Raw genomic sequence first — 258,796 nt, 5'->3', positions numbered from 1 at the left:
GCTATTCTTAGGGACTTCCTTCCTTACTTCCTACTTCCTCTCCTTCTTCTTCCCGTTCCCTTCCTTCTTCCTTTCAACATGCAAACTCCTCTCTCCCTGCACCATGTGTGCAGAGATGCATTCATGTGCATCCAGCTAGCTAGCTAGTTTAGAGATACTATCTCTCCACTTTACTATCTAGAATGGAGTTCTCTAATAAACACTCCTTATATTGATTTGAAACTATGGACTGGCTCCAAGTTATTTTACTCTCAGCACACACGCATGCCTAACCAAATTCCACTGTGTTGTGCCCCTGTAAGCTCTGCTATAATGAAAAAGGGTTTCTCTTACCAGAGAGAATTCCCAACAGACTGTTCTCACGTGCAGCCTAACCTGGGTGATGTATGCCCAGCCCAGGTTAGGCTGTGTGAGAGAACTGCTGGGATAGGGCCCAGTCCTGGTGGCCCAGCACCACCTAGCCTGGCTGCTAGCCAAGGTTGAGGGAGTGAGCACTCCCTTACTCCTGGCTACCTGCTCGCGTGTGAGCATGGACTGCTTCCAGCCTGGCCTCCTTACACATAGACAGGCACCTAGATCTCCCGTCTCTTGGGGGAATCTCCCAATGCAGTGTGCCTGTTGCATGCTGCATTGTGGGCTTCAGAGGCTGAGACAAGTCCTGGCTGATCAGAAGCTGAAGTCCTGGCTGATTCAGAGGCTGATCAATCCGCCCTGCTCCACACTGCATGGAGCAGGGCTGATCGTGTGGAAGCACAGAGTGCACTCCCTCTGAGCAATGAAGGATCGTCTGGGGAGAAGGCAAGGTTTGGGAAGCCTTCCCCCTGCCCATCTGCCCGCCCGGTAGGTTGTGTGAATGGCCCCAATAAGAACAGTGTTGTCAGTATCATCAAATGAAAGCAGCCAACAAAAGTTTTCTATTGGAAAGGGAAAGTAGTAATGGATGGGCAGATACTAATTTGCCATGACATAGGAAGATAGGAAGCTGCCATATACTGAGTCAGACCATTGGTCTATCTAGCTCAGTATTGTCTTCACAGACTGACAGCGGCTTCTCCAAGGTTGCAGGCAGGAATCTCTCTCAGCCCTATCTTAGAGATGCTGCCAGGGAGGGAACTTGAAACCTTCTGCTCTTCCCAGAGCGGATCCATCCCCTCAGGGGAATATCTTACAGTGCTCACACTTCTAGTCTCCCATTCTTATGCAACCAGGGTGGACCCTGCTTAGCTAAGGGGACAAGTCATGCTTGCTACCACAAGACCAGCTCTCCTCTTAATTAGGTTTTAAACTGCTTTAGATGTGTGACGTGGAAAAGACTCATTGGCTGGAGAGATAAAATGAGAAGGTGGGTATGACTTTTAGTAGAACATCACCTTAGAATTATCTTGATCCTGAGCTTGGAGAGGCCCAGTGATGTCACAACAGTATTTGCCCCAATCCTAAATAAGTCTAATTACTTGGAGAAGAAGACATGCCATACTGATCCAGGCATGTTTGTAATCATCCAGCTGCAAACTGGTTGTTCATTGGAGGGGATGGATAAACAAGGGCCCCCCCTTCCTCCAGACCCATTGCTGGTTCCCAGCTGAGCAGCTTAAAAGGTCAGGTGAAGGGGACGCTGAGCCACTGTGCCAGTTGCTCTTGTGCATTAGGGTGGCAATTTTAACCTGTGAATGGCAGACCTAAACATTTCCCGAGTACTGAGCCCTTGATGCCCTGCATTGATTTGGTGATGAACTCACTCACCTTCAGTGTCCCAAAAGAAGGCCAACAGGAAAGCAGATTTTGGAAGAATTACACTGGGGCTATTCTTACAATCACAAAAATCGGGCTAGGAAAATCCTAGCCTGATTTTTGTGATCGTAAGAACCACCAGGCTCACAGCCGAGCCCGGTGGTTCTGGAACAGCTAACCCGCTCCTGTAGCCTGCTCCTTAGCCCGGGTTTGCGGAGCAAGCACTCCACAAATCCGGGCTATCTGCTCGTGAGTAGCTGCGGTGCAGCTCCGCACCGTGGCTACTTGCAAGTAGACCCCTGGCTGGGAGGCTTAAAAGCAGCCTCCCGGCTTGGGGGTCTCCCCAGTATGCCCTGTGTGCTCACGCAGGGCATACTGGGGCTTCTGGGGGCCACGCGGCCCCTGAGCTCCCCAGCCCTGCCAGCTCCATCTTGGAGGCGGCCATTGTGTGGGCAGTCGATCCGGCCGCCCAGGGCTCCCTTCTCACTCGTGAGCGGGCTTAGCCCGCTCTTCCCGCTCACCCGTTAAAACCGGGTCTCCCTGATCGTGAGACCCGGTCCACTGTCTGCCAATAAGTTTCTGGGTGACATACAATGTGCTGGTTGTTATCTCTAAAGCCCTGAAAGGCTTGGGTCCGTGGTATTTAGGAGAATGCTTTCTTCTTCATGAACCCCACTGCATATTAAGATAATCAGGGAAGGTTAGTTGTAGTTGCTACTGGCTCAGTTTGGTGGCAACTCAAAACCGGGCCTTTTCCTAGGGTTGCCCCAGGAATTTAGACTATACTTCCTAATAAAACCAGAGCCTCCCCTTCTCTGTATGTTTTTAAAGAAAAACCTGAAAACATACTTGTTCAATCAGGCTTTTAATATAGTTTTAAAGTTTTACGTTTTAGAGGTGTTTTAATTATGTTTAATGTTTTAATTGTTATGTTTTAGATTGTAACTGCCCAGAGATTTGCATGTGGGGTGGTAAAGAAATGTGCCAAATCAATAAGATAAATAAATAAATAAATTGGCCTTCTCCAAGAACTCTCACACATCCTTCTCAGGCATTCAGTTAACCTTTCCCCTCAAAAGGCAGAAATGTTTGTCTTCCCTGTGATTTTCCTGTGCTAGGTATGCCCGCCCAAAACCCTCCACTAGCTTTCTGCCCCCATGCAACATGTGAGGGTCAATAAAGAGTTGTGATGGAGGCCCTTCACCCTAAGGGCTTCCATATATTCCAATATGTGCTCTTCTGTTCTAGACCAATGCCCTGTAACCCCCTGACCCACTAGGAAACCATTAAAATTCTCAAAGCTAACAAATTAATACTGCTGAGTTGTGGTGACTAAGAAATCCAGTATTTCCTGTGCAACTCCTCAGTGCTACGAGCCCAAAGGTCTTTGTCTGGGTTCACATTTGCACTAGAAGTCAAATAATATAACTGGTCCTCCAGAAAATGAGGCAACACATCTACTGTACCCTTGGCTGGGGTATGTTACAAACAATATTTATTTATTTATTTATTTGATTTCTATACCGCCCATCCAAAAATGGCTCAGAGCAGTTTACATAGATAGATAGATAGATAGGATGGCTCCTTGTCCCCAAAGGGCTCACAATCTAAAAAGAAACATAAGACAGACACCAGCAACAGTCACTGGAGTTACTGTGCTGGGGGTGGATAGGGCCAATATATCAGAGGACAAACACAGCAATGCACCAATCTTGCTATCAAACCACTCATATGTTTGACTCTCTTCAACATGAATCACAGCCTGACTATTGTACCATAGTCAGATCTCTCTCTCTCTCTCCTCTGCTTCCATGGTTTAAAATTGGTTTAAAATTGGAATTTATGTTAATATTTTAAATGGTTTGAATTCGTAATATAAACTGCCCTGAGCCACTTTAGGATGGGTGGCATATGAAATAAATAAACAGATGGCTGTGTGTGGACATTTACTTTCTCTTTGCTTTTTGGGGGGAAGCTTGAGGAGGGGGCGATGCACAAACGAGCCTGTCCTCTCAAGTCTGTAGTTGTAATTGAACGAGGTGGGGGGGGGCAAATGTCCCTGGGCCCCTGAGGGAAGGGGACCTACAGGATGGATGACAGCTCGCTCTTTGCTCTTCCCCTCACACCTCTCTGAAAGCCGGTTTTTTCTTCTTCTCATCTTCACTGTTTGTCTCAGGGTTCACTCCAACCTTCCTATGCCACTGCATCCTCCCTCAGTTACTTTATCTTTTTTTGTCCACCAAGAAACGAGGCCTGCTCCTCTGTTGTACTTCTTCTGCATGGTGGCCACTTATTTGTCACAACAGTTTTCATCTACAGCTGCTTCCACTGCTTGGGCACAGGATTACCACTGCTGCTCCCAAGCTCGCAAATGGAGCTAAAATATTGGTGGGTGCAGTGGGCCCGGAAGCCTACCCCTTTATATGCTTTTAAGGCACACTGAAGGAATTTCTCTGCCCCACCAAGAACTGCCCTCATGTGGCCCCATGTTGGTCTTCAGTGGTGTCCCCACTGGAGCAATCTTTTATATAAGGGAATCCTTCTGTATGTAACCTTTGTGGACTGTAAGTCAGTTTAAGTTACTTGTTGAGCTAACTGGAACATGGGGAAATGTGGTTTCTTTTTCTTTATGGCATTTGAAGGTACAATATGCCTCACTTCTTTTGCACAAATTAGGAAGCCGGGGGGAAATCCAGACAAGCAGGTCACTCAACTCTTGTGCATCAGTCATACCTCACTTCAAGGGCTTGTCCATCCTGGGAAATAAGGTGCGGTTGTTTAAAACTCTGTTTATGTCACCATCTGTTTCTGTGAGCTCGGGGGGGGGGGGGCGGGAGAGGGACATTTTGCAATCTTGCTTCTTGAATTTCAGGTGCATATAATCCTGCCCTTTATAAAAGCTGTGAGAACAACTGCATTCAGTGCTTGGAGTGGAACACACAATTCCTGCCCCTATTCTCTAGGAAAAATATGGTACAGCTGCTCTGTGCCTCCGGCTTGGATCACATAAATACTCTCAAGCCATAACACAGATATTAATTTGCCAGAAAGACTTTGGTTTGGTGTGAATGGATACGCATTTAATATTATGTAACATTGCATAGGTGTTTTCTGCCAGGAGGAGATTGCGATACATTACAATAGAGTGCAGTAAAATAAAATTCTCAAAAATCCTTCAACAAAGTTCTGATTCACATTTTTTTTAAATGTCCACATGCAAAGCGTTTAAGAGCATGTTGGGACTGCTGCTGGACTCACAACTGGGTATCACTTACAGAAGTGTGCTGTATGAGAGTTGGCCTCTCTACACAAGAGCTGTACTCTGTTACTCTGTACAATATATACTCTGCATGTGTTCCTGCCAGCTCATCAACCTGCATGTTTCGATACATGAACATATTATTACAGCTATTACATAACCACAGCAAGTCTCTGGTTCCTTCTCTTCATACAGGACACTGAGGGCCAAACTAGATATAAAGGTGGGAGAGGTATGAATGCATTGTCTGTCTTTCTGTCTCTCCCTCTCTTTTGCTAAAATTAGTTCCAGGGGGCCCTTTTCCCTATGCTAGCTATGGCCATGGTTCAACTGGCTCCTCGGAGCTATTCGGTATGGAGAGGAAAATCCCCCCCCCCACGCCCCACTAATAGCAGCTCCAGGGGAATGAATCAGGGAAGCAGCATGTGCTGTAGCCCCAATCCAAAATGATCATGAAACTGGTTTTTGTGCTTTCTCTATTCTCCAATGTGATGCCTAGTTTTGCCCTGATAGTAAGCAACTGCCCTCAAGCTTCCTAGCCCTTGGGGAAGTTGGAGGTTGCAAAACAAAGGAAAAATAGGAAGTGAAAGAAGAATTCTGCCAGACCTTGCAGAATTACTCTCTAGTTTATGGTGCCTCCCAGAGAGCTGGAACTATTAATTTTGTATCTCATGATCTGGTATCTTCCTGTACAGATACACTTCTCCCTTCTGGAATTGAAGGCTTTAGTTTTCAGTTTTGTTTGCCAGTTTCTTTTAGCAGAAGATTAAATTGGCTTCCTTCAGGTCTCTATCCCCCATGTTAGCATGATGTGTCAGATCCGGTAATTAAGAACATCAGAAGAGCTCTACTGGATCAGACCAAAGGCCCTGTTTCGCATTGTTGATGCCTCTGGAAAGCCCACAGACAGAGCATGAAGGCAAGAGCTAAGCTTAGGGTTTGAAAAAGGGAGTAGGCAAATTATTGAAGGATATGTCTACCAAAAGCTGTTTACCATGAGAGTTAGGTGGAACACCCATCTTCAGAGGCAGTGTACCTCCTGATACTAGAGGCTGGGGATAAACATGCTGTGCTTATGAGTTTCCCAGCGGCATCTGGCTGGCCACCCTTGCAGACAGAATGCTGGACTAGATGGGCCTTTGGTCTGATCCAGTAGGGCTCTTTTGATTTGTTATTAATGTTGCCAAAAAACCCAGGCGTGGACCTTGAAATGGGATGGCAAAATAAACTAGCCTGAGCTTCTGTTAAAAAAAACCTAGCCCATAAAATTAACAGGGTATGTGAATGCAAACATTGCAAATCTACCCACACAGAACATTTGATAATGATATAGAAGGGGTTGGATGACTGCCAGGAGTTGAGAGACTTCATGAGACTTCTGTTTGGTTGAGCAGCACTGGCTTGGAGTTGTCAATGGGTGATATGAAAATCCACGAGGTGGTGCTTAATTATTGAGACCCAGAATAGAATGGCGGATTGAGGTGGCTCCACCGGGGGGAGGGCATTATTCTGGAAGACTCCCCATGTGAAAATAAACTCCTTGTGTGTAGAAATCATCAGGGAGGCATTCAAATAGCCTCTCTCTAATGTGCTAGTTTATCCCAGGGAAGCTCTTTTTATTTGGGGAAGTATTACCTCTTCTCACCCCCACAGCTGGAAGTGGTACAGTCCAGACTTCTGTGGTCTTACTCTATTCCTTATTCTGTAAGCAAGGGTGTCTGCAGAAATAATGATTGGGGGAAGCAGGGGCAAGGTAATGGTAGCTGGCAAAGTCTGGTGAGGCTGTAATTGGGGTGCATGCATGTGAATATGACACACATGCATGCACCCCAATTACAGCCTCACCTACAGAAACACAATATGTTACATACAGCCTCACCTACAGAAGCACAATATCTGCTTCAATATATCTAAGCATATTTCTTTTGGACAAACCAGCCTCCACCCACTGAATAATCACAGCCATCGACGTCAAGGATCATACCTACCAGATCACTAGGCTTGATAGGCAGGAAATGACTTCTTAACCTTTGCAGAGTGAATTCCCCTCCCTACTGAAGAAACCACACTAGATGCTTCCTATCCCACTGTAGGGGTCCTATCTACCAAAAGAGAGTAGAATTATCTGCACTGAATAAGTAGAATAATCCACCCTTTTGCCAATCTCTAAGGGTATTCATATGTGCAGCTGAACCCAGCCTAGGGCAGCCCAGCCTGGGTTAGGCTGCGTGTGTGAAGCGCTAGGAGTGAGGTCGCTCCTGGGAGTGAGGTTGCGCTAAGCCCCACTTCAAACCCAGCGTTTAGCCGATGTTGGCCGACAATCATCTGGGCGATTGCCTCCAGGTTCAACAGTTCCCCCCCCCACACACACTGCCATTGGTGGGTAGGGAAAGGAGTGGCCGTGCTCCTGGGATGTGGGAGGGGGAAAGTCCTCTTGCTCCCAATGTCTCCCTTCACCACTGCTCACGTTTCCTGATCATCTGCTGGGGAAGGAAGGCGAGTTCCTGACTTCCCCCCAGCCTGTCCTCCCTCTCTGGCAAGGTTGTGTACATGACCCCTCTATTTAGCCCAACTATTAGCTGAAAAGCAGGTTTAGCCCAACTATTAGCTGAAAACCAACTATTAGCTGAAAACCAACTATTAGCTGAAATAGCCCAACTATTAGCTGAAAAACTATTAGCTGTGGTAGACACCCACAGCTAGTACTAAAATGGCACATGCAGATTATGCATGTGAAGAACAGCTATTAAGCCCAGGAAAACAATTCCTTTATCAAGATGGAAGTTTACAGTGTGGCGTGTGAGCTATTGAGTTACACAGGACTCTTTCCTCAAACCCAAACCAGATGCAATGAAAAAGGGGGAGAATACATGTTTCTGGGAGATGCAAAGTATTTAGTAGTGTAGGCAGTCTCTTTCAGTCTTAAAACAACAGCAGAAAAGTTATTGTAGAATAGGAGTTGGTGATGGGCTGGATGAGGGATAACAAACTGAGACTGAATCCAGATAAGACAGAGGTACTCATTGTGCGGGGTTGGAACTCGAGAGATGATTTTGATCTGCCTCTTCTGGATGGGGTCACACTTCCCCAGAAGGAACGGGTACGCAGTCTGGGGTGCTTTTCGATCCAAGCCTCTCCCTGGTCTCCCAGGTTGAGGTGGCAGCCAGAAGTGCCTTCTATCAGCTTCGGCTGATAGTTTCTTGAGATGAATGACCTCAAAACAATGGTACATCTGCTGGTAACCTCCAGATTAGATTACTGCAATGCACTCTATGTGGGGCTGCCCTTGTATGTAGTCCGGAAACTACAGTTGGTCCAGAATGCAGCAGCCAGGCTGGTCTCTGGGTCATCTCGGAGAGACCATATAACTCCTGTATTGAAGGAGCTACACTGGCTGCCAATATGTTTCCAGGCAAAATACAAGGTGTTGGTTATAACCTATAAAGCCCTAAACAGCTTGGGCCCTGGGTATTTAAGAGAATGTCTTCTTTGTCGTGAACCCCACTGCGCACTGAGATAATCACTGAGGTCCGTCTGCATTTGCCACTGGCTCGTCTGGTGGCCACTCAGAGACGGACCTTCTCTGCTGCTGCCCTGAGGCTTTGGAATGTGCTCCCTAGTGAAATAAGAGCCTCCCCATCTCTGACAGCTTTTAAAAAGTCTTTAAAGACGCATCTGCTCACCCAGGCTTTTAATTAATATTGTTTTAATGGTTTCAATGCTATTTTAAAAAATTGTTTAAAAATTTTAAAATTATTGTAATGTTTTAAACTTTTCGTTTTTGTTTTAACTAATGTTTTACTTTCTTTTAAATAAATAAGTAAGGTTAAGGCACTGCATCTAGAAAATTATGTTTATGACTGAACATACACACTCTAACAAGAATTCTAAGGAGGTTGATACAGTAAAATAAGATTGTGTAGAAGTATATCCACATAAATGATTTCCCATGGTGTAATAACATGGTAATTATGATGTGCCTGGCTGTAAACAGGATGAACTGCAGTTAAGCCTTTCAAGAAAAGGGGGGGGGAGAGAAAAAGAGAGGACCAAGCGCCCTCTCGTGAACCCACCCTGCAGACCTCCAACAAGTCTGCAAAAAATATGTAGATCGGCTTTTCTTCACGCGCGCCAATTCGCCAACTGATCAGCAGCAAGCCAAAAAAAATTGTGATCTAGCCCCTAAAGCGAGCTGGGCTCATCATAGCACGAAACTACTGGTGATCCGTCCAGATCGGGGCACCTTCTAAACAAGCGCGCTTGTCTCCCGGCGCAGGAGAAGTTGTGTGTGTGAAGGGCTTTGTGAGGGGAGGACCCAGAGCCGGCTCGAGCTCGGGGTTGCCCTTAGTCACATTACCTTCGGGGGGAGGAGGAGGAGGAGCCGTACAACAGCAGCAGCAGGGGAAGGAGGAGCACCAGCCTGACATCACAATTCCTCTCCCTGCCCCGGTGAGCGAGTCAGGCCAGGCAGCAGCTGGGGTGGGGAGCGCTCGGTAGTGGTTGCACTGCACCCCCGGCCTGCTGCCCAAGCGCGCAGCGGCGATGCGCCCTCCACTGCCCGGCTAGGCGCAGTGAGCCCCCGCGCAGGATGAGGGAGCTGCCCGGCGCTTCGCTGCAGAAGGCTTGCCGCCTCCTCGTGGTCTTCTGCATCATCCACCTCTTGGCCGTGTTCTTCTACTACCTGTCCGGCAGCACGCTGACCTTCCAGTGGAGCTCGGAGCCGTCTCCCCGAGGCCCGGCACCCACCCGTCGGGAGCCGCTGGCGGTGGCGGTGCTCAGTACCAACCTCTCCAAGCCGGACGTGGATTGCCCCGACCTCTCCCCGCTACTCGGTAAGCGCGTGACTCCGCCGGCCTTCCTCGCCGTCTACACGCTCTGTCTGGGGTGTTCCCTGGTCCGCTCGATCCCCTGCCTCTTCCCTACCGCCGGCTTCCCTGTCCCCGCCTTACCCCCGCTCCACCTCACCCCGATCTCCTCGCCTCCCACTTCCTGCACCCCGATTCCCCCATCGCCTCCCCCCCGCAGCATAAGAGTCCCCACTTTCTTCCCCACCCTTTCCTCTTCCTGTCTCCTCGAGGGCCCTTCCTTCTCTCGAAAGCCGCGAACGAACCGGGGCAGGATCGCCCTTCTTTAAGTTGCGTCTTTTCTCTCTTCGGCTTTCCCAGGCTCTCTAGCTCTTTCCTTCCTTCCTTCCTTCCTTTCCTTTTTGCACTAGAGGTAGTGGAACCTTCCCGGGTAATAAACGCTGCATTGGGATACACGTGTTTTTCGAGAGGCTTCGGGTGCATTAAGAGTCCTGCTTCACTGCTTTTGTGAATCTTATGATGTGGAAAGGAAAAAATGGGGAGAGAGACTCCGTTTGGTAAGCACACGAAGGCCGCGATCCTGTGCACCTTTTCTTGGAAGAAAGCCTCATTAAACAAAGCAGGACTTACTTCTGAGTAAAAATGCCCAGGATCGAGTTGTATCTCTGCAGTCCTAGGCACACTTGCTTGGGAGTAACTAGTAACTCCCATCGAGTTTAGTGGAGTAAATGTGTATACTATTTACTATTTCAGAGTAAATGTGTATACGATTGGGCTGCTAGCATAACTTACTGCTTTTTCTGTTCCTATCCGCTTCCTCACACTCCAAAAGGAAAGGGGGGGGGGCACCCGAACTCTCTCTCCCTGAGTTGCATTTTCTCGCTATAGGTTTGTCTGACTGAACTGCTGTGAGACACTTGCCGTGCAACATCTGATGATGTCACTGATGAAGTGGGGATGTCAATGACCTGCCACGTTGGGGGCAAGAGACTGGGGAGCGGCTGTGCCAAAGCTGCATATGCTTGCGTTTTCGATTGACTGCCTTTTTGATGTAATACCAGGACAAGTTTCTTGGTCATCCACAGAACGCTGTGATCAGTTGCTGCCCAGTCTCTGAATTTATTTTGAATCTTGCCCAATAGTATAAGCTGACCTTTTTGTCAAGCGTGCCCCAAGTGGTCCAAAGTATGGGATAGTGCCATGTGCTTGCACCCAGCCCCCCATGCCCATGCAATGCATTGGGGTGTCTTTGCCTCTAGACTGCTGAGCAAGCAGGAGCCCAAGTCTTAACTTCTGCCATAGCCAGACCTGTGGGTATATGACACCTACCCTTTATGCCTATGGCAGGTTGTCCCACAGGTTGGCTACCTGTGACCTATCTAATTTGCTACAATTCCAGTGTGTTTGATTATTTTTCTTTTCTATTCACTTTTCCCCCCCATGGTGTCATAAGAAATTGCCTTATACAGAGTCAGACCATTGAGCCACCCAGCTCAGTATTGTCTTCTCTGACTGGCAGCGACTCTCCAAGGTTTCAGGAAGGAACCTTTCCCGACCCTACTTGGAGATGCCAGGATTGAACCTGGGAGCTTCTACACACAAGGCAGATGCCACTGAGCTACAGCTCCATCCCCCATTATGGGCTGTTTTCTAAGAGTTTGTTAGACCAGCTCTTGACAGATTTTATTTGGATCTAGGAGTCATCCCCAAAATTTAGAAGCCAGATCATGGATACTTGACAAAATTACCAAACTTAAGCCAGGTTCACACAATATTCACATGACTGGGAGGGTGCAGGGGAAGGCTGCATGAAACTTACCTCCCCCCCCCCCCACCAGATGATCCATCAGTGTTGGTGGGAAGCACGGACTACGCATCCACATGATCCATGCCGCTGCATGCAGCGTGGCTCTCTGGAGGTGGGAACAATGTGTCCCAGCCAACACACATCCCACAATGCACACATATCCCATATAGCCACACAATGAGCCCAGTGCATTGGGGGATACCCTAGTGAGATGGGTGCTCTAGGTGCCCATTTCTGTGTGCATGTGGGCTGCAAGCAGCTTGAGCGCACACATGATCCTGGTGCCAGGGTTAAGGGTGCACTTGTTCATGAGAACAGCCTTATTAATTCAAATCACATCATTCAAATTTAATTAGGGTTACCAACATTAGCATGATAAATCGCCCATGCCAAGGTGATTTATGGCCTGAGATGAAGCTGAGCTTCCCACTTAGCATTTTTATTTATTTATTTTTACATTTTTATACCGCCTTTCATTAAAAGAAAACCCCAAGGCGGTTTACAAGAATTAAAAACATACAGCAAAAAGCAGTAAAAACATCAAGCTAAAAACAAGCATAAAAACAAGACAACAGATAAAAACACACAAGAACAGCAGTAAAAGATGATTATGTAAAAGCCTGGGTAAAAAGCCAAGTCTTTAAAAGCTTTCTAAAAGCCGTGATGGAGTCTGAGGAACGAATGGCCACTGGGAGAGCATTCCAGAGTCTGGGGGCAGCAACAGAGAAGGCCCTGTCCCGAGTGCACGACAGCCGGGCCTCCCTCATTGTCGGCACCTGGAGCAGGGCCCCCTCAGATGTCCTAGTCAAGCGGGCAGCAACCCTTGGGAGCAGGCGGTCCCTCAAATACCCCGGGCCCAAACCGTTTAGGGCTTTAAAGGTCAAAACCAGCATGGGTTCACGCAATCATTCTAAACCTAGATGCAAACAATTGTGTGAACCAGGTCAATGTGACAGATGTTGAAGGGAGTGATAAATGGGCTTCTCTATACCATTTACAAGTAACATGCTTAGAACAGAAACAGGGGCTGCCTGGGACAAATACAGATTTTATTAAATACGTCTGCCTCCTGAACAACTTTGTCTAGGTGCCATAGTTAAATTTCTAGGTGCCATGGCTCCCTGACACCTGGGATTTGTCAAACCCTGTGTTAGACTGCTCTTGAACAAACAAAGCCAGGAGCCAGAGAGCTGCTAGGCTAATTCAGACAGCTTGTGCTAGCCCAGTAGATTTGTTGTTTATTTTTTGCTTTGAAGAGCTGACTATTGTACAGCATCAAAAACTGCTTTTGAAGCCACTCAGCTCCTGTTTTGAGAACAGCCCTCTCTGGACTGCCAGAATTAACTTTGCCATATTTTGGGATGTATTATACTTCTCAGATTCATTCGACTCTAGAATTTTTGGAATCGAAGTACTGTTAATACTTTTTCCTGTTTAATACATGTCCAGAACAGTCTTTTCCTTTTAACAAACATTTGTATAAAGCTCTCATAAGTTCTCTGTGTAGCAGCACATTTTTCTGAATGTTATGGATCTTCCCCTACCATGAGAAGATTTATATTTCTTAGAAAGCCTTTAAATTTTTCTTCATTTTTCTTAATCTTGCATTTATAGATGCAGCATAAAGTTGAATTCCGTCATTGTGAGAAATGTTAGATAATTAAATAATGTTTTTTAAAAAGATTTTTTTCTAAGACCTTCAGAGGGAATCACATACTTTAAAAAAACAACAACTCCTCCTCCACATCAGCAGGCACCCATGCCATATCATAAACTGCTTTTGCAGGCAGGAACTGCACATTGCATAGAAATGTGGAAAACTCCTGGGAGTGGGGAAAGGGTATTTAGCACTGCCCATTGCTGTTCTGCAGTAATTCTTTCCTCCAAGCAGCTTTGGCAAGGAAGGGGGAAAGAAGATGGGAGGACTTGGACATCTGCAGGAATTTTCCTGGGGGACGGGCAAAACATAAATGTAAAATATGTAAATTGAATCCAGCCATGAATCAGGGGAAAGCCCCCACCCCCGCTCCATGGATGCCCATACTTGTGGGGGGATGATTTTTGAAAAGGGACAGGCTTTGGCTTCCGGTCTGTTTTTCTTTAGAAAAGGCAGTGGTCAGAGTTTTCTGGTTGTGCGTAATATGTAGTTCCATCCTTTGATTCTTTGTTGCATAAGGGGTGTGGTGAAGCCGTGGCCCAAGTTAAAAGAAAGAAAGAAAGAAAAAAGTCCAAAGGACCAGGATCTTTGAATCCTGACTAGGGTTTTTGAATTAAGTTAATTTGCTTTTCTTTAAGTGCTCGGGGTTTTCGGCATCTCTTTATATGTATGCTAGTGTATGTGATGTTTTTAGTCATTTTTCCAACTAGTTTCAACATATCAAAGCATTTATTTGCTATTATGCTCAACTCTTCCTTTTAGGCAGCTCAGAGGGATAAGGCTCCTGGTGGTCTCTCATGCAGGCACTGTTTGGATCCACATCCACTTAGTTTTGGGTGTTCCCAGTCCATTCCCTGTCTTTTATTAGAGTTCTCAAACACAATAATTTCTAGAGCTTGTGGTATGGTAAGACAGAGGATCTTTAAGTTTTAAGAGAGATTGTTGCTCAGTAGTAGAGCACATGATTTCCACGCAGAAGAAGATCTCAGGTTGAATAACCCCAATATCTCCACTTAAAGGAAAGGTTCTTTGGTAATGGGGAAGGGAAAGGCTCTGAAGAATAGCTGCTGGTGGTACACCAGTGTGGTGTAGTGGTTAGAGTGCTGGACTAGGACCGGGGAGACCCGAGTTCAAATCCCCATTCAGCCGTGATACTAGCTGGGTGACTTTGGGCCAGTCACTTCTCTCTCAGCCTAACCTACTTCACAGGGTTGTTGTGAAAGAGAAACTCAAGTATGTACTACACCGCTCTGGGCTCCTTGGAGGAAGAGCGGGATATAAATATAATAATAAAAATAAAAAACAATGCTGGGCTAGGTAGTCTATCTCAGTAAAAAGCAGCTTCATATGTTTGTATCTAATTGTAAAAGTAACTCCATATAGTGGAGTGGGGACACCATCCTCTCTAATAAAAGGCTTGGTGTCCGTCCGTGGACAACCAAGCGTCTGTCCGTGCCTCCCTCGGCCGTTCTGGGCAAGCGCGGAGCGCATGCCCAGAACAGGCCGCGGCAGAAATGAAAACAGGGAACAGGCGGCCATGTTGGGCGGCCAGAAGTGGCCATCCCGAAGAAGCCGGTGAAGCCCGGCCGAGGTGGTGGCGGGCAGCCGCCGAGGCCTGGGAGCGCCAACATGGACGAGGGGCTGGGAGACCTTGGGGCCCTCGCCTGGCCCCAAAATTGCCTTTGTCCTTGGCCCACATGTTTTCCACCGATCGCTCTCCCGCCCTCCCAGCTGCCCAAATTCCCCTTCCCCGCACCCCTCCCCAAAGGATTAAGGGGAAGAGGTGGCGGGGGAAATTGGCCGAGGCGGCGGCAGAGCCACCGCCTCGCCCAGAGGAGACGGAGACTGGGACAGAGGGCGAAGCGGAGGCCATTAAAAAAAAAAATTCCGGCCGCGGTCGCCGCCCGCCCTCCCTCCCTCCCAACTGCCGAGACCTCCTTACCCCGGCCCACGTCAGTCGGGTGAAGAAAGTCCTTAATTTAAGAGGGAGAGAGGAGCTCGCGAACAGAGCTCCTCTCTGTGCAAAGGCTCTGCCCAAACTGGCACTATGGACACAAAGGACGCAATAGGCGTCCTTTGTGCCCAAAGCGCCATTTCAGGAAGAGGCTTTGCAGAGAGAGGAGCTCCGCTTGCGAGCTCCTCTCTCCCTCTCAAATTAAGGACTTTCATCGCCCGACTGATGCGGGCCGGGGTAAGGAGGTCTCGGCAGATGGGAGGGAGGGCCGGCGGCGGCAACTGCGGCAGCAATTTTTCTTATTTATTTTTTTACGGCCTCCGCTTCGCCCCCGGTCCCGGTCTCCGTCTCCTCTGGCCGAGGAGTGGGGCAGGGGGGAAAAACTCTCCCCTACTAGCGCCCGTTATTTCAATGGGCCTGAAAACACTAGTTTGTAATAATGTTTAACTTCTGTTGTTGCTAAATAACTTTCAACTTTAATTTTCTTTATGCTTAGCTTTAAAAAATACATGAGTCATTAAAAGGGGTGGGGGAGTGGGGAATGCTAAGGAAAAATGTCCACTTCTGATATTTAAACTGCTGTAACTCAGCCATTTTTCATCTGATTTCTTTAAAACTGGAGCAGCTTCTATCTCTCACCCAAGAGATGCCCCAGGCCATATATAATACTAATCAGACAAATTCCTCTGATTTTTATGGGGAACAGAATTGTGGTTTTAACAGAATGCCTCGTGCCTTATAGATTTGCTCCTACCATCCATAATCAGGAATACCAAGGTTCCTGTTATACTCAGTGACTTTTGTTAATTGAGCAGTTTATTTTATCCTTCTCTTGTTTCTATGGAATCAATATTTGCATATGGAAGTAGTCCAAGAACTATATTATACCATAATAGGATCAGAGGAGAAAGTTCGGTGCCCTTCTACATTTCATTCGTCATTGCTCATCATCAAGTTTTGAAATTTTTTTAAACCCACTTTAATAACTTTCCTGTAAAGCCCAAGTTTTCCATTAAAATTTTGGCTGCACTGGATTAAGGCTTTTTCAGCAACCAGCGATAGCATTGTGTCTATGTTTATGATGCGTTGACTTCAAAACTGGTCCAGTTTGCCATTTTAAGTGACCAGGTTTTAGGATTTGTAAAAATTTGTAAGTTTTAGTAGCGAGAAATGTAGCATACTACAGGGCTGCATTATATTCAGAATATCTAACTCCTGCTTCTTTTCTTTTTCTCCTATTTTTCTTTTGTTGATACACATCTGTTGCTGAGTGCAATATATATTATATATCATATTGTGATGGCCATTTAAATAAATGACTACTATGTTAACTACTGTTACCCTTTTGTGCTATCCATTCAACATTGGGTTTACTAAAAAAAAAGAAGACCAAATGAATTCATTTATGCGCAACTTCAATGGCACATAAGGCCAAGGAGAAGCCACACAGCGTCAACCGATGGTTTGATGTTCCATCTGAGCCATCCCTGAGTGTGATGGGATGTTGGGTGATATCGCGAATGATGGGTGATATCGCGAATGAGTGAAACATGGGTTGTCATGTCTGGTAGAGTGTGCGTGCGCATGTGTGTGCACGTGTGTGTGTGTTTAGGGAGTGCTTGTACTTTGCACACCTTCAAATGTTAATTCGTACTGTGGTTCACCATTCCAAGTCAGGATAGAAAGCAGGCTTACCTTTGCAATTGAATTCCCAAGTTTAGTACTTCTCTCCGTGGTAGTGACTGACAGCCTTCATGTATATACCCATATTTTCCTGAATCCAAGACTAGGTTTAAGTTCTTTGATGTTAGAAATCAGGGGGTCCTCTTAATTCAGAATCCTCTTCCTTTCAGGTAAATACAGGTTTTAAGTTTTTTTTTAAGAGGTCTTAAATTATTTGATTCGGGTAAATATGGTATGGAGAAATAAAGGGTGCGCTTGGGATGGGTGGCGTGGCTGGGATAGCTCTATTTCTTGTCCCTGGTGATTTCAGCTTTTGAAAATCAAACCAATTCTTATCTGCGTGGCTCCATCCTAGGTTCTGTTCTTCAGTCATGCTAAGTGTCATGGAATGTTGGGAACTGGTAAGAGAGATAGGGATGTTCACGAATCGCGTGTTGAGGCGTGATTCGGAACATATCCCCTGCCCCTTTAAAACGGAGGAGAGCAGGTGCATACCTGCTCCTTCTCCGCTCACTGCCACTTCCTGAATTAGCGGTGCTCCTCCCAACTATCTTCATGTGCCGATGTTGCTCTCCCCCAACTGACCCCATGTGATGTCGGCATGCACGTGGCCTTCACACATGCGTGGCAGCCATGTGCATACCGGCGTCCTGCAGGGGCAGCTGAGGCAGAGTGCCACTGGCATGTGAAGATAGTTGGGAGGAGCGTTGCCAATTCAGGAAGTTGCGGTGAATGGAGAAGGAGCAGATATGCACCTGCTGCTCTCTGTTTTAAAGGGGCAGGGGATGTGTTCCGAATCATGCCTCGAAACACGATTCGTGCAGAGAGAGAGAGAGAGAGAGAGATGTGTTCTTCTACTTTGGGCATTATCATTCCCTGCTAACAGCTCTTCAGTAGCTACACCATTATCACACTTTATCACATCTTTTATTATTTTTTGCATTGACAGTATATTTCTGAAGACATTTTGCAGTTGGTGGTGGGTGTGCAGGAGCAGAACATTGCTCCACATATTGGTAGTTACGCCCCATCCCTTCATCAGAATAGCCTTGGCAGTTTCTTTGTCATACTAGGTGTGACAGAATGTTGAGAAATTGCTGTAGACAGACAGATACATAAAGTGCACCCTTTTTAGCTGCATGCAATGGGATCCAGTTAATTCTTGCTTGGTTAACTTGTTTTTCTTGTGTGATGTTTGCCTATCTTCTTGCAAACAGGCAACTTGAACTTGCTAAGGATGAGGTTGTGAGTGTGTAGCTATGTTTGCCTTGGTTAGCTCTTTTTATTCCACATCCAAACTCATGCTCTTTCCAACATCAGCTAGTTAGAGGACTCTCAAAATGTAGAGGCAGGACATGAAAATGATGGCTGTCCCTTATTTATTACTTTTTCGAGTAGCTGGTGTCCAGAGGTAGACTGCTTTTGTGCAAGGAAGTTCCATTTAGCTACGATAGCTAATAGCTGTCCATAGACCTATTCTCCATGGACCTGCCCAATCATTTCCAAAGTGGTCTAAGCTAAAGGCCCCTGTTATGGATTTATCTGAAGCTATTTAATAATGCTTGAAATTCTGGTTTCAAAAATCCTGCACGTCCAAGTTTCAGTCCCATATTTTAAGATTACAGCCTTATTTTATTTTATGTATGCAAGGCACAGTTTTTAGAGTTCCTCAGGCTCTGAATCTCCTCTTCAAGTTATGAAGAAATATTTGCATTTTACTGTTCCAGCAAACCCTCTGATGATCATGAAGTTCCTTGCCTAGTTCCTCAAAGTTGTAGGTTTGAGGACCCAATAAGGTTTTGTTACATTTGACTCGTTTGTTTGAAAGGAACATAATACAACTGTTCAAATAACTTCCAAGGCAGTGTAAGTTTCTGCATCTCTCGGATGTCCTTGGATTGTTTGCAGTATGTTGTTGAGTTGCTGCTGGTTAAGCATGATGCTATCGTAGCTGAGATACAGCCTGCAACTTGTTGATTTGACCTGTGTGTTGAGGAGACTAAATATATCCCACAAGCGGATAAGCACATGCAGTATGGAAATGAGGCTCAGGCCAAGCTGAACACAGCTCACAAGTCATGTTTTGCATCCTGCAAGGTTCCTTCACCATGTCCCCCTCCATTTTGGCAGTCCCAGACATGTAGCAAAAAGAGATTTAGCAATGCTGGTGGTGGGCTGCATTTCTCTGGTTGGTGGGGTGACCATATATGGCTGGTGAGCTGTGTTTGGCTTGGTGGGTCACAAGTTGTGAGTGAGTCGATGTGTTCATAGCACATGGTGTGGCTTGGGGGAGTAAGCTGTTTTCTAGCAGGATTTCTTTAAAGGTTTTGGTGATGCTTCATGTGGCTTTCAGCTTGCATTGCCTGCTTGAAAACGGCTCTCTTTCCTCACCCCATGACTAGTATGATGTCCTTGATAGTCCAGCCATTATCGTCCTGATTATTTAATTTTTCTGGTATCTTGTATGAACAGTAACGTCCTACTAAACCTGAAAACTCAAAACAGTCCAACCTTTAGCCTGCCCTGCACAGATATGACTGATGTGGGATATTTTTGAGGCCACTATTGGTTGTTTCTGCACCTGTTTATTTCCTTCTTAATTTCATTCTTCTAGAAATTTAGCTTATATGCTAAGTATGTGATCAAAGGATAGCCCTTCCATGCACATGAGGACAAGTCAACCAAAGTAAATTTTTAGAAACCTGCCTGCCCATACAGACTTAGGTTAGTCATTTGTGGCACATTAGCAACTTGAAAAAGAAAACAAGAACAAATTCTTCCATTATACAAAAGCTTCCCTATCCAGTTGCATGAAGGCAATTCTTCCTTGTGACAGGGGCTTGTTTCCAAGCTGAAGAAGAGCCCTGCTGGATGAGAGCAAAGGAAGGATGCAGGATGCTAGCCCAACATCCTGCTGCCTCCCACATTGGCCAGCCATATGCCTCTGGAATGGGAAAGCCCACAAGCAAGCAATCGACCTTCCTTGCTGTCTCCCCCTCACCCCCGCCCAGCAATTGTATTGAAAGGCATACTGCTTCTGAAGCTGCAGGATCCATCTAGCTATCATGGCTAACCAGCTTCTCAGCTTCCATGAATTTCTCCAACCCCCATGGAAAGCCGTCTATGCGTAGGGCAATTGCTACGTCCTGTGGCAGCAAATTCCATACGTTAATTACACGTCGTGTGAAGAAGAACCTCCATTTGTCTGCCCTGAACCTACTGTCAGTCCATTTCCTTGGAGTAGCCCAAGTTCTAGTAATTTGGAAGAGGGGGGGAAATGTTCTTTTTGTGCACAATCTCCACACTTTTCATAATTTTAAAAACCTCTCTTCCCCCGCCCCACTTATCACCTTTTCCTTGTTTTTTAAATTAAAATGCCCCAAACACTGCAGCCTTTCCTTGTAGAGGAAATGTTTGAGCCACTTGATCATATGGTTGTCCTTTTCTGGATTTAGACTTGTGCTGTTTGAGCATCAAACCTCTATAAAAAATGGCTAAAATTATCCCGTGCTCCGTTGACCATCCAAGAAGCCGTTCATGAGCTCTGGAATGCAGGAAACCGGTAACAAATGAACTATGCTTGGTACCTAATAGCACTGCCTTCCTTCTTTAGACTGGCGGTAGAGCACTGAGCCATTTTAAGAGCCATAATTGCTTCACACTTGCTGTAGAAATAGAAATGCTAATAAATGGCCAAGAGGGCTAGGCAGATGTCAACATGCCCTTTTCTATTTCCTAATGCTTAACCCCCCCCCAAATAAACATTCATTTCCTAGAATCTGCACAGAAGATAAGAAACAGCACAAACACACTGAAGTATCATTTCTGAAAGTGTTGTAAAAGACGTTCCAGAGCAACTCAATCATATGGAATGCGGCAGAAAACCTTTCACCCTAATGGGTACATTTCTACTCGGCACAATAAAAAAGTGCTGCCATTCACGTTGGCTGTCTTCTATGGTGAGAAGTCTGAAAATTATACGGCTGAGCTTATCTTCATTGTTGTCAGTGCCATAAGTGTTATTGGCTTTCGTAAGAGAGATTATGGAGGGAGGGTAAATGGGCTTCTCTTTGTCCCCTTTACAAGTAACATAGAACAGAAACAGGGCTAACTGGGACAAAGGAAAATTGTATTAAATAACTGTCTCTAGATATCCTAGTCTAGGCACAACAGTTTGATTTCTAGGTGCTATGGCTCCCTGGTGCCTGGCAGAGGCACTCTGGATGTTGGGGCTGAAGTCTTGGGCCTCCACACCCTTGGGGGGCCCCCAAATCCTCTTTCGTCTGTCCTGGGTGGTGTGGTTTGTGCCCTCAAGAACCTATATGTTAAAACTTCAAAGGCCTTAAGTTCCAGGCTCCAAAATTACCTAGCTGCACCTCTGCTGCTTAGGATTTGTCAAGCCCTGTCTTAACTGTGGAGCCAGCGTGGTGTAGTGGTTAGAGTGCTGGACTAGGACTGGGGAGACCCGAGTTCAAATCCCCATTCAGCCATGATACTTGCTGGGTGACTCTGGGCCAGTCACTTCGCTCTCAGCCTAACCTACTTCACAGGGTTGTTGTGAAGAGAAACTTAGGTATGTAGTACACTGCTCTGGGCTCCTTGGAGGAAGAGCGGGCTATAAATGTAATAAATAAATAAATAAATAAAACTGTGGCTGAGGAAATGGACTGAGAGATCTCCCCGTCTCCTGGCCCATCCCTTCTTCAGTGAGAGTTTTACTCCTCCTCCGCAACTGCTAGCCTTCCCTGCAGTTGATGTTGAACAGGTTCTCAAGGTTTACAAAACCTGATTAAGAAAGAGATTGGCCTTAATAGTGGCTTATTATGCTTCCTAACTCTTCTGACCTGAATAAATTTCATTGCAAATTTTAAAATCACCCAGTTTAACACTTTTGGAGGCAGTTCACACAAGCAGCTGTACCCAGACTTACGCAGCCCTACCCAGGTAGGGCGGCTTGTGTGAAGCGCCGGGATTGGGGCCTGAGGTTTTCCGCTGGGTTATTACCTAGGTAGAAGGGCGCCAGCAGGAGGCCACAGCCTGCTTTCTTCCCGCTCCCTCGACACCCTTGGAGCCGCTGTGTGCTGGTTGTGCGGGCGCACGGTGCTGGCAAGCCCAAGAGTGGCTTGAATTGTGTGAGGGCAGGCAGGACAGCTCCTGCCTCCCCCCGCCAGCCCTCCTCATGCCGGATAAGCATAGGTCATGTGCAGTGGTCCCTCTAATTTTTTTTCATCTCTGTGCAGAATGAGTTTTGTTCTGGGCAGCAGTATCAAGTGCAGTGCGTGCACACATGCATTCAGAACGAAGCCTTCCTGATTCAACCGGAGCGGGATCTAAAATGAACTGAGTGGACATCCAAAAACCTGTGAGCGTGTGCACGCCTTAGAGGGAACAGTGGTCATGTGTGTGACCTTATTGATTCAATGTTTTTGTACATTGTTTCCCGTTTTTTTCTGTTCTTTCATTTCCTCGCCTTTGGCATCTCGCCACATTCTCAGTTGACCTTGATTTGCAGATTATTAATCTTATTGCATAAGTACAGCTATGCAGGAGTGTCACTTCCTTGTTTTCTGTGGGGAGCTGTGCCAAAGTGCTTCAGCTTGATACTAGCAAGGCAAGCTGCATGACACTTTTCCTGCTGAGAAGGGATGTCCTTTCCTTTGTCAGATAAGGATGGTGTTCAGCCTTGCTCAATCCTGTTTAAAAAATAAAATAAAATCGTTTGTTCAAGTGCAATATTTTCTGAGCAGCTTCCTGCTTAACCACAGCAGCAGCTTGAGCCCAAATCTAGCTTTAGTAACTGGTTAGCCACATAAACATGATGAAGGAAGGCGAGTGGGTGTCTTGTTTTGGGGAGGGGGCAGTGATGGGGGAGCCAGGGCTGTCTGGTCCTTTCAAAAGGAGTTTAAAGCATTTATCCGCTGTGGTGGTGCAGCGGGGAAGCAGCTTGCTTAGGGAGCAAGAGGCTGTTAGTTCGAATCCCCCTTGGTGTGCTTCCCAAACTGTGCCTAGTAAATATATATTTGTAGTCATCTATATTGGGCAGCAGCGATATAGGAAGGTGCTCGAGGTGGATGCTCACTTCAGTGACAACGGCAAAAGGCATCATCTCGAGAAAGGCCATGGTAAACCACTCCTGTATTCTACCAAGAAAACCGCATGGCTCTGTGGTTGCCGGGAGTCGACACCGACTCGATGGCACCGTCTTTCCTTTCCTTTCCTGTAACATTTACCTTGGAGTAAGTCCCACTGAACTAATTGTAATCTTCTGAGGAGACATGGAGGATTGTGTGCATGGCAGAAGATGATAGCCCTAGTGCTTGAGAGGCTAATGTAATGTAATGTAAAGTGGAAAATATTATGTATGTTTTATATAGCTAGGGATGAAGAAATGTTGGCTCAGTTTATCAGCCAGACAACATATTTTACTCATCAAGCTATGTTAGTACATTGCTCATCAGGAATTTTTTCACTCGTCAGGCATCATTATTCACTCGTAGACTGGTGGATTTCTGCAGCCCTGTATATAGCGCTATCACTGCATATTACAGAGCTTGACAAATCCCAGGTGCCAGGGAGACATGGTGCCCAAACATATGACTGTAGTGTCTAGACTAGGATATTCAGTTATTTAATAAAATATTTGCCCCAGGCAGCCCTGTTTCTGTTCTAAGTATGTTACTTGTAAAGGGGATACAAAGAAGCCCATTTTACCCTTCGTCTCCACAGTGTCAGCCTCTAAGTCTGGTAATTTTGTCAAGTGTCTATTATCAGGCTCCTAAATTTTTGGGCTGGCTCCTAGATGGCGCCAAAAATAAATAAATAAATAAAATTAAGGCCTGGCATATAGTATTTTATAGACTGATGAAAGAAAGAAGGAAAAGAAATTTAAGTCTTTTTAATTGAGTCTTTGCCTCAATTAGCTTACAGTCAAAATTTGGACAGAGAGTGAGACAAAAAGGGATGGAGGCTAAAGAATGGAGTCAGATAGAAGTGACAAGAGATGATGTTATAAACTGTCTGGAAATACTAAAAACTAACAAATCGCCCGGGCCAGATGGCATCCATCCAAGAGTCCTCAAAGAACTCAAATGTGAAATTTGCTGACTTCTTTGCTAAAATATATAACTTATCTCTGCAATCGAGATCTGTACCGGAGGACTGGAAAGTAGCAAATGTAACACTGATTTTCAAAAATGGATCCAGGGGTGATCCAGGAAATTATAGGCCGGTTAGCTTAATGTCCATTCCAGGCAAATTGATGGAAAGCATCCTCAAGGATAAAATTGTAAAGCACATAAAAGAACAGTCCCTGCTGGGAGAGAACCAGCATGGCTTCAGCTAAGGTAAATCTTGCCTCACAAACCTTTTGGAGTTCTTTGAGAGTGTCAGCAAGTGTGTGGATCAAGGTGATCCAGTTGACATAGTATACCTGGACTTCCAAAAGGCTTTCAACAAAGTTCCTCATCAAAGACTCCTGAGGAAACTTAGCTGTCATGGGATAAGGGTAGAAGTACATGTGTGGATTGCTAACTAGTTGAAAGACAGGAAACAGAGGGTAGGTATAAATGGAGAGTTTTCACAATGGAGGGAAGTAAGAAGTGGGGTCCCCCAGGGATCTGTACTGGGACCGGTGCTTTTTAAATTATTCATAAATGATCTAGAAGCAGGGGTAAGCAGCGATGTGGCCAAATTTGCAGATGATACCAAACTCTTCCGGGTAGTGAAATCCAAAACGGATTGTGAGCAGCTCCAAAAGGATCTCTCCAAATTGGGGGAGTGGGTGACAAAGTGGCAAATGCAGTTCAGTGTTGGCAAGTGTAAAGTGATGCACATTGGGATGAAAAACCCCAATTTCAAGTATATGCTGATGAGATCTGAGCTGTCGGTGACTGACCAGGAGAGGGATCTTGGAGACATGGTGGACAGTTCATTGGAAGTGTCGACTCAATGTCGGCAGCAGTGAAAAAGGCCAATTCCATGCTAGGGATCATTAGGAAGGGGATTGAAAATAAAACTGCTAATATTATAATGCCCTTACAAAACTATGGTGTGGCCACACCTGGAGTACTGCGTACAATTCTGGTCACCACATCTCTTTGTTTTTATCTGGTTGTAAACCACCCAGAGACGTAAGTTTTGGGCGGTATAAAAATATGTCAAACAAACAAATAAAAAAGGACATTGTAGAACTGAAAAAGGTGCAGAAGAGGGCAACCAAGATGATCAGGGGCCTAGTGCACCTTTCTTATGAGGCAAGGCTACAACACCTGGGGCTTTTTAGTTTAGAAAAAAGACGACTGCGGGGAGACATGATAGAGGTCTATGAAATCATGCATGGTGTGGAGAAAGTGGATAGAGATAAATTCTTCTCCCTCTCACATAACTCTAGAACCAGGGGTCATCTCATGAAATTGATTGCCAGGAAATCTAGGACCAACAAACGGAAGTACTGTTTCACACAACACATAATCAATTTGTGGAATTCCCTGCCACAAGATGTGACAGCCAACAACCTGGATGGCTTTAAGAGGGGTTTGGATAACTTCATGGAGGAGAGGTATATCAATGGCTACTAGTCGGAGGGCTATAGGCCACCCCCAGCCTCAAAGGCAGGATGCCTCTGAGTACCAGTTGCAGGGGAGTAATAGCAGGAGAGAGGGCATGCCCTCAACTCCTGCCTGTGGCTTCCAGTGGCATTTGGTGGGCCACTGTGTGAAACAGGATGCTGGACTAGATGGGCCTTGGGCCTGATCCAGCAGGACTGTTCTTGTGTTATTATGTTAAAGGGAGGAGCATTGTTCAGAGTTGATGAATATGAGCACATTCAGCTATACATATTTAGGATTTGATTCAGTTTAGACTAGACCAGGGCTGCTCAGCTTCAGCTCTCCTGCAGGTGTTGGCCTACTCCCACAATCCCTGGCTACTGGCAACTGTTGCTGGGGATTATGGGAGCGGTTGTCAAAAAACAGCTGTGGGGGCCTGAATTGAGCAGGCCTGGGCTAGACTAAGGTGTTAATAGCACTTAGCAATAGCAATAGCACTTACATTTATATACCGCTCTATAGCTGGAAGCTCTCTAAGCGGTTTACAATGATTTAGCATATTGCCCCCAACATCTTGGGTACTCATTTTACCGACCTCGGAAGGATGGAAGGCTGAGTCAACCTTGAGCCCCTGGTCAGGATCGAACTTGCAACCTTCTGGTTACAGGGCGGCAGTTTTACCACTGCGCCACCAGGGGCTCTTCAAAGTCTCAAAGTCTCCATTTGTCTCCAAAAACAAATCAAAGTCTCCATTTTTAAAAAGGGGTTTTGACATGAGAGACATTAGCCAATAGGTGCTCATACCAGCCATAGACACAGTGGCAAGGAATGCATTTGAACATGTCCATAGTGCTTTCTCAGTACCACTGAGCAATTGTAACCACTGCCACTCATCTGGGACCAGGAAAAGTAGAGTCCAGGTCAAGAGGTTGCAAAAGAAATGTTGCAATGATGAGTGAGTGGGGTCACCTGCCCTACATGTAACCTAAATCGAAGCACAAAACAGGCAGATACTAGAGACTTAATGTGGATAGGAGGTCAGGCAGAGCGGCACCCCTGCAGCTGCTCACTGGGCCTGTGCCCGCAGCATAACACAGAAGTGCATTCAGTGAGACTCATAGAGCAAATTTGATGCAGGTCCCCTCAAGGTCCACAGCCGTTCTGAACTCCTCCAGGTGCCAGTTCACTGGGAGGGTGGGGCGGGCGTAGAATTCTCTTGTTTATTTACATATGTATCTCGTCCTTTGTCCTGGGGAGCCACCTAATGGGGCACCGGGGAAGTAACCTGCCTAGGGAGCAAGAGGTTGCTGGTTCAAATACCCACTGGTATGTTTCCCAGAATATGTTTCCCTGATATAGGCAGCAGTGATATAGGAAGGTGCTGAAAGGAATCATCCCACACTGCATGGGAGGAGGCAATGGTAAACTCCTCCTGTATTCTGCCAAAGACAACCACAGGGCTCTGTGGTCACCAGGAGTCGACACTGACTCGAGGACAATACTTTACCTTTGTCCTGGGACCACAGTTGCAGCATCTGCAAACATTTTAAAAGCTGGTTCCTGTTCTGGCCCTTCTCACTTAAGAAACTAAGTACTATGGAAGTATTTGGATAATCTCTAATTGTATGAAGGTCTATACAGCTTTTGAATCCACCCACTATCTCTTCCGGCACAGACATTCTAGCACAGGGGTGTGCAAACTCTCCCCTCTAGCTGTTGTTGAACTATAACTCTCATCTTCCCCAGGGATAAATCATGGCTGGGGATGCTGGGAGTTGTAGTCCAAAAATAGCTAGAGGGCCAAGTTTGCCCACCCCTGTTCTAGCAAAGTGTGAAATAGAGGTCAGTTCCCATACAGCAAGGCTCAGCAGTTTTATCACTCTTGCTCTGAGCACAGAATGATAACCCTAGCTCTGCTTAATAGATTACTGTTTGTTTGCTTGTTCAGGGAGACTGCTTTGAGTTCAGTTTCAGAGACTTCACAAGGGCAACAGCTTTTAGACTGAACCCTGGCACTGAAAATAGGGGCCAGAGCTCAGTTACAGTGAACCATGACTCATATGAAATCCTGTACAGCTGTCATTTATGTACTAGGGCCCTCCACGAAGTACGTTTCACTTCTTCAAAACCTGGGCTGTGTTCTCATAGTAACAGCAATCCTGATTAAAGTTAACCAGAATCACCAGATTCCACGCACTCCCATGGCACGTGAGAGGAGAACGTGGATTTCCCAGGCAATCCTGATCAAATTCCACACAGTTTAAGCACAGTGGTTTGCAGGGGCGGATTAAGCTTTTTGCCGCCCATAGGCTAAAAGGCTTTTGCTGTCCTTCTACCTTAAACAAAAAAGGTTTGTCTTTTTTTGGTAATAAGGTAAAAGTGGGGGGCTTTCTCCTCACCCACTCCATCCTTGCTGCAGCCACCGCTGCCCACAGAGAGGGGCAGCCAAATTTGAGGAGGGGCAAAATTTGCTGCTCCTCAAATTTTGCTGCCGTAGGCAAATGCCTACTCTGCCTCTCTATTAATCCACCACTCGTGGTTTGACCAAGATTGCCTGGGAAATCCACGTTCTCATGTCACATGCCACAGGAGCCATACAGGCAGGGGTCCGCAAATTTAGGTTTAGCTCACTAGCCAGCCATTATTTATGGTCCCCAACAGTCTCCTCTCTTCCCTCAGATCCCTTTCTGGCACACACACACAGAGGTCTGAGGAGAGAAGCGGGTCTTCTGACAGGTGCACTGGATATGAAGATGGCAAGGAACAGTGGAAGTCCTCCCTTGCTGCTCGGAAAAGGGTCCTGCTGTTTCTTACCAGCTCAGAAATGACAACGGCAATGAGAAAGCTGGTGAGAGACCAGTGTGGAGCTGGGCATTCTGCTCACCAGAAGGCCGGAGGCACTTGTCCACTGGTGAGCTGGCAAATGAATGTATAGATGCCTACATGCAGGGTTTGGAGATCCTGGTTAACTGTTTGTGAGAATGCAGCCCTGTACTGGTGCAACTCACTCTTCCTTCTTTATCACACTTTGCCCCATTTTAGCAACTATTGCAGCCCTCTTTTGGCAGTTCCATTTGATGCTATTTATTTATTTATTTATTTATTTTTGCAAATGGAGGAAATTCCAGCAAAGCTTTTTCCTGTGTTGTGGTGAGCTTGACTTTAGAACCCAGAATGGCTGTATGCTTTGAAGTGTGGGTCAGCTTTTAAACAAAACCAACGGGTCCCCCTGGCTGTCCCCTTGTTAAGTATTGTGATAAATTTATGGCATGTCTCTTTGCAAAGAACGTCACAAAAATGTGTAACGATATAACCTCTGCTACTGAAATTGCCCCTGGAAACGTCTTTACTGCAGTAGGAGTGGCAGTTCACTCTCATTTTGGAGGTAAGATATTGCTGGAAGATTTAGTAATCATTCCCAGCATGCTAGGGGAAAACACCAGATAAGAGGGATGTGAGGCTGTGATTCTGAAATGATTAAGACTTCTTTCAAACCCAGCACCTTCCATGCTCCTTTTTTTTTTTTTTGGCACCAAGAAATATGAGGCAGTCACAGCATGGGCGAAAGCAAGAGAGAGCAACACTTCTAATGTGGCAATGTGAGCATTATTGGAATGAGGTACTTGATGTCTGAAGTTAAGTGGGAGTAAGTGTGGTGCTTGTGTTGAGTAAGTGTGGTGCTTGTGTTGGGGCGATTTTCAAACAAACCTGTTTTCAAAGTTGTTTTACTAAGCAATGTTATGTTGCTCTGAGTAGAAGAAAGATATTACCCATCCTATGTTTTTAAAACTGGATGTTTTAAATCTGATTTATTTGTTTTAAAGATGTAAATAAACTATTTCATTCCTTATTTAAAAATAGCATGGTTAAGATTAAATCTCCTCACAAGCAAGCTACACCCTACACTTTCCATCCCATGAATTAATGGTTCTCTCACACACTTTGAGTTACCTACCAATCATACATGGGCATCCATCTCATTTTTATTTCATGAAAATGGCTCTAGTGTGCCTGGCATACTTGCTTCTGGAAATTGCTGTGCCTTCATTTTCCGTTTCTCAGCAGACTAAAGTCACATGTGCAAAGACACAGGCTGGGTAGCAGGATAGTATTTTGTGGTGGGGTTGGGTTAAGAGAGGAGGACAATTGAAGGAAAAGAGACAGACTAGAAGGAAACAGTGGAAAGAAAAGGGGAAGACCTTATTCAGTACACAGTTTCCTACATTCCTTTACACTTTGCCAAAGTAAAACTCTCACAGCTTCTGGGCATAAGAGAAGCACGACCTGGGAATATTTTGAAGAAATTCCTTCCCTGGGTAAAAATGGAAAATATGTCAAGTGTCAGCAGTGCAACAAGGAGATGCAGGGCAGCGTGACACGAGTAATGAATGAAGGTATCCATTATGTTTTAAAACACAGTTTTTGATTGTGTGAATGGCCTCTATCTGTCCTATAGACAGTGGATTCAGGCAAATTCCAGCTGCAGTTGTTACTTTCTACCCAGAGATAGCAGCGTGAAGAGATGTGTAAGTTCAAGACATCTCTTGGTTGTAAGATCATTGCAGTTCAGTGTAAGCAAGTGTAAAGAGATGCACATTGGGGCAAAAAGCACCAGCTTCACATATACGCTGATGGGATCTGAGCTGTCGGTGACTGACCAGGATAGAGATCTTGGGGTCGTGGTGGACAGCTCATTGAAAGTGTCATCTCGGTGTGCGGTAGCTGTGAAAAAAGCTAATTCCATGCTAGGAATCATTAGGAGGGGGGTTGAAAATAAAAATGCTAATGCCCTTATACAAATCTATGGTGTGGCCACATCTGGAGTACTGTGTACAGCTTTGGTCACTATATCTTAAGAAGGATATTGTAGAACTGGAAAAAGTGCAGAAGAGGGCAACCAAGATGATCAGGGGGCCTAGAGCACCTTCCTTATGAGGCTAGGCTACAGCATCTGGGCTCTTTAACTTGGAAAAGAGGCGACTAAGGGGAGACATGATCGAAGTGTATAAAATTATGCATGGAGTGGAGAGGAAAGACAGAGATTATTTTTTCTCCCTCTCTCACAACACTAGAACCAGGGGTCACCCCATGAAACGGAAGGTTGGGAAATTTAGGACCGACAAGTGGAAGTACTTTTTCACACAGCACATAATTAATCTATGGAATTCCTTGCCATGGGATGTGGTGATGTCCACCAGCTTGGGTGGCTTTAAAGGGGGTTTAGACAGATTTATGGAGGACAGGTCATCAATGGCTACTAGTCTGGTGGCTCTGGGCCATCTCCAGCTTCAGAGGGACAATGCTTCTCAATACCAGTTGCAGGGGAGCAACAGCAGGAGAGAGAGCATGCACATACCTCTTGCCTGTGGGCTCCCCAGAAGCATCTGGTGGGCCACTGTATGAAACAGGATGCTGGACTGGATGGGCCTCGGGCCTGATCCAGCAGGGCTGTTCTTATGTAGTGCAGGCCTGGACAAATTATCTTTGAATCTAGGAGCCAGCCCTAAAATTTAGGAACCAGACACCTGGCAAAATTACCAGACTTAGTGCAGGACATTGTGGAAGGGGAGGGTAAATGGGCTTTTCTTTATCCCCTTTTACAAGCAATATACCCCACTTAGAAGAGTTTTTACCCTGGCAAGATGCAATGCCCTGCCTTCAGCCCTCTTAGAGGGCCGATATAGAGGGATTCCCTATGGGGAGAGGCTCTGCCCATGTGGTGAGGGTCAAGTGGAAACAGTCACCCATGTGCTATTGGAATGTTTGTTCTATAGAGACCTGCGCTGGGATCTCATTTACCCTTTGATAGCTAAATGCCCAGGTCTTGATTCTCCTCAGATGACTGACAGGCTGTTGGAAGGAAGTAATTCCTGCGCCACCAGACAGGTAGCTAAATTTTGCAGTGCAGCCCTCTGTTTGCGGAAGAACTTAATAATGGGAAAATAGGTGATGGATTTAAGGCCAGAGCAACTTGTAGCCATAATGTGGCTAGCTGCAGGTGGGCACGCAGGTACTGGTATCACCTGTATATCAGCTGTAAATCTAATGACAATATTTTCCAGAGCTCCTGAATTGTTTAACCCCCCTCAGATTTAGGAGTCGAGAAGGCAACTGGTTGAGTTTTGATTTGTGTGTAATAGCCTCATAAGTAGGAAATACTGCTGCCTCCTTTATCTCCAATTATTTTAGTAGTATTTTAAGTACCTTGATCTATGGTGAGGAGGACTTTTTAAAATTTATTTGGTGTTATTGTTTGCAATAGAAGTTTGATTGTCTTCTCTTTTACATTTGTTTTAATCTCATGCTGGTCGCTGACTGAAATAAAGAGATTGATTGAATATACTTAGAACAGAAAGAAGGTTGCCTGGGACAAATACAGATTTTCTTAAATAACTTTATGCAGTTATTCTGATGATCACCAGAAAGTGGGCTAAGGGAGCCTCACCCACATCCTGATGATCGTCAGAAGGTGGAACCAAGGAGGCTAGCCTGCCTAATTCCCCCCTCCCCTTAAATGAGGTTAACGGAGCAAGTGCTCCGTTAACCTTGTTTTTCTACTTATGCGCTGCCACGGTGCGAGTAGACACACAAGTAGACCCCCAACCAGGAGGCTACAAGCAGCCTCCTGGGCTTGAGGTCCCCCCCAGGATGCCCCACACGCTTGTACGAGGCATCCTGGGACTTCTGAGGGCTGAGCTGTCCCAGATCCACACTTCAACTAATCGTGTAAAGCACCTCTACCTCTGAATAACCTAGTGTAGGCACTGTGACCCTCTGGCTCCTGGGTTTTGTCAAACCCTGAGGCAGTGAGGCTCTACACATGAGCAGTGTGTATTGCTGAAAGGGGGTTTGTGGGGAGAGCCTCCCAGCCCCCGGGAACCCCATAAGGCCCCATGCAAGTGCACAGTACATTGTGGGGGGGAGCCCCCCAGTCTACTTGTGGGGGAGCCCCACAAGCCTCCCCATTTTGGGGAGCCCCCCAGGCTACTTGTGAGTCAGTGCAATGCAGAGCTGTGCCATGGCGACACATGATCAGAAAGTGGGTTAGCAGGGTTATCTGCACGATCAGATAAACGGGGGTGGGGGGTGGGCGGGCATTTAAGCAGGCTTGCGCCCAGAGCTGCACAACTCCCGTGGCACCACACGACCAGCCGAAACTCTTAGCTCGTTTTCGGCTGGTTGTGGGAATCGCCTTAATGTATAGCATTAATTGTGGTTAGTGTCAATTCAGATGTGTAAGTAGCAGTTCAGATGTGGTTAAAGCAAATCATGGACGGGAGTGGGAAATGTGTATGGGGCAAGTGATGGAGGGAGTCTGTGAGCTCCGTTTCCTAACCATTGTTGGGAATGTTACATCTGCACTGAGTATAAGGCAGTTCTCAGTGTCTGCATCATAGCTATCCACCCAAGCTTGCTTGCTTATTTATTTTATATAATTTAATAGTAATAATTTTATGTAATTCAGTGTAGCTTTTCTAAAAATAGTTTTCAAACTAATATATAATTAGTTTAGAATTACAGAGACCTTTTCTGTAGCTGCTCCTGGCCTCTGGAATGCACTCCCGGCAGATATCCTCAGTTTAGGCTCGCTGTTGGCCTTTAAGAGAGCCCTAAAAACTTACATGTTTGGCCTGACCTTCCAAGGTTTTTAAATAGGCTTTAAATGGTTTTTAATTGTGTTTGAATTGTTTTTATATTGTTTTTAGCATTGTGTCTTAAATGGCATGTGCTTTTAAATTTGTTGTACAACACCCAGAGCCTTTGGATGGGTGGTTTTATAAGTGTAATAAACAAACAAACAAACAAACCACAATTAATAAAACAAGATTAAACATGGAGTACCATTTGTTAAGAAGCCAACCCCAAAACATCACAATAAAGGCGGCAGTAAAATCCAGCAGAAAAACTCCTTAGCAACCTCACCATCATCAATGACTATAAAGAGACTCCTCTACCAGCTTGCAAAAGAGCCTGAGCAGCTTCTGAGAGCTTCTTACTTTCATATACTTAAATTTAAAAAAAAAATCCTACAGTTTGCCACAGGTTCTCTAGATGGGAGGTGATGGTGAACAATTCTAATTAAATGATGGAGGGTTTTATTGCCAGTTGTGAGTTGTTAATGAACATGAGCAAAAGGTCACCTGTCTAAAGGAAGAACATTCATATGAGAAACTTCATTTCTGGTATCTTGCAAATGGCAAAGTGTTTGACATTGCAAATTAAACAGTCTTTTAATGCACTTCCTCAACCATTGATACTATGATATAGTGTTCTATACTATACTGGATACAAGTAAAAAAAAATTTTCTTGGCGCAACATCCCTGTTGATTTATAGGAAACACAGCTGTTAAGCGTTTGTCGTTAGTCCCAATTAGGATTGCCAATTAGTCCACATTTACTGGTACACTTAGTACAACCTTTTCCTGTCAGATAAGCCATATCAAGCTCCGAAAAACCATTAATTACTGGATTCACGTTCTGGCTTCACTCATGTGAAACTTAAGAAAATATTAGAAAGACTTCCAAGAATATTAAGAATTCCTTCATTGAGCTTCATAGGGTATTTTCAATTTTTTTTTAAAAGGATACAACGATTAATAAAGCAACAAAAATCATATCCAGTTGAATAAAAATAAGAGGAACAACATTCTAAAATGGATAATGCCTGTTTAAGCAGGAACATTTTAACACCCTGCAGCAAGTGTAGGAGCCAGGCAAACCTGTGAGGGAAGCAAGTTGCTGTTTAGAGTACTTCTATACTGCTTTTCAGCAAAAAGTTCATTTAGAGGTTTACATAGCAGAGAAAGGGGCGGGGGAATAGTTCCTTGTTCCAAAGGGGCTCACAGTCTGCCTACAGACACACACAACTCCTGGAAACATTATTGTGCTGGAATGAACAGGGACAGTTAACATATAAGAACAATCCTTCTGGATCAGACCCGTCTAGTCCAGCAGCCTGTTTCACACAGGGGCCCACCAGATGCCTCTGAGAAGCCCATAGGCAAGAGGTGAGGGCATGCCCTCTTTCTTGTTGTTGCTCCCCTGCAACTGCTATTCAGAGGCATCCTGTATCTGAGCCTAGAGGTAGCCTATAGCCATCAAGACTAGTAGTCATTGATAGACCTGCCCTCCATGAGCTTGTCATTCAAGCTGGTGATGAAAAAAGTTGATATCCATCACCAAAAAAGTGGAAATTGAGGATGCTTTTCACACACAAAAAGTCTCCACTTTGCATAAATTTGTATATGTTTATTGGTACTATATATTTATTTTATTTATTTAACATACTTATATACCGCCCAAAACGCAAGTCTCTGGGCAGTTTTCAACAAAACAATAAAAACTCTCTCATCCTATATAATAAAAGGCTAAGTGAGTGGCCGTGGCTTTGGAATGTTGGGGATCTGCGTCCCTGCCTCCCTGGGCTGTTCTGGGCCTGCGCGAAGCGCAGGCCCAGAAGAGCCCAAGGGACACAGGACCCCAGACACCAGTGTCCCACAGCCACGGGCGGCCATTAGCCGGTGTGTGGCGGCGGGGGAAAGTGGCCGAGGCGGCGGCAGAGCCGCCGCCTCGGCCATGAGCTGCAGCACGGCGAGAGGAGGCCGAGACAACCAGAAGCGGCCGCCCTGAAAAAGGCGAGGGCAATGGCGGCGGGGGAAGACCGAGACGGGGGACAGGGAAGCTGGGCGAGGTGGCGGCGAAGCCGCCAACGAGGCCCCCGCCCGCTCACAGCCGTCGCCCCCGCCTGCTCACCCGCCCTCCCAGCTGCCCAAAATGAAGCTGGGCGAGGTGGCGGCGAAGCCGCCAATGAGGCCCCCGCCCGCTCACAGCCGCCGCCGCCTGCTCACCCGCCCTCCCAGCTGCCCAAAATCACCTTCCCCGCTCCCCCCCCAAAAAGATTAAGGGCCAAAATGGCCCATGAGAAGGTCGCCGCCCCCGCCTATCGCCCTCCCAGCTGTCGAAGACCACCTTACCCGCTCCAGCCCGAGGGAAAAGAGAGGAGCTCACGAGCAGAGCTCCTCTCTGTGCTAAGTCACTGCTCAAACTGCCGCTATGGACGCAAAGGACGCCTATTGCGTCCATTGCGACAGTATGGGCAGCAGCTTAACACAGAGAATAGCTCTGTTTCCGAGTTCCTCTCTTCTCCTTCGGGCTGGAGCGGGTAAGGTGGGCTCCGGCAGCTGGGTGCGCGGGAGGGCGATAGGCGGGGGCGGCCACCTTCTCATGGGCCATTTTGGCCGTTATTCATCCACCCCCCCCCCAAAAAAAAGTATAAGCAAAATAAGGAAGAACAAAAACAGAGACAACAACAAAACAAAAAACAAAAAGAGAGAGGGGACAAGGGGGGAAAAAAGAGACAGAAAGAGAGAGAGAGAGACAGAAAAGACGGGATAGAAAGCTAGCGCCCGTTATCATAATGGGCTTAAAAATACTAGTGTGTATATGTGTGTGTGTGTGTGTGTGTGTGTGTGTGTGTGTGTGTGTGTATACACACACACACACACACACACACACACACACACATACATATTTTGATTAAAATTGGATAATTTGAGAATAAATACAGCTCACCACTGTGAAGTGAGCTATAGGTTTGCTCAGTCTGCTGTCTAGGTGCACAGTTCTCACGGCTGCTTCTTAACCGTAAATTTGCCTCCTGGTTAGGTATGCCACACACACAGTCCTCTGTCCTCCTCCCTCATGGATCACCCAGCCTGCTCTCCCTAGCCAGGCCAGCAACTTCGCCTCTTGGCTCAAGGCAGGGCAGCCAGCTAGCAACCGAGCCAGCCCCTTTGTATGCTGGCACAGTGGTCCATGCATGGTCTCCCACTTGCTTGCTGTTCTCTATGACTACAAACATTTATATATTGCTTTTCAACAGAAGGTTTCACAGTGGTTTTCAAAGAAAAATAAATAAGATGCCCCCCCAGGCATCAAAGGGCTCACAACCTAAAAAGAAACGAAAGATAACACCAGCATCAGCCATTGAAAGGATGTTGTGCTGTGTTCGGATAGGGCCAGTTGCTCTCCCCATGATAAATAGAAGAGATCCACCACTTTAAAAGGTGCCTTTTTACTTAGTTAGCAGAGGTAACTAACTGCTAACGTCTCACTGCCGCCGCTACATGAAGGAAGCAAGCTGCACCTGTCGGGCCTACCTAGCTATCTGTGCTCCTGCATCACATGGCTCTGCAACTTGCCACTGAAGCAGAACCTCCGCTCTGGCTTCCCCATTGGATGGAGTATCAGTAGGATGCTGACCAGGGAAAGAGACTGAGGAAGAGAAGCTGCTCATGAGAGCAATGTGTTCTGAGTGAACAAAATGTTCCAGCTGTTCCCCAGAACTTTTCGTGCACCACAGCAAATGGAAAAAAAAGTTGTTTGATCCCCAAAATAGTCCCTCCTGATGCAAAAAAAGTAGTTTGGTCCCCAAAATAGTCACATGTCCTCTATAAAAATCCCTAGTTGGCAACCCTAACTACATCCCATGGCAGAGTTCCATAATTTAATTATGTGCTGTGTGAAAAAGTACTTCCTTCTGTTGTTCCTAAATTTCCTGGCATACAGTTTCATGGGATGACCCCTGGTTCTAGAGTTGTGAGAGAGGGAGAAAAACTTCTCTCTATCCATTCTCTCCACACCATGCATAATTTTATAGACCTCTATCAAGTCTCTCCTTAGGTGACCTTTTTTCTGAACTAAAAACCTCCAGATGCAGCGTGTTCTCTAATTTTTTTCCATCTGTGTGCAGAATAAGTTTTGTTCTGGGTGGCAATATCAAGGCAGTGTGCGTGCACCTGCATTCAATGTGGGACCTTCCTGATTCAACCTGGGCGGAATCTAAATTTAACTGAGCGGACATCAAACATTGTGTGAGCGCAAGCACATGCACATGCCTTAGAGGGAACACTGCCTAGATGTTATAGGTGCTCTTAAGGAAGGTACTCTAGGTGCTTGATCATCTTGATTGCCCTCTTCTGTACCTTTTCCAGTTTTATAATGTCATTTTTGAGATACAGTGTATACAGTACTCCAAATGTGGCCGCACTGTAGATCTGCATAGAATTTTGTTCTCATTCCCCTTCCTGTTGATCACTAGCATGGAATTTGCTGTGGCTGCACACAGTGGCCGCACACTGAGTCAACACCTTCAACAAACCATCCACCCCAGGATCCCTCTCCTGATCACCAACGGCTCGGACCCTATCAGCGTATATGTGAAGTTGAGGGTTTTTGCTCCAGTGTGTATCACTTTACACTCACTTACATTGATCTGCATTTGCCATTTTGCTGCCCATTTTGGAGAGATCCTTTTGGGATTCCTCATCTGTTTTGGCTTTCACTACCCTAAATAGTTTAGCGTCATCTTCAGATCTGGCCACCTTGCTTTTCCCTTCCTAAACATACACTTAAAAAGTACCCTTTTTTTTTTTGCCCATTTAGCAGAGGTCCCACAATTGTGATGCATGACATGGAGCAGGCTCTCCCTTAGACGTTAACATACAGGCAGGTTTGTCTGGAAGGGCATTTTGAACTGGGCCCAGAAATAAGCTAGTGCAGGTCCAACCCTGCTCCTTTGCAGGTCTCCTGAACCGCACTGTGGTGGCAGCCTTCTGAATCAGCTGCAGTTTCTGAGCACTTCTCAAAGGCACCATTTTCAGAAAGTGCTCTTGGTGTGTACCATCCTTTTGTCACAAAGTGCACAGTTTATCATGGCTTGGCTGCTGCAAGTGCTTTGCCCTTGTTCTTTGATGAAAGGCATATGCAAATGTGGGTATATTTCAGCTGCAGATGTTATATCAGTTTGCTCTCTCCTTTTGAGCAAACACATTCAAGTTGAAACAAAAATAGTCATCTCTACAAGAAAAAAATGGAACTCCGCCACCCCCTCCCCCTCTCTCATGAAGGCCCTGGATTTACCAGCCCTGGTTAAATAAATAGGGTTACTTGAGTTTTAAACTCAGGTAATTTGAAGTGTATTTGAAGTGTATTTTGTATTCAAATGTATTTTGAAGTGGCATTTCGGCTAGTGAGTTTACTTCCAAGTAAGCGTGCTTAGGACAGAAGTTTAGGCTTTTTTGCATGTTACATTGGAAGCATGAGTCAGGCGATCTCTGAAGTGGACTCTTTTCCTTCCTCCTATAGCAGACAGGGAAAATGCAGAGCAGGGCCTCTTATGTGATGGTGCTTTAGTTCTGGAATGTTCTCAGTAAGAGAGCCCTGCCGTATGTCATGTTTGCTGAACTTTAGAAGATAAGCTAACAGTTGTCTTAGAAGTTCAGCCCCCCCCACCAAAGGACCCCCCTCTGCACCTCTCCACACCTCGCTCCAGAACCAACCCAGTTGCTTAGCAGCTGCATGCAGACCTGTCCACTGCTTGGCCACTGGCCACAGCTCTGCATTGGCGCTGCTTCCTCCTGACTTTTTTTTAAAAAAATCACTAGGAGGTGTGGCGTGGGGGGGGGGATTCCAAGCAACTGGGCAAAAATACTGAAGACCCCACCCATCTTCTCTGGAGACCCAGGAACAGGAGAAACAGTGGGGTTTGCAATGGCTCCCCCCCCCCGCTCAAGTGGCAAGCCTTCTTTGTAAATTGTCAAACCTGGGAGGGGGGGGTGCACAGAGAGTTGCGAGAAAGGTTGTCTCAGAATCCCAAAGGAAATTGCTAAATCATCAAATTGCTAAATGAACTGCCCACCCCACGCCATATTACGCCGCAGAAACAGCGGAAGAGTCCGCCTAAAACAGGGAAATACAGCTATTTTTCTGCAAAGGACTTGCAACATTGTAGCCCTGAACTGCAAAGACAAAACGCCAAAGGAGGCATTGGATATGTGGATGGTACCTTGTTGTCAGCGCAGGCAATAAGAACATAAGAACAGCCCTGCTGGATCAGGCCCAAGGCCTATCTAGTCCAATGTGGTGTCAAAACACAGGCAGTACGGAAGCACACTCAGTGGCAGATGCGTTGTAGTGTGTAATCTGGAAAACGTCCAGGTGTTCCAGGATGTTTGAGGTTTTAGTACTGTAAGTGGGTACTGTATTTTACGGACTATAAGACGCTACGGACTATAAGACACACCTTAATTTTAATCCAGTTTTTCAGAGTTTTAACATATTAAACTGTTAAAACATATAAGACGCTCCTGAATTTTGGCGGATATTTTTCGAGGAAAAAAGTGAGTCTTATAGTCCATAAAATACGGTATATAGCACACTATTACTGAATAGGTTTTATTTTGATAATTGGTGGGGTGTTTGGGTTTTTTTGCAGTTTTTGAAGCTTTATATATGTTTGTACGTCTCTTTGATTGTTTCTCACAGAGAAGCCAGTAATAAATGTTGTATTTCAGTACGTCAGTGCACATGGAGGGGCTCCTAATTAAGCCCACTGTTTCCCAGACTTCTTGTAGCTGAGGTATATTTGGTTTTAAAGTTAAAATTGGAAGTGCATTTACACAGTCTAAAAATAAACCTCATCATTTGTAGGAGTCCAGCCTGTGTGAGTCAAGCCGTGTCCAGTCATTGAACTGAACATGCTTACAGGGCTTGAAAGGGGTCAGAAGTCCCACCCCCTGCCTGTCACTCACCCTCCTGGCTCTGCTCTTCATGCTTACTGTAGTGTTCATCTGAAGAGAGGAACTTTGTAAGCATGATTGTGAGACTGAGGCACCAGGGGATCATGGGTATGTGGGTCATCATGCTTACAGAGTTCCTCTCTTCAGACGACTGCTGCAGTAAGTGTGAAGAGTGGGGCAGGGGACAGGTTTTCTGACCCGTTTCAAGCCCTGTAAGCATGTTCAGTGGTGTCTTCCTGAATTCCTGAACAGGGCTTCAGGAGCCCTATTCACATACTTTATTCAACACCCTTTCAATCTGTGTACTGTGTGTACACAGGTACAGATCTGTATGTAGGTACAGTTATTCACCTGTTGAACACAGGTATAGCAGTCCACTTTCTATCTGTATCCGGCAGATCAGTCATTTATGCAGAGATGAAACGTGAACTGTTGTTAGAGGGCAGGGAGCAATGAATCCTACAGAGACTCAATGGGCAGCTTCCACTGAGGAGTACTTTAACCTCATGGGGATCTTTCATTATTTCATAGATTTCTTGTGACGCACTAGTAGTTTCTCATCATGCTCAGTTTGGGAATTACTGGTTTAGCCCAATATACTTTGTATACGACTCCCTTAAGGGCCAAACTACACATAATGGGTGCACAACAAACATAGATCTACCTCAATCACCTAGAAAGTGGGAGGAAATGTCACAGCAGAAAGGGTGAGTAGATAAGGAGTGCAAAACCCTCCCCCTCCCACCATGTCTCCTCACAGCTCCACTCTTCAAGCTGGAGCTCCACTGAGGAGAAGAGAACTGAGTGGGATGCTGTGGGCAGGGGGAGAGTTCTGAACTTCTTATTTGTCAAGAATGGACTTCTATCCTTCTATTTCTATGTGATTAGGGCAAATGTATGTTGAAACATATGGCTCTGCTACCACCATATGTACCTTAGCCTTAAGAGTTCCAGTATTTTCAAAGAAGGATAGACATACTTTGTTCTTGATCTTTCTGGTACCTACTGAATCCTGATTCAGGAGTATTAGGTGGTGCATAGTTTGTGGGCAAGCTAAACCCAGAGAGGTTTTGATTTGCAAAAAAGAAAAGTAAGAGAGAGAGAACACACCCAAACCCAGAAGCGGCAGTTCCCAAGATGGTTGAAAAATGACTATAAATTCCTGCTGGCTATATGTTGGTTAATGGATGGCAGTCAGGCAAAGTTATCATGCCAAACTGACTTTTATGTTCTACATTTATATCCTACTTTTCTGCCATGGAATTAACTGGGCAAAAGGGCATATTTCAAAATGATAGTTCTTTTATATTCATCAGGGGGAGATCAACTTCTCCTACCCAGCCCCAGGACAGTGTCTCTCTAGGGACTGTTTACTGATGTCCCTCTTGTGACTTTTCTTAGATTGTGAGTCCCTTTGGGATGGGGACCTTCTTTTGATCTTATTCGCTGTGTAAACTACTTTGAGAACTCTTTTGTTGAAAAGCAGTATATAAATATTCATAATAATTCAGGGCTGCATGCTTAGAATTTCCAGATAGTCTCTCATCTAGGCACTCACCTGAACCAGATTCAGACCTCCTTAACTTCAGCAAAGTTTCTGCCTCACATTCTTGCAGAAGATGCTCTGGTCCTGCTGCTCTAGCTGATGTTGAACATTTGAGACACCATGACAAATTATGATCATGAATTTTCACTATACCATCTAATCCATGCTTAACTGTGTTAGTAGTAATTTTTATTTTATTATTTATTTTATTTATTTATCAAATTTGTATACCGCCCCAAACTTTCATCTCTGATACTTCAGTTCGCAAAAGAGAAAAAAGAAACCACTCTAAGCCTTTCTGCCTAGTTCTTTGGAGGAGATCTACTCTCTCTAAGTAACTAGTTGAGTGGCTGTTTACAAGATTTAGGCTTATGGAATATGAAAGGCTGGCACAGATGTGGCCACTCACCAGCCCATAACGATGTTTAAGAAACTGGGCTACCAATTACTTCCATGCTCGGGTCCCTACCCTCTTCTATCCAAATCCCTCCCTTTTGCTGCCCTTAACTGTGAATCTGTGTTATATCTGCACTGATTTTAAAGCCAGTCCAGGTATGCACCTAACCCAAATTCCGTCTGCATCAGTCCAAGATGATGATACACCTGCAAGTTATCATTTGTACTTACTGTTGTGATTAAGAAGTTTCCTATTGCTTTCATTGGTTTTTGTTCTAGGTAACTCTTTTGAATTTACTTTTCTTCTGCCTTACACTTCGGTCCTACAATGTATGTGTATTAGAGGGAGAGGGAGATTTTAAATGAGGCTGATTTCATCTGTTTCTATAAAAAATTTCATTCAGGCTAAAGGTTTGGAGGGAGAAGTGCTTGAAAGCAAATACCATTTTATTTGCTCCCTGGTCCCTTTTGCTTGAGGCAGGACCCTTTATTGCTCCTTTGCAGGGGCTATGCCCTTGTGGTAGCTTTCCATGGTGTATATTGTCACTTGTGAGGAAGCTGGTTTTCTGAATCATACAGATAATCACACCACTTCAGGAAAAGAGAATTCTCTCATCCTGGTATAGCTTGATTGTCAGTCTGTATTCTCCTGCCAAGTGGTAAGAGAAAAAAATCCCACATAGTTGTAACTGCTCAATGCTAGAATGAGAGACCACAATATGCCATAATTAAATCATCAGATTAAAATTAATCATACAGTGCCCTTCATAAATATCTCCAGAATGAGATTCTCTGCTCCTACCACTGTTCTTCAGAGACATTTCCAGCACCAAGAGTCTTGTTTTTTAAAATATATCATCTTGTGAGACATGATTGTGTTTTACTATATCGTCTTGTGGTTTCCCCCCCTCACCCTCCTCCAGTTGGCCCATTGAGGATAGAGTTCTCCCAGACTGTGAATTTGAAAGATGTGGCAGCGGAAAACCCAGAAGTCAGGGAAGGAGGCCGCTACACCCCAAAGGACTGCAAAGCACTTCAGAAAGTAGCCATTATCATCCCCTTCAGAAATCGAGATGAACACTTGAAATACTGGTTGTATTTTCTCCATCCAATTCTTCAAAGGCAGCAACTGGATTATGGAGTGTATGTAATTAACCAGGTAAGCATCAGATTCTGAATTGCTTATTGCGTGCATGTGTAATAGTGGTATGTGCCTGCTGTTGCTTTCTTTCAGTTATGTATCTGATTTTTTGTGCTGAGTAAATAAATATTTGCTGAACCATGGTGGAATTAGTTTCTGCAAAAGATCCTTGCTTTGCAAGCTGCTAACAAAATCAATAACATTTGCTTTTATTATTTTTATTTAAATCTAACAATCTTTTCAAAACATAACTACTGCAATATAACAATTACAGTATCTAACAGCTGCCAGCAGAGATCTATAAAACAACCAAGAGCAAGATGAAATCCATCTTTGCATCATTCTCTCACAGCCCAAGTGCCATTCTAAAGTTGTTCCTAGGTCTTCTGAAAGTCAAGAGTGAGCTGGTCAGGTTGGCTGATCCTGGGCAGAGAGTTTTAATGCGCTGTAGTGGTGTCCTCTGTGCTTGTCACAGGTTTAACTGCTGATAACTGGGAAGCCCACAGAATGCATGTGGCACTCTTTCTTTTTAGCCATTAAAAATAAATAAATCATAAAAATGCTTCATCTGATGGGCTCGTCATGTTATGCGTCTTGAATGAGATGATGGACTTCTGTTAAGCCAGCCAGTTTATTAGAGATTGATTTTTTTCCTCATTTACAGAGAACTAGAATGGGCAATTCTGCTGTTAGAGGCCCACACACTCCATACATCCCTGAACAGAACAATGTTACGTAGACAAAGCTTGCAAAAAAACAAACTTGGAAGAAATCCATTCTTTCTCACAGATTTGGGCTTTTACCATGGCCCCCTTAAATTGCTGTTGTACCTGAGTGCAGTGGGAATAGGAGTGCGCTGGCAAGCTCTGTCCTTGGGGCCGTTGCACTCCATAGCCCCAGCTGTCCAGTGTGTATAGTTACAGTGTACATCTCAAGAGGGTTGGACTCTGGAATCCGTCTCTGGTTGGATTCAGAGAATGCAAGTGGTGCTCTGCTTGGAGAATGAGGCTTTCCCACTTCCTCTCTGTCTTGTATCCTCTGAAAGGCTGATCCTGAGAGTTGGGAGGCCCTTGGGAATAGCATGATACATAACTTTGAGGGCTGCTGATAGAGTGCATGAGTGGAAGTTCTGTTCTGCTCATGCAAGCACTTCTTGGAATCCAACTCATTGAAATGTGTGACTGTAAAAACTTTAGGAACTATTAATTGCTATAACAAGATTCTAATTGGTCAGCTGCCAGCAAAGAATGTTGTTGGATAATGAGAGTTCCTATGTGTAATATGTTTACACAACATGTATGCTTGGTTGTGGCATTGGATCCTAAAGGTAAAGTGTGCCATCGAGTTGGTGTCGACTCCTGGCGACCACAGAGCCATGTGGTTCTCTTTGGTAGAATACAGGAGGGGTTTATCACTGCTATCTCCCGCGCAGTATGAGATGATGCCTTTCAGCATCTTCCTATATCACTGCTGCGTTTGTTTCCTACACTATAGGTGTTTCCCATAGTGTGGGAAACATACCAGCGGGGATTTGAACCGGCAACCTCATGCTTGCTAGGCAAGTCATTGGATCCTAGAATACATTTATTCAGACTTCTATTATTATTTTTCTTATAGATCTACTGATGTGTTCAGGTTCAGCAAACTGACAGAGAATCTTCTTGCCATTATTTTTAACATAATTGTAGTAATATCTCCCCAGTGAGTGGAATGTCTTTCTCCCTTTACTGCTGTCTTTAGGGCATCATTCATAGGAATGAGAGAGAGGCCTAATGTCTAGTGCTTAGGCTGAAGGGCACAAAATTACCTTGGGAGATGAGGGAAGCAAGCATAAGGCCAGTCTGGAGATGCATATGGTGACCTCTCTCAACAACAAATTGCCCAGGCTGAGGGGAAGCTGGAGCTTTATATAAGACTATGGTACCAGATTGACCCCCTGAGGTCACCTGATTGTCCAGGTCAAGAGGATTCTGGGCTTTTATGTTGGTATCCAAGGGGAAACTGCAGTTTCCTCCTCTGACCAGGAGCTATGATTGTGAAGGGAACTGTTGCCTGTTTTGCACAAGTTTTGGTTCCAGTTCTTTAGTGCTTGACTTGTATTACTATGCATACTGTAGTTCTCTTACGTTGACTGAATAGCATAATGTTGCAACTTGTAGTAAACATGTTATGCTTAAGGTTGGTCATGGCCATTTTTCTGGTGCATTGATATAGCATCTTGAGAAGTTTAGTTGTGTCTTGCAGTTATCAATATGGGGCCTGTTTTATGGAGACTTGAACCAAGATGCACAGTGAACTTGCAGATTTTGTCGGCCTGTGCCTAGCTATTTGTTTATGTCTTTTGAACTTGGTGAAGGCAAATGCCCCTTGCACAGTCAGGGACAGCTGGAAACTGAATGAATCTGCTTTCAGAATGAAGCTTTCAGAACCTTCATGAGATGTTCTTCTCGTGTGCCAGTTTCATAGGCTGCATACACCTGCATAACACACCTGTCATAAACTAGTAATATTTTACTGTTTTCCATGAAGGAGCTTATAGTTCTAGATTCTGTGCATAAGCTATAGATTATTAGCCAGCCTTGCGAAGAATGCAAATTTAGTATTTTGAAATTTATACTGCAAATAACAACGCTCCCCAGCATTTGATACTGGGACACAGGTTTTTTATTCTGGATTAATATTGGAAAACACTTCATTCTCTTCCTCAAAAAGACATCTCTTTCTTTATATTTAAACTCCACCCTAGAAAGGACCTTCAGAATGGTGGTTTACAGCCATTAATGTATAGATTTTCTCTATCTGTTTCTAAAAAAATGTTATTTTGCTTGGAACTGCAGAATAACCCAGTTAATATTGTCTCCTGGCATCCCACCTTCCAGTTTGCACCATCAGATAGGACTCTAGGACAGGGATTCTCAACGTTGGGTCCCCAGATGTTATTGGACTTCAATTCCCATAGTCCCCAGGCCCAGTGGCCTTTGCCTGGGGATTATGGGAGTTGAAGTCCAATAACATCTGGGGACCCTGCGTTGAGAATCCCTGCTCTAGGATGTACCGTGCTTTCTGGGCAATAGTGATGCTTCTGGGATTTTCCTGTACCAGTCAACTCTAGTGCCAGTTGACTTGGTGAACCCCAGTATGCTGCTTTCTAAGGATGATGTCCCTGCTCATATATTGGCAGAGACGAAGGTTCAGTGGCATACAGGGCTTCTGTGCTCCAAGGGGCATAGAGTCGTAAAATGTACCCAACATGGTGGCCTAACTTTTCAAAAGCATACTTTTCAGTCCCTCCCACTGCTCCAGCACACAGTTTGGGAAGCATCAAGCCTCCTATAGGTAACTGCCATGACATCTCTTGAGAAGCCATTGAAAATTTCATCCCTGAATATCTCTGCTAATATTTCCTGCTAATATTTCCTATTAATAGTGGCTTAACAAGAAGAAAAATGCTTAGTAGGTAGATTTTTAAACTTCTGTCTTGCCGGGAGTACTTCAGCAGCATAAAGTGGGAGGTATGGCCACTTAATCGAGTTGTTCTGTGGTTTCCATTCTTTACAATGGACTCATTTGTGTACATGTGTATTTTCACAGAAATACTGGTATCCAGGTTCAAAATATGCTTGATTTGGGAATGTTCTGATTATTTCAACAGAGCTTACTTTAGTGTTTTCGGTTCGGGGCCTTAATGGGATTGTGTTACAAATAAGTCTCACAGGGTTTTTTTAAAAAAGAAAGTGGGATGATTGATAATAGATTAGGTGTGTACAAAATGTAACTTTGCAGTTGCTTCTGAATGAGGTATTCAATTTGGTTAACTTTGTTACAGCAGGATGTCTTGTGTGTTCTGTACAGCTCTAGCCAGATAAGTACACAACAAGCGACACTGGCAATGACCCTGAACTATCCAGATGGTATTTTTTTCTGAGAAAGATTGTTTGTGGGGAGCTTTTAAAGCCTGCTAAGAAAATCGTTCTTATTTCTTTGCTCTCTTGACAATTGCTTTTCTCTTTTTTTTCCTTGTCTGTCCTTCCTTTGCATCCATTCTTCCTCCTCTCTTTTTTCTTTTCTTCCTTCTAGTGGGGAAGTCTTACCTTTTACTTGTTAAACCTGTCCTATAGCAAAACAATCACTGAAGCAAGGAGACTTTCTGTGTGAGTGATTCTTACTCCATCTACGTGCTTCTGTATTCTGCATCTCATAGGAAAAAAAGAAGAAATGCTGACCATCCTACTGCTCCAATGGTAACGTCCAACCTCTTAACTTTCAGTGCAATGTAAATTCAAAGATGAATCCACTGATTTTTACCACTGACTCTCAGAATATCTGAAATGCTTTTGATTGAACACTGTGCTGAACTGGAGGTGGGAGAAGAACGAGAATATGTGAAATGTTGAGAGTTAGACTGCTGGAACCAGTGAAAGAAACTTGATGCAAATTGCCTACTTTTGTAATATACAACTTGGCTCATTCATTTAAGCCACCTGCAGTTACTTGGCAGCATGCAAGGAGAGGAAGGAGTACATATATGCAGGGCTTATTCCCAAGCCTCCAAACTGGAGGACTGGAATACTGAACATGACCAATGAGTAATCCTTGATAAGCTTCTGAAGAACTTTCCCAGAGCCCAGTTTGAAAATCTTTAAGCTATGTTTATGGAAACAGAGCGGCTATTTAAAGGGATTTCACTAATTAACACACACACACACCAAAAACTATATTGGCAGTTCAGCCTCCCTAATCTGATAATATATGATGGATGTAATTAACAGCACCGAACCTTTGCAAAACAGCAGGGCGGGCGGGAGGAGAGCCTTTGACTTGTGAGCTTTGCCAGGCTCAAGGAAATAGTGATGGCCAAGTCTGATTTGCACCCACTGAGCTTGCAACACCAATCTTGTGCTCTTCATTCCTCTTAGATAATATTTGTGCCAGATAATTAATGAGCCCCAGCTGTTTGACATGTTGTAATACTGGGGCAGAGAGTGCTGTGTGGGATTGGCTGGCTTAATAGAACAAACTGTTGCTTCTTGCCCAGGCTTGACAGAAACCTACAGCTGTGGCTGGAGGCAGAAGTCCAGCTGGCCCTCTCATCCAACTAGTAATTAGTTTGAATCCACTTCTTTGATGAGCACAGTGGAAAGGTCTTTGGGGGCTGTCCCCAAATTGTATCAGTACAGTAATTCCTGGAAAGCTTGCTGTTCTGGTCTATCGTGGCAGGAAAACTCAGCAGTGTTAAACTGTAGAACCAAAACAGACCCCTTGTATGAAGAAGATCTTCAGAGGCTAGTGTAGGGATGTGAAATTTCTGAAAACTTTGAAGCCTTTGGGTGGGGAGGAAATGGAGAACTTTTCTTGTGTTTTTTTGTTTTACGGTTTCTGGAGGGGGAAACATATAGGCGAAAGCTGAAAATATGCAATACTGACTTATCCAACCTTAAGAACATGAAATGTGTTGCATTCCACTTAACTTTTAACATACACAAAATGAGTACTTGGTATATTGATGACATTAAAATATTAAGAAGTTTTTTGTTTTTATTAAAATCAAATTATGAAAATACCCAGCGTTAAAGGTGTAGTGGCTTGTAACCGCATCTTTAAGTATCCAAGCCCAAGCCCGTTTCCATTGGCAAATGGAAAAGGAATGTTGAAAACAGAAACTGTCAACATCATGCTAAACAAAAAGAAAGATTATTTGGGATTAGAAATAATGGCTGATATCCAGAGCAGTGCTCCATGGGTGCACCAGGAAGATGTGTACATGCTGTGAGAAATTTTCTCATTATTGCTGTGCCCACACACACTACTGAGGATAGTGAATTTTGCTTATTTGTCACTGGAAGTGACCTATATCACCTGAAAATATGTTCCTGAGGGTCATGTAGCCCTCAGGGATATATTTTTGGGTGACACACGGCTCTTCAGATGCAGCGCAAATTGTTGAAATTTGCTTCCCCCTGCTGTGTGTCCGATGCTGCACAGCTAGAAAAGCTTCCCTCAGTACGGGAGCATCTTTCTGGTGTGTCTGTGGGGCATTGCTCTGGATGTCAGCCAGTGTGTAGCATAACAATGTAGACACGTACGTTTCTTCTGTTTCTAAAGAGAGAACTCAGATTCCCTAATCTAACATAGTTTCACAGGTAGTTCATGAAGAGAGAATATTTCATGAAAGTACACACACATACACACACACACACACACACACAAACACACACACACACTCCACCCCACTGCAGTCCTTATATCTCTAGGTCATTAGTTTTCACCATGAGGTCAATAGGTTGCATAAAAGCTTGGTAGCTATGTAGTGGATTACACTAGACAGTTTCCCAAAAACCTTGAACAAGTTGTTCCCTAGTGTTATTGCAGACTGTAGACATAGCAAGTTCCCTCTCAATTTTTCTTTTTAATCACCAGTTCTTGAGAGCCTGGAGCCTCTGTACTTTGGTTCCAAAATGAACTGTTCTTTTTCCGCCTCAAGGAGGTAAATATCACCATATAATTTGACTGAGTGCCAAGCTAGGGATATTATGTTAGACCAGAGTCTGGGAACCTGGATCTCTGCCTAACCTCTGAAAAGCAGCAGTCTGGAAAGAAGAAGTGGTGGTGGTGGGGTGCTTCTTGCCATGTTTCCCTTGCAGTTTTCTTCCGGCGGGGCTTCAGACATGTTTTTGCTGTAGCTGGGAGAGAAGCAGCTGCATGAACACGGTGGAAGTGTGGTGGGTCGAGGGAAGTTACGTATTTATCTCCCCCCACCTGTGCCCCCATTGCACACATGCTCAAGCAGCTTTATTGTCTCTGCGTTAATCCTGTCTCTTTAATACGTGCAAATTGAATGTGGGCAATTTTTTGGAATGAATTTCTTTACTGAGGAGGAGGCTGGCGCAAGAAACAAGCAGGCTGGCGCAAACAACAAACAATATTAAAACTATTTTCCTCTTAGAAATGCTTTAGGAAAAAGTTTGCTTTTCTTTACTAAAATCTTCACCTTTCTTCTTTATCTTCTCTCTCTCTCTTAATGTTCTGGCTCAAGTACCTTTTTAAATCCCCACAGATTTCCATGTCTAGTTGCTTTTAAACTAACTGACCTCTCTGCTCCCTAATTTGTTTCCTATATTTGTCATGGCTGAAACTGGAGGGGGTGGGGAGCTCTTTGCAATTGCTGCAGGCATGTACCAGGCACAGGCAGGCAGGCGCGTTTTCCAGCACTTGAAGCCAATGCTAAATACATAGCATTACAATTCTGTTCTCAGGCGTCCAAATTCTGTGCCAAGAAAAGAGGAGCCCTGCAACCTATATCCTTGCATGATTTTATATTTTGTGCTAAGTCTGCCACACCATGGAGGTGCACAAGTTCCTCTCCCACATACCTTCACAGAATGTGTGGAGGGATGAGATGGACTGTGTTCGCTGGCCCTGCCCAACAACATCACTATGTCTGCCGGCCCCAGACTCAACATCCATGGGTTTATTTCAGCATTTGAAAAGGAGCTTATGTGCATAGTCTTTTTTTCGGGACCAAAGCAGATGTGACATGAATCATGTCATTGACCCTGGCATGCTTGTGTGTTCAGGCATGCTTGTGTGTCCCCCCCCACACACACCCCGCCCCCATAAATAGCATGCATGGAGGGAAATGAGTGAACAAGGCTTTTTTCCCCCGTCAGGCACCATCACACAACCAAATCTGAAGTATGAGCATAGCCCCTAATGGGTAGTTGATGCGCCTACAGAACAGACAGCCTAGAGCGCCCATCTCTGTGAGGCCAGGCTGAAAGCAGCCTGTGCCCACACATGAGCAGGTAGCCCAGGTATGGAAATATAAGGGAGTGCTTGCTCCCAGAACCTTGGCTAACAGCTGGGTTTAAAAGCTGGCTAGGTGGCCCTGGCCCAGGCTGGGTGTCCCTAGCCCTGGTTAGAGTGTGCATGAAAACAGCTTCAGAGAGGGTCTTCTCTGTAGCTGCATGAGTTATTTATTTGTTTTTATCTGTTTTTATATTTGTGAACTGCCTTTACGGGACAAAGTAAATGGCTTGTATTTCGGGGCACAGTTAAGGTTGTATTTTGGGGCACAGTGTAAGGTTTTTGGGATAAGTAGACACTGGATCACCAGGGCCAGTTGAATGGGCACTGAATGGAAGAGGGGAAGGAGCCAGGACAGGATGGGTAAGAGAAAAGACAGAGAGGCCGTTCACACAATCAAAACCTGTGTTCTACCCAGGTTTGGGAGCTGTGTGTGCTCCCAGTTGTGTGGAAGCAAGGTAGGAGGGAAACCGGAAATTGGGAGAACACACACCTCCCAAACCTGGGTAGAACACAATTTTTGATCGTGTGAATGACCTCAGCATGTAGCCAAAGCCATTTGGGAAGAGCCATATTTTTCATATGTATGTCAGCCATTTGGTGGGCATCCTACCAGTGTTTAATCATTCTCTGAACATCTTTAGGGCCTGATCTACCCAGACTCTTTCTTTTGAGGGCATTTAGCCTTGTCGGGATAAAGATAACAGACCTAATTTTGGATGGCTGCGAGAGAGAGAGAGAGAGAGAGATCAAAGAATTATATATTTTCATCCTCTGCTCAAGGCACTTGACTGAATTCTTTCCTGCAGATTTTCCTAGGTTATTTATTCCACTGGGGGAAAGTTGAAACTCACTAAATTATGCTTAAAGTGTGAGAGAGGAAATTAACTAAGCAAGCCAGGAGATCCAGGAGATAACTTTTGTGTAATGTGTTTCAGTTTTTAAAGAAGATTTTGCTGAGTGTGCTGAGAGTATACTGAGACCCAGGCAGCAATAACTGGCATTAATAATACACTTCAAGTGTGCAGAATGCTTCTTGTACACTGTCTGAAGTGCTGATGGGCAGCTGAGACTGAGATGGTGACTTCCCTAAATACACCTAGTGGGCTTGTGGCTGAGGTCAGATTTGAACTAGGAACTTTGCCGTCTGTACTATCTAGTTACGAATAAACTGGAGGGCCATAAGTTGCCTGCTCCAGGACATGATGGCTATATGGGAGTTTTTATGAAAGAGTGCAATAAATGCTATCATATGAGGAGCATAATCATGTTCAGTGGATATCACATTTCCCTCACATTCAAGGGAAGGAGGATAGCTGGCCTCGGGGTAGCAAGCATGAATTGTCCCCTTTGCTAAGCAGAGTCTACCCTGGTTTGCATTTGAATGGGAGACTACATGTGTGAGCACTGTAAGATATTCCCCTTGGGATGGGGCCACTCTGGGAAGAGCGCCTGCATGCTTCCTGCAGAAGGTTCCAAGTTCCTTCCCTGGCATCTCCAAGATAGGGCGGAGAGAGACTCCTGTCTGCAACCATGGAGAAGCCGCTGCCAGTCTGGGTAGACCACACTGAGCTAGACGGACGAGTGGTTTGACTCAGTATATGGCAGCTTCCTATGTTCTCTGTCCCTAAGGCTGCAGTGTTTTGTGTTTGGAAAAACACAATTTCCCCTCCAGGTAGAGGACTTCATTTCAGCTGCAATTGAAAATGTGTGCACGCATGAGAGCCAGTCAGCTGGCACAGCCAGAGAAACCGTTGCCACCGATCTTAGATGTCTGCTGTCTGCTACAGCAAGTGGTGACACGCCTGCCGGAGGCAGCCAGTGGGCATCACTGCAGCCAGCCTTCCGTATGTGTGTGTGCGCGCGCTCTCTCCCTCCCTCCCTCCAGCAACTAACTTCTGTCCTTTGTCTGCTCCCAAAATGGAGGAGACAAAGCATACATGTTGGCTGGAGGACAGAGAGACAGATCAGCCAGTGATGCTGAATGATGCTACTGGGAAGGAGAGAACTGCCGATCAGCACGGGGCTCCCAACCCAGTGGCGAATCTGGTGGCTGGGGGCATGGTCAGTGAAGGGGTGGGGTGGGCCAGCGTCACTGCTCAGCTGGCGAGCGGGGTGGGTGGTGCCAGTGTCACGTTGAGTGGCAGCCCTCCTTCACCCATCCCTGAAGACTTGGCACACCGCTTCTGAAAGGCTGCCAACCCCTGGACGAGGAGGGAACATGTTGTTGCCATCAAAAGCAGCAATCTCAGTCGCTGCCTCTTCTCCCAGTAATGTGTTGCGAAACAAAACATATGATGCGCTGCCAATCACTCTTGAGACACACTGACCCTACTCCACTCCACTGGCTGCTTTTCAGTGGAATGCGGAGACTCTGGACACAATGACGTATATCGCACATTTTATTTTACTACATGTCAAAATACATTTTGTAGCAAGCAGCCACGTACAACATGGCTGGCTAATTTATGTGTTCCTTTGCTTTTGTTCTGTTTTGTTTGGAAGCTCTGTAGAACTTTTAGCATTGGAACACTCCTCCAAGAACTTTTTTTCAAAGCAATAAACAAGCAGAAGCCTAGCCCTGCCAAAATTGCTCTTGTTGTTTCTAGTTTCACTGGTTTTTAAAAAATAAATTACCTGATGCTGGAGTTAACTTCTAGGTAGAAGATAAGCAGAGGTAGAGACAGAAGAACAGCTTGAGTAGCAACTCCTCACAGTTTTTCTTGGCAGGGAAGGAAAGACAATTCTGTGGGAAGAAAAATACATATTGGGGATTGAAGATATAAGCTGTTACGTTTAGCGGAAGAAGTTCAGTAAAATGAGGGGGATGCTGCAAATGCTTTGGGGAAATCTGCACTGCTGAGTTTAAGGGGGCGAGATCAGTATGGTTGTCCCTCCTTATGCAAGAGGGATATTAGGCTATCATCACTGGCTGACATCTTGACTAAGCAAGCACCAGCACTTCCTTTAAAGCTCTGCTGCTATGCAGGCATTGCTGTTGCGTTCCAGATTAATGCAACACCCAGGGAGGTTTTTTTTTACCAATCTCCCCTGCCCCGGAGGTTCTCCCTGCAACTGGGAAGTAGGTCCCTGAGGGTCTCACAGCCCTCAGGGACCTACTTTGAGGTCACAGGGAGTGCTTCTGGGGACAGAGGGAATTGGTTAAAATTGCCCCTTCTCTGTGGAGGTGCTGCATTAAGTTTGTAGCACAGCAGCACCAGTGCTTCATAAGAAGTCTTTACAACAAAGTAGTGAGAGAGCTGTCTTGCAGCATAATGTGTTTTTTTAGTACAAATGCTCTACTTGCTAAATCTAAGTGCTAGCATGAACTGCGGTTTTAAAAAGTAAAGAAAGGTTGAGTTGGTGTTGACTCCTGATGACCACAGAGCTATGTGGGTTTCTTGGTAGAAAACAGGAGGGGTTTACCATTGACTTCTCCCACACAGTATGAGATGATGCCTTTCAGCACCTTCCTATATTGCTGCTGCCCAACATAGGAGTTTCCCATATTCTGGGAAACACACCAGTGGGGATTCGGACCAGCAGCCTCTTGCTCTCTAAGCAGGTGACTTCCCTGCTGCACCATAAGAAGTACTTACATTTCTATCAGTGCCTTTCTTTGTGGGGAGATGAGCTACTTGTGTGCTTGTTATGAAAAATGCAAAAATGAGTTTTCTGCAAATGGATTGGGCCTCATGGTGCCCACTCATGACACCACTAGCTGGGCACTATGAAGAGTTGACTTTGAGGTGAAAATGCACTGTAAGCAGTTGCAGAGGCTGCATTGGTTCAGCTGCTGAGATCCTGAATGGGAGTGGTGGGGGATGGACAGGGCTCAGCTTGTGGACTTATTAATATGAAGCTTTTTATTAGGGATGTGCAGAACTGGTTTGTGATCAAACTGGTCTGCTGCAAACCAGGCTGTTTCGAGCTGTTTCATCACGAACCGCTTTGAACCAGTTCAAGCTGGTTTGACCGGCCAAGTCAGTCGGTTTGACCGAACCGGATCGTGGAGCAGTGGTTCAGTCTGAATTCGGACCAAATCACCGCAACAGTCCATAGCAAGCAGCCCTACTTTTTCTCAGTGCAGTCACTTCACATAAACAAACTGTGAAAACATGGTTTGTATTGATTGATTGGTTGGTTGTTAAATTTATACCCCGCCTTTCATTAAGAAAATCCTAAGGCAGCTCACAATAAAATTTTAAAACACCATTATAAAAAAGACACATTAAAACATTGAGCTAAAAAATATAAAAACAAATCTGATTAAAAAAAAAAATTAAAACACAAGCATAAAAACAGTACAAAATACAGTACTGTATTTTAAGTGTATCTGGGCTCAACCATGACAAATTTGTTGAGTGATTGCTTCACCTTGAGCACTACTGAATCAGTTCAAACTTGTGTTTATTTTGTTCACAGTGGTGTGTTTATTTTAGTTCACTTTCTCTCCCCATTCCAAGGGCACGAGCAAGTAAGGAGGAAAAGTACTTAAAAGTACTGTGAGCCCTTTGGGGACATGGTACCATCTTCTTGATGTATTATTTATTTTTCTATGTAAACTGATTTGAGAACTTTGGTTGATGAGTGGTATATAAATGTAGTAGTAGTAGTATTGTGGCTAGGTTGAATGGGGTGACTCCACAGGGAGTGGCATCTGGGTTCTTTGGTCCCAGCCACACAGTGGTGACTCCACCCCTGGAGGGAGGACTTTACACTATTGAGCTATTCATGGACCACTATTCACAGTTCCATGTATCTGCGGTCAGAGGATATGCACCTGACCTCAATATTCATGGTTAAACAAAGGTCTAAAATTCACATATCCGTAGGTCCTAGTTCACTAGAAATGACCTCTGAGGTCATTTCTGGCCACCATTGTGCTTAAAGGAGCTATTTTGTGGCTTTTCTGTTAAAAATATTTTTCCCCTGCCATTCTTCGTAGAAAATTGGCTGAATTGGCAGATTTGAGGGCCATTGCTGTACAGCTGGAGGCCCACAGAGCACAGTATGGCACTTTATTCCAATTATTTCTGCCAATTTTTGGGGGGCCTTTTTTCTGTCTTTTCTCTCTCTCCAGAAGCCCAGCCCAACAATTCCCATTCACTCAATGACTCATTATCCGCAGTTTCGTTATTTGCAGAAATTGGCAGGAACAGAACCCCTGCAGATAATGAGGTCCACCTTCATACTATTTTAAGACAATGAAGAGCAATGTGAGATTCCTTACAATAATTGTGAGTTGATGTTGATGCTTTCAGCCCACCCAGGGTTTCAACAGAGGTTTGTGGAGAAGGCAGGATCAGTAAATACTTTGGCCACAAAAACATGCTTCCTCCAGGTTAGAAGAACTGATCATAACTTTAAGGTAAACTGGTCAGGAAAAAATAGTGAATGGCAGGCTTAAATGAGCTTTTTGCCCCTGCATGTCTGTGCTGCTGCTTCTATAGGCTCAGGATGAAATACATAGTAAGACAGTTCACACTGTCATTAAACTGGGTAGGACAAATTTCTTATCCAGCTTCAGGAGCTGTGCACCCTCCTGATTTTTGATTGTGTGCTAGCAAAAACCTAGGCAGGGGGAGTAATCATCTGTGAGATGGGAATGCTTTCCCTCCTCCTTTGTTAAAGTGCTTGGTACGATGCTGCCTATCACTCCCAGAAGCGATCCTCATGATCGCTCCAGGAGGCTACCCCCTTCTGCGGGGAGGAAGCCCGAAAGCGCTTACCTCCCCGCAGATGATCGCTGCCTCCTCCCTGGGTGGCCAGATCAACCGCCCACGTGATTACTGGCTCTGTCACGGAGCCAGTTGGGGTGGTGAGGATTGGGGCCCGCCTGGCCCCCGGAAGTCCCAGAATGCCCTGTGCAAGTTCACGGGGCATTCTGAGGAGCCCCCTGATGCTGGGAGGCTTCTTGTAGCCTCTTAGTCAGGGGGGTCTCCTTGTGAGTCACTGCAGCACAGAGCTGCGCCGTGGTGACTTGTGATCAGGGAAACGGGGTTAGCGGCACACTATCTCAGTTAACCTCATTTTTGGGGAAGGGTAATTAGATGGGCTACAAGCTGGGAGCCGTGCAGCTCCCGATGCGGCACACGACAGTGGAAAACCATCTGGTCTCCCCTAGCCCGGTTTTCCACGGTTGTGAGAATAGCCTCCCAGACTATCATTGTCACTCCCCATTCCTCCTACCTAGGTTTTTACTAGCACACAATCAAAAATCAGGAGGATGCACAGCTCTTGATGCTGGGTTGTCCTACCCAATTAATGATCATGTGAACTGCTTTCCTGTATGTTAACATTTATTTCTGGTACTTAAAAAGTTCTTTTTCTCATATTAGGATGGAGAAGAAACGTTTAATCGTGCAAAACTTCTGAACGTAGGTTTCACGGAAGCTTTGAAAGAATATGATTATGACTGCTTTGTATTTAGCGATGTTGACCTGATCCCTATGGACGACCGAAATACCTACAAATGTTACCAGCAACCCAGGCACCTCTCTGTGTCCATGGATAAGTTTGGATTTCGGTAAGAGCTCAGTTGCTAACCTATATCTGAAACTAGCACACAATCATATGGCAATGTAGCTTTTTATATTGGGTGGTTTAATAACCGGGGGATTTATAGCCAGGTGGAGTACCCATACTGCACTTGGAGTACTCTTTTCCAAGGCTGGCCAACTTCCCTGTTCTCAGACAGTGACCTGGATGCCAGAAGTATTATCTGCCACCACTTGCTCATCCTGCAGGTTGACGTAGTGGAACGTAACAAAATCTGGGGAATTGTAGGGGAGCTGGCCATATAAAAGGTGAGAAGTCCAATGAGAAGGTAGTAAACAGCTATGACTATAGAAGGGGTATAAAAGTAATAGTATTGGATTGTACAGGGAGTCGTCAGAGATCTGGGAAGACCTTGTCTTCTGAACCAAAGTGTCTCTTCTGAGGTTGTGGCCAAGCCTAGAGTGAGACTCCTCAATCATTTAAATAAAAATCTTGCACTCTTCTATCCTAATGCATCTATTGGGAAGGCAACTGGGAGGCAGGGTTCTTAACATTTGTACTGAAACAGATTATCTGATATTAATTGATATTAAGGCTATTCACACAACCAGGTGGGCAGGAGGGGTGGTGGTGGCAGGATGAACCTATCTTTCCGCCAGACGACAGTGGCTGGATTCTTCAGCTCGCCGCCACATACCCACACAATCTGCACTGCTCCTGGCAGCGCAGATCAGTGCAGGCCGAGACTCGTTTTCCCGACCTCCATGAATCCCATAATGCACTACGTGATGAGCGTAGAGCATTGAGGGATTCCCCTGGGAGCTGGACACTCTAGGCACCCAACTCTCTGTACGCTCAGGCTGTGTGCATACACATGTTCCCAACTCCCGGGGTTAAGGGTGTGCTGACACCCTTAAACCCTGACTAAAGGCTGAGGTTAAAAGTCGGGCTACCCGCGAGGGCCGCACTCATCCCAGCAGTGCACACGGGCAGCCAAACCCAGGCTGGGCTGCCCTCGCTTGGGTTTGACTGCTCGTGTGCACAGCCTCATAGTTTGTTTAGATTTGTGACCAGAGGTGCTGTCTAATTTCCTTGGTAGTAACAGAAACCTGTCTTATTAATGACCTTTCTTTCTCCCTTCCAGCCTGCCTTATACTCAGTATTTTGGAGGCGTTTCTGCTTTAAGCAAGGAGCAATTCCAAAACATTAATGGTTTCCCCAATAATTACTGGGGCTGGGGTGGCGAAGATGATGACATTTATAATAGGTAAGTCCCCCTTGCCTCTGTTTAATGTAGCTTTCTTTCGTTGTCTAGATAAGTTTGTTTTTGCAAACAGAGGCAAAAGTGCCTCTGACCGCAAAATATCATGCACTTGTGGCTTTCTCCTGTGTGTAATATATGCTGAGCTTTCATGGTTTTGTTGCTGCAACTATGCAAATAAGAACTTTGTCTTCCTTGGAACATATCTCCAGTTGTAGCATTTGTGTTACCAACCACCGCTTCACCAACCCGAGACTTCCTTTCCTGCTGTTGTAGCACTTTAGCATAGCTATCTAGTAGATGTGGAAGATTACTGCTAACTTGGAAGATTACTGCTAACCCCTGCTAACTTGATAAAAAGCACCTTTTAACGTGGTGATTCTCTTTATTTAGCAGGGGGAGAGTAACTGGCCCTATCCACCCCCAGCACAGTACTTCCAGTGACTGTTGCTGGGGTCTATCTTATGTTTCTTTTTAGATTGTGAGCCCTTTGGGGACAGGGATCCCTCTTATTTATTTATTATTTCTCTGTGTAAACCGCCCTGAGCCATTTTTGGAAGGGCGGTATAGAAATCGAATTATTGATGATGATGATGATGATGATAATGAGTGAATGAATGTGGCTTGACCAAAGCTACACATTGAGTCCTTGGCAGAGTTTTGGCTCAAACGCAGGACTCTCAAAAACTAAGAACACTTCCAGTGGCATCTGGCAGCTTCCCATAACATAAGGCTCTAAGAGGGACATATTGAGGCTGTTCTCACCCACAGCCTAACCCGGGCTCCGGAAGGCGGTGCGTGAGAACCACCAGGATTGGGCAGTACCGCCTAGCCCAGCTTTTTAGCCTGACTCCCTTAACCCAGCTTTTTAGCAAGCGCTCCTTTAACCCGGACTACCTGCTCATGTGCGAGCATGGGCTGTTTCCAGCCCAGCTGCAGACAGAGACGGGTGCTCTTGGGGGAATCCCCCAATTCATCGCACGTATTACACGGTGCATTGTGGGATTCCCGGAGGCCGGAACAAGTCATTCCAGCCTCCAGAGCTGCATGCTGCACCACCCAGCACTGCTCGCATGGGAGCACGATCCGCACTCCCAAAACAAGAACTTGCTCGTCTGGAGGGAAGGTGAGTAAAACAAGCTTTCCCCCACTGCCCGCCGCCCCATGTGAATGGCCTCATTTTATTTCTCAGTTTGCACATGTTCCAAACGAATCCTTACAGCACAGTCCTGTGCATGTTTACTTGGAAGTAAGTTTCCTTGAACTCATTGAGAGCTGCTGTAGTGTAGGGGCGAAGAGTTATACTGATCTAAGAGTCAGGAAGTCCCTTGGTTCAGATCTCACCTCTGCTATAAACCCGTTGGGTTAGGGAAGTCAGTATTGTGTTAAGCCTCAGTCTCCCCATCTGCAATAATGGGATAAAAGACTTACCTTACAGGATTGCTGTAAGGCTTATACATGTGAAGTGGCACTCAAAAGTGCCATACAAATGCTAAGCATTACTTTTACGACTCCCTGGTAAGCGTGTTTAGAGTTTCACCATTAATTAAGCTTAGAAATGGAAAAATAATAGTAGCCATCACTATGGTGATGGGAGACAGGACAGTGTACTGTGGTATATTGCTGGGCTGTGTGTCCATGTGAAAAAGAGAAATCTTGCAGTCAGGCATTGCTGGCGAGTGCCTAGCCACATGAAATGAAATCTATACAAATAAAACTACTACTACAGGATGACCACCTACATTGCTGTATGACTTGGCAACCTGGCCAACGTCATACCTAGTATGGTTGCCATACTGGTTGTCTACATGATGCATAAGGCAACCAGTGCTACTGATTGGTCAGTGCTGCTATGCATGTAAAAGCCAGGCCCAACAGTATTGGGCAGGAGTGTCATTGCACAACTACTTAAAACAGCGTATGCAACCTTGCACAATGTAACTTACACTGTAAACTATCTACGTTCCATTGCACAAGTGTGCACATGTGATTTTAGTTGTACAACTAAGAACAGAAGAACAGCCTGGCTGGGTCAGACGCAAGGCCTATCTAGTCCAGCATCCTGTTTTACACAGTGGCCCACCAAATGCCTCTTGGAAACCCAAAGGAATTGGTGGAAGCTGATCTTGTGATGCCGAGCATGAATTGTCCCCATTGCTAAGTAGGGTCTGCTTTGGTTTGCATTTGGATGTAGTCGCATGTTAACACTGTAGGATATTCCCCTTAGGGCAGGGATCCTCAATGTTGGGCCCCCAGATGTTCTTGGACTTCAACTCCCATAATCCCCAGCCAAAGGCCACTGGGCCTGGGGATTATGGGAGTTGAAGTCCAAGAACATCAGGGGGCCCAATGTTGAGGATCCCTGCCTTAGGGGATCAGGCCAGAGCTCAGTGGAAGAGCATCTACATACTTGCATGAAGAAGGTTGCAAGTTTCCTCCCTGACATCTCCCAGATAGGGCTGGGGGAGACCTCTTCCTGAAATCTTGGAGAGCCACTGCCAGTCAGTGTAGCAATACCGAGCTAGATAGACCAATGGTTTGACTCAATATAAGGCAGCTTCCTATGTTCTTACATTCCTAACACCACTGGGACCAGCTTTTATGTGCATAACAGCGCCAGACAATTGGTAACACCAATGTTGCCTTGCACATCATGCGGCCATGAGCGTAGGGTCTGTTGGACAAAGGGGGACAAATGTCCCCTGGCCCAACAGCTCTGAGGGACCCCCAGGGACCCCCAAGGCAAGCCCCCCCACCCCTAAGTCTCCCTCTTCTTCTGCTGCCTGTCTCGGAGTTGTGAGCTAAGCAGCCTGCTGGACGCTTCCTTCTTCCCCCAGCCCCTGCCGATCAGCTGCTCCCGCCAAGCAGCTCTGCATGGAGATCAGGGAGGAGAGACAGAGAGGACCAGACTAGTCTAGCAGCAAGCAAGCAATTCATTACTGTCTTCAATCCAGACTGTTATGGCGCGGGCAGCAAAACTTATGGAGAGTGGTGCTTTTGGAGCAGGCGGTGAAGGCAAACCAAGCAATTAAATCCAGCCGAATCATGAGCAGCTCAGAGACAGTAACAATTGGAAATAAAGGGAGTGATCATGATGTTTGTCATGCAAAGATAATAGTTAGGTGCGTTATCAGGGCTGGGCACAGGAGGAGAGAATCAGACTGGCTCCTCCAGCTCAAAGAGGGAAAATAAAACAAAAAAGGAATCTAAATGTAAAGTTTGCCTCTCTAGTTGATGCACAGCCCTTTTGGTCAGCTTTCCAGAAGAGGGTGAAATCATGCCAAGCAGGAAGGCGAGAGAATTCCAACCACTGCTGAGGGATTCCCCACAAAAGGTTCCGTGAAACTTAGGTTCATGGGTCGGCTGACTCATCAGCAGCCCTTTGTTTTGTTTTATTCATTTACAAGGAGCCTTTTAAACATTTATTTTTAGTATCAGTTCTGCCATTTATTGAAATATCCAGGAAATCAGCCATGAGCCATGTGTTACAAAATAAATGCACCGTTTTGTGGGACTGGCCCGAAAAGAGAAACACAGCAAGCTTTAGCTGTCCTTTAAATAAATAAAAAATATAAGGTGTTTCTGCTTTAGAGCAGAAGTAGGCAACTTTGGCCCTCCAGCTGTTGTGGAACTACAACTCCCATCCTCCTCAGCCACAGTGGCCAAAGTTGCTCACTCCTGATTTAAAGGGTCCAAAAGGTTGCCCATACATTACCTTGCCATCCTATTGCCATCTGGTGAGGTAGGTGAGGATTATTACCCCCATACAGAGATGCTCTTACCCTTGAATATTGTTGTTGTTGTTGTTGTTGTTTTTAAATTGCCTCCTTTGCTAAGCAGGGTCCTCCTTGGTTTGCATTTGAATGGGAGACTACATGTGAGTGTCAGACATGGGTGTGGCAGGCAGGGCCTCCGCCAGCCCGCAGCGAGGGGCCCATTTAAAAACCTCATCCCCAGGCCCACTCCAACATTGCTACGCCCCTGATGTAGGTCACTGAAACTCTATTACTATTCCTGTGAGGGTTTGGGGTTGTTGTTTTTAGGACTTTCCTGCCCAATCAGCAGCCTTATACTGCACGAACAAGTCACCATCAGGGAGTTATAATTCTCGTGTGATTTGCCAGACTGCAGTTATGGGGCAGTGATTTAGAGACGCAAAAAAGAGGATCAATGCAGCTATGCCCCAGACTGTGACACCCAAGAAGAGAAAAAAGAACAGCTGCTAAGACTCTTATGTCTATTTTACTGATATCCCCAACCTGTTCTGAGAGAGAAATCTTTTTCAGGGGAATGCTAAGTATCCTTGCAGGCCAGTTTTATGGCAAACCTCTATCAAACTGCAGTAGAAAAAGATTTTTAAGAAGCAATATATTTTTTTAACTCAAAGCATTTTGAGAATAATCATAAAAGAGGCACACTGATCCCAGCAACAGTGGTTTAGAACTCTTATTTGACCAGTGGGAAGGTCAGGTTTGATGGAGCAGATTAAAAAAAACTCTCTTACACATCATGAAATAGTACATTGCTGTTCACTTTTCATTTTAACCCTGGATGTGTACTCTGTGCTTGATTAAGCTGAGAAAATCCTAAGTGCATGGTTGCTCTGGAATGGGAATGAAATGTGTTCTTATGAATGCACAGGGGTGGAACACCAAAAACCTTTGCATATTAGTGTAAGCAGAGTCGTCGTCATTATTTCTAGGCACTGCGGTCGGTAACTTACTGGGGAAAGTGGAATGGTTACATCTTATTTCCATTGTTCTAAGCCACTCTTATGCACATCTATTATATTAATCCTCGTAGATGTGCCCATGGGGATGCGTCCTGGCAACCCAGCAGATTGGCTAGGCGGCGGAGGCTCTCCGGATTGGCTGGGTGGCAGAGGCTCACAGGAGGCCATTGGCTGCTGGAAGCGGTGGCAAAGAGGAGGCAGCGGTGGGTCAGGCGGTGGCATCAGGAGGGAACGGGCAGGGAGGCAGCGACAGGGAGGCAAGGCCGCGGCGGTTTCAGGCCCGGCCGCGGTGGCAAGGCAGGGGGCAAACCGGGCAGCGGGCGGACCATGGCTGCCAGCCCAGCCAGAAAGCTGGGCATGCCAGCGTGGGAGTGTGTGACCCAAATAGCGCACAGGTGATCTGTGCGGGGTTCGCTAGTTACTTCTATTTCAGGCCTGTTTTCTCATCTTGGCTCCTTGTCCTGCAGTTGCACAAAGAGTGAATGAGTCATATAAGGTTTATTACTGAAGTGACCAATTTTCTACCTCTGACATAAGAGTCTGGCTTCATTGATACTAATACAGCCTTACATATAAACGACTAACCAATACAGTGTTGACTAGTCCATCTGCCCTCATATACCTGTATTAGTTATTGGTGATCTGTAAAGAACAAACTTTTGTAATACTTCCATGTGTGTTTGCTCGGAAGCAGTTCTTATTTGCCACAGCTGACCAGGTGACTGGCTACATCACAGCCTAAGCTGGGCAGTAAAAGGTTTCCTCCTGGCTCCTGGGCATAAATCTCAGCTAGACTATCACACCTGCCTTTATTGGCTTTCTTACTGTGGCATATTTGTGAAGATCTTAACTATCTTGTGTTTTGGCCACAAACTGTACTATGGATTTTAGCCTGCAGCCACTTGCATCCAAAGAAAGCCAAGAAATGTTGCTTGTGTATTGGTTCCCTTTTCTTGCTGGCTTCCTGTCACACTGACCTGACAGAAAGTGGAAGATTGAGGGACAGAGCCTGACACTTTGCATTAGGGATGTGCATTCCAAGTTCCGACTTGGAATGGGTCAACTCAAATATTTGTTTGCAAATAAATGACTCTTGTTGGCCCTATGTAGCTTTCAAAATATAATGTTCTAATATAATGAGAAGACAATGTTTTTCCATTGAAAGGAGTTCTGTTGTTTTTATTTTAATGTTCATTTTACCTCCACCACACAGGAGATTTCAAGCAGCATGTGGCTTGAGGTCTGCACTTGTAGCAATAAAAACCCCTCCATTTGTTTCCATTTGCAGGTTGGTTTTTAAAGGCATGAGGATCTCCCGCCCAGATGCTGCGATTGGAAAATGTCGAATGATTCGCCATTCAAGAGACAATAAAAATGAGCCCAACCCACAGAGGTAGGTCTTTCTCACTATATTTTGTTGACCAAATGCACATATTATTCCAAACAATCGTATTCTCTTTCTACTCTCTTCTTTCATCTGATATTTAAATTTTTTGTTCTTAATTCAAGTACAAGTACAAAAGTGGTCTCCTAACATGTTGGCTCTTTGGGCTATTTTTTAATTTTTAAAGTCACTTCTTCCTAAAAAGAAGCCCAAGGCAGATCTCAACAAAACCATAAAAATATAATAAACTAGTTATTTTAGGCCCGTTAAATTAACGGGCGCTAGGAGAGTTGTGCGCTCTGGGCCCCCCGCTGCCATTCCCCCTCGCGCTGCCACCAGCCTGCATGCCGCAGGCGGTCTCCCCGGCCGGGCAACGGCCCCCGCCACTGCCGGCCTCCCCTTTCCGGCTTCCCCTGCTGCCTCCTCACCCCATCCATTGGCGGTGGTTTCGGGTGGGGGGGTCCTCTTTCCCCTGCCCGGCTTTGGCAGTTCCGCCAGGCCTCGGCCGCGGCTCCACCGCCGCCGCCTCGGCCAACTTCCCCTGCCACCTCTTCCCCCCGCCCAGCTTTGGCGGCGCAGCCAGGCCGCGGCTCCGCTGCCTTGGCCGCACCTTGGCCGCCACTTCTCCTCCTCCAACATGGCCGCCGTGTCTCTGCGGCCGTATCTTTCTCGGACGTTCTGGGCATGCGCTCCGCGCATGCCCAGAACGGCTGAGAAAGACAAGGGCACAGGGACACGGGATCACACTCAAGGCTTTTATTATAGAGGATATATTAATAACAAGCATACAGCAGGTACAATAGAATGCGAATAAGCAATTGGTGACCTGGGTGCTCATTCTGACTCCGAGGATAGTCCCTGATCCCAAGTGAGCTCTTCCCATGATACACTGCAACCACTTTGTTCTACATGAACAAGACCCAGGGAAAGAGCTGTTTAATCTCTTCCACCACCTGAATAGAAGCTTTTTATGGTCCTCCCCTAATGCTCCTCAGCAGTTCATTCAAAGGGTCCATTTATACAGCTGTCAAAATCAAGTTGGTCTGATACGAAGTGAGATGGGCTAGAGAGAAAAGTGTTAGAAGAGATGGAGCACAGAGCGATAAGGCACGGGGAAGTTCACACACCCCTCGTCTGCCTGCATCTTTTGTTGTAAACAGTGGCCACTACCCCCTCCATTTTAGAAGCAAACAGGGCAGCCATGTGAGCAACAAATGTGGCTATCTCCTTCTTGTCTAGTTTGACTCTTAGACCTAAATTCGAGTAGACACATAAGAGCTTCTTTGTGCCCTTTTACATTCTTAAGTATTTTTAGTTGTTGTTCTAATGGAAGATGTCTATGAAACTTGGAACCTGTTTTTCTGCTGCTGGTTGGTTTAGTCAAAATAGTAGGAACTTTCACATGACCATTTGGAGGGTTAAAGAACTCCTGCCTTGGTAGCAACACACAAGCAGAACCTCTGTTTGGGTCAGCAAACCCAGGAAGCACACAATTCAGCCAGACATTGGGAGCTGCAAGCATGAAAAGTCCTCCAAGGCCTCCCTGCCTTCTCAGCATGGTTTGCACTGCCAGTAGACTGGAAAGTCTAATTACATCAGCAGCTGCCCGCTGGCCACAAAGGAGCAGGAGTTGGGCCCAGTCCTACTGAAACAGCTGCATAGATTGGATCATAGAGCTTGCTTTGCAGAGTGGCACATCTATGGTCAGCAGCCCCTGTAGCCACAATTCTTTATTGTTTCCCTGGCTGCCTGTGACCCGATGGCCTAGTAAACAGGGCAAATGGATCCACATGTCCAGTCAAGCTCTCATTTCTTCCTACCTTGGTTATGAGCAGATTACAGTAACAGTAACTGCTTTGCGCAACCTGGGTTGAATGGAATTTTGTGAATTCACACAGCCACACAAAAGAGGGTAACCTAACTTCTACTCTGATTGTATGTACACCTGTCTTTCTGTGGTACTAATATGGTGCCCAGTCCTTCATTTAACTGAACATTTGACCATGAAACACTTCATCCTTATGAAAAAGAATTAACCAACATTGACTTTTGAGAGAAAATGAAGATGCTGATTGTAAGTTGATACTGTATTTCTCAAGTGTGGATCTCTTTTGTGTCCTCAGGTTTAACAAAATTGCACAAACAAAGGAGACAATGAAGTCTGATGGCTTAAACAGTCTGACATACAAGGTAGTAAAAACTGAGAAACTCCCTTTGTATACAAAACTCACAGTGGATATTGGATCACCAAAGAGCTAGTGTTGGAGAACTGCAATGGAAGATGTGGAGAACTTAACCAGGCTCTGCTCATCCTATCGGAATTTTATACCTGCTGTCTTTATTATAGTGAACAAGAGAAATAATGCCTTGTTTTGCCATTCCATGGCCCTTCAGTTGGCTGGACAATGAGAATTTTAATCCCAAACTTTTCTGTATAAACCTTTCTAGCTCTTTCTCTCTTGTTATGTGTCACTTTCAATATTGTACATAGATGTTTGTAAATATGTCTGTTTTCAGGGAATGGTGGAGACTGGTGAGCACAATTCACCGGGAAGGTCTCCTGTGCAAACCTCACTGAAAAGAATGAAACTTTTGCAAAAGCACGTATGCATTTGTAGAGCTCTCATTCCTTTCAGTGGGGCTTGCACAAGAGACCTTCCAGGAGGATTGTGCCTTACATGTTTACTGCAGTACTCTCCACTTTAAGTAATAGTTGCACACAGCCTGGGAAATGTTCCTGCCTTACAGCTCATTTATATATTCTGCAGTTATGGGCCATTCCCCTTCTACTCTGCAATTTGAATTTCAAATTAGATAACATTTATAAAAATTCAGTACTGTTATTACAGTAAGAAGGACTGGAAAATGCTGCTAAAGTTGTATGAGTTTACATGCTCTGATGTATTTTCCCTCAGTGTAGGCAGAATCATTCATTCTTGCCTAATTGCAATTGAAATAACAGGTTTTTAAAATTGTGCATAGCAAAAGAAAGTGGTCTTAAATTTTGTTCTGTTGGCAGAGGAGATTTTAATAATTCAGGCCTCTTTGCTATAAAATAGCTTTCTGTAGCAAAAGTACTTAGACTCTGAGCTAAAGTGCAAAGTACTGTTCACTTGTACGTTGCAGGGAAAACTCTCAGTCTCATAACTGTGCTTCCTTACCAAGAGGAGATAGTAAGAAATGCACTGGACTGTACCATAGTTGAGTGCAGTTCAATCTCTTTTGCCACTTAAATGAAGTCCCCCAGATTTTCAAAGATTTTCATACTGGCTTCAGATATACACCGTACAATCCAAATCATATAATGTTCCCTCTCCATGATGAAGTGAATGGGCAGGCGTACACATGAGCCTGAGACTCTAGGCCAAAACAGGTCCAATGCAGGCCATGGGTAAAGTGTTCTGCACACATCACATCATGTTTAAATGCCCTTTCTACATGGATCAGCCCACTCACATGTAGCTTTAGTATGCCAATAGCACATCTGCCTAGGCCACCAATTGCTGGCGTGCTGAGGCTGTATGCAAATGGGCCAATCCACAAGGTAAGAGCATTTAAATGTGATGGGGTGTGTGTGGAATGCTTATATCAGTAGCCCACATCACATCTGTTTCAGTCCTTAGAGCTACAAGTTGCAGACGATCTGTTGTCCCGCGTCCCAGCTTCCAGGTATCTCACAAATGCACTGCGCATTGAGTATGCTGCATTGGGGGATTCTCCCAGGAGATGGGTGTTCTTGGTGCCCATCTCGGTATTTCCCCTGGCTGAACGCAGCCCGAGAAGACACAGGATCCCGGCGTCTGGGTTAATGGCACGCTGGCACCGTTAGCCCAGGCTAAAAGCCAGACTAAAAAGCCGGGCTAGGCAGCACTGTCTCCTGGGATCTGGGCTTCCGTAGCCTGGTTTAGGCTTCGTGTGATAACAGCCTCGTTATGTTACTCACATGGCAGGTAGCTCTGCTCTGCTTCTACAGAACTAGGACTGTGCATCACATCAATAATCAGTTTGATAATCAGTTTGATTCCAGAGAATTGTTCCCCTGATTCCAGAGAAAAGTTTTCCAATATTGGCAGTTGATTTGATGCCGTACTGAACTGCATCAGTATTGCATTGAACAGAATTGAAAAGCGCGGGTGGGCTTACCTTTACTGGAGAGAGCTGGCTTCTTTGAAGAATCCAGCTGCCTTCTGGCAGCTGCAGTAACAGCATTTCAAAACGATGCCTTTCCTTTCCTAGTACTGCCCTGTAATGCACCAGGAAAAGAAGCAGCGCTGTGATGTTGTGTCCTTTTCCTGGTGCATTACTAAATGGCCATGCCCTGTAGTAATAGGATGTAACCATTCTCCCCCACCCCTGAACAGTTGTGCCCTAGTAAAAGGATGTAACATCATGACTTTGCTTCTTTTCCTGGCACCTAGCCTACTTCACAGGGTTGTTGTGAGGAGAAACATAAGTATCTAGTACTTATTAGTACTTAGTACTGGGCTCCTTGGAGGAAGAGCGGGATATAAAATGTAGTAGTAGTAATAATAATAATAATTAATGGGGCAGTACCAGGCAAGGAAAGGTGGCATTTTGAAATGCTGCAGTTGCTGGGAGGAAGTTGATTTCCAATGTAGTCTTGATCATTGTTAGCACCAGGCAAGAATAGTTGAGATTGAGATCAGCTCAGTAACAGGGCTCATGCACAGCCCTATGTGGGGGCAGGGACATTGATTTCCAACAGCAGATTGCAAGTGGAGCAGGGAATTTGAGGGAAAGGAGCAGGGAATATTAGCCACAGGAGCAAGAAACCTAGCCAGCCCACACCTTCTTCCATTTAACAAGCAGGTGTTCAGCCAAGAGTGAATGTGATGCACCTCCCTCCTTCCCAGAAGCGCAGGGGTGGGGAAGCCAGCTTTTCTAGCTACTCCTGCTTGTAGGGACTGCTTATGGAGGGAGCCCTTCAGCGTTCTATACAATCAGAGCAGAGTTACATACCATGTGAGTAACATTATGTGCAGCTCGGCTTTTATACCAGACTGAGAGTTCTCCCCAAATACAGAGGCGCTTTTACCCCTGGACTTCGAAGTCCAGGACCTCCATGCCCCCTGCCCCCCACCCGCCAAATGGTATTTAGTCTGTCCTGGGTGGTGTGTTTTGTGCCCTCAAGAACCTCTGTGTTCAAAAATGATGCTTAACTTGCAGCTGGGTGGGGAGTGCTCCAAAGGCCTTTAGAAGCAGGCTCCAAAATCACCTAGGTGCAGCTCTGCCCGAATATAAGGAGGGAACAGGTCTTTGGTGTGGTAGAGCCTCATAAAAGTGAGTGGCAAGCTGCAGTTTTGGATGGTGTTGGGCATTGCTGTTATTGGCTGGACCCCCAGTCTGCAGTTGGAACATGCAACTAGAAGCACATGGAACCAATCCCTGAGAACAGAAGGTAGGATGTAGCAGAGGAGTTTCATGAGCCCACATTGCACCATTCTGTTTGTAGAAAATGGCACCCATGCACAGCCCACAGATGGGCAGGGTTTCAGGGCAAGCACTAGCCATAGATAGCTGAAGGGTTTGGGTGCACTGGGTAAGCACAGCAAATGCCCTGTTTGGAAGCACCTTATTGAGCAGGGGGAGTAAGGGTTCACCTTTTATTTTTATTTTTTTGCTCCACCAGGCAGCCTAAGCCCACACTGCCTCTGTAAATCGAAACAGAAAGGGTGAGGCAGTGACCCAGTGGTGTAACCCCACTGAAGTCAATAGAACTACAATGTGTAATTGCTCAGTGAAGCCTCTTTGTTCTTGGCACTGCCTAAAATACAACTGGCGTAAAATTAAACATCCTGACCGGATTGCCTTAAAAATGAATGTACAGTTTCAGTTTGCTTTATACTGTTACAGTGCAACCTCTTTCTCAGTAAGGAATGGCAAATATTGTAGTTTGCAATTGTGGGATCACAAAGTGGCCTGTTTTAAAATGTCTTGTCAGATAAGTTTACTGCTGTAAAAGCCTAAATATTGTATAAATGTCAAGCAAACATTTATTTTCCTTGCAGTGTTGTATGTAAAACTTGAAATGTCCTGTCATTGTTATTATTACAACATGTTAGTAAGATATTATGGAGGAACATCTATAAAAACTAATTGTACCATAAAGCAGCATGTTAACACCATCAGTATAGCAGGCAAAGACATGTTTAAATCATACTAAAAGGGGGTTTATGCACTTCATTATTTTTTTTAAGCCACCCTTGTGAGCTTGCCTGTACATTCCATGGATAGGTTGGGACTTAAAAGTGTGGCAAAGTCACACCTTCTGTATTGATTAGTATATCTTGAGTGCTTGAGAGTTTAGGTCAACGTCTCCAAATCTAATTTTTTTTTTTTTTTAATCTGAGTGACTGCATACCTTTGAAACCTCCAGCCTGCTTGGCTATTGTATCACTGCCCCCCACCATCAGATTGTCCATGGGGAAAGATTGCAGGGTTGCTAGATTGTCAAATTGTAATCCCTGTCCTAGAACCTCAAAATTCTTGGGTTTTGCTCAGAACATACTTTTTTTCAATATTTATTTATAACTGTATATTGTTGGGGGAAATAATATCTATATTCTACTTTTACATGGGTTTCCCAGTAGTCTCCCATTCGGGGGACGGATCCACACCTGCTTAGCTTCAGCTATGCTTAGAGTGTCAGGCACTCCCAAACCATTGTGGGGCCTGCTCAGAACGGCTCATGTATGGTGGGGAGGCTTCAGCATTAAGCCTTTCCTGCACTCCCTCCTCTTTCTTTCAGAAGCACCACCCTGAGCCTCTTGACCTCAGCTAAGTGCCTTGGAGGAACATGGCTGCCATATTTCTAAGCAATTCTTACCTCAGGCAGCAATGGCCGGGCCCAAGCATGTTTAACCCCTGGGTGCAGGGTTATCCCCATTTCTGCCCTAGTGCAACCCACCCACCCCCTTCAGAGACAAAACAAAATAAAACAACTCCAGTCTTTTCTGCTTCACTTCCTCCGGAGCACTGCCAAAGGGAAAGCTGTCCACAATTCACCATTCTAGACAAACTAGAGGGGGAAAAGCTTTCACTGACTCATCTGCTATTGCAAAATAGGCGTTGCTTTTGCAATGAGAGAAGACACACATGTGGCAATTTCCTGCTGGTTTGGGGGCAACAACGGCAGTGAAGTAGAGAAAACCTACCTCTTGGTCTAGTTATCCAGAACATTCTTCTACTAATACTCTTGCTTTGAGGCTTGCCAGCCATGCTAGGAACTGCTGTCATAGTGCCTTTCCAATAAACAGCTGGCGCTACAGTTGTGCCACAGGGAGCAATCCTGAATCTCTCTGTTTTCATACATGAGCGCAAACGGTCCCATATGGAATGCCCTGATTCTCATATACAACAATTCTGATGTGTGTGAGAAAGGTTAGAGCAGGTCCCACTCACTCACTCCCTGTCCCCCGGGGCCTGTTCCCCTTTCCACAAAGAGAACTGAATGACCATAGTGTGCAATTCCACATATATCTGAATGCTGGATCCCGCCCCCCCACCCCCCGAGCTTTGAAATAAAGCCATCTTTAAAGACTGAACATTTCCCAGGAGATCCCATATCTAGAGAATTTTGGTCTGGTGATTAATCTCTTCTTACAGTGAGAGGAGTTGGGGAAGGAAGGTACAGTATTTTCTGGAGCGAATACAAGCTGTGAATTCCACATACTGAAGCCCTGACTTGTGTGATTTGTTCTAATTCGACTGAATGAAGGGGGAAAGGCACACAAAGAATGTTCACATGCTTTTATTTAGCTTTATTCTGCTGGGATTTTTATGGTCTTCGAGATTCTTTGTTGTTAGTCTTCATGCATGTTCAATTTTCACTCTTATTTATTTAAATGTACAAGCCAAATACATGAGCCAAATGCTTAGCCTTTCACTATTGGATATAAAACCAGAACTAAAAAACAGGCAGAATTCAGAATAAGTTAGTCATGACTAAACACTATTAAATAAATGACAAACTTTTCCCATTAATTTCAATGGGAAAAGACTAACTTAGTCTGTATCTTGCCCAAAGGTCTATAACTGGAGATTTATTTGTCTCCCTCCCCCCGCTACCCACCCCTCCCCCCATCGCCTTTAATTTCATGTTTGGACAGGATTGCAGTCACTCTAGAAATGACTCTTAGCTTGAGAGGTCAGTGAGGATATTTTGAAATAAAAATTTCAAGATTTGTTACCAGCTAGACAGATTTAGAACGAGGGGTCTGTTGTTCAGGTGTTTGTTACCATGGAGGATTTAGACCCAGCAATTATTTTTGGGTACTCTCCCACTCCTCTGGTGCCATCTCTGTCTGAATGCAGTATCTTTCAGATAAGCCCAGAAAAAAATATGGGAGGAGTTCAGTTGTGGAAGCAGGAGATGATTGTGCTCAAAGGCATGCACTATGGCCTGGATCAGACATATGTTTTCATTGTAGTGGTGAGGTGGGCATTCACACACCCAAGACTGTTTCTAGGAGGAAATGTCAACTCAGTCCATAATAAATTAACAGGCCCAGCAGGCAACCTGGTGTGTGTGCGTGCTTTAGAAGCATCGGCTTCTTGTTCTTATTCAGTGGCTCCCTATTAATAATTCTTCTTTAGATCCAGAATGTAAAAGAAATGTGGGGGCGGGGGAGCATGATTAACCTATTGCCAAAATTATCTGTCTCTTAAGTTTTAGAGAGCTACCAGAGTGCCCATCCTTTCATAAATATGTTAGTATTTTTTAAAATACGCAAAAGGCTGGTCTTGTGGTAGCAAGCATGACCTGTCCCCTTAGCTAAGCAGTGTCTACCCTGGTTGCATATGAATGGGAGACTAGATGTGTGAGCCCTGTAAGATATTCCCCTCAGGGGATAGAGCCACTCTGGGGAGAGCAGAAGCTTCCAAGTTCCCTCCCTGGCATCTCCAAGATAGGGCTGAGAGAGAGAGTCCTCGGAGACTCTCTTGCAACCTTGGAGAAGCAGCTGCCAGTCTGTGTAGACAATACTGAGCTAGATGGACCTATGGTCTGACTCAGTATATGGCAGCTGCCTAAGTTCCTAGGTTGAAGTCCTATGACTTTCAGAGATATGAAGACAGACAATCGTTTTTAAACGAGCTGAAAGTTGTTTTCGCTTCCCATGGTGTGTGCAGGAGCATCTTCTGTTCCATTGTTGCCTCTGATCATAGGCTGTTCTCACAAGCAGCCAAGACTGGGCTAAGGAAGCCAAGACGGGACTTGGCTGCTCATAAGAACTTCCAGGAGGCATGCAGCTGCCTGTGGCATCTTGGTGGCCAGCCTGCCTCGTAAACGAGGTCCAGGAGCGAGTGCTCCCTTAACCAGGTTTCCCTGATGGTGTGGCTGAAGCCCTGATGGGTGCCTACCTATCGCTGGGGGGGAACCCCACAATGTACCGTGCACCCATGCAGTACATTGTGGGATTTCCGGGGGCTGGAACGATGTGTCCCAGGCCCTGCGTCAGTGTGCTCCCTGGACTGTCTGGGCGCATGATCCACATGCCCAGACTGTCCTTGGAGATTGTCTGTGGGGGAAGGCGGGCCTCTGTAGCCTGCCCTGTCCGCCCGGTTGTGAGAATGACCTTGATGAGTGCATGAGCAACTATCCCTCTCTCAAACCACTTTTAACTCTGAAAAAACTAGCACTTTGTTGGATTTCTGTAGACATTTAAAATGCTGATCAAATGAGCTCGAGCAGTTATGCAGCCTTCTTTGTTCTGAGCTTTGTGTAAGCTCAGAACAGTAGAGTACAATATTCTTTATATCCTACAGATATACATACTATGCAAGCAACTTTTAAGTTGCCTAAGATTACTAGCTTTGCCCTATATGTGTGCATGTGCACAAAGATCAGGAGAATTACCATAGAAACCACATTTGGTTATTGGATATGACGTTTTAGCTCTCGGCATCAAAGATTTTGACAAAAGTGCCTTAAAATTTGTTAATAGAAGGGGAGGAAAGGAGGGATTCTCTTCTTAGGACAGCATTTGATAAGATGTTGCTGTGGACTGATTTTTGTCTTGTTAAGTTTCAACATTAAAGACATAATAAAAGTTGGTGTTCAAAACCACAAATTGCTTCTGCTTTTGTATTTTAATTCTTTGGTGCTTTCCCCACCCCACTTCATGATTTCTTTGTAAATAATTGACTTGAGTTTCTATTTAAGCTGTGAGACTTTGTAGAGTACAGGAAGCCCTGTTCTTTTGCACTGAGGGGACAATGTGGTGTGTGATGTTTCCCATTCCAAGATTGGCAGTTCTGGCTGAAGTTGGGGCTCCTTTTGACAACACCTTTTAGTGATGTGAGAAACCACTAAAGTGTGGCTTGTTCCCACACCACTTGGCCTGAAGTCACATGGGTGGCGTCCATGCTGCAGCTTCTTCCTGGGGCACTATTTTGTAGTGGAGAAAGGGGCAAAAGTTTCTGATACTTGTGGGGGCGTGGGGAGGAGTATATTCCTACTTTTTACAGTCTCCAGGAAGAGGACTGTTTGTGTGTAAAGTAGGGGGTGCAACCAAAGGGGAGAGCTTTGGATCTAGCCAGCCCAAAAATTTGGGAGTCAGACAATGGACACTTGACAAAATTACTGGATGTCATGTCGGACATTGGGGACAGGTAGGGTAAATGGGCCTGAGGTAAAGATTTTATTAAATACTCGTAACTCTACCTCTGACTGTCCTAGTCTAGGCAACACAGTTAAATGTCTAGGTACCAAGGCTTCCTGGCGCCTGAAATTGGCCAAGCCCTGTGCTATGGGAAGGAGCCATGGCATGGACCATTGGACTTTTGGCTTCTGATGTTACCGAACAGTGCTGTAAGTAGCGCTGCTGCTGCTGTTGCTCCCCTGCCACTGAAGATAATATTAGAAGGGGCCCTAAGTGTGTGTTGATATTCAGTCTTGGAGAGATACAACAAGCTGTAAAATCTCCATAGGTGCCTATTCTCTTCAGGTCATCTTCAGTTCTCAGTCATTATTTGGGATGCATATCATCACAGTGTTTGGCTCTTTATCATTTGCTCATTAGTCAGCATAGGATCCCACTTGTGTTCCACGCACATTCCCCACCCCGCCCTACTGTTGTCGTCACCTGTAGCTACACATGGAACTATGGTTCTGTTCTTGATGTCAGTGGTCAAAATATACTGATTTTGTTTCTAGTTTTCATACATCTGCTTTTGTAGTTTACTCTCTTCATTTTATAATGACACATATTTTGATATTAAGGTCCAAACTACCTCAATACAAAATTGCATGGTGCAAGTTTTGCTGGTCTGTACTTCTTCAAACTGCAGGAGCTTTCCCATACAGCAGACTTTCCCATGAGTTTACTGTGAGGCTTTAATGAAAATTCGAAGCTGCCCCCCAAAAATGACACAACAGGTGGACTTTTTTACCCTGGAAATAAATCAGGCTACAGTCTAATGTGCAGCGAAAAACCCGAGTTGTGTGTGAAGTGCTCCCTGATCGCTCACAGGGACTTCAGGGTGAATCTGGCCAAAATGTGAATGCAACCCATCCATTCTGGAGGAGATGTGGGCTAAAAGCCAGGTGTGGAAAACTTCCAAGTGGTGAATTGCATGCTTGACTGTTCCCCGCCATATTAAAAGTTCCATTAACACAGCTAAGAGTACATCAAACTGAAGGATTCTAATGTAACAGCTGTTTTTTTTAATGGGGGAGCATTCAAACATGCATATCCCCCTTCACCTACATTGGACTGGTACAGTCCAGCAAGAGCTGCACCATCTCTCCTGTTCATGTAGCTTGACTCCAATGTAATGATGAGCCAAATAACATTTAATTTGGCCCTTCTGCAGATGCTGGACTACACTCCAATCATCCCTGACTGTTGGTCACTGTGAACATAGGAACCTGCCATATACTGAGTCAGACCATTGGTCTATCTAGCTCAGTATTTTCTTCACAGACTGGCAGCGGCTTCTTCAAGCAGGAATCTTTCTCAGCCCTATCTTGGAGATGCCAGAGCAACCAGGGGGGACCCTACCAGCTCTCCTCTCCTCAGACCAGCTCTCCTCTCCTGCGGCTGGGGACGATGGGAGTTGTAGTTCAAAAACAGCCAGAGGGTTGACATTGTGTAGCCTTGCTTTAACCGGATGCATGCCGCCCTCCTCTTTGGCTTCTACACATGCAAGAGAATGAGCTGGTAGAATCATGAGATGTCCTACTTCAGACCTCAAATAAAGGACTTCAGTTTTAATGCTCCCCTACCCAGTGGCACCAGTCGGGTTTTACTCTTACCAGTAATCTTACTGGTAGTGAGCTGCTGCCCCCATGCCTAACAATGTGGTGCACAAAATGTCCCTCCATCACTATGCACTGTCCCTCCTCCGCCAAACCCACAGCCCTACGTGACCAGCCCTCCCCCATGAAACCCTCCAAGCCCCACCATCCACTTCCTTACCTGATGACAACAACTGTCACTCTTCCCCCCAAGACCTGTTTCCCCTCCCATCATATGAAGAGGCTGGAGCAAGAAACGGAGCAGAAGGAGCACCCAGAAGGAGACCTCTTCTGCTCCAAGAGCTTCCTTCCCCCTGCTTTGCAGGGAGAGGAAGAAGATAGAAGAGTAGCTGTGCCAGAGGTCCTGTTGCCGCCACCAGTCTGGTAATGGGGCAATTAGCAAGGCAGGTATCGGAGGTCTGCCACTGCTCAACAGATCAGTTGTCTTTCCAATTCTATGTATCAGTCTCATAGCTCCTACCAGAGCCAGAAGAGGAGGGGGGGATTTCACTGAGCTTAATCCTTGACCGTAAAGGATTCACAGTAGGCTGCCACCATCCACTTTACTTTTATTTGGGGAAACCCACTCCATATAAGATGGGGGGGGATGTTAAAGTGGCAAAACCCTCCCTAGAAGGGCCTGAGCATTCCTAGGCCTCCAGAGGTGTATGAGTAAGGCAGACCCACAATGAAGAGTAGCACACTTCACCAACAAGGGTTTATTATTAGGTTAAAAAGAAAACAAGAGTATGCAATAAGAACGATTGTCTCTTCCAATAGTGGCTGATATGGGTGCTGCCGGGGTGTGGGTAGCGAGAGGTACCTTTAAGCATACATTAGTAGGTACTTATCTCTACTCTGGCCACATCTGCAAGCTGCTCCCAGGTGCAGCACGCTGCCCAGCACTCCCTGTGGTGGGGGATCGACTCAGCGAAAGCCAGGTGAGTGGCAGAGCCGATCTCCTGTCGAAGGGAGTGCTGGGTGGCATGCTGCTGCTCAGATCAGCTTGCAGGTGTGGTCAGAGCAGAGGTAAGCACCTACTAATTAATGTTTACAGGTGCCTCGCGCCACCCTCCTGGTGGTGCCCCCACCAGCCACTACAGGTCTCTTCAAAAAGCAGATTGTAAGAGAGAGTTTTCATTAACCAGGCAACACAGACTCAAGCAATATAATAAAGGAAAATAACTTCCCTCTCACGTCTAACTGAACTGGTCCCTATCTTATTACTCACAAGCAAGGATCTTCCTGCTGTCTCCAGCCCCCAGTCTGTGGCCTTCCCATTTCCCCAACAGCTTCTCAGCCAGCTGCTTCCTCAGGGCACTCTTGGGACAGAACAATCAAACAGAACAAAGCTTTCTCTTCTGCTGCTGGTGTCTCTGTGTGTAGTTCCCACCCAGTCCTCTGGATTGGTCCTTCTGCTTTGATTTTCCCAGACTTCCCCCCTTATTAGGAAAGGCCCACCCTCCCAGCAGTTGCTCTAAGTGAGGCCTAGTTCTCAGCAATAGATCTCATAAGTGTATGATGTACCTGACCATACTGGCTTACTTGGAGGGCTGCCTCTATCTTTAAAAAAAAACCTAGCACCGCAGGTGGAAATGTTCTAGGGCAGCTCTTCCCTGCTGTGGTTATCACTTACTTGCAGAGTTTTTGTTGGAAGGAAATTCAAAAATATTATTCTCCAATAATAATTCAAAAATATTATTATTTACTGTTGATGGTCGGTCCTAAAAGGCAGAAGCTATCTACCACTTCAGTGTCTTCAGTGTTAGTTCTGAGGCTGATTGCTGTGCCTGTTGTCATTAGTTTAGTCTTCTTTACATTTAGCTGTAGTCCCATTTTTTCACTGTGCTCCTTGACTTTCATTACTAGAGCTTGCAGATCATCCACATTCTCAACTATCAGAGTAGTGTCATCAGCATAGTGCAAGTTATTGAAGTTTCTTCCTCCAACATTAAAACCATGCTCATCTTCTTCCAATCCAGCTTCTCTCAGTATATATTCAGCATATAAATTGAATAAAGAAGGAGAAAGTCCACAGCCTTGTCTTACTCCTTTGCTAATCTGGAACCAGTCTGTTTCAACATGTTCCATCTGGACTGTGGCTTCCTGTCCTATGTATAGGTTTCTCATGAGAACAATGAGATGTCCCGGGACATCCATTTTCCTAAAGATATTCCACAACTTGACATGTTTGATGAATTGAAGGCTTTTCTGTAGTCGAACTGTGGTCCGTGCACATCCCTAACTTTTTTTAAAGTGTGACATAACAATAGCTTTAAATGTCTACTAGAGCAGAAACAAGAAGAACTGTCATGTTAAAGGGTTGTCCACGAAATCTAATTGATATTAGTCGGTCACTGACAGCATTGTACCCAAGTACTGTCATTGCTATATCCTTCCTGACTATGAAAGCAACACCGTTCCTTCTTTGGTTTTCATGTCCTGAGTAGTAAATGGTATGATTTTCTGACTGAATGTGTCCCATTCCAGTCCATTTTAATTCACTGATGCCCAAGATGTCAATCTGTAGTCAAATCATTGCTACTTTCCAGTCCTCTGGTCCAAAGCCTGATTGTAGGTCCAAGTCACATATTTTTGCTAGGAGATCAGCAATTTAACATTTGAGTTTCTTCAGAACTCTTGGGTGGATTCCATCTGGTCCTGGCAATTTGTTAATTTATAGTTTTTCAAGACAGTTTAGAACATCTTCTCTCATTCCCTTAAATTGGCAGTTCTTCAGCCTCCAAGCTGAAAAGCTCAGTTCCAGGGTGGGGTTATAGTCAGTATCCTCCACCATGAAGATAGATGCAAAGAACTAATTCAGCTTCTCTGCAGTCTCCTTATCCTCCTTAATAATCCCTTTAACACCCTCATCATCTAAGTGTCCAACTGCCTCTCTGGCAGGTTTTCTGCTTCTGATCTATTTAAATAAATTTTTTTTAAATTCCCCATGACACTTCTATCTATATGCTCCTCAAACTCTCTTCTTGCATCCCGTATTGTCTCTTTGCATTTCTTTTGCCAGAGTTTATGTTCCTTTCTGTTCTCTTCATTTGGGCAGGTCTTCTATTTTCTGAAGGAAGTGTTCTGACCTTTTATAGCTTCCCTGACTCTGCTTGTTAGCCATGCTGGCATCCTCCAGAACTTGGCGGTACGTTTCCTCCTTCTTGGTATACATTCCAACTGAGCTTCTGTTATTGTGGTTTTAAATAAGTTCCATGCTTTCTGGAGTGATTCAACCCTCCTGACTTTCCCTTTCAGCTTCCTTTTTACTGGAATATACACAATTCCTCTAATGTTTGTATAATCCATATTGCAATTTTTTTGGCCTGTATTATTTAGTCTACATCATTTAGTTGTGGGCAGGGACAAAGTGTTTGCAAGGTCCTTGACTAGTGGAAATTTTGTTCATCTTTAGCAGAAAACCTGTGGCAGTCTTGTTCTACGGATTTCACCACACTTTGAAGCATCTATTTGCAACAGCAAGGGCTAGAGACTTGTGTGTGTGAGTGTGTTGTGTGTGTATCTATATCATATTTATATGCTGCCGTATGTATGCATATATGTAGGTATGTATGTATGTAGGTCTCTCTGAATTCTGCAGCCAGTACCACAATACAGAAGGTTGTAGTTTATTACAATAGTTGAATTACAGAGGAGCATTCTTCACATGGGCAAGCCTAGGTTGGTGACGGAATTATAGAAGAAGGGACTTGAAGATCATGTATTCAGCTTCTAGCACTGAGGGTACCAAATCTTCTGTACCCAATCCTTTTTAGCCCATCTTTTTCAAACTATGGTAACCCTCCACAGAGCAGGGGAAACCAGGATGCCCTGGTCTAGAAGTGCTGGCAAAGCAAAGAATGTTGTAAATTGGCCACAGGCATGTACACTGCGTCACATTGCTACAGGGGAGAGCAAAAACCTTCCACAATATCCAACCCGTCTGTCTTGAGGGAAACATTCTTTCCACTCTGACCACAAGTATAGCAAGTAGTTAAGACTCTGAGCACGAAAGCAAGCAGGAGAGAATTGCTTTATAGCCTGCAGCTATGTATTAGCTGTAGGAACAGTGCTGTGCATCTCTCTCTCTCTCTCTCTCTCTCTCTCTCCAGCATTAGTAAGCAAAGCTGGGGACCTTGTGAGCAAGTTTTTCCTCTTCATAGTTTTCCATAACATGTATTTATCATATTTACATACCACCTGATATGTGTATCTCAAAGCAGTGCACACAGTTGAAATCACAATATAAAACAGAGTAAAAAGAACTAAAAGGTTTCACAGAATAAAAGGTAACAATTTCATTATAATAAAAACAATTAAACAGTTGAAACATTAATTTTAGTTAAAAGTCTGTGGAAACCGGTCTGCCTTGAGGGTCTTCCTAAAAGCAATCAGAGACAGAGATGCTCTTATTTTGGCAGGGAACATATCTCCAAAGAGGATCTGACCATAGGTCCATCTAATCCATTCTCCCCCCACCACCACAAAGATGCTTCTTGAACACTTGCAAATAAGTTGTGAAGGCAGCAGCCCTCCCCTGTGGTTTTTTGTCCAGCACCAGGGAATTTAAAGGTATACACACTCTGAACATAGAGGCTCCATTAATAGCTGGTCTCAGGCTTTCAAGGTCAAAATCAGCATATGTGCTTGGACCCAGAATGCAACGGGCAGCCAGTGCAACTGTCACAATGCTCAGTGGCTGACACGAGGGAAAATACTCAAAGTAGTCCCATTGAAATTAAAAGGACAAGTTAGACAGCATTTAACTTCTTTTAATTTCAATGGGACTACTTTGAGTAATTTCCATCCTCATCCTCTCAGCCAACAGATGGACTCTTGCCTCCCCATGCTCATCAAGGGCAGCAACACATTTTGCACCAAATACAGCTTCAGAACAATCTTCAAGGGCAGCTCCACAATGTGACAGTTCAAGATGCATGCATATGAGGTGTATGTTCATGGAAAAGCTGTGGTTATTTACAGATTCCGTGTGTGTGTGTGGAAGGGAAGCAGCCCTCAGTGTCTTGCTGTTTAAGACAAGTCAATTTGCTTGTGTAATAAGTATGTCTCTCAGCCAATTAAATAATTTTAATTGATTAATCACCTGCCTTTAAGCAATGTATTACATCTAAATATGCACATAACACCAAACCTCATATGTGTCTTTTTTAGATACTGAAAACCCATGAAATCTTCTAATTTTATAAAGAAAAGCTACCTTTTCTTTTCCTGTTATAGCAGTACACCAGAAACAAAATAGCCTTTTAAAAAACATGTAAAAGTGGGCCCTTAAATCTCAGTGATAAATCAGCTAAAGCTCTTTTGTCAACCAAACCAGTTACAACTCGCAACTCTACTAACTAGCACATGGATCTTGACACCATTTACTGCAAAACAGAAGACGTGGACATTCAGGGATGGAAAATAGTTAATGGTGCAAAAGTCTGCAACATTTGCAAACTACAACGTTTGCAAATGTCAGGAACCCTCACTTGTGGACTTACATATGAGAATACAGGGAGCAAAGTCTTGTCTATAAATTATAACATTTCCCACAGTGCAACTAAGTAAAAAATCATTAGGATTCTTGCCAGTCACCTACGTCTCACATAACCAGACCTGAAATGTATTATCCACTTGGCAGAGGCACTGGGATATGGATCCAAGAAGCAAACCAGAGCATGTTATAGGGAGATCAAAGCATATTTCTGATCGTTGTGTGTGGCACAATTGGACAAAGATTCTTGTACAGAATCACAAATGTTTCTCTGTCCATGGCAATAATGTCTCTACCAAATCTATTCTAGAGCCGATGTCTTTCAGTATCAACAGCCAGATTACATCAATATAGTCACAAAGGATGTTCCATCTGTGATAGGCAGACTTTCATAGCCAATCCCCACTGAGGAGGGAACCACAATATAGATAACGTTCTATTATAGTCATATAATATATACCCTGCTAACTGAGCAAAGATGTACCTTTCTAAAGTGGTGATTCTCTTTATTTAGCAGGGGAAGAGCAACTGGCCCTGCCCAATCCCAGCACAGCATCACTCCAGTGACTGCTGCTGGTGGCTGTCTTATGTATGTATGTATGTATGTTTGTTTGTTTGTTTAGATCAGGCCTGCTCAACTTCCACCCTCCTGCAGATGTTGGCCTACAACTCCCATAATTCCTGGATATTGGCCCCTGTGGCTGGGGCTTATGGGAGTTGTAGTCCCAAAACAGCTGGGGGGCCTAAGTTGAGCAGGCCTGGTTTAGATTGTGAGCCCTTTGGGGACAGGGAGCCTTTATTTATTTATTTGTTTATTTATTTATTTATATCGACGTAAACCTCTTTGGGGACTTTTGTCGAAAGGCTGGTTGTGCCGTCGAGTCAGTGTCAACTCCTGGCGACCACAGAGCCATGTGATGTTCTTAGTAGGATACAGGAGTGGTTTACCATTGCCTTCTCCCACACAGTATGAAATGATGCCTTTCAACACCTCCCTATATCGCTGCTGCCCAATATAGGAGTTTCCCATATTCTGGGAAACACACCAGCAGTGTGTTGGTTTGTTGAAAAGTGGTGTATAAATATTCGTCATCATATTGGTAGTGAAATATTTATTACTAGCTGACCCCGCACAGAGCATCTGTGTGCTAGTTGGGGCCAAACTGCTTTTAAAACTGCTTTAAAAACTTTTAAACTTGCCGCTTGCCACTTGCCCATTTGCTCCCCCACCAACCTTCAGCCCCAGCTTGCATCTGTGCCCCTAGTTCTCTCCCCTTTGGTTCTCCCCCCCAGCCCCAGTCTGCTCTCCCCTCAAGCCTTCTGCCCCATTTTCCTCCCCACCAGCCTCGGGTTCTCCTCCCCGCCTGCTGTCCCGTCAGGCCATCCTACCGCCGCGTCCACTTCCTCCTCAGGCCGGTGGGGTTTCACCCACCGGCCACTCACCTCCCCCCTCCTCCCTGTGGCCACACCAGGGCCCACCACCACCATCTCCTCACCCCAGCGTCCAGGCAGGCCAGGGCCAGGCCATCCCGCCGCCTCCACTTCCGCTTCCTCCTCAGGCCAGCGGGGCTTTGCCCGCCCGCCGGCCGCCTCCTCTCCCAGCCCTCTCGGAACTCTCGCACACTCTCACGGGAGTTCCGCCACACATTGCCACGCATCCATCCAGCTAAGAGAATTAAGTATATAGATAGTTTTATTATTAGGAAATCAACAGTGTCTGACATTGCCCATATCAACCCTGGAAGAGATTAAGGACTGCATGTATTTGCACCCATCAGAAATGTGGCCTGAGTTTTTGGAGTTAAAGTTAGCAGAATAATTTTCACTGTATGCACATGCTTAAATTGTGTAGCCAAGACATGCCCACAAAGGTGCCAGGTTGTTGGTCTCAGCTGCTGCATGTAAGACTGCAGGGTGCACGTGTGTGGGGCTCCTCAAGAGCCACCCCCTCCCCAGGCTCTGTTGAGCTGAGCAAGGCAGGATGGGTGGAGGCAGCAAAGCCCAGCAGCCAGGAGCAGCTGTGAGGATTCCACCTCTCATGCTCACTTTATTGTGTAGCTCCACCCTGTGATTTGTCTGCATCCCGGCCCCAATCAGATGCCAGAAGATCTCAGAAAAAAATTATTTATTATTATTTATTATTATTTATTTGATTTCTGTACTGCCCTTCCAAAAATGGCTCAAGGCGGTTTACATTTTTTAAAAAACTAAAATCAATTAACTATTAAAATCAAAACCTGTAAAAACAGCATAAAACCATCTTTAAAACAATTAAAACAATTTGTAAAACCCTGGAAAAACAGGCCAAACTTTTATGGTTTAAAAACAGTTTAAAAACCCTGGAAGGCCAGGCCAAACAGATAGGTCTTAAGGGCTCTCCTGAAGGCCAATAAGGAACTCAGATTACGGATTTCTGCCGGGAGTGCATTCCACAGCCCAGGAGCAGCTACAGAGAAGGCCCGCCTCTGAGTCGCCACCAGACACGGTGGTGGTAACTGAAGATGGACCTCCTCAGATGACCTTAACGTGTGGTGGGGATCGTGCAGAAGAAGGCTCTCTCTAAGGTAACCCAGGCCTAAGCTGTTCAGGGCTTTAAAGGTAATAACCTGCACTTTGTATTTTGCCTGGAAACATATCGGCCACCAGTGCAGCAACGGTTTCAAAACAGGCATAATATGGTCCCTCCAGGTTGCCCCAGAGACCAACCTGGCTGCTGCATTTTGAACTCACTGAAGTTTCTACGTATAGAGTACATTGTAATAGTCAAGCCTGGAGTTGGCAATCCTAAGAGATCTTGTTAGATCAGTGTCGGAGGTGCCAATATCCTTGTTTCTGTGCATAGGCCACCGTTTCTGAAGCCGGGGGGCTACATTAGAAATGTTTCTTTCCTACATAAGAAATTAGCTGTTTCAGTTGACAGACCATATTTTAATCTTTGGGCATGCGCTCAGTCTCCTCCAGGAAGGTCCCTGCCCAAAACTTGAGGTCTGTCTTATGTCAGTCCAGGCTGCAGCTGAGGAAGAAGAATATTAACATTAAATATTAACAATATTTTACAGGTGGAAACAAAATCATGCTTGTAACACCCCTATTCTCATATTGCTCAAGCTCTTTCCTCCCTCAGTATTCTACAGTGCTTCATGGGCTCTGTGCTGTATTAATTTACTTTTCATTCCTCCACTATTCAAAAACCAAGGTAGTATTTATTCTTTAGGTGAAAGATATGCTAGAAAAAAAACCCAATTGCCCTATGTTATCATCAGCAGTTCAACATTAGCCTCACCAACACACAAACAGATGACCTCTTTCTGCTGAGTCAGATAATTGGTCCATCTAGCTCAGTATGTTCTCACTAGCAGTGGTTCTCTAGGGTTGCGGACAGGGATCTTTCCCAGCCCTACCTGGAGACACGACCAGGAGTTGAACTTGAGGTCTTCTGCATGCAAAGTATATACTCTACCACTGGGCTATGGCTTCCTCCCACTTTGAAAAACCAGAATGGGCACTCCACCATAATGTTGGTGTGTGTTTTGTATGCATGTGCATTATGGACCTGAAATATCTGCCCCCTACTCAATATTTAATATCTAGATACTCTGGGGAGGGTGCTAAACCCTCAAGAATGACAATTATAGCAACTCTCACTAACAACATTTTAATAAGGCAAACTGAAAAGACAAGATGGCGGACAAAATAGGGATAGCGATTAAAAAAAAAGGGAGTGCCTTGGTAAATAGGGACAGTTGGGACATATTATTAACAGCATGTACAGAATTCTTGAGAACTCAAAACTTTCATTTCCTGAGATTCTTTTAACTGGAGGTGTCAGGGACTGAACCTGGATATGGAAACAATGTGATCTGCCAAGAGGCTATATAGCACCTTCCCTAACCAGAAGCAGGTAGCAGAAAATAGAGACTGACTCTGGGAAATGGGATTGTTGGAGCATAAACAATTCACATCCACAGACAGGACCAGCATCAGGGTCAGGCAGCTCAGACACTGACTGAAGGCCCAGGGCCATCAAAATGCCCATGGCTGCCCCTGAGGCCCTGCTGAAAAAAAGATGGTGGTTGCCAGTGTGGCTGCCAAGAAACATTGCAAGTTGTTGCTGCCATTACTGCCCAAGTACCTCCCACAAACCGCTATAGGATCTTACCTTCGTAGCAGCTTTTTGTTTTTATCACCACACTAGTGACCACTATCTTTTTGCCTGCTTTTCAGTAGGCTTATTATTTATTTTTATTTATTTTAACATATTTTTATACTGCCCCAAAAACTCACGTCTCTGAGTTTTGAGATCACCCGGAATTCTGTGTGTGTTTCTGTGTGTTGCCCCCGCCCCATCAAATTTGTAACGCCTGGACCAATATGAACCAAATTGGGTACAGTTGTAGGGACACACAGGGACACATTAATGGCATAGTTTGTGACAATGTCATCCACCCTGATCTAAGATGGTGAAACTGTATACTTTTGAGGTGCAAGTGGGCTAACTTGTGAACCGCCTAACCGATTTCAACCAAATTTGCTAGAGCTGTAGGGACACATAGGGATGCCCAAATGGTGTGGTGTGTGATGATGTCATCGACCTCAATCCAAGATGGTGGATGCATGAATGTTTGAGATGCAATTGGGCTAACTTGTGAACCGCCTAACCGATTTGAACTAAATTTGCTAGAGCTGTAGGGACACATAGGGATGCCCTAATGGTGTGGTGTGTGATGATGCCATCCACTCCAATTCAAAATGGCAGTTACATCTGAGGTGCAAGCAGGCTAATTTGTGGACTGCCTAACTCATTTGAACCAAATTGGCAGGGGCGTAACTACTATTAGGCAAGGGGAGGCGGCTGCCTGGAGGCCCCCATGCCGCGAGGGGCCCCCCAGAGGCAAGTCACATGTGAAGTGTGTGTGTGTGTATCAGTGAGGGGCCCATTTTAAAATTTTGTCTCTGGGCCCACTCCAGCCTTGTTACGCCCCTGCAAATTGGGTACAGTTGCAGTGAGTGACACACAGGGACACCTCAATGGTATAATTTGTGATGATATCATCCACCTCAATTCAAGATAGCAGACTCGTAAACTTTGGAGTTTACAAGTGGGCTGATTTGTGAACCGCTTAACCGATTTGAACCAAATTTGCTATATCTGTAGGGACATATAAGGACACCTCAACGGCGTAGATTGTGACAGTGTCATCCAACCCCCCATTCAAGATGGCAGACACATAAACTTTTGAGGTGCAAGTGCACTAAGTTGTGGACAGTCTAACTGATCTGAAGCAAACTTGCTACAGCTGTATGGACACATAGGGATACCCCGCTCCAAGATGGCAGAAGCATGAACATTTGAGGTACAAGAGATCTAGCTTGTGGACCTCAGTTTGAACCAAATTTATTCCAGTTGTAAAGACAGTGAAAGAAAGTAGGCTGATTAGTTCTTACAAGAACAACTTGTTTACCTATCAAGTAATGCTCCACACCACACTCTTGCATCCAGTGATGTAAATGCATTATAGGGAGCACTGCAATACAAGTTTTTAAAAGATGGCAGCCACTAAGGGAGACTCTAGAATAACTAGATGCAGGAATACTCATACCAATCACCCATAATTTGTGTAATTATCCTGTCCAAGACTACATGGCAGGAGGAACAGGGGTGAGGAAAAAGGTCAGTACCAGGCCAGCTGAAATCTGCAGGGGAGAGATAACCCTGCACCCCATTATTTATATTTTTAATTTGTATTTTTACCCATTATTTTAGTATTTCCTAAGGTAAATGCCAGGAGGAGCCCCCTTAAACTCAGACTAGCTGGAGCAGCTTGAGTAGCAGTTGTTGCAGCCAGAAAGAGCATGGAAGTTACAAGCAGGGGAGGAGGGGCTGCAGAAAGCAAACTGCCCTGGAGGATTCCTGGCTGCCAGTATGTCTGATCTTCTACTAGCTTATTTTGTTTGGTGGGTGTGGGATGCACTCTCTGCTTTCTCCCTCCTACCCATCTTTCTGCCTGTTGCTTTTTGCCCTTCCTTTTCTGTTTCCTGCTTTTCGCCTTTCTTTTTGCCCTGGCGTTTCTACTTTCTGCCTCCCCCCCCCAAAGTTTCTGTTTTCTGCTCCCCCACTTCTTTTTTCCTCCATGTTGGCAGGTTTGGGTAAATACCCAAGCCCTATGATGTGGAGGAGCATGGGAGTGGGGAGGAGCATGGGAGGGGGGAGGCTCCTGCAACTGGGTTCTCCCCTGCCCCCTCTGCTCCAGTGCTCACCAACCGCTACTGTGGGAGAGTGGAAGAGGGAGCAGGAAATATTTTGGGGGAGCACCTGCTAATCCTTGCTACTCCTTGGAGTCATCCATGGCACCCACCAGGATGGCTGCTTTAGGGTTGCCAACATTCCCTTTCCTGAATAAGGGAAATGAGTGGGAGGAGTAAGCAGATGTAATTGGGAGCCTAAGTGGTATATGTGTTTTTACTACTTTCAACTTAAACTATAACTTACAACATGGATTGCTTCTCCTCTGCTTATTGATATAACCATGGTTAGCCAAACTGGGTGTGATGTGATGTTTTTTTAGAAGCGTTGTTAGCCAGTAATTATAGGTTACATGAGAGCGATCTAGTAGTTATCAATTGCCTTGTTTCCATGACCTGATACCTGGAAAATGGTAAGTTAGCTAGTCACTGATGGCTGTTAATGCTTTTGTTAATGTCCCCAGTACAGGACTGTTGACAACCCTATGCTTGCAGTCCACCAGAACCACAGATTACTCTGGTTGGGAAGGGAGAAGGGAAAGGAGTTGGAGCTCATGACCAAGCCCTTTATTTCGTTATTAGTGAAAATAACTGATTCGATCTGAGCCATTGGTTCTTCACATTAACTGAAAATAAAGGACACATGGCCAGTGGTGCACCTAGGTAATTTGGCGCCTGGACTGCCCCCGCCTCAAGACCCCCCCCCTTTAAAAAACAAACCTGCCCCCACTGCCCCACTGCATCGAACCACTGATTTCCCCCCCATAAGTTCAGCCGCCATGTGCGCAGCCGGGGTGTGTGTGTGTGAGCTGAGCAGCGCCCCCGCCGCCCTCTGGTGGCGGCAGCAGTGGGTGCTGGCCTGTCCATCTGGCCCAGGAGCCCTTGAGAACTGCGAGGCGATCCAGCATGCCTGCACAGTTGGAATAGATCATCACATGCCCGTGTGGGGAGGAAGGCCTGCTTGGCTCAACCTCCCGCCCCCTGGCCACACACATGGCAGCTAAAATTACAGGGGAAAGGTTGGTGTTTCGGTGTGGTGGGGCAGCAGCGAGGCGGCGTGGGGTGGTGGCAGAAGGCCCCCCTGGACATGTGGAGGCCCTCCAGACCTTGGAGGCCATGGACTGGGGCCCCAAGTTTTGGGAGTAAGAGCGCCTCTGCACATGGCATTCCATAAGGGTCAGGCAATTTGGGGCTGAAATAAGGGACATCCTTGTTAATAAGGTACTGTTGGTAACCCTAGCTGCCCTCCACCCTGCTGCTGCTAAGGTGGACCACTTGGCTGAGGATCCCCATGAGTGTGGCATCGACACTGGTAACAGCAGTGATCTTCACTATTTTTCAAGCAGGGGCCACTTGGGCAAAAAAAACTTCAATGTGAGATTTCCCACAACATTGACCCCTGACCAGTGCAGGGAAGGCCTCTAAGTAAGATGGAGCCCACTCGAAAGAGCGCTATGGGGAAAGTGCTGGAAAGGGCTACGCTTCCCAGCACTCTGTGCAAACCTTCCAAGATAGTGCAGAGGCTCATGAGGGCTAAATTTCCCTTAAAGAAGCCCCCAAGCACCAGGCAGAGCTACATGGTGAGAATGGTTGTCTCCACATGGTGCCAGCGGGACTGTAGTATTCCTTTTCCTCCGAAGCTTCTCACAGGCCCAATAAACAACTAGTCTGGGGGATGCACTTAGCTTGATGGGGCTGTCATTGGCCCTCAGGCTTCACAATGAAGAACACTGGGCTACAGAGATCTTTTCTGGTAAAGGAAAGACTGGGGTTAAAATTTAAAAAACCCAGTCAGAATATTAAATCTCATGGGGATGGAGATGGTTCTCCTCCCACATGGGTTAACAATTGAATAATGGCAATCATGTTCCATCCCAAGCATCTCGGCAGTTTTCTGCAACACCAATAAAGAGCTTAAGTCAGGGGCAAACCTTTAGCAGAGGATATGTATACATAAGCTTTGAGGCCAAGAAGCATTTATGTAACTTTTCTGAAAGTGTGAGAGCATGCTTAGTTAAATTATTTTAAAATTGGCATGCCCAGGTCTGGCAGCTGAGACCAAAGACCATGGCAAAGCTCCCAAAGATTTACCTTGCTGAGAACCAGATTAAGCTTTACCTTCGGTAGGCCTGTAATTAAGATGAGATGAAAGTGTAACTGTGTGATACCACATAGATTCAAGTTTTGCTCCAAGGAAACCCACTGCTCTATCAATCAAGTTGTGTGAATTAAGCATATTTGCATACTTTATTCTGCTTCCCAGCTCAGAGAGTGACAAGACTGGGCATGTGCTGGGTCCCCAAGACTGGCAAAAGAGCACACCACCTCCAAATGTACCACCATTCTCACTTTTCACAGTGCACCCATGAAGGCCTGAGGCAGATTGAATGTAACACAGTCCAGCCAGAGTAATGCACTTTAGCTCCCATTCATTTCAACAGGGGCGAGTGGAGCACAGGCAAAGTTTTATTTTTACCTATCCTTATCGTACACCCTTTTGTTTTCCTACCCATACCTCAATGTAGAATGTATGATGCACAACAGATCTTGTAGAATGATGACATTGTTACTACTGAACTGGATAATAGGGCTACTGACTTGTGATTTTGAAAAATGCCTGGTCAATTAGAGCGTCAGTGGGTGGATCAGGAAGCAACAGAGTTTGACTGTCATGGGATAGAATCTAGTGAGTTGCTGGACAGACAGGCGCCTAGAGATTTTTGGTAGGTCAAGGTCGGGAGGGTTTTGGAGAGTCATGGTGCCTGGCAGATCAGAGGGTGAGATCATTTGGGGGGGGAAACACCACCACCACCACTCAGGCACAACATCTATCTATCTATCTATCTATCTATCTATCTATCTATCTATCTATCTATCTATCTAATTCTCTAAGGCATACACGTGGCTAATCCCGTGTGTGGCAGATCTCATGAGAGTTTGCAAGCAGAAGCACTGTGGTGGCTGGGCAGTAGAGATTCCATATGCAGATAGGGAGGAGGAGCTGGTGGTACTTTGGTGACTGGGCAGTGGGGATTCCATATGCAGATATTGAGGAGGAGCCTTTGATAGTTAAGGTCAGTTGGAATGCAACTGTTACTGGTCAGAAGATGTTCTTGATTGTAGAGGAGAGAAATTTATATATAAAAGTAGTGGGCAGGGGCCTGTGAAGAAAGGGGTTGTGAAAGAGGAAAGAGCCCCTTCAGGAAAAGGAGGCTGCTGTTGTGTGTATTAGATGAGGAAACAAGATGAACAAGATCTTTTAATTCAGGAAGGGAGGGAGAGAGAGAGAGAGAAGAAGAAGAAGAAGGGAGGGGAAGAAAGAGGGGAAGCGTGAGTGGAGGAGAGAGAAAGAGAGAAGAAGAAGAGAGGGGTAGAGAGAAAGAAGGAAGGGTGAGGGACAGGCCCGAGCCTGTCAGCAACCCAAGGAGAACGAGTGGCCATGACGGCACCTATTGGGAGCAAGGAAGGGCCCAGTCAACCACTGCTGCTATTTGGGCTACCGAGGCCATTGGCAGAGGGAAGCAGTGGGACGTGCCCAGGCCTGTCAGCAGCCTGAGGGGAACAAGCGGCCATGGAGGTTGCGGCAGCAAGGAAGGGCCTGGTCAACTGCTGTTGCTGCTGCTCCTGTGGGGAGAAGCAGAAGCAGGGCTCAGGTGAGGGTGGGGAGGTTTCTGGGGGTAGGGGGCTGCAGCTTGGCCAATAGGCACCAGCAACACTGCAGCCGCAACCAGGAGGGGTGAGGGGGATGGAGTAAAGGGATGGAGGAGGGCCCAAGAGGGGTGAGGGGGATGGAAGCAACCGGATGGAGGAGGAGGACCAGGAGTGCAGCTCAGGTGAGGGTGGAAAAATCTCTGAGGTGAAGGAGACTGTGGCAGGGCATGAGAGTAGCGATCAAGTACTAGTGCGCAGATGCTCTGCACAGGTTAAGCTAGTATACTTTATTCTGCAAAATACCCACTACCAAACTTGAAGCAAAAATATCAAATGGGCAGGTTAACTACTGGCCTGTGGAAACCCAGTATCAAAGTATTTGGGAAACAAACATTACATTCAGCCAGACAAGCAGCTCAGGCAAGCTTTCTTCTCCGGAGGTTCACTTCCTCTCCCTTTCGTACCCAGCCTCCTATTTTTATTTGTGTTTTGTGATTCAGTGAGCACAGGAATTCAGCCCACAACACTCAACTCAAGCATCTCCATTGTGCCAAGCTTCCTGTAGTAACTAGGCAAAAGCAGTGCTTCTGGAAAGGGCCAGCCCAGCAGTTTGCATCAGAAGCAGCTCTCCCCATCCCCTGAGACTGCTGGTTCAGGTTTGTTAGATAAATATACACTTCTCTCCAGATAAATCCATGGAGGACAGGACTATCAACGGCTACTAGTCGGAGGGCTATAAGCCACCTCCAGCCTCAGAGGCACAATGCCTCTATATATCAGTTGCAGGGGAGCAACAGCAGGAGAGAGGACGTGCCCTCAGCTCTTGCCTGTGGGCTTCTCAGAGGCATCTGGTGGGCTACGGTGTGAAACAGGATGCTGGACTAGATAAGCCTTGGGCCTGATCCAGCAGGGCGGTTCTAATTTGTTTAGGTCACTGAGCTCTCAACATTCACTAGTTTTTCTGGTTTTATAAAAAGCCGTAACAGAGGCAGAGGGCATGTAATTAGGTTTTGTTCAGTTCTCCCTGAACATTTAACTCCCTGGCCAGCAACTAATTTCTAACAAGAGTATATTTTTTATTCGGCAAGGCTACAAGGGTTGACAGGCCTGCCATCACTAACCCCTCCCACTAACTCAAGTGGCCAGGTCCACCTCATCAAAAAGGAGAATATGCATCACCAAAAGAGAGGACAACAGAGAGCACTAATTTATATGTGTAGATGTAAATTTAGAAATAAAACACTTCCCCATACATCCCCACAACACCTTATCTCCTCCATTCCCCACCCCACATAATTTCCCCCACACATCTCATCCTTCCCCCTTCCCCTCTGTCTCTCTCCCCTTTTAGTTTTATTGCATTTACATTTCCCACATTTCCCCACAACTCTTTCGCTCCTTCATTTCTCCCAAAATAATCTCCCTCCTCTCTTAAAATGTCCTCCCCTCCCCTTTTCACTTCCTTCTCTGTCCCTGACTCCTCCCAGTGCACCCGCCTACCCCACCCAGTCCCACCCACCCAGGGTGCATGCCTCCTCCTCCTCGGCTGTGTTGTGCTGCTGCGGCTGAGAGAGATTGGAGCCAGACAGGTCGGGGCTGGCTAGTGCAGCCGCCAGTTCCCTGCTACTCAGACTGCAGCCACTTCACCTTGGGTCCAGCCCAAGACTACTTGAATGCCAAAGGAGGGTGCAGGACGGTAGTCCTCTTGCTTTGTTGCTGCTGTGTCCCTCTCAAGAAGCACATGCTGGACCACCTTCTCCAGCTGGCTTCTCCAGCTGGCATCAGACTAAGAGCAGGAGCAGCAGCCAGGATCACATGACCACCACCACCCCGCTACTGAACCTCCCCTCCGACTTCCCCATTGTTTTATACTACTACCAGGAAGCTGGGGGAGGGGGTGGAGCCAGGGGCGTAGCAAGGGGAGAGGGGGCCCACGTTCGCCCCCCCACTCCCCGGCAGCCCCTTGGAGTGAGGGAGATAATGAATAAAATAGGGATGCGTAGAGCTGCGGGAGGGGGGCCTCAGGAGCTGGGGGCCCCGGGTTCTTTAAAACCATCCGCTCAGTTATAGCTACACCCTGTGGGAAGCTGCTCATAGACCACCAAGTGTGCTGCCACTACAAATTAATCCAACTGCCCCCAAACCCCAGACACACAAGTCCAGTGGACAAATTCTGGACAATACCTCAAAATAGAGGACTGTCCAGGAAAACAGAGGATACCTGGCCATCCTGCCCACAACTCACTACCACTGCGAGTCGGGGCACCCTAGTGTGCTGTGAGAGCACTGCTAGGGTATTATTATTATTATTTCTTGTTTACACAGTCAGACAGGTGTTATTGACTGGTTTGTTTTATCCAGACATCGAGTCCTTCCCAAGGACCTGGGATGGCTGAATTTTATTGTCAGTTGTTATAGATATTGTCGAAGAATATAGGCTGTTCCCAGTAAAGTTGCTTTTTGTAATTGGCTGATGGTGATTTCTGTGGCCCCTGTGGTGTTGAGGTGCTCTTCAAGGTCTTTTGGAACTGCACCCAGGGCGCCAATTACCACTGGGATTATTTGGGTCTTTTTCTGCCACAGCCTTTCAATTTCAATTTGTAGATCTTTGTATTTGGTGATTTTTTCTATTTCTTTTTCTTCTATTCTGCTATCCCCTGGTATTGCTATGTTGATTATTTTCACTTGTTTTTCTTTCTTCTCGACTACAGTTATAGCTGGTGTATTGTGTGGCAGATGTTTGTGTGTTTGTAGTCGGAAGTCCCATAATATTTTTACATCTTCATTTTCAACCACTTTTTCAATTTGATGGTCCCACCAATTCTTGGCTACAAGTAGCTTGTATTTTTTTGCAGATGTTCCAGTGTATCATCCCTGCTACCTTGTAATGCCTTTGTTTGTAGTCAGTCTGTGCAATCTTCTTACAACAGCTGATCAGGTGGTCCACTGTTTCATCTGCTTCTTTACAAAGGCAGCACTTGCTGTTTGTTGTGGATTTTTCGACTTTTGCTCTTATTGCATTTGTTCTTAGTGCCTGTTCTTGTGCAGCCAGTATTAAACCCTCTGTTTCTTTCTTCAAGTTGCCATTCTTAAGCCATTGCCAGGTCTTGGTGATGTCTGATTTTCCACTTATATTGTGCAAATATTGACCATGCAGGGGCTTATTTTTCCATTTTTCTGCTCGGTTCTTGACTTGTTCTTTCTTGTAGGCCTGCTTTGTTTCATTGGTGTTGAATAGTTTCTCGTTCTTGACCATTTTAAGTGCATCTTCTTCACTGTCCTTGATATATTCTTCAAGGCCTCTTTTCTCCTCCTCTGCTGTTTGATGGAGTTGCAGCATTCCTCTTCCACCTGAGCTGAGAGGGAGGTAGAGCCTATCTACATCACTGCGGGGGTGCAGGGCATGATTGATGGTCATGGTTTTCCTGGTCTTACGATCTAGTGTCTCTAGCTCTGCCTGGGTCCAGTCTATTATTCCTGCAGTGTATCTGATAACAGGTATAGCCCAGGTGTTTATGGCTTGTATGGTTTTCCCGCCATTGAGTTTGGACTTTAGGATTTTTCTAACTTTCCTGATGTATTCACTTCCTATTTTTCTTTTTACCTCAGTGTGTGTAATGTTATCAGCCTGAAGAATGCCCAAGTATTTGTAATGTTCTTTCTCTTCCAGGTTCTTGATGTTGCTTCTATTGGGCAGGTCTATTCCTTCTGTTTTTGTTATTCTTCCTCTGTTCATTATTAATGCAGCACACTTGTCTAGTCCAAACTCCTTTGCTATATCACTACTAAATATATGGACAGTGTTTCGCAGTGCTTTGATTTCTGATTGGGACTTTCCATACAGCTTCAGATCGTCCATGTACAGCAGATGGTTGATTTTACTTGATGTTCTAGTTGTTTGGTGTCCGAGGCCTATTTTGTTTAGTATTTGTGAAAATGGAGTCATGGTGATTACAAACAACAGAGGGGATAGTGAGTCCCCTTGGAAAATACCTCTTCTAATGCTAACCTGTCCAAGTGTCTCATCATTGATAGTTAACCGTGTACTCCACATGCTCATTGCTTTTTAAATAAATATCTGAATGTTTTTGCTGATGCCAGTTGTTTCTAAACATTTTAGTATCCATGTGTGAGGCAATGAGTTGAAGGCTTTCTTGTAGTCAATCCATGCAACACTTAGATTTGTTTTTCTTCTCTTGCAATTTTCTAAAATCATTTTGTGAATCAGCAGCTGGTCTTTTGTGCCTCTGGTGTTCGGGCAATTTCCTTACTGTTTAACTGGAAGCCGTTTGTTAGTTAATAAGTGTTGCATGACTTCATCTGCTATTATTCCAGTTAATAATTTGAACATGGTTGGCAGGCAGGTAATCGGTCTATAATTACTTGGAACTGCACCTTTTGCTGGGTCTTTCATTATGAGATTAGTTTTCCCAGTTGTTAGCCATTGTTCAATATCACTTCCTTGCAAAATGTGATTGAACTGTTTTGATAGTTGTTTATGAAGGCTTGTTAGATGTTTAAGCGAAAAGCCATGCACTTCATCGTCGCCTGGAGCAGTCCAATTTTTAATTTTCCTTGCTTTTCCACTTATTAATTCTGGTGTTATTATTAGATCTTGCATTTGTTGGTTATATTTTTTGACCTCTTTCACCCAGCCTGCTTTTTTATTATAATCTATTGGATTGTCCAATAATTTCCCCAGAATTGCACTGTTTCTTCTTTATTTGGTATTTCTATGTTTCTTGCAGTTTCTCCTTCTATGCTTTGGTAGAAACGTCTCTGATTCGACTGGAATTGGAGATTCTGCCTGTGTTGTATAATTCTGGCTTCGTATCTGCTAATCTTCTTTGACACTTCTGTTATTTGTTGTCTTATTATTTCCAGAACTTCTCTCGTTTTCCTTGAATCTAGATAGTTTTTTTGGATCAGATACTGTTTGGTGTTTTCATTCTTCAGCTTCTTGTCTTTCATATCTTTCAATTTACTAGCATCTGATCTAAGCCTGGCGATTTTATTTTCTAATCTAATCTTCCATTTAGGTGATGTACTGCTTTCTTTTTTGACAGGTCCACTGATCTTATATCCGAGCTCTTGTGTTGTTATTGTTGCTGCACTGTACATTAGTTGGTTTGTTTCTTGCAAATTATTGGTTGTTATTTCTGCAAGTGCAGCATTGACATCTTTTAATGCCTGAGCAAGTTGTTTTTTGGCAACTGTTTTTAGAGCTGGAAGTCAAACCCTGGTGGTTGTTTGGTTCATGTGGTCAGTTATTTTTTGTTTTAGCTCTTGTTGCTTTTCTGTTAAACGTCATTCGGGTTTTTGAGGTGAAGGCAAAGGGGTGGTTGCCTGGTTTTGATTTTGAAACAGTTCAGCAACAGTGGCATCCTCAATTTCCAACACCTCCTCCACCTGCGCCTGAGCAACTTCTTCAATTGGTGATAATTCTTCTTCCATATCTTGAGCCTGTGTTGCTCTTTGCAGTTCTTCCAGCTCAACTCCTGTGAATACTTTATTTCTTATTATGAATCTTCTCTGGTCTGCTAGCCTTTGTTCTGTTATTTCTGTGTCTGGATGCTTCTCTTTCCAAATTTGGTACATTCTGTTTAAATAACCTCTTCTAGTTGGACTAGACTTGTAATAGCAGATCATTATTTCCTTGTTGGCATTTTTCGTATTTTTTTTTCAGTTAAGCGACATTTCTTCCAGTAGTTTTGCTGTCTCCAGCCCTGGTTGCTCAACTGAAGATCCTGAGTCCTGTTGCCCACTTGCCACCAGATGTCCAGGGACTATAGCATCTGGTGCGGTCCTTGTTGACCCGGGCGACGACCGATCCGGTATAGATTTATTAAAGTTACGTCTCACCATATTGTTGATGGGAGAGGCACTCTTTGTCTGGCTCCTCTGGTGAGACCTGTCCAGTATGGTTGGACCTCTGGCATAGCTCTTACTTTCATCAGAGCACACAAGCCCCACAACCACGCAAAGGTAGTGCCTCACTGGGGGTTGTTGTTGTTGTTGTTGTTATTTTACACAGACAGGTGTTATTGACTGGTTTGTTTTATCCAGACATCGGGTCCTTCCCAAGGACCTGGGATGCCAGAATTTTATTGTCAATGTTGTTGCTGTTATAGATATCGTCGCAGAATATAGGCTGTTCCCAGTAAAGCTGCTTTTTGTAATTGGCTGATGGTGATTTCTATTATTATTATTATTATTATTATTATTATTATTATTATTATTATAAGAGATAAGATGTTGTTGTTGTTGTTGTTATTTACATTTTATATCCTGCTCTTCCTCCAAGGAGCCCAGAGCGGTGTACTACATATTTAAGTTTCTCCTCACAACAACCCTGTGAAGTAGGTTAGGCTGAGAGAGAAGTGAGTGGCCCAGAGTCACCCAGCAAGTTTCATGGCTGAATGGGGATTTGAACTTGGGTCTCCCCGGTCCTAGTCCAGCACTCTAGCCACTACAAATCAAAGGCTTCTGTGACTGCAAAGCATCTACTCAGGAACGAGTCTGCCTGCTGCCACTCTGCATTCTTTATTGCTTTGGCTTTGCTTCCTTTGAATCCGTTTCCCTTAGAAGAGGAGGTAATTTTGCCACATCAGATCATTAAATCATTCCTGCTGCAGCCGAATGACCTTTACTCAAAACTGGATCTCTTATGCTTCTCTGCATGTCACTGCTCTGAGCTTACTTACTTTCAATTTATCCCAGTCATTTTAAGATAAAAGGCAGGGGGAAATTCAATTGTTGAAAACTGGTACAGATGCTAAGGACAGCATTGTAAGTAACCTACTAAAACAAGTTACTGAATCTGAGCATTCTGAGTTGAGCTCCAGCCAACATCTTGGGGAAATGGTGGTCAAAAATAGTTTTTTGTATATATCTCACAAACACTTGCTCTTGATGGGAAAATATTTAACATGAAAATTCTAGAGCATCCACCACACAAATAGTGTAAAAGTGGGAGACAATATGACAATTTGTGGGAGATAATATGAACTCATGGACACTTGATAAAGTAGTTTGAAATAGCTTATCACTGGTGTGCTGTCGTCGTAATATCTATTACAGACTACCTAGTTCTCCTTTTTGATCAATTGTCATTTAGTGTATTATGTTTTCTTAGCATTTCTGTCTCTCAAGATCCATTATTGTCACAAAGTTTATATGACTTAAATTTACAATATAGTTTACATTTATATATTCATTCCTTATGTCCTTTCCCCCCAGTTGTATCATTGGATCTGTTGGGTTGTGTTTTGGATTGTAGAGCATCAACATCTCTATAAACATGTAAAATTCAATGTAGAATTCAATCAAGGGGTTTGCTGCAAAATGAAATGGTATTTCATGGCCACTCTACTGCCCCCAGTCTTTATCTATTGCTCACTTATGTCAACTTTTCCTGCAAAACTACATAAATGCAGATAAATAACATGGAATTTGTAGTACACCAATCGACTTGTGACCCAATCCACCAGCTATAATTTAGAAAACTCTTTACCCGTCAAAAATTACTTACAATGCTGCCCTCAGCTTCTGTACCAATTTTCAAAATTGTTTAAATTTCCCCCCCATTATTTCCCCAAAACAAACCTAAAATTACCGGGCGAATTAGAAGGCACACTCAGAACAGTGACTCATGCAGAAACACACAGAGAATGAATAATTCTTGCATACTCTATAAACATAAATTCTTTTGGAAGTGAGCTGTGTCTAAGGATGTGCACAAGTCGGTTTGGCGCCTTCTCCGGGAAGCGCCAAACCAGCTCGGTTGCTGGCATTCAAACCAGCTCGGCAGGATGGGAAGCAGTTCCCTTTAAAAGCAGCTCTCCAAAAGGCCATGTGCGGCTGCAGGGAAGAGCTCCACAGCCACACATGGCCTTTTGGAGAGCGGGCACCACCGTTGGAAAAGCGGCGGGGTGGCAGACAAGCAGGTAAGGAGCTCCTTACCGGGTTTTTAAGAGAACTACTCCCCGTTCCACTGGCGGCTGCCCAAGCCAGTCATGCACATCCCTAGCTGTGCCTCCAAGTTTAATTCAGATAAAACTAATTAAAATGCAGCTACCAGAAAGTTTGTGTAAGTACGTTGATACCCTCCCAAGTAACATATTAAAATAGTTGCATAGGGTGTGCACAAACTGCAGTTCAAGCACTGGCTCAGCACTACCTTACCTTCTCTCCGCCACCCCATGCAGCATGCAGAACGTAGGAAAGCAAAGGCAAAGATGAGAGAAGAAACCACATGCCCAGAGAACCACAGCAGCTTTCCTAGATAGCAAGCTTTACTGCAAGTTTGAAGTTGCCACAAAAAACTAATGCAAAAGGAGGATTTTTTTTTTTTTTGCCCCAGATATAAATTGAGCTACATTCTAACATGTGATGAAAAAAACAAATTGTGTGTGAAGTGCTCCCTGATAGCTCACAGGGACTTTGGAGTGAATTTGGCCAATATGAGAATGCACACCTCCTTTCCAGAGCAGATACAAACTAAAAGCCGGGTGTGAAAAACCTCCAGCCAACTTGGTAATACAAAAGGCCCAACTGTTGCCCTGAGATTGGTGGTATGATGTACCACCTATTGATCTATAGGTGCTGTTAGCCCTGGGTCCATTGGGCATATGCCCAGAATGTTTTTCTGGGTGCCTTGCATTCTCTGGCACTTCTACCCACCCCACCAGCCTTGTTTGAGAGTACTGAGAAAGAAATGGTGGTTGGGAGCAGAATTAGTATTTGTCATCAGTTCCAGCTTTGAAAAAGCCCAAGCCACCTCCTGCTACTGTTTGTTCATGGTTTATTAAGTGCAAGCAAGAAGCTGAACAATATCTCACTGTTAGCTTTGTCCTCAACTTTTGCTTGTTGTAGATTGATTTTTTTCTGACTCATAATAGTTGGGGTCTATCTCCCCCACCACTCCCAAGCAACTATGCCTTTATGAGTCAGATATGGGGCACAGCTGTGTGGCTCTTAAGCCACAGAGGAAATTCTGCTACGTTAACTGCCAGTAATGAAACAGCTGCTGGAGCTTCTCCTGAACTTACATACATTTATTTCTTCTCCAGCTCAGATAATGGGGATAAATAATGCTCAGCACTTATCTAGCACTTTAAAGCCCTTTAGCACTGCCCAGCCTCAGTAAATCCTTCCAGTTACAACCATGACTGATATTTAAGAGGAAGAAAAGGTTTTGGTAAGAAAATCCCAACCCTGGTGCTAACTACTACAGCATAACAACAGACAAATGGAGAAAGTGGAAAACTCCCAATAATGGGTCCCCTCTCTTTTACTCTCCCTGCTCCAGTGCCTGACAGACTTAAATCTATCAGGTGAAACTTTCCGCATTGTTTCACATCTATGCCAGAAAAACTTCACCAGGGTGCTTTCCAGATTGCTTGAGACTCTGAGCTCTACAGCGGTAAAATGCTTTGGCTTGGCAGGGTCATATTGAAAATGTAAATAAAGGGTGGAAGCTGTTTGTTGCGCAAAGCCACCAGCAGGGGGAGCAGTCTTTTCTAGCCTGTGCAAATCTCCTAAGCCCTCCTACAATGGGAAAATACAGCTGTTTTCCTGCAACGCACATGCAACATTGTAGCACTGAAATGCAAAGATAAAACATGAAAGAAGGCATCAGAAATGTGCACGGCACCTTGCTGACAGTGCAGGGACTGTGATGTCAAAACACAGGCAGTATGGAAGCACACTTAGCAGACACGTAGTGACACTGTTGTAGCATGCAATCTGGAAAGTACGCTGCTGAATTTCTGTGTCAGGCTTAAAAACTGTTAAAAGGCATAGGAGCAAGGCCAGTAAAATTAAGGTGGAAATTCTAGCTCGGGCTGTTCATAATGGGTCTGATTCAAGGGTTGTTCTTAATAGCCTGGATCCTAACCTTCAACAGTGGTGCTCTATCTTTGGAAGCTCCTTCTGTGAATGGAAAGAGAGAGGTACTCATACAAAGACCCTTCCCAATTGCTGAAAGACCCCTTGCAAGAGTGTAACTCTCCTTCCAGTTATGGAAAGAACTTCTAGAAATGGAGCATGGCTCTGTTGAAGGTTAAGAGTGAAGCAATGCTTTTAGAACCTCAACCATGATCTGGAGGCTTTACAGATAGGGCTTTTAATTCGAATCCACTCCAGATTGGAGTGTGTTGGTCCACAAATTAGTTTTGTTTACCCCGACGTCCCTGCAGGCTATCAGGGAAGAATACACACCCGACTCCGCTTTCCCCCAAATTACTGTTAAGAATTACTGCGCATTCTTGCTTGGTCTGAATTATGTCTGGGGTAAAAAAAATCCTTTACTTGCATTTTTTAAAAAAATAATTTTTTTTTAATTAAGCCGAGCTTTCTAGTATTCCCTGCCGCTTCTCCCGAGATGTGTGGAGTGGCCATTGGCAGTAATTCGGCTTTTTTCAAAACACAATGAAGGGGAGTTTGACAGCTGTATTGTCTGAGTGATTTGCAATCGTGAGCACTGGGGGCCGGGGGCGTGGGAACACAGGGTTCAGTTTGGGTGCCAGCTATCATTACTTCCCATCTCCCAAGCACTGAGCAAAACGCTGTCTGAATCCAACCGAAAGCCAAGCGAGGGGGCTGGAAAGGGGAGCAAGAAGAGGAGGGGAGGAACATGCAAGATGCTGGTTCTGTATCACTAGGTGGCAAGGGGAGTGGGTTGAGTTGGAGACACCAGGGGGAAATGCAAATTTTATGCAAAAGATTCAGTGGGGGAGCAGCTGCTGTTTCCCACTAAAGTCTCTGAGCTCTAAATAATAGATCTTTGTCCAGCTGGGATGCACGCCTATGCTGGCTTCTCAGCTCACAAGCAGAAAGTTCCTTCATGAAGCTTCCTCCTCCTCCTCCTCCTCTCCCCCCCCCCCAGCCTCATTCTGTTCCCCAGGTAGAGAGAGGCAGAAAGAGAAAAAGCTGCACAAAAGCTTCAGTGAATTTCAGCAGCCCCTTCTCTCCATGACAAGCCACCTGGAATGACTACTTCTTAACCCTCTGGTGCCTACTCTTCCGGCAAGAAGGTGCTGTGGTTCATTCCCACAGGGAGGGTGGAGGCTCAGAAGCAGCAGCAGCAGCAGCAGCAGCAGCAGCAGCAGCAGCAGCAGCAGCGAATAGGTGCCTAGCTAAGTGTCACATCACCTCCCATTCCCCACTCTCAAGGGACACTTTCATCTCCTGAGAGATCTGTCACCAATTTCACTCTGCACACGTTCCCTCTTGCTCCCTCTGTCAAACTAACAACAACAACAACAATGGTCCCTCGCCTGTGATTGGCTGGAGCAAAAAACTGGAGTGAGCTGTAGGAATGCGCACAGGAAAAAGATCGCAGGGATTGCGGAGAGGAGCCAACCCCATGTGGACTTTCCCATTTAATCCCTAAATTAAACATCTTGCAAATCTGCTGCAAAGCAGATTTGCTCTTCAGATACCAGGGCATGAAGGCATGTGTGAATAACTCCCAGATCTGGCAGCCTCCAAATAATCCTATTCTTCATTTCAAAAGGATGTAATGTTTTATTAAGTGGATTACTATTACATAGCAAGTAGAAAAGGGAAAATTCTCCTCCCTCTCTCAGAAGGATAGAACTCAGGGGACACCCAACTATATTAATTAGCAGTAAGTTCAGGACAGATAAAATAAAGCTATTTATTCACCCAACATATCATTATCAGATATAATATACTCCTGCAAAATGTCAACATGATCACTGCTTTAGTTGTTTTTTGTTTAAAGGGATTAGACGTGTTCTCAAACTTTCTTTTCCATAAACCTCTTGGAAACTGTTTGGGGTTCCAATAGACCATTTAATAAACTTGTTTTTGTTGTTTGTGCCTTGGTGAAGAAGCTTCCAAACAGGCATGCTCCATGAGGACTCAGCAGCTGTCAAAGAGTCCCCTCCCTTCCCTGCTTTGAGAGCTGAGAAGGGAGGCATGGGGCATGCCTGGTAGGCTGCCACTCTGCTGAAGCACTCTGTGATGCTATAGCTAAGCAGTAGCCAAAAGGACATGCTCCTTTCCTCTCCTCCCTACTTTCTCCTACAAAAGGAAAGAAGACATGGAGCCCTTTCTCACGATCGCTGAGAAAGGGCTTGAAGGAGGAAGCCTTGAAAAGCTTACCTCCCCCACAGATGATCCTCTGGTCTTTGCTGGGTGGGCGGATCACCCGCCCAGACGATTGCCAGCTGCCCCTGGCAGCGCAGAGGGTCAGAGGCCAGAACATGTTGCTCTGGCCCCTGGAACTCCCCTAATGCACTGCATGAATGGATTCCCCCATGGGGACTCCCCCAGTGATGGGCAGTCACCTGTAAGTGTCACACCATTGGCTGAAAGCCGCCAAGCTGCCACACGATTAGCAAAACAGGGCTAGGGGCGTGCTCGACCTTGTTTAAGCGGGTGGCTGCCTAGGCGGGTTTGCTGCCGAGACACCACCAGGATCGGGTGCAATCCCAGCAGTTCTTGCACGCGGGCAAGACCAGGCTTGGATTCCTTAGGCCCGGTTTTGCCTGCGTGTGAGAACAGCCTCATTGTCTTGCCTTCCTCTTTTGCACTCTGCCTTATCACACTGCCTATAAATAGTGGTGCATGGAGTTTAATGATTGTGAAGCATCTGGGGTTTGTGCCCAGGCCAGACAGCTATTTTGGCTCTCAGAGCTGGTCTTGTCATGGCAGTGCAGGAAAGAGATGTGGAGAAGCTATGCTGCCACTCACTAGGAAAAAGGGGTGAGTGAGTAAGCACTTTTTTTTGGTCAGAGTCATCTGGCCCCATGAACCACCTGCATGGAGCTCACAGATCATTGGTGGTCCATGGACCACAGTTTGAGGAACTCTGGCATTAGACAAATGTATGGAGGATTAATTTGCCAACAGCTGTTAGTCAAGAGTCCTACATGGAACCTTAATGTTCAGAGGCAGTTGACTGCTGAGTGCCAGATGCTGGGAACTGGGGAAAGCCCTACTAGGGCTTCATGCCCTATTAGGGAGTTTCCCAGAGGCCCCTGATTGGAAACAGAATTCTTGGTCTGAGTCAGTAGCCCTTTTCTTTTTAAGAATTGCACCAGTTTGGGTTTTTTTAAAAAAATGTTGCTGTTTGATATCTGATTTCTTTTCAATATGTACATCTGTCCCCTACAGTAGAATACTGTTTGTGGTGGTTACAGGATCCCAGTTGCTACCTGTTTCTGTGCCCTTAACAGCTGTATGATAGGCTTAAATCCAATAAGCAAGTATGGTAGCGTGATGGAGAATACTATCTAATGGGACATCTGCCAAACCCATTCACTTATGTTCAAAACATGCACAATTTGTACACTGTGAGCACATGTACAGATCTGTATGCCAATACAGTTATTCACACATTATGTTCAACGTACATACAGTAGTACGCTTCCTGTCTGCACCACGGATTTGAACAGGCCTGCTCAACTTCAGCCCTCCTGCAGATGTTGGCCTACGACTCCCATAATACCTGACTATTGGCCACTGTGGCTGGGGATTATGGGAGCTGTAGTCCAAAAACATCTGGGGGGCAAAGTTGAGCTGGCTTGGATTTGAGGGACTTGTACCCAGAGTCATGCACAGTCATTCACACAAAGACATGCACATGTGTACAGACACTTGTACACACTCACAGCATGATGTCAGCATGAATAGGTCTTCTGTTTTGCAGCTATTAAAGGCTTAAGACGGAGTCCTGCCATAACAGAACAATAAATAGTGACAACCTTCTCTCTGACTTGCCTAACAAGGACTTTGGATATTCTGCATGTAAGGAACTTTGTTCTCTTTTTGGCATTTTGACACCAAAGCAACATAATTTGGAGGAAAACAATGTAGTGATGCACGTTTGAGGACATATTGTGCCACAGGGCATGCTAAAACAGCAGGAATACAGGCTAGTCTTGGTATCAGATCTCTCATCTGGGCCATGCAAGTTTCCTGTTACGCTCAGCATTCTCCCTTTGGGCCTCGTCATCCCATACATGTGCCTTGCTGAATGTGAGGATGCTGAAGCAGAAGCAGAATGCTGAAGCAGAACATTTGCCAGGGAGAACTGGCTAATGGGAGGAGAATGCATAATCTCAATTGGCCTATGAGGTTTAGATTAATATATATTTTAGGTATCTCTAATCCAGCCATACATTTAAAATGCAGTCCACTCTGCCAAATTTACATCCAGAATTTGGGAAGATAACTGGAGGCGGCGGGGGGGCGGCGGCGGCGGAATTTATGACCAAGGCAACCAAGAAGGTTATGGATTTTGTATATGTATTTTATTTTTAAATTTTATGCAAAACTTTAAAATCTGGTTACTTGTATATCTTATAAAATATATTATTATATTCTAAATTTTTGCCATTTAATTTTATTTTGTAATGGCCTTTGGGTATATGATGGATGGATGCTTAAATCTTTTCCCATCTGCTAATTCCACCCTCCCCAACCATTTTTAGTAATGTTTTTCTACAGCTGGATTCTGAGACTAGAAATGAGCCAGGCTGGTGGAATTAATGGCTCAGGAAGGAAGGAATTTGTAAGGAAGAGTTAGTGGACATAGAAAGGATGAAGTCGCCCTTATTCCAGGGGTTCTTAACCATTTTGCACCTGCAGACCCTCTTTAGAACCATATAGATTATAGGTTAATGATATTGCCAATAGACCCCCTACCTAATTTATAATCTTATAAAGCATAGTTTTACAATTAAAATTCAAGAAAAATAAAGTATGTACCATATTTGATTATAAATGACATTTAGGAGGAGCTACCTTTAATTCTATATCCTGAGGCTGTTCACATGTGCAGCCAAGAGCAGGCTAAGGCATTCTTGGCTGTGCGAGTGTAGCCCCGTGAGGCAAGCAGCTCCTAGCGGTGGTGCGGCAGCTAACCCATTTAGGGAGCCCGTCATTTAGGGTCAGGGGCGGAGCCATCATTGTGCAAACGGGTTCAAAGAACCTGGTCCGTCAATGAAAAAGGCTGCTGGAGCCCCCGTTGCACGTGACGTCATACACAAAGGGGGCATGGCCCAATTGCCCAAAAGACCACCCCAGTCTTCCCCCTCTAATTTCCAGGCAGTGCTTACTGGAGAGAGAGGAAGGGAAATAAATGCTGTCAGGCAGCAAACACTGCCTGAAATGAGGCAGGGAAAGCTCACTCGGGACTCTCCGGAGCCTGAGCCACACCCCTGTGCACGTGATGCCATGCGCACAGAGCGTCACTGGTGGGGCCACCTGGCTGGGCTTTCTGCCCCTGGTCAGGGTTAAAGGTGCAAGGGCGTCCTTAACCCAGGCTAAGTGCTTGTGTGTTGGTACCACACGGTGCCAACACAGAAGCAGGCTCCCGGCCAGTGCCAGGGGATCCCCAAAATACACCACGCACTCACAAAGTGCATTATGGGAGTTCGGGAGGCTGGGATGACACGTCCCAGCCCCCAAACCTCCACACGGTTGGGGCAGCCAGTGTCCATTTGGGCACATGATTTGTGTGCCAGCACTGACCAAGGATCATCTGCGGGGAAGGTAAGTCTAAGCTGCCTTCTCCACCTCCCACCCTGTAGCCCTCTCACTCGATCATGAGAATGGGCTCACTGTATTTTCCTCTGACCACCTGGAGCTGCTCCATCGTGGACCCTCAGAGGCTCCATGGACCCCAGGTTAAGAATGCCTGCCCTATGCCTTCCCGTCCAATTTCCCTTAAAATTTTCTTCCTGTCACTTTGTTTGTAGTGCCTTCACAAAAAATGGGACCTCACAAAAACTGAGGCAAAAAGGGGGTTTGGGATGCTCTTGCCAAGGTAATGTTCCACTTTTTGCTGAGTTGTGGAAAATATTCTCTGTTCTTCAGATCAAACACTGAGTTTAGTCCTCTTTGATTTAAATTCCATCATGCTCTGTGTTCCACACTTAAGCAGCAATAATACTATGGAGCCAATTGCTTATTAACTGCAGCCTTTATTTCTTCAGAAGTACTGTAGATGTGATGAGAGTTAACTATAGTTATGAAATAAGAGAGGCAGGGTCAGTGCCAGAATCTGGAGGACCCTGGGGCAAATCCCTGCATAGTGCCCTTCATGGTGTGCTTGGCCCCCCACCCTACCCCATGGTGTGTGTTGATGTGCACACACACTGCCCCCTCAACAGTGCAGGGCTTCTGCTCCCCCTTGGTGGTACCTGGCTGCTGGGGAAAGGTAAAAGAGGAGCAGACCAGCATTCTCAATATGCTCCCCTTTTAGTTTTCTCAGATGTCTGTACCACTGCAGGGAGGGGAAGGGGAGTGGACAGACACTCCTCCTTCACTGCTACTGCAAGGACAACAGACTGAAGGAGGAGCATCTACTGCTCACCAATCATCTGCTCACCAATCATCACTAACATCTGCTGCTCACCAAAATTGCCCTATTGAGCCCTGACCTACCAAGTGGACGGCAGCAGCAGTGGACACTCATCTCAGTGATGCCATTTTGGAAAATATGAAGTGGCAACACTGCTGAGAGTAATGCCTGCTACTGTCACCCACCATCACCCAGTAATTCAGAATGGAGAGTCTTATCAGGCAGCGGTAGGCAGCTGTTGCTGCAGCAGACTCTTCAGAGATTGTCCAAGCCATGGGTGGGTCCTCAGGTCTATATCTGACCTGGCCGATTCCTGATGCTGCCTCGATGATAGGCCTAAAGCAACTTCATCCTGGATGGCAATATTATTGGTCCTAGTTTGTTTTTGGTAAAAGCTAATGGGCCAAGAGAAAAGCTGATGGGCCATTCATAAAATTTCTAGTTCAGGTCAATCAAAGCCTTTTTTGCCTTGGCCAGAGTTTCATAGATAGCAGAGCAGCTCCCTTGTTGGCGTTTCCAGATGGCAAGAAAATGCGGCATCTGCAAAGCTTTCACGTAAATTTTAAGCATGATCTTACAGGTTTCTGCACTCCTTCTTAGTGAAATCTTACCCTTGGTTGGCCTGATGGATGATCTCCAATGGGGAATTGATGGAGGAAGTGTGACTTCGCTACTAGTCCATATGGATCTCTTGGCAGCTTTTGATACTATTGACTATAGTATCCTTCTGGAACATCTGAGGGGGTTGGGAGCAGGGTTGCCAGAACCTAAGGGGTATACTCATGGGTCAAATGGGCCGTAAGCCAGAATTTGGCTTTTTTAAAGCCAAATCTGGCCACCTAGGTTGGGAGAGGAAGGCACTGCTTTGGAGTTGTTTTGCTCCTACCTTTTGGGCAGATTTCAGATGGTGTACGTTGGAGATTGTTGCTTTTCAAAACGTAAACTTTTATATGGCATCCCCCAGGACTGCATACTGTCTCCAGTGCTCTTTGAAACTGCTGGGAGAGATCATCAGGAGATTGGGTGCAGTGTATTATCAGTATGCTGATGACACCCAAATCTATGTCTTCATGTCAACATCATCAGGAGAAGGCATAACTTCCCTAAATGGCTGCCTGGAGACAGTGTTGGGCTGGATGAGAGATAACAAACAGACTGAATCCACATAAAATGGAGATATTTATTGTGTGGGGTCGGCACTCAGGAGACAATTTTATTGAGATAAATGACCTCAAAACAGTAGTACATATGCTGGTAACCTCCAGACTTGACTACAGCAACGTACTGCATGTGGGGTTGCCTTTGTATGTTGTCCAGAAACTGCAGTTGGTAGAGAGTGCAGCAGCCACGTTGGTGTCTGGGTCAGCTTGAGGACACCATATTACTCCTGTACTGAAAGAACTACACCGGCTACCAATATGTTTCCTGGCAAAATACAAGTTCTGGATATAACCTATAAAGCCCTAAACAGCTTAGGCCCTGGGTATTTAAGAGAACATCTTCATTATGAGCCACATTGCCCATTGAGATAATCCAGGGAGGTTCATCTGCAGTTGCCACTGGCTCATCTGGTGGCTACAAGGGACAGGCCTTCTCTGTTGCTGCCCCAAGACTTCTGGAATGTGCTCCCTGCTGAAACAAGGGCCTTCTTATTTCTGATATCTTTGGAGTCTTTAAAGACACATTTTTTCACACAAACTTTTAAACTAGATTTGTGGTTTTAAATCGCTTTAAGGTTTTTATGACTCTTTTAATTTGTTTTATGTTGTAAACTGCCCAGAGGTGGAAGTTTGGGGCACTCTACAAATATGGCTCTTTTAATTTGTTTTATGTTGTAAACTGTCCAGAGGCGGAGGTTTGGGGCACTCTACAAATATAACAAACAAACCAATAAACAAAACACATGCTGAGCAGGGACCCTGCATACTTTTCACAGTGACACCTGCTGGCAAGCTCTTGACTTTTTAAAAGAACTCACCCTTTTCTCCAGTTGCCCGAACAACAGTAATCAAAAAGAGTGGGCTGTTGGAATACAAGAGCTGGCCAGCAGCAAAAAACATGCAAGGTTCCTGCTCGGCATGTGTGCAGAAAGTAAGATTGCATTAGGAAGGAGCGTCGGAGCCTGCAGGAGCATCCTCTATAATAAGAGCCAGGGTGTGCGCCCGTATCTCTGTGCCCGTGTCTTTCTCGGCTGTTCTGGGCATGCGCTCTGCGCATGTCCAGAACGTCCGAGAAAGATACGGCCGCAGAGACACGGTGGCCATGTTGGCTCCCGGTCCAGGAGAAGGAGAAGAGGGGACCGGGGAGCAGAGGTGGTGGTGGGTCCAGGCCAGCCGCAAGAATAGGAGAGGCGGTGGTGGGTCTGGCCCGCCCGCCAAAAAGAACAGGGGCAGCGGCGGCCGCAGGGAAGGGAAAGACGGTTTGTCGGCCCGGGCACAGGAAGGCCAGAGGCGGCCACGGGGAGGGCAGAGGCGGGGGCGGCGGGTCCAGCCCAGCCGCTGGAAGAGGAGAGGCGGCGGGTTTGGCCCGGCCGCCGAAAACAACAGAGGTGGCGGCGGTTTCGGACCGACCGCAGGGCAGGGAAAGACGGCGGCAGCGGGACCGGCCTGACCATGGGTGGGGGGGGGGAGGGGGAATAAGGCGGAAAAAGACGGTGGCAGCAGGACCGGCCTGACCGCAGAGAGGAGAAAAACGGCGGAGCCAGGATCCGGACCGAGCGCAGGGAAGAGCAAAACGGCCGAGGCGGCGGAGGAAGCCGGGCGAGGGGGAGAGGGCGGGCCGAGCACGGGGAGAGGAAAGACGGCGACAGAGGCCTCCCTACTAGCACCCATTATTTTAACGGGCTTAAAAACACTAGACTGTACAATAAAACTGCTCTTGGAACGTGCATGAAAGGTTAGCAGGTTCTGCACCTTCTCGGTGTCTGTAAACCATCATTGAACTCTATTGAAGGTCAGCCTCTAATACAAGGCTAGCCATTGTTTGCCATGTAATGTTTAATGATGGAGATGTTTGCTGAAAAAAGCTGAACTATAAGGGCCTCAGTACAGAGAGACTGATACTGTGGTGCCAATTTGTCAGTATTAAAATATATAGATTCAGGACATTAAAAATACACTGCCGGGGGGAAAGATCCAGGAAACTAACAAGCCACATTAGTTCATTGATGCCACTTATTGGTAAGAACCATCATAGGAATTACTGTTATAAAGAGATAATAAAACGGAGAGAATAAAAGCTCAGGTGCAACAACTCCAGCCTTCTGTCTTCAAGGTAAGCAATTAACAACAGACTGTATGATGAGATGGGTGATTATATCACTTACCACTTTAATAGTACATAAAGACCCGAAATCCAAATATCTATTTTAGCATATTGTATTAGGTGAAGTGGCACATCTCATACAACTTTGAGTTATTTACCTGGAGAATGTATAACCTGGCTTTCCACTAAAGATAGTATCCAAGGAAGCTTCCAGTATAATGGGTTGGATCCTACAGTATGTGCCACATGTGTTATGTCCCCACAAAGGAACTTCTCTGCCCTCTCCTCCCCACAGCATCCTCCTATGCGCCTCCACAAGACTCTCTTGAGGATTGGGGGATCCTTAGGAACAAGCTGGGGCAGAAGCAGCTGCATGGGAAGGGGAATTGCCCCAAATTGGGCAGAGGCACCTTGCTATTGCTAACAACCTTGATGGTCCCCCAACGTCAAGGAGGCTTTTCAAAGGGTGCAGGAGACAAGGAAGTTCCCATGTAAGAGTTTCGTTCTATATCGTGTAGTACCTGGAATCCGACCCAATATTACAAAATCACAACAATGAAATACATATTCATGCGGTGGAAACAGTTCTAGAGCAACTGTACTGTGAATTACAATAAACTATACTCAGAAAAAGGAATATTTGAAGGCCATGGAAGACAGTATGTCTTCCAAAGTGTCTACTGTCCTCCCACGAACTGTGAAACCACATATGCTGGCGATGTGCCTCATTTCCAAACTCTTCTGTTTTATCTTTAAGGAAGAGCTGTTCATAGGCAAGAGCAGCTGTGTCGTCTGATGTTGCTTTAGGCATAACAAAAGCATCATCACCAACAGTTTTAGTGGTTTCCATTTGCTTCTGCTCGTTGTACTCTGACTGTTCCCTTAGGGGTGCATGCATAAAGCTTTTGATTTCAAGTTGAGTTGTAATAGTATATATGATGTTTTAAGCACAGAAAGCTGTGCAGTATAAAAACAATGAATTCACACAATTGCAGGAATCATGGTTGAATGCTAGTTACTCTCACTGGTGTGATGGTGTGAACCTGGGAATCTTGGTTCTGGGGTGAAAACCAGCATCAGTCATCTAGCATCTAGTGGTGGAACTCAGAACACTCTAAACCAGAGGTGCACTTAGTTAATTTTGGAGCCAGGACCTAAAGGCCTTTGGAGGCCCCCCCTCCCACTGCAAGCTTAGCATCAACCCCCTACACACACACACACACACACACACACACACACACACACACACACACACACCATGACATAGTATTTTCATACACATGGGGTATATTTATGCAAATATGCACTAGCAGAAACATTTCAATATACAACTTAACATATTCCCATCCCACATATTTCTTTCCTCACTCCCCCCACTGTCTCTAAAGCACCCAGCACAGGTCATAAACACACTAAGCCACCTGGCACAGTGCAGGCCAGAAGCTTTCAAACCAACTGGGACAGTCTAAAGAGGATTGGGGGGGGCAGGGTGTGTGGAGGCCCTTGACCTCGGCCCCAAAGTCCAGGGGTAAGAGTGCCACTGCTCTAAACCAAGTTCCACTGATCATGTGAATCTATGCTTCTCACTCGTCCTGGCTGCCTGCATGCAACATGATCTCACGTGCCCATCCGCTATAGCAGGGTTTCTCAACGTGTGGGTCCCCAGATGTAATTGGACTTCAACTCCCATAATTCCCAACCCACGGCCACTGGGGCTGGGGATTATGGGAGTTGAAGTCCAACAACATCTGGGGACCCACACGTTGAGAAACCCTGCGCTATAGACATCACCAGAGTAGAAGCCCAACACATGCCAAGTTGATGATAGAGCAGATGCCCAACACATGCCAAGTTGATGATAGAGTAGATGCCCAACACATGCCAAGTTGATGGGGAGGGAAAAATTGCTAGGTGGGCAATGTCTACTAGCTGAAGAGTAATTTGTCCCTAGAAAAGACACCCTCCTTTTGACTCTGGCCAAGTGCTCTGGCCCCAGTGGCCAGCTGCTGGGGTGGTGTCCCTCCTCCATGTCCTACCCTCACAGGCAGCATCCCTGCCCATCCTGACTGCTGGCAGTGCCCCCAGTCGGGTACTAGATACTGGGCAAGGTTCTGTCCAGGATGCCCCAGGAAGTTTTTCACACCCAGCTTTTAGTTCGCATCTCCTCTGGAATGGAGGGAGTGCCTCCTTCACCTCTTGGCCAAATTTACCCCAAAGTTCCTGCGAACTATCAGGGAGCACTTCACACACAATTTGGGTTTTTCCTCGCACATTAGAGTGTAGTTTGAGTTATATCTGGGTTATATCTATATTAAACATCCACTTCTTGCATCGGTTAAAGCCTGCTCTCTGGGAAAGCCCCAGGGTCCAGTCAGGGGTGTCGCAAGGTTGGAGTGGGCCCAGAGACAAGATTTTAAAATGGGCCCCCCACTCACTGAAGCTCAGCTCATGAAGTAAAGGAATCTTAAATGAGGCTGAATAGTGGTAACAAAAAACATTGTGTGTATGTGTATGTGTGTGTGTATATGTGTGTGTGTGTGTGTGTGTGTGTGTGTGTGTGTGTGTGTATATATATATATATATATATATATATATATATATATATATATATATGTGCATCAATAGAACATCATCCTAAATTATTTTTTTAAAGGTTTTGTAAATTGTGGACAATGCAAGTCATTTAATGGTACTACAGAAAGACATGCTGTTCTTTTAGCTCCAGGTCTTAACACTCACATCAGTTTCGGAGGATGAATACAACTGAAGGAAGCCCGGGCGGGTGCGCAGCTGGGGGAGTCGGTCATGTGACTTGCCTCTGGGCCCCCCCCCAAGGCAGTGGGCCCCAGACAACTGTCTCCCTTTGCCCTATTATAGTTACGCCCCTGGGTCCAGTCACATTAGCCTCAAGCCAAATATCATTCTCACACGAGCCAAAGGCCAAAGGGCTCTCTGTCCTCTTCTTTCCCAATGTGAACAGCAACAGATGTTTTAGAAAAGGTTCCCTTTACTCACTTCTGGGAGTTATTCACACATGGTTTCATGCCTCGGGGTATCTGAAGAGCGAACTTGCTTCGCAGCAGATTCGCAATCACAAGATGTTTACTTCGGGGGATTAAATTGACAGTTCACATAGCCATCGGCTCCTCCCCGCACTCCCTAGCAGATCTTCTTCCTGTGCGTTCCCACCTACTTGCTCCAGGCTTTTCCTCCAACCAATCACAAATCACACCACAGAGGAAGAGGCGAGAGAGCTTTTTTTGCGGGGGGGGGGGTTGACAGCTAAGAGTAGAAGGACAGCATGATGAATTGCCAAACAGCTGGATCAAACAGCAGGACGCTTAACCCTTGCCTTTGTGAGTGACTGCCTTCAGCACCTCATGTTTGCCCCTCCACACACACACCTAATGGAATCAGCTTAGATAAAAAAAGGGCTCAGGTTACATCCATTCTGCATATCTAAAGCCTATGTAAAACATAGGAAGACACACATTTTTCAGTTTGTGCTTCTGTTTAATGCAGGAATTTCTCCCTCCCCCTCCCCTTCTGGACTCCCTCAACAGAGTATCACCAATCTGCGACAACAACAACAACAACACCCACTGCCCAGCTCTTGCAATTGCAAATCACTTAGAGCAGACCATACCCAAAACAGCTGTCAAACTCCTCTTCATTGAGTTTTGAAAAACGCCAGTTGACCACCCCACACAAAACAGAGAAACTCAAGGCATAACAGAAGCCCTGAGGTTTCCCCCCAAATGCCTCTTTTTAAAGCCATACATACTTGGGGCTAAGCCAAAATGTGCAGTCTCCATTCAGGGGGAAAGTCCTGTCCAGGGGCGTAGCAAGGTTGGAGTGGGCCCAGAGACAAGATTTTAAAATGGGCCCCCCACCTCACTGAAGCTCAGCTCATGAAGTAAAGAAATCTTAAATGAGGCTGAATAGTGGTAACAAAAAGCATAGTAAAATTTTATATATATGCCACAATAGAACATCATCCTAAATTATTTTTTTAAAGGTTTTGTAAATTGTGGATGATGCAAGTAATTTAATGGTACTAGAGAAAGACATGCTGCTCTGGTAGCTCCAGGTCTTAACACTCACATCAGTTTCAGAGGATTAATACAAATGAAGGAAGCCGGTGTGTGTGTGTGTGTGTGTGTGCACAGCTGGGGGAGTCAGTCATGTGACTTGCCTCTGGGGGGGCCCCCAAGGCAGTGGGCCCCCAGACAACTGTCTCCCCTTGCCCTATTATAGTTACACCCCTGTCTCTCCTGGTCCCTGATAGCCTGCAGGGACTTCAGGGCAAATCCAGCAAATATGTGGACTGGGGCACTCCAATCCGGAGTGGATTCAAAATAAAAGCCCTGTCTGTAAAGCCCCCAGATGCTCTTTCCTATTTGTCTGTGTTTGGACTCTCCTATAGAAGTTAGCAGCTGGGAGGCATAATCAGGGGATCACTCTGCCAAAGCCTCTATGGCTGTTCACACTGGGGATAAATAAATGAGCCCTTTCTTTGCTTGTACCTTGACTCAGAAGAAAGAGACTGAGGTGAGGTGCATAATGTGGGGGAAGTCTTAGGGTGAAGGGCCATTCTGAGTCCCCCAGATAAGAAGAGTGGGACCTTGGGACTGCTAACTGCCTATCCCTAGCCTGGGAGCAGTTATTTCCTCCCCCAGAGCTATGGTTTCCTCCCAGCAGCTTAGATATGACATATCACAATTCTAAGCTAGATTTTAATAATATATAAAGGTCAATCTCTGTGAGCTCTTGGAAGCGCACCGTCCATTTATTGTCTGGTGGATCAAGTCTGGCAGATCAAGTCGGTATCATAAATCCCTATGAATGTTTGGTGCTGCTAGGTCTTGCCGTTGGCAAAACAACGCACTTGGAAGATGTGCAAAAAAAAAAAAAAGTCTTCATGAAGGCCAGAGAGCTTTTGAGTAAAATCACATTTGACAGAACTCTGGCAGTGAAAGTGTACAGCCTGGAACTCTGCCTGCCCCCCCCCCCTTTTTTTTTTTGGCCACAGAGCCATTGAGCCAATAAATGAGACATTTGACATCAGTGAATAAACAGATGATAGATTAGATCGTGCAGCCTTTCTTCCTGTTGGTGAGCACTTACGTAAGTGACTGCATTTAAGACAGTGGAATTACCCATGAGCAAGTGGTCCTGAACAGGGAGTCAAACATTGCATCATAGAATAACCTAAAGAGGTAAAGTCCCAACCACACCCTACATTTCAGACCGTGTGTGAATATTCCTTAGCAACACCCATGTTTGCTGATTATTATTTATTTTTAAAAGGAACCAATCTATTGATGTTTGAACATGCTCCTTGCACTGGATTGGCTTGAAAACCAATTGTGGCTTTTAAAAAAGTATTTGACAGAAATATTTGAAAAATCCATGTGGGTGAAGCACAGCCCCCTCCCTTGCCAGTTCCTTCCTCCTCCTCAAGCAAAAAAAAATCCTTTGCAAAGGGGGAAAGTGTTACCAGCAGTGATGCACCTAGGTAAATTTTGGCCCAGACCACCACCAGCTCCCCCCTGAATTTGGGTGGGGGGGCTCCTGCCACCACCCCACACCTGCCCCACTGCTTCCCTGCTGCACTGAACCGCCAAAATTTACCTTAATTTTAGCCACCAATGTCCGTGGCTGGGAGGTGGGGGAGGGGTGGGGTGTGAGCTGAGCAGGCATCCCCCTGCCCCATGGTGCCGGTGGGCGGAGCAGCTGCTGGGCCTGCCCATCTGGCCCAGTGGCCCTTGAAAACTGTGAGGCGCTCCAGCGTGCCTGTGTTCTGTGTGCTAGAGCACCATGCAGTTTTCAAGGGCTGCTGGGCCAGACGGGCAGGCCCAGTGGCCGCTCTGCCTGCTGCTGCGGGGCAGGGGGAAGCCTGCTCAGCTCACCCTACTCCACCATCCCCAGTCATGCACATTGGTGGCTAAAATAAAGATAAATTTTGGTGGTTCAGCGTGGCAAGGCAGCAGCAGGGTGGGGGCGGAGTGGCGGCCTGAGCCCCCCCCCAGAGGCTCCCCCAGACCACGGACCGGGGCTCCAAGGTCCGAGGGTAACAATGCCTCTGGTTACCAGTGGTGGGAGAAGTTGTCTGTGGCTCATTTTGTTCCAGGGATCATGGGGTATGTAGTTTTTCTCTTCTTAAATTGAACTGGAAGGCAAAGAAAACACACCCCATAAACACTGGTGATCATTTTCTGCTGGGGAGCATGGAATTGTAGGTTTTTCTCCCTCCCAATTCAAGTCTGGAGCAGGGGCGGAGCCACCATTGCACAAACATTTTCAAAGAACCCAGGCCGTTGCACTCAGGGGGTGTGGCTCCTGAGCCACGCCCCCTGCATCTGACATCAGATGCAGGGGCAAACGGAGCCATGCGCCCCATTTCCAAGCATATTCCGCCCAGCACCGTATTTACAGCGAGGCCAGGAGCAGCTCTCCCGGCTTTGTTTATGTTGGAAGTGAAGGACTATGCACTGTCTCTTGTCTCAATGACATAGGAGGACAGACTAGTGAGTCAGAGGGCTAGAGGGTCAAGACATTGGTCATCTCTTCTCTACTGCTCTGACACTATCCCTTTGATATGTAGATTGGTACTCTCAGGGACTTCCTTGCTTCCTTCCAGCCACTTCCGTCATCTTCCCTTCTTCTTCTTCCCTTCCTTCTACATTGCAACATGCAAGCTCCCCTGCACCATGTGTACAGAGATGCAGAATCCATCTGCATCCAACTAGATAGATAGATTAGAGATTCTATCTCCTCACTTTCCTATCTAGAATGGAGTTCTCTAATAAATACTACTTATATTGATTTGAAACTATGAACTGGCTCCAAGTTACTTTACTCTCAGCATACATGCATGACTAACTAAATTCTGCTGTGTTGTGCCTCTGCTATAATGAAAAGGGTTTCTCTTACCAGAGAGAATTCCCAACAGTTTACGCGTCTCCCTGCCTTTTAAAGCAGGGAGAGCGGCTCCTGGCCTCGCTGCAAATGCATCGCTGGGCGGAATATGCTTGAAAACAGATTGTGCGGCTCCGTTTGTGAGTGCGTCACATGTCAGACACAGCAGGTGTGGCTGGAGGGGCTGTCAACGGCAAGCTGAACCCCCTAGAGGACAGTGAGGACACTGAACCCCCTCACTGCCCAGAGGACACCGCCATACTAAACTTCCTATGGACCAGAGGGGGACAATACATACCTACCGCGCTCAAATTATCTGAGGCCAAGACACTGGCACAACTGCTCTATGGGGGCCGATTCTGGCTTTCCCCCTCCCATCTTGCCCCTTTGGAGTGGGTGCAGTCCAAATTTCTAAGAGTGGCCTCCCAAGTCCCTCGTTGTGTCTAAAAGGGTGCCCTACGCTTGATTAAGGTTGAGTCCAGAGTGTGGCTGTCCTTTCTTAACCTCTGGCTTAAGCTATCCCTCAACCCTCGGGGCCTGGGCCCTCTGACCTTACAGGACAGCTTTCAGTCTTCTTGGGAAAGGGCCGTGTGGTCTGAACTGCCACTCCTGGGCTTTTCTCCCCCTCTCCTACTTGCTATGGGCCATGACCAGGTGAAAAGCAGCCATCAAACAGAGGATAATGGACACTGAGCGCCAGGCTGACCTAGGCAGGGTTCCATCCTTCCTATCCCTGGAAAGCCTCAGATATTATGCCTCCCCTGCCGCATATCTGTCACAGCTAGAAACCCTATACTACAGAAGGATTTTCACCCTTGCCCGCTGTCATGCCCTCCCCTCTGCTGTAAATTAAAGTTGTGCCGTCGAGTCGGTGTCGACTCCTGGTGCCCACAGAGCCCTGTGGTTGTCTTTGGTAGAATACAGGAGTGGCTTACCATTGCCATCTCCCGCGCAGTACGAGGTGATGCCTTTCAGCATCTTCCCAAATTGCTGCTATCCGATATAGGAGCTGGAAGGCAAATACAGAAAGATCCCAATGGGAGGAACTGGAAGACTTTGCCCCTGTGACACTGGTAAGGTAGAAACCACAGAACTTGTACTTCGCCTCTGCCCCTTTTACAGAGATGTTTGGGCCAAGCTTATTTCTCCGCTGCTTTACAAGCACCCTGGCCGCCCAAACCATGACTATACCTGGTTGCTGCTTTCAGATGAAGTCCCAGCCTTCATGTTTAACACCACCAAGTTCTGCGTGGCAGCATGTAAGATCCGGCAGACCAGGATGACCAGACCTTCCCTTTGCATCAGCTCTGCATAGTTTTGAACTGCTGTCTATGCCACTATTTTCTAGCACTCCTATCCTATATACTCTGTTTTAGTCACCGCTTTTTAATTATGTACATTAAAATTTTAATTATCTCATAGCTACCACCCCCCCGCAAGGGTAGCAGGTTTTAAGTATAATATAATAGAATAGCTTTTAATATTAGAGTAATAATTTTGAAGTAACATAGTTTTATGGTTCCATACGTAGTGACTTATACTGATTTTATAATATATTTTATAATGTAATATATTTTACAATATTGAATCAGAGCTGTAGTAGTAGTAGTTTTGTAATCTTATTTACAATTCAGAGTAGCATTTTAGTAATTATAGCCTACAATAATTATTAGTAGTTTCTACTAATTTTATAGAATTTCTATCGTACTTATCTTGCAGTAATGATAGTTTCTAATAATTTTTATGTAATATGACTTCATAATTTCTATTATGACCACACCGCTTCAGAATTGCTTTTCATCATGCTCTTCTGTACTGTCTTATGCTGGTCTTGGACCGTAATAAAGATGATTGATTGTCTAATTGGCAAGTTGAACCAGGTCTGCCGGAGGCTTCCCTACGCTCTTGGTCTGGGATGAGATAAAACTACAAATACCATGATACAAGTATCATTTCTTTGGGCCCAGCACACACTTGTAAGGTGGGGGAACCTGCAGAAATGCTGCTTCCACACTGGCAGCTTTTGAACAGTGTCACGGTTTGCTTAGAAGTCCGCAGCAGCCCTGGAACATAGCGTCAGCGCTCTGTAATGCTGAGCATTATGTCAGCCCCTTTCTCTTGCAAGTTGACACTTGATTGACCAAACAGGAAGGTGGCTTAGCCATTCTTGTTCCATAGTAGAACATCTGCAGGTTTTTTGAGTGCTAGTTTGCTGGCACTTCTTTCAGTGTGGAGGGGATGTGGTGAAAGGGGTATGTTTTATCACATGTGGTGGAGCTGCAATATTTTTAAAACTTTGGGGGAAGAGTTTTTGACAACACTTCAAAAATTACAAAACAGGAAATGACACCAAATCCTGCAATGACACTTCTATCTGTATTTGAGAACCCTTGGTTTTCAAAGACACACAAGGACCTTACAAGGACCTTAGTGTGCTCACAAGGACCTTAGTGTGCTTTTTTCTCTCACAAGGACCTTCGTGTGTTTTTATTCATCACAGTGTGCTTAGTGATAGCTAAGCATCAGGGAGAAAGTCAGATCGATTGTCACTGGAACTATGGTATCAGAGAGTTTGACATACTGCTCTATTAGAAAAAAATGGACAAACAAATGAAATTAGATCATCAAAAGGTTGCATCAACTTGGATGCTTTTATTGCAGTGAGGTTGAACTTCAGTTCATACATCAACAGTGCTGGATCATCCTTGTGATCACCATCCACTCCACAACTTCCCCACTGTTAATTCATCTCAATTCTAATTGTTCCTCTGGTAGGGACAAGGTTCTTTTTTTGGTTGCTGCCAAGTCAGAGTATGTTTACAGGAGGGCAGCAAAATTCTTATTTATAGCAAGTAAGATTCGATTTAGAATGATGGAGGCACAAGATGCTGGGCTGTGCACTTTAGATTGACTGGCTTATTTGAATGGAATTGATTATATGTGCGGTATCGGGAGCCATTAATGTTTTATCCATTTTATGTTAAATGTATTTAATCTATTTTATGTATTTATTCTTGCTGTTTTTTTAATATGCTGGCCTTGGGCCGAAATAAACAAATAAACAAACATAATAATCCACTCCACAACTTCTGGAAGTAACTTCTGCTACTATAAATATTTATACATCCATTCTCAGATGAATGTTTAGTGAACATTATATGTGTTCTGGCCTTTGGACTTTTCATACTTACTGTCTTAAAATAATTCCCCTAAACATTTGTAATACGGCCTCTTCTAATGTTTGTATTGCTTATGGAATTTTTGTTTAAAAAATCCCAAGAAAACTTAGTTCAGCTTCTTTTACAGTCTCTTGCAGGGCGCATCAGATAGTATAGTGATACTAATGGTGCTATTACCCAACTATCTTTTGAAAACATTAGATTGGAGTGACATGATGTACCTGGCAGCTTTTCTTCACATAGTCTCTATATTAAAATCATTTCCACCTTGCTTTTGCTAATCAAGCGTAGCGTTCTTCATCGCCAGGCCTACAAGCCATTGACCCTAAGTGTGGCTCCTTGATTACTGGTTCATTCGGACTGTGCGAAGCTTCAGCCAAAGCAGGATGTTCCACACAGCCCCCTGGCACCACTCAGAAGCAACCATTCCCATCGCACAGTGCTGTGCCTTGCCCAGAGCCAGTGATGCTCCTTTGAAATGGAGTCCCTTGAGCTTCAATGCCATCTTGGAAGGGGCACATGGAGTGCTGGGAAGTGTAGTCCTTCCCAGCACTTTCTTCCTAGAGCTCTGTGGGGAAAGGGCTGGGCAGGACCACGTTTCCCACTGCTCTGTGCATGTCTTCCAAGATGGCACTAGCAGCAGCGGTGCAACTTAATGACTTCAGAGAGTCATGCCGCTGATCCCATTTGAAAGTGGGTGCTGGCCAGTCTCAGAGCATGCCTGGGGGTCTTTTGATGGTCCTGGGCCTCCAGTCATTGCCTGACTTGGCTGTCTGCTGATGCAAGGCCTGGTGCCTGTGAAGCTTCTCTAACCACAATCTATACTGCATATGTTCTGCAACAAAATGGGCCACTCAGCCAAACGTGCACTGCAGGCAATGAAAATAATTGAAACAGAAGGTAATTTAAATTCGTTTTCAAGCAGTGCCAAAAATAATGGACAAAATGAGACTTTTTTGGCACTACCAAAAAATCTCCATGGAAAAATAGTGAGTAGCTTATTATCTACTGTCCTTACAGGCTTTATTGCTCAGAACTGCAGCTTGTCTTGAAAAGGAAACACTAAGATGCAATTCACACTTTAATAAGGGCCAGGCAGCCATAACACAACTTTGCCAAGAACATCTGCAACCTCTTAGGATGAAATACTGGCAAAAATTTACTCATGATTAATGAGCCAAGGGGGGGGAAATGGCAAAGAGGTTAGTTCGTTTGGATCCTTTTCTTGTTATTGTTTAGTATTTTATTTTTCCAAACACAAAGATGGTGATCTTTATTGCATTTAAAGCTAAAAGCCATTTCCTGTAAACACACATCAAAATGTCTTTCTTGGAGATCTTGGATTTTGGAACCACTGCATAATTCTTAGCTGAAAGTGATTACACTGAATAATTGTATTAAAATCTGCCCTCTTGGGATGATCTTTTCTGTACTTCTCCTTCCTTTTAAAAATTCAGTCTGCAATCTGAGGCTAGTATCATCTCCTCTTGTATAACAAAAGCACATCCATGTGGCTCAAGTCTTTTTTTTTTTTTAAAGGAGCTGTTCAGTAAAAAGAATAATAATATATTGATACAAATAGAGGAAAAAATAGAAAGGATACAAAAATGCACAAGCAACAACCCTAACTAATCAGAAAACTACAACTAAGCTTCAAATAAGTGTACAGAAAACTTAAGTAACAATATGGCTTGTTTTTTAATTAAAAATACAGCTTTATTGAAGAAGACAAGCGCTGTACCTAGGCTGTATGCTGTCTTCAGCAGCAGACAATTCCAGACGTTGATAGGAAATGTACAAAAACACAAGGCACTAATGGGCTATTTCAGTTCCTGTTAATTACGTCTACTTAATTACTGTGTGGAGGGACTCTTGTATGAGGTTACATGCTCTTATTCTGTCATGTATCTTTTTCTATGTGAAAAACTGAGAACGAGATGGGATGGCAGCAGACACATGTTTTCAAATGTAGGGTTAAGCTGGTCTAAGGACTGTAATAAATTTACTTACTTACTTACTAAATGGAGGTTTCATGGAATAGCTGTCAAGAAGAGGGGCCATTCCGAGCAGTAAAATGGTAGGCAGGAGGGAGTGCTGAACCCTTCTTCTACCTGCAACTCCCCTGCCGCTGTCCCGCCCACCCCACTAATCTCAGCGGCGTTTCTCCTAATTGGACTCTGCGATCCGAAATAAACCCAGTTTAGGAAGAAAATTGCCTTGGAATGAAATGTCCAAGCAACAGCATCAGCAAAGGAAGCATTGGACACCATGACATCCTCTCCCCCCCTGCTGCCACTCCACCTGAAACTCCACCTGAAATTGCCAACCCCCTGATTTACAGCTGCTGGCAGCAATCCATCTTTGAAGACATGTAGCAGGCTTTGCCGCGGGCTTTCTGGGAGGCTTTACTGCAAAACAGTTATCCCAAAAATCTGACATAAAAAGTGGATTTTTTAAAAAGCCCAGATATAAATTGGGCTGCACTCTTAATGCACAGTGAAAAACCCGAATTGTGTGTAAAGTGCTTCCTGATAGCGTGCATGGCCAGAACCTAAGGGGTATACTCGTGAGTCAAATGGGCCGTAACCCAAAATTTGGCTTTAAAAAAGCCAATCTGGCAACTTCTTTGGGGTAAATCTCCCCTCCATTCTGGAGCAGATGCAAGCTAAAGGGCTTTAAAAGCCCTGGGTAGAAAACTTCATGGCTATATTTTGCCATCATGTCTAGTTCTGCCCTGAACATTATTGGGATTTGCGACATACATTGTCTCAGTTCTTTATACAGGGCATGATTCTCTATTTGAATTCATCTATGTACTAGTTTTGGGGCGGAGTCACAGTTTGTTTGTCTGCTCCTCACTTACTGCCTTGAATTCAAACTGAGAGGCTCTCCCTCTCTCTGTGTAAGAGACTGTTAGACTGTTTATTGTTTTATTGGCTTTTGTTTATTTGGTAATAAATATCACACTCTTGTTTCTCAGTTGGCTTCCTGTTCAATTACTTACAAAGGATAAGTAATTACTCTGCAGCATTGGGTTATGGGCCCAGTTGTGAAGCAATACGTTGCGAGACAACAATGAGTTTGTAGGCAAAAAAGCTAGACAAGATGACTACTTTTGCAACTTTAGGGAGGCATCTCACTGCTGAACTGCTCAATGAAACACATTACAGAAAATGGCCCTTCAGAGTGAAGATGTTGCAGAATACTCTTGGAATATCTTATGTTCTAGAGCAGGCCTGCTCAATTTAGGCCCCCCAGCTGTTTTTGAACTACAACTCCCATAATCCCCAGCCACAGTGGCCAATAGCCTGGGATTATGGGAATTGTAGGCCAACATCTGCAGGAGGGCCAAAGTTGAGCAGCCCTGTTCTAGAGGAACAAAGCTCAACAGAGAATGAAGAGAAACAGCAAGAATGGGATTCTGCAAACAAGCAAGCCATGGGACACACATCTATGACTGTAAGTGATCAGTTAATCTATTTTGTGGAAGACAACAATACAGCAAGAGAGATGTGAGGAAAATGGAAGGAGGTCTTTTATCAAAAAACCATTAATAGTCAAGTTTATTTTATGCTAAAGTTGTGTAATAAAATATTAAAGGGGGGAGAGAGTTTGCAAGAGCACATATGCACATTTTTGAGAATACTGAAGGAGTTGGAACTGCAGGAGATAAATATGCCTGAACCAGCAAAAACTGGACTTTTGCTTAATACCTTGCCTAAAGAATATGAGAATATTGTCAATTTTCTGAAAATTAAAGAAAATCTGATTTTGAGTTTTGTGCAGGAGAGTTTGAAATTATTTAATTTGAAAAGGCAAACAGAAAGGAAAGAATCAGTTAAAAATCAAGCCTACAAAGTTGCTGTTGGTGGGCAATGTTTTATATATGGAAGCACCTTGTATTTAAGGAATGCATATCCTAATAAAAAGCAAGGGAATTATTCTCAGGAGACAAGGGAATAAGACTAAATTTCAGAAAAACTGACTTTCTAGCAAACAAATTTGCCTATGCAAAAGTAAAAGCAATGAAAATAATGCTGAGAATGATGAAAAATTGTGCAATGTAAAAGAAATCATCTGTAGGGTTGATGCAAGTAAAAATAGAAACAAAATATATTTAGATAGTGGAGCTACACATTTCTTCAAGAATTTGCAAGATTTCTCTGAAATAAACATGGAAAATAATAGTCCTATATACCTTGCTAATGGGCAGCAAATTTTTATAGAGGAGAAAAGGGACAGTTTATCTGAAGTGTAATTTTGGTGCAAAGAGAGTGAATGAAGCGTGTGTTTCAGAGGTATACTATGTTCCAAGTTTGCAAAACAGTTTAATGAGCATAAAAACAGCCATAAAGGGTGGATGTAGAGTTCTTTTCAGAAGGTTGCAACAATCTTCAAGGAACACTATCTGAAATCTGCCTGAGAGATAGAAGTGGAACCACCGCAAAACAGTGCCTCTCACCCACAACCCTCTCAGATGCTCCAGAAGTATGGTCGATAATATTGAAAGCCTCCGAGAAATCCAGAAGGACCAACAGAGTCACACTCCATCTGTCAATTCCCAATTGGAGATCATCCATCAGGTCGACCAAGGCAGTCTCCACCCCATAGCCAACCTGAAAGCCAGTCTGAAACAGGCCTAGATAATCAGTTTTCTCCCAAACTGTCTGGACTTGGGAGGCCACCACCCTCTCAATTACCTTGCCCAACCACAGAAGGTTGGAGACAGACCTATAGTTGCTTAACTCTGAGGGATCCAATGCAGGCTTTTTCAGAAGAGGTATAATATTTGCTTCCTTAAGACAGGGCGGTATCCTGCCCTCCCTCAGAGAAGCATTTATAATATCTACCAGGCCTTCTACAACAACCCCCCTGCTTCATAATATAAGCCATGTCGGACAAGGGTCAAGAGAACAGGTGGTAGGCTGCACCATTCCAAGCAGCTTGTACACGTCCTCAGGAGTTACAGACTGAAACTAATCCAGCCTAACCACATAAGGAGTTGCTGGCCACCTCTGCATCAGACACTGCAGTAACTGTGGGATCTGAGTCTAAGCTGGCCCAAATACGAGAGATTTTGTCAACAAAGAACTCATTTAAAACCCACTTAAATTACTCATCACAGCGGGTAACTGATGAATCCAAATTCTGATTCAAGGGAGGAGGGGCATTGCACTAGCCCTCTCACAACCTTGAACAACTCCTCTGGGTGTGAGCTTGCGGATGCAATATGGGCAGAAAAGAATTGCTTCTTTGCCACACATATCGCCTGAGCGTAGATCTTCAAATGTGTTCTATGTTGTAATTTGTCAGAATCGAGTCGAGTCTTTCTCCACTTGTACTCCAGCCGCCCACCTCGCCGCGGCTTCAGTCCCTGTAGTTCTTCCGTATACCAGTTTTGAAGCGTAATTTCACATATTTATTAGGGATGTGCATGGAACCACGGCTGGGCGGTTCAGAAGCGGTGGGGTTGGTGCTTTAAGGGTGGGGGAGAATGCACTTACCTCCCCACTGCTTTCCCCCCACCAGCGTCATTTTTTCGTAAAAACCTTCGGGGAGGCAGCATACCTCCCTGCCACTCCATTGCCCTCATCGGCCGGAAGTGGCTGAAAGTACCGGGCGTGCATGCGCCTGTCACACATGCGTGCACGTCAGACGGCTGTTGCCCCAAAGGTTTTTAAGAAAAAATGACACCGGTGGGGGAAAAGCAGCGGGAGGGGTAAGTGCACCCTCCACCCAACCTTAAAGCGCCAATCCCCAAGGCCTTCGAACCGGCCCTGTGTTCAAACCTCTTCGGAGGCCTGTAAAAGGGCCTCTGAACAGATTTATGCACATCCCTAATATTCATATACTGCCTCAAACTCATGTCTCTGGGTGCTTTACAATCAAACAACACAGAGTAAAATACATAATAAAACATTAGAACAATTTAAAAACAATGATGGATTATATAAATCTAATATAAAGGCTGGATGAATAAATGTGTCTTTACAACGCTTTTAAAAAGGGTTAGAAATGAGGAGGCTCTTATTTCAGCAGGGAGCACATTCCAAAGCCTCAGGGCGGCAATGGAGAAGGCCCATCCCTGAGTAGCCACCAGATGAGCTGGTGACAACAGCAGACAGGCCTCTACGGATGTTTTCAATAGGCGGCAGGGCTCATAACAGAGAAAGTGTTATTTTAAATACCCTGGGCCTAAGCTGTTTAGGGCTTTATAGGTTATATAAAGCTTTGCATTTGTATTTTGCCTGGAAACATATTGGTATCATGTTTTCACTTTAAAAGGATGTAGAAGATTCAGAATCTCTTAATGTTCTCCTTTAATCACTATGACATTTTATTTTATTTTTAACGTGTATATCCCACTCTTCCTCCGAGGAGCTCAGAGCGGTGTACATGGTTATGTCTATCCTCACAACAACCCCGTGAGGTAGGTTAGGCTGAGAGATACATGACTGGCCCAGAGTCACCCAGTGAGTTTCATGGTTGAATGGGGATTCGAACTCGGGTCTCCCCAGTCCTAGTCCAGCACTCTAACCACTACGCTATGCTGGCTCTCTTAGCCTTAAATCAGCCTTCAGATGATAATTCAGTCACAATTTGCAAAGGTAAAGTCTTCCTACTTAGTAGGCGTGAATGGCCAATCAATCATTACTTCATTATTAAAGTTTGTATATCTGGTTGCCAGGTAGTTTATTCATGGTATCTTCCTGCTCATCTGCATAAGTAATCTGAAGCAAGTAGCTTTTAGCTCCCCCATGTGTTAGACTAGTATACATAAAGTTATCCTACAGAACAATAATTTGATTACACATCCAGAATAAGCAAAGCATTCTTACCTGTTGGCTTTTTATCCAGTAGTCTCAACATTCAGTATCTTTTCTCCATAAATGTCCAGGGCAAACTGACTTGGGTTTAGTTAAAAAATAACATGGGCTTATTTGTATCCAAAGAAAGTTGGGACAAATTTCAGTTGAAATAAATGGGACTTAAAAGTGAGACATGACTAATATTGATTTGAGTGGTGTGTAGTCATCACTAACTCTCAACGATCCAACAATTCACTTTGCGAGACTTTTGTATAAGAAACAGTTGTTATTTATTAGCAGCATTACTAGCAGTAAGGCAGCTAACAAATCAAAATAATTAAACATATCAGCTCAATTTGAGAGCTGGTCTTGTGGTAGTAAGCATGACTTGTTCCCTTTGCTAGGCAGGGTCCACCCTGGTTGCATATGAATGGGAGACTAAATGTGTGAGGAGCACTGCAAGATATTCCCTTAGGGGATGGAGCCACTCTGAGAAGAGTATCTAGCTTCCAAGTTCCCTCCCTGGCATCTCCAAGATAGGGCTGAGAGAGATTTCTGCCTGCAAAAGCCGCTGCCAGTCTGTGCAGACAATACTGAGCGAGATGGACCAATGGTTTGACTCAGTATATGGCAGCTGTTGGAAATTCTCTGTGGTGGGAGAATCCCTTTCTCATTATAGCAGAGTGCACAGAGGCACAACACAGCAGAATTTACTTAGGCATGCGTGTGTGCTGAGAGTAAAGTAACTTGGAGCCAATTCATAGTTTCAAATCAATATATAAGGCATTTATTAAGGAACTCCATTCTAGATAGGAAAGTGAGGAGTTAGGATCTCTAATCTAGCTAGCTAGCTGGATGCAGATGGATTACATGGTGCAGGGAGAGGAGCTTGCCATGTTGCAAGGTAGAAGGGCAGGTAGGGAAGAGAGAGAGGAAGTAAGTTAATCCCTAAGAGTACCAATCTACATTTCAAAGGGATAGTGTCAGAGCAGTGGAGAAGGGGTGACCAATGTCTTGACCCTCTAGTCCTCTGACTCACTAGTCTGTCCTCCACTGTCTGAGACAAGAGACAGCGCAAAGTCCTTAAACTTCCAACAGCAGCTTCCTATGTCGTACAGGTGAAACTCGGAAAATTAGAATATCGTGCAAAAGTCCATTAATTTCAGTAATGCAAATTAAAAGGTGAAACTGATATATGAGACAGACGCATTACATGCAAAGCGAGATAAGTCAAGCCTTAATTTGTTATAATTGTGATGATCATGGCGTACAGCTCATGAAACCCCCAAATCCACAATCTCAGAAAATTAGAATATTACATGGAACCAAGAAGACAAGGATTGAAGAATAGAACAATATCGGACCTCTGAAAAGTATACAGTGTACTGTGCTTGATTGGCCAGCAAACTCGCCTGACCTGACCCCATAGAGAATCTATGGGGCATTGCCAAGAGAAGGATGAGAGACATGAGACCAAACAATGCAGAATTGCTGAAGGCCGCTAATGAAGCATCCTGGTCTTCCATAATACCTCATCAGTGACACAGGCTGATAGCATCCATGCCACGCCACATTGAGGCAGTAATTGCTGCATATTGCTGCATACATATGCATGCTTATACTTTTCAGAGGTCCGATATTGTTCTATTCTTCAATCCTTGTCTTCTTGGTTCCATGTAATATTCTAATTTTCTGGGATTGTGGATTTGGGGTTTTCATGAGCTGTATGCCATGATCATCACAATTATAACAAATTAAGGCTTGACTTATCTCGCTTTGCATGTAATGCATCTGTCTCATATATCAGTTTCACCTTTTAATTTGCATTACTGAAATTAATGGACTTTTGCACGATATTCTAATTTTCCAAGTTTCACCTGTATGCCCCTAATCATATATAATACAATTATAGCAAGCCACAAGCATAAAAAGTTTAAACCCCTCAGCAAATTATTTAAAACAATGAATAAATAGATTTAGGAACATAGGAAGCCGCCATATACTGAGTCAGACCATTGTTCCATCTTGCTCAGTATTGTCTACACAGACTGGCAGCAGCTTCTTCAACGTTGCAGGCAGGAGTCTCTCTCTCAGCCTTATATTGGAGATGCCGCGGTGGGAACTTGGAACCTTCTGCCCCTATTGCATATGAAGTAAGAAGCAACTAAAGCATATTCCTAAATGCCTTTTGGAAGGCCTTCTACTGGTTTTATGAATGTATCCTTTAGGAATTATGAGTTGATAATATGGACATTTTTATCATATCGTTTTGTATTAATGTTATGATGTTCACACTGCAGGAAAATTATGCATTTGGCTTTTGCGAGAACTTTGATACAGTTTGCGCATCAGGTAACAGAGAGAGCGAGAAAGCAGCAAGTATCGTGTGGCGTCATTAAAGCGCATGTCATGATTGGCTCGGCGAAGACCCATGCGAGCGAACTTGGAGGTTGCCTAGGCAACTCGGGCAGCTTTCAGCGCGTGACGCGCATGTACCCACCGATCAGTGAACGCATCACATAAGCGACTAATCACGTGAGGAAGGAGGGCACGCTCTGTTTACGTACTCAGGCGGGATCAACCCGGAAGTACATGTGCGCGGAGGCGGAAGTTGCATCTAGTTTTTATGTCCCGGAATTTTGGAGTTTGTGAAGTGGTGGCGGTGGCAGTGAATTCAAAATGTCGATAGAAATCGAGTCTTCGGAGTGAGTTCGCTGAGTGGGCTTCTCTGGAGAAGGGAAGGGGGGGGGGAAACTGGGGTTGGGGTTGTGTGGTTCGGTGCCGGGTTCCCAGGTGCACAGATGCCCCGCCCCCCCTCCGCTTTCTGGCGCTGCAGGCCTAGTTTTTGTCCACTTTAATTTTTGCCAGCTTAAAACAGAACCTTTTCCGTTGCTGAAGGAGGTCTCATGGAGTTCTTATTGTTCTGCGTCAACAGCGTTCTGAGTCTGTGCAGAGAAAAATGGAAGCACATTATATTGCGTGGTATTTGAGCAGTGTAGCGCATCTTTCATGTTTGAAGAGCTTCACCTACCCTACCTGCCAACATGTCCCTATTTGGGAAAATAAGGTCATGTTGGCAGGTATGGCATACATCTGTTTACTTCTTGTTAAATCTCCCCACTTTCAATCCCTACATCGCCTTCCTCTCCACTTCCAGATCTGTGCAAAACTGCTTGTTGTTCCCTTCAACACTCTCGATAGGCTTGCATATTCTTCCCTTGTCTACCTTGCCTCCCCTCCCAATCTTTCTCAGCTTGTATTGCTCAACACATCCCTGCCTGTGAACTTCCCTTGTCCATCCCCACCACCCTCAGTTGTCCACTGCTGCCTAGTGCTCCAAATATCTTGCAATCTTCAGATCCCTCCTCCTTAGTCTGCTGTAACTAAGCTTTAAAGGTAAAGTGTGCTGTCAAGTCGATTTTGACTCCTGGCGCCCACAGAGCCCTGTGGTTTTCTTTGGTAGTATACAGAAGGGCTTTACCATTGCCTCCTCCCCTGCAGTATGAGATGATGCCTTTCAGCTTCTGCCTATATTGCTGCTGCCCGGTATAGTAGCAGTGGGGATTCAAACCAGCAATCTTCTGCTTGTTAGTCAAACATTTCCCTGCTGTGCCACTTAAGGTGGTAACTAAACTTTACTACATGTAAATCAAAGAACTGCACATTCTTCCCTTGTTTACTTTGTCTCCTCTTCCTCTGTTGTTTTCCTGGTGTCATTTTATAGATTGTGAATTTGTGTACTTGTCTTCTTATTCATTGAAAAGCACCATGCATGTGCATAGTGCTATGTAAATAAAGACTAAATGTTATATTCTGGCAGTCCCTTGCCTGCAAGCTGATTATGGTTAACAGTGTGTGTGTACCAGAAAGGCGCACTATATATGTGTTTAGATATGCATGTCCCTTAAAGCGTTCACAATAAAAACAGACCTTGTAACTTGATGTGAGATTAGAGAAAAAATAGGCTGGGGAACAAGAAAAGCACAGAACTGGAAGTTATTGATACCAAAAACCGCCCTGAGCCATTTTGGAAGGGCGGTATATAAATCAAATAAATAAATAATAAAATAAATAAATAAATAAAAATAAATAAACTTGTAGCAATGTGGAATGATTAATTTGCCTAAATATGAATAGGAAGGCCCCTGTGGGGGCAATTTGCAGCAGTTCCAGGAGCTGACGTACTCTCTTCTGGGTTCTCTGATAATATGGTTGATGTTGTTATCTCAGTAATTATTGTGCCATATGATTTCAGTGATCCTTACCACAACCTTGTAAGGAAGGCTAGTATTCTTCTAATATTGCAAATGGAGGGCTAGATTGAGAGTGGCTTGCATAAGCCTGTCTAGTTTGAATCTCAGTTCTGCTATAAACTCACTAGACACTTCCCAATTCATAGCCTAGCCTCTTAGCCACTATACCACACCAGTTCAGTTATTTATACTCTGTGTTTCTTTCACAAGGGAATAGGTTAGAGTAAGAAAGAATAGCTGTATTTATTAGAACTGATCAGGAAGCAACCTTACTGCTTTGGAGTTCTTTATTAGTTATCTCTTAAGGGAATAGGATGGGTAAACTTGGAAGAAAATGCTGGATCTTTTGATCAGTTATATATTGATTAAATTGGTCCTTTTGTTGTGCCCTTAAGTTTGTATCTGTCTTTTTCTCTTAGTGCCCAAGTTACACATCTGTGATACTCAGTGTATATTTCCTAGTGTGACAATATGTGGCAATACTTAGCATATTTTTAATGTAGTCATCATTGGATGAAAGTATTTAGTTTAGTTTAGTTTGTTGTATTTACGGTCATTGACTAAAGGGGAATGGAAGTATTGCACTTAAGGTTAAGTGGCAAAAACATTTGCTCCCAAGCAGATATGCTGTACTTCTGGCAGTACTGTACTGAATAATGCACCAAGTTTCTGTGTTTAAAGTAAATGAAAGTCCTAGTGTTGTTGGGCTACTAAACCCTGCTTATACTTCTGCCCATTGGAGCAAGGTCTGATCATGATGGAAAATGCTTTGCTTCCGCACTATCTGATAATGGTAATATATCTGATAATGGAACACCCTTCCCTTCTGTGTGTGTGTGTGCGTGCGCGCATCAGACAGACTATATCCGCAAATTAATTGTTTTCACTATTTATTTTACCCAAAGTGTTATACGACTGATCATGCAGTACCTGAAGGAGAACAGCTTGCATCGTGCCTTGGCCACTCTTCAGGAGGAAACCACAGTGTCACTGAACACAGTGGACAGCATTGAGAGCTTTGTGGCAGACATTAATAGTGGCCATTGGGATACAGTACTACAGGCAATACAGTCATTGAAGCTCCCGGACAAAACACTCATTGATCTGTATGAGCAGGTAAGCATGCTTCATGTGGTTATGTTTTAGCCCATTTTAATCTATTATTCACAGAAATAAACTGCTGCTTTCTCTGTAGCTTTAAAGCAGATCTATAGTCTTAGCTCTGGGATGATGTAGTTAACCCCCACTAAGAAAACAATTATAATATTGGGTCTGACAGCAGTTTAACCACATTTATTCTGACATTTACTGTTTTCCTTTTTTACATTTTGACCTTGCTTTTGGACAGATAAAGAATTGGCAAAGCAGTTAACACCCACGATATAAATTGCAGAATTAATAAAACATTAAAATGCATGAGCTGTACTTAAAAAATAATGGTAGAATAGTAGGAGCAGGTTTTAAAAGTTGATCAACCTGCAGTTTTTAAAAGTCTATCCAAATAAAATGCTGTTAAGCTGCCTTCTAAAGCCAAGGCTAGATCAAGCCTGATGGACCTCATAGAGGAAAGCTTTCCTCAAGCATACTAGAAAAGGCCATTTTTTAGCAGTTGTCAATTATCCCTTTCGATGGCTGGGATATCTAGAGCTGTTTCCAACTATAACATGTTATTTGAATGCTATTGTTTCAACTCTTGTAATTTCTCCTTTTAATGTGATTGGTTGATGTGGTGAGGGAAGACCTAAAAAAAAAAAAAAAGGTCTTATCTCTTCTAGATTCCAAACTTCTGTCCATACAGATAGGATGCATGATAGCTGAAGTATGCCAGTCTAGTAGTTTTAGAAGCAGGATCTTGGGTGATTCATCTATTATCATGAGCCTAAGTATTGGAAGAGTTCAGTCTACATACCCATACCAAAGAAAGTAGACTTAACAGATTGCACAAACCATCACACAATCTATATAATTATTTCACTAATCCTGTGCATGGCGGGCAGAAGCGGTGGCGGAAATGCGTGCGGATGTGGGGATGCGTGGGGATGTTTGGTGGGCAGAGGCAGGCCCAGGCCCGTTCGCCGGGAGTGGGGGCAAGAAAGTGAGGGAGGCGGCAGTGGGGAGGAGTAGGCAACGGTGGGGAGGAGAGGCAGCTGGGTGGCTGGCGGAGCTGTGTGGGCCCGGCCGGTGAGGAAGCAACAGTGGGGACTGGTGGGTCCGGGCCTCATGGTGAGGTGGTGGCTGGGCCTCCAGGAAGAGGCGGAGGGCCCGGCTGGGCGGGCAGCAGAGCTGTGCCAAAGAGCAGGGAGGGGGGAAGAAAGTGGGGAGGGCAGAAGCAGGAGGCGGGGAGGAGTAGGCAGTGGTGGCAGAGAGGAGAGGCAGTTGGGCCCGGCCAGGCCGGCTGGTGGAGCCGCAATGAAGAAGTGGCAGCGGCGGGTCTGGGCCCCAAGTTGAGGTGGCGGCTGGGCCACCAGGAAGAGGTGGAGGGCCATGCCGGGCCCGGCGGTAATGAGAGGTGGGCAGTGGAGCCATGCTGCAGAGCAGGCCCGGGGTGGGGGGAGGAAGTGGGGGGACAGAAGTGGGAGGCGGCGGTGGGGAGAAGAGGAGGCTGGGCCCGGCATGGGCCGGGCCGGCCATGGTGAGGAAACGGAGACTTGGGCAGAAGGTGTGTGTGTGGGGGAGAGGTAACTGCCAGACTCAAAGAGGGCACAGATGCTCTGTGCAGGGTCGGCTAGTATCCTTAATTTCACAAAAGCAAAATAATGCTCAGGATAATCCAAAGTAGATTAGAGCCCTACGTGGAAGGGGAAATGCCGGTTGTTCAAGCTGGTTTCAGAAAAGGCCAAGGAACAAGAGACATCATTGCTGATGCACGCTAGATAATTGAGAAAGCCAAAAAATACCAGAAATAAGTCAATATGTGCTTTATTGACTACAGAAAAGCCTTTGATTGTGTTGACCATGTCAAGTTGTGGAATATCCTTATGAAAATGGGCATCCCAGAACATCTCATTGTTCTCATGAGAAACCTATACACAGGACAGGATGCCACAGTCCAGACAGAACATGGTGAGAAAAACTGGTTCCAGATTGGCAAAGGAGTAAGACAAGGCTGTATACTTTCTCCTTCTTTATTCAGTTTATATGCTGAACATATACTCAGAGAAACTGGATTGGAAGAAGATGAGCGTGGCTTTAAAGTTGGAGGAAGAAACATCAATAGCCTGTGCTACGCTGATGACACCACTCTGATAGCTGAGAATGAGGATGATCTGCAAGCTCTAGTAATGAAAGTCAAGGAGCACACTGAAAAAATGGGACTACAATTAAATGTCAAGAAGACTAAACTAATGGCAACGGGTACAGCAACCAGCCTCAGAACTGATAGTGAAGACATTGAAGTGGTGGATAGCTCCTGCCTTTTAGGATCGACCATCAACAGTAAAGGGTCCAGCAGTTAAGAAATATGCCACAGACTAGCACTTGGTAGGGTTGCAATGAAGGCCTTGGAAAGGATATTTAGATGCCATGATGTGTCTATACCTACAAAGATTAGAATGGTTCGGACAATGGTTTTTCCCATCACACTCTATGGATGTGAAAGCTGGACTTTGAAGAAAGGATAGAAAAAGCATTGACGCTTTTGAACTTTGTTGCTGGAGAAGACTTTTGAGGACATGGACAGCCAGGAAAACAAACAAATGGATCCTAGAACAAATCACTCCAGAATTTTCACTCGAGGCACAAATGACTAGACTCAAACTATCATACTTTGGACTCATTATGCGAAGATCTAGCTCCCTTGAGAAGTCCATAATGCTGGGAAAATTGTAAGGAAAAAGAAGAGGACGACGAGGCAAGGTGGATGGACTTGATTATGACAGCAATGAATTCCTCACTGAGACCTTAAAGGCCAAGTTGAAGACAGATCATCCTGGAGAGAATCTATCTATGTGGTCACTCAGGGTTGACACCAACTTGATGGCACTTAATCAAAACAAGTACTGTTTGGCAATGATTAGTCAAGTAATATTAAAATGATCATCAAGATTTTCTGGATTTCTGGTGTAAGGCCTCTGTTACCCCAATCTCAGTTCTGAAAGTTGGATCTGAACTGAATCTGTAAGCCACCATGGAAGCTAGTTCTGCAGTAGCAGAAAGGTTGAATTAAAGTGTCTTAAATGACTGGAGTTGTATCCAGATAAATCAAATGTTCTTATGATTGATATTGTTTTCCTGATATTTCAGGTTGTTTTGGAATTGATAGAGCTTCGTGAACTGGGTGCAGCCAGATCCCTTCTTAGACAAACAGACCCAATGATCATGTTAAAGCAGACCCAACCAGAACGATACATTCACCTTGAAAATCTTTTGGCTAGGTCCTATTTTGATCCCCGTGAGGTAAGCCTATACAACAAGAATGTAATTTATGTATTTTATTATTTGCTACTTAACTTGTTTCATTTCTAGAGTTATACCACGTACCACATTTGTAAAAAGTATCAATTTTATCTTGTTGTTTCCATACTTCTGTACAGCACTGGAGCTGACACACTTACAAATATATTTGTAGAGGATATCATTTTAAAAAATAATGTCTCGTTCTCATTTTTCTGTATAAGAGTTTTGTTCCTTTCATGTTGTCCTTTCTTGCCTTAAATATTTTTAACTGACATTTAGTGAAAACTACTATTGGAAGCATCTATATCGGGCAGCAGCGATATAGGAAGATGCTGGAAGGCATCATCTCATACTGCATGGGAGGAGGCAATGGTAAACCCCTCCTGTATTCTACCAAAGACATCCACATGGCTCTGTGGTTGCCAGGAGTCGACACCGACTTGACGGCGCAACTTTACCTTTTACAATTCATGTGAGCAGATAGACAGTTTTGAAGGCACTGACTGTTAGTTACCTTGATGCATTTTGCTCATGAACTCTTGATTAAAACAATTACTTCTTCAAATTATTTACTTCAATCCAGTCTTTAAACAATAGGCAAGTTGCATCTGTCTCTGAGGGCCATAAAACTAGTTAAAATACCCTTTAGGAATAGGCTTGTTCCTAATATAGTATAGAATATTTTAGGCTTGATTTGGATATATCTCTGGAACCAAAGCTTAGGATTGTGAATGTATGGCTGGGTTGTAAGCCTTTGCCACGTCCCTCCACTTTTGTGGAGCTGGTCTTGTGGTAGCAAGCATGACTTGTCCTCTTAGCTAAGCAGGGTCCGCCCTGGTTGCATATGAACAGGAGACTAGAAGTGTGGGTGCTGTAAGATATTCCCCTCAGGGGATGGAGCCACTCTGGGAAGAGCAGAAAGTTCCAAGTTCCCTCCCTGGCTTCTCCAAGATAGGGCTGAGAGAGATTCCTGCCTGCAACCTAGGAGAAGCTGCTGCCAGTCTGTGAAGACAATACTGAGCTAGATAGACCAATGGTCTGACTCAGTATGTGGCAGCTTCCTATGTTCCTGTGTGTGCCAATTTCCCACCATGACTTGACAGTATGTGTGACTGTTGCTAACCAGGCTTGTGTGAGTTTACTCTGAGAAAACTGAACACTGGGTTTCAGGGTGAGTGATGAAGATAGAGGTAGAGTTGTACACAAAAAGGCAGGAGTGTGGGGGAAAGCACTTGATCCTCTGGCTGATCCCTAAGCTTTGTTCTAATGTTAAATTCACTTGAGGCCTTAGAACTGACACACTTTTAGCCTACTCTCCAATAGGCTTATGAGATTCTGTGTGTGTGTCCACCCCGCTGCCATCAACTTTGCAACGCCTGGATGAATATGAACCAAATCAGATACAATTGTAGGGACACATAGGGACAGTTTGTGATGATGTCATACACATGGCTTCAAGATGGCGGGCATGTAAACTTTTGAGGTGCAAGTGGGCTAAATTGTGAACCACCTAACCAATTTGAACCAAATTTGCTATAGCTGTAGGGATGCATAGGGGTGCCCTAATGGTGCATTGTGTGAAGATGTCATCCACTCCAGTTCAAAATGGTGGCCATGTGAACATCTGAGGTGCAAGTGGGCTAATTTGTGGACTGCGTAACCCATTTGAACCAACTTTGGTACAGTTGTAGTGAGTGACACACAGGGACACTTCAATGGTGTAGTTTGTGATGATGTCATCCACCCCGATCCAAGATGGCAGATGCATAGACATTTGAGGTGCAAGAAATTTAACTTGTAGACCTCGATTTGAACCAAATTTCGTCCAGTTGTAGAGACAGTGAAAGGAAAGTAGGCTGATTAGTTCTTACTAGAACAACTTGTATTTGTTCTGTTCAGTTTTATTTCAGTCTCTGGCCAGCAATACAAAATAGACAGATAAAAAACTTCAAGCATTAATAACAATTTATCCTAAAGTATAACAATTGGATTAAGTAGAGTCTGATTCTATTAGCCACCACACAGAATTGGCTACATTATGAGGCTATTCTCACGATCAGGTGAAATCGGGCTAGGGGAGCCTAGCTCAGGTGAAATCGGAGCCTAGCCCGATTTCTCCTGACTGTGAGAACCACTGGGCTTGCAGGTGAGCCCGGTGGCCTCCAGCTGGTTAACTCGCTTAAATAACCATCCCCTAAGACCAGGTTAGCGGAGCAAGTGCTCCGCTAATCTGGGCTCTACGATTGTGAGTTGCCGTGGCAACTCACGAGTAGACCCCTGACCTCCATGCTGGAGAGACCCCTTAAAAGCAGCCTGCCAGCTCAGGGGTCTCTCCAGCATGCCCTGTGCGCTCGTGCAGGGTATGCTGGAGCTTCCGGGGGCTGCACAGCTCCTGATCCCGCCAGCCCCTGCCAGCCCAGTAACGGAGCCGGCAGTCGTGTGGGCAGCTGGTTTGGCCGCCCGGAGCAGACTGCTTGGTCATCTATGGGGAGAGTGGGCTAAGCCCACTCTCCCCGCTAACCCTCTCCAGGTGGCTCCCACTGATCGTGGGAACCGCCTCATCATGTAACATCAGAATCATGGTCAGCAAGAAGGAAAACAACAAAAAACTAATCTGAAGGCCCTGGAAAATCTCTTAGTAAAGGAGAAGTACAAGAATCTAGATTAAAAAGTGCAATATAATAATAAAACATGAGCTCCAGACTCAACTTCTCCATCTCTATATGGGCATATCCGTTCCTCATAAGGAATCTGCTTAAACCTACTCTCCAGAACCTCTGATGGAAGAGCATTAAAATTTGCCACTGTGAACACCCTTCTGTACTTAGGCACAATTAATGTGCTAAGGTACCTAGCTGGTTTGGAGTTATATATTTGGTTCCAAAGGTAAAACATATTTGTAACGTAACTTTGATAGTTTTGGCTAATCTAAAACTATTAGTTTTTCACTCAAGTGTTGACATGTTTTAATTATTTTGTCACGTAGGGGTGTGTGTGTGTGTGTGTGTGTGTGTGTGTGTGTGTGTGTGTGTTCCATGCAGGTTTTTCTTCAGGACAAACAATTGGAAGCTGCATTACCCCTTCTAGCACTGAAATTACTCCCCTGATATCCAGGGGAACTCAGTTTTATCCCTTTATGTATCCTTAGGCCATAGTTCTCTCAGAATTCTCTCAGAAGGATTCTTGAGAAGTTGTAACACTTATTAGCAAATTGCTTTCTTAAGTAAATGTTGCATGAGCATTTCTAGCTGACTACTGGCCAGGTAGCTTTACTAGCAGTGAATTAGTTTTTGAGTTATCACTAGGTAGTGAACAGTGAAGACCATCTACTCCTTTGTCTGCTGTACTACAAGTGAAGTGTTTAGGCATTTTCCAAAACCCACTTCTCTGATTTAAGCTGATGGGAAACAGAAATTGTACAAACATTTGTTGTGCCAGAGTAAGCAGAAGAGTTTGGTGGCTATTAGGTAAATATTTTCATTTGATTCAAACTGAGTAATGTCTGAGTTTTTTAGTCCAGTTCTTTCCAGCACGTTTCTTCAATGTCTAAATATATGAACTAAGTTATTTGGTTAAAAGGAATTTGTTATGTACTTAATATGGATTAGATGCTCTTTGTTTGCATCACTGTATACGCAAACATTAAACTAATAAACGATGTTTAGTAAAACACATATGCAATTTAATTGCCCATATCTTAGTAAGAAAGTTACTAGTCCTTTTTTTCTCTGCTAGGCATACCCAGATGGGAGCAGCAAAGAGAAGCGGAGAGCTGCCATTGCCCAAGCTTTGGCTGGTGAAGTCAGTGTCGTGCCTCCATCTCGTCTTATGGCCTTGTTGGGACAGGTGGTGTTTTTTTTCCTTAGACTTGCATTGTATGAAATTGAAAATAGACAGAGCTCAGGAAATCCACTAGTCTACTTGTCTGTGATGAGTGAAAAATGATGCTTGATGGGTGAAAAAAAATCCTAATGTACCAACATTCGTTTGAGGAACCACCTCATGGGTAAAATATTTTGTCAGGCTGCTGAACTGAGCCAACATTTATTGACCCCTAAACATAGAGTACTTAAGGGGTGTATATACAAACAAATAAACTTTGCTTTAGTAAAATGTCAGTCTTCCACATAGTATTGCAAATATTTTTCATGAGATGGATTTAATAAATCAGGTTAATAAATTAGTTGAGATGATGAGGGTCTCAATCGTGCCAAAACCTCTGGCATTTTTTAAAAAACTTCTGAAAACACATCTCTTCAACTAGGCTTTCGCAGCTTTTTAAAACCTGTTTTTAAATTGTTCTATTTAATTGTTGTTTTACGATGTTTTTAATTGTTAACCATTGTTCTGTGCTTTTATAATTTTTGTTTTAATTATTAACTGATTTTAATGGTGTTTTAATGTAAACTGCCCTGAGCCTTTTGGAAGGGTAGTATAAAAGTTTTTTAAAAAATAAAAAAATATTTGTTGTCAAGGAAGAGTTGCACCTGACATTTCAGATGTAACCTGCCAACCTGAAGAATGTAATGAGCTATGCCTTTTAATCCTATTTGATTTCTCAGGCACTGAAATGGCAGCAGCATCAGGGACTGCTTCCACCTGGTATGACAATTGACTTGTTCAGAGGCAAAGCTGCTGTGAAAGATGTTGAAGAGGAAAAGTTCCCCACACAACTGAGTAGACATATCAAGGTGAGTATTATAATTTATTTATTTAAAATATTTATGTCTCTTCCCTCCAGTGCACTACTGCTCGGGGCTGTTCACAACAATAAGATAGACACAGATACAATAAAAGTAATAAAACTAACTAATTTTTTTAAGTCAGATTAAAAACCACAATTATTAGTTTCAAATTAAAACTGAAAATTATAAAAAACTAAAGAACCTACCAGATATAACAAAACAATAATGGAAAAGGTGTGTTTTGAGATGTTTTTTAAAAACACCGAGGGAGGGAGCATGGTGAAGTTCTTCAGAGAGGGTGTTCCAAAGCTGAGGGGCCCCAACCAAAAGGCCCTGTCTCTAGTCCCCGCCAACCGGATCTCTGTTAGTGGCGGGGTCATGAGCAGGACTTGAGATGGTGAGCGGAGGGCCCTGGCAGGTTCAGATGGGTGAATGCGGTCCAACAGGTGCCCCAGCCTCAAGCCGTGTAGGGCTTTAAAGGTCAATACCAGCACCGTGAATCTAGCCCGTAAGCAGACCGGTAGCCAATGAAGCTGACGCAGGACGGGTGTAAGACTCGTGAAGCAACTTGCACCCACGAGCATCCTTCCGGCAGTGTTCTGAACCAGCTGAAGCCTCCGAACAGTGTTCAAGTTCAGCCCCACGTAGAGCGCATTGCAGTAGTCCAATCTGGATGTTACCAATGCATGAGTGTCTAATTGTCGTTTCCTGCACTGGAAGGAATAAGCCAAACTCCTCCAAAATTCATTTTTAGCCTACTTTCCAGTAGGCTTATGATATCACCCAGTATTCCATTTGTATGTCCGTCCATGTGTGTGTGTCCCCACCATCAACTTCACAATGCCTGGACCTGTATGAACTAAATCAGGTACAGCTGTAGGGACACAAATTGACACCTCAGTGGCGTAGTTTGTGATAATGTCATCCACCCCAGTTCAAGATGGTGGACGTGTAAACGTTTGAGGTGCAAGTGGGCTAACTAGTGAACTGCCTAACTGATTTGGACCAAATTTGCTACAGTTGTAAGGACACATAGGGACACCTCAGTGGCATAGGTTGTGATGTCATCCATCCCAATTCAAGATAGCGGATGCATAAACATTTGAGCCTCAAGAGGGCTAAATTGTGGACCGCCTAGCTGATTTGAACTATATTTGGTACAGTTGTAGTGAGTGACGCATAGGGACAACTCAACAGCGTGGTTTGTGATGATGTCATCCACCCCAGTTCAAGATGGCAGATGTGAATGTGCAAGTGGGACAACCTTTGAACTGCCTAACCGACTTGGACCAAATTTATTCCAGTTGCAGGGATAGTGAAAGGAAAGTAGGCAGATTAGTTCTTACTAGAACAACTTGTTTTAACTTCAAAGCTGTTGATGTACCACCATCTTGGGTATGATCGGAATTGGACAGGGAGGTTAATTATTGAATGCAATAATTATGTCAAGATAAAATAGCAACAGTCTGAATGCAAGTCTAGTGTATTTAAAATTATATGTAATTTTTAAAACTATGTTTAAAAGTGTACCTAACTGCTTGTCGTTCTTGTTCTTTGAATTATTTACTTTTGGATGGAAGATTAAGTTTTACTGAGCAGCTGGGGACAACACTGCCTAGATAGTTCTTTGTACTCAGGGCTAGATAAGTTGTTGTTAATCACAGCTGAAAATTCAAGGAAGCGTCTGGAAAATCCCTGCAGCCTCCCCGCACCCCTCAACTATGCCTGTAGCTTTGAATATGGTCATACATGTGCAATATGTGAACTATATGTGATTCTTGCTGTCTTAAACAGTGCTGCATAAATGATCTGTGAGTGCTGCCATTCTATATTTACTGTATTTGGCCATAGTCAAGATGGCCGCATGCCAGTGTTCCCTCTAAGGCGCGTGCATGTGCGCGCGCTCACACATTTTTTGATGTCCGCTCAGTTAATGTTAGATCCCGCTCAGGTTGAATCAGGAAGTTCCCACTCTAAATCCATGTGCACACATACTGCTGCTTAGAACAAAACTCATTCCTCACACAGATGAAATTTTTTTAGAGAGAACACTGCCTCATGCTCTCAGCTTGTTCCTTTATATTTGAATAATTCTTGATGGTGTCCCAATTTTGAAATCCTTTTTGCATGTCCATGACCTGAAAGAGAGAGGTAGTTTGGGGGGCAGTTTGATTGCTATATGCTACCTTCAGGCTCAGAGGCAATATAAGTCTAAATACCAGTTACTGGAAAATAGCCGTGAAAGAGGCGGTTTGTCTATGTACAGGTGAAACTCGGAAAATTAGAATATCGTGCAAAAGTCCATTAATTTCAGTAATGCAAATTAAAAGGTGAAACTGATATATGAGACAGACGCATTACATGCAAAGCGAGATAAGTCAAGCCTTAATTTGTTATAATTGTGATGATCATGGCGTACAGCTCATGAAAACCCCAAATCCACAATCCCAGAAAATTAGAATATTACATGGAACCAAGAAGACAAGGATTGAAGAATAGAACAATATCGGACCTCTGAAAAGTATACAGTGTACTGTGCTTGATTGGCCAGCAAACTCGCCTGACCTGACCCCATAGAGAATCTATGGGGCATTGCCAAGAGAAGGATGAGAGACATGAGACCAAACAATGCAGAATTGCTGAAGGCTGCTAATGAAGCATCCTGGTCTTCCATAATACCTCATCAGTGCCACAGGCTGATAGCATCCATGCCACGCCGCATTGAGGCAGTAATTGCTGCAAAAGGGACCCAAACCAAGTACTGAATACATATGCATGCTTATACTTTTCAGAGGTCCGATATTGTTCTATTCTTCAATCCTTGTCTTCTTGGTTCCATGTAATATTCTAATTTTCTGGGATTGTGGATTTGGGGTTTTCATGAGCTGTATGCCATGATCATCACAATTATAACAAATTAAGGCTTGACTTACCTCGCTTTGCATGTAATGCGTCTGTCTCATATATCAGTTTCACCTTTTAATTTGCATTACTGAAATTAATGGACTTTTGCACGATATTCTAATTTTCCATGTTTCACCTGTATCTGTTTTCTGGACTTCCAGAGTTATCTGATTGGCTACTGTAGGAAGCAGGTTGCTTGACTTGATAGGCGTCCAACAGGGCTCTTCTTACACTCTTATGATATAAGCAATTCCTTGTGGTTTCCAGAGAATGAGATACAAAATAGATATGGAGTTCTCTGTTTATTGGCTTTTGAGTTAGAACTCTTTTAATTGGAATACCTTGTACTTGAAAAAATAGAAGTTGGTCCATAAAAGTCTGACTTGCTTGTATGGGTGTGCACAAAACCGGTTTGCCTGGTTCAGTTTGAGTCCGAACCGGACTCGAACCAAACCAGGCATGTTCGGTTTCACCCCCTGAACAGACCCCCTGGCTTGGCTCACATTCGAGCCAGTTCAGGGGTTCTACAGTTTAAAAATAAAAATAAACTTTACACAACTCACTGTCTCCGGGGGTGGGGTGCTGCTGTGGCTGCAAGGGGGACTCTGGCAGTTCCACCTCCCCCCCATCCCTGTAGGGTCTTTTCGGGCCATTCCAGCCATTTCTCCGGTGTCAACGGCCATTTTGGAGGCCACTGTGCATGCACCCTGGCCATTTGCATGGCCTGCCTCATGACTCAGCACGCAAATGGCAAGGGCACATGTGCATCGGCCTCCAAAATGGCCACTGCCACATCAGAAAGTGCCAGAATGGCCTGAAAAGGGCCAAAATAGCCCTGCGGTTACTGTTGGGAGGCTGGCGAGGGCAGGGGGAAACACCAGAGACTCTCCTGTGGCCACAGCAGCACCCCCCAGAGGCGGCAAGGAGTTAAAAAAAACAAGCCCAGTTTGGCTGGAGGGTGAACCCTCAAACTGCACTAGTTCGATGGTGAACCAGCTCGAGGTTGAGCCGGTTCGCACATCCCTACTTGCTCGTTTTTATATATTGTTGCTGTTCTTGGATCAGGGATGAATTTTTGGAACAAGTATTTTTTTGAACACTAACTGAAGAATACTCTGTGATCCAGCAGCGGGTGGGAGATGGGACGAGACTGTTTTGTTTGTTTTGCAGCCAGAAGAAGGCACCCAGGGATGGGGTAACTCCCCATATGCACTAGCAGAGGCAGTACTTGAAAAGAAAAAGCAAGTCAAATTTTGAAAGCATTCTTTTGGCTAGGCCTTCTTTGTTTAATAATGTCATGTACCAGGACCTTGTGCTCGTAACAAGGCAAAAATGTAACAATTGTCGTTCAGATGTTGGTTATAAACATCTTCCAATAATATGTTGCATAGATTTCAGATTGTGGGCCCATCCTTAAAAAAAAAGGGGGGGGGGGAGAGAAAAGAAAAGAATTAAACAGCAACAAAAGTAATATATATATATTTTTTCACTCGGTGTAAGAGCCATGTTTTACAAGACTGATGTGAATTTTGTGAGATATATTTCAGGAGCAGGGATTGTTCATATGAAACTGACATTGCATGAAATCCTTATTTTTATTCACTTTAAACAGTTTGGCCAAAAGTCTCATGTGGAGTGTGCTCGATTTTCTCCAGATGGTCAGTATTTGGTCACTGGCTCAGTTGATGGATTCATTGAAGTATGGAACTTTACCACGGGAAAAATTAGAAAGGTAAAGAGTAATGTGGATTATTCAGTGCTTAGAGCACTCTTTATCAGCTCCTCCATCATGCTTAATAAAAGTAAATTTTACTTACAATTTGGTAGAGTTTTACAAATGGAATTTGAATTACATTTAATTTTTTAAAGTGTTGATTTGATATGTAGAGCAAGGACTTAAACCAAAACTAGATGTTAATGCAGCAAACATGGAATTACATACCACATATTTTCTGTCTTGCACGAACTTGTGGATGAAGTGGGGATTTGTGGGTTTGAGGTGAGAGGCAGGTGCTTAATCCTTCCCCAGCCAGACGCTGAAACTGGAAGGGAGCTTGACTGGGGTGGGGGTGGGTGGGAAATGGCTTGGTGGGAAGGTTTGCAGGGGAAGAAAGGGCTAGGCATGCCTGCCACCACCTCCTCCTCCTCACCTTTCTGTTCTCCTGCCCCCCCATGTATATTAGGTGGTAAACATGGGGTTGGGAATTTGTGACATAACTCCTAGTTCCAACCTTAATGGATTGGATTGCATTAAGGAGAGTGAAAGTAATTCAGTGGTTGCATGTGTAAGATACCTAGGATCAGTTCCTAGCATCTTCCATGAATAAGGATCTAGTGTGGCAAACCCCAAAAAGGCCTTTGCTTTAGAGATCCACTATCAGTCAAGAGCAGATAGTTCTGGGAGATGAAACAATGGATTCAGGATAAGTCGGCTCCTTTTTAATGAATGTTATACACATTTAGCTACTGCTGTTCTGGTCTCTCTCTTGTTTTCCCTCCTCCTATAGTGGCTTATGTTTTGTTCACTTTCATTTAGGATCTGAAGTACCAGGCACAGGATAACTTTATGATGATGGACGATGCAGTGCTGTGCATGTGTTTCAGCAGAGACACTGAAATGTTAGCAACTGGAGCACAAGATGGGAAGATCAAGGTAGGGAGTGCGGGAAACTAGAGGCCAGAAAGATTCTCTTAAGGCATGTTTCTCAAACTTCTGAGAGCATGCTTTGTTTGGAATTAAAGATGGAAGCACATTTCATTCTTTTACCTGATAAGAGATCATCCAGCTCCCCTCCTCCCCCCACACACTGCTTCTGCATGAATTTGTGCCGTTTCCTTCCCGATTGGAAGGAGACCAGCATAGCGCAGTGACTCAGGTAGAAACAGAACAGGCATTTGTCTCTGAGCCTGAATAATTCTGCTGCTTCTCCAGGGGTGGGGCTATAACTGAGCAGCCGTGTTCATGAGCCACCCACCGCCAGGGGCTGTCTCCCAAGCTCCCTCCCCCAGACCACCCCACTCGCTCATCGCCTCCGTGGCAGCTCCTAAAGCTACAGGAGACACAGTGGTGGCTCCTAAGCTTTCCCTGGCCCTTTAAAGACGACATCGCTTGGCACCTGTTGCTTGGCAATGACATGTTTTTAGCACGTCATGGCAAGGGAAGCCTTAGGAGCTTTAGGTGCTGCTCTTGCAACTTTAGGTGCCTCTGCCGTCACTGTTGTGACGGCTCCTACAATTCCAGGAGCTGCAGCAGCTCCTAAGCTTTCCTTGGCCACTGGTGCTATGAAAACGTCACGGCCCGGAGTGCTGGGCCCTGATGTTTTTATAGTGTGCAGTTTTGCAACCCACTTCTGGAGCCTTAGGAGCCAGCACTGCTGTCGCGGCCTTGGCAGCAACAGCAGTGGCGAGGGGAAGGGGGAGGCAGCAGGGATTACGATGATGAAAGAGGTAAGCCACCACGGGGGCCGAAGTGGGGGGGAAAGGAGGCCTGGTGGCGTGGCTGTGCTGGCAACCATGGTCAGAACACAGGCCACCGCCAGGAATGCTACATCCCTGTGCTTCTCTGCATCAGTGGTGATTGATCCAGTTGCACCCAGGGGAGAGACATGTTGCCTGGCCTCTCCTCTCCATGAAGGCTGACTGAAAGGAGGCAAGGCCTTTATTGTTCTTTATTATGTAATTGGATTAACATTAGCATAGATGGATTGATTTTTCTCTTGTTCTCGCAGCACAGATTTTGGGAATTAATGGCTTAAGTTGCTCAGATGTTAATATTATTATCTTTGCATCTGAAAAAAAAAAAGCAAGATGATGTTGAATCTGCTCTGGTTCTTCCTGTTTGAAATATTGTTGTGGGATTGCACTGTTTGAAAGACTTAACACTGATATTCAAAGCTTAATGAGCAAACACATGATAGAAATGAATGTAACCTGTGATGAAAATGGCCATAGTCTGGTGTGTTTTGGTTTCAGACTCTTGTTGATATTACAGTGCCTATGCCCTATTTATATCAGGCGTGTACAGTAAGTAAATAATAATTGCCACCAGGCAGGGAAATTTTGCAAAGAGGGGAATAGATGCATCTTGTTTTCATTTTGGTGGTTGATGAGCAAAATGTAGTTCTTTTCCCCCACATTAAACACCACATTTTTATTAGGCCACCTGCCCGCGTATATTTGTGTTGGTCATTTGCAGCACAGTATACGTATATGTGAACATGTGAGCTAGTAAACTAAAAACAGATGTTTTCTTACTGAAATGCAAAATATTTCCATACCTTCCATAGTACATTTGAATCTATTGAGTTAGCTCTCTTGTCTACAGTCCTGTGTGTGTTTTTAGTGGTTTCTCCATTTTAGTAATTCCAGGCATTCATATCAAGTATTCAGTAACTTATAGGGCCCTTCCCAGCTAGAGTTGCTCTCTTGTTCCTAACTTAAGACGAGCAGAATTGGATTTGTTGGATTGTCTAACTAGTTCTGAAGGCAATGAGACAATAGTCTCAGGAATGTTCAGTTAGCTCAGGTCGGGGCTTCCCAGTGATGGAAACTGTGTTTTACTTCTCTCTCCCCCCCGCCCCCAGGTGTGGAAGATTCAGAGTGGGCAATGTCTGAGGCGATTTGAAAGAGCGCACAGTAAAGGAGTAACCTGCCTGAGTTTTTCCAAGGATAGCAGTCAGATTCTTAGTGCCTCTTTTGACCAGACAATCAGGTAATTGGGGGGCATCTCTTTTTTGCTAAATTTTATCACTCATCTTGACTTTGACAAGTGTCACTAATGTTGCTACTATGCTGCACCAGGATCCATGGCTTGAAATCTGGGAAGACGCTCAAGGAATTTCGTGGTCATTCTTCATTTGTAAATGAAGCTACTTTTACACAGGATGGGCATTATGTTATCAGCGCATCCTCTGATGGCACTGTAAAGGTAAGTGCAGGCTACTGACCTCTGGCAGCTGTAAGCTGTATTTGTTTAGCGGAAGCATTCACCTTATTTGATTTTGTGAACCTTTTTCTTGCTTGAATGGCAGAAGTGGAGTAAGTGTGCTGTGGTTCTGCTGGGTGATATAAAACCAGTTGATGGTTCTTCGTGTTCCCACTTGCAATTCTTCATGGCCTGTGGCAGCTCTTTTGGGTAGGATGAAATATGCTTGTACCCTGCAGAGCTGCTCGTCTGAGTCTCCTCCTGTTTTCTAGAAGTGCTTGTACAACTTTTCTGTGTAAGCAACTGCCTGGATTATTTGTTTTTTATTGGAACTGAAGGACTTGGCCACCAGTTGTGGACTGACTTCTTAAGTTCAAATGTTGGAAACAAATTTTTATTTTGAAGTAGCAAAATGCTCGTCATAGTAAAAGACCATGGCTGTCATCCAGAGCAACCATACAGGGATTTGCAGACTTCTGCTATATTGTAGTCTTGTGCAAATGTCCCATTAAGAAAAATGAGATGTGTTGTAGTTGTGCAAATGTTGTGTAAGCATGCTTGCCGTCGCACAACACTCGTCTGGGGCATAAGCTCCAGATTTAGTGCAACTAGCTAGCACAACAGCTTTGCACAAGTGCAGCACCCTTCTGCAAGTGTTTCATTGCTCTGAGTGTCATCCAGTGTATGTTTGGAAGGAAGAGAACATACTGTATTGCTGGAACATAATGTGTACAATCCCCACACAAACACACATTGTATCCATCTGTATAGCCAGAACCTGGTTTCTATTTTTTGTTATGCTTTATCCGTGTGTGTGTTTGTCAGTCAGAATCACCTTTAGACAGGCAAGTATGATATGTCTGTACTGATTGTCTTCTTTGTTGTGTTCAAAGGTTTGGAATATGAAGACTACAGAGTGCTGTAACACCTTCAAATCACTTGGCAGCACAGCTGGGACAGACATCACTGTGAACAGTGTGATTCTGCTGCCTAAAAATCCAGAGCACTTCGTTGTTTGCAACAGATCAAATACCGTTGTCATTATGAACATGCAGGGACAAGTATGTGATCGGAGGGCAGTTGCTTTGAAATGACTGGGCGCAGAGTTTAGTTCCTTTTGGACTTGGGAGATTCTGTAGTGATTGTGTGAAGCCAGATTTGCTCACCTTTCTTCTTTTCCTCAACTTGGACACATTTGAAAATAATTGTGAATATGGCACTGGTTTGCCATCAGGCTGCTATGACTGCTAATTCTGGGCTTCAAAGTAAGCCATGCTCTGGTTAAGATCTGCAACAGCAGATGCCAGATGCATTCTGGCAAGGAATATATTCTAGATCCCTGAGGATCACACTAACAAAACCACCTAGCCCGATTTGAGTTCGAACTGGACCAGTTTGGTTTTGTCCCCCGCTATTGAACCAAACAGGGATGGGGGGTCATCAAACTTTTTTAAAAATATATTTTTTTAAACTTACCCCCTCCGGGGAGGGGAATTCTCTGAGATGGTGGTGGGGTCCACAGAGTTTCCTTCTCCCACTGCCGGCCTTTTTGTAAAAACCATCTGGTTTGGGCATCTTTGGCTGTTTTCAGGCCTATTCCCCAGTGCAGTGGCCATTTTGGAACGCCCCAGAGTCCCACTGCGCAGGAGTGGCGGCCGCCAAAATGGCCACCACGCAGGGGAATAGGCCTGGAAAGGGAACCAAGCCATTTTTACAAAAAGGAAGGCCGGCAGGCCTAGGGAGAACCTCCACGGACACACACACACACCTACCTAGCCACCTCAGAGAAGCTCCCTGGAGGGGGTAAGTTTTAAAAGGGGTGGGAATTAAATGTTTGACGAAACCCCAAACTGGGTGTGTGTGTGTGTTTGGTCTGGGGTCGAGCCAAACCGGGGGTGGTGTCTCAACCCTGAACCTTCGAACCAAACTGGTTCGATCAAACCGGTTTGGATTTGAACATGTTTGCACACCCCTACAATTCACTTCCCTAATCAGCTGAACTGTTCAGAATCCTAAGTCCTTTTCCCTGTTCTCCTCCATACTTGATCACGTTAGATTCAGTTGGTCCTCCTTTTCCATAATTAAATGCCCCCCAGTATGGCATGTTTAAAGCAGTTGTATGTGCATTATTTTGTGTGTGCTTAGAGCACCACTGTAAGGTTGGCTAGAATTATCCTCTTGTCACAGATTTGAGGTGTGTATGCTGAGGCTGAAAGAACAGTGGCTTATGTGACTGAGATGAGAGTTGAACTGTGGCTTGGCAGTGCATATCTCACCTGTGATGTAACCACTGTGCAATATCAAGAGAGTCAGGGCATCCTGCCTCTTCCATCCGTTTGCTTGTCTGGCCGAAGGCCAGGGCAGAGATTCCTGGCTGGCCTCTGCACTAGCCACCTGCAACACACTCTCAGAGCTATACCACTTTGGAGGTGGTGAGTCTCCTGCATTTGAGGATGAGGTTCACACCTATTTTTCTCTCCCTCTTTCTCCTGTAGTGTTTTACAATTAGAGTCTTAGAATATCTTAACAGCGCTGGAGCAATTGCTTGTTTTAACTTTTTCCTAAAATGTGCTGATTTTGTAGATTGTGAGAAGCTTCAGCTCTGGTAAGAGGGAAGGTGGTGACTTTGTCTGCTGTGCCCTTTCTCCCCGAGGCGAGTGGATCTACTGTGTGGGTGAAGATTTCGTGCTCTATTGCTTCAGCACCGTGACTGGCAAGCTAGAGAGAACTCTGACAGTGAGTAGCAGAGGGGGCCTCTTGGACAACTCGTTCGAAGGGCTGTGCGTGATCTTATTTCAGGGTGGATGTTGTAATGCTAATGCAAGCTGGTGGAATCTTTGTGTTCAACACTAGACAGCTTTGTTTTGAGGCAAGACTTACAATTATATACACTTCTTTAAAATACATGTCTTCAGTTCGTGCCAGTCTTTCTCTGCACATTATCTGAACTTTAAGCCAGGACGATGACACAGCCACAATGTCCTATGTGTCACCCCTGTAATGTTTAGAAAGGCAAATACGTGACAGGATTGATTGATTTCCTTTCATTACATTTCTATACTGCCCTTCCAAAAATGGCTCAGGGCGGTGTCATCACATTGCAGATTTTCTTGCCTCACTGTATTTCATCAGCAGCGGTAGCTGCTGAGGGTCATGTCATGCATCTTGCCTTACTAAACATTATGGGTGAAATGAGAAGTTGGCACAGAGTTGCTACTTTTGGCAGTAGCCAAGATATATCTGCCAGTTGTAATATGTCATTACAGCCTTTTCCGAAGATAGTACCTCACATTTATACAGTGCTTTAGAGTGTTCGTATACACTGTCTGGGTAGTTGGTAGAGCATCCCCTGTAAGAGACATCAATGTTTTCACCTTCATATTGCAGAAAGGGGACTCAAGACAGACAGTAGCTATCTTAAGGCCACCTAGTGGGTATACAGCAGAGGCAAGATAGGAGCTGGGAACTTCCTGGCAGACTATTTAATATAGGTTCCTTATGTAACTGCATGTCCTCTATTATGCTACTGAAGTAGCATTCCGCTCCTCCAGTTATTCAAAGCCTTGACTGTCTACTTTTGCTATTTGAGAAAAACAAGACTGGGGCTCTGCTGTAGAAGTGGATAGTAAAGTGTGCTTTAGGGCAACCTTGCAAACAAATCCACCAAAGTTACTCATAGAATTTCTACTAATTTGTCTGCCCTCAACACACACATTTCTATAAACAACCTGACAATAAAAATCAGCTTTCACATGACAAGTGCTTCCTTTCCTCACACCCTGGGGGCAGTAGAGTGGGGCTTTTACTCTCTCCTGTTCTCCCATACACACAGCCTGATATTCTTGCAAGATTAGCAGATTAGAATCTGAAAGGCATTTAAGGATGCAGTTAGCTGTTATTTTTTAAATTTACACCCTCCCTGAATCACCTCTTCAGCCTTTGCTTCTCTCTGGCAGGCTTCCTTCAATCCTTTTTCATATTGTTTTTCCCCAAATCGCTTTGACTATTAATTTAATCACCCTGATTACATTTTTCTTTCTTTGATTGTCTAGGTTCATGAGAAGGATGTAATTGGTATCGCTCACCATCCCCACCAGAACTTGATTGGGACCTATAGTGAAGATGGGCTCCTGAAGCTGTGGAAACCATAGAATGGATTTTTATTTCTCCTCAGTGCATGACTCTTGAATGCAAGGGAAGGATGTATGTTGCGGATTTTTTGTTTTCAATTCTTCTGAGGTCCAAAATGTGGTTTTAACTTATACTGGCTTTCATATTCACATTCAGGTGTCCCAAGAAATGCTAGTTAGTACAGCCCTTGCTAGTTGTGTGCCTGAATAGGACTGTTAAGAGTTTAACATTCATATATAACATGAACATAAGATGCATTGTATTTGCAATGAGCACATTCAAGCCAAAGTTGAACACTTTACAACCCCATTGATTTCAGAAGCACATGGTTGTGTATCTCCTTCTGAAGTGCATGGGACTTCCAAGCCCCTTAACTTCGGCTATGAACCTGGCAACAGTCTTGTGTTTTTTCCTGCTCCAGGTAAAAGTTCAGTGTCCCCTTAGAACATGATTTGCCCTGATTAGCATAGAACATTTTAAAGTATATATGCCCTTCAGTATCCTAAAATACATCAGATGTTACTCCATTTTCCTTCATCCAGCTATTTTTAGAAGCCTACTTGAGTGACTGTTAAATCTTGATTTAGGGTTATGTATAGCTTTTATTTCGAACAGTAGTTTTACGTTGTCTGTCTCTTCCCTAATAAAATAACTTTTATTACAAGCTTTTGATTTTCCTTTAATAAACCTGGAATTCAACTTGTTTTCCAGCTCTGAGAGAATTGTTAAACCGTTATTTATTATAGCTTTTGTTACTTTTCTGGGGCTCTAGCCAAAGTCAGTCATTTGACTTTTAATTACTATGATTTATTTACAATAGGAGACAGCTGCCCTATTAAAATACAGGTTTTGTCAAAGATGGCATTTTTACCGTTTTAGCATACCATAAGCAAATGATCAGAAAGTATACAGGTCAAAAAGGAGGGAGAGAGATACAGCTGTTGGAAGTACAGTATTTATTTTCCCCTTAAGGGTTGAAATTCAGTTTAAAATACAATATGCAAGCATCTTTAAAAAGTCACATACTCAATTCCACTAACATCCTTATCACATGGATCATGATTAGCTATACAACTTAAACTCCTGCCAGTGACTAGGGAGAAGAGTCAGTTTAAGGCCTTGCTATACCAGACCTGTTACTACATGAGAAACTGGACTGCTGTATCAGTTAGCACACTTGCTCGGTATGTACAGCATAAGCACTACTGGTGGGCTTGCCTACTGTAACAGGGATGTTAACAATGGAATTCTCAGAAAAGATCAAGTGTCACCTTTAAGTACATTTGAGTCCCAAAAGAGGCACTTGAATAAGTATTAAGCCCTCCCCAAGTTACTGAGGCCCAAGAATAAACTGGAAATCAAGCCTATAGAAGACGATATATTATACCAGTTAATATTTTGAAATGGCCAATATTGGAGGTAGCCCTTTGAGGAAACTAACACAAAAAACCCCTAACACCTGCAGTGAATTATGACAGACTTGGAGCCACTTACAGTGTTTGCAAGGTGTTTTCTGTAGGTACTCATGCAATCTAACTTGTTTTAGTCTAGGAGCACTGAAAACTAATGATGCAAGCACAAATGGTCCAAAATTCCTATTTAAAGTTGAGTAAACCAGTTTTCTGACTTTGCCCTAGATCTTGCTACTTTTCAGTTGCATGACTTCCATTGTTAAGTGCCAAGTATCTCACTCACAAGTCTTAAAACATTGTTTTTCCATCTCATATGAGCATTTCAGTGGAATTTAACTTCTATACTCATGCTAGGATAATTTAACATTAAAAGGGAGGATTATCAGTATTCTAGCATGGTTAAGGTGGGTGTGTGAGGAGAAGGGGTACTCGTAACTTTCCAGAGCTAGGAACTTCAATCTCAGCATTTCCAGTGCTAGGAACTACTAGCCTCAGAAGCCTCTTGGCCTTATCAGTTAATCCTTGTGCACAAATCTAACTGGGCACATGAAGATAAACTGTTTCCTGTTGGGTTCAATAGAAGTACAGCACCATGCAGGTTCAGTGTGAAGTCTCAACCAGCCACAGTACACATCCAGCACACAACATATCTATGAACTGCTGAATACAAAACTTTAATTTCACATCTTAACATGAATCATAAATACATGTGCATACTTAAGAGGGAATATAATTTATAATACTAAACAAATCACTGAATACAAAGCCAGTGCTTTTTGCACACAATACAATTACAATGCACAAATTAATAAACACCCAGAGCAGATTCTGGTTTCCTTAGGCCATATGCAAATATGAACGTCATCCAACTTGATTGAAGTGTAGTTTTACTGATTTAATTTGTTAGCTTGATTTAAAAACTGTTTTGAATATTATAGGGACAATGGCAAGTTTGAGAGTTTTGCAACTGTAGTCCTTCACTCATCCACAACTGACATACAGGATAAGCAGTACAAGAAGGCTCAAGAGACCACCCTAAGATGTCTGGCACTGGACGCCACCTCTGGGATGGTGCTCGTCATCTTCATAGGCTTCCCCATTGTAATTGTGTCTTCTTTCCTGAGATGGGTCAAAGTCCACCAACTCTACCTGATCCATGTCTTCAGTTTCTTCCACTTCTTGCCGTGGAGGTAGTAGTTTTTCCAATAAACAAAGCTTATCTGAGGAAAGGAAGCCACTATCTGGAAAGATCACCTGAAATTAGGACGTACTATTAGTGCCTACTTATACATGGTTCCTTTTGATTTGTCTAGAGCACAAGTTTGGCAGTCAGAAGGCTTGCAAGTGGCAAGCATGCTTACATGCCCTGTATCATTGCATAAATGGCCCGCCCCACAGGTCAGTTTTTGAAATACATGGAAGGAGTCTCCACTTTACAAGACAGATGGACCAATGACATTTGACTGAATTCATAGCTGCATCTTACCTTGAACTCAATGATCAGACGACCTTTTTCATATGGCCTACGATAGATCGGCATACCCTCATTAAGTACACATTTAATATCTCCATGTTTCACAATCTGACCTAGAAATTAAGGATAAGTTGGTATGTTTTACAGTTAACATTATATGCTATTACATAATGCTGTGCTGTACAGAGAAGGTAGTGGTTTACATACTGTGCAGCACCCTGCTGATTCAAGAGCAGGGTGCATACACTGGTTCCTTTCGATTCCAAAACCTGTTGATTCTGCTAGCCAATGCAGACATGCAAATTTATGTCTTCCAAGAATTGTATCTGTGCTGCAACAATAACTTTAATGGGAAAGTTGTCCCTGCAGCACAGATGCAATTCTTAGGAGCCACAAAGCCCCTCCATGCTCACTACCAGAGTTCCCAAGGGCTTTGGAATAGAATGGAACTAGCACATGTGCCCCATTCTTGGATCAGCGGGGTGCTGCACAGTATATGTGCCAGACATTACACACAGAATGAGTAAGGTATTGACACCTGTTGAAAAAGCTGATCCACACAGGCAAACAGAAGAGGTCTTGCCTAGAATACAAAGCTAAACCAGGCTTATTATTTAGTATGCTATAGCCCGATATCTAAAAGCTTCATTTCCATTTCATCCTAGTAACAGCTATAGATTATGGTTCCATTTCTCTAGCAACTATAATCCAAAACTCTTAATGCAAAACTTTTTTACTCTAGAAATTGGTTTTATACCTTTGTGACTGCTAGTTTTTATGAAGACGGTGTTTTGATTGCATACAAGTTCAAGACAGTCATGGCAGTTGGGTGCCTCACAAGTTTGCCTTCTATAGGCTTGACTAGGTCTCTAGAGATCATAAGGATGAAGTGCAGCATACAAATGTAAATATATAAATAAATGTTGCATTTGCTTCATAGTATTTTGTAGGGAAGTCTAAGTATTTATCATCTTCAAGCTTTACCGTCAACAGTAAGCACTTTATCACGACCTGTTTTGTCAAAGTAACACATTCATACTTACCAGGATGAGAAGTGATGATTATGGTTCGATTATCCAGCATTGCAATTGGTTTTTGAAAGCCACACAGTGCCTCAACTAGCTGGATATCCATGCACATGACCAGGTCTTCACCTCGCCTGCAGGGGAGGGAAATTATTTGCTGCAGAACTATTGGGTTGTCTCACAAATGGTGCAGAATTGTAGGGCACAACCCAACAGCCTTGTGAATAAGGAGACCACCTCAGTACAACTCAAGCAGTTAAGTGTCCTATTGAAGTAACTTGTGGCAATACAAATCCTGAACAAAATTCTAAGGAGAAAATTCCTATTGCCTTTGCACATTTAAGTTTTAGAAAGGATTTTTACTCTTGCAAGAAGGAAAGCACTCCTGATTAATAATGTTACTCATCACAAATATTTGTAATTTAAGGCACCAAGTTTTGGGAAGGGGAAGAAAAACACACCCTGATCATAATACTGTTTATTTTTGCCTGCCCTTTCCAACCAGAAGGAATAGCACAGTCCTTGGAAAGCAATGTTTTCCAGCTCCTCCTCCCCCTATTTCTGCCACGCATGCATGAGACTCCGTCTGACTAGAGATCAGACTTTCATTTTTCCACCAAGAAAGTGTCTACCACATAAAAGGCCTGCATTATGGATGCTATTGTAGCTAATTGGTACAAGGCTGAGGGTGCTATAAGGTCACATGGATGCCAAAACTTTGACTACTGGAGAAGGCAATCACTGGTTTTCAAACATCTAGGAATATAGGAAGCTGGATCCAGTGTTCCCTCCAAAGCATGTGTGTGCATTTGAACATTTTTTTGATGTCTACTCATTTAATTTTAGATCCCGCTCAGGTTCCATTCTGAATAAGAACGTAAGAACAGCCCTGCTGGATCAGGCCCAAGGCCCATCTAGTCCAGCATCCTGTTTCACACCCACCAGATGCCACTGGGAGCCTACAGACAGGAGTTGAGGGCATGCCCTCTCTCCTGCTGTTACTCCCCTGCAACAGGTATTCAAAGGCATCTTGCCTCTGAGGCTGGAGGTAGTCTATAGCCCCCCGACTAGTAGCCATTGATAGACCTCTCCTCCATGAAGTTATTCAAACCCCTCTTAAAGTCATCGAGGTTGTTGGCTGCATATGCACTGCCTTGTTACTGCCGCCCAGAACAAAACTTATTTCACACACAGATGAAAAAGTTTAGAGAGAACATTGGGTCCATCTAACTCAGTATTGTCTACACAGACTGGCAGCAGCTTCTCCAAGGAGTCTCTATGCCCTATCCTAGAAATGGCAGGGGGGGTAACTTGGAATCTTCTGCACACAAGTGCTCTTCCCAGAGTAGCCCCCACTCTAAAGGGAATATCTTACAGTGCTCAGACATGTAGTTTTTCCATTCAAATGCAAATCAAGGTAGACCCTGCTTAGCAAAGGAGACAATTCATGCTTGCTAGCACAAGACCAGTTCTCCTACCATCTGCTAAGCTACTTTTAGTGAATCATTTTCACTTCTGTAAAGCAAGTTGGAAAGCTGCATGATGAGAACAGTTATATAGAGCAAAGGAATAAAATAAGTACAGGAAAGAAGAATAGTTATTAAAAAGGTACAGGAACACAGTAGTAGATAAAGTGAGGATTTGCATAAGAAAAAGCTGACAAAGACTGACAAAGAGGAAGGCATTATTTGCTTAAAACATCTACTAGGAGGACCACAGCCAACAGAACTGGTTTATTCCCCTCTGAATCTGGAGGGTCTATTTACATCTGTTTCTCCATAGGGATGTGCGGACAGGTTCAACATTGGAAGGAAACCCCCACCACGGTGTGTGTGTGTGTGTGTAAATAAAATTAAATTTTACTTAGATTTGACCAAGTCCCCCTGTTTCTGTGGTATTGGGTCATTCCAGACCTGCCCACTGTTGTGGCGGCCATTTTGGAGGCAGCCACACGTGCCCAGTGGGCCTCTTCAGAGAGACCCATTGAACATGTGCAGTGGCCTCCAAAATGGCCACTGCAATGGAGGGCAGGCACAGAATGGGCCGAAGACCACCCAAAGAGGGCGATTTGGACATAAATGGAGGCGGGGGCGCTTCTGGAGCTGACCCCACCATGGCCGAATCTAAGCCCCCAGGACTGGGTGGCAGTAAGTAACATTTAATTTTTTAAAGTTAAATTTTAAAAATTGTGAACCCCACCCTGAACTAAACTGGGTGCATGTGTTGTTCAGGGGGTGCCAGAACTAAACATGTCCGGTCTTGAACCAAACAACCCGGTTTTGTGCACACCCCTATTTCTCCCCACAGAACTTAGCCAGGAAAGTTAGAAGGAACTTATCTTCTCACTGAATTAGATCATTACCAGCTGATCCAGTGCAGAGCATCTGTGCCCCTAGTTTGCCACCGCCTCCCCCCACTATTTTGCCTGCCAGCTTGCTTCCCCCGCCCGCCCCATCTCCTTTTGTGCCGCCCACCCTCCCGCCCCTGCTTTCTGGCTGCTCAGAAAGCTGCCTGCCGCAGCCGCTTTCTTCAGCCAGCCACCACCACCGCCATGTACTTTCTCTGGACTGTCCTGTGGCTATCCGGCAGCTCTCCAAATTATCACGAGAGCTGCCATGCATGGGATTAGCCACAGGTACGTCTTAGAGAAATATAAAGATGTTCTAGCTGTAGTTTCCTCTTGGTTTTCCAAACTCATCTAAAAGTCTGGGGTATGACGACATTCCTGTACACTTAATACTTCATCTTACACATGAAGCAAACAAGAATCTGGCAAGTAGTAGGAACAGAAGCCTCACCTTGTAAACAAAGAATGGTCTTTTTGATCCAAGACAATGATGATGTCTCCAGGCTCCAACCCTGGTTCTTGGTCACCCTCACCGTGGAAAGTTATCTTCTGACCATCTTTCATTCCTATTTTAAAAGCACCACATAACTGAGAAACAGGACAAGATGTTCACATATTCTAACCTGTATTACAGGCATTAACAGGTTTTCACAATCCTCACAGTTACACAAGTATGGCATGAAGAGATATTTTGCATAGGACTAGGTATTTGAGACAAGGGCAAGGGAGTAGAGTTGGTGCAGCAAAGTACTAAAGTGGGGAGGAACCATTTTTCCTTCTAGTCTAATACACACCTCTCCTTGAACTCTTTATAATGTTATCTTTGGATTTTAAGTTCCGCACCCACCATAACACAATACTGATAAGCTCTGAGGTTAGGAGAGCAGGAATCTGACCCCAAATCCAATACATACCTTTATCAATATGGACTTCCAGGATTTTCTTCTCTCTAACAATCTTCCTTCCATTGCAGCTTTTACACCTGTCCTTGGGACTGATGCGCTCCCCATGGCCCTGACATTCCATGCACACAGACTGGATTTGCTGGACCATTCCTGGTCCTATTTGGTGAATTCTGATTTGCATGCCTGTCCCTCTGCAATTAAGGCAGCATTCCACTGCACCTTTTTTGCCACCTCGGCCTACACAATAGTATAAAACAAAAAGACACTTAAGATCATGTATTTGTGCTTTCTCTTCAAACTGCAGTCTTACAGAGTGATCAGGTGTTTTTTTTTTTAACCTGAACTGATCTCAGCAAAGCACTAACATACCTTCACATTTATCACAAATCACGTTCTTCTGTAGAGCCAATTTTCGTGTTGCTCCATTATACAAGTCTTCTAGTGTGACAGACAACTGATGAACAACATTTTTACCTGTAACAAAAGGCATGTGAGGACTAATATAACTTCAATTTGTCACAACAATTTTAGTCCAGGGTTTCCTTTTTCAGGACCCATAGAATTTCTGCTTACCATAATAAATGAAACACATCTCAGTGTTTTATTCCATTTCCCTACCACCACTGGGAAAGCTGTTGTAGAAAAACTTCTACAAGGACTACAACCATTAAGCAAGGTCAAACGTTTTTTATTTCCCCTAACCAATGCAAGGAAAAATCCATGTTGCTTTATCTGTACCAAAAGGGATGGCTGAGTTTGAGAAGCTGTATTGCTATGCATACTGACTAGGAAGTACATCCCGACAATGAACTTCCAAACAAATGTGCATGGATACCCACACAGAATGCAAGCACAAACCAAATGCTTACCAGTGGTAACCTGAACCGCCCCCCCGCCCCACTCTGACATTGATTTTAAGTGCAAAAATAAGGGCAGAAAGGACAACAATTTCTGTTTAGTGGAGGAAACCACCAAATCACAAGTCTGAGAAACCAAAGGGATTCATGGACGGCTTACCTTTTAAAGCCTTGGTTCAGAGAGTTGTGTCTTAGCCAGTAATAGTGGTGCTTCAAATACTGTGGCTCTTTGTGGCAACCAGCTTCTGATGGCCAGTATTTTACATTCTCAAAAACATGTCCGGGAATAACAGATGTGGCATCATTCCCTGGAGTATGGTGTGTGTCCACTCCACGGGCTTCCCGCCATTTCCCCTCATGGAATGCTCTAGAGCAGGGATTCTCAACGTTGGATCCCCAGATATTATTGGACTTCAACTCTCATAATCCCCAACCCAAGGCTACTGGGCCTGGGGATTATGGGAGTTGAAGTCCAACATCTGGGGACACAACGTTGAGAATGTCTGCTCTAGAGGGTGACGACATGTAGTCCATCATTCCCACAGCCCATTTTGGGTGAAATAAAATAGTGGCTGGCAGGAGCTAATCACCACTGCAAGACCTGAAGCAAAACTACAAGTCAAGTCCTCCACATGCTCCTCTACATACCCCATGGTGACTTGAAATTGAGGTAGTTTAGCGGGTCCATCCGCTGGACCTCCTTAAACCATTTTCAGTTACCTGAATATTTGCATAATATGTATTCAGAGATATAATTGGGCCAGTATGAATTTTAAAAATTGGGTGGGCTCTTACTTATACACCTGAAGATTTAACATTATATCAAGAATCCCAGTGCCTAGAGCAGTCCTGCTCAACTTAGGCCCCCCAGCTGTTTTTGAACTACAACTCCCATAATCTACAGCCACAGTGGCCACTAGCCAGGGATTATGGGAATTGTAGGCCAACATCTGCAGGAAGACTGAAGTTGAGCAGCCCTGGCCTAGAGTCTGAGACACCTGAGGCAAAGCTATGATCGACGACGTAGTTTTCATCACTGACCATAAAAACCAATAAATGCACACACTGACTGTTAACAAGTTAAACACAGTACTCACAAGTATTTGCAACAGTGACATAGACTTTCAGTAACCATCATCCTTGCTTATTTATCAGCCAATTTAGATCTCAACTACAATTACCCTCTTAGTCTAGTTCAAAAAAAGTTGTAATTATTTATTTATTTGATTTACCTCTTCGCTCTCTTTGCATTCTTCCACCTCCTCCAAAGAACATATCAAAGATATCCATAGGTGATCCAAAGCCACTGCCTGTACCACCCTCTTTTATAGCTTGTTCACCACCTTTATCGTACAAGTCTCTTTTCTTGGGGTCAGACAGTACTTCATAGGCTTGAGAAATCTGTTTGAACTATAAGATAAAAATCAAAAGGCTTAACCCCTTTATGAAGTTGTCACTGCCTAGCTGGCCATACACAACTGTTAACTACTACAGAATTATGGTACCAATTTCAAGGAAACAGCAAATATTCTTCTGCATGCCCTGGCCCTATGTATAAGAACCAAGTCAAGCCTTTTAAATTACGTGACATTTTAAAGATAAAGATCAGCCATTGTGTCTACAAAGCTTAAAAGCAAGCAGCAACAGTAGCCAAGGATGTGCATGGAACTGGACGGGGGTGGTTCGAAGAGAGGGGGGTCAGACATTAAGGGTGGGGGAGGGTGCAGTTACCCCTCCCTCTGCTTTCCCCCCACTGTGTGTGCGCCAGGCACATGTGCCAGTTACTTCTGGCCAAAGAGGGGACGAGGCAGCAGGGAGATATGCTGCCGCTTCGAAGGAGTCTTGCATAATAATGGAGTGCTGGCAGAGGAAAAGCTGAGAGAGGGGTAAGTGCACCCTCCCCCACCCTTAAAGTCCAACACTCCCCTGCCCACTGCCTCCGAAACCGTAAAAGGGCCTCCGAGCAGGTTCGTGCACATCCCTAACAGCAGCCATGTTTCTGAATTTCCATATTTGAAAGTTTTTGGGGTTTTTTTAAGCGTCTCACAAGAAAAAACATGCTAGTCAATCTGAAAAAGGCCTTGTATCGAGTTTATCAATGTTTTGATTTCCTGGTTTCACTATGGAGGGAGATTTTTTACAACACAAAGTATTATAACAGAAGACAGCAGCCCGATTCTAGTGGGTTATTATTTAGGAATATTAGTTTCCTAGTTTCCCCCTCCATGATAACAAGCACTGACTTGCATACTCCAGAGTATGTCACTTGCTGAAAACCAATAGAGCAGTAACAATACACCTACATAATATGAAAAAAATACTCAAAAGACATTCCGCTTAGTCAAGTGCTAGGGAGAAAATATATATTAGGCACTGGTAACCAGAAACCAGGCTATAGGTCTTGCCTAGAACTCACTAGTGGGTGAGGAAAGCAACTGTGGTGGCCTGTCATCTAGCAAAGAATTAGCCCACTAGAGAATCTAGACGCTAACTGCCATTTGAACATCTATTTGATACAGTGAACTTTTGTTGTAGTTTCTGCATCTAGCACACATGGATACAAAGTGTTTTGCTTGAGAATCACCAGTCCCTTGCACTATAAGCAAGGTTATATGTTTATTTATATTATTCATCTGGAACAAACTGTTACCACCCTCCTGGGTTGTATACTCATGATCACTAGTGTGGATTGGAATTCCCCCTTGGACCAATAAAAGAGGTGGGAGGTAAAAGGCCCCCTTTTACCACTTCTTAATCACTCCATTTGGTAGAAAGACTTGTTAAAGACTGGTCAGGAAGAACTAACCTGCACTCTAAATTAACCACCGTAGTAGCATAGCTACAATATACATGCTTAAGAGAATGATACAAACCCACCACAAAGCTAGTTAGAAGCATTGGGGTGTGTGTGTGTTGCATACTTGCCTTCTCACCCTCATTAGGATTCTTATCAGGGTGATATTTCAGTGCCAGCTTCCTATAAGCTTTCTTCAGTTCTTCTTGGGAGGCATTGGGCTTTACCCCAAGCACATCATAGTATGTGGTCTCCTTCACCATGGTGCAACTGCTATCTGCGGGGGGGGGGGGGGGGAGGAGGGAGAATTACAGAGGGAATGAAAACAGACAAACCCCAGACGCTAGAGAAAGCCACTCCCTGAAGCCCCCACGTGTCTCTAACTCCCCAACACCCAAAAAGGTACACCCCATGGGACTTAAAGAGACAGTCATGCAGCAGGGCTAGTCCAATCCCCTACTGAAACAGGCTCCACCTCGCATCTCTCCTTTGAGGACAGCTCCTCTTTCGCTTTTTTGCGGGGGGGGGGGCTCGCACTTGCTGCGCTTGGGACTTCCGTATGACACGACGGCTACTCCCCCCCCACCCGCCGCTACCCCGGGAAAAGCGCTCCAAAGCAGCCTTTGCAAGAGATCTGATGCGGCCACCTTCGACAAGGCCCCCAGACTACCCCCACCTGCTCACACTTCCCGGCCCGCCACATGGCAGCCAGGCGCCCCTCGCCTCGCGGAGGGCTCCTTCCCCTCCTCAATGTCACCTTTGTCCTCCTCGAGACCACAAAGGCGGCTCCCCCCGCCCGCTCCACTCCCTGCCTGCCAGGCGGACAATGGACACCTCTCTCCCTCCTTCCGCCTCAAAGCAGCACTCCCTTTGGGGAAGCCTGGCCGAGCGACCCCCACCACGTCCTGCCCGAGGGCAAGGCCTCCCCCAACCCTCCCTGGGCACCGCGCGCGCCGAGACTCCAAGCCGCCCCCCCCCCCAGACCTGGGCCACTTCTTCCCGCTTCCCGCCTCCCCCCCCGCCCTCTATCCAGGGCCTTAAAAAAAGCAACCGCTCACATTCCCTCCCTCCTCCTCCTCTCTCAACCCCCCATGTAAGCTGATCGGGGGCGCGCCAGACTCCCCCCTCCCTCAGAGACACGGGGGCGCGCAACGGCCTGCTTGCCGGTTCTCCAAGGAACACGAGCAGGCAGGCGGGGCTGAGGAAGGGACGGGGTGCGGGGGGGGGCAGCCTTCTCCCTCTTTCACCCACCGCGCGCTTTGGGCTGGCCTGGGAAACAAGCTAGTTTGAGGACAAATCCGTCACCCCCACCGCGAAGTCAAGCCCTCGTCGGCTGCTTTCTCGCACAAACAAGGCGATCCCGACTTTTCTGGAAAGTTCCGAGCCGGTCTCAGGCTAGGCAGCATCCGGGGAGTTTTCTTATTCAAGAAAGCTCCGCCTGTTCCCGGAAACACCGCCTCCTTCTTGTTAGTATTCGCCGGCTTTCTGGAAACGATGACGCGAGACCCGGTCTGCTCCAATCGCCTTTCTAGCATTACGTCATCGCCAGTCACTACAAATCCCATCATGCCTAGAGCGCAGTCCTCTCCACGCCTATGTCTTTCTCTGGAGCGGTAAACTAGGGGACGCCTACAACTCCCAGAATGCAATGTTACTGCCGAAGGCGGGACCTTGGCTCACAAAGAAGTGGTTGCCCCATGGTGGCCGTAGTTTCCTTTCAGGAAGGCCTTTCCTTGAGCCGGTGCTTCTAAAAGGTCTCCTCTTTATTAGGATTTCGTTTCGGCACCGTGTGTCGTTCTGCGGAATTTATTTTTGTCCTCTTTTAAGAGAACAAGCAACGATCTTAGGAGCTTGCCCGGCTTTAAGGCGCAGGCTCATACTCCAACGTTGGTATTGCTATATTTGTAAGAAGGTGATTTAGGTGCTACAGCCCGCCTTAACGGGGATGAGCTGCCCCGGCCTGACGATTCAGTTTTGGGCACTGGGGGCGGTCACCATTTGTAAACTGCAGCTGAGCTGATGTCAAGCCAGTCTCAAAAGAAGCTTTAAAAACTGAGTCGAGTGAAATAATCCTAATTGGGTAAGACAAGAGCACTACATCTCTAGTAAAAAATTATCCAGACTCTGCCACTGAACACTTAGCAAAGGATCCCCTTTGCTAAGCAGGGTCTGCCCTGGTTTACGTTTGAATGAGAGACGTGTGATCACTGTAAAAATATTCCCTGAGGGGGGGTGGGGCCGCTCTGGGAAGAGCGTCTGCAGGCTTGCAATGCAGAAGATTCCAGGTTCGTTCCCTCCTTAAATAGGACAAGGTTTTTTTATTTTATTTTTTATAGGACAAGATTTTTTTATTGAACCGACAAATTACCAAAGCATACAGTAAATAGGGCTGAGAGAGACTCCTGCCTGCAATCCTGCTGCCAGTTTGTGTAGATAATACTGAGCTAGATGGACCAATGGTCTGACTCGGTATATGGCAGCTGCCTATGTTCGTTCCTAACTCTTAAGCCTGCAATTCTATGCAGACTTAGGAGCGCTTTAGGAGCATATTAAAAATTCATTTTTGCTAGCACGACTCTCTGGCGTTCAAGACCATTTATTTCAATGGATGGATTGAGCCAAGGGGGGGGCCGGGAAAAGCCGCTAACACTGCCCCTATTTCCCGTCATTACGTGATACAGGGGGCGTGGCCAGCACGCGGAAATTTGCGCCACAGGTGGTGGAGCGCTTGCTTTGCCAGCTGGGTGCTTCTTTTTCCTCCCGCCCTCCTTCAGTAGGGTGCATGTGGTTGGTTGCAGATCAACAAAGGGAGGGGCTATTGGCTAAAGAACGTAAGATGAGACGGGCGGTGATGTTAGCGTGGAGGTGAGTGGAAGCATGCAAGGCTCTAGACTGGTAAAAGAATGGGCGTGAACAGCTGCTGGGATTTATTGCCGCATCAGGGGAAGGGGGCAGTCATGGAGAGCTCGGTGGCGTGACGGGATGTTGGGATGGAAATAATGTTATGAGGGGGAACTGGGAAATGCCAACATAATGGCATTGTCAGATGGTTCAGTATGAGCTTTTGTGCTGAAAATACATTTTTACAATATTTTCAGTGACATATTCTATTATGTCAGTATAGGAGTATCTTTGTGAACATACAAACAGTGGTTGTCTCTCTAAAATCGGTGCCAGGGTCTAAGCTTGGCTGAGAACTTCCGTAGTTCCTTATTAAATTCAGGCCGCAGTTCTTTGTACACTGGATGTTAGACCATACACAAATATTTTTGAGAGTGGCTTTCCCCCTATAAGCAGCTGTACTCTGATGCGTAGTCCATAATTCTAGTTCTGGGGTTGTTGTTTTTTGCAACACGCTGTCAAGTATGCTGCCACCAAGAGGAATGAGTTGACCAGCTCTGCACCCTGCCCAAAAAACCCACTCTTGGACCACCCCAAATCATATGTCCATACCACCAGAGGCTTGATGCCTGCTGTGTGCCGCTGCCCAGTTCAGAAATCTATGTGAAAAGTTAGCCATAAATGCTTTGAATATACATATATTTCTCCTGTCCCATGCCTATAGCAAGAAGCCAAAGTTGACACAGAAGCCGTGTGCTTGTGCGCACGCACGCACACTCTTAGAACCCCTTGTATGTGAGAAATTGGTAGAGCCATTTGTGCCTATCCTAGACAAGCGGACTCACATCTTCTCTACAGCCATTGCTATAAGGTGGCAGCAGCAGCAGAGAGAGAGAGAGAGAGAAAACAGTGAGGAGGCCCACCTGCCATCTGGCTCCTTCCCTCTGAGAACTCTTCCCCCCGCCCCTTTAAAGATTGTGAGCCCCTTGAGAGCAGGATTTAAAAAAATATGCTGTCCACCAGTCTGAGCTTGTGGGATAGAGTTGAGGTATCCATCAAATAAATTTCAGCCATTTGCTGCTGGAGGAAGGAGAGAACAACATTTTTCTGTCCAGGTGGAGCCTGTTCTGTTCCTACAGATTTGTACCAATTTGCAGATTGTTGAAAACTAGTGGCCTACTTCAAAGCTGAGGTTAAAATAAGTTGCACTGGTAAATATTAAGGTGGAAAAGATCATTCTAGGGGCTACATAAATCTGTAGAAGTATATCAACAAATGATTTATCCTTGCAGGATATGAAACTCTGTATTTTCACTTTACAGCCGGCTTCTATCCATATTTACTTGCTCTTAAAACCTACCAGTTTCAGTAGGGCATTTCCAGGTAACTGCAGCCTTCAAAGCTTGATAGGTGTTTGTGTATATCCTATCTGCAAATATTTTCCATCTTAATTAACTTGTGAACTATTCATGCCTTATACATTAATGTGTTCTTCTGTTTGCAGCTGGGGAGTTTGAATTTTAAAGTTTCTTTGCAATTTAACCATGACCCACATTCAGGGAGCCTGCTGGAATAGAATATGGGTTTTCCTGTGTAGCGTACTGAACCATATTTCTAGCTGAATTAAAGCTTAATTTAGTAAAACTGAGTATCTCTTTTCTTTTTTTACCTGAGCACAATGCGTGTGTGCTGGCTAGTAAGCAAAGATAGAAGCTGTCAGCGAATTAAACTGCCACACTTAGAAATGGTGGTGATAGGCCGTGGCCCTGAGACGAAAATAACAGACAAGAAGTGTTCAAGGAGACAAGGTAAAGTAGAGATTATGACCACAGTCTTGAGAAAACTAGGAACCCATTAATCTATTTCTGTCTTTTATAGCATAGTATTAGAAGTGCTTTGATTGCCAAACAGATAGCTGGGTTAGCTGGTTGTGGCTAAGAAACTGAATGGCTCAGGATGTTCTTGATTTGAATTTAACCCCTGCTATGAACTCACTTGATCGCCTTAGACAAACCATTACCTTCCCAGCTTCAGGCCCCTCCCACATCGGCAATATTAGGATTATAGTAATGCTAACGTATACTGAATAATACAGAATTGTTTGAAGGATTACAGCAAGGTATTATTAGTAAACTGTCAAAAGCACCACACAAATGCTAAGTATTTTTACTATATTATATTTTATAATTTTGCACATGAAATAGGAAAACTCTTTTAACACTTGTTCTTCCGTCATTGTCTTCTCTTCACACATTGCTTAAATCTCTTTCCTACCTGTTGTACATTTACATTCTTTTACTCTACAGTAGCCCTGTATATTAGTAAACTGACCACAATGCTTTAAAAAACCACACTAACGTGTAAGAGGAAGCTTAATCCCATAAACAAATCTAGTTCTTAATTTTTTGAAAAAGAGACTACAACTCCCAACTGATTCTGCATCATTTCCTATTTAGGCAGCTGGATAAATGGGATGGATAGATGACAGTTCCTGTCTAGATGGATGTAAAGTTGTAAACTGGTATTTTGTGTCCATGTGCATTCATTTATATATAATACATGTATCTTCCAGAGGCCTGTGGTTGGGGATGAAATCTGAATGCTTGTGCATGTGTGTTCTTTAGCAACAACACTTTGAAAAGGCATCCCTAACTTCTCCCCAAAAGGCTAAATGGAGACAATTCTGCCATGGACAGATTATAGGAAATACGGACTGTCCCTAGTAAACTGGAAAAGTATGAGAGAGTAGTATTGACATCATTAAAGCATTAACATAGCAGTAATTTTGCTCTGCTTGGCTATGGCTCCATTCTTCTTTTGGATGCTTGTATTTCCCAGGCCATTGAGTTAGACTTTGATTTTCTTGGTGGGATAATAAGTTGGTGGGTATATGGCATTTATATCTTGAGAACAAACTGGTGAGCACCTGGCACTTCTTTTATTAAAATTAAATTGTATGTGATTTTCTGTTCTATATTAACTTACGATGCCCCCTCCTTTGACCTCCATCACCAGAACATGTCTGCCTATAGACCTAATAGAGATCTCTTCTCACCTTTCTTTTCAGTGCAGCTAAAAGCAGACTGCAACAAAGGCTATGTCAAGGTTAAACAGGTATGTCCTTTCCTCTCCATGCAGCATTGCTGTGAAGCTTAATGGCATTTCATTAAGCTTGATTGGAGGGATAAAATATTTGTGTCCTGCTGGAACTAGCCTTTGGTACAGTGTTATAAGCAAGGTTTTATGTATTCTGCAAGTCTGTAGAATTTGTTCTCAGTCTGTTTTTCCTTTTTTAAAAAAAAAAACTCCGCCCCCCCCCCCCACTATGTGGTTGTAGAGAAAACTTTGGAAATGTTTTGAGATAGCATTGTCTGCTTGAGACATGGGGCGTGTCTACACTACACCTTTCAAGTAACTACTCTTATTTATTTTTCAGCAACAGATAAAGAGCAGACTCTGAGGGACTACAAGTTTAATTTAAACTGGTTTCATGCTAGTTTAAATGTGTAATGTAGCTGTGCCCTCAAAAATCCTACAAATATTTTAGATAAATAATAAATAAGATTTGAGTAGGCCTTTCACAGGCCAGGGGCTAGTGTTATCCCTACCTTGGCCACCACTGACTACAAATCCCCCACACCCATCTCCACCCTTCAGCTCTTTCCCTCTCCCACCACAACTGATACGTTTGATTGGGAAAAGGAACATATGTTAGGAAATAAAATAAATTATGCAAAGCATGCAAATATGTTCACATTTACTTGATTTGCATTATATTAGAGACAGATGCTGGGTTTCTTAGTAGCTGTTGCAAAATTTGTATAGTTCTGACTCTGAGAAGGGTGGAATTCTCCTTCTGTAAGCCATTGAAGTAGGATTACTTAACCCTTTTCTCACTGGGTAACATTTTGAGAAATCCATGGCAGTGACCTCAGCTACAAGTGAATTCTGTCTCTGCCTCCTGAAAAATATCATGAATATATTTCATTATTCATTACCATGTTTCAAAATATTTGCACCTGTAATGGAAAGGATGAAACACCTTCACTTACAGTCATCCTTCAATGAAGTTCTATCAGTTAGTGAGAGTATCTTTAGAAAAATCTGTCTTGATTTTGAGGTTGATTTTGTTAGCTTAGACTTCTCTGCCATTCTCACAGCTGTGCTAGGTCATTGCCTAGGCAACTGAGGTAGCAAGTCAACCATATGTCACTTCACCTGAAAGAAGGAAGCCATGGGGAATGGAAGCTTTGCTGCTTTTTCAGAACAGAAGAAGAGTGAACTCTTAATTTAATTTCTCTTTTGATTTAAAGTAAGGCTAAAGGAAACTTTCTAAAATGGATAAGGGAGTTGTTCAAGGCAGTGCCTTGATAGGAGACCTTGCAGTGTCTCCTAGGGGAGAGTCTTGTTCTTCTCTGCCCAGAAATTGATTTCAATGGGGTGATGGCACTTCAATAAGGCAGATATTTTTCTTTTGTTGATGCGTGTCTTTTGACTATCTAATAACTGATAGGTTGGCCTTGCGTCTCCTTGGAACTGAGAACTATCATTGTTGCCTCCACCTGAAGGAAATAACCTCTGTTTAACGGAGCCCATTTTGTTTGTTTGCTTATATTTTATTGGGTTTATAAGTAACTGTTTAAATGTGTATCCCTTTGCCCAACCAGTTAGGACCTGCCCAACCCAGCAGAATTATATTCCAGTTTTCCTCCCTAATATGGTAGTCTTCATCCAGAATTAGTTGCAGGAGTCCAGGAAGTGCAGCCCAAGTAAGATGAATTTATCTGATCCCTGCTTGCTTTTTTTTTTTTTTTAGAGTGCTACCTTTAGATGAACATCTCAACATGTAGTTAGGTTGTTCCTGGAATATACCGCTCTAGACAGCAGGTGTGAGATCCTATTATTGAATGCTGCCTCAGAGGTGGGGAAAAGCTTCCCTTGATAACAATCTCCAGCATGATGCCCTTTTTGCTCTCTTAGTCTGTCTTCAACCAGCTCTCCTCCTTTCCACAGCTTTCATTCCGACCTATACAATGATGAAACCCAGCTCTTTTTCTTTACCTCAGAACTTACTTCCTCTATCCAATCCCACCTCTCCCAAGTTCCTTTCTTCTTGGATCCTTTATTGTTGTTTCAAGTCCAACATGTCCAAGACTGAACTTCTCATCATTCCCCCGCAAGCCTCCTCTTCTTGTTGTTTCTCCTTATCCATTGACATTGCTACCATCCCCTTGTTAAGCAGACATGAATGATTTTCTCTTTGTCTCCTCTCTCCCCATTGCCCTCCGTTTTCAGTTCCTTGTCAGATCATGTTGCTTCTCTCTTTACAACGTAACAAAAATACAGCCTTTCCTGACTTCTCAGAAAAAACTCTGATTAGTGCCCTGGTCGCCTCTCATTTCACGACTGCAGTCTTTTCTCTAGCTTTTTCTCACTTTAGTCTTCACACCTCTGTCCACCACTCTGCTATCTAAATAGTCATATCTCTTGTTCCCTTCACCACATGATGTCTCTCCTTATATCCCTACACTTGCTTTCTGTCTGCTGCTGGGTCCTGCACAAACTTGATATACATATCTTCAAAACCCTCTGTGGTATCTCCTAAGGAGATTCTCATTATCTCTTATCTTTCCATTACTATATCCCAACATACTCCTGCCTATGATTCTTGCTCAGAAGCTGCTCTGGGATTGAGGGAATTCCTAACCAAGTGCTTCTTCCTAGTTTGGTGGGCCACTCTATGTTTTGTTGAGTGAGGGAGGTATTTTGGTGGCAGCTAGTCTTTTTTTTTTTTTTTTAATGTGTTGGGTGGGGTTGGAGGGGAAATGATGCCCATGTGCTCAGGTGAGTCCTTTGGCTTTTCAGGGCTTAAGATGAGAAGTCTATGCCACCCTTGTTACTCTTCTCTGGCCAGATGGGGAGGAGAGGTGATGAGAAGCTGTGCAGGCATCCCAAGGCCTCTCCCCCCGCCCCCGCATGCCTTTTAAGACATCTGGGGCAAGCAGTCACATCTTTTATCACCTTGAAGATGGGGCTGCTTCTGCTAACATTGTTGAGCCAGCTGCTGCTCCTGCTGTGGCCCTCATGTGAGCTTCCTGGCCCACTGATTCTCCCCTCTGCATTGGCAGTTATTATTGATTTGCCTGAGCCTGCTGATAAAAGCTCTAGGCCTGGTTCTCCCTGGTGGCAGGGGGAGGCAGCTGAGGCTGGATGTCTGCAGGAGGCCCAGCAGCTATCCAAGGATGTTCTATGCTGGTGCCAAGTCTGTCCTCACTCATCCAGCTCTATCACCCTTAGCCCAGCTTTGCTGTTCAGCCCCTAGCATGTCTCCACTTGCAGAAATGTTGCACTTCAGGGGTGTTGTGGAGGCAGGGTAGTTTATTGTTTGATTTTTAACTTCTTTTGGTGGTACTTCTGTGGGCAGCGGTGACTTAAGCAGTGCTTGAACCGTGATTCTATTTCCCGCAACTGGCTCATGCTGAATACCACTTTAGAAAATCCCTAGAATGCATCAGGAAATGCCCCCAGCATTGTTTTCTGCTGTTTGTTTTAGATATTTTTTAAAAAGGCAATTGGCACAAGCCAAGTGCCTGGAATAGAATCAATTGTTGAAGCCACCAGTGCCTGGCGATTGGTTATGGACGAGACTGCCCTTCGCTGTCCGGAAATTCCCTCAAACAACTCCAGTCCTTCTCCCTTGCTGCCCCTTATGCATGAAACTGCCCCTCAGAATGGGCCCCATATTGCCACTTCTTTCTTCAAATTTCTCCTCAAAACTCCTTTTTTTCTATGATGCTTTGGCACAGCCCCACATACCCTTTTGTGACTAAGCCTAAGTATGTGTAGCTGAACTAATTGCATATTCTTCCCCTGTTAACCCTGCTTCCATTTTCCTCCCCTTCCTATGCTGTCTCCCTTGTGTGTATTTGCTAGGTTGTAAGCTCTCTCAAGCAGGGAACTGTCTCCTTATTCTTTGCACATGGATGGAGCTATATAAAATTAAATAACTAAAAGGTACACTGAGGGAAATAAGTATTTGATCTCCTGCTGATTTTGTCCATTTGCCCTCTGACACAGAAATGACCAGGCTATAATTGGAATGGTAGGTTTATTGTAGCTGTGAGAGACAGAATAACAACAAACAAACCCTCAAAAGCCCAGTGCCCAAAAGTCAGCGATGGATTTGCATTGTAATGAGGGGAATAAGTATTCGATCCCCTATCAACCAGCAAGATTTCAGGCTCCCAGGTGTCTTTTCACTATATGCAGGTAACGAGCTGAGATGAGGAACACTCTCTGTAAGGGAGTGCTCCTAATCCCAGCTTGTTACAGTACCTGTATAAAAGACACCTGTCCATAGAAGCAAGCAATCACTCAGCTTCCAAACTCACCACCATGCCCAAGACCAAAGAGCTGTTGAAGGATGTCAGGGACAAGGTTGTAGACCTGCACAAGGCTGGACTGGGCTACAAGACTATCGCCAGGCAGCTTGGTGAGAAGGTGACTACAGTTGGCACGATAACTCGCAAATGGAAGAAACACAAAATAACTGTCAATCTCCCTCGGTCTGGGGCTCCATGCAAGATCTCACCTCGTGGAGTTGCAATGATCATGAGAACGGTGACAAAGCAGCCCAGAACTACACAGGGGGAACTTGTCAATGATCTCAAGGCAGCTGGAACCATAGTCACCAAGAAAACAATTGGTAACACACTACGCCGTGAAGGACTGAAATCTTGCAGTGCCCGCAAGGTCCCCCTGCTCAAGGCAGCACATGTACAGGCCCGTCTGCAGTTTGCCATTGCACATCTGGATGATCCAGAGGAGAACTGGGCGAAAGTGTTGTGGTCAGATGAGACCAAAATCGAGCTCTTTGGCATCAACTCAACTCGGCGTGTGTGGAGGAGGAGGAATGCTGCCTATGAGCCCAAGAACACCATCCCCAACGTCAAACATGGAGGTGGACACATTATGCTTTGGGGGTGTTTTTCTGCTAAGGGGACAGGACACCTTCACCGCATCGAAGGGACGATGGACGGGACCATGTACCGTCAGATCTTGGGTGAGCACCTCCTTCCCTCAGCCAGGGCATTGAGAATGGGTCGTGGATAGGTATTCCAGCATGACAATGACCCAAAACACACAGCCAAGGTAACAAAGGAGTGGCTCAAGAAGAAGCACATGAAGGTCCTGGAGTGGCCCAGCCAGTCTCCAGACCTTAATCCCATAGAAAATCTGTGGAGGGAGCTGAAGGTTTGGGTTGCCAAACATCAGCCTCGAAACCTTTCTGACTTGGAGAGGATCTGCAAAGAGGAGTGGGACAACATCCCTCCTGGGTTGTGTGCAAACCTGGCGGCCAACTACAAGAAACATCTGACCTCTGTGATTGCCAACAAGGGTTTTGCCACCAAGTACTAAGACATCTTTTGTGAAGGGATCGAATACTTATTTCCCTCACTACAATGCAAATCCATCGCTGACTTTTGGGCACTGGACTTTTGAGGGTTTGTTTGTTGTTATTCTGTCTCTCACAGCTACAGTAAACCTACCATTCCAATTATAGCCTGGTCATTTCCGTGTCAGAGGGCAAACGGACAAAATCAGCAGGGGATCAAATACTTATTTCCCTCACTGTACAAGAGTATGAAATGGCACTCTAAAACCTTTCTGCTGTAGCACTGTTGAACCTAAGCAGTTGTGGTCCCAGTCTGTGGCTGACATGCTCTGCAGCCTTAAGGACTCAGGTAAAACTATCTGCCCTGCAGACTTATCTGGGGATGGGGATGCAATTTTCACTGTGCAGCCCTTGGGGACATGTTTCTACAAGCAAAAGGAGATTTTGCAAGGGAAAAGAAGTGAAAATCACATCCCCATTCCTTCCCTGCATGCTGCCCTGCAAGACAATCCTGAAGGGCAGCTTGTTGACCTGCTCCTTGTGAGAACAGAGCTCTTGCTCTGCTCTCCTTAGGCTGCAGACTATATCAGCTAGTGCCTAAATGGGAAGCAACTGGGGAACTACTTTGTGCTTTCTGAGAAAAGAAAGACCCAGAGGATAGACACATGCAAGTTATCATTTGAAGCTACAATCACAATGCTAAGTACCCATGTGAACTGAGCCATAGATTCCAACCGCTACATTCCTATCTGAGGTTTTGTGGTGATAAAAAGAATATGTTGGCTCTTCACCCTACTGTAGCTATAGTCTCATGATTTTAAAAAAAGTATGGTTTGTGTGATTATGCAGGAAAAACACACATGTAGTTCAGATCAAATCAAATCATCTTTATTACAAACTTAGACCAGCATTAAGTACAGTGGCATACAAGGCAGAAAATGACATAAAAGGCGTAGAACTCCCTTGATCCTTTGATCCTGAGTCCTAAGGGCTTAAAATCTCTGAATCTCAAAATCCTTAAATCCTAGAACCTCAAAGTCTTGAAATTCCAAGGTCTTGATATCTCAAAGTTACAAAACTGTAAAACTTTAAAATGCTCTTTTAAAATGCTGATGAGTGCGCTGCAACTGAGCTGTAAGGTTAAGCACTGTGTCCGGCCTGTTTAGGTCTTGCTATCTGTGAGTACCCGGTGGATTTTGCATGCTGCTGTGCAGAACTTGGTAATATTATGTGTGGTAGCAGGCTTGGAGTCAGAGAGCAGAAGAGAGGTGTAGAATTGGCTTGAGCATACTGGGGACGAGTAATAGTGGCAGGATGAGGGTGGTGCAAATGTCTTTGTAGAATGGGCAGTGGAGGAGAATGTGCATTGTTTAAACTTGCCCAGAGTTGCAGGGGCACAGGCGTTCCGAGAGGGGAGTCTTCCTGTATCTGCCTTCTAGCATGGCTGAGGGGAGGACACGGCATTGGGGCAGGCCAGAAAGGCCCTTCTGTGATTTGGATTGTCCAGCTGCATTAGATACTAGTTAATTTTGGCCCGTTGAACAACGGGCCCTAGTAACGGCTCTCCTGTCCCCCCGCTGCCATTCCCCCTCCCTCCCTCCCAGCTGACCCCCTCCCCATTAAGGGCCAAATCGGCCCAGCCACTTGCCCCCGCAGCTTCCGCCGCCGACCAACCGCCCGCCCACCCAGCTGCCGATACCTCCTTGCCCCCGGAACACGTCCTCCGCTTGATCCGCTGCTCAGTTAACAGAAGGAGAGAGGTGCTCGCATGCAGAGCTCCACTCTCTTTAAAGTCTCTTCCTGAACTGGCGCTTTGCGTCCTTGCGGCCCAGTTTACCCCGGCGCCGGTTTTCCGGCTTCTTCGGGGCGGCCGCTTCTGGCCGCCCAAGATGGCTGCCGGGTACCGGCGAGCGTGTCTCCCTTGCCCTGTTCTGGGCCTGCGCTTCGCGCAGGCGCAGAACAGGGCAGGAAGGCACGGACACACGCTTGGTGTCCGTCCACGGATGGACACCAAGCGTTTTATTAGAGAGGATGCATTGGGGGATGCAGTGTATCTTAGTCTTTCATTGATGAGGAAGTTTGGGGCCCTGCCTACATTGGTTTGGCGCTCTATGTCTGTTATACACAGTTTGATAAGTGTTTTTGCCTGTTCGTAGCCCGAGGGGCAGGGAGAAACCCAGGGATGACATTTTTGTTTGAAGTGTCCGTTTCCACTTGGACTGGTAATTACCCTGTAGTGTTAGCAGGGCTAAACCCAATGGGTTGAGGGATAACCTTAGCCAGTAGTTGAGTATGGCCATCCATACTCTGGCCTCCACTTTTACCAGACCTGTCTCCAGGCATAGGGTAGGATTGAAGACACACTGTGGGACTTGTAGAACTACTTATGAATTTGGACTAACAAGCTCCAATGGGGTGAAGTTGGAGAAGGGGCCCAGTTGGGTGCTGTAGAGGAGTTGTGCCAGCGGCTTGGTTTCAAACAGTTTGAGGGCTTCAGGTATATAGTGGCCACCTCTTGTCCGGAAGAATTTGGCAGAGCTGCTCCTCTTTTGGGCAGTGTGAGAGCCATGAACTTTCTGGTGCTAGAGGCATGGAGGACTACTCCCAAGTATTTAAAGCACGAGAGCTGCTCAATCTTGTGTCTTTTTATGCGTCAGGAGTGGGGTCTCTTGGTGAAGGCCATAATTTTGCTTTTATGGTAGTTGATTTCCAGCTGGCCTTCCTTGCAGTATTGGGCCTCAGAGCTCTTCTGAGACCTATGGGGGCGCTTGAGGGAATTGCTGCATTGTCTGCATAGAGCAGATGGGTGCCTCTGCAAGCTTGTAGGGTGGTGGAAATCTGATTTGTTGAGATGATCCACCATGGGGTTGATATACAGGTGAAACTTGGAAAATTAGAATATCGTGCAAAAGTCCATTAATTTCAGTAATGCAAATTAAAAGGTGAAACTGATGTATGAGACAGACGCATTACATGCAAAGCGAGATAAGTCAAGCCTTAATTTGTTATAATTGTGATGATCATGGAGTACAGCTCATGAAAACCCCAAATCCACAATCCCAGAAAATTAGAATATTACATGGAACCAAGAAGACAAGGATTGTAGAATACAACAATATCGGATCTCCGAAAAGTATAGAGTGTACTGTGCTTGATTGGCCAGCAAACTCGCCTGACCTGACCCCATAGAGAATCTATGGGGCATTGCCAAGAGAAGGATGAGAGACATGAGACCAAACAATGCAGAAGAGCTGAAGGCCGCTAATGAAGCATCCTGGTCTTCTATAACACCTCATCAGTGCCACAGGCTGATAGCATCCATGCCATGCCGCATTGAGGCAGTAATTGCTGCAAAAGGGGCCCAAACCAATTACTGAATACATATGCATGCTTATACTTTTCAGAGGTCCGATATTGTTCTATTCTACAATCCTTGTCTTCTTGGTTCCATGTAATATTCTAATTTTCTGGGATTGTGGATTTGGGGTTTTCATGAGCTGTACGCCATGATCATCACAATTATAACAAATTAAGGCTTGACTTATCTCGCTTTGCATGTAATGCGTCTGTCTCATATATCAGTTTCACCTTTTAATTTGCATTACTGAAATTAATGGACTTTTGCACGATATTCTAATTTTCCGAGTTTCACCTGTAGAAGTTGAATAGGAGCAGGGCAAGAATGCAGCCTTGTTTGACACCCTTCCAGGTTGGGACAGCACTTGAAAGGTGCCTTAACACCTGTACTTAAAATTTAACGTATTCAGAAATATAAAGAGCAAAAAATACAGGAAGCAACTGAATCATGCAACGTATACTTTCCCTGCGTAACTGTGACAAATATTTTTCTACTTCTGCCACAGCATTTTTAAAATCATGTACCTATCCATGATTTTTCCAGAAATTAATAATGCCTTTTATTCTGAAAAGCAGTGGTGCTATCCTCTCAGTTTTATTTAACTTCTTGTTTTCTTATTTTCTATCACTGCTACATTCTACAGCTTAATCAACAAACTTCATATTTTGTGTTTGCATCTTTCCACAATCTGTCAGTACTTATTTTAGCTGCTTAATCGTAAGCTGAATTAAATAATGATCTGCGCATTTCACAAAAAGCAGAATACAGTATATGCGAATAGATCCGGAGCATCCAACTATGGATATCCAGAAGTATCACATACTGCTTGTAAAATGTTGGACAGATATTTTCTCACTTGCACATAAACCAGCCAAAGGTATCAATACATGCCCTTGGTACCACAGCTCTTTCAACAAGCCCCAAGTCCCAATGCCACCCTCACCCCCCTGCTGGCCTCTGTGGGGGGTATTAATATCTTGATTTGAATTGGGCCACTCTCAACGTTGGGCATGAAAACAAAACCTATCCTAAATATATTGCCAGAAATACTCTTCCACATTACCAAGTTTTTAAAATCCCTTTGTTTCATATCATTAGCCTCTCTCTTTTTTGTGAATTAATATTCTATGCTTTGAAAATACTGCCTCTTAGACCAGATTTCGGTAATATTGGTTGCTCAAATAACGTCAGTCTTCTAAGTCTGTTCTGGTGCATCTTTCCTATTATGAAATGCCTTATTTGACAATGCTGACATGAGGGTATCTTCTAAACTTGTTCTTTGAGGATACATTCCTTTTCTATAAAGTTCTGACTTTTCCATCCACCTTATTGGCAGCAGCTTGAGCCAATTGTCTATATTGTCCAAAACTGGGTGCATATCAAAGAACTTTTGTCAATGAAATTTTAGATATAGGAGGAATGTGTGGACAGAAAACATTTCCTATACTTGTTCCATATCCTTAACAAGCTGCTAACTGAGATAATGTGGTGACTAATGCTGACATTTTATTTTGCTTCCAAGATAGGGGTCAATCCAACTAGTATTGATCTAGAGGACATTGGCAAGGACCAGGAAATTAAGCTGAAGCCAGGACAAATTCTCCACATAGTCAATAAACTGTACCCATACACTGTACAGTTCTTAGATGAAATGGGATCATGTGCTGGTGTGGAAGAAGTTAAACCAAAAGGCGGGAAAAGACCTTGCGATGAATCTGAGAACAATGTGGAATCCATGCCAGGAAAACCTGCAAAATTTGGGCAAATGGATCCCCAAGGCTCCAGTTCAAGTTACAAACAGAATGACAGTAATAGTTCCACTTCTTTGTGCCAAAACCCTTCCAGAAAAAAGGTGAGAAAGCAGATATGCCATACTAATGGCAGCTGGCCCTGTAGCACTGCTGGGTGAATACAGTAGGAGAAATTTTGTTCCCAGTGCAGGCTCAGAGCAATTGGTGAGATAACTGCAGGGGTATATCTGTACTACAGACTTAATCTGGCTTAATAGTAATTCCCTCACCCCTGGGAATTGAAGTTCTTACAGGCTATGAGAGATCTTTAACAGCTCTATAGATCATTGACAGATAATTCTCAGCAACCTTATCAAACAATTCCCAGAATTCTTGGGGGAACCATAACTAGTACAACTGTGACAAGCTGTATAGTGTGACCTTACTTTGGAATCTTGTAGGGAGGACACCTGGCAAAGGTGGGTGCATGGAAAAACCATTCAGAGTGCTTCCAGACCTCCCAGTTCGTGGGTAATTGGCATTCAGAATGGAGGCATTGATCTCCTGCAAACCGCATGTTCAAGTAGGAGAAGGGGAGTAAGCACCATTCTAGTTGCTGCTAGTCTTTTTTCACTACATTTGTACACCATTAGCTATTCTAGGCCACAGTCTTAAGCAGCTTATTAGTTGGGATGTCCCACAGAATAACTTGGGACTTATTTTTGAGTAAACAAAGTATCTACTTTATAGGATTTGGTTGTTAGACTTTTTACTTCGCTTAGAAATGACCCTCTTGTTTTTCCTTTAGGAATGTTTGACGCATTGGAGTCAAGGTCTGAAGGTTTCCATGAAAGACCCAAACATGCAGGTAAGGCTCTCATGCTTATCTTAGGTTAGGGTGATACTGTGAGTATGCAGTTGTATGCTCCGTGTCAGTAACATCATTTTAAAATTGTTGTGTAGAAATGTGCTTTTTCTTTCTCTGCTAGATTTACAAGGATGAGAGAGCTGTAGTTATAAAGGATATGTATCCAAAGGCCCGTTACCACTGGCTAGTGTTGCCATGGGAGTCCATCTCCAGCTTGAAAGCAGTAACTCAACAGCACATTGAACTGTTGGAACATATGCATGCAGTTGGGGAACAGATAATCCAACAGTGCCCTGAAAAAGATACCTTACCCTTCAGATTGGGCTACCACGCCATTCCCAGCTTGAGGTAATACATGATTGTGCTCTGAACTGGTTTGTACTGTATGGAACACCAGGAGTCCACAGGCATGGTTGTAAAGTCACCAGTGGCAGCCATGAATTTAACTCTTAAAACTGGAAAGTGTCTAGCTCTCCCCTACTACGTGCCTATTGGAGGGAATGCCTGCCTGCCTTCCTGTGGATTTTCTGCTTCCCTCTGGGGTAGGGTGGTTTGTTGTTGTTTTACTTTGTCCCACATATCTTCTTCTCAGAAGGGAAGGGAGTATAGCAGTGGTAACAAAAAAATAATGGTTGACTAACAAGCCCAACCAAAATTTCTGGGTCTCTGAGGAATACCTGTGAACTATATTTGTGCCTTTGCTGCTAATTTGGGTAACAAATGTGCATTTAATGAATACTGAGGGTTTTTTGTTATTGACTGTTGCTAAGGCTTTGCAGTGAAATGTTAGGAAGATAGCTTTAATGTACTTGAATTACCTCTTCTTTTATTGTGTGTGTTACAGCTCATGGGCAGGAGGGAAGTCTCCTATTCTAAGGATACTACTGAACTGGGAGCAAATTCACATTTTACATGGAGTTGTGTTTGCCACGTGTCCACTGCTGTGTTGAACACTCATGTGAAATTCCACTAAAGCCAGTTTAACTAAAACATTTACTTATTACCAGAAAGTCCGTGGGTACAATTAAAGTGAAACAAGTCTTAAATTATCCTTGTTTAAAAATAACACATATATTTTTATATATTAGATTCAAAATGAAAAGGCTTGTTTTAATTCTTTCCTTGGAAATAGATTGTTCTGGTTTAGATGTTCCTTGGCCCCCAGCTTTTTGTGTGGGTGGGACTGGGAGGTGGGCATTGAGCTCATGGGGTCCCTCCCCCCATTCCCCTCACCATAAGGAAAAGGTAATGCTGAGAGATCCTGTGATTATTTGAACTCAGTATTTTCAGGACTCTATGAGATACTGTAGATTCTAACATAACACTTCTGATAGGCCCAGGGGGTTGAGAACTACAAAATGTACCAGCATGTTGCCTGGCCTTTATTATGTGCACATATGCATGCATATGTAGTGCATCTCTGTGTACAGTGGAATCTGTTGCACACTCCCTATGAAGTCCTAGCATTGCAGTCCAGACCTCCTGATGTCAGGAATCAAAGCACAGGCCTCACTGCATCAGTGACTGCAGCCGTTATGCCTGTATTTCCAGGACACAGCTATGTAAACCAGCGTATGTATGATGACTTTTTGTTATTTGTGCTGTGAATGTTTAAGAACAGATGGTTTGCAGACCTGCAGGAACAATGTCTATATGTTCTACCCCAAACATTGAAGTAGGCAAATTGTGGATGCAGCCCCTGCTTCGTGGAGGATTTGGCTTTCCGTCCCACTGGAGTTTGACACCCTTGCTGTACATTTTGAGCCATTGTGGTCCAGGTGACAGAATGTTGGGACCAGGAGATCTAGATCCATCTTGAACCATGAGCTTAATGTATGGACTTGGCCAACTCTCTGCTTCTCTATCATGCTAGATTTGTATAGTAGAAGTGTCTTACCCAGGGCTGCTCAACCTTGGCCCTCCAGCTCTTTTTGAACTACAACTCCCATAATCCCCAGCCACAGTGCCCGTAGCAGCCAGGGATTATGGCAACTGCAGATGATGGATATTTATATACTGCTTTTCAACAAAAGTTCCCAAAGCGGTCTACATAGAGAAATAAAAATAAATAAAGATGGATTCTTGTCCCCAAAGGGCTCACAATCTAAAAGGAAACCTCAGATAGACCTCAGCAAAAGCCACTGGAAGGATGCTATGTTGGGGCTGGATAGGGCCAGTTGCTCAATAAAGAGAATTGCCACTTTAAAAAGGTGCCTCTTTACTGAGAAGGGGTACACTTGTTCTTTTTGTTTGGTTTTTCAGCCACCTACATCTTCATGTCATCAGCCAAGACTTTGATTCTCCTTGGTTTGTAACCAAGAGGCACTGGAACTCTTTTACAACAGAATACTTCGTAGACTCCCAAGGTAATAATTTCAGCTTCCTCCCTTAAGACACTGAGGTAGCGCTATTGATTTATTGTTGTGTCTTTGGAGTTTTGGTTTGCTCTCTGTAACTTTGGCTCAAGCTAGTAGTAACAGCAGCAGGCATGTTGGTTTTAATTGCATAACTGTCACATTCACACATACAGAGGAGGAGGAAGTGGGGTGGGTCTGTCTGTAACAGCAGAAGCGAGGTGGGTTGTGTGTTTATAACAAAAGAAGTGAGTGAGGGGACCTGTGTGCATCACCTTCCTGCAGTGTTTCATAATTTTGATTATATGGATGTGGCTGAACTTTTAGTCTCACATAAGTTGCATCTTTCCCCCCTCCTCTTCAGATGTCATTGAGATGGTAAAGAAGAAAGGAAGAGTAATTGTAGACGTCTCCATTTCCCAGCTCCTGAAACTGCCTTTGAAGTGTCATGTTTGCAAACAACTACTACCAACTGTTCCTAAATTAAAGGAACATCTTGGGAAACATTGGCCAAAGTGATTGTGGAATCTCTGTTCTAATCCACTCAATTACATTTTACTGATAATTAGATTAACTTAATTCATTGGTAACATGCCGGCGTGTTTAAGACCATACTGTGGCTGCTTCTTTTTAAATGCACTGAAAACTGAGTGTGTAAAATTGTCGTACTTCTGACTTTGTGTGTCCAATTGATGATTGGGGTTTTGCGGTTATGATGTGGAAGAGGTGTGCCTTGTACGGTGGTATGTACCTGATATTTTTTGCAGCAGAACTCAACTGAACCTAGATTGGTTGCATACAAGTAGGAGAAACCAAAAGGAACAGTTCCAACTTGTTTCTACTTAATTGGAGAGAATTTAACACCAATAAATGCAGTTTGGAGAGGAAAATCAAATGCTTGGATCTTGACTTAAATGCCTTCTCCCTCTGCTTCTGAGCGGAGTAGTCCAAACACATTACAGCTAGTTTAAAGTGGTAGTTAATAATCTTTGAGCTGCACTACTGCTGCTCTTGTGCAGGTGGATTAATCACATCTGCTCTAAGGAGAGAAAGCTCCTCCCAGGCCTGCATTAGAGTGACCTAAGTGGTACCAGGCTCTCTGTCTCCGTGTTAATCAATTGTCAAGCTTGCAGACAAAGAGCACAATCAACCCCTTATGCGAAGGACCAAGTAGGAGGGATATGTGCCCATGTGCCCAGACTATTTTGTTGGAGTCAGGGCAGAAAGAAGCAGAAGCCAGAGAGCCTGGCGTGCTCTGGCTCCTTAAGATCCAACTATTTATGTCTATGGATCTGGTTTGTCCTGTCAGTTCCCCCTTACAATTCTGTGACTCTGGCCCTACAGCTAGCATGTTTGTATAGCCTCATCCTTTGGATTGGAGATAGCTGTCCTGCCTGGTAGCCATTTTCAGAAAGTCAAGTGGGGCATTTATATTTATTCATTTTTTAAATGTTGCACTGTATGACCATTTCTTACTCCAGTCAGCAACTTCCTTCTAGTCCTCTAGCATCAGTTGCCTTTGGTGAGAGACAACTTGCACATCTATGGTTAGCCATCTAGCAATTTCATACATGGATGCTTGGAGGAATGGCAACACTTCCCGATAACTTATCCCTGTGCCTCTAGTTCTGTAGGTACATCTGCCACTTTGCCTTATAAAGAGTATCAGCTTCTTAACCCTGTGGACAGTTTAGTACTGCCTCTGGAGAGTTGTGGGGATGCTGTGGGTCACCCTCAGAAGGGGGCCTTTTGTTTGCCGCTCCTGGGTTAAAACTTGCTACTTAATTTATCTTGCCTTCTTCCTGGAAGAGAGCAGAATATTTTGAAGAGGGAGTTGACGCACTGAGACAGAGTTTCATAACATGTTCCTAAGGATGAAAGGGAGACTAGAAGTGTAAGCACTGAAAGATATTCCCCTCAGGGGATTCAAGTCCCCCCCCACTGGCTTCTCCAAGATAGGGCTGAGAGAGATTCCTGCCTGCAACCTTGGAGAAGCCGCTGCCAGTCTGTGAAGACAATACTGAGCTAGATGGTCTGTACCAATGGTCTGACTCAGTATATGGCAGCTTCCTATGTTCCTATGGATATTTCACAGCTGATTTCCTTGCTAACAGAGCAAAGAGGCACCTTTTTAAAGTGGTGATTCTCTTATATTTAGCAGAGGAAGAGCAACTGGCCCTACTCAACCCCAGCACAGCATTCCTCTGGTGGTTGCTCCTGGTATCTACCCTTTAAAAAAAAAGTCTGTAAGCCCTTAGGGGCAACGGAACTATCTTTATTTTTCTATATAAACACTTTGTGAACTTCTGTTGCAAAGCAGTATATCAATACTTATAAGATGTTAATAAAAGACAAGCAAACTATCCACTGTGATACCAAATATTCACTCACTCTGTTCCTTAAGAAGGCTTGACACACACAAAAATACACACAACAGATTAATAGCCAAATCAATAAATGCAGCATTAGCAGCTGTTGTTTTTCTTGTCGATAACCCCAAATCAGCTGAAGACCTCCATGCAGCCAAATTGTATGGCCATTTCCTGTTCCAGGCCTCAACTAAGCACATGGATTATGTCATAATACACAATGCTCATGTCATTAAGGTTCTAAAACTGTCGTGTGCATTCTTGCCAGTTGAAGTGATGGCCAGAGCATAGAGAATGGATATAAATGAAAACCAGAAAACAAAATGTCAAGCAGAGGAAGTGCAAGTGGTGGCTGTGCTCCATCAAAAAGGGGCACAATAGTTAAGCATGGCATCAAGCCTAAAGAAGAGGGATCTTCTGCTCCAAGGAGGATAGTGAAAGAAACCAGAGCTGTTGTTGTAGACATTGGCACGGGTTCCTGCAAGTGTGGGTTTGCTGGAGAACCAAAGCCAACCCATGTGGTCTCATCTACCGTGGGTAAGCATTTGCAGGAGACTGCAAAAACGGGGGATAATAGGAAAGAGACTTTTGTTGGCAGAGAACTTAAAGATGCAACAATACCCCTGAAACTTGTCAACCCTTTGAGACATGGAATAATAGTGGACTGGGATACTGTTCAAGACATATGGGAATATCTTTTCCACAAGGAGATGAAGATTCGGCCTGAGGACCATGCTGTTCTAGTATCAGATCCTCCGCTGAGCCCTACCACCAACAGAGAAAAATATGCAGAAATGCTCTTTGAAACATTCTGTACCCCTGCTATGCACATTGCGTACCAATCTAGATTGTCAATGTATTCCTATGGGAAAACATCAGGTCTTGTTGTGGAGAGTGGCCATGGTGTCTCCTATGTGGTTCCTATTTATGAAGGCTACACCCTGCCCAGCAATACTGAACGGGCAGACTATGCGGGGTCAGATGTCACCCAGTATCTGATGAAGTTATTAAATGAATCTGGAAATGGGTTCACTGAAAAGCAATGGTACATTTTGGAAGATATCAAAGAGAATTATTGCTTCACCTCGTTGGACTGTCAACAGGACGCAAATGCACCTTCCAGGAAACATGAAATTGAATATGAGCTCCCTGACGGAAAAATGATCACTATTGGCAAAGAGAGATTCATGTGCACTGAGATGCTCTTCAAGCCATCCTTGATAAACTCACAGCAGCTGGGGCTTCCTCTCCTAACCTTGACATCCCTCAATAAGTGTGATGTTGCCTTAAAAAAAAATCTGATGAGCAACATTTTGTTGTGTGGAGGCTGTACCACAATGAAAGGCTTTGCAGACCGCTTCCAGAGGGAGCTAATCAGAATGTGTCCAAATGACAATCCCATTTCATCAGCCTCCCCTGGGAGAAAAACTTCTGTATGGACTGGGGGCTCCATCCTGGCATGCCTTAAGGCTTTCCAGCAGCTTTGGGTTCACAGGCGTGAATATGAAGAACGGGGCCCTTTTTACATCTACAGGAAGTGTTTCTGAGCTCCCGACAGATTAATTTCCCTGCCTGCCTGCCCACGCTTACCCACTTAGTTAGATCTACATTGGTTGAAGAAGTTTCGCACTTTCAGCAGTATCCAGCAGAATATTACTTGGTCTGTGAGCACTAGGGGATAGTTTACTTTCTGTTTTCCCTATATTAAAATATCATCGTTAACACCCTGTAATTGCAACTAACTGGCTTTCCATTTCTTGACATAAGTGGCAGACATACAGCAGAGCAGATTTGTACACAGGTCTTCCTTTCAAGATTATCCCCTACAAGTTCTCACTTTATGGAATTGAGTGGGACTTACTTTCCAATAAACACACATAGGATCTGGCTCAATATCTATCTTGTAAAAGAAACAGAAGCAAAGATTGATTGAACTATCGCATTTCACATGCAAATTGTAAGAGAGCTGGACAGAGGACCTATATTAAAGTAGATGTTTGGTTATATCTAATAAATATTTCTGCAAGGAAGAACCTTTTTTGCTTATCTTGTGAGAAAGAAGTGCAAACGAATTAAGCCTTACAATGTTCATGTGGCCAGATGGAGAACAGCAATGCACAGCTGGCTGTATGACATTTTCAAAGATGCTAATATCAAAATAACTTAAGGAAAAAAAGACATAATCCAAAAAAAGCCCTAGTAATTTAAATTTATTTATTGGATTTATAAGCCACCTGGTATAAAACATCTACAAGCAACTTATATAAAACCATTTTTTAAAAGGAGTTAAGCAAAACAGTATAAAAGTCCAAGGCCTCCACAGCCCCTTGGGGGCCCCCAAATCCTCTTTTGTCTGTTTTCCTGCCTGAAACTTTAGGGAAAGTGGCATATAAAGCCTTGGCACCCGCTCCTTAGCAATTTTGGCAAAATATTCTCAGTAAGAATATGAGGAGGAGGAAGGATGCAGGTCTTTCTTTTAAATTACTCTCTCAGTTTACAAAATATTTCTGTATATCCAATATGCACATCACATTTGTTTTTGGATGGCCCAGTTTCACTGCTGAATAGATAGGCATTCATACACAGACATCTGGCATGAAAATGATCATGCACATTTTTTTTGTTGTGATATGTACTTCTAGTTTTTAATCCCAGAAAAATCAACAAATCACTGGGCTTTACTAACTCAACCCTATACTGGAACATGGTATTCTGCATCTATTCTATAGAACTATATTCAGGACTAAAGACATTTCAGGAAGCTACATATTTGTTAAATACACACTTTCCCCATTTGTCTATAAAGTTTGCATTAGGGATGTGCACGAATCGGTTTGGCGCCTCCATAGGAAGCGCCAAACTGGCTTGGGGTCCTGCAGCTGAACCAATTCGGCAGGGCGTAGGGAGCAGTTCCTTTTTTAAAAGGTAGAGGTAAAGTGTGCCATCATGTCATTTTCAACTCCCGGCGCCCACAAAGCCCTGTGGTTGTCGTTGGTAGAATACAGGAGGGGTTTACCATTTCCGCCTCCTGTGCAGTATGAGATGATGCCTTTCAGCATCTTCCTATATCGCTGCTGCCCGACATAGTACAAGCGGGGATTCGAACCGGCAACCTTCTGCTTGTTAGTCAAGCATTTCCCCACTGCGCCAAGCAGGTCCTTATCTGCTCCTGTGCCAATCGCTTTTCCAGGCACGGCACTAACTCTACAAAAGGCCATGTGGGGCTCTGGCGCTTCTTGCAGTCTACACGCACATTGCATGTGTAGGCTGCAGAGAGCAGCACCACAGCCACGCACAGCCTTTTGTAGAGCACCACGCCCGGAAAAGCAATGGGGCTCATCCCTACTGTGTGTTTGCGTTTCTTTCTGTCTGTCTTTTTATACACAAATCAGTGTAGGAAAGGAGACCAAAACCCACTCACTCGCCTAACCTTGCCACTTTCAGCTGTTTTAAGCATTTCGCCCCTGCTCAGTATTCGTTCTAATCTGCAGTGGAAGACCCCTGTGGCAAGGGGAGGAGCTTAACTTTTCCCCTTATGTCAGGCTTACACAGCTAGGGGAGAAGGCCTGGTCTTGTGATAGCAAGCATGAATTGTCCCCTTTGCTAAACAGAGTCTGCACTGGTTTGCATTTGAATGGGAAACTACATGTGAGCACTGTAAGCTATTCCCGTTAGATGGGACCACTGTGACCATGGAGAAGCTGCTGCCAATCTGTGTAGACACTACTGACCTAGATGGACCAATGGTCTGACTTGGTATAAGGCAGCTTCCTATGTTGTACTGCTAAAAGTGCCCCAGCTCCAGGTTACTATGGATCTAAACAATACATGTAGTTTAGTCCTTAAGCAGCTGGATTCTGCAATGATTGCTGTTTTGTGCTTGCACAGAATTATGTCACACAAGCAGCCCTGCTAGTAAGATAAAGTCACATGTAGTAAACATAGCTGTCCATAAAACAGCATAAAAATTCCTGCTCAGTCACTAAAAACTAGACTTCCAGAAAAGGACTGTGCATCAATGATTTAACAACTTTTCTGTGTAGCAATTTTGTAAGATATTAAGCAGCAATTGAGATCTTGTAGATAATATACATAAATGAAGTGTTAAAGTCAGAGAGATAAATTACAGCAAAACTTTGTTAATCCCTAGATCGCCTCGGCCAGTTGTATCCCGTCCTGTGAGGTCTTCTCATCTGGCCCTTGTTAGTTGTCCTGGGCCCTGGTGTAGTGCGTGGTGCCTGGGCCCGTAGGAGGGCCTTCTCTGTGGCTGCCCCTCTTCTTTGCAGCACTCCCCCCCCCAGCATTTGTTCAGCCCCCTCCTTAGTTGTTATTAAGGCCCTTCTTAAGACCTACCTGTTTTGCCAGGCTTTTGCCCTTTAATTTTTTTTAAAATTGTTGTTCACTGCCTAGAGTCTTTGGAGGAGGTGGTATACAAGAAATTTTTAATAAATAAATAATAAATCCCACTCTCTCTTGGTCTGGGGGAAGAGAGAAAGAAAATACTCTTTAAAAAAAAAAAGCATGGCACTTCAAGGCTAATGTCTGAAAATCCAGAATCAGATTAGTAGTTGATAGAAATATAACCTGGATTGTACCAGGGTGAGGCCTGAGCCCTCAAGAGAATTTGAAGAAAAAGCAGCACACTTCACCACTACATCCATTTCAGTGGAGGGTCTCACTTTTGCTGCACAGCATTAACTGTTGTCCAGTATTAGTTAGAGTTCTATGCCCTTTTAAGAAAGAAGTTCTAAAACCTGGACAGCCAAAGTGGTATTTTGCTTGGTGGATCAGTTTTAAAATGCTAAACTGATTATCTCTTATCAACAGGCTAAAAGGGAATGAAGACTTAAAATGCTACACTGAGACAACCAAACAAGAACAGTGTAAAATAACCAAAGTTGGTTGCTTGGTTTGCAACAGCTATTATTCATTGGCCTTAGAAGTGGGCAAGCCAGGGGCACCTTCCTGAAGCTGAGCTGAGCTTGGCCATTCTCTGTATGTTGTGTGTACTGTCTGCCATGAGCAGAACCAGCAAAGAACTTTCTCTGCCTGATTTCTCTCTGAAGGTGAGAGAGAGAGAGAGAGAGAGAGAGAGAGAGAGAGAGCTGGAAAAAGGAAAGATGACTGAAGAAGCTGCAGAAAGCCTGTGAGACTTCAGTGGGATCCCAGAACTGGAGCAGGAAAGCAGCAAGTTACTGAGAGTACTACTGGGCCCTTTTCATGGGTATTGCTGGGGAATTCATGGGTATTGCAGCGCAAGTCACAATTTGACAGTGCCGATAACCATCTAACCATGGGGGTGTAGGAGGAGGACCACTTCCTGCTCCAGGTGACAGCCAATGTTACTTGGTCTGTGAATAGTTTACTTTCGGTTCTCCCTGTATTGAAAACTCATTTGGCACTCTGCAATTACAACTAAATGGTTTTACGTTTTATATTTCTTGATTTAAGTGACAGACATAAGGCAAAGCAGATCTGTAAATGAGTAAGCCTTTCCTGCCAGATTATCCCTTACAAGGATAAAAGTGAGCATCTAAAGACAAGGATACATGTAATAAACATATCTGACAATACAAGACAAAGCATAAACATTCCTGTTCAATTACTAGAAACTAGACTTCCAGAAAAGGACTATATCAATTATTTAATAATTCTTTTGTATAGCAGTTTTGTAGGATGTGAAGCAATTGAGAACTAGGAAGTAATATACATTAAGTGAAGTGTTAAACTCAGAAAGTTACAACAAAAGTTTATTAAGCTCTTTCTCGGTCTGAGGGAAGAGAGAATATACTCATTTTTTAAAGTATGGTATTTCGAGGCTAAAGCCTTAAAATCCAGAATCAGATTATCAGCTGGTGCAAATATGACCTGGATTCTACCAGGGTGAGAACTGAGCCCTTGAGAAAAATCACCACCCCTACATCCAATTCAGTGGAAGGCCTCGCTTTTGCTGCATAGCGTAAATGTTGTCCAATATTAGCTTGAGTTATATGCCCTTTTTTAAAAAGACAGAAGTCCAAATTGAATCTAGAAAATAAAAGTGGTTTGCAGCATCTATTATTCTTTGAGAGCTTTGTCCAGTTGTCCAGGCAGTACCTCAGAACTGTAGGAGGGGAAAAGAGGATACAGTAGGTTAGGCTATAACATCAGACATACACATATAACGCAATGCAAGTTTGCTTTGGCCTGCCCATTCCTTGCCTTACAAGACATATGACCAACAAGGCATGAGGAGGACAAAATAGGAGGAAACCTTTACTTAAATACAGTCAAGTCCATCAATGGAGTTGGAGTCTGGATTATTGGAGGAGGTTCAAAAGAACGTAAGAACAGTCCTGCTGTGTCAGGCCCAAGGCCTAACTAGTCCTGCAGCCTGTTTCACACAGTGGCCCACCAGATGTCTCTGAGAAACCCATAGGCAAGTGCTGAGGGCATGCCCTCTCTCCTGCAACTGGTATTTAGAGGCATTGTGCCTCTGAGGCTGGAGATGGCCTATAGCCACCAGACTAGTAGCCACAGATAGACTTGTCCTCCATGAAATTGTCTAAGCCCCTCTTAAAGCCATCCAAGCCAGTGGCCATCACCACATCCCGTGGCAGAGAATTCCATAGATTAATTATGCACTGTGTGAAAAAGTACTTCCTTTTTCTTGGCCCTAAATTTCCTGGCCATCAGTTTCATGAGATGACCCCTGATTCCAGTGTTGTGAGAGAGGGAGAAGAATTTCTCTCCGTCCATTCTCTACTCCATGCATAACTTTATACCCCTCTATCATGGCTCTCTGTAGTTGCCTTTTCCAAACTAAAAAGCCCCAGATGTGGTAGCCTTGCCTCATAAGGAAGGTGATCCAGGCCCCTGATAATCTTGGTTGCCCTCTTCAGTACCTTTCCCAGTTCTACAATGTCCTCCTTAAAATACGGTGACCAGTACTATACACAGTACTCCAAATGTGGCCGCACCATAGATTTGTATAAGGGCATTATAATATTAGCAGTTTGATTTTCAATCCCTTTCTTACTGATCCCTAGCATGAAACTGGCCTTTTTCACAGCTGCTGCACATTAAATCGACACTTTCAACAAGCTTTCTACCATGATCCCAAGATCTATCTCCTGGTCAGTCACTGACAGCTCAGTCCCCATCAGTGTACTTGTGAAGTTAGGGTTTTTTTTGCCCCAATATGCATCACTGTACACTTGTTTACACTGAACTACATTTGCCATTTTGTCACCCACTCACCCAATTTGGAGAGATCTTTTTGGAGTGCCTCACAATTTGTTGTGCATTTCACTACCTTAAATATTTTAGTGTTATTTGCAAATTTGGCCATTTTGCTGCTTACCCCAATTTCTAGATAATTTATGAATAAGTTAAAGATCACTGTTCCCAGTTCAATTTCCATTGGGTGCTTTTGTTGAGTTTGGGAGGTATAAACAATTCAGAATCTGGCGGGGGAAAGACAAGAGAGAATACTATTATTATTACAATAAAGATCATGTATATGCCATTTTTAACCAAAAAACTTCACAAAGCAATTTACACAGCAAAAAAGAATGAGGAAGTGGTTCCCTGTCCCAAATGGGTTCTCAGTCTAAACGGAAACACAAAGGAACACCAGCAGCAGCCACTGAGGGATGCTCTGCTAAGATAAAATGAGGACAAGTGCTCTGTCCCGGCTGCTAAATATGAAGCTACCACTTTAAAAGGTGCTTCTTTGCCCAGTTAACAGAGGTGGAACAAATAACAGTATTTGTAACTAAGAAAGAAGCATCTATTCCATCTGCTATTGCAGGCATTCCTGACTTTTTTTAATTTTTTGCCTCAGTACAAGAATCTGTTGATTTTCAGGCATATTAGGAAGTTACTTGAATATCTTCTAATGACCAAATCAATATGGGGGAATAACTCAACAATACTGTTTGAGAAATTTGAGTGTTCATGGCAATTCACATACATTCTCTCAGGAATCCTTACAATAGTGGCAAGTAGGCCGGTATTATCATTGCCCTACTGCAGATGAAGAGGGTGGCGGCTCGCCCTAGGCCACCTACTAAGTTCATGACTCTTGACTCTATCAGCACTTGTCTTAGACAGATGAAGGGGATATACAAGGCTGGATACTACTGGAGAGCTGAATGCTGGGATTATATATATTATTTTAAAAACTTGCTTTCCTATCCATCAGTGGATTCTGAAAGCTTGCAAGATGTATTCAGTGAGCAGGCATAAAGGAAAAAGCACCCCCACACCCCACAAACAGCACTGAAGGATCCTCTCTTTTATTTGGTATACAGAGTTGATTTCTGGAAATGCCCCTCTGTTTCCCCAGACTGAAGCCAAGACGTGCTCTTCTGTTCCTTTTCCTTGCAACAAACCTCCTGACATTTCTGTAAACCTATATGTAGCCCACGTTCAGCTGGCTCAAGACCTCTTCATACATTGTTTTTATGTAAGGAGTGAATGCAACAAAAACATCTACAGGTACACTGATCATGGAGCTTCGATTAACAGATGGTGTGGTAGACCCAGGTTTCCCCTTTGTTCTGTGTGGAATGGTCCTTAGAGACCTGTGAAACCCCAGCTCTTTCCAAACAGGCTCACAAGAGGTTCAGATGAAAGCATTCATAAGCTGGACTTGCTCTTCTGGTGACCTTAGTAGCCGACTGCTGATAAGTGGCAAGCATGAATGCAGTCAGTCTCTGAGAATTATTCTCTTCACTTGACATAATAAAATATATTTTAAAAGTCTGGTTCACACATCCATCTACAACACACTTTGTCACTGGGTTGCTTAGTACTAGATCATGAGTTTCAGAGAGGTAGCGGTGTTATTCTGGCACAGCAAGAACAAAGGGCTCTGGCACAGGGCTCTTCTTTGTTCTAGCTATGCCAGAATAACATGGCTACCTCTCTTGAAGATGAACAACCTTATGCTCCAATCAAGATGCCACAAGATGTAGTTTCGTAAGAACATAAAAAGAGCCTTTCTGGAAGGCCTATCGAGTGGCGGGCACACACACATATACACACATATACACACACGTACGCACGCATGCTGCATGCATGTGCAGGCATTACCCCTACTATCCAGCATTGTGCATGCCTGGGCCAGTGGCTAACCTGGCATCCTGCGTGTCCAATCCGCCCCGTGCCCTGCCTCCATTGCGTAGCTGGCCGTGGCAGCCAGCTGCGGGGTCAACAGAGCAAAAAACTGCCATGCTGATCCCATGCTGATGTTGTACATGCGCATCAGCCAGCTGAGGAACAGGGTGGGGTGCAGAGAATGCTGGGTTGGCCACCTGCCCATGTGTACATGATGTTGGGCAGTGGCAACAGGTCAGTGCATTGATGTTTAAAGTAACACGCTGCCTGCTTCACCAACACCCCTGCTTCAGAGCTCACTGGCTGCCACAGGCCCTATCTAATGCAGCATCCTGTTTTGCAGTGTGGCCCACCAGATGCTCCCCCATGAGCAGGAGATGAAGGCACACCCTCTCTCCTGCAACTGGTATCTAGAGGCATCCTACCTCTGAATCTGGAGGTTGCCCACAGACATCAAGACTAGACTTCTGATGGATAAGACTTCTCCATGAATTGATAGACCTCCACAAATCTGTCTAAGCCTCTTTTAAAGCCACACAAGCTGGTGACCAATACGGGAAGACTCTCACATGAAAGTATGAACCAACAATTGCAAAGCATCATGTCTGTGGGGCAATAAGTGACATAAATGTGCTAATTCACATGTGGACTGCTCATCACTTGATAATTCTCAGTCAAAATGTGTGAATTGTCTGCACTGAACAGTATCTGAGTTGCCATTAAGGAATATCAAAGTTATATAGCCAAATGATAGGCATGCATATCTGTGAATCAGCTCAAAATACAGGCATAGAGAAAGTGATGCAACAAGGGAGAAAATTTTCCTTGGTAGCCAGATAAAATACAATCAGGGCTAATCCAGGGAGCAGTTCCTGTTTTGAATACCAGAGCTTAGCCCAGGAATTTGTGAAGAAATAAAGAACAGTATCTCTGAGCATAAACAGAACATGTCCCATCTGTCAACACACAAAAGTACTACCTGCCTCCATACCACTTGAGATTAGAGGGATGGGATTCCACTGGCTTCAGTTCTGGCACCTCTGTTTACCAAAATTAATAAGCACTGGATGCAGTCAGTGGATTTGTGCAGTGCATCGTTTTTCTCACTCACCTTGTACTGCGGGAGTCGTCATTTTCTGCTGACTATAAGCAGCTGTTATGCTGTTGGCAGTTGAGTTAGGACCCAGGATCTAAAATGGCAAGGAATTGGCAAAAGAAAGTGTTTGCTTACATATAACCAGGAAGTACAACATCTGAGCAGAATTAAAACCTAGCCTGTGTCTTGCTGTACCTTCCAGGCATTTTTACACCTCCACCACCACAGTTATTCTCTTAGGGGGTGAGAGATGCCGAACTACTCCTCAGTTCAAAAGATCAACAATGGGTTGTTGTTTTTAATTTCCCTCTCCTCCTTCTCCAATTGCCACAAGTAGATCAGCTGGCAAGGAGCCCTTCCCAGCCACAATGTCCTGCAATGCCTCCTTAGATATTGCAAGGGATGTGGCTCTTTCTTTAAAGAGAAAATTACTGGGGCAAACCTGCCATAAGAGAGCTAGTAAACCACTGTAGGAAACCCAGGCTTCCACCATATCAGGCTACATGGATCAGTTCTGGTGATGGCAGTGTTACCCCTAGATTGATACCTATAGAATCAATATTCTATAAGGGATATTGATTCCAGGGGAAGCTGCAATGGGCTCTTTTCAAAATGAGCCATCAGAATAAGGATTCAAGTACAGGGACAGGGCCTTTTTGGTGGTGGTGTCTCAACTTTGGAACTCTCCTCCACCTGCCCCGCCCCCCAGGAGTATGGACAGCTGCCTTTCTACATGCCCTTCTGCCCTGCAGTACTAAAGACCTTTTCGTTTCACAGGTATTTGGTCTCCAATAGATTTATCTTGCTATGAACCATAACAGTCATCTTTAAGCTGTATTGAGTTGTGGGGTGGGGGTTTTTGTTTGGTATTGCTGTTAATATTGTCAAGCTGTTTTGGATCCTTCTTTTTTTTGGCGTGAAAATTGGCTCACAAATATTGCTGGTCTATTAAACAAGTGAGTAGCTCCAGTAGTTGCCCCTACTCAGAACTGTGCCAGGAAGAGCACCAGCAGTGCCTAGCTCTACATTCAGGAGCAGAGCTGTAATAGGGTGCCTGTGTTCCAAGGACTCACAGGACCCTGCCTACCCCACTCACCTGCTGACAGAGTTTTTCTCCCCACGCCCTGCAGCACACTCCTCCAGCCCACTGCCACTCTCTGCCCATCCCCAACAGTGCTGCGTGAGGTAGAAGTATGTCGTTGCTGGGGTGAGGAGGCCGCTGCCCAGGAGAAGACAGGCTGCTTATGTCCTCCCTATGCCACTGCCTGCACTGTAAGAGTCAGGGCAATGCAGAGGGCTTAGAATCCAATTCTTACTGGGTTGGCGGGGCTCTGCTGCAAGTCTGGGCTCCAGATTTCAGGGAGGGTGTGTTCCATCAACTGAAGGGTCTCCTCCAAGGCTTGCTGCAACTTCTGGGCTTGCCCATCATAGCCAAAGAGGACTAGATGCTTTAAAAGGCAGTGCACCTCATCTGGAGAAGAAATGAAAGAGACTCCAAGCAAACCAGAGACACAAAACTGCAGGTATTTGGGTGTGTGTGGTGGTGGGGGGTACATGCAAATACCTATTGTCAACCCCAAATGACACAAGATTGATTAAGCAGAATGCCCATCTCTCTTGAGCATGTGTTACAAATCTTTTAAATATGTACTTTGGCCTTGCATATATACTGTAAATTTTAAACTCAAAACAACCGTCACGGAAAGGTGGAACCAGGAGAGGAACCTCTGCACATGAGAAGAACTCTTTCCCCTTGCACAGTGGCTATGCTTAAAATGGCACTCCTGAGGTTACTTGCTTCAGGAGGGAAGCTGCCATTGTTGCCAATTGAAGTGTCATGCCTAGGTCTGGTAGCAGCTTGTGCCAGGGGAAGCTTTCATCAGGACCACAGTGTGAGGGAGAAGGGTTAAATACTCCCCTCCCTACCGTGCTGGCTGTCCCAATCTTGATTTCCCCCTGCATTGCTTTTTAACTTAAGGAGACACAGAAACGTGCACCCCACACAAACATTTACATTAAAATTTCAGTGCTCAATTTAACAATTGCTGATACTGGGCCTATAGCCATGGAAGACCCTGCAGTGCCTGGACACTGCAGGGGCATTCCAGGCCTTTTCCCTGGGTGTTCAGCTTTCCCCCCTCTTTCCTAACCTTTTTGTTTACCAAGATGCAAGAAGAAAAATGCAGGCAGCAAACTGCTCTTGATTCCCAGTATCCTAGCCAATGACTGCAAAATACAAGGATGACTGACAAGCATGTCACACATTAAAAATGTATTTAATGTTTTGTTGTTTTAACAAACTAAATTAACATCTTAAATTGAAACATGCGATAGTAAGACTTTTGTCATTTCACACTGACTTATGATTTGTCCCCCACTCGGTTCACCCTTCTGCCACCGCTCCACCACAAACATTCTGGTAACCGATCTAGGAACAGAGGAAGCTGCCATATACTGAATCAGACCATTGGTCCATCTCGCTCAGTATTGTCTACACAGACTGGCAGCAGCTTCTCCAAAGTTAAAGGCTGGAGTCTCTCTCAGCCCTATCCGGAGATGCCAGGGAGCGGACTTGGAACCTTCTGCATGGAAGCATGAAGATGCTCTTCCCAGAGGGGCTGTATCCCCTGAGAGGAATAGCTTACAGTGCTCACATGTAGTCTCCCATTCAAATGCAAATCAGGGCTGACCCTGCATAGCAAAGAGGACAATTCATGCTTGCTCCCACAAGACCAACTCACTTATCTCTGAATGGTGTCTATAATGAAGGCAAGACAAAAACACACAGTCCAGACCAGTAAATAGACATGAACATTCTTTACACAAAAAGTACAAAGTCCAAGCTAGAGAGTGTCTTTCCTCAGCACACAGGCCTCTGAAAGTAATTTGTATCAGGTTTTATAGTTAAGCAAATAATCTTTAAAGGATTTCTAAATCACAGTTCATCCCTAGAGAGAATATTGCCTCTTCAATATTCAGATGTTGAATAATGTTTGGACACCCACCTACACATTTTTTTCTTTTGGATTTATAGTAATCTTTAGGCGTATTTAGTCTTCAAGGACACCTCATCACTGGGACTCTCTCTCTCTCTGAAGAAGATTAGGTCTTGCTATTTGCCTGTCTATTTGCTCTTGCCATTCTTCCTCTCCACGCCCCCCTCCCCCAATCACTTGTGAGCTTCATACTACATTGAAAGCTCAAAGAGCCTCAGGGACTAACCTTTCAGACCATCAACACTTCGAACTATTTCCCCTAAAACCTCCAGAAGTGCGATGTCCTCCAGGGGGTTCCCTTCCTTCAGGCTGTGTTTCTTGCGTTCTGCCTTGCGACGATTCTTTGAAGAGCGTCTACAAAAGATGTAACATATACTGAAACAGAACCGCTAATGGTATTGCAGGGGCAGGAGAAAGGAAACCAAAGTGGAATAAGCAGGTTTCATGGCGCTTCACCTTGTCCTCATCACGTTCAATGCACCTTGACCAATGTTGGGTTGGCCCACTTAGGCCTAGTTAGACCACATTAGAGCTATATATATAGTTTGGCTCTATATAGAACTATGACTATATCTCATTGGGCTCATTATAGAATACTCCTCCATACCAAAATAAAAAGATTCCAAACCTCCCCATACACAGAAAACTAGCAGCTTAGGCAGAACCTTCCCCACTGACATGCTAGGTTTTCCACAAGCAGGAAGGTTGGTATGGAGGAGCATTACATCTTGTCAGCCTCACCTGCAGTCTGAACAGGTGCAGCCTAGACACAGGTTTATCTCCTCATTGAGAAACGGTCTTTAGTCGTAACTTCTTGTGACTATTTATTTGGCCCTCATAATAATTCTTTGTATTCATGAATACTTGTCAGACATCACTCCAGTATAGATAGCTGTATATTCCCCACCTTTAGAGACTGGACCCTTCAGTAAAGAGGAAAGCAAGAGCACCAGCAACAAAGCCTCTATTTCCATCTGCCCAGAATACATTAAAGATAGCCGACCCATCTTCTGTATTTTCTTGGGCACCTCTGGTCTGGAAGCACGTTTAGCCATATAACTCAACCCATCCCTTTATATGTGGAGTGCGTGACCTTGGATGCGTTTAGGGCATTACACACAAAATCCAAAGAAAGATGCAGTGCTGAAATGAGGAACATGTCTTTCACACACAGAAAGCCAACGTGGTGTAGTGGTTGGAGTGCTGGACTAGGACCGGGGAGACCCGAGTTCAAATCCCCATTCAGCCATGATACTTGCTGGGTAACTCTGGGCCAGTCACCTCTCTCTCAGCCTAACCTACTTCACAGGGTTGTTGTGAGGAGAAACTTGAGCATGTAGTACACGCCTCTGGGCTCCTTGGAGGAAGAACGGCAGTTTTCATATCTGGTGGACACTGTCATTGCAAATATAATTCCAACTTTTACTAGGCAAAATATGGTGAAAAACTAGTGTGAAGGCAAAGTACATACGCAGATATTCTTGAGTTACTGTGAGTGTATTTGGAACTCGTGTCACTAGCTGTCACGATGCTGCTGGTATCAGAAAAGAGGTCAGATTCTGGGCAATTTGGTGCTTCAAAGTCTGCAAAAAACCCAAGGACCTGGTTTAGCTGAAAGAAAGAATGAACTTCCTCACCTTTCCTCCCAAATCCTTCTCTCCGCATCCCCCACGCCGTAATCTTAGTCTTTCTGTAACATTTTTTGCAAATACAGTGCTTGAGAATCCTCTCTCATTTAGCTTCAAAGAGACTTTGCCAGGTGGCTAACTGTTGTTCCAGTCTTGCAAAAGGAGGACCGGAGGCAAATATAGAAGTGATTGTGGCACCTTAAATTATTGTGGCACAAGCGGCAATACCTTTGAAAGTCTTGAAGATACCGTGAGACTTTTTGTTGTTTTTGCAAAGTCACTCAGCAAATAGGCTGTGACTTAACTTAAGCTGATTACAGAGCTGCAATTAGAATTTGGGTCTTCCAAGCCCAAGTTAACAGTCTGGGTCTCCATTAAATACCAAGTAACTGCTTTGCCCAGGAACATGCTACTTATTCATGGCATGAAACATGACTTAGCTCCAATGCATACCCAGCAGCTCATTTCGGGCTTGCTGCTTCAGCTCTCGGACCACAGAGAGGCGTGTCCGATAGCGAGAAAATGCTGCTTTTTGAGCCTCCAGGAATGCCAGATGATTTCTTTGGACTGTAGAGGTAACAATAGGAGAGAGATTATGGACTAAAAGGGAAGCAAGACGTTCAAAACTTTGTCTAAGCAAAGAAAGATTTTTAAAGTTCAGGACCAAGAGGACAGTACTGTACAAGGTTCAAGCAGATTGCCAATCTGAATTCTTCCCCGTGCATTTTAACTAAATAAATAAAATCCCTGCACATGGAAAGCTAGCAAATACCCCTGCTAACTGAGCAAAGGAACAGCTTTTAAGTGGTGATGCTCTTGCATTTAGTAGGGGGGAAAGCAACCATTCCTATCCAAGTATAGTATCCCTCCAGTGGCTGCTGCTGACATCTACCTCATGTTTCTTTTTAGACTTTGAGCCTTTTTGGGACAGGGAACCATCTTATTTCTTTTCAGTTCAGCTTCGAGAAGTTTTTCTTGTTGAAAAGCAGTATATAAATATTCATAATAATTCATAATTTGGACTACTGCAGTGCACTCTACGTGGATGGTTTGGAAGCTTCAGCTGATCCAGAATGCTGCTTTAAGGATGCTCATGAGCGCAAGTCGCTTCATAAGTGTCACACCCATTCTGTGGCTTCTTCATTGGTTACCAATCCACTTCCAGGCTAGATTCAAAATGCTGGTCTTGACCTTTAAAGCTCTACACAGCTTGGGGCCGGAGTACCTGTTGGACTGCAATCGCCCATATGAACCTGCCAGGGCCCTCCACTCATCAACTCAGGCCCTGCTCATGACCCTGCCACTAACAGAGATCTGGTTGGCAGGGACTAGAGATGGGGCCTTTTCGGTTGTGGCCCCTCGGCTTTGGAATGCCCTCCCTGAAGAGCTTCACCATGCTCTCTCCCTCAGTGTTTTTAACAAACAACTAAAAACACATCTTTTTAAAGAGGCTTTTTAATGTTCCATCTTTGGTTATATCTTGTAGGTTCTTTAGTTTCTATAATTCTCAATTTTTAGCTTTTTAAATAACTTTTAATTTGAAACTTATAAAACCACAATGGTAATTCTGATTGTGGTTCTAGCCTGGACTTCTAACTTGTTTACTTAATTTGGTTAATTTTATTTAACATTGTATCTATTTTATCGTTGTGAGCCACCCCAAGCAATAGTGTACTGGAGGAGGAAAATAATATATAAATAAAATAAACAAAATAAAGCAGAACCTACTCTACCATGCATTGGGAGGGCTGTTTTGCACAGGGGAATCATTCAAAACACAGCTCCCCACTTACAGTCTGAAGTGCTAGAAATCCCCCCAAAAGCTGTACCATATGCTATTTCTGCTAATTGAAGTTTATCAATATAGTTGGCAAGAATTCTATAATTTCAGACCTCTGGAGTTTTCTCACAGTATCCTGACTTTCTACAAACCCTGAAATCCTAATAAACTCATTTATTATTTATTTATTCAGTTTATATTCCGCCCTTCCTGAAGTGGCTCAGGGCAGTTTACATTACAATAAAAAATAAAGAATAAAACAATTAAAATCAAGAAACATTTAAACCAGATTAAATCTCATTAAAATTAAGGTTAAAACTAGATCTTTTTAAAAGCCAGGCTGAAGAGATGGGTCTTTCAGGTTCTCCTGAAGGCTAAGATAGACAGTCCTCTTATATCCACAAGGAACACGTTCCACAACCCAGGGGCAGCAACTGAGAAGGTCCGATCCCAAGTTGCCACCAGATGAACTGGTGGCACCCAAAGACAGATCCCTCCTGATGATCTGAATGAGTGGTGGGGATCTTTTAGAGTGCAGCCAAGAGTGTAGCTGCTATCAGCAAGTAAGGGAAACTTACCTTCTAAGAGAGAGGGTTTAAAGTTGGTCTCCAGAATGTCAGTCCGTCTATATTTGTAAACCTGTTGGAGGAAAAAGGCAAGGACAAGAACCTCTGCATCAAAGCTGTTACCAAGTGACAAACAAAAACTTTTTTCAAGTGGTAGGTACTGGCTTTAAAAGGTCCTTACTAATCTCAAGGCTTCATCCCAGGCAGCTCCTTCCAGGAGGAGAAGAATGGCCTCTTCATAATCCTAGAGGAGAAGCAGCAAAGCTTTCACTGTCATGCTACTGATCAAACACTGACCCTGGCAATGTGGAAGGGAGGTTCTGGACAGTGTTGGATAGACAGATCACATTCATCAGACTTAACAGTCTAGTGAAAACAATGCCTGATTGCCATATAGTGTATCTGCATTGCAAGTAACCTCATACTTTTAAATCTCCATTGTGTGGTGGTGGAGCCAACATCATGTAGACAAGGTTATATGAGATATGAGGGCTTCACAGGAAGAGCCATTCATGCACAAGCCGGATCTGCACAATTTCCCCTACAATTTTCTTCTGATCTGCACAACTGGAGGGGAAGAACCACATGAACTGGGCCTACACACAAACAGCCATCTGTACACCAGATGCCTTCTTAGATTTGTGTGGTGGGATGTATGTTCAGAAAGCGTGTGTATTGGGTGTGTGTGCGTGCAGGAACCAGCCCACGTATGCATGTTAATCACACAATAACAACAGCATAAAGTGACAACCTCTAAACGTGAATGAGGAACAGCAGACATCACAGTTAGATTTTCTGTAACATTTGGCATCACCTCAGCTGCAATGCTTTTCAAGGGAGTCCGTTCACACATTCAGGTGAGAGCCATTAAATGATGGCTAAATAAACAAGTAGTTACGGAGAGGATTCTATGGAGATCTGCCTAGGAGCGCAGCAGGACTAAAAGAACTGGGCAGGGCTATCCAACCTGGGCTCTTAAGGCTAGCAACACTTTTTAATTAGTCCTGCCTGGGAGCACGTGGGAAGGAATAACCCAATCAGAGATGTCCTCGGCTCCGGTCAACAGAGAAAAATCAAGTTACACACATGCATGCACATACACCAGTCCTGCACTGTATTCAGCTCCAGTGTTCAATGTCCTGGTAATTTTCACCATCTAGATTAGGCTACTCAACTTTGGCCCTCCTGTAGATGTTGACCTGCAACTCGCATCATTCCTGATAACTGGCCACACTGGCTGGGGATGCTGGAGCTGTAGTCTGAAAACCGGGAGAGTTGCAGATGAGTAGCCCTGATATAGGTTACCTCTTTAGGACAGGAATAACCAGCCTCAAGGACCATTCTCCTCTTCAGATAGTGGGCCAGAGGTATGAACTAGGGATGTGCACAAAACTGGTTTGCCTGGTTCGGTTCGAATTCAAACCAGGTTGAGGTTTGGTTTTGCTCGAACTGCCCCCTGGTTCGGTTTGAATTCGAACTGTTTCGAACCTCCAAAAGTGGATGGGGTGGTAGCTGGCACCCATGGGTACCTACCACCCAAACCCCAAAGCAATTGGACACTCGTACCATTTTTTATGAATTTTATTTTTATTTTTTTCTCATAGGGTATAATGGGACCATTATTCCCTATTGTGGAGCACCCATGGGTGCCAACAACCACCCAAACCCTGAAGCAATTGGACACTCCTACAACTTTTTATGAATATTTGAAATATTTTTAATTATTTTTCTCAAAGGGTATAATGGGATCCGAACCTGCCCACTATCACCTATTGTGAAGCACCTAGGGGCACAAAAGTAGGGTGGGTGGTAGGCACCCAGGGGTGCCTACCACCCACAAAACCCCAAGGCAATCGGACACTCCTCCGATTATTGGTGAATTTTAAAATTATTTTTTAATTCCTCATAGGGAATAATGAGGATTGCAGCAAATGTATAGCTTCACGTTGTGGGCAAAGGGGAGGCCTAGAGCAGAGTGTGGTGGGTGGTAGTTCCTAAGGTGGGCAAGGAAGCTATCAGAATTATTTGAAAGGAATTGGGCAAAAGGCTGATTTTTAAGTGATTTTTGAAGTTTATGCGTCTTTCAGGTTTTTCTCCATAAAGAAGCATGGAGGTGTCAGCAAATGTATAACTTCACGTCGGAGGCAAAAGGGTGGCCTAGAGCAGAGTGTGGTGGGTGGTAGTGCCCAAGGAGGGCCAGGAAGCTACCAGAATTATTTGAAAGGAATTGGGCAAAGGGCTGATTTTTAAGTGATTTTTGACATGTCTTTAAGGTTAGCAAATGAGAGTGGATTCATGGTTTGTCATTGAAAACCTCATATGCTACCAAAGAATCTACACTCGGAACACCTCAGAAAAAACAAAACCCAGTACCCCATGGTTAGCAACCCATGGGGGTGGTTGGCACCCTCTGTGCACTACACCACCATTCGTTCTGGGCCACCCCAGCACCCCCCAAGTACAGTTATGGAGCTGCTGAAATTTGCATTCTTCCCTATGGAGAAAAACCTTAAAGACACTTGGTGAGCGCTCTGCTAACCCCGTTTTGGCGACTGTGAGTCACCGTGGCGCAGCTCCGCACCGCGGTGACTCACAAGAAGACCCCCAACCGGGAGGCTCCAATAAGCCTCCCAGCCTCGGGGGTCTCCCCAGAATGCCCTGCGCACTTGCGCTGGGTGTTCTGGAACTTCCAGGGACGGAGCCGATAGTTGTGTGGGTGCTGAGCTGGCCGTCCAGGGCGAGCTCCCTATTCATCTGCAGGGAGAGCCCAGTTAGGCTCTGCACACTGCTCGTGTGGAGAGCCTCACTGTGTACAAGTACGGTACCTAAAAAGGGGATACCTTATATGAGTCGTATCTAAAATGGGGCTGGAAGTCCTACTCTCATCACTTAACCCCTTGCAGGCATGGCTCACAGATATACCTATGTTGGTCTGACAAGATTAATGCATGAATGTGGGCGTTTCTGTGCCAGCCTCCTGATCACAGAAATGCCTACATTCAAGGATACAGCATTAGTCTCTTCAGACACACTGGTGTATCTGTGAGTGACACCTGCAAAGGGATGAGTGATGGAGGCGGGACTTCCAGCCCCATTTCAGACACTGTACTCACAGTATCTTTTATTTAACGTCCAAATTGGGCTAGAGTTGGGAAACCTCCAAAAGGAAATTTGGATGAGAAGCAGTAAGGCAGGGTGGCAGTGGGAGGGAGAGAAACGGAGTCTATACCTTGGCATATTGTTCCAGGAGTATTGCTGCATCAGTGTATTTTCTTTTCTCACTTAATTTCCCTGAAAGAAAAAGTATTCAATGGAGAAAAGACGAAAAAGAAAAAAACATGCACCTATGTATCTTGTTAATATGTTGTGGACTCAATTCCCCACTTAATACATGTGCCCCCCAAATAAAAAGAAATCAGCCCTGAGGTTAGATCAAGTTAGCAGCAGGGGATTTCATTTTTCCTAGTGCCTGGTGAAACAACAGAAGACTCCATACCAATATGAATTATAACTGGAACAGTATATCCTCCCTATCAAAGCATATGAACTCTGCACCATGGCAACTACTCGCACTTTGCACAGTTATGCAAATTATATCTTACTGCTTAGATTTAATTTGCATAAATTCTGGACCCACCATTTCAGCTGTCAAGGCATTTAGTTGCAGTTACGGGTATGGTAAACAAGAGTGGCAAAGAACGGAAGGAAAGGACATGGGTATTGGGTATAGCTGCGTCATAGGAAAAGGAAGTGCAAGACACTGAAGGCCTATTTCTGAGTAATGGATGCTCTGCCCAAGAACTCCCTTTGGTTTCTGTTCAGTTGTTATTTGCCTTCATGATTCCAACCAGGGCGAGGCTGGTTATGGGGCTGGGGCTTTCATAACCCTCTCCTGCTCCTCCCACCATGGATGAAATGTAGCAGGCTAACCAGGAGATTCTGAATTCTATCTATAGTGAGGGTAGTCGGAAAGAGGAGGGGGAGAGAGCACTAGGTCCAAAGCCACCTTCTGATCTCATCCCAGTTGGAAGCTTAGAGAGGCAAAGTACCATCTGAACAAGCCCTGAGTCAGACACATTTTGAGGTTCTTCTCCATGGTTCTGAGTAAAACTTGGCCACTTCTTTCTCCTAACATAAAAAGCAGAGGTTTTGATACCAGTATTTTGGCTCTGCAACACTTGCGGTTCACCAAGTGAAGCACAAGCCACCAGCAATGTAGCATGGCTTGGAAAATGCTCAACCATTCCCCTGGATTTTGCCATCCTGGGCAGGCAAGATGTAAGTGCGCTTGAATCCAAACAGCTGCTCAGGCTTACACGTGTGGGGCTTGTACTGCCCCATTTGAATTGGTGATCCCTCGCCCCCCCCCCACACACACACTTTGAACAGCTAATCCCCCATGCTGGTATCACACACCACTCCTGGAAAAAAAACCCAGTTTCAGGAGCAGTTTGCTCTGCAGCACAACAAGGTTGCTGTCTGAGAAACACAAGTCTAAAGCTCCCTGGGGCATGAAACTAGTTTCACAGAACTCAGCTTCCTAGGTTAGGATTATTGAGTCCCTGACAAGCAGTCATACATGGTTGATAGCGAATATGTATCTTTGTTGGTCACAAGGTGCATTCAATTATACATACGTAGACAAAGACTGAGCACAAGTAACTGAAATGACATTTCAGATGTCCCCAAACAGTATTGCACTGGAGCGAAAGGATACAAATATTAGAAAGAAAGAAAGAAAGAAAGAAAGAAAGAAAGAAAGAAAGAAAGAAAGAAAGAAAGAAAGAGTAATTATACTTGCTAATATCCATTCCTTGCTTCCTATGCCTCCCTCCCTCAGTCTTCCCCTCTACTGAAATTTAGATTATAAACTGCTTGGAGTGGGAACCTCTTTTCCCCCATTATATCAGTCTGTCAAGCACCATGTGCATGAGTTATAATTTATAAACCAGTGCATAGCATCTGCGCTCTAGGACTTTGTTGCTTACTCACCCCCTCAGCCAGTCTCCACTCAATCTCCCCCCTCCAAGTCCCTCAGCCAGTCTTTCCCCCACTCCCTCAGCTAGTCCCCCCCCCCGCCACTCATTCAGCCAGAGCAGCATTGCAGTGGCCTAGATCAGCTCCTACCACCGGTCTCTGTCGAGTCTCTTCGCAAGGACGACGGCCAAGCCGGGGCTTCCCTTCCAGCCTGCACGGATGGCCCTCAGTGCACTCTTCCACCCTGGCTCGGCCATCTTCCTTACGAGGAGACTCGGCAGGGCGATGGATGCCATTGCTCAGTGTCTCTTCTTTCTTTCTTTCTTTCTTTCTTTCTCTTTCTTTCTTTCTTTGCCTCCTCCTCAACCTCCCTCCCTCCTCGGCAGCAGCTGCCCTTCCAGCAACTCTCTCTCTTGCTGGAACTCTCGCGAGATGTGCCACTTACCACCTGAGATTAGCCACAGACCACCTTAGCATTTTATATATATTAAGATAAGATATTATTAGCATTTCTATATTTGTTAAATGTATACACCACTTGATTTTTCTTTAGGAGTAACCATTTATAAACTATAAAAAGATTTTAGATAATAAAATAATCCAGGTTGCAAAATTTGGGTCCCAAGCTGAGGAAAAACATAGCACCTTTGTGTGATCTGGAAGCTCACCTGCCATGCTCCGCGCCAGACTGGCCAGCTTATCTTCAGTGAAACAAAGCTCAGAGGCTGAACAAAGGGCCTGCTGCCAGCTGCCACTCATCAAAAAGGCATCTAGTGCTTTCTCAAATGCTCGGCAGCGGAAGAAGATCAGCCCTGCCTGTTCAGGCAAATGCTTCTGGATCAAATATTCTCCATAGGCACAGCTGATGGCCTGCAAGACAAAGCAATGGGCTGGTTTGTGTTTTGGTGCTTTCATTTGATCTGAAGCACATTGGGCCAAATAGGTGAACTAGTTTAGACCAAAGAAATAGATCTGAGAACTTTTACAGATGATTAACAGCCGATGACAAAAGCAATCTGTCAAATGATGGTCTCTTCCACACTGACCTTCCTGCCAAGAAACTACAGCTTGCCTCCACAATGTTGCAGGGGAATCTGCAAAGTTTGTTGCAGGGGAATCTGCAAAGTATTCAATAGTGTATGCTCCATTCAAGTAGGGCACAGGCCAAAGCCTATTTAGGCCTCCTTGCTGCTCCATGTAAACTGAAAGGACACCTCAGAAAACATCCAACATTCTTCTGCAGCAGGACATTGGTAGTCTTGGGTGGACAAGTGGTCCTTCAGGGAAACTCATTTGACATTACTGAACTTCTCAATGGGGTGCCCAATACATTTCAAACGAATGCCATGGTTCCATGGAACAGGGTTTGAAAACTGCCGGGTTAGATGATTCCAAACACTGTCTTCCATATCTTAAAAGATTGTGTCTATTTCCCCCCCTAAATCACATATCAAGAAGCAGCAGTACTGGTTACCATTATGCAAAATGGAGCAGGTTCCCTTCAAGCAAAAAAATGTTCTAGTTTACAAATGGATGAAATGGTTTCACATAAGTTACTTGCCCAGCCATGTACCTCCCATAACACGCTCTTTATTACTGCAATAGGGTTGTCTATATCCAGAAGTAGAGGCTCAGTAACAACAAAAACAAAAATGCACGGTAATGGAAAAACCTTTGTACATACCTTGTACTCTGGAGTGTCTGGTAGATACAACTTCAGGGCTTCATTATACAAGTTCTGATCCTTCACCAGGTTCAGAAACTCTGAAAAATGCTCTGCCCCTGAGATAAAACATATGGGTTCTTGGATGAAAAAACAAAGTATCTTGCTGGGAGAGGCAACTTTTGGTGCTAGAACACAAATCTTAATTTTTAAGCTGAGATAATTAATTAATAATAATTCTCAAAGGGGGGGGCGGTACAATGGGACATGAGCAATCATCTCTACCATTCCAAAAGTGAACTTAAAGTACACCTATATAGCTCCAGTATTCTATCTGTGACAGTAACACCTGAGAACTCTGAGCATGATACATATGCCCAGCCCATGATTTCAGTGCTTAACCTTCCCACTTAAATCCACAAGAACTGTTAGAACATTGGCTGGATTGCACCCAGGGTCTTTCTTGTTGTGGCCTCTTAGAACCACTTCCCCAGTATCTTCTGTATGAAAGATTAGATTAGTCCCATCATTGCATAACTTGAAGTGAAACCAATTTTATTTGCTTTTGCAGGATTCTGCTGAATGTGTTTGCACGATTCTTTTTTATGACTCCATTTTAGCTTTTAAAAATATAATAACTAGCTAGGCCGGGTGCAGAGCATCTTTGCCTCTAGTTCACCCTTTTTTCTCCCCCTTCCTCTCCCCTCTTCCCTCCCCCTCGGCTTTTCCCCATTCTCGGCCCATTTAGGGCCGCCGCTTACTCTCCCCCCTGCCTGCTGCTTTCTCTCCCCCACCTGCCCGCCTGCCACTTTCTTCGCCGCCACCTTCTCCCCCACCACTTCCCCCCATCGCCACCACCTTCTTTAACCCCCAATGCTTTCCCCCCGTCATCATCTCCTTCTTCACCACCACCCCGCTGCTTTCCCCGGTGCTGCCTTCTCTCGCCCATCTGTACATTCCTGCCTGTTCGCTTTTTCCCGGCAGCTGCTCACGAACTCTCGCGAGAGCTGCCACGCATGGGATTAGCAACAGGTACGCCTTAGAGAAATAGATAGATAGATAGATAGATAGATAGATAGATAGATAGATAGATAGTTATAGAAAGATTGTACACATCACTTTGAGCACCATGTGGCTGGACAGGCATCTAACATTTTTATAAAGGAGTGATCAGTAACAGTTTGGGATTTAACCACTGTGAATAAGTAAATAGATGAGGGAAGGGTAACTAACAGTGGTTGAAAGCAGATGGAAATGATTCTAGACATTATTGGAATTATAAACAAAGGGGTCTTGAAGCTAACTGATTATCTCATAGTAAATATTAAGTGTTGATTAGGAGAAAACTGATTAGATAGGTGGTTCAACAGAGAAAACCACCCCAAAGCACAAGCACACATATTGCGGTATGTAATGGAGTGGCATTCTTCCATACAGAAGATTTGTCATATCAAGTTTACCAAAAATGCTGACCACTGCTGTTTTAAATATTATCCTGCAAAAGGAGTCCTCCTCAAGAGACCACACATCCTGTGCACCTACCACATTTACGAAGATGGTGAAGAGCTTTCGGATATCTCTTTAAATATTTGTCTATACAGTATCGCTGGTAATTGCTTTCCATCTTCTTAAGTTTGTTTAAAAATGGTAGATATTCCTTGGGGTCCTGCCAAAAAAAAAAAAAGTTGTTTCATTATTTTTTAAAGGAGTAGACTGTAGCAACCACATCATCACAGAAAACAGGAAACAGAATCACTTACATTTTCCTACACCAGATGAAGTTAGCCCAAAGCTACAATCAAAGGCTGAGCTGAAACAACTTACCTTGTTTTACAAGGGGGAAATGAGGCAGAGGACAGTGGGGGTCAAAGATGGTGGCACCAAGCAACAGCCAGGGAAGAAAAGCATGCTGGACAACAATGATATGCTGGATGTTTGGCACAAAATGTGTTTGATGAAGGGAGGGATTTTTAAAATACTGGTGGCCCTCGTTATTCCAGTGGGTCCCGTTCCTGCCAATTTCCATGGATAACAAAACCTCAAATAAAGATGTCTTAACCCTGTGGGGATTGGGAAGTTAGGTTTCTAGAGTCTATGGGAGAGCTGGTCTTGTGGTAGCAAGCATGAATTGTTGCCTTTGCTAAGTAGGGTCTGCCTGGTTTGCATTTGAATGGGAGACTACATGTGTGAGTGCTGTAAGATATTCCCCTTAGGGGATGGGGCTACTCTTGGAAGAGCACCTGCATGCAGAAGGTTCCAAGTTACCTAAGATGGGTTGGGAGAGAACCTCTTTAAAATGCTTGTTGATCTTGAAAATAGTAGGATCACCCACAGGAAACAAAATAAGCACACAGGTTGGGAGTGTTTTATCCTGAAAAGGAATTAAAACAAGTGGTTCTGGTAAGATCTAATCTGCCTACTTTCCTTTCACTATAATCTTAATTGATAGTTATCTTCACAAGTTAGCCCACTTCAGCCTTAAAAGTTCACACATCTGCCATCTGGAACTGGGGTTGATGACATCATTACAAACTACTCTGTTGAGGTGTCCCTATGTGTCGCTCACTACAACTGTACCAGATTTGGTTCAAATCGGTTAGGTGGTCCATAAGTTAGCCCACTTGCACCTCAAACATTCATGCATCCACCATCTTGAATTGGGTTGGATGACATCATTACAAATTATGCCATTAAGGTGTCCCTATGTGTTCCTGTAGCAAATTTGGTTTAAATCGGTTAAGCGGGTGAGCCCACTTGCACCTCCAATGTTTATGTGACAGCCATATTGAATTAGAGTGGATGACATCATAACGAACTATGCTGGTGAGGTGTCCTTATGTGTCCCAACAACTGTAACCAATTTGGATCATATTAGTCCAGGAATTGAGAAGTTGATGGAGACTGGGGACACATAGAATACCAGGCGATCTCATAAGCTTACTTTTCTTAAAGGAAGTATGCTAAAACGAAGAAAGAGTAGGACGACAACAATGACAAGGACAACAACTTGGTCAGGAAGAGACAAGATGTCTCTTGTCTCTTGCCCCCTGCTAACTTGGCAAAGAGGCACATTTTAACATGGTGATTCTCTTTATTGAGCAGGGGGAGAGTAACTGGCCCTATCCACCCCCAGCACAGTACCTCCAGTGACTGTTGCTGGTGTCTATCTTGTTTTTCTTTTTAGATTGTGAGCCCTTTGGGGACAGGGAGCCATCTTATTTATATGTTATTTCTCTGTGTAAACCACCCTGAGCCATTTTTGGAAGGGTGGTATAGAAATGAAATGAAATGAAATGAAAGAAAGTCCACCTTCAGGAGAAAAGGGATTCATCAGTGTTAACAAAAACCAGTTGCTCCTAGCAAAGCTTCAGACTACCCACATTTAAGAACATAAGAAATGTCTTGCTAAATCATACCAAGATCCATCTATTCCACTATTCTGCCTCCAACAGTGGCCAGCCAGATGCTTCAGGAAGCTCACAAATCGGGCAGAGAGGAGATGGCCTTCTTTTGGTGTTTCTCCCCAGCATCTGGCACTCAGAAGCATACTGCCTTTATACATGAAGCTTCCATTTAGTTATCATTCCTGATAGGCTCATCAATTTAAGGCATATCTACAACACACTTTATATTATTTTGTGTGTGTGTTTTTAAACCTATTCAACTGCCATGGCTTTCCCCCCAAAATCCTTGAATTATCGCTTGATAAGCCTGCTGAGAATTCTGTTAGAAATGCTACTATCCCTCTCAGCACTACAGCTCCCAAGGCAAAGGAATGAAAAGTTGTATGTGGCTATGCTCTAAGCACAGTATCTAACCATTCCGTGTTATTACTTCTTCATCCGAAGTCAAAGAGATGCAATTTGCAAGAACTGCACAGGATGGACAACGTGGTATGCTTATGAATGCTGAGGAGCTTGTGGGGTGATGGCAACTCTTGGATATATATTTTAAATTCTTTCAACAACTAGGAAGCCCAGTAAATGAGGAGAAAAACATATTATGGGGGGAAATTACCTTCTGGGATTTCTCAGCAACCATGATGACTAAATCAAAATCGTATGTCCCCAGGGAATGGTCATACAATTCACCAACATCCACCAGGTACAGCAGGTATTTCAGAGCTTCTTCTGCACTGACGGATCCAGCAGTTGCTGGTGCTTGTTCTATAGTTCAAGATAATGTGTTTAAATAAGCCAGGCTTCAAAAACAACTGTAGATTAGACCCCTGAACAAGATTATACGGAAGCAAATCTTGCATGAGGATATGCCTGCCTGTTTAATTAACAGATGAGTGCTATTGTACGGATGTATAATTCAAATGCTCTAAAGGGCATGTTCTGCCTTGGGCAGGACAACGTTGCTTGAAAGGATGTTACTGAAGGGCAATACCTCACCCCATGGGAACTATTACAAGAACATGGTAAACGTTAGGTTTCCAGTATACCAGGAGGGGATTTTCTTCTTAAGTGGTGGCTATGCCCTAGAGCAGAACTGATCATCTGGTAGCCCATGGGCTGCGTTTAGCCTCCTGCTGCCATTTTCTCTGACCTCTCCCACCTGCAAGTGTTGCTTATCACCCCTGAGGAGTGAGGAGAGAGCACAGCTTTCAGTGATAAATGTGGATGCTCTACAAAAGTGTACACAACTCACCCACCCATCCTTTAAATCCCTCATAGCATATAGCCAATAAATTATATCCTAATATTGTACCTCTAAGCTCACGGATTCTCTGCAGGACAGTTGCCAGTTCTGGAGGGCTCTTTTTCACATGAGATGTCAGTATGGATAAGCAGTATCTAAAGAGGCCAGGAAAAGTGGGGTGGGAGGGGGAGAATTAAAAGAGATTTTGGATGCTTTTCCACTTCTCACACTGCAAAGATTTTACTTGAGATGAGTTGCTACCGAAATTTCACTTAAACCAGAAATTCAAAAATAAGTTTAAGTTTCTAAATTAGAGGGAAGAACTCTCCCTGTGTTCAGCACCTCCTTCTGCAGGTAAATGCTGGCCATGGGGGTGTCAGGGGGCCATGGCTGGGGAGGACAGTGGTGGCTAGTGGGTGGCAGGACAGTGGATGTGGCTTGTTGGTACACTCCCCATTTGCCCCCTCATATATTGGTCCTATGCTGCATACAACTTCTTCTGCAGTACAGTCTCCTCTCACCATATAAATATACCAGTCTTGACAAGAGCAACCATTTCCAATCTTACAATATTACTAGCTAATGACCCACCAAGTTTGATGGGTAGAGGAACTGAGATGGAGGCTTCTAGTCCTTTGTTAAACACTGCTCTCCATTCCCATCACCCACACCGGCTGACTGAACTCTTCCTGTGCTCCGTCCACTTAACTGCCCACTGTGACAGTGATGGACAAGATGGGAAGGGTTGAGAATTCCTGCACCCACACTCTTGTCCACCACCAAGGTCACTGGGAAGAGTGAGGGACATCATCTGACCAGTTTTTCCAAGTTTGCCTCTGCTCACTGGTACCCCAAACAGACCTCAGCCTCCCGGCCCTAAGGAAAGAGACAGAGAGGTCATTCACACGGCAGCCCTACTCAAGCTTGCACAGTCCTACCCAGGTAGGGATGCTCATATATAGCGCTGGGATCAGTCTCAATCCTGGCGCTCATCACCTGGGTGGCCTGGGTGTTTTACCCGGGCTTATACCAAGGTAGACGGGCACAAGCACACCCTTCTACCCCAGTCATATTAACCTTCAGTCTGCCTGTAGCCCAAGCGTTCATAGAGCCAGGCAGCTAGAGCTCCCAGCAGCGAGGAAATCCCCCAAGGCACTGCGCTCCTTGCATAGTACATCGTGGGATTTCTGAAAGCCAGGCTCAATTCCCCTGGCCTCCAGATGGCCACACCATTCACTGCAGCATGGACTGTGTGGGTGTGTGAGCAGTGAGGCTTAAGGGAGACTGTGCTCATATCGAGGAGAAGGTAGGACCGATCCTGCCTCCCCTCCCCAGCCCCACCAACAGTGGTTGTGTGAACTACCGTAAGAGAATGCTCCCCCCACCCTCAAGCCAGAAACTGCATTCCTTCGTCTCCCACTCTTGAACTCAGCTCCTAGAATTTCTGGAGAGGAGCTGCTTTCAGAAGGGTATACCCGGTGACTCCAGCCATTAAGAGTCAAGCCTTTTCCTAGCTACATAGCTCCATCTTGGTTTCTGTTTGTTGGAATGTTGGGAATTGGCTTTACACACACACACACACACACACACACACACACACACACACACACTCTGAATTAACATTACTTAGATGCACTGATGTTCTCCATGGCTGTTCTCATTGCATCACAGATGAGGTCAACTTTTTTACTATTAGAACTGTGCAGCTCATGAGTACTGCTGGGATCTAGAGGTGGATACATAGTCTTTGTGAAGTCTTCTTCTCTAGGAAGGAGCACATAAGAGAGCAGTCAGGTCTCAGTACACCTGTGAGTTAAATATGCAGTAAGGGTAAAAATGTCATGGAAGGATATTAAATAAAATAATGAGCAAGGCATATGCTTCAAGAGCACAAAATGTGGCATTGGGGGCAGAATTCAGCTTCCCAAGAACCTCTCCCCCATCCCTTTTTAAATGGCTACTAAGGTATGCCTGAAAAATATGCAGGCAAGGCCTGATGAAATCTCAGAAACCTAACAAGTTTCAGTGTTGGAGGTGGGATTTCAGTGCCTCATAGTTCTCGGCCCTTACCCATAACAAGCAAAATCGGAACTAAATATGCAAAAGTAATGAACACTGGAGGAAATTATACAGAACACCACCCTGAATTATTTTTTTCCTTTTCACCTTAACATGCCATACATATGTATGCATGTATCCTGAAATCCTGCTCATTTCTTCTCAGCAATGTAAAGGCCAACAGAAAATGAACTTGTGCAGGGTCTAACTATACATTACATGTTACCAAAGCCCTGACATAATTTTTTGAAAAAGCAAAGGAGGTGGCGGGGTGGTGGTGGGATTGTAATCTGCTCCAGGTTATGATCCCAAGTCCTTATGGTTTGAACCTCCCTGCAATGGAGTTGTGAATGAGTATTTGTGAGGGAAAATGCTTGCTTTGAACTTTGCAGGAGAAAAACCATGTGTCTGGTGGGGAGCTTTGAAGTGGAAAATGAAAGGACGAGAAAAGGGTAAGGCATTGCTCCACAACTCCTGCTACTCGCTCAATTCCATCCCAAAGCTGCTGTGCTTTTTCAAAACTAGCACGAGTGTGAAGCTTGAAGTGAGCTCTTTGAAACCAAAGCGTATTACCAGGCAAAGTGATACTCACTTCAGTTCAGCAAGAAACAAGTTAATATAATTCACAGAATCAATTTGTTTTATGAATGTTTCCACATTTTCCAGGAAAACCTGAAATAAAACATTTTTTCATTTTACATCAATTGATTAAACACACGCATCTGTTTTAATGTGCAGAAGAAACCAAATATTTGTTTCATGAGGAAATGGGTATTCACAACCCTTTAACAAAAGCCGTACAGAAGGTTTATGATGGATAAGCCTGTGCAATTCTTATGCAAGCTGTGTAGATACCTGGAATAGTTTTAAGAGACTATTCTCTTAAATAAAACTAATGACAGAGAGATCAGGGAAATGGCACGTTTTTGCGGCGGGGGGTGGGGGGGATGTTTTGCCAGGAAAATGGTGCAGGGGAAAGAATCACACCTCCCCTTCCTACATGCCATGGTCCTGTTCTGGGCAGCCACTTATGGTGCCTATTTCTAAAGAAAGCACAAGTGTGGGAGACATAATTACGTTTAACATATCATCTAGTTTGACCCTAAGCTTCTTAGCAAACTGATATTGCACTTTTCATCAGCCATTTTGAAAAGCATGTTTTATCATTTCACCTTGTAAAGAAAACATTAACACACATTACTGTTGTAACTATCTATATAGTGCATCAGATTTAAGAACATAAGAACAGCCCTGCTGAATCAGGCATAAGGCCCATCTAGTCCAGCATCCTATTTCACACAGTGGCCCACCAGATGCCACTGGGGAGCCCACAGGCAAGAGGTATGTGCATGCCCTCTCTCCTGATGATACGGGTGTCTCCATTACCCCACCTTAGCTACGCAATGGATTCTGTCCAAGTATATTTTGGGTTATAAGCATCCATTCATGAGCTTCCCTACCTCCCTGCAAGATGCTGTCTGAGGAAAACAACAGCTTTTCTCAAATTTACCTTTGGATTGTGGTCATAAATGAAGTTAAGATTGATTCTCAGCTTCCTCATACATTCAAATGCTTCTTTGAACTGTAGCCTGTCAGGAAAGGCAGAACGGAGCAAGTCAGTCTGAATATGCTCCTGGAGTTGCAGGAATGCATGCAGTGAGTTCACAATGCTCGACATGCAGGGAAACCAGACAGTCTGACTCACCTGTCCAGCCACTTGCGCACCTGGGCCAAAACGAGAGCCCGATGATGAATGGTTTCCAAGTTCCCTCTTGGCACCTACAGAAAGATCCCAACAAAAAGTTCCCATCCCTGCTTCTGGCACCAGAAAATCTATTGCCAATGGCAAATGGAAAGCCTTCCACCCCCTTTTGCCATTCTTATTGCAGCCACTCGGCAACATCCATTGCCAACAGCAGAGCGAGGAAAGGCAGGTTTCTCACCTGTAACTGGAGTTCTTTGAGTGGTCTTCTGTGCATTCACGCATGGGATTTGTGCCTGCACAGAGCCACCATCCGGAAACTTCCAGAGCTTGACTTTATTAGGGGGAAAACCAGCGAAAAACCAGCTCCCCCATCAGAAAAATATACCTTACGCCTTCAGTCCAAAAATGGCTGCACCTATATACCTAGAACATAGTGACACTAACGCTGCAGTGGGGAGGAAGGGTGGGTCATGTGAATGCACAGAAGACCACTCGAAGAACTACAGTTACAGGTGAGAAACCTGCCTTTCAGTAGCGGAGCCAGACCAGTGGCAGCCCATGTCCAGCCACTGCCGCCACCCCGCTCACCCCATCCCCTATGTCTGACGTCAGATGCGGGATTAGCCACGCCCGATGTCAGATACAGGGTGTGTGGTCTGGCTCCTGAACAGGGCTGCGTGGCCCTGTTCAGGAGTTAGATTCAGGCCAGCGCTGCATTCGCAGCATGAATGCTTAAAGGCAAGGAGACCCGCTTCATTTAACTCCTGAACGGGGCCGTGCAGCCTCACTCGGGAGCTAAACCAGCCGCCACCCCCCCACATCTGACATCAGTCGTCCAATAGTGGCTACGCCCCTGCTGTCTTTCTTCTTTGTGGTCTCTGGGCATCACACATGGGATAATAACAAGCTATCATAATTGGATGGCAGGTGCAGCCCAAGAGTAAATATATAGAAGCCATGCAGAAAAAAAAACCTCTCAGAAATACAATTTTATTCTTTTTGAACAGCTGTGTGCAGTACAGATGAACCAAACAAAGCTCAAGAGCAAGATAACACAACCAAAGCATAATGCCTGACAAATGTTGTTGGCCGAGACCATGTTGCGGCCTTACAAATTTCAGTCATAGACACACCCCTATGGAAAGCCACCAAAGTGGCCATTGCGTGTGTGGAATGTGCTCTAATTGAGGTAGGCAAAGGCTCAAAGGCCAAATGGTATGCCAAAGAGATAGCCTCTCTGACCCACATGGCAATGCATTGGGAAGAAACAGGCAAACCTATAGACGGCTCAGTGTACCACACGAACAGAGACATGGACCCTCAAAATGACTGTGTGCGGTTCACATAGAAGGCAAGGGCCCTCCTTACGTCCAGAGAATGATAGGCATGCACCTTATTAGTGACAGAAGCGGCGGGGAAAGGTAGGCAAAGAGATTTCTTGTGATAAATGGAACTCAGAGACAACTTTAGGCAGGAGAGAGGCATGTGGCTGCAAAACAACTCTATCCTTATGGAAAATTAAATACGGAGCATCAGAGTGCAATGCTTTCATCTCACTTACTCTTCAAGCTGAGGTGACTGCAACCAAAAATACCACATTCGCAGATAACAATTTAAGGTTACATGTTGCCAGAGGCTCAAAGGGAGGTTTCATTAATTGTTTAAGTACCAGCAGTAAATTCTAAAGTGGGGAACATTTGGGAGCAGGGGGAAACAAATGGAGTATACCTTTAAAGAACGTTTTAACCAGGTTATGAGAAAATAAACCAGACACTGAATGCTTGTCTGCAATGGCAGCCAATTGAACCCTTAAAGAGGAAATAGCCAACCCACTATCCTTCAAGTGCAACAGATATTCAAAGCTCAATTGTAATGGTGCTTCTGAAGGATTCGATCCTTTTCCTCATACAAACTCAGAAAAACAGGTCCATTTTGCCATGTAAGATTTCAGTATGGAGGGTTTCCTTGCCGTTGATGATACTGTTTGTACTGGATCACTAAACAAAGTCACAGCTCTATCCACCAAGCCATAAGGTGAAGAGACTTCACGTCCGGGTGAAGAGGCTGGCCTCCTTCCCCCATCAGCAGATACGGTACTGGTGGAAGGTGCTGGTAAATTCCCTGTGACAAATGGAGAAGCGTGGTGAACCAGGGTTGCCTGGGCCACCACGGAGCTATCAGGATGCACTTGGCCCCATCCTTGACAATTTTTTGGAGGACCTTCAGGATAAGCAGAAAAGGAGGAAACATGTATACGAGTCGGCCACCCCAATGTTGTAGGAAGGCATCTCCTTCCTATTCTGGATCCATCCCCACTCTGCTGCAGAATCTTGCACATTGCACATTTTTAACCAAGACAAACACATCCATGTGAGGGATTACCCAGAGGTGGAATATCTTGAGCAGGATGCCATGATTCAAGCACCACTCATGAGATAGGGTGTTCTGGCAGCTTAGAGTGTCTGCTAGAGTGTTGACCTTCCCCTGGATGTGGATTGCTACTGGCAAATGTTCTATTCCAGGCACCAAAACCAGAGGCGCATCACCAGACTGAGAAAGGAATGCGATGCCATGCCTCCCTGCCTGTTGAGATACAACCTGGCTGTTGTATTGTCCATGAGAAGGAGGACTGGAGAACCCCGCTATGTATAAATGAAAAGTCTTGGGGGCCCAGAACATGGCCATTAGTTCGAGATAGTTGATGTGGCACGACCGTTCTTCTCGGGTCCAATTCCCTGCGACCACTAGGTCTTTGAAGTGCGCGCCCCAACTGGTATTTGACGCAACCATGGTAATTGTGAGGGTGGGTGATTTCTTTTGAAAGGGAATCCCTTGGATGAGGTTAGACTGAACTGTCCACCAAGATACTGCCCTTTGCACTCTTCGTGGGGCTGTGAGCATCTTGTTTTGAGAGTGCACCTCGGGACGGAATTTGCACAGGAACCATGCTTGCAAGGCAAAGACGGGCCTAGGGTAACACTGCAGTGGTTGGTGCCATCAAGCCTAGTAGATGTACAAATCTTGCCCTGTGCCTCCGATGTCTGCAAATGGTACAAGCGGCGAACTGTATTGATTGAATTCTTTCTTGAGGCAGAATCACTAGTGAAGAGTTTGAGTCCAAAACGGTGCCTAGGAACTGTATGTTTTGAACTGGTGTTAACTTTGATTTTCTCTGGTTCACTTGTAGACCCAGGCAGCGCAAGAGACGCTGAGCCAGCTTCATATCTCTCGTGAGGCAGGTTTTTGTGGATGACACGAGAGGCCAGTCATCTATGTAGGAGAAAACAGTGATGCCTTGCAATCGTAGGTGGGCTGCCACCACCGCCATGCATTTTGTAAATATGCATGGGGTGGAGGCCAATCCAAAGGGAAGAACAGTACATTGGTACGACTGAGAATCTACACGAAATCTTAGGTATTTACGGTGGTGTGGCACAATAGAAACATGGAAATAAGCATCCTGCAAATCTATGTATGTGAACCATGCGACCTGGAACAGCAAACATAGAATGGCCAGGATAGTCACCATACAAAATCTCTTATAGGTTACAAAGAGGTTTACAAGAGAATCGGCCTCAAACTTCCATCTTGTTTGGGGACAGTTAAGTATTTTGAGTAGAAACCCATGTTTTCATTCCCCTGAACGTGTTGAATGGCTCCCTTTTAAAGGAGGGAGTCTACTTCTGTCATTAGGTGAGAGGACGGAGGTGTGGTGCAGAAACCTGAAAAGTTGGACAGAGTGTTGAATTCTATTTTCTATCCATTCTTTATGATGGCCAAGACCCAGGCATCTGAAGTGATGGACCTCCAAGCCCCATAATAGGAGGACAGAGGTTGTTGCATCGTAACATTTTTGATGCTTATGGTAGGGGGTCTTTGTCTTGTGATTAGCCTGTGGTCTAGTATTGGGTCCTGAAACTGGGGCTCTTCACTGCTGGAATCGCTGTTGGTGACTAAAGGAATCCCCTGAGTGGTAAGTAGACTGTCTGGAATGAGTATAGCATGGCCAATGTTTGCATTTCAGTTGGTTAGACATGGAGGGCTGTGAGAAGCCCATTGACCGGGCCGTGGTGCACAGCTTTTGAACTCTTTCAAGAGTGTCATCAGTTGTATTGCCAAATAGGGCCTCACTGTCAAATGGTAAATCTTCAATGCAACCCCTGGCCTCAACACAATGAGAACGACCCCAGCCATGCATGTCTCCTTAGGGCAACCGCAGACACCACAGAGTGGGAACCACAGTCGGCACAGTGCCTAGAGGAGTGGAGCTGCTGTTTCGTGGCACGGAGGCCTTCCCTGAGAAAAACCAGTGCAGCATCCCTCTGTTCCTGCTGTAGATGTTGGAGAAAAGGTGCTAACTTCTCCAGGAGAAAATGTTAGTATCTTGCCCAATGCGCCTGATGGTTTGCCACTTGCACAAGGCGCCCCTATGTGGAGTATACTCCCCCCCACCACCAAGAGTCTAATTTCTTTCCCTTTCTATCCACTGGGACATGAAACACGCAATGTCTATTGCCTGACTGGGCAGGCTCCACTACAACAAAATTTAGCACAGGGTGCTTTGTCAGGAAAGCAGTGTCCCTTGGCTGAACCCTATACATGTTCTCCAGTCTCCTAGATGTTGCAGAGATTGAAGCAGGTTTCTCCCATGATGCCTTGACAACTTGGAGCAGCATAGGGACCAGCAGTAGAGCTACAGGAACATTAGAATCTGTTTGAGTGAACTGGAAGATAGGATCCTACAACTGAGTGGTCTGTTGCTGGATCTCCAAACCTAAGGAGGTTGCCATGCAGATGAAATGTTCAGTTTAGGTTCCCACCTCCTGTGCACTTTCCTCGGGAGCAGGTATGGGGGCTCCATCCCTGGAGTCTGTTGAGTCAGATGAGTCTAAGCCCAATTCTGATGAGCCCTCTGGAGCAGGGGCTTGACGTGTAGGATTCTGTGATGGAGGCATCTGTAGTGGAGGACATACGGGTACCAGATGTACTGGAATTAGTGGTTGCTCTGGAGCCAGCGCCTGTGGGATCGGTGGCTGCGAAACGGGAGGTGGCGCGGGTTCCAGAGGTACGTACAGAGGTCTTGAATGGGATCTCAGCTGAGGTGGGGAGCACGAGGACAAGCGGGATCATGACTGGCAGCACCCTTTATGAAATCTATAATATCTCGTATGGTAGTCGCGCTCATCATAGCATTCACTGTCTAGATACATGTAGCGAGGGCGAGGGCGAAATTCTGGTGCGTAGTGATCATGATAAGCCCTATAGCGCCTACTCGGACCTCGGGGCGGTCAAGCGCACTCTCATAGTAATCCAGGTCATCATCCCCCAGAGAGGAACAGTCCGGGGAGGAGTACTACCTTTTTGAAGGATGGTGCCCCCACTGGTGAATAAGATCTGTCCCTGGAGTGGCTTCCATGCCCATCTCTAGAGTGACTTATATGCCTCTTGCATTGTGACCTTTTAGAGGAGATGCTAGGGTTCCTGCTATGCCCACTAGAGTCATCACTGAGCAGGTCTGCCCTGGATGGTACAGATTCCTGGTCCAACCACTCCCCTTCCAGAGCGACTGGAGTAAAGGGCTGTATGGGCACTAAGTGCTTAGTTTTTCTCTTTTTCTTGCCCCTTGGTTGCTCCTCCCTCTATTTTTCCTCAGATGGTACTAAGGGGATTGCCCTTCTTCTTCGTCCTTTTCTTCGGTTCTGATGTGGCCTCTGTCAGTACCGAGCCAGGCGGCTGTGAGGCAGCAGCTGCAACAAGTAACGCAGACTTTGGCAGCGTTCCTGCCAAGCTCGACTTCAGCTCCTCCCCTTTCCTATGCTTTGCGGCTGCCTTCTTGGTTGCAGCTGACGGGATGCCGCTTGGGCCTGGGAGCGAGAGGCCAGCAGCGGGGGCGGAAGGCAGAGGTACGGTCAGAGCCGAAGGCGGAGAGCGAAAACGTGGCGCAGCCGACAGTCCCGGTAGTAGAGGAACTGTGGGGGCAGGCAAAGGAGTCATTGAGGGCAGCGGTGATATTGGTGGCCCGAAGGACACTTTGGGAGCAGCCTGCATGGTCTGCTCAACTAGCATACTTCCCGTCTAGGGGAGAGATTGTGAGATGGGTAGAGGCAGCCCTGAAATCTCTGATACTGAGGGAGCTCGTTAGGAGAGCCCTCTCCCAAAGGAAGGCGCAGAGCCAGGTGGCCCTGTTGTGACGGGCTTGCCTAGTAAAGCTGCTACAGATTGAGCAGAGGTCTGTTTGGTAAGGCTCCCCCAAGCAGGTCAAACACAAGGAGTGGCCATCAGAGGAGATAAGCCTGGAGAAGCAGCAAGTACAATTTTTGAATATAGTCCTTGTGGCCATAAGAGGCCCAAAGGGGAGAAACAAGGGGGGAGAGGGTTCCCGATAAAAACCAAAATGCAAAATGTGATAGATGAGTAAACGAGGGGACAGCAAGATAGGAAAAAACAGGAAAACAAATGTGAAGTAATAAAGTAATAAAGACAATATGTTCTTTGGTTTCCCCAGGCAAAGCTGGAGAAGAGAGCCGGAGGTGCAGTAGCTGCGGCAGTCGAAGAAAGACTGAAGGAGTAAGGTATATTTTCTGTAGGGGGAGCTGATTTTCCCGCTCTTTCTTCCTAATAAGGTAGAGCTTTGGAAGTTTCCAGATGGTGGCTCTGCGCAGGCACAAATCCCATGTGTGATGCACAGAGACCACGAAGAAGAAGGGAGGACCCAGCTTTCCGGTTTTCCATTTCGTATTAAGAGCATTGCTTTATGGAATTTTACTGATGGTGAGAGATGCCTTGAAAACACGCATGGAATTATTTATTTAATAAATAGTCTTACCACAGTCTCTCTCAAACTTCTAATAGCTGAGACACACTGGGTTTTTTCCTGAATCAAACCTAGAGTCACTCTTCTACCCCAAGAGATTTGAAAGAGGCACAGGCAGAGCTCCAACAGCTCCTAGTTTAAGAGGACTGGGCAGTCAGTCACTTAAACATGCAAAACCGACACAGCTGGAAATGGAATCTGTCTTTGCAGCATAAATCTCTTTTGCCAAGCTAGTCAAACAGGAGTGGTGAAGCTCTTGGGCTATATCAATTCAGACTGCAGGTGAGAATCATAGGTTTGAATGCTGCCCAGGGCAGGGAGGTGTGTCTGGAAGCCCTGCTAGCAAAGAGGCACCTTTTAACGTTGTGATTCTCTTTATTTAGCAGGGGGAGAGTAACTGGCCCTATCCACTCCCAGAACAGTACCTCCAGTGACTGTTGCTGGTGTCTATCTTATGTTTCTTTTGAGATTGTGAGCCCTTTGGGGACAGGGATCCATCTTATTTATTTACCGTATTATTTCTCTGTGTAAACCGCCCTGAGCCATTTTTGGAAGGGCGGTATAGAAATCAAATTTTTTAATTATCATTATCATTATCATTATTATTATATACAAAACTAGAATGTCAGGGAGAAGGGTGCAGCTTCACTCTCTTCCTGGCATGCCAATTTGAATGGTCTGCTGCAGAGAAAATGTTTGACTCATCCTACTTTCTTTCTGAAGAAGAGCTGCAGTCTAGGAAGAGCTGCAACATGGGATTCCTCATGGGACTCAGTTACTTTTAATCCATATAACAAATAAACCATGTCGGAGGAAGCAGCTTTGGCCCGCACATGTAAACCCAAAGCATACTGACCTGCAATATTAGCTTTGTATCCTGTGGCACAATTGTAACTATCCGTGATCCTCTTTCAACCTTGCGTAGGGTCTCACTGTTGGGGACAGATGTGCTGCCCAAACCTGACTGCAAAGCTGAAGACAGCAGAAGAAAAAACTTAACTCAAAAGGCAAGTCTTTCCCTTCTGTTTGTGTTCTTTATAAATGAGGAAGAAGTGCCTAATGAAAAGAACCACAAACTGCACACAAACACAAGCACCCATGTGTACACGTACACACACACACACACACACACACACACACACAATCTACAACCATTTACAGAGATGGGAAACCATTATGAACTGACAGTAGTAACAATTCTGCATATTAATCCAGAGTCTAGCCTGAAAGCATATGATGCAGTTCAATTGCTGGGGCTAAGCAGCTTTTGTCCTATAAACTGTTTGGATGGGAAACCATAACAGGTAATAATAAACGAATGTGCTTTTCACCAATACTAGTTTAATATCCGAGAAATTTATAGATCTCACTTTTTATTTATAACTTTTAATTTGAAACTTTAAAACAAATTGGTAATTTCAAATGTGGTTTTAGCCTGGTCTTGTAACTTGTTTAATCTTTTATTTTACATTGTATCTATGTTATTAATGTTGTGAGCAGTAGTGCACTGGAGGGGAGGGATATAAATATTCCAAGTAAAACAAACAAACAAACAATCCATGAAATATCGACTCTGGTATCCTGAAATCAACTAGCTGAAAACACATGTTCCTGCAGTCAGCAGAACCTTTTAATGGAACTGTTAATAATCAAGGCCTAATCAGATGTTTTCTTACCAGGGTGAGATATCTCTCCATTAAGTCTCTTGGGGTCCCTTCATGTCCCCTCCTGACTATAGAAAAAAGGACAATCTAATCTAGGCTGTACCATGTTTATTTGAACCCTGTATTTCCCTGACCCAGAGCAGGAGAGAAAAGCAGAGGGGAGGACTTGCTTGGTGGTGGCATCCTGAATACCTTAATCAACCCCATACTTTTCTCTCCTGCTCCCAGGAGAGCAAAGTGCAAGGCTTAGCTATTTGGGCATCTTCACTGACAGGGGCAGGTAACAACAATTGTGGCTCACTGACCAAGGCCAGCCAACAATTGTAGAATGCTGCTTAGAAGCAAGCTGGGGCCAGGAATGGATGCAATCATGCCACCACACTGTGCATTCAATATACAAATAGTTTATGTTGTTTGTGCATAGACCTCCTGACAGGCTTATACAGTTTGGAGCAAACTACTCTCCGTGTCTTTGTGCTACTGGGAAACTGAAAAATGACCTATCATCAAAAACGCCCCCCAAAAGCACAACAGCTGTCATTTTGAAGAATCAGAAGCAACAGCAATCCCTTGATGGATGTGTGTATTCGATGAGAGGGCAGCAACATGTGAAGGAGGAAGAGATGCATGAAGAAAACAACCAGAGAACCCATTACCGCAAGACACATTGGGATACAAACCTTTCAGGGATGTGTTCTTCAGAGACAGGCATTGGCAGGTGTGAGAATGTGTGGTCACCAACAAAAACTCATCATGGATGGCAAATGATGTAACATTTGAGGCAACCTGTGAAAAGCAGAGAAGCAGCCTCTCACCAAGTTATCACAAGGAAGATCACCGATACTTTTTACTTGTTAGAGAGGCAAACGGGGGGGGGGGGGGGATAGCAGTAAGAACACCTGGTACCTCAACATCATTAATGAAAAAACGACATCTATCAGTCAGGCCAAAGACGGTTTCCTAAGATGACAAAGAAACAGGATACAGCATAGAATTAGAAATTAAACAAACAATGGATTTACAATCCACAAAATCTTTGTTAAATATCAAAACCTCAAACATTCACACAGAGGCAGTTGCAAGTCTGCAACCTTTAGTAGATCAGTTCGATTCCAAACCTTCTGATCGATCAGATGATAACCCCTGATTAACTGAGCAGCAGATTTGAAACAGTTTCCTCTTCTCTTTCCCATACAAAGTTCTTCCAAGATGACATTTGCGTCAGCACCTCAATGCATAATCGAGAAACAAAGTACATTCTTTGTTTCAAAATCATGATTGTCATTAATACACAAGTTTATTTAGATTTAATAAATCAGTTAAAACTCATATGAGTATGGGCAACAGTTCTAGGCATCTGCCTGTTGCATCCACACAATGCTTTCGCAATCCTCACATAATGCCACTTCTCCTCCTCCTCCTCATTTTTAAATACGATTTCTATACTGCCCTTCCAAAAATGGCTCAGGGCGGTTTACACAGAGAAATAATAAATAAATAAGATGGAACCCTGTCCCCAAAGGGCTCACAATCTAAAATGACATTAGCATAGCTGTCCATACGCCTATCCTAAGCATTTCTATGCTGGTGCAGCAAGTCTCCTGATCATCATGGCAAGAACTGTCCACTCATCAGGTATAAGTGACAACCAGGAGAAACAATGAAAACGAGGATTCAAACCAGCAATACTTTGCGACTGGGGGGGGGGCATGCCAACAAGTTATCACTGATGTGGTCAAAGTCATTGTGCTCACTGTTTACTTACTTCACCACCAATCATAGCTAGTGCAGTCTGCACACACCAAGAGGGAAACCGGACAGCTGCACCGCTGCTGCTCAGCCAAGGGATGACGGTTGGCATTTCAGCTCCTAAAGTGTAACAGACAAAACTGATCAAGCACTTGCAATAAAGCCATGACTATATATTACCGGATGACTATATATGGCTGGATGCAGGATGATTCACTAGGATTCACATCTGGTTCTTTCAAAAGGAATCTCTGGAAAAGCAGTGTTTGATGCATCAGGTTATACACAGGGCATGGCCTATTGACATCCAGTAGGCCACATCTGGCCCTACCCTGACCCAAGAGACAGGCCCGGTCTGCCCTGAGCAACTTTGCTCAGAGGATGATGCTGGCCAGGCAAAGCTCCCAACCTGCTCGGCTCCTCTCAGAGTACTAGACTAGAGGATGCCCCAGAGGCCTCTGCAAGATTGTCCACCCTTTTCATGTCCATTGTGGGAAACATCAAGGGCTACATGGGTGTTTCTTACTGCAGTGTGGAGCTGCCCTGAGGGAGATCAGGCCTCATAGACAAGATTGGCCCTGGCGATCCTGCCAGTTTACCTGACATTCTCTCAGGCTCTGGAAAAAAAATCTAGGGATATTATATAAAATGTACATATCATACACAGTTGTATGTAACATTACTAGAAGTATTTATTTATTTAAAATATTTTTACCCTGCCCCTCCAGTGAACAACTGCTCGGGGCAGCTCACAACAATAAAATAGATACAATAAAAATAATAAAATTAACCAAATTAAACAAGCAAGTTAAAAGTCAGATTTAAAACCACAATCATTATTGGGCTCAAATGAAAAGTTATTTTAAAAGCTAAAAACTGAAAATTATAAAAAGCTAAAGAATCTACCAGATATAACCCAAAATGGAGCATTAAAAAGCCTCCCTAAAAAGGTGTGTTTTAAGAAGTTTTTTAAAAAAACACTGAGGGAGGGAGCATGGCGAAGCTCTTCAGGGAGGGTGTTCCAAAGCCGAGGGGCCACAACTGAATAATACACCATATTCTCCAGCATTTGGTAGATGTGAATATGAAGTGTGCTGGACAAGGCTACAGGGGTTCTTAAATACCCAATCAGCCAATGGATTTTAATTGAATTGGAATCTATGAAGCTGCCTTAATCCAAGTCAGACCACCAGTCCATCCAGCTCAGAAGAACTGCTTATATTCCAGATATCAGAGATCTTTGTAACTGGAGAGGCCAAGGATTGAAACTGAAACCTTCTATACGCATGTGCAGAAGACCAGCAGCCCCTCTCCAAGTCCAGCCAACTGATGGGAATATCAATAAGAATACATACCCCAGAGGTATTTCATTATCTGACCATCTGAGAGTTGCAGAGCCACTACTTTGTTCTTTGGATCGCAACACAGGCTGATTACAACTCCATCTACTGACACAGGTGAGCTACAAGAAGGAAAAGAAAAGAGAGAAAGGTGACCGTGCAACACCCAACCTGTACTCAGTAATATCTGTGGCAATGATTGTATGGCAAAGTGTAGATCTCTCTAGAGTCCAAATCAGAATCTGTTCTGCAACGAGATTCTTACAAAACAGTAACAGGCACAGAGAGGGTAACTTTCATCAGAGTTATAAAGGCTTCCAAACACATGTTCCTGGAGCCAGTAGGGTAGCTGCACAACTCAGCCATAACCTCGCAAGGTAGCCTTGGGCAAGTTACTGGAGAGAGGGATGGGACAGAAGTGTGGACATCAACAGCAGTATGCCCTAACATACATAAAACAGTTGAAAACATAACAATAAAAAGGAATGAAAAACAACAGTAAGGGGACTTTGAACTCTTCTTTGGCGCAAAAGCTGCCCTCATGCTATCCTCAGGGAAGAAGAAGAAATGTACAAATGAGGAAAGGCAACAGCTTTTATTGGATCCATTTTTGTCAGTTTTATTGATTTAACACATTTGTATACCGCCCAAAACTTAGGTTTCTGGGTGCAGGTTTGGGAGTGGAGTGTGCAGCTTTTGCATTGCACAATTACCTACTTAAAGATTATGGCTACTTCTCATGTATCTCATGCTACTTCTCATGTGCATGGGTTCTCCATCGAGCCCACATAAATTTATGGCAGGGGCACACTCTGCATGTCAGCAAGCAATGTGTACCAAAGTCACCAATAAAAAGGGGACAGGCAAGATGAATGATCTCAACAAGGATCCTTATTCCAAGTGTTGTTTTAACACCCACTAACGATGCATCTTACAAGGGCAGTTCTGCTGCAATGTTGCCCACAGACTGACTACTGCAAGAGCAAGCAGGTCTATAAAAACTGGCTTTCTGCATTTGCCAGCAGTTACAATAGTCAGTTCCAAAAGGGCATTAAGGGGGTCTCTGCAATCTAGGACCACTCAAAGCCATTAAAAAAAAAACAACCAACTTAACACAGTAGACATAAAACCCTGCCCAGTACCTGATATCAACACGTCCTTCCTCTGCCGACGAAGACAAATTCAGATGGTGAATGATAGTCTGAGCTGGGAGGAGTCCCTGGCTAACAGCTAGGAACAGGTCATCTTGTAGCCAGGTGACAAGGCGAAGCCCCAGTGGATTTTTCCTTTCCCTGTTGTCACCAAGGTCAATTCTGTGACAGTCCCAAAAGGATGAAGACACATCCATCAGGTAGAGAAACCAGCTCCACCCTCCACACTGTTCAACTTACTAAAATACACTCAGATTAAGGTGGCACAGAGTACACGTGTACTCTTCCCAGGCTTTGGTCTGAAGGCAATTGAGGCATTAACCTTGCTGAAGCTCAGCAGGTCCAGGCTAGGCCAGGGTCTACTGGGAGATCACCTAGAACCCCATGCACACCACCCTGAGCCCCAGCATGGAAGAAAGGTGGGGTAGAAATGGAATAAATAATATTCTTGGCATCGTTTGGACTGGAGGAATCACGTTTCAGCCCAATAATCAATTTTGCCGAGTTAAAAGGCAAATAGAGGAAAGGGACTATCTAGGGACTCTTCATAACCTTGCCTGAGCTGTGTACACTGTTAACTTAGTTGAGGTAAGCTAAGGGCTGGTTCACATATGCATATTCATCATGCAACAGCAGGTCATGACCTGCATGTGTGAATGGTCCATCACAGCCAGCATTTTCCTATCTCCTGACATCACTTTGATCATAGTGCTTTGCAAGTGAGTTAACTCAGCCATTCAACTGGTGTGCAATAACCAAGCATAGAGAAATCAAATGAGGATATGCATGTGTGAAAGAGGCCAAAAGGCCTCTTTTACACATTACATTAGTTAGGAATACATTTAAGATGTTCTTCTCATGCCTAAAAGAGTACAGTACGAATGTGATGTACATGACTGGCTGCAAGTCCTACACTTGGCAGCAAACTAGTTGGCCTTTGTGTAATGTAATCTGTGGTCCTAAGAAGAGCCACTGTTCTGAAAAATCAGCTTTAGCCAAATGTCCTCACATAGGCTTGCGGCAATAACCAAAGCCTGTGCTAGGGTGGGGAGCTGGTTTTTATTTATTTATTTTATTTTATTGTTAAATTTATACCCCGCCTTTCATTAAGAAAATCCCAAGGCGGTTTTGCAGTAGCAAGCACAAATTGTTCCCTTTGCTAAGCAGGATCTGCCTTAGTTTGTATCTGGATGGGTGACTACATGTGAGCACTGTCTGCTGTAAGGTACTCATGGGATGGGCCCATAGCCCACAGCTCAGTGGTAGAGCATCTACTTTGCACACCGAAGGTCCCAAGTTCAATCCCTGCCATCTCCAGGCAGGGCTGGAGAAACCCTGAAACCTAGGAGGACCACTGCTAGTCAACGTAGACAATACATGAGCAAAATGGGCCAATGGTCTGACTTGGTATAAGGCCACTTCCTATGGCATCAGGGTGACTCACAAAGATACACTTGCCTTTTAAAAATCTAGCAGTAAGTTCACACATGGCCCCAGAGTGTAGGCTGTACAGGAAACAAGTTGCAGGGCTTTCTCCCACTCCACATAGAACCTTGGATGTGAACAGAGGCCTACAACCATAGATACATACAGCCATAGATGCCCCAACCCATTCTTGAAGTGGATACACATTACATGAGTAGGACCCATCATCATACATCAGCCCTGGTTCACCAGTAAGGGTGAATCCAAGTTTCCTTTCTGTGGCCCCAGCATATTCAGATTCTACACACCAAGGCCATATGTAAACTGGTCCCAAGATAGCAGAAGTTAGGGAAGAGCACTGGACACTGCTGTTTCTCAAGCTACCCCTTCATTAGTCCATAACAGTTCTTATAGCCCTAAATAGCATTATGATGCCAACTCCAGAAGATAACACAGTCAAACAAGTCACCACTTCTGTCCCAAATTTCCTCCTTAGTTTTCCTAAAGTGCCCAACAGGACACACTTCTGTAATTACTTGGAAGGCCCTAACATCCAAGGTTCTGTATGTGGTGGGAGAGATCTCTCACCCTACCTTCTGTAGAGCTGGTTAGATATATTGGAGAGCTTGAGCAACAGTCATATATGGTCTGAAATGCTGGGGGTACAATTCATTTGCCCTGAATGGTGCCATGATACCAAAACACAGAAAAGCATGCAAAGGAACACCCTGGTAATGGGAGGTGATCCAGAACCATCACACAGCCTCTACTCAGTGGCTTTCTCTAAAAGCCCTGGAAATTCTGAAGTTCATTTCATCTTCCCTTCCCAATTTATCCTCCAGTACCTGTATGACTTTTCCAGCCGAGGGACCGCAACAGAAACCTTAAATCCACTTCCACCAACTGCACCAACTTTAACTGTGGGTTCCTTATCCACATGGCCATCTGTCAAAAAGATAGTGAACAGAATACATCACAGGCCTACATCAGCACCAGTCTGGGAAGTTTATCATAAAATTGCTATTTCAAAGTCATGACCAGGGATGCAAAAATCCCATTTGCCACTGGTACTCAAAGAAATAGTTCTTGGCACTTGGGTTGCTGAAAAAGGCAGGAAGTCATTTTCTCATGAGTACTGCTGAGTGTGGACCTGGGCACTGTCTTCTCATTGTCCTTAAATGCAACCATTGGCTACTCACTGGAAGAAGGATTCCAAAGCCAGAGGCTATAGTTTTGAGGCAAACTTGAGACTTGGTGCCTTTCAATTAAACACTCAGGGCAATCCTTCCTTACATGCTTGACCTTAGAAAACCTTGCTGGTTTCCAGTTTTGCCTTTTTTCTTTCTTTCTTTCTTTTTGCATCCCTGGCTGTGACTGAAAAGAAAAACTAGCAATGATCATATGTGGCTTTAAAAAAAAAGATAATCCAGATGTGACAGATGGCCGAGAGAAAACCTAACTGCATATGTTTATCATAACAATGAAGATCCAGATATTCGCATGACCAGCCAACACTCTGCAAATCCACAAATCCAGCTGCCAATGAAGAATTGGGCAAATGGCATAAAATACTGAAAATATCAACTTCAAAAGCATCCAGTTTCCCCCTGGCATCGGTCACACTGCCCTTCCAGCGTAATCTGTTCTGCGCACACCAGAAGAAGCAACAAGATCAAACAATGATGGAAGCACAGAGGGAGATACATTCCTTTCAGCAAACATGACAAGTGGATAGGGGCCAGTGACAGCTAGAGCAGCCTATGGAATGTCAGGTCCCGTACCTGTAAAGGTGAGGGAGAGACAGGCAAAGGCAAACTGAGCACATTACAAAGCTTGCTTCAGCAAGAGCAGCTATCCTAGCTGCTCAGATCAGCAAGCAGATCTGACTCAGAAGCCTGTAGAGTGGTCATGGAGTTTCAGTGGACCCATTCTGGCCTACTCCTTGGCTGGTCTGCCTGCAGTTCCCTCTTTTCATCAGACCTGAGTGGAGATACCCACCCATTATTCCTCAGATCAGCAAGACGTACTCTAGGCTTGAGACGTGATGTTGCTTTCTCCAAAAGCAGCAATCTGTAATTCCTAAGCCACTCCCGATCCCTCAAAGGATGAAGTGGATTCTCCTCATTCTCACTGCCTACATGGTTCTTTCTTTCATAAAAGAGAGCTAATGTCCAGCCTTTGTGGTGATGGAAAGCAGCATTTAAAAAATTACCAAGTTCCTAACAAAGAGTCAGGAACTAGAGATGGTCTGAGTGCTGTGGTTGGGACGGGGAGGAAAACTTTTATTCCTACTGCACCCCAATGGACACTAATCTTCATCAGGTGGCCAGCTATTACAGATTAATCCCATCATTCCCTCCATTAATCTACTGCAGACTCCAAACGTTTAAAAAATCTGGAACAAGATGTACAATCATAATTAAACATGCAAATTAAATGTTTGCTAGTCTTCTTGACTTGCATAACTCACTCCTACTACTGAATTTGAGTTAACTGGTTATTTTAGTCACCCAGGCCACAAATAAACTGGGAAAGAGACAATCTGTCATAGGGCCACCCCCTTCCCCCTTTTCTATATCATTCTAAACTCCCAACACTCATAGTCTTAACCCGAGACTCACATTTAATCCCAACCTGCAACACAAGATCCACTGCATGTCCATTTTTCTTTTCTCTCTCTCTCTCTCCTCCACACAACTTCTGTTTAAAAAAAAAACCCTGTGGTGGGCCACTGTGAGATCAATCATGGGCAGTTGAAGACCAATGCCTTAGTAGTGTGGAGTTCAAACTGTGTACCAAGCAGGATTCCTTGCATGCTTACCAAGGGCTTCTTAATTAAAAACTTGGCAATGTCTTTCAAAGTAGCCTGTCTGTCAACTACTCATCTTTGCTTGCAATGTGCAGCTGGGGAAGAGCAACAGGTGTGTCCGGGGGCAAATTTCTAGCTCACAAGGCAATGATATGTTCCAACAGACATGGCCTACACCTTGCATGAAGTGACCATATGCCCAAGAACGTGCCACACAGTCCTCTGCGCATTGGTCCCACGGCACGAAACAGCCTTGCTGAAGCAAAGCAGGTCTAGGTCTGATTAGTTCTCAGCTATTATTATTATATTTATATCCCGCTCTTCCTCCAAGGAGCCCAGAGCGGTGTACTACATACTTGAGTTTCTCCTCACAACAACCCTGTGAAGTAGGTTAGGCTGAGAGAGAAGTGACTGGCCCAGAGTCACCCAGCTAGTATCATGGCTGAATGGGGATTTGAACTTGGGTCTCCCCAGTCCTAGTCCAGCACTCTAACCACTACACCACGCCGGCTAAGTGAGTGGGAACCTTATGTATGCTGCCATTAATTCCAAGATGAAAAAAGAGGAATATATATATGTAATAAATAAAAAATGTAGAAAGTGTTCCCTGAAACTAGAAAGCTGGAAAACCAACCATTGTCCAGTTTTTCCATATACAGCCACCAGGGATATTTGATGCACCTAACAAACCTTTGTCTCATGCAAGCCAAAAGAATGCATTGGCCACTTTATCTTCTGCTACTACTACTAAAGGAAAAAAGTAGCTGCAAACAGAAAACAATGAGGACAATTCAGTCTAAGACAAGGATAAAGGCAGATGTCCTCATTCAATAGTTCTTTCTGACTACAGCTATACAAAGGATAAGCTTCCTTAACCGTGGCCACACACCTGCATCCACAAAATGAAAAGACAGTTTAAAAGCCAATCTCCTAGTTGCGGTTTAGAACGGAGCATTGGTTACTCACCGTGAAGGCTCCTTCTTGCTGCGAGGTCCAAGGGCGTCTGACGGATGGGTTATCTTGACCCACATGACTCCAAGAGGCAGGACAATGTAATTAGGAAAGGTTTTAAGTTCGGGAGTAGCAGGCTCCTCCCCAGTTCTTTTAGTACCAGAAGCGACAGGTACAACGATGCGAAGCCACGTCTGGTAAACTAGGTAAAATGAGTCAAAAAACACCTCCAAAACAGGAGAAAACACGCCAACTAGGCAAACATACCGTAAACACATGGCAGAATAAGACACAACCTGGAACCTGGATGGTAGGAGCTGGCACAAGGGAGGGTCGAGACGCCCTTGGACCTCGCAGCAAGAAGGAGCCTTCACGGTGAGTAACCAATGCTCCGTTCTCTGCTGCTATAGGTCGAAGGGCATCTGACGGATGGGACATACCAAAGCTCCAGTCCCAATAGGGAGGGTACCAGCAACTACCGTTCAGGGAGCACCTGCTGGAGGACGCACCTCCCGAACGCTGCCTGGGCAGATGCATACATATCTAGTTTATAATGTCTGGTAAAGGTAGAGGGGGCCCGCCAGGTCGCCGCTCGGCAGATATCCTGGACGGGGGCGTTGGTGGAGAAGGCCGCTGAGGTGGCCGCTGACCTGGCAGAATGGGCCAAAACCTTGGGGGGTGCCCTGAGGCCTTGGGATTCGTATGCCAAAGAAATGCATGCCTTAAGCCACCTAGCTAAGGTGGCGGGAGTCACTGGCTGGCCCATAGATCGTGGTAGAAAGGACACAAATAGGGACTCAGAAGTCCGAAACTGTTTGGTCCGCTTTATGTAGGCTTTTAAGCATCTGTGGACGCCCAGCTTATGCCATGCTTTCTCAGCCGGGTGAACCAGATGAGGGTAAAAGGAGGGTAGCACTACATCTTGGGAAATGTGAAAAGGGGATGCTACCTTCGGGTGAAAAAAGGGGTCTGGGATTAACCTCACAGAGTCCTCAGAAAAAATGCAGAGGTTCTTGTGAACGGAAAGAGCCCTGAGCTCAGAAACTCTGCGTGCCGAGGTAATGGCTACTAGAAATGCGAGCTTGAGTGAGAGTATGCGTAAGGATATAGAGGACAAGGGTTCGAAGGGGGGACACTGGAGGGCCTTGAGAACAGTGTGAAGCTTCCAGGTGGGAAAACGATGAACCACCGGAGGGGACAGGAGAGTAGCATCCTGTAGAAAACGTCTCAGGTGTAGATGGCGCCGGCCCGCACCCTTAGATGTCCCTGGAATTAGACCCACGAGGGAAGAGGCTTGGCGTTTCAGGGTGTTTGCAGAGAGGCCCTTGTCCGGGCCGTCTTGCAAGAACTGTAGGAGGTGAGAGACGGAGGCCGAGCCTCTCGGGACCCCGTGACGGCCTGACCAGCGGAGGAAGGCTCTCCACGTAGATTGATATATCCGGTTGGTAGACAAACGTCTGGAAGCTAGCATAGTGTTCAGGACTGATGCCGGGTATCCATGGCGCTTCAGGAGGCGCTGTTCAGTTTCCAGGAGGCTAGCTTTAACCAGCCTGGATCCGGATGAGAAACCTGACCCTGCTGTAGAAGATCTGGTCGAACAGGCAGTGGCAGGTGAGGTTCGGAAGTGAGGTTGAGAAGCTCTGCAAACCATGGCCTCCGTGGCCAGTACGGGGCCACCAGGACAATCTGGGCTCAAAGGAGTTTTACTCTGCGAACGACCCTCGCCAGCAGAGGGGTGGGAGGGAAGGCATAGAGGAGGCCCCGCGGCCATGGTACCGAGAGGGCATCCACTGTTTCCCCTGGCGGCAGGGAAACCTCATGAAGAAGCGGGGTAGATGCGAGTTGGCAGGTGTTGCAAATAGGTCCACTAGAGGAAACCCGAAGCATTCCGTGATGAGCAGAAAGACCTCTGGGTGCAGGCGCCACTCCCCTGGGAGGAGGTCAGAGCGGCTCAGCCAGTCTGCTACAGTATTCAGATCCCCCTGCACATGGTGCACCCTCAAGGATGCTATGTGGAGTTCCGCCCAGTGGAACAGTAACATTGTCTCCGCCTGGAGGGACTGGGACCTGGTGCCTCCTGGTCGATTCACATGGGCCTTCGCCGTGGCATTGTCCGTGCGGATCAGAACGTGGCGGTGAAGCAGAGAGGCCTCGAACTCCTGTAAGGCTAGGCGAATGGCTCTGAGTTCTAGCCAGTTTATACTGTGTTGGCGTTCCTCTGCCGACCATTTTCCCTGTTCGGAGAGGTGCTGACAGTGAGCTCCCCATCCCCTTCTGCTGGCATCTGTAGTCACGATGATCCTGGCAGGGTCTAGGAACTCCTTTCCCACCGATAAGTGTGGGGTGGTGATGCACCACTGAAGGGAATGCCGAACCTCTTGGGGAAGGCTCACCTGTCTGCTGGACTTGACCGCTATGTCTGCATGAAAAGGGAGGAGGAACCACTGCAGGGGCCTCAGGTGGAAGCGTCCCCAAGGCACGGACTGTAGGCTTGCTACCATCAGGCCTAGGAGTCTGGCCAGGGCCATGATGGGAGTGCGGTTGGATTTCAGGACCTGGCATACTTCTGCTTCCAGGGTATGTCTTTGGTCCCGGGACAGGAACAGCTTGTCCAGCTGAGTGTCTATCAGGACTCCTAGATGGAAAATCTGGTGCGCTGGTAGCAGTTGACTCCTTGCCTCGTTTATGACGAACCCGTGAGCGTTGAGCGTGTGGAGGGTGGTCTGTAGGTCCAGCAGGGCAGACTTCGACTGAAGAAGAAGGTCGTCCAGGTACCAAAAGATCCTCACGCCCTGAAGTCTGAGGTGCGCTATCACGGGGGCCAGGACCTTCGTGAAAATGTGTGGGGCTGATGAGAGACCAAATGGGAGAGCTTTGTACTGGTAGTGCACTCTTGCCTACAGAAAGCGGAGGAGATAGCGACTGTCCTGGTGAATGGGTACGTGTAAGTAGGCCTCCTTGAGGTCTATGGACATGAGCAGATCTAGATGATGCAGGGCCTCTGCAATGGATCTCAGGGATTCCATGCGGAAGGTGCGCTTGCGGACAAAGTGGTTGATGTGCTTCAGATCCAGTACTGCGCGTAACAACCTGTCTTTCTTGGGCACTGTAAAGATGATTGAGTAGACGCCCAGGCCCTGCTGATGGGCTGGCACTGGTTCTATGGCGCCGATGTCCTGAAGGTGACGAATTGCCTCTTGAAGGCCCTGGCGTTTTTGTTTGCGTTTGGAGGAAGTTGTAGGGAGAAACCTGGGGGGTGGGGGGGTTGGCTGGACAGTTCTATGGAGCAGCCCTCCTTTATGGTGGAGAGCACCCACAGATCTGATGTGGTGGCCTCCCAGGCGTGCCAGTGAGAGGAGAGGCGACCACCTAGGGGCACCTCTCCCGTCCCGTCATGCCTGTTGTTTTGGCTGCTTGGATTGGAATGAGAAGGAGGCCCGGTTCCCAAACTGCTGTCTAGAAGCTCTGGCTCTGCCCCAGTAGGGGCGATGAGCCCTTGACCCCCTGTCCCTGCCCGCGAAGGGTGATCGAAAGGGGCGAAAGGTGATCGGAAGGGTCAAAAGGACTGAAAGGACTGTCTGCCCTGGGGGCGGTCCTGTTTTTTGGCTGCAGAGGGCATAGCTTTTTTCTTGTCCTTAGACTCGATAAGGACCTCATTGAGAGCCGCATCCCCAAACAGCTTTTCGCCATCATATGGAACAGAAGCCAAATTTGTCTTAGACGTGGCATCTACTTGCCAGTATTTAAGCCATAAATGACACCTGCCTACCACAGAGGAAGTAGCTGCCTTCGCGGCAAAACGCAGGCCATCCACGGTGGCATCTGCCATGAATGCTTGCGCCTTATGCAATTTTAAGAGCATCTGGCGCAGTCTGACTGGGTCCGAGGGAGGATCTTGTATCAAATCATCCAGCCAAATAAGGGAAGCCTTGGCTACCATAGAGGCTGCCGCTGAGGTCCTCATGGACAAGGCTGAAGCATCATGAACGCATTTTAGGGCCCCCTCTATGCGTTTGTCTGCCAGGTCCTTGAGGGCGGACTCGCCATCTCTGGACAGGACTGAACCAGAAATCAATTGGACCACAGGCGCATCTGTAGGAGGCATACTGAATATTTCACTACCCTCTTGCTGGAAAGTGTACAATCTGTTAGTCACAGCAGTAGCTGTTTTAAAGGAGGTGGAAAACGACCACTTGGTTTTGGCTGTTTCCACAAACTGCTTAGGCAGTGGGGGAGAAATAACAGACTGCTTAGAGCCCAGAAAAACTAAGGCACTTTTGCCGGTTGGCTGGGCCTCCTGAGATGCGGGGGGGGGGAGCCCCAGGGCCATTACAGTTTTGGACATCGGGGGGGCAAATCTGGGGTTTGAGAAAGCTTGAGGGGTGCCTCAGGAGAGTCTGGATCAAGAGAGTCGGACCATTCACCCTCGGAACGAGGGTGGTCTGGGTCCTCATGGCCTATAGGATTTGTGGGTGGGTGGGATCCCCAGGAGATTGTCTTAGAGCCACACCCTGGGCAGTCTCGCTGTCCACATTCACCGCATCCCTGAGGGAAGTGAGCCCAGAGAGAGGGGACCCTTGGTCAGAGCCCTCAGAAGAGTGGGCAATGCTTTCCCGCTGCCTGGACCTGGACCTGGACTTTTTGGATTTTTTAATATGTTTTTTCTTTTTCCTTGCCTTTTTAGGAGCAGGATTTTCAGAAGGTGATGATTCAGCACTGGAAGAAGCCCTGGATGACTGCCTAGAGCGCTTACACCTTTTTGATTGCAAGGCATCATATTTTTCAAAAGCGGTGGAGAGAAGGTTCTCTATCCACAGACCCCATGAGGTAGGCATATCAGATGGCAACTGCGTTACATTTCTGGAAGAAGGGCTGGGCGGGGTTGGGCTAGATGACCCCAAGAGGTTCCCTGTTAAGGGGTCAGATTGACTAGGCCCTGCCTGGGCTGCACTCACCACCTCCTGCTGGGCTGAAGCGGTGTTCCTGGTGACCACCCGTTGCTGTGGCTGTGCCCTAGAAAGCACAGTATCTGCAGCCATGTCCTCTCCTGCCGCTGCCGGCCTTGCCGAGGCCTTCTTATGCTGTCACGAAGCCGCTGATGCCATTTTTGGCAGGCCCACGTTTAGAGGAGCGTCTGGGGGCCGCGTTGCTGAAGCGGGCTGCCCTGAAGCGTCTGTGAGCGGCAGGAGGGAGACGGGGAGCGCGGAGGCGGAATCTCAGCCCATCCCGGTTCCCTGCTCAGCAGCTGGCCACTAGAGGGAGCCTGAACACCACCAAACAGCTGATCGGCGGCATTCTCCGGTTCTGGAAGAGCTGCAGGCTGCAAGCAAACCGCCCATGACTGCAAGCTCTTAAGAGGGGTCACGGGCGGCTGCTGAGGCAAATGGCTAGCCAAGGAAGACCCCCTCAGAACGCATACGTGAAGTACTCTGAGGGGTCTTGCCATTAAATTGTGGCCCAGGAGAAGAGGAGGGGAAGCAAAATAAAAAAGCAGGAGCTGGAAAATGAAAACGAAAGTAGCAGCGCTGAGCGCTGAGGAGTCTGCCTGGAGCCTTTTGCAGGACAAAAAGAACTGGGGAGGAGCCTGCTACTCCCGAACTTAAAACCTTTCCTAATTACATTGTCCTGCCTCTTGGAGTCATGTGGGTCACGATAACCCATCCGTCAGATGCCCTTGGACCTATAGCAGCAGAGAAAGGGCTAAAGTTAAAGTTGCGTACAGATTACCTACCAGACCTAAAAATTGAAATCCTGTTACTAGCATCCAGGACAGCAAGATCCCCACTCCTAGAAGGTTCCATCGGGAAGGCAACTTGATTGACTGTACAAGGAAGCTGGAGTACGTATGTACAGAGAGGTGGGGGGACCACAGCATGCCGAAAGGCTGTCAGCAGCACCTTGTCTTTGAAACAAGAAAAAGAGGGAAATCGTTCAAATGCACATGTGTGTGGAGGTAGTGACAGGTAGAGACCAAGTGATACACAGCCAAAATGATACCAGTTAAATGTCTCAAAATGTGCAAATAAGATCTAAAGGTAGAGAGAGAGAGAGAGAGTGTGTGTGTGTGTGTGCGCACGCGCGTGTGTGCGTGTGAGAGAGAGAGTGCGTGCGTGCGCGGTTTTTTTAAAAAGCAACAAGGCTTTGCAGACAAGCAGCAGCATCTTGGATATGAGGCAGAGGGCAATACTTAGATCTGAAGCAAGTTTTTAATATCTCACTTGTCTCCTCTGGGGAGAGCTGGTGTGGTGTTAAAGCTAAAGCCAAGGTTCACACATGCAGTTGTCACTGGATGGTTGCAACACCAAATTACACTTTGCTCATGGGCAGTCACAAGTATAATGCCACCGAGAGAATGTTCATTTCACCCAATGCTATCTCAGACACAGGCTTTTCAATGGAGTTGGTATCATATGTTCAGCTGCCAGGCACTGTGAACACTCTTAGGTGTACACAAGTGATGTATACCTAAGAGTGTGAGAGCAGAGCAAAGCAGTGCCTGGTTTAAATCTCACCTCTGGTAGCCTCAGGCAAGCCACTGTTCCCTCAGCCTCAGCCCTCCTGCCAGCAATATGCTGACGACAACAACAACTAGCTGAACCCACACAGAACATCTGTGCGCTAGGACTTTGTTTCTCTCCTTGCCCCCCCCAGCCCCTACTTTATTGCTGTGTCAGCCACCCACTCTCAGCCACCACTCACTCACTCACTCGCCCCCTCGCTCGTCCCCTTCCCGCCGCTCACTCCCTCGCTCGCATGCTACCCACTTCTCTTCCTTATCTGCATATGGAATCCCCACTGCCCAATCACCACTGTGCTTCTGCTCTGTAACCTCCGGCTGGTAAAGCACTGTGTGGGCGAGGTTTGCCACGTACAACCTTAGTGTATTATACATATAGATAAAAATACCAGTTTGAACCACTTTCGCCTCTGTGCCATTGATTTCAATTTGTGTTTCTGTTGCCTTTTTGTGTTTTTGTCATATTTTATTCTTGTTGCTGTTATTATTACTATAAGGTGCCCCAAGGAGCAGTGTGCTGGAAGGGGCAGGGTAAAAATGTTGTACATAAACAAACAACCTGGCCTACATTGAAGGCAAATAAATTCTGCAGAGGTTTTGTTTGTTTTTGCTCTTCTGCAGTATAAGAATGCAACAACTGCCTTAACAGATCAAACCACAAGGATCCATTTAAGCCAGCACGTTGTTTCCCACAAGAGCCATTCAGATGCTCCTAGGAGCACAGCCAACATACAGCTCTATCCTTAAGTGACATTCATGAATCCCTTATGAAATGAAGGTTGTGAGGTAAGGGAATAGGTATAGATTAAGTGTTTGCCAGCATGCAGCGAATCCTGATCACTGTCTCCTCCTCCTCCACACACAGACTACCTTGCAAAACAAAGAAGGAAAACTGCCCCCTGAAGATATACCTCCATCAATGACTGCCACATGGGCCGGGTCACTTGCTTCTTCGCCGGTGCTACGGTCAGTACTCCACTGCCAGTCGTAGCAGAAATGACGCCATTGTTGACACAAGACATGAAGCCGATATGGAATCTCTCTGTCCCATGCCAGGGACACAATTGGGCTGTCCTCTGAGCTACCAAAATGCAGGCTTTGCTTCAGGTACCAATGATAGTTCCCTGCAGTCCACAGCTGAACTACAAACAAGCACATTTATATAATGTATGATGGAGGAGAGCAAGCTAAACCCCACAATAGGACAGGCTCAGCTTTGACTCCCCAGGGCCTTCAAGGTTTTTGAATGAGTCCAATAGTGTGGCACCTGGCCTAGTTTAACACAAATGGTAAGTGTTTACCCAGGTGGTAGCAGCTACAGAACTATCCCTTCCATCTCTTTCTCTCCCTTGAGTGAAGGAGGGAAAGGAAAATGCAAGCACCCAGCAAGCAAACACCAGCTGAGAAAGAGCTCCAGAGATCTTGCGTGGGCCCTTCAGGGTTCTGGCCACGCACCCCTTGCATGTGATGTCACACGCAGGGGTGTCACTGGTGTCCGTGCACCCATAAAACCAGCAGGGCTACCAGGGATGAGGGCAAACACAGGCCCCCGCCCCCCCAGCAATGCCAATGCAGGTATACATGTGCTTGAGGACTGTCATGGACAAGTCAAGATGATTGTGTGGAGGCCACAGCTGACTGCATGAACCAGTCCAGGAAAACTACTCTTCCAATAATAATTGTATTCTTACCATATGCTTTTGGTTGAGGGTTACTCTCACTTTTCAGTTCTTCCAACCATACAGCCAATATCACAGACTCTGAATTCCAGAGCAGCTCCTTCACCTAAAGGAATACAGATTGGTGCTTCACTTCAACCAGAATGTTTTTTTTTTTTTAAAGAGATATCTTCTGCTATGTACCATCTCCTTTAGAAAACCTCACAATTCATAACTGAATGCATTCAAAAATAATTCTGAACTACTCAAACAAAGGAAACAAACAAAAAAACGACTCAAACAATAGCAGTACACAAGAGTAAGGAGTCCGTAGACTGAATAAGATTACTATTACAGCCTCTTCAGAAAAGGGATCCCCTACCTTGACTTGACCTTTCTCGAAGGGAAGTGTGAATTCACCATGAAGAAGTCCATTTTTTTCAAAGAACACGACGTCATGTTTGTTGGCTTTATCTTGTGTGGATGCAATCAAGCTTCCAGAGGGCCTGGAGTAGAAAAAATGAAACAAAGCAAGATAATCCTTGGTAACAATTCTTCCAAAAACTCATACTTTTAAAAAGTAGTAAACTACCTGTCACTAGGAGAGATGGGGGCAGGTGGCAAGGGAAACAGGGAAACCTATTTTGCAGGGGACTCCCCATGTTGTAGATCACAACTCCTTTTACTTAGAACACAATGACAGCCATTGAGAATCAAGCCCTCCCTTTCTGCAAGGCCTTATCTCAGACAGGAGATAATGCGATAAGGAGACAAAACCCAGAAAGGGTGCCTGTATGTCACACAAATCAAACACAGAGCAGAATATCGTCGTAGTACTGTATATTTTCTCCCCACAACAGCCTGTACAGAGCCATCCTGTACTGAGTGCTCACCAAGCACTGATGGAAGAGATGTCATGCTTATCGGAAATGACTGGGCTTCACATTGAAGTCACCACCCTTAAATTCCCAGCCTGACAAGGCTATAATGGGAGAGCTCACAGAGTGTGAACTCCTTACACACCCCAAACAGCAGCTCTTCCTTACTCACTTCCAGGCAAGTGCTTGTTCTAGTCCTGGCACAGGCTCACTTGTAGTCTGCAAAACAAGCTCTCTGCTCCACACTCTGATTTTCCGTGCCCCTGCATATTTGGAGAAGGTGGAAAACACAGAAAAGACTAATCAGAAGAGTTTTCCAGGCTCCTGGAGTTGCAGGTGATGTTTCAGTTATAAGGATTACGAATTTCCAGATCAGTATAGATTATGATCAATATGGGGAATTCCCATATTGTGTTTTGTGTTGTTGTCCCTCGTCTGCCTGATGGAACCTCTTGTCTATAAATACTCATCACTATGGAAAATTGTACACACACAAAGAAGAGCTATAGATTGGAGGAATCTCATGGGTGTATGTACAAAGTACATTTGTGTGCTCTGTGGGACTCCTGCTGCTGGAGGCTTAACCACACACAGTCACTATCAGTGGACACATTTTGTTCCAAGTGCAGTGTTGAAATGAGGCTCACACTTTATTTCTCCTTGTATAAGTGAATAGTAGTAGCCATTCTCCTATATGGGAGAAGTAAAGGGACACACTTGGGCACATAATCACTGGTGATCTTAGTGTCTGGGGATAAAGTTAGTTTCTGTGCTTCTATGATTCTGTTCCTGATTGTGGCTCCTTTATTTTTCCCATCAGGCCCGTCCTTTAGGTGGGGCGAGCAGGGCAGCCCCGTGCTCTCCCAGGCCCTGCGGCTGGGTCCAACCACTCCCGCATTCTGTGCCGGCTGATGCTCCTCATGTCCCTCCCTGCTCCATGAAATGAAATTAAAGGAGAGCTTCTGTAGAGGAAAATTCTCTTGTAGCTTTAGAATTCATTTAGTACGTAGTGTCAAAGAGTTCCATCACCTCCCTCCTCCTCCAAGCAAAGAGAGAGGCGATCAGACTTCCCAGTCGTGCAAACTGGATACTAAATGAGAGGCCCCCATGTGCCCTGATTAAGCATCAGGGTGCGTGCACACACCTCTCATTTAGTATCGAGCTCACGCAGAGCTGGAAATTTTGGTTGCCGCTCTCCTCACTGGAACGAGGAGGGAGGTGATCCAACTCCTTAGTGCTGCAAGTGCTGGATACTCAGTAGTGCAGCGTTAAGGACTTTGATTGCCTCCCTCCTCGTTCCGGCAAGAAGAGTGGCAACCGAACTTCCCAGCGCCACGCAAGCTGGATACTAAATGAGAGGCGTGTGTGCACCCTGATGCTTGATCAGGGCATACGTGGGCCTCTCTGTTAGTCTCCAGCTTGCCCGGGGCCGGGAAGTTCAATTGCTTCTCTCTTTGCTCAAAGGATGAGGGAGGCAATGGAACTCTTTGACACTACACATCAAATTAACCCTAAAGCTGGTAGGAACTTTTCCTCTATAGAAGCACTCCTTTCATTTCATTTCAGAGCAGGGAGGGGGGGGTGAGGAGTATCAGCTGATGGGGCGAGCAAGAGGTGTGACTGACAGGGAGTGCCCTGCTGAGTTTTCAGCAGGGCAAGGAGCAGCGGTGAAGGAGTGTGGCTGATGGGGAGTGTTGCTTGCCCCCAGCCCCACACCCTCCTAGGGACAGCCCTGTTTCCCATAAAACTCAACAAGAGCCAATGAGAACTAAGTCAGTCTGTATCTACATAGCCAACATCTTGGCTTCCATCTCTTGCCAAGACCGCAGAATGTGGCATAACCCTGGGAATTTCCCTACCATATATTTTACATTAATTGTGGCAAGACAAATATTTGGAAACATTTATTTTTAAAAACATGATGTTCAACTCTTGTCCTTGCTCAACCCACACTTTTTAGCAAACAGCACTTTGTCATGTTAAACTCATATACCAACCTGTTCCTGGGCAAACAGCACTCACTGCAAAATATTGTCCATCTCCTCTCCAGGTAATCCGAGGTCTATGGTCATCCCATGGTGATGCAGGTGGCATTTCCTAGGAAAACAACATGGTGTGTACTTCCTGTTAACCCAGAAGCAGTAGGGATGTGTGCCTCTCATATGATCACCTCCCTCTCTCTCTCTCTCTCACACACACACACACACGCTTCTATATCCTCTTTCTTTTCAGCTTAACTCTCATTGGACTGGCCAATATGAATGTAGAAGGAAATTTGAGAGGCTGCTATATTAGCACATGAATTCAGAGGGGTGGGGATGTCGGGGGAGAGCATATTTCCACCACCTGCCCTCAACTTTTCCACCTTCAACATCATCCCAAAAGTCAGCTGATTCTCCTTTTATTTATTCATTATATTTGAACACTGTCCCCAACTTTCTTCTCTGGGCAGGTTACATCAACATAAAAAAAAATTCAAACAGGAATTAAAACCTTAAAACAATTTAAAACCACAAGTCTAGTTAAAAGCTTAGGTGAATAAATGTGTCTTTAGATACTTTTAAAAAGTTATCAGAGATGGAGAGGCACTTATTTCAGCATGCAGCGCAGTCCAGAGTCTCGGGGTGGTTGGCGATGGATTCTGACCATAAGCTGCTGGTTCTGAATCTATATATTACAAGATCTACAGACTAAAAAAATATTACATATAAGATCAAATAAATGTAAATGCAAAGTGTCCTACTGGACTCAAGTCTGCTTTTGAAAGACTTGACAGTTGAGAATAATGGCTAGAGATGTCATTTAATTTATTTATATATTTGATTGATTGATTGGTTGATTGGTTGATTGATTTTCTATACTGCCCTTCCAAAAATGGCTCAGGGTTATGCTGGCCGACAGCTTTAATAAAATTGATGATGATGGCTCAGAGCAGTTTACACAGAGAAATAATAAACAAATAAGATAAGATGGATGTATTATGATGTATTAATGTACATCTTGTAATACTAATGTAATACACAAAGATGTATTAATGTACATCTTTTACATGTGTTGTGAAAACTATTGCAACTTTCCGATTAGAAGTAAAGAATTGAGTTCATTTACACCTAGTTCTAGACAACAGGTATGTGCATGCCTCATATCCATTTCTTCTTGTCACTGTATTTTATATATTAATACAAACAGTACCATTGGCTTGGTATGAGCTGCTTGTTTGCCCGCTGATCCATGGAACTGTGTTTCCTTTTTACCCCAGCCAACAGTAATAAACTTCCCTGGAAGAAAACAAACAGTTTTACAGGGCTGACATTAATAATTTTAAAAAAGTAAAGCCCTCCTTTATTAGCCCAACTTTTTCAAAACTTCCAGTTCCCCAAACACTGGCAAACTTTACAAATCATAATACCATTCCAACCATCTGATGCCTGCCTTTCCTAGCAATAAATGGGACCAGCAGCAGACTCTAGTTTTCAAACAAATAAAAAGTCTTAATTCAGACACAAACCTGATTTTTAAAGTTTTTATTATATTTATATTCTATTTTTATTCAGGCCTCCCAGCAATCTGTCATTCAAAGGACTTATCTGCTTCGCACCTACTGAACTCCAGCAGCACTGCAGGACCAAGTGCTCCTAGACACTTAATGCTATTTTTATTTATCATTTTATTTTATTTTATTTTATTATTTTACATTTTATATCCTGCTCTTCCTCCAAGGAGCCCAGAGCAGTGTACTACATACTTAGGTTTCTCCTCACAACAACCCTGTGAAGCAGGTTAGGCTGAAAGGGAAGTGACTGGCCCAGAGTCACCCAGCTAGTATCATGGCTGAACGGGGATTTGAACTCGGGTCTCCCCGGTCCTAGTCCAGCACTCTAGCCACTACACCACGCTGGCTATCATATTTATATACCGCCTGATATGTGTATCTCTAGGCAGTGTACACACTTCTGTCATCTGTTTTTATCTAAACACACAAAACTTTATTTTCAAAAATTATCTAAACTTTTATTGACGTATCTATATAATTAATTCTCTTGGCCAGCCACGCATGGAGATGCATGGCTGGCTTTTGCGGCAGAAATCTCGCAACATGCTGCGAGAGTTCCCAGCATTGGGCGGTGGCGGCGGTAATGGAGACGGCCGGCCCACGGTGGGGAGGCGGTGGTGGTAATGGAGGCGGCGGCAATGGAGGTGGCTGGGCCTGGCTGCAGTGGGGAGGCAGCAATGGCAGGCCCTGCCACGGAAAAGAAGGAGGTGACGGGGGGTCGGCCCGGCCCAGCCACAGTGAGGAGGCAGTGGCGGCAGGCCCGGCTGGGGTGAGGAGGAGGAGGCAGCCCCGCCACCAGGAAGGGCAGCCAGGAAGAGGGTGGCCGAGAAGGTGCGGGGGAGGGGGGAACCACCGGCCCCAAAGAGCGCACAGATGTTCTGTGCGGGGTCGGATAGCAGATTATTGTTCCTCATCTTTCTTTTCCATGACTGTAACAAGATACTGAAAATATACTACTACTTATAATGCTATCTCGACACTATAATTAAAAGTCTGCTACATGCAGCATTCACCTGCACACTAAACAAGGCAGTCAGTGCTGGAGAGCAGAGGGGAGAACAGTAGCAAGAATGGCAGTGGATAAATTATTTGGATACATTTCTAGTTTCCCTACAGTGATATTATCTTGAGCAAACATATGGATATACAAAAGGTCTAAACCTCAAGCCTGGTCCCCTTTAAAACGTACTTTGACTTCCATCTCAATAGGATCCTTGCAGTCATCCATTATATTAGAATCCCCATAACAGCACTGCTATAATGCTAGAGCAGCCCAACTGAGCAATTTGATTCAGTTGTCTAGACTGGTTTCCATTGCCATGCAATTTGGCCTGTGCATTTCATTCATTTTACAAAATGCAGTCATTTATTTTGCGAGTGTCTGGTATCTTCTGTGCCAACTCACCTTCTCCAAAGTCATCTTGGTGGATGTGGCTTTCCGTAATTGGTTCAAAGTCCCTCGTCATCAGAATGAGAGTCTGCTGGCCTTTCACAATGTAAACACACAATAGGCTTTAAAATAAAGAATTGCTTACTCTGCTGAGATAAGTTAAGTTCATTCAGGTTAAATTAGCTCATTACGGAATAATTCCAGCTCCTATTTCCATGCCTGTTTGGACAATTATAAAGGATGCTACCCTTAGTTATTACTGCATCTCCTATGGCATTAGAAACTGCCTTTGCGATTCTAAACAGGTAGAATCTATTGCTCATATGCTGTTGTATTATCAGCACAGAGACTTCAGACAAAATTTATAGCCCCCTTAACAGCAAGACTTCATGGAAATCTGAAGGGGGTCCTATACAACTTCCATTCTGAGTGATATGAATCAGGTTCACAAAATTTCTTGCTGGGGCCATTCAAATTAGGATATTTACTGACAGGGACAGTTTTCTACCAGAAGATCATTGCATCCTGAGGAGTAGAAAGTTTTAGTGACTGTCTCAGAAGTTCATCCATGGGTCAGTTTTAACAAGCTCTGCTCCTTATCAGTAGCTGCTTATCAGAACCGCCATGAGAAACAATAAATACTGAGTTGCCTCTCATTAAGCGCCTGCTTCTTTGCTCACTATATATGGATATGTAAGCCACGAAAACTGCATTATGTAGTTTGTTTTGTCTAAAGTCATGTATAAAGAGACAATGTTTCCTTAGAACACTGGATCTCATTGTGGACCAGCGCGCAGTTGCCCCAACCCTCACCAGAGCACATCCCCTACTGCAATGGACTCCCCAGTAGTGTGTGTTCCAAGTGACGCAAGTCTCATCTCTTTCTCTGTCTTTCTTTGATTAAAAGAACCATCTGTCTCATCTTCTGTCTGTGTGTGTTGCTCCGTCTTGGCACCAGGAAGGGACCATACCCTCAGGCACAACAGGATCTTGGATCAAAATTTTCCGGATAACCTTATTGCATACCTGAATTTTAAAATTTGGTTTCTGCTTCCTTGGTTATCCAATTTGTTACTCTACCCGGATGAATATTGCCATTACCGTGTGCAGCAGTATTTACTTCCTTGATTTTGTACTGGTTTCATCTTACAGCCAGTGGGCTGGAACAAATATTTATTGATACCAAAGGTGACATAATATAATGAAATCAAGATATATAGGGGAGACATTTGTGGCAAAGTTCTCACATCCCTACTTCTGGAGGGGTGAGGAAATAAATGATTCTTAATTTTTGCAGGATTTTAAAATATGTATATATTTCGTTTGGATCCAAGGGAAACTTTTTAACTAGAACAACAGAGTAGCAGAGTATTAACTGAAGCAGAGTATTAACTGAACGATTAACCCTCCTGCATTGCCATTAAGCATGATGGGTGATTGCTCCTTTGGTAGCACAGGTAGGAGCTGTTGCATTTCACAGACACAGAGGCCTTGTGCAGATATTCTGCTGGCTCCATTCAAACTGTGGGTTACAAATCATGAACCCACCTAAGGAACACATCTACCCTCCCCACTACCCTCTTCCGAGTGAATTCTCCCCTTCTTTGCCTTAAATGTCATTTAGTGTTACAGGTACATCAATGTTAAGTATGGTTAAATTTTCACCAGGTTCCTTTGTCAACCAGGAGTTTGAAGTTAGTTAAAAAAGAGAACCTGGTTAGCATTTAACCATGGAGGGGTGTAGCTATAATTGAGTGGATGGATTCAAAGAACCCAGGCCCCCCAGCTCCTGGGGACCCCCAGCTCCACCCCTCCCTATTTTCTTCATTATCTCCCTCAATCCGAGGGGCCTCCCGAGAGAGGAGTGAACATGGGCTTCCTCTCCCCTAGCTACGCCTCTCTAACCATGGTTAGCACTAGTGCACGTCACACTAACCAATGTTTAAGGCAGGGCTGCTCAACTCTGTCCCTCCTGCAGATGTTGGCCTACAACTCCCATAATCCCTGGCTACTGGCCACTGTGGCTGGGGATTATGGGAGTTGTAGTCCAAAAGCAGCAGGGGGGGTTGGGGGCGCTAAGTTGAGCAGGCCTGGTTTAAGGCAAACAAGAGAAGGAGGGAGAAAATCATGCCAGAAAGATTCTCAAGGCTGCTTTCTGTTTTGCAAACCATGGTTCACAAGAAGCCAGTGTTAGATCTGCACTGAATCAAAAAGGTAAGATACAAGACTGAAAATATCTGTTTGGTAAACACTCTCCACCTGTAGCAAGGAGAACAAGCTCTTGGTCAGGACTCCAGCTCATCACAGTTAGACCACCTTCCACGCTTCCCACACACTCCAGCTGCAAAAAGATAAGTAGAGATGTCATCTTTTTAAATTAGCCCTGCTCCTGTGCTCTTAGCAACCAGATGCACAGAAATTAAATTGGTGAAGCTTTCCCCATCACTAGTCTCTCTGCCAGAAAAAGTCTGACTTGCTAAAATGTTAGTGTACTGGGCCAGTGGTGCTCCTGTTCTAGCCTACTCCTTCTAATCCCTGGATGCTTCCATAGTCTTGTATAGGAGACTCTTGGATAAAAGTTTGGGTTTTGAATTAATTAATTAGAACAGGGTTTCTTAACCTTGGGCCCCCAGATGTTGTTGGACTACAACTCCTATCATCCTCAGCCACAAAGGCCATGTCTGGAGATGATGGGAGTTGTAGGCAACAACATCTGGGGGCCCCAAGGTTAAGAAACCATGAATTAGAATATGTAAACCCTGCCCCTCCAGTACACTAATACTCAAGGTGGCTGCTCAAGGCGGCACACAAAAAAACCAGATAAAATATAAACACAATGTAAAATTAATAGAAACAAAAAACTAGACCAAATCAAAACTAATTTTTTAAAAATTACAAATTAGAAAGTCCAATCAATCTCAATCTTTATTATTAGTCACTGACCAGCCATGAAAATAGTAAGTACATCAAGACGAACACTATTAAAAATTAGAAAGTTAACGTTAAAAAAAATCAAAACCCACCAGATATAAACAACAGATAAAACATTAACACATTAATATTAATTGGCGGTTATGACCCACAATTGGACAGTGATCCAGCACTGTTTTATTTTTTAAGAGGAGGAAATAAGACCATATGTATGCCACATGTGTATATTTTTCACACATGCATGCAATGGAAAACCATGGGTAATCACAGCTTCTCATTCCATGTAAAAGGTAGTCCTCACATTGTAGTCCTCACATTCACATGAGAGGGGAAGCTGCAACCATCTGTGGCTTTCCATTGAATGCACGTGGCTAACACATACACATCTGGCAGGGTATGTGTGGCATACGTGTTTTTCTCTTACATGCATCAAGTTTCAAGTAGCCAACCAACTACAATAACAAGAAAGGGTGAAGGCTGAAAACCCCATCAAGGCCAATGGCATCAAGGCAACATGCCAAGGGCTCGTGTATCCCTTCATGCCGCACTTGGGCACTGCTAGAGGTTGCATCGCTCCGCCTGCCATACCTGATTTGTGTTCAGATTGCACAGTATGACATCTCCAGTTGCTGTAGCCACACAGGCAGACTCCTGATCTGGCAAGTCCTCAATACCCACAATGTGTCCACTTCCATCCTCTGGCAGGAAACCCTCAGCTGTCAAATAAACTTCATTTGTGACCTTTAAACAGAGACAAAGTAGGAGGGCCATGAGACAATCACCTAGTACTGTGCGACACACTGACCATGGAAGCAGACTCTTCCAAAGACTGCCACCAGCACAAGGGTGTTAAGTTACACCCACTGGTTGGTGCTGCTCCAAAATGTAGCATGCCTCATCATTCCTGTGAGCTGTGCTAGCATCAGGCTACTGAGTACAGTGTACCTAAAACTCAACTCAACATGCTTCATCTGGAATATCATTGCAACAGGTGGAGTGAATTCAGATATTTTCATGTTTTTATCGTGATTTTGAATACCTGGGCATTAAAAACAAACACCAGAAACATTTAATACGCCTCTATAATGCAAGGGTTTTCAAAATGCATCCCTCATAAGCCTATCCATAATAGCAGGCAAAATGCTGTATAAAATAATATGGGAATATATGCTTAAAGAACTCATTTTATTTCAATGTAATAATATGCGACAAAAGCTAAACAGATATGATTTTAAGCAAGTATGGAAACCAGTTATAGATACAGTGGAGATAAATAGGGTTTATTATAATCTGAGTAAGATCTTGGTTGAAATGGTTAAGAAGATGATGGGTCGAATATATAAATATGATCGATATACCAGTTTAACAAAATCTATACCAACTGTACACATTGCAAATGTTTCTGTATCCTGTTGTACTATCCTGTTGTAACACTAATGTTTATTTCTAATATTCAATAAACTTATAAAAGTTTTTTTTTAAACGGCAGGCAAAATGTCCTGGAAAACTGCTTGTTCATCATCTCCGATCTTTCCATGTAATGCATAGCCAACAAGGGAACACTAAGCACACTCCAGGTGCACTTTCTGTTCATGACAGGGAAAAGAAAAAGCCAGCAGGCCTGGCTGGTACTCTGGATGACTTGATTGTGCCCTAGAACCTTTGCAATGTGTAGACGTTCTGTAGCAGAGTCATAAAGGTTCCTCAGCAGACAAACCAAAGTGGAAAGGATTCCCTGGTGGGAGAAAGTTCACTACTATAAGGGTTTTTTTTTACATCTACACTCAGTGGCCTGTTTTACCTCTGCAAAGATTGATAACAATTTGAACAAAGTCTTTAGAAAAGGCTTCCAGCATCTTTTATGCTGTGCAAAATGAAGCAACTCAAGCCTCCCCCTTGAACAGTTTGTGTTTTTTTTAATCACAGGCAAATTAAATCTCTGTTGAGAGACAATTTAAATCATGGAGCTTAGTTAGGCCTAGTCCTATGGAGATATGAGAAAAAGTAGCAAGAAATGAACTACTTTAGCTCCACAGTCACAGCAAGACAGATAGAACGTAAAGATAGCTTGACAGAGAAAAGTTCATTCCTCACCTCTTGTGTGACAGGATCCAGCTCCACAATTCCATACTCTGTGCCAATTAATAACGTCCCTCTGTCTGTACGGATCGAGAAACACTGGGGATTTCCAAGAGCCTGGACTGGCTGAAATTCCTGCGTTCTCAGTAATTTTAGGTTTCTCATGTTGCCCTTGATACATGCAACTGAAAATAGATAAAACTTATTTTATTCCTCGTCCCCTCCAGGAACAAATAAAAGTAAGATTGCCCTTAAAAACCAAGAGTCTTTATTTTTAATACGAAGTTACATAAGAAAGCACCAAGAAAAAAAAAGGGATATTGTTACAACTGTAACAGGCCAGCATAGACAAAGTATGTGAATATATAAATGCCAGTTTCCAGCATTCCATCACACTCTAGCATGACCGACAGAGTCCAGGAGATGCAGAAAGGGGCAGGCTTGATTGTCAACGGTTAGGGTAACTAAGATTAGTTTAGTTTCATTGCAACAGCATCCTCAAGTGCAGTGTTCTACTTTCACCCATACAAGAAGATAATTGCAATCCACTCCTCTGAGGAAACACACCAAATACTTTACCTGGAGACTTTGTTAAGGGCAAAGCCTAAACTCCAACCCTGACACTGGGCAGCCTGCCCTAACTGAGAGGGATCCCTTTGGCTGGCTCTCTCTCTCTCTCTCTCTCTCTCTCTCTCTCTCTCTCTCTCTCTCTCTCACACACACACACACACACACACACACAAATAAGAAAGTGCACTCAACAGCTTGGAGTCACCCAATGTAATTGATCAGCAGTAGTTTCAGACCAAGCAAAATAATTTCTTCGGTTTAAAAATTAAGTTGTTTGAATTCAGTGCCACTGCCATAATATGTGGTAATGGCAATGGCTGCTAAGAGCATCAGACAAATGTATAGAGTATAGATCTAGTTATTGTTAGCTCTGATAGGTAATGTAGATTGAACCTCCATATTCAGAGACAGTATATCTCTGAATACTTGTTGCTAGTGGCAAACAAGAAGAAGGAAGGGCTGCTGTCTTCCTGACTTTCCTGTGGGCTTCCAGAGGCAGCCATTTGGCCACCGCTGGAAACAGAACGATGGATTCGGTGGTCTTTTTGCTCTGATCGAGCAGGGTTCTTATTATCCCACCCTATCCCAAAGAAGGCTCTAAGTAGGGTTGCCAGCATTTCATTGCCAGAATGAGGGACACAAGTTTGGTGGGGCTGGCTGGGGGGGCTGGGAGGTGTATGCAGTGGTAATCAAGAGCCTGAGTATCATTGATGACGTATATGTAATTGAATTATATGCTACTGAATAGATGAGGGACAAATGCTGTCCCTATAGGGACCAACATTTCATCCCTGAAATGAGGGACATCCTGTGTAATGAGGGACAGTTGGCAACCCTAGCTCCAAGGGGAAATTACCTGGTGGCTTTTATAGCAAAGATATGGAAACCACTTTTTAAACACACTTGAAACGCGCATCGTATGTACTGCACCATACACGTGGCTAAGCAGGGGTCTGACTCCGAACCAGCTGTTAAAGAGGGGTAGGGAAACTGGGGCCCTGTCATTTTGTCGCCTATCTGTTCATAAGGTGATGCTATATAATACCAAAATCCGTGGGTTGGGAGAGAAGATAACTTTTAGTCTCTGCGACCCTGACCGACAACCCCACCGCAAATCCTCCTTACCTTGTTACAGAGAGCTCCCAGTTAATAGCGACATGCGTGCAGCTCAACTAGAGATTCAGCGCGCCTGCCATATTAAAGCCGCTGTGTGGGCAATACACGCATAGCGCATGGTCGGTGGGACTGTGAAGTCGACACTGAGTGAGGGCGGAAGTGCTTCCATGCTCACTGGTATACCGTACTGATGCTAAAACTGGGTAAGGGCGGTACTAGTTTCAGGAAACGCGTGCTCAGTGGAAACCTAACCCGATTCATTATTCTCAGTGAGCCACGATTTAGTAACGAGCAAGTCAAATAATCTTAAACGATCGTTTGCATGGCCCGGCCCCTTCTGCTATTATCGTGGCGGGATTTTTATTGGTAAACTAAAATAAAAGTCTTGATTACAGGGGTCATCCTGTGTTTTATCGCAACATTAAGAAAAAGTCGTAGCAAGATAATAACTAGAAAACACAGTAAAGTCACATTGTAGAGCATTGAATAAAGCTGGCAGTATTAAAAAGACAACTGGGGGAGACGGGCGGACTTAAACGTGAAACATAAGCTGGCGAAATAAAATAACGATATGCAATAATTGTATAGTTTTATGTTTGCAAAAATAATGGTATGAAAAACAAACACGTCAATACTAAACTTGCTATAGGGGTGAGGCATTTTTTGTTGGAAAGGCGGCGCAAAGGTAAAGGGTTAAAAATCTCTTCCATCCGTGCTGCGATCCGAATCCAAGTTGTCACCCTTCATGACTACTACACGCTGACGTATTTAACGTCACATTTATATGGACCCTCCCTATCCTCACCATGTTTTACCTAGAAATCCCATTTATTCTGTTGGTTTTTGCTTCGAATGGCTCTGTGACGATTCATGATGCTTCAGACTTCCTTGCTTCCAATCGAGGGCAGATCTGGCCACAGTTACCCATGCCTTAGTCACGTCACAGCTGGATTACTGTGGAAGAATATCTGGAAACTGCAGCTAGTGCAAAATGCAGCAGCAGCTAGGGTTCTA

The 258,796-nt window shown here is 44.8% G+C and overlaps 6 protein-coding genes across 12 annotated transcripts; 4 read left to right on the top strand and 2 right to left on the bottom strand.

Moving 5' to 3' along the window:
* The first annotated feature begins 9,292 nt into the window (after nucleotides 1–9,292).
* B4GALT1 (beta-1,4-galactosyltransferase 1) lies at nucleotides 9,293–74,880 on the top strand. 2 transcript variants are annotated; one of them, XM_053297836.1, is made up of 6 exons: nucleotides 9,293–9,822; nucleotides 42,888–43,123; nucleotides 57,250–57,437; nucleotides 58,554–58,676; nucleotides 64,691–64,795; nucleotides 66,910–74,880. In XM_053297836.1, the coding sequence occupies exons 1-6, from the start codon at nucleotides 9,579–9,581 to the stop codon at nucleotides 67,043–67,045; spliced, it is 1,032 nt and encodes a 343-aa protein (XP_053153811.1). In that variant the 5' UTR covers nucleotides 9,293–9,578; the 3' UTR covers nucleotides 67,046–74,880. The 2 variants fall into 2 exon arrangements, with proteins under 2 accessions (XP_053153811.1, XP_053153812.1); XM_053297837.1 differs by lacking the exon at nucleotides 9,293–9,822 and adding an exon at nucleotides 28,797–29,041.
* A 56,606-nt stretch (nucleotides 74,881–131,486) lies between these two features.
* Nucleotides 131,487–154,907, top strand: SMU1 (SMU1 DNA replication regulator and spliceosomal factor). Its single transcript, XM_053296442.1, has 12 exons — nucleotides 131,487–131,656; nucleotides 134,110–134,320; nucleotides 137,447–137,599; nucleotides 141,335–141,445; nucleotides 142,162–142,290; nucleotides 146,801–146,920; nucleotides 147,725–147,841; nucleotides 149,772–149,899; nucleotides 149,989–150,115; nucleotides 151,006–151,173; nucleotides 152,696–152,848; nucleotides 154,165–154,907. The coding sequence occupies exons 1-12, from the start codon at nucleotides 131,631–131,633 to the stop codon at nucleotides 154,261–154,263; spliced, it is 1,542 nt and encodes a 513-aa protein (XP_053152417.1). The 5' UTR covers nucleotides 131,487–131,630; the 3' UTR covers nucleotides 154,264–154,907.
* Nucleotides 154,908–155,182: 275 nt separating this feature from the next.
* Nucleotides 155,183–166,526, bottom strand: DNAJA1 (DnaJ heat shock protein family (Hsp40) member A1). Of its 3 annotated transcripts, none has more exons than XM_053296447.1 (9): nucleotides 166,369–166,526; nucleotides 165,189–165,334; nucleotides 163,496–163,673; nucleotides 161,776–161,880; nucleotides 161,416–161,643; nucleotides 160,953–161,067; nucleotides 158,173–158,288; nucleotides 157,142–157,242; nucleotides 155,183–156,909 (listed from the first exon to the last, which is right to left on the bottom strand). In XM_053296447.1, exons 2-9 carry the CDS (start codon nucleotides 165,318–165,320, stop codon nucleotides 156,691–156,693), a joined length of 1,194 nt encoding a protein of 397 aa, XP_053152422.1. In that variant the 5' UTR covers nucleotides 165,321–165,334; nucleotides 166,369–166,526; the 3' UTR covers nucleotides 155,183–156,690. The 3 variants fall into 3 exon arrangements, with proteins under 3 accessions (XP_053152422.1, XP_053152420.1, XP_053152421.1); XM_053296445.1 differs by having other exon boundaries at nucleotides 166,309–166,462; XM_053296446.1 differs by having other exon boundaries at nucleotides 165,189–165,330; nucleotides 166,309–166,445.
* APTX (aprataxin) lies at nucleotides 166,479–185,253 on the top strand. 3 transcript variants are annotated; one of them, XM_053296450.1, is made up of 8 exons: nucleotides 166,479–167,137; nucleotides 169,573–169,706; nucleotides 170,966–171,012; nucleotides 181,174–181,503; nucleotides 182,190–182,249; nucleotides 182,371–182,597; nucleotides 184,512–184,615; nucleotides 184,968–185,253. In XM_053296450.1, exons 2-8 carry the CDS (start codon nucleotides 169,577–169,579, stop codon nucleotides 185,120–185,122), a joined length of 1,053 nt encoding a protein of 350 aa, XP_053152425.1. In that variant the 5' UTR covers nucleotides 166,479–167,137; nucleotides 169,573–169,576; the 3' UTR covers nucleotides 185,123–185,253. The 3 variants fall into 3 exon arrangements, with proteins under 3 accessions (XP_053152425.1, XP_053152423.1, XP_053152424.1); XM_053296448.1 differs by lacking the exon at nucleotides 166,479–167,137 and adding an exon at nucleotides 167,196–167,922; XM_053296449.1 differs by lacking the exon at nucleotides 166,479–167,137 and adding an exon at nucleotides 167,197–167,952.
* Nucleotides 185,254–185,637: 384 nt separating this feature from the next.
* Nucleotides 185,638–188,704, top strand: ACTL7A (actin like 7A). The gene has a single exon (XM_053296443.1). The coding sequence runs from the start codon at nucleotides 187,296–187,298 to the stop codon at nucleotides 188,517–188,519; it is 1,224 nt and encodes a 407-aa protein (XP_053152418.1). The 5' UTR covers nucleotides 185,638–187,295; the 3' UTR covers nucleotides 188,520–188,704.
* A 3,893-nt stretch (nucleotides 188,705–192,597) lies between these two features.
* On the bottom strand, nucleotides 192,598–257,924 carry ELP1 (elongator acetyltransferase complex subunit 1). Of its 2 annotated transcripts, XM_053296440.1 has the most exons (38): nucleotides 257,792–257,924; nucleotides 256,112–256,281; nucleotides 254,606–254,758; nucleotides 253,346–253,427; nucleotides 251,102–251,182; nucleotides 249,336–249,421; nucleotides 248,141–248,240; nucleotides 246,316–246,406; nucleotides 245,648–245,771; nucleotides 245,299–245,392; nucleotides 244,519–244,749; nucleotides 242,822–242,992; nucleotides 234,176–234,275; nucleotides 231,897–232,067; nucleotides 230,770–230,876; nucleotides 229,431–229,534; nucleotides 228,572–228,625; nucleotides 228,346–228,451; nucleotides 226,858–226,973; nucleotides 219,188–219,261; nucleotides 218,993–219,071; nucleotides 218,075–218,154; nucleotides 217,051–217,188; nucleotides 215,494–215,579; nucleotides 214,798–214,946; nucleotides 212,323–212,446; nucleotides 210,802–210,899; nucleotides 209,786–209,987; nucleotides 207,370–207,431; nucleotides 204,322–204,384; nucleotides 204,153–204,213; nucleotides 202,248–202,361; nucleotides 201,638–201,749; nucleotides 200,393–200,520; nucleotides 198,487–198,641; nucleotides 197,186–197,264; nucleotides 194,315–194,417; nucleotides 192,598–193,075 (listed from the first exon to the last, which is right to left on the bottom strand). In XM_053296440.1, exons 2-37 carry the CDS (start codon nucleotides 256,259–256,261, stop codon nucleotides 194,350–194,352), a joined length of 3,993 nt encoding a protein of 1,330 aa, XP_053152415.1. In that variant the 5' UTR covers nucleotides 256,262–256,281; nucleotides 257,792–257,924; the 3' UTR covers nucleotides 192,598–193,075; nucleotides 194,315–194,349. The 2 variants fall into 2 exon arrangements, with proteins under 2 accessions (XP_053152415.1, XP_053152416.1); XM_053296441.1 differs by lacking the exon at nucleotides 242,822–242,992.
* Between the last annotated feature and the right edge of the window lie 872 nt (nucleotides 257,925–258,796).

This window comes from Hemicordylus capensis, chromosome 2, assembly GCF_027244095.1.
Source record: "Hemicordylus capensis ecotype Gifberg chromosome 2, rHemCap1.1.pri, whole genome shotgun sequence".
NCBI classification, from domain to species: Eukaryota; Metazoa; Chordata; class Lepidosauria; order Squamata; family Cordylidae; genus Hemicordylus; species Hemicordylus capensis.
Note: the sequence above shows the minus strand (reverse complement) of the source record. Positions and strands in the feature narration are given on the sequence as shown.

Coding starts and splice junctions, on each gene's coding strand:
- B4GALT1 (XM_053297836.1), top strand. CDS start 9,579: ATGAGGGAGCTGCCCGGCGCTTCGCTGCAGAAGGCTTGCCGCCTCCTC. Junction 57,438..58,553: donor ATGGATAAGTTTGGATTTCG/GTAAGAGCTCAG, acceptor TCTCCCTTCCAG/CCTGCCTTATACTCAGTATT. Junction 64,796..66,909: donor AATGAGCCCAACCCACAGAG/GTAGGTCTTTCT, acceptor TTGTGTCCTCAG/GTTTAACAAAATTGCACAAA.
- APTX (XM_053296448.1), top strand. CDS start 167,840: ATGTGGTTGGTTGCAGATCAACAAAGGGAGGGGCTATTGGCTAAAGAA. Junction 167,923..169,572: donor GCGGTGATGTTAGCGTGGAG/GTGAGTGGAAGC, acceptor TTTTTACCTGAG/CACAATGCGTGTGTGCTGGC. Junction 184,616..184,967: donor ATACTTCGTAGACTCCCAAG/GTAATAATTTCA, acceptor CCTCCTCTTCAG/ATGTCATTGAGATGGTAAAG.
- ELP1 (XM_053296440.1), bottom strand. CDS start 256,261: ATGAGAAACCTAAAATTACTGAGAACGCAGGAATTTCAGCCAGTCCAG. Junction 245,393..245,647: donor TCGAGAAAGGTCAAGTCAAG/GTAGGGGATCCC, acceptor GTATTCCTTTAG/GTGAAGGAGCTGCTCTGGAA. Junction 228,626..229,430: donor TAGCTATGATTGGTGGTGAA/GTAAGTAAACAG, acceptor TTGTCATCTTAG/GAAACCGTCTTTGGCCTGAC.
- DNAJA1 (XM_053296447.1), bottom strand. CDS start 165,320: ATGGTGAAGGAGACCACATACTATGATGTGCTTGGGGTAAAGCCCAAT. Junction 163,674..165,188: donor ATCCTAATGAGGGTGAGAAG/GCAAGTATGCAA, acceptor TTTATCTTATAG/TTCAAACAGATTTCTCAAGC. Junction 157,243..158,172: donor AATCATCACTTCTCATCCTG/GTAAGTATGAAT, acceptor CTTAATTTCTAG/GTCAGATTGTGAAACATGGA.
- ACTL7A (XM_053296443.1), top strand. CDS start 187,296: ATGTCAAGCAGAGGAAGTGCAAGTGGTGGCTGTGCTCCATCAAAAAGG.
- SMU1 (XM_053296442.1), top strand. CDS start 131,631: ATGTCGATAGAAATCGAGTCTTCGGA. Junction 147,842..149,771: donor CACAAGATGGGAAGATCAAG/GTAGGGAGTGCG, acceptor CCCCGCCCCCAG/GTGTGGAAGATTCAGAGTGG. Junction 149,900..149,988: donor TCTTTTGACCAGACAATCAG/GTAATTGGGGGG, acceptor ATGCTGCACCAG/GATCCATGGCTTGAAATCTG.